General features: G+C 39.1%; 6 protein-coding genes across 6 annotated transcripts; 5 read left to right on the top strand and 1 right to left on the bottom strand.

Annotated features, from left to right (window-relative positions):
• Window positions 1-1,803: 1,803 nt before the first annotated feature.
• Window positions 1,804-114,244, top strand: LOC140244670 (FERM, ARHGEF and pleckstrin domain-containing protein 1-like). The gene is given in 25 exon segments (XM_072324291.1): window positions 1,804-2,258; window positions 28,525-28,629; window positions 29,089-29,131; window positions 50,935-51,013; window positions 53,383-53,427; window positions 53,429-53,478; window positions 57,581-57,704; window positions 59,125-59,368; window positions 74,366-74,529; window positions 75,496-75,558; window positions 76,603-77,087; window positions 94,963-95,066; window positions 98,159-98,248; window positions 101,743-101,873; window positions 102,479-102,560; window positions 103,338-103,524; window positions 104,208-104,258; window positions 105,719-105,849; window positions 106,977-107,135; window positions 107,782-107,895; window positions 108,369-108,423; window positions 109,349-109,512; window positions 110,321-110,428; window positions 111,982-112,133; window positions 114,001-114,244. Coding segments are annotated over 25 exon segments (3,324 nt in total). The 5' UTR covers window positions 1,804-1,925; the 3' UTR covers window positions 114,062-114,244.
• On the top strand, window positions 77,387-79,294 carry LOC140244669 (uncharacterized). Its single transcript, XM_072324290.1, has one exon. The coding sequence runs from the start codon at window positions 77,387-77,389 to the stop codon at window positions 79,292-79,294; it is 1,908 nt and encodes a 635-aa protein (XP_072180391.1).
• Window positions 114,245-124,859: 10,615 nt separating the features above from the next.
• On the top strand, window positions 124,860-138,192 carry LOC140244842 (solute carrier family 2, facilitated glucose transporter member 5-like). Its single transcript, XM_072324452.1, has 12 exons — window positions 124,860-124,874; window positions 126,339-126,443; window positions 127,505-127,665; window positions 129,326-129,450; window positions 130,189-130,304; window positions 131,027-131,186; window positions 132,173-132,366; window positions 133,092-133,202; window positions 134,029-134,133; window positions 135,663-135,738; window positions 136,771-136,898; window positions 138,019-138,192. Exons 1-12 carry the CDS (start codon window positions 124,860-124,862, stop codon window positions 138,190-138,192), a joined length of 1,470 nt encoding a protein of 489 aa, XP_072180553.1.
• A 7,704-nt stretch (window positions 138,193-145,896) lies between these two features.
• Window positions 145,897-162,330, top strand: LOC140244843 (uncharacterized). The gene is made up of 11 exons (XM_072324453.1): window positions 145,897-146,273; window positions 147,392-147,599; window positions 148,342-148,552; window positions 149,044-149,219; window positions 150,832-151,101; window positions 154,389-154,601; window positions 155,333-155,438; window positions 156,596-156,733; window positions 157,199-157,297; window positions 161,162-161,253; window positions 162,112-162,330. Exons 1-11 carry the CDS (start codon window positions 145,897-145,899, stop codon window positions 162,328-162,330), a joined length of 2,109 nt encoding a protein of 702 aa, XP_072180554.1.
• Window positions 162,331-172,298: 9,968 nt separating this feature from the next.
• Window positions 172,299-233,084, top strand: LOC140244844 (carbohydrate sulfotransferase 15-like). Its single transcript, XM_072324454.1, has 8 exons — window positions 172,299-172,468; window positions 212,043-212,274; window positions 216,998-217,205; window positions 219,708-219,830; window positions 222,154-222,307; window positions 226,115-226,274; window positions 231,920-232,064; window positions 232,869-233,084. Exons 1-8 carry the CDS (start codon window positions 172,299-172,301, stop codon window positions 233,081-233,083), a joined length of 1,407 nt encoding a protein of 468 aa, XP_072180555.1. The 3' UTR covers window position 233,084.
• Window positions 233,085-243,400: 10,316 nt separating this feature from the next.
• Window positions 243,401-259,101, bottom strand: LOC140244497 (intraflagellar transport protein 81 homolog). The gene is made up of 14 exons (XM_072324126.1): window positions 259,043-259,101; window positions 256,833-257,048; window positions 255,834-255,928; window positions 255,122-255,302; window positions 254,194-254,349; window positions 253,079-253,189; window positions 252,346-252,430; window positions 251,275-251,438; window positions 249,446-249,688; window positions 248,323-248,472; window positions 247,382-247,510; window positions 246,341-246,517; window positions 244,946-245,149; window positions 243,401-243,616 (listed from the first exon to the last, which is right to left on the bottom strand). The coding sequence occupies exons 2-14, from the start codon at window positions 256,974-256,976 to the stop codon at window positions 243,428-243,430; spliced, it is 2,028 nt and encodes a 675-aa protein (XP_072180227.1). The 5' UTR covers window positions 256,977-257,048; window positions 259,043-259,101; the 3' UTR covers window positions 243,401-243,427.
• Window positions 259,102-273,962: the final 14,861 nt, after the last annotated feature.

Raw genomic sequence — 273,962 nt, forward strand, 5'->3', positions numbered from 1 at the left:
ACGTGCTGAATTTCGCCTCATGTTGTTCTAAAGCCACTGATGCTCCCAACCCTCCCCCCCCCCAAAAAAAAAAAAAAAACCAAACAAGCAAACAAACAAAACCAAGCCATTATACAATAACTTATTAACTAGCCACATTTGTAACAAAAACACACAATAACAAACCAGTAAAATGGAGATTGTTGTAGTGTAGTGCATTAGTGGTGTTTTGAATCTTTTGAATCATTTGTATTATAGCTATTCAAAGCATGACCAAACAACAGTACCATTCCCAGACTCCTTTCCCATTTCCATGGAAACTGACAATACAGTGGATGTTATTCTTGTTCTAGTCTATGGGCATAGTACCTACATGTACTGTACCTGTGGTGACTCACATTCAGCAGGGTACAGTAAACAGCAGAGGCTGAAAATAGAACAAGTGCCCATTTTGAATGCTGCCCAAAAGTAGTAGTTTATGTCATGCAGGACAAGTGGTTGAGTAGATTTTAGGCACCCCAAAATGGCTGCAGCACACCTGTGGTTGTTTGTGTCCTTTGTGTTCAATCATTCTACACTGTAAATCTGTGCCACAATGCCCAGCCCTAAATCCAAGACCAAAGGTAGAGATTAGGATGGGGAAGGGGGGGGGGGGGGGGAGTGGGGGTGGAGAGGGAGAACAAAGGCACTGAGACTAGTGACAGAACAAAACAAATGGGTCAAGCATATTTCTAAGGTCATTCACCTTTTTACCAGTTGGTGCCTACAGTGTACATGTTGTGTTAAAGTGGTGTGTCCTGTGATTGGGAACAGAGAGCAACAGCTAGGGCTGGCTGCAGAGGAAGTGGCTATTCAGTCTGGACATCTCTTCCTGTCCTGAGCGAGGGGAGGGATTGGAGAGAGAGCGAGTCGCAGCAATTTTTCACAGCACCTCCCTAAACCACAACTTCCCTTTACGCTTTGCATACGATGCATTTCCCTCGAGCAACAACAATAAGGCACTCATCGAATGAATGGGTCACCCTCCTCTCTCTCTATCTATCCTTTTAGCGATTTATTAAGTGTATTTCCCGTCCGATCGGTTGCGTATGTCAGTCAGCGTCTGTCCGTCAGTTTCAGTTTTCCCACCCTTCCTGTCTAGAAGAGTACTGTCACCGGGATTCTAATGTTAGACCCACGGCACATTGCCCGACAGGCGTCCGTGTTTGTCTCGTGCACTGGCGAGGTCTTTTCCTGTCAAGAGCTGAATGGGTTTCCCAGAAACCTTTGTGCCATTCACTGTCAGTAACTAGTAACTTTACATTCTTTCTTTTTTTCAGCTCAGAAAATGCACGCTGTGTTGTGTGTGTAGTTTGTGTTATTATTGTTAACGTAGTTAAGGATATTGTGTTGTACAATGTTCACAGGGCAAACATATGCGGTATATAGGCTAAACCCATTGAAAGGAAATAGTTGGGACTTGGAATTTTGTCATTATGGCAAGATTCTGTTAAAGTGGACAAAGTGAATATGGGAAATAGCGGAAGTTCTGCCAGTAAAATTCTGTCTTGCTATTCAAATGATGTTGTACATTGTATAGATCTGTGTTTGTTTTAACTTGCATCATTATGATCTCAGCAGAATGCATTATTCTACTGAAACGTTGCATTGTATAAATGAACAAGTAATGCAATGAAGAAACGTACATGTACTCTTCATGAAACGTTTGGCATGCCGTGTGCGTTGTAGATCTACTATAGTTTGTTGCAGATGTCATTGACTGTAGCTTTGGACACTTCATATTATATTATGTGTTGCATATTTTCTTCAGGTTCTTGTTCCCAGCCTATTCTGAGGATGTCATTGGATATATAACCCACAAGCGACAGGAGATTTGACACCCCAGCGCTGGACCATTAGCCGATTGACCGTCCCCGCTGCACCGCCTTCCTGCCCCCTTCTTTCGAATGATGAGCGACTATGAGGGACCTGGGCCACACTCAGACTTGGCACCAGCGTCGCCCATGAAGCGCGAGGACTCTATGGCCCTCTCGCAACTCTCGGAGAACCACGGTCGGCTCAACAGCGCCAGCCTCAGCCGCGAGGGACTCAGCGATCGCGAGACCTCGTACTCATACGGTGGCTACAGCCCCGCCGCCACACCCACCCACTCGTACAGCACGGCCCGCTCGGACGGCATGTCGCTGGGACGGGACACCTCCACCCCCAAGAAGAAGGGGAAGACGATGTCACTGAAGGTCCAGATGCTGGACGACTCGGTCCTGACTGTGGACGTTGTGGTAGGTGGCTTTGTGACCTCTGTGACCTTATTCCTTCCTTTAAACTCTGATGAATAATGGTTGCTTTTAAGGAGTTGGGAAAGAACTAAGACAGTAACTTTAAGATAACATTTAATGACATTGAAACCTTAATTGATTAAAAGCAAAACCAAACTTAAAACCAAACCTTTTTTTTTTATTATTATCATGGATTTATTTTACAAATTTGGATAAGCTCTGTATTTTTTGGATCATCAAATCTGAAGCATAATCAGACAGATCTTGCTACAGACTTCAGATTATCAGCATATGTACAGGCACAGTAGGACGAGCATTTCAGGGTAGATGGTTTCTTGATGTGGGAAATATATTTATTTTTATGTAAGGCAATAAAAATATGAATATATTGAGATAATGATATTTCATTTTTTTACAAACTGAGCCTTAATTTTTAGTGTCTAATGTGATGCCCTCTACTAGTGAAAATGAGTGTACAAGTATTGATACTTCACCGTTTCTATACAAACACAGTATACACATTTTTAATTTCTTTCTGTACTGATCTAAACTGTTCTGTACTGATCTGTACTAAAAGCGTGAGATTGACATTTGCTAATTAGTATAATTGGATGTAATTATTACACTTATTTTTGAGTGATCCCGATAGAATAATGTCTCAACTTGAAGGTTGCTCGACGATATTTTTCCACCTCATTTGTGATTAAACTGGCATCCACACGGCCACAAACAATTTCAAGCCGTGTAATTCTAGTCTTTACGCTATAAAAATCGCCATACGCATCGTAGTACTCCGATAGCTAGCTTCTGGCTCTCGTTGATGGTTGCGTTGAGTTCTTACTTTTGTTGTTTGGGATCAATACAACAAAACCGGGCTCCTACACACACGCACAAATCATGAGACATGACCAAAATGCTCGCGTGCGCGTTGCATGCTTATCTTCACTTTGAAAGCAGCGGCGGTAGAACGCGGATGGACGCCAGTCGTCCTACCGCGGACGATTTCTCTCTTACAGAAAAAAATCACCAGCGCGCACATCATGTCAAATGCGCCTATATACGCGTAAAATCGTCCTCAAGCGTTCCATGCGTCCTCCTGCGGTAGAACGCTAGTGATATTAAATATCCCTTCCCTAATAGATACACTTTTCTACTTCCCTTTCCTGCCATTAAATGTCATATTATCTTTATTGCATAGCAGGATGGATACGTGTTAGCGCATGATATAAATGAAATATTTACTCAACACCTGACAGTTGCCATTGGCTTAAAATTACATAATGTATATTCATTGTACAATGTAGGCTTGATTTGGAAATTTCAGTGTTGATTTTGACCACAACATACCAATCATGTGTCTACACAATGTAGCTACATCAGTATGCAAGAGGTAAGGACACAGATTTTTCTTTTAACGAAAGTCAGTCAGTTCCATGGCAATTGAAATAATGTGTACAAATTGTTAGACACATGTGTAGAACCTAGCTGACCAAAGGGAAAAATGTATAGTCTGCAAACTATTATCTTGAATTTGTTTTGTCTCTTGTCTTTTTTTTCTCTGCCATTTCTTCTTCAAAATAAAAAGTGTTGTATAGTCCTACATGTAGGTAACCTGACTAAGCTAGTCGCATGCTCTCCCTTAGCCTTCAAATGACAGTAGGGCTGAACACCCACTGATAATCATATTATTCCGCTCCCGCGCAGATTTGAGTCGGCTGATGCAGACCTTTAATACTCGGCACACACGGAAAGGATCAGTCTGTTTTGGGTACATGCATCGCAGCAATTGTACTCAATTGTATTAGTATTACTACCAATTTTCTGTGCGGCTTCTGCCTGTGTTATTATTACTAAGCCCAAGGAAGATTTTCAGCGGGGAGATGCTGCCCCCGCGTGTGTCTCGCGCTCGCATTTCCAGCTCCCGCGGCAGTAAGCCCGGTGTTTCTGGTGCGTGTCGTGTAATTGGATTTGCCCATGACGGTGGCATGGCTTTGCAGGACGAGGATGGTTTGTTGTGAAATAAAGAAACATAGCAGGTATTAAGATTAGCATTCAAAAAGGGAAGAGAGAAGCAGAGAAACATATGATATGAAATGAGGAGGTTTATAAGCAAAGAAAAAGTTTTAAGTTTCAAGTTTATTTCACATTTTTAGAAAAATACAGCATAAACAAAAATACAACATATCAAGTTACATATCATATTTCATGTTTAAAAACGTAACTGAGAAACAATTCAAAATATTGCAGAAAATAGAAGGAAAAAAGGTCAGATAACATCATATCATCTGACACAAGAAAGCCCAGCAGATGTGGGGGATTAGCAAAAAGCCATTAAAATATCAAGGCGAATCCCTTTTTTATTGCTCTTGTTACATTTTGCTACAAGCACAAACAAATACAATCAAACTAAAGAGTTACAACAACAACAAACAATACCTGAACAAACAACAGGCAATCAATGAAACTTACATATAATCTTACAATATATTTCATATTATTCTTTCTGAAATAGATAAAAATAGACATGAAGAGAAAAAAAGAAAGCTGAATGATTATGAATGAGGAAAAGAGGCTATTTAAGTTAGAATATGTCTGACATTTCTACATACTGCAGGACTGAAGTGCAGTCTGATATGTAGAAATGTCAGGCATTTAACTTTCTGCTAGCTCTTGCATTAATCACACACCAGATTGCTCTTAAGACTAACACTGTAAAACCAGGAATGTTTGCATGCATTTTCATTCTGTGAATTTCGCGAGAACTAAATTAAGATGCGCACGAAAGTTCCTGTCTACACTACATGCATTGAATGCTAATGAGAATTTGCAAAATTTTGATGCCTCAAAAAAGGCTGTAAGCTACAATTCACGAAAAAATTCCATGCCACAGAAAAAGGCTGTATGCTCCAATTCACAAAGATTTCATGGCGCCCAATATCTTGCTATACAGTATACAGAATTGGCAACCTTGTAACAGCACTGATAAAACAAAAGACAGTACTGGTAATAGATAATTGACAGAAAAATGTATCTTTCTTCCGAAATATAATTATAAAGATATCGGACTGCACTTTAGACACACACTATGCAGCTACACCTTTGTAGAAGGAGTGTTGAGAGAGATAGAGAGAGAGTATGAACACATTTCAGTATTCGTTGTGCCAATACTTTCGGCCGTAAGGCATTGAATAATTCATCACAGGTAAGGAGTTCCTCAGGCACGAAGTAGAATGCAATTTTGCGCACATGTATGCAAAGCATACCTCAGGTAGAAAGGAGACTAAATTTTAATGTCTTCAAGTTATGTGTGCTGAACAGTCATGGGTATGTGTGCCACGTAAGTACGCATGCGGTCCATTCTCTGTCTCGTTTATCAGGGATGGTTTAGCCGTGTAGCAGTAGCAGTACAATCATTGCATATATTTCAGATTTCATTCTGCACATCCATTCATTAGTTTGCCTTGTCTAAATTAATGAGTTTTTCTCTTGGAATTTTTAGCCACTAATTGAAGGAACGGTGAAGATTCCCAACTCTTTTCTTTTTTGATGCTTTTGATAGAAACTTACACATTATTGCTTTGAAGCTTGCATTATTTTAAGTATACTCCTGAACCATTTTATCATATCATAGTGCCTCATCAACTTTATTTACTTACTAAATTTACTATTTAAGTGAAATAAAAGAAAAAATATCATTGCATCAAGTTATTGCAGCTCTAATATTGTTTCAATCATGAATTTGAAAGTTGGGTGGGGGAGGAGAGGTTGTACAACTTTATTGATTTAAAAAATGGACTAAAGACATGATTTTTGTAATGTTTCTGAGCCAGTGGGACAAATTTGAAATGCTGACATTGCATGCCTCACCTCATTTGCATAGTGACTGACATCACTGTTATATAGGAAAACATGACAACATGGACAATCATGATTTTTTATCATGGCTACTACTAAGACACTGATCAATTCAGTGCTTATTTACGTCGATGTAGGGCAATTTGTCAATCAGTTGCAATGAAAACATCTCGACGGAAGAATTTCGTAAATTTGAATAACAAAGCAGTACCCGCTGCATGCTATAAGGATTAGAACCAACACTTGCTGTCGGGCGAAAGCTCGGTGGTCTAGTGGAGGTGACGCCTGTCCGGTGATCAGGAGGTCGTAGGTTCGAATCCTGCTCGAGTATGTACGCCCATGATTTTTTATCATGGCTACTACTAAGACACTGATCAATTCAGTGCTTATTTACGTCGATGTAGGGCAATTTGTCAATCAGTTGCAATGAAAACATCTCGACGGAAGAATTTCATAAATTTGAATAACAAAGCAGTACCCGCTGCATGCTATAAGGATTAGAACCAACACTTGCTGTCGGGCGAAAGCTCGGTGGTCTAGTGGAGATGACGCCTGTCCGGTGATCAGGAGGTCGTAGGTTCGAATCCTGCTCGAGTATGTACGCCCATGATTTTTTATCATGGCTACTACTAAGACACTGATCAATTCAGTGCTTATTTACGTCGATGTAGGGCAATTTGTCAATCAGTTGCAATGAAAACATCTTGACGGAAGAATTTCATAAATTTGAATAACAAAGCAGTACCCGCTGCATGCTATAAGGATTAGAACCAACACTTGCTGTCGGGCGAAAGCTCGGTGGTCTAGTGGAGATGACGCCTGTCCGGTGATCAGGAGGTCGTAGGTTCGAATCCTGCTCGAGTATGTACGCCCATGATTTTTTATCATGGCTACTACTAAGACACTGATCAATTCAGTGCTTATTTACGTCGATGTAGGGCAATTTGTCAATCAGTTGCAATGAAAACATCTCGACGGAAGAATTTCATAAATTTGAATAACAAAGCAGTACCCGCTGCATGCTATAAGGATTAGAACCAACACTTGCTGTCGGGCGAAAGCTCGGTGGTCTAGTGGAGATGACGCCTGTCCGGTGATCAGGAGGTCGTAGGTTCGAATCCTGCTCGAGTATGTACGCCCATGATTTTTTATCATGGCTACTACTAAGACACTGATCAATTCAGTGCTTATTTACGTCGATGTAGGGCAATTTGTCAATCAGTTGCCATGGACAATCTCATTTTTTTTTTTCAATTAGTGTATGTCAGTTTTCAAAGAAAACTTTATCATTCTGTTTACATGATTTTACTCCATTACTCCAATTATCAGAGTCAACTGAAACATTATGGAGTTACCTGTAGTAATCTTATAAGGCTGCTACAATGTGTATTTAAAGTCCTTCTGAATGCCTGGACACAGGGACGTGAGAGGAAACTCTTCTCCATGTTGGTGAAGGAAAGTTTATATATGGTTGGTATGCATGTTGTACATACTTGAAATGGTGATCAATTAGATTAATAAAGCGTGGCATCAGTTGGCCTACTTCTCCAAGGTCTGAGGCCATGAAATTTCGTGGAATTCAACCTAGTGTTTATGTGCTTTACTAAACTGGGTATTACTGGGGCAAGCAAAGGGTGCTGCATCCTGTGCCTGGAGAGTTTGAGTGGGGTTCACAAACTTGGGGGTGGGGCAGGTCGTGAGTGTAAATGATTAGCTTTAAAGGGAAGCATTTCGTTGTGTTCAAAGTGAACTCAGGGAGAAGAGTACGTCCTATAGTAGTCAACAGGCAGAACAGAAAACCATTAATCCTTACAATGCACATGGAGTTTATGGCCAGTGCCAAGGTGCTAATCCTTCAAAGTCGGATTTATTTTGAGATGGGGAATAAATAGCAGTTTGCCAACTCACAGCAGAGAAAGAAAACAAGATCCCTGCCCCATGAAATACAGTAAATAAATTAACAGGCAATCAGGGGAAAACCCCCACACAACTGAGATACGGGGATTATCTTTAACAATGGACAGAGAGATGCATGCAATCACAATATGCCATAGTCACTGAGCACAGACAATGATCGCATGCCACTTGATTGAAAACACATATTTGACACACTTGTGGTTAATATGCTTGTAAACATGAATGAGGTTATCCATAGGAGGTGAGCAAACATGAATGTGGTATTCCCTTGTACACGTGTAGGTGAACAAACTTCCAGCTAATATGAGTGATACGTCAAGGACAAGAGTTTGACAAAATTGGTGAGACAACCATTGGATATTTTCATTTTAAAGGTAATGTTTATAATTGGGAGCAGTGGTTTGAAAAATGTTCGAGTTACCACATTTGATGCATTTGATGTGAAGGTTACTGTAGTAGTTGTATCACAAACATCCTATCTTATAAAAATTCAGCAACTGTACCTACCCTCCTGATCTCAAAATCATTACAAATCTGATGACATTTGATGTTAAAGGGATTGTACAGTTATGGTTGAGACCTAATTTCAGGTTTCTAACATTTTTTGGTGAGATAATGAGAAACCTCATTATAAAATGTGAAAGAGCATGTAATTCTATGAGGAATTCAACGTTTATTTGATGAAAATTGCTTTTGAAATGGCTGAGATATAAAAAAAGAGCGATTGTAACAAAGTGTGGGACCCACACTTTATTACGATTGCTTTGTTTTACTTTGTTTTTGGATGTTTCAGTCATTCCAAACCTGATTTTCGTCAAATAAACTTTGAATTCCTCTTAAAATAGTATGTTCCGTACTATATCATAAGTGTTTTCTTGGTATCTCGCAAAAAGTCAAAAACCCAGTTCTCATCTCCACCAAAACTGTACTATCCCTTTAAAGATGTGATTTGTTAAATCTCAATTTCAAACCAAAACCAGGATTCATTGAAGATTGCTTTATTACATAAATTAGCAGTGGAAGATATGTGATGCCATACCAGTTCACCATCTAGGCCCTGATTTATACAATTTGTCTGTGGCCAAGAACCCTTTTTATGAAATTACTATAAAGTTTTAATCTCAATATTTCTTACCCGAGTTTGATGAAGACGATTTCTTTGTTGTGTTTATTCAGTTCTACTCGTTTTAAGTCCACTTGGGCATGAAATAGAATATCAATTTAAGCCTTTCTGTGCCAGGGAATTTGGACAGTGTGGACGACACTATGGAGTTTTCTGTGTCAGTCAGTAGTCAAAGCATGCAAAGGGTTAAGATGATGACTCACTACTTCCAGACATGATTCAGAGTCATAAAATGTAGAATTAGGTTGGAATTTAATACCATCTTAATCTAACATTATCAATGTCCAGCAAAACAAAGCCGAAAACCAGCGAATCAGTGAAGAATCTAACTCATTTGACCATAAAAATGTTGATTTTATGGCCAGTCGCGTCGTGAGTTCTATCGTCATTTAAGTGTTTATGAAATCAAGCGCACTTTGCACGATTTTAATAGACGAGACTGTCTGCCTTGGATGTGACATTACGAAATTACGATGATTCATACGGTTGTTAAAGATTATTGTGGTGCTATTTGTAGATCTGTTCATGTCAACAAGTGCGCAGATTGCTCATGATTTATGAACAGAAAGGACACATGGGAAGTGTTGAATGCACTCAACAGAAAATTGAACATGGTCCATTTGTGGTGGTATGGTGTCTATAACTGGAAGTGTTAATAGGTAACCTCAAGATGTTTGAGACTGTGTCAAGAGAATGTGGTGACATACAGTTTGTATTCTGAGTCAGAATTGGGATCAGCAGAAAAAAGAAAGAGACAATATAGACTTTCAAAAAATATTCTTGAGTTTCATTTCCTCAATTCTCAAATAGCATTCAGTGCATATGAATAAATGAAAATGGTTGCTTTGGCCTGTCATTGAGAAATGAATCTTATGAACATATAGAAGAGGTGTCATGTTTTAAAATTGATCTATAACACTTTAGTACACAGGTAGCACAATATTGTTTTAAAGATGAGAAGATCAATAACAGCATTACCAGAAAGCTGAAGAATGTACAAAAGATCAGTGATGCTTCCAATGCATGTTCATTTAAAAAAAATATGAGAATGTAATATTTTTGTTTGCCTCATTTTTTAGCACTCCCACTTATGTTTTTGTGTCATTGGAACACAATGGGCAAGTGCGAACGTGACCGAACATTCCGCTTGTTCGCTGATTACTCAGTGTCAGTGTCGCGAAGGGTAGGTCATTGTCTACCACATGTCAAGTGACAGGAAGAACACTGATTACTGACTTGACGGTGTGCATATTGCATTATATTACATTGATGGAGAGAATCCATTAAAGGGGTATCTCACTGAGTGACAGATGTTTGCGAATGGAGGGAATCGTAGGTTTCGTCAGGGTTCGTAAATGGTTGCAGTTTCTTGATAGCAGTTGCAATGAAATTCACACACAGTTTTTATTGTTGCATACAATTTTTCTTGTCGCAAAGAAATTTTGAATGTGTTCAAAATTTCTTTGCGACAATGAAAACTGTTTGCGACAATAAAAACTTTGTGAATTTGCTTGCAGCTGTTTACGAACCCTTAGAAAAACCTAAAATTTGCTAAAATTTGCTAAGTTCACATTACAATCACAAACATTTACTGCTCAGTGAGATACACCTTTTCAAAGAGCAATGATGCCCAAATATTTATATGGACTGAGTGAATGTCCCAATATTAGTAGATTGTATAACACATAGAACACACAAGAACATGTAAAGAGAATTCCACAAAATTTATTTTCTCGAATGAAAAGTATAGATTCCCTTGACTTGTTTTAAGCACTTCTGACATATTTTATGGCTAGTATTATTTCCCCTGCTTTCTGAAAGAGATAAGGAAAGTGCTCTCTCACTATTGTAGGAAAATTAAGATCTATGTTGAATTTTCTTTACATTTTCCTTATTGTCCTACAGGGACATCACAGACTGTTGTAGTCTTCTCATCCAGCAAAGCTGAACCAAAACTTAAAAGAGTCATACCTTTTGAACTGATTGTCTGATTTTTCTCAAACGTCGCTAACATGTTCTACTAATATTGCTGCATTCACTCAATCCACATTATATTTCGGATTCATTCCCCTTTAAAAATGGAAGCCATGTCAGGTAATACATAGATGCTTCTTGTGGCCTCTGACATCTATGGTGCGGAAATGGTGGGACAGTAGACAGAAACAATTACCTGCTGAAATATAGCTGGGCAGTGATTCAGAGTCAGCTGCTCCTGATATATTATTATTTCATACAAGTTCCGGTTCTGTAGTCGAGAGTATTTATACCTCCGTAATGTGCCTCATTAGATTTTCCTTTTTGGAGTTATTTATGCCTCATTAGCTCTAAGATGAGATCTGCATAAATATGCATTTAATTCATTATTGGTAGTTACAGTGTCCACAACTCTACATGCAAAAGTGTGCATTTATGTTCATTGTTGCAGGAAGTAAAGGTCAAAGGTTAAGTCTGCCATTACCTCTTGTAGATATACTGCATTATATGTCAAATGCTCTTGTAAAAATGGTTGCGTTGAAAGGGTTAAAGTAGATTGAATAGCAGTCATTTCTTATTCCAACACCAGCCCACAAAAATAACATTTGCACTGATGATAGAGCAGCTCACTCTTTGAAAATTTCCTGTTTGTTCTCGACATGGATTCTTGCTTTGGAGGCTGATTTTGCCCCGAAGAGAGCGGCGCGATTGTGACGTGTTTGTCATTCCATTATTTTCTCTCACATTATGCATGTGCTTCAATATACATGAAGATATTGCTCGATGAAAGAAATGTCATCACAGTAATAAATGGAAGAAGTGTTTGCGACACTCTTGTACATGCTTCAGTGATCCTAATACGTGTTTAAACTACATAATGGGGTAGTAACTCTTGTGATTCGGAGACATTTAATGCTTCAAACAGTACAGTTGTGCCATTGATTTTAATACATCGGCACTTACAAGGTACGCCATCTATATTGCAGAGTGCAAGGTCCATTTCCTTCCCTTTTTCAGCCTGTCATTTCTCCTCTTTTCTTGTTTTCCTTTTGTCATTATTTCGTTCTTTCTTCCTCCTATTCATAATTTTTTTTTCCAATTTCTATCCCCCCCTTTTAATTATTCTTTGTCGGGAGGAAATTTTCCGCTCTAGAGGCAGGGGTGAAAGATATGAGTGTGTACTCACATTTATGAGTCAGTGATTCAAGAGTACTTACGGAGGTAGTGATGCCCATCTTTGGACATCGACCAACTGTGGGTGGAAAGAGACTTGATAGCAAAATGCAGAAGAGGGAACATACTGCCCCGTGTGGCCCTTTGCCCGCTGTGTTTACGGGTGTGGTGATGGAGCAAAACTTTCTGTATGCGTAGTTAGTCTTGGATTTCCAAGCGCACTCTCGCAAAACCATATGCCCCGCCCTTTTCCCCTCATGGTGTTTTGAGTAGACACAACGTACCCGGTAGAAAGCTTGTCGTCTCGCCTCAAATAGGATGACATGAAAGTTGCAATGTTTGAGTTTCCATTTACGCTGCAAAGAAAAATGTTGAAGTTAGAAATATTGTGAGTCTTTGGCTGTTGTAACGTGCACATCGTATGCACAGTTGGCTCAGCTATTTACTGCTTGAAAACTACCGTTCTAATGTTGCAATAGCCATGGATGTTTTAGCTTCATGTTTTGTCTGTGACCGTGGAGAGGATGCCAGACATCGAGTGGAAGATGCAGGACAAAAATCACAATTCTTTCAGCAGTGAGCATCCATTCTCATTGCAAATTGTCAACGGCAGCCTTCGCACAAAGTTAGAAAAATGTGCATTCCGGTCTGCAGTTTTTCTGGCGATGCTTCCGAGCGGCTTTGGGCACAGTTGACAAGCATCACAAATTCTCCCTTATCCGAAGCAATTTTTCTGATGTTGCCATTTCTGCTGTCGATGTGGATGGTCCATGAAATGGGGTGGGGGAAGGGGAAATGGGGGCGTCAAGGAGGTGCATCTGGACCATCCAACAATTGATGCAGTGAATAGATGGAGACTAGATTTGCCCCGACTCTCCTTTTCCTTCTCCTTGCATTCACCTTAATTCTTTCAGTCCTGTTTATGTAGAATGTCATTAGGGTGTTGGGTTGCTGGGTCTGAGAGGTTCATACACATGCTCTGCTCTCCCCATACACATGTCATACAAATGTAGTGACTGCAGTATTACATTTGAAATTCAATGACCTCATGACTAGTGGTTGCTGTATTCAATTAAATGACAATCTTCTAAATGTAGACAAAAAAATAATATCAATCAGCATGCAAGTTAAGTCTTCTTGTACATGATATATGTGAGAGTTGTTCAGCAGAGCAGTTTGCCTGGATTTCCATGCAATGTTGATTCCAGAGCTCTTTTGTTTCGCTTCCATCTGGTCAGTAGGGTCCAGTGGAGTGGGCAATATCCCTTTGCTACATCCTGTAATTGTGAATGTACTGGGCAACTTCTTGGGACTGGATCATTTCACATCTATGCGTAAAGCTAGTGAGGTATCTCTGTGGGCACAATATTTCTGTGACACGTGAACGTGTACGCAGGTATACATGTAAGGATCGCTCTGAGCATGCCACAATAATGTGTGCCAGTGTTAGGTTGGAATGGATTGTTGGGTGTCACTGCACTTTCAAAGGTGAGTAGAGTAATGATTAAACCAGCTCGGCAGAAGAAAGGCCTTTGAAATGAAATGCATGTCACAACATTTAGCCATCCAGTGTGATGCTAGACAGTGAAAGGTTGCTGAATTTGGGGCGGGTAGGGGGAGAGTCAATCAACCAACATGATTTTAAGTTTGTGGGACTGAATAATGTATGCTTGATTTTGGTCCATACACTAGCATGTACAAAATTCTGGCACAAGGGAAACATGGAATCGCACAGCATATTGGAAATGTGTTTGCAATTGGGTCCTGATGACAGCAATATATGATTTACACTGAGGACTGTAAGGACTTGTAGTAGCCATATTGTTTGCATCTGCTCATGGTCATTGATATGTCAGGTTGATACCCTGAGCACTGTTAAGCTGTAATTGACTGATACTGAAGAGGCCAGCATCAGCTATTCTTTGCTTAATCTCTAGGGGATACATGTTGTGGTAGTTTTATCACTTGGGTTCTATAGATCTTGTCATCCTAAGTAGGGTCAAATATGGGACTGATTGCATAATCACTGGAGGACAATAACCTCTCACAAAGTTTGTGGTCCTAGTCTTTGTCCACTTTGATGACTCTGATCAGGTTGAGTGGATGGTAACTCATCTGGGATGGAACAGTTGGATTCTATAGGGATAGACTAGTAAGCCAGGATGTAATATAAAATCAAAATACAGTGCCTAATCTGTTTTGCCGTGGAATCAAGTGGATTCTACTGGATGGGACAGCAAAGTGTCATTATTCAGAACTCACATTGCTTCCATCGCCTCTATTGCTTCCAAAGAAGATTTTTACTATACTTTTGTGAGCAAACCAGTGGCAAAGTTGTGCATTATAAACGTGTGATAACATCGTAGCCTCTTATCTTTTGTGCGTGTGTGTGTGGTTATGACCACTGTTACTACTTAGTGAAAATATGACATTCTAGAATTCCATAATTTACTTATTTCATGTGTGAATTTCCCTTTGATTTCAATGAATTTCCCTTTGATTTCAGTTAACTTCAATTCAATTCAAATAATTTTATTTCCATATAAAGTAATAGGCTTACATGGCAATATACATAATGCTTACATGAGTAAAGAATTTCAAATCATACAAAATCCAATGATTTTAATTAATTTCTTTTAACAAAACTCTTATAATCCTGTTTGTCTGATTTTACTCTGTTTTGTAAAACCCAACTTGAACATGATATGGATTTATTTCTGAATAGTCTTGACCTGAGACTAAGGAGCTGCGAGCGAATGAAGAGTGGATGTGATCAGTTTTCTCTCCTTCCCCATCCATCTTTTCCTCCTCTCCATGTGGGAAAGTACTTACGAGCCGCGGATTGGCAATGGTGAGGTTTAATCACAGCCGCTCTAATGATGGCAGACCCCGTATTTTTTATTGTGAGAGGGGCTGAGCGTTGAGCTTTCCAGGATTTGGATGGGAGGGTGGGGGGGGGGGGGGGGGGGGAGAGAGACAGAGTTGGGCAGGGTACTGTTCCAAAGTCTGGCTCCGATTCACATTATTTTTGGCCTTGTGCCATGCTTCACCTGTTGAAATGTAACTGTGACTATACACATTGCAAGCAATGTGTTGCACATTTCTAATTCTTGTCTGTTCTCCATTTATGGATTTTGTTGTGTTTTTTCTACTTTAATATCAATAATCATACTGTATAAAACTTTTTGTTTAGGGGTGGCTCTTTTGATATTCAGTGTGGAAGGAATGTTGGCTGTTAACATATGATTTCATTTTGGCTATCAAGGCAGTGGGTGAATCAACCTTTAGCATCACTTCCACAGCTAGTATTGCCCAGTGGATTCTCCTGGGTGCATCACCATGGTAACCGCATCCATTCATCCAGGGTTTCCAGGGGGGAGGAGAGGAATTCGTGGAAAGCAGGGGAAGATCTGTCCGTGCTTGCTCCCAGCTCTCGTTGACACAACTCTGCCAAGTTCATCACTCTTCACATGAAACAATGCAATTGTTGTTGGTTTCTTTTTTTATCACTATAGGCTTTCTTGCCCCCCCCCCCCTTTCTGATGTTCTTTTTGTTTATTTTTTTGCCATGATGCTGAATCTTTTACTGAAGATAATACAGATCACTGTCGTAGTCTCCAGATTGTCCCGGGGAGTACAGCATGTTGTCACACGGCAGGAACGTCAAAATGCCGAGAGCAAGAGCAATGTCGGCGATCAAATTAATCGTGGTTGGTTGTGCATGCCCGGGAGGACACTGGCCGCCAGTTCCTGCAAGCAATGTGGCAGCTTAAGACTTAACCAGTTGTAGTGATTAAGTCACTCACTACTGCTGCCATCTTTCGTACACAAGATGTCAAAGGCATTTTTTTAAACAGGAGCATCGAGAGGGTTAATGGAAAGGGTGCATCTGAAAAATGTGGAGAGGTAAAGTCAGAGCCATCCCCCTCCCCCCTCCTCCCATTTCATGGATGTCTCTCTAGCCAGTTGTGATGAGTACAAAATGTAGAAATCATTCTCAAAGTCTGGCAAAGGTCGGAGGGGGGGGGGATACAATGTGCCTTCCAGATATCAATGTCTATGTTAATTATGTTGGAGAAAAAGACATTGATGTACATTCTTTCTGGCTCCCAGTCCAAAAATGACAACATAGAGACAGCAAAGTTTTGTTGTTGTTTTTTTCTTTATCTCTGTGCATGACTTTGAACAAGTGCAACACAATTTAACATGACCTTGAAAAAAGAATTTGAGGTACATCCTTTTGTGAGCCAACTATTAAAAAAAAAAAAAAAAAAAAAAAAAAGAAAAGAAAACCCAAAACAAAACACTCCAAAACAAAACATGCCAGAATAAAACAAAACAGAATTGTTTTCTTTTTTTCCCCAGGCAATAAAAAATGCAGTGTTAGACTCGGAAAAACCTCTAAGATGAGTAGGAAATCATTGTTTAGGTGATGTACAATTCATCCTGGTTCTGAAAAATGTACTGCCCTAGCTTGAATCATATAGGTATCTGTGACTGTCACTAAACTCCAAGTATCGAAAGCAAGATACTTCAGGTGATATATGGTACAGTCCCTCGACAGCATGCTGATGATTGACATTAAACTTCAAGGGCCCTTTGTCCTTTTAAATAAGTCCTTCATCAGTTATCACCTGTTTACATTGAAACCTATGCAAGTTTCATGTTACAGAATCAAGTCTGTCAAAAGTGAGCAATTGTTCTTTTCACTTGACAGTTCATCTTCAATAATTAATATTCAGTTCAGTTTCAATTGCTGACATATTAGAAAAGAGCGAGAGAAAGAAGAAAGGCTCCATGAAAATGGATGCATACTTGTGAGACAGTAGGTCAGTGGAAATTACCGTTTTGGCTTTGAGAGCATGCGTTTAATTTGTTTGTTTTTATTAGTTCCCTGGGCCGAATAGCTCTGCGATTGCGATTGTTCTCTGAGCATTTTGTGTTTTACATTGTGTGCAGACTTTTTCATATTTTCATCTTTTTCCTGCACGCCGATGGCTGGACTTTCACCTATAACTTGGCAGGAATCATCCATGAAGGGAAGGGTCACAATTTGTACAAATAGTAGTGATGCCCCTGGGGTGGGGCCCCAAGTGTGCAAAATTAGCTAAGTTTTCCTAATTTTGAACAGTTTCAGCTGGTGGCTGGATTTTGACCAAACTTGGCAGGAATCATGAATGGGGGCAGAGATTATAGTTTGTACAGAAAGTGGTGGTACCCCCCCCCCCCCCCCCACCCCCATGAAGGCAAAGTATGATGCTCAGGTGAGCAAGGTCTTTTTTTTTTCTTTCTTAAAATAGTACAAGTTTGTTATGCAAAGGAGAAAAAAAATTATCGAAAACTTTCTTCTAAAAATAACTCACCTTCAGCATAACAGTGGGGAGTTATGTGAATTGATAGATGGATGTAACATTGAAATTGTCCTTTTTCATTCATGTTGTCTGTTTGATAAATATACAGAAATAAAATCAAATTAAACTAGACACAAATCATTATTGAAAAGATGCATACAGCAAAGTGGAGTTTGCATTTGCTGAGGAGGCAAAGCTTTACTGTGTGCCCACCCACTCTCAAAGCTGTCAGCATCAAATACACACTGTTCCAACTAGTATACAGTACATATTATATGGCACACTATACTTGTAAGTGTCTAGATCCATTCTTACGTGCATTTCGAGCCGTGTGACTTCTGTTTATTTTTCCCACCCACATTTGTGATACCGACCATTGTATCTGACTTGCAGATTCATCCCTGTGCTGCTTTTATAAACGCTGGCAATAGGAGAAGTTGAATTGCACTTTTTGTATGGCTCATGAATAGATATGATGTTTCGTGCAGATGAAAGGACAAGATAGATTTTTCCCCTTTTTAACACATGTGGGTATACATGTACATGTAATATTTACCCCGTTGGCCAGAGGTCTATTTTGTTCTACAGACTTTTGTGCTGACAAATTCATGTCAGACAAACACTTTGTTGCACCAAAGATTTGCTGTAAAAGTAACTTGAAATAGAAAGCTTCCCATTGACATTCATTATACCAAAGATTAGAAATCCTGAGAGCTGATTGGTCATTGCTTTGGTGTTTTGTTTTTTGTTTTGTTTTGTTTAACACAATGCTTATAAGATTGTGAATGGAGCTGTTTCTATAACTTTTTCCTAGTAGACTCTGAAATTTCCTTCTTGTTTTTCTTTACCAAATCTCTGAAATTCTCAGATATTTTCTTTTTCTTTTGAGCTTTAAGGTACTGGTTACCATTTGCACCTAAAACAAAAACCTAGCTTTAGTGCTTCAAAATAATTGTAAAATGTGAGTTAGGGATAGAAACAACCAATGTAAATAAGTTTATCAATATAATCAGTGTTAAGTACACTGTATTGTTAAATATACAAAATGTGAAAATAGTTATAATAAAATTGTTTCTAGACTAAACCATCTACAGTCATGGTTTAGTGAGAAAAATAGTGATATCTCGTTATATTTTAGACTTTATTGCAAAATTTTTACATGGTAGGATGTTTTGTGATACAACTGACCTACACATATATGCATCAAATGCAATGTGATATCTTAAACATTTTTTTTTTTTTTTTAAATCACAGCTCCTATAGTATTGGTAAACACTGGTGAATTTTCACACCAGGTATTCGCTATTATGGCTACAAAGTCCAAGAGAGCATTGTCCCTGTGTTTTGTGGTGGTAATATGTTCAGGTTTTATTTCAGATTTTGAGTTGAAATTCTTGTCTGTGGGGAAAAAGAAGCCTGTGAGCCATTAGATGAAAAGAGTAGGCCCTACCTTTTAAAGGACAAGTTTTGCCCTCGCTAGAGCAAATTAGGCATATTATGCCCCTGTCTTTTTCTCTTCAGACACAGTGGCATTACACTGTAGGTTTCCCTTGTGTCCACGTCAAAATGGGCTGATGTGAATATGTATGAGTGAGTGTAACCCTCCCCCCCCCACCCCTTCCAGACCACTGTAACCGCAAATATCACCACAAAGATGCAAAACAGTTGATTTTCCTGTTACAAGATAATGGGCGGCTGAATGCTGCATGATCGACATCTTCTGTTCAATCTTCAAGGGCTTTTGAACCTTAAAATGATATGTCAAGCATATGTATACTACAGGGAGAGTTTATGAACTGTAGGCCATCTTCTGACATCTAATTTGTTTGTAGAACAGAGGAGGGGCAGCTTGTTGGTTCAGGTTTCTGTATCATTATCCTTTTTTTTTCTCTCTCTCTCTTTATTTGGTATAAACACATCTTACTGAGTTCGATAGAATTCACAATGTATAATGGTTCGTGTACATAACTTGGTCTGTAGGAGCAATATCCAGGTCAGTGATGAAATAATCACTCCTTGTATTTTTACTTTTCCCCCCAACTGAATTGTATTTGTGCATTATAAGCATTGTCATTTGTGTTTGAGTGTGTGTTTGTGTGTGAGTAAATATGTTTGGCTTTGCGCACACCAAAGAAGAGCTGTTATTGTTGCTCAGAATGCGGGAGATGAAAAATTGGTCGTGCAGCAGAAGGATATCAGACAATGGGAATTCAGAAGAAAAGCAGCTGGAATAACTGCTGTTTATGCCGCTACCCCGCTGTCTTCATGGAATATTGAATTGTAAACTTGAGGTGAAAAAGGGCTCAGAAAGAAAAGAGTTTTCATTTGGGTTGTTAAAACTGTGATTAAGTACGAAAAGCATGGTTGATGTATAATTGTACAAACACACATATTCCATACCCATCCATGTATTATATAATGGATACATATGCGCACACACACACACACACACACACACACACTCTCTCTCTCTCATGCAGAATCACAATTGTGATTCATGTTTCAGCGTTCGTCTGTTTGGTCCGTCCATCGCTGGCGATTGCATTAAGGTTGAAGCTATCACGATTGAGCAACAGTGCCTGTCATTGCGTTTTGTTGACATGGCTCAGGATCTCTCTGTAGACATCGCAAGATGCGTTCACATTCAGGGTTGAATACTGCAGCATGTATTCACACGTTAATTTGAGATGTCAATGCAGATACACTGTGAAATACACCAAGAAATATCTTGCAAAATCTTGTGGTATTTAGAGTGATAATTCAAACTTTATATGAAATACACACAGGAGATTTGAATGGGAATTGTGTCAGAAAATACCACCCATTGTAGTGTATTGCTTGTGTGATATGACACACTTCCCATGTTGACCCAGTAAAAGATATACGCAATGCTTACCACAGAGAGATGCTACCCTTGGAAAGGTACATATATACTTTTGGGCCAAAAATGCCATTTGATTTTGTGAATGAGAACTGTACCAAAAGAATTGCTGCAATATCTGTTATCATGGCGTTTTGCCAGTGAGAATGGTACTAACAATTTACCCAGTGTTTGTTTCTGACGCGGTAATGCAACACACCTACTCTCAAGCACATTCACTGGCACATGCCACCTAGATCCTGCTTATCAAAGCTCAAACTGCTGGTTGCCTATTTGGCTTGGTTTACTCAGCACTTTATCACTTTCGTTGAAATGAATGTTAACAAATGGAGAGAACTGGCCACTTCTGTTGTTGAAAGTATCATGCAGTACCTTCATGTAAATCCCTGTGTGACATTGAGTTTAAGGTTGCCTTTCTTTCACAAAGCAAATAGCAGCTGACTCGCGAAGTTTGCGAAAATAAGAACCTCGCGACATATTCGGCGTATACAGTAGTATACATAGTGCAATTACTACCATTAATACCACTAAAATGTCGTGAAGGGTTGTAATGAATGCATGTTTATCAGTCAAGAACACTTTCAACAGTGTTTATGTTCATTGTTCTATATGAGCAGGTTCAACAGTAACCAATATGTGAACTGTACTGATGGTTTAATCATAGTTATGGTTGAAGTACGGGAACTGGAGGTGAATACAGCAAAATTTGCAGAGGAGCTCAATCTGTTTGAAGTGAATACCACATCTAGGCTCTCATGGCAGGGTACTTGTAGATGCAGGGAGTGAATGCCCAATGGCACACATGAGTGTCTGCATGCCAAGTGCGGTACGTTATGTCCTGTGCTAATGAGCAGCACGTTCAGAAGAACTCCCTCATTAGTCTTCTCCCAGGCTTTACGCCACCCTGTTTTTGTAAAAAACAGCAACAACAACCAGCCATCGAAGGAACGACTAAACAACCCACCAACCAATCAACAGTGATCAACCAGTTTATTCAATACAGGGTTGATATCCTACCAGTCAAACACTTTTAAACACAAACAGTCTAATCAAGCTATAGGTAAAATTTCAGTGCATTTCGTATGATTCCCCTTACTCCTGTACAAGTTTCATAGATCTCTTGATATGTCCTTATTTGCCAAGGATAGCCCCATAACTATATATTGTTAATCTTCCCATAGTCGCTGTTGTCCATCATACTGAGTATTGTGAGGCATCCGTTTTTACAGTCATTTTTGGCCGAGAGGGGCATTGTATGTGAAATATAATCTTCTGTGAGAGGGATGAACACAGTGGGATGAAATTGAATCCAGGGTCTCCAACCTAAGGGCCCAAAGCCCTCACCCACTGCGCCGCAGTGCTTAGCTGATGCTGAATTCAATCACGGAGACCATTCTTCACCACGATAGCGGTGTAAAGTAGGCATTCACCAGTGCAGTTCTTCCCCGGATGCTTGTAAACCAGCATGCATCCCAAGCCACCACCCCACCCCCAAGCCTTGTAGTATGTCATGCTGCTTCTTCCAGTCGCGGTGGGAGGGCCATTCCCATCCAGGGAAGCATTTGATGGGACTTCCACCGATGTGACGATACTTCTGTGAGCCCTTTCGGATCTCCAGAAGAGCTTGTTTTGTAAACGTGTTTAGGGACACATTTCATCCTAATCGACGTGCTTTAGCAAATCTATAGGCACACTTGAATCATATTTCTCCCAAACACATTTATCAAACCATGTCTGCTGCATTTTCTCCATTCTGTATGCTCTTTGGCACCTTTAAATATGATCGAGGAGGTTTGAACTGACATTAACTTCCTCAATGATACATACTAATTCACATCCTCTCACACACAGACAAAAAAAGCAGTTTGACAGTTGCGTGTTTAATTGGTCAACAGATAAGAGGATGCAACACAGCTATCCTACATTTGTAAATGGAAGGCATCTTGCAGTTTGAACACCCCGTGCAACTTTTGAAATGTGACTGGAAGCGTGATTACAAACTAGCTTCTTTTCGCAGGTCTGAAACTCCGCTGTGAGTGATGGGACTGGCGAGGAATCTTGTCCTGAAATTCCAGCCATAGCGAGGGGATGATGCATGTAGGGGCTGCTTCTGCATGGGTCATCAATTCTTCGTTATTCACCTTTGCTTTTCATTTCGCTTATTGTTGATGGCGTCAGCGTGATACTGCGTGATTATTCATCGCTATCAATTTGTCACAACATAGTGGGATTGTCATAGCATTTTTATACCATCTCTAACCTTTCCTTTATAAAGCTTGATGCCTCATCATTATCATAATTAATGGACCATTGCAACATTTATTGAGAATGGTACTTCAAATTATTGTAAATTTTTGAAGAGATTGATGTTTACATCCTATTTTAGCAGTTTTCTTTTGAAATTATGTTATGTGTTTGGTTTGTTCTGTTTTTAGATATTTTACTGAAAATATGAAAATGAAATGAAGATGAAAATATTGGAATCCATCATGCTCACAATAGTCAACATTAAAGATGATATCACAGCCCTTTTCGAGTGAATCTGCTGTCTTGAGTAGGGTTCAAGTCATCTTGAGTAGGGTTCAAGTCATCTTGAAGTGTTGCAGATTATACGTGCTCTAAAAGGGCATAAATTAGACACGAAGCTTTTGCAATGTCCTTGATGTGATCTGTACATAGCGACTCAAGCCCGTAGTGGATGCAATGATGCCCTGAACATCCAACAAAAAAACAAAACAACTATTTGTATCATCCTGCACCGAAAAAGGAACTTTGCTTGGGAATTCATTTTCACCATCCAGTTACTCCTCAAATTGGAGAACAGATGCATGTACTTGTGGTTTCATGCTGGAAGGGAAAAGATGGACCTCATGGCCAGAATTCACAAAGGTGGTACAATTGAAACCATGGTTTAAACCATGGTTTCAATTGTACCAGCTTTGTGAATTTGGACCCATAAGTTTAGTGGGAGCCCAAATGAAGTCTACTTGAGATCAGAACCTGTCTGATCAGTATGCATAGCACTATCATTTTGTATTGGTGAGCAAGTTATTGTCCTTTCTGCAGGCAAAAAAACCACAACTTGTGGGTGTATGGTGTGATCTTGTGTGCGAAATGACATCTCGCTACAGACAATGAATGCGACAGAGAGTTGTGATACAGAGGCAGCTGAACGTCATAGAAAGTCATTTGCACATGACGAGGGTTGAGTAATGATAAATGTGGATTACTCATTGTTTTTATTCACGTAAATTGATTAGTCTCAGCACTTCGATAATGGAACATGTCATTCCAATTCATGCAACTTGATTAGGCTGGGCACTTTGACATTTAGTCATGTTCTGCAAATACCAACTGCTTCAAAGAAAAAAAAAAGAAGATGTTTCATCATACACAGTAATTCTTGCCTCCCACAGAACTGTAGATTAATTGTACACGTAGCATGACAAAACTTACAACATGGAGATCGCTCAAAGCATTGACAACCGTCAAAATTGTGAGATGCCCAGCAAGAAAAAAAAAAAAGTTATAAATTGATATGAATGTGGCCACAAGAAGTACTTAGAGGATGAAAAAAAAGAAGAGATACACAAAGGAGAGAAGTTGTTTTAGTTGCGTTATTAGGAACTTGGTGTGATCTTCAGAGAAGTGAATGAAAAACAGACACCACATAAAAATGATTCGCAGTGTGAACTACTGACCCTGTCAGCCCATGCAGAGGTGTAGACGGGGCCATTCATTACAAACTTTGGCGAAGGTTGGCGGGCAACCACAAATATGTTGCATTCAGTAACGCGTTACTGACTTCCTCCCTATGCCCATACAGGAAGCCATGTTCTGTCGGATACTGCAAAGGAATTTCCTGTCGTTGTGTTGATGTCTCTTTCTGTAGTTTGTCTCCTTGTACATGAATTGCAAGCTTGAAATTTACAAAGCAAAGGTTAAAAAGTAAGCAAAGGTAGGATTAATGGGAGCTGTCTTGGCTGAGCATTCAAGACCAACAGGGAGTAGACGGCAGTCTTCTGTGCACATGTGAGGTTCGAATCCCAGCTCTGCAGTAGTGCCCTCCAGCTTTGGCAATGAGGCACTTTTTGTGATTTTAGAATTTTATGATTTTTCACTGACAGTGTGAATCGCTTTGCAGCACTATGATGAGCTTGCCAGACTCTCTCAATGCGTTTGCCTAATAATGTCCAGATTTCTTGTCATTTTTAAGACTGATAGAATTAGACAGCCAAGTTCAAATGCACGTATACTAATAACAGAGGCTAGAGGTATTAAAGACCATCTCTGGAAAAAAAAAAAAAAAAAACCCACACAACTGAATTTTTGTAACATCAGGAAATGTTTATTTGACTACAATTGTTGTAGATGAAGGATAGTACTCTGGCCTAGTAAATTTTTAAAGAATTACATTGTAACATTAAAATTGCAATGTTGTAAAGCTCTTTGCCGTCATAGTTCACTTTCATGATTGGCACAGCAGTATGCTGCATGTAACACTAGCTGTGGCATTAACATGAGCCTGGCTCACAAGTTGCACGTCTAGTACACTGTAGTGGCTGTAGAGAGTGTGAATGGGAGCCATGCGACAGACAAAATTCATGAGTTTTCTGCGATGAGCGTTCTTATTCCAGATCATGACAGGAAGCTTGGTACAGTGAACCCTTTTTTTCTGGCAGTTGTGCGGATAGCTTTTGGCACAGCTGCGTATAATCTTTTCCTCAAATTGTCACGATTTTTAGTGGTCGATGTGAAGTTTAGCCCCTCTTGTTTGTGCATTGATTGCAGCAATGCAATATGCATGGTATCTCTGTTCATGGTGAGAAATGTAGAAATGCCTTGTAGGCATTGCGGATTGGCAGTATTCACATTGGATTGTAATTAGATGCTTGTGATGTCTCAGTGCTCTCAACCGTCACAGCGTTTGGTCCCTGCAAGATCTAATCAATATGTGGAACTTTGCAACATTCTGAGAGACTTATGTTAGAGCTGCCATTGCATTCTAGCCCTTTTTATATGTGTGAGTGAGAAAGCCCTTCAAGATTAATTATGCCAGTAAATTTACAAACTTTACGTGATGTGAATAGCCAGATTATCATCGTATTGAACGTTGTGTGATATTCGTGCGACGGAGATGGAGTTGCTCTTCATGAAAAAGTGACAGTGCCTGTGAGTGTAGCTGACGTCTTCCTATTAATTGCCATCTAGTAGATGCTGCGTGTACAGTGTAGGTCTTTCCCCTAAATGAGGAGAACATTCTCTGGGTAGATGATATCATGATTGAGCCTCAATTAGCCTTTGAACAAGTCACTCGTGACTTTATTATCTTCCTCTCCCTCCCTGTCCTCAGTTCCAATTAGCCTCCTGATGCGTCTCCCATTAGTCGGCCGTCCCGGCTCGCTCCGTCAGAGGGACGTGTTGTCGCTCTGCGCTGATTTAAACGAAAGTGCAGGTAGCGAAAGGGAGGGTTTTGCGTGGCTCGCGCTGATTATTATGTCTTCGACAAAACATGGGACACCCCAGGTATCATTTACATCAGACGCATCTCTCAAAAGATAGTGGAACAGGGGCACATTTCTTTTGAGGTGCGAGCCTGATCTATAAGAGACGAAGTAGGAAGAGGAAATTTTGATGAAAGAAAGGCTGTATTCAGTCCCACTCAGTGAGAATGGTGTATCTATGCTGTTTTTACTCTCTGTTCCCTTGAGGGTTAATTTTTGTCGTGCTGATAAATGGAGTTGACACTCCGAAACAGTCTTGGTGTAGTCCATCTGTTTTTTGTGTGTTTGATGTTTGCTTTTGGTGGGGTTTTTTTAGGTTTGAGTATAGATGCTATGTTTGCAAAATATTGTGCAAAATATGCTGTTTGATTTCATATTGATCTTGAGAAGAGAAATGACATAAAACTGAGTCAAAGTTTTGAAGAGTATTTTAACCGTACAGTATAATAACAGAGCAAGGCATGTTGCTCATGCAAAGGACTCTATGCTGCTTTATGAAAGACCATTACCTTCCAAAATCAAGGTTGAAACATTCCAACTGAGAAATGTTTATTTGCCAATGTATTCCAACGTTTCATGTGTATGTAACACACACTATGTTCACCTGACAAACATACAAAAAGTCCCCCAGTCACCTGTGTGCGTCATCTTATATTCTGCGATGGTTGGATTCTATGGCAATTGCACCAGTGTGTGCCCATGCATTGCAGTGTGCGGTGCATTGTATCGTGTGTATACATATGCCCCAGTATTGGGCCGTATTGGGTACAGTTTGTACCCTGGGCAAGGGTTTCCAATAGTCCCACACCCTTGAGCTTGATGTAACCCAAGCAGTGCAGGGTTCAAAGATCTCATTCTGGCTGCGCCGGAGCCGAGGGCTGTAGATCATTGCCAAAATCGCAGCCCAATCCCGCTCAGCTCATGCCTTGCCTGCAATTGACCTTAATCTCTGATTGCCTCGACAGCTAGTCTTCTCAAACAGGCTCTACATTCGTAAACCTCCCTGTTCAGATTCATGCTCATAGTACACACTACACAGATGGCATGCACACAGCAGAATATTTTCCCTGTGATATGACAACAAAAGTGCTACTTCAATGTTAAATCCTATGTTGACATAAGAAGTCTTTGTCATACTCCTGTTTGTTTTTTATTTTTTATTTCAGCTGGTGAATCAGTTAAATTCCTGAATAATCTTTTCTTTCCCACACAGCATGTCTTCTTTTTCTATTCTGATGACAAACATATTTCATAAAGAAATCATCATAAAGACAAAAAAAAAAAAATTAAAATTCTCTGGACAACTGCAGTGTTCATAGCAGCATTTTGCATGATGTAAGCTGTGGAAAATATCTAGTAATTGATTTCATTTGATTTCAGTTGATGTGTTTTATGTGACCACCAAAGGAAGTGATGTATGGTAATATAAGCAAGCAGCCATGGAACCATTGTCTTTCACCAGTTGGGGCCAGATTTTTTGTTTTTTTGTTTTTTTGTTGTTGTTGATAAAACGCAAACAGAAAGTGCACTCAAAGTCAAGTTGCTTAGTGTAAGAAATATTTAGCGTAGAAGAGGGTCTGGTGCTTAAATCTAATGGTTGTTGGCATTTATGAGATGTTGGTCACACGGAGGTCATTTCCAGGTCAACCTGCCGCACTGAGCACACGCCGTGTTGACTGGGGATGAGTCCGTTGTTTTCAATAACTTACCCCACCTCTTCTTTCCAGGGATGGGAATTGTGAAATGTCTGACTGATACCTTTGCTGTATCTAAAGTGGGTCTCGCCTGTGGGAATGTACTTTTGGGGCAAAATTTGGGGAAATTGTAATATCTCTCCTCTCTGCCTCAGAGCAACCACACAAATTAGTGAGTTACTGACCTATTGCAAATGGGGTAATTCACAAAAAGAGTGAATAAGATATCAATCTAAACGCTTCAGGCAGCCAGGCAATGACATTATTCCATATTGTGGTGTGTCTCTGCTTGTGTAGAACTGTGAGTTTGCGCTGAATAAACGCAAAGCTTCCAGTTGTAAATAGCATAAAGATAATGGGATATTTTCTCACATTTCAATTTGTGTTCCATCCTAAACGGAATGCTCAGATCTTTTCTGTAGATACAGTGAAAACAATGGAGGGGGAGGGTTTGAAGTCTTTATACTACTGTGACCTATCATACATGTACAAAGATATAATGATATTTTTATTATTTATTTATTTTTTTTTGTTGAAAAATGTGCATAGACAATGAATGCACATAGTGGCTGATTCATCTTTGCAGTTTTGATACATAATGCTTGTTGTACCACAGACATACTGTATTTGGCGAGGTGCTTGCATCATCCAGAATAGTATATTTTTGCTGGACAGACAGAAAGGCACACACATATACACACAAAAAAGTATACAGATCTTATCATTAATGCCTGTGCGTATTTGCTTTACGAGTCTTTTTTTTTTTAATGTTCTCCTCACTCTTCTTGTCTTTGCAGCAAAACGCCACAGGGGGAGACGTATTTTTGGAATGCTGTCGGTGCCTCAATCTCTATGAGATGGATTATTTCGGCTTGGAGTATTACACCAAGGGAGACCACTTAGTGAGTTTGTTTGCCCCTATGTAGTCTTGGTTCAAGTCTGCCATACTTGCTGAATTATGTATCTGCATAAATCCATATCTGAATCTAAAATCTAAATCTAGATCTTTATCTATAGCTATATCAATATCAACACTTATATTTATATCTATGTCTATTATCATTTATCTAAATCCATTTTATTTCTCTCTTTAAAAAAAAAAAAGTAGAGCTATTTGGATGCCTTTTCGATGATGCTACATCACAGCAGATAGTAAGAGATACATTTGCACTAATGGCAATGCAGATAGCCTTTGACCCTCTGCGTGGCACAATAAATATCTCTCCATAGGCTTATATTTTATGTGTGAAATTTGTGCATGTTAAACTCATTGGCATAGGAAGGGTTAAAGTGAAGAAGCTGTTGAGTCATCAGACCGCTGTCATTGGTTCTTTTCATCTTGTGTTCCTCCCTCCCCCCAGGTATGGCTGGAACCAGAGAAACTAGTCTTGAAGCAAGTTGCAGGTGAGTTTTGAAAGAAAGAAAGTAAAAAAAAAAAGCAAGAAAGAGGGAAACAGATACAGACAAAGACAACAAGTTTTACTTGAGGCTTTGACATTCTTGCAACTAATGATTGACATATTGCCCTTCATTGACATGAAGGGAAACTTGACAGTCAGTTGCAATAAAAAACAAAACAAAACAAAAACTCAACGCAAGAATCCATTATTGCAGCATTCCTGTTTGATTATGTTTCCATAGGAATTTGACTTTTGTTTTTTAAATTTCCCCTCTTCTTATTCTAATGAAAAAGTGTCATCACGTCACATTTAACAATGTAAGAATGCAGGAAAATATTTGAGCAGCACTAGGAAAAGGTTTGTCGTCGAAGGCAACGTTCCGAATATGAATGGAAGATCGTGCTCATGAAATGAGCCAGTTTGACAACTCGGGGTTGATATGAAACACGTACTTTGGGCTGGTGGAGTCGCAGGCTCGATCACTGAGTGATGAAAGCCCATGAATTTGGACATTTTTTTTGGGGGGGGGGGAGGGGGAAGGGGGAAGGGGAGGGGCCGTTCTGACAGTCTCTGTCGATGGAAAACCCATCCTTTTTCGATTGCTCATTATTGCCATGTATTACTTTGCAGAGAGACAGATCATGCCTCCAAGACACTTGGCTCCCTTATCTTGCTCCGCTCGGGGAACGCAGTACTCTTCCATTCTCACAGCGTAAATGCCAGTGAAGTTCTTCTCACTGCTTCTTAAAATAACCAAAAAGGATGATGATTCATGCCCATTTACACTCAAAAATGCTGCTGGTATTCAGAGCTGAATATGACTATTATTATTTTTTTTTTCAGCTTAAGTCTTAGTGTGAGCAGACAAATATTTCGGTGTGTATACCAAGTGACTTGGCAGTGCTTCTGCAGGTGGTAGGCCTTTATTTGTGGCCTCCGGGGTTGTTACACTGCGGTCTGTGATTACTTCCTCCCAAACAATGCTATTTTTCCTGACACCACAGCTAGGTGTCAAGTGTCAAGTACTACATGCAGTCTGTTCGAAAACAGAAAGAATTAAGAAAAATCTCATTTGCGTAATATCAGCTCCAAGGCACTTGGCAGGCGGGTTAGTCCCTCAGTGTCACGCCCAGACCAGAAAGAGGCAATTAGTTTTGTGTTACAGCAGCGCCCGGAGGAAATGATGCAGACACATTTGCTCAGTGTACAAATGAATTTGTATTTTCTTTTCAACTGCCACTCTTTTTCTGCATCAATGTGATTGGGACTGCTTATATGATAAGAGATATTCAGGTAAAATCTTGAATGAAAATACCTGATTCATCTGTTTTGGAATGATACATTTTTTGTGAACATATATTAAAGAGAGACCTTAGAGTGATTTAACAGGTTTCAACAAAGTCAGACTTCAGTTGTTGAGTGCCTTAAACAAGTTTGGGCACTTAGTTTAATATATGAATAAACTATTTTAATGTTCTAACTAGTTTTGATTTGAAGTGAATCCAGCAAGAGTACTGGATGGTTCATGAAGGAAGTGGAAAGAGTAGAAAGAGACAGGCAAGCCGGTTTTGATATCTTCCTTGAGATGATCACCAGTTCTCCAGCGAGATGAGAGGGGGTCATCACACCCAGCTGTTCCCTGGCTGATACCAGCTGATTATTTCCTCCCCTCCTTCGCCTAAATATAGACGTACCTCTTGCCCCTGGGTATGATGAAGGTGATGGGCGAACTTTTAAAGCTCCGGTAGAACTAGAATGGGGATTCGTGCAATGGGAAGGCCAGCCCTATATGGACATATTCGAGAATCCTGTAACGAATTTTGTGTAGCTTTATCATTGATCTTTATGTAAGTACTCAAACCGCCAAAGAATCTCACCTGGAATCAAATGGTACCGTCGAGCATATGCTTCAGTGCACTTATTCACTAATGGGCAAATCGGTTACTTTAGTCATAGTTTTCAAATCTACCCCGGTGGGTAATGAATCAGTTGGGCCTCCCTTCTCTCCCCCCATACTACTGGGTCTTTAACAGCCTTAAGGAGTGGGGACCTATTGTAGGATAGTACAGCAAAATGCAGGCTGGGCTACCCCCCCTTTTTTCAGCAAAGAGTTTGCTCAAGAGGAGGAAAGTGTATGAAGTGATGGTCCCACCCACCCAGTCAATATGATTGCCTGGATGCGTACCTGACAAAAGACCTGTACGAACCAGGTTCCTTGCTCGGTGTGATGAGTCAGTGATGGTGTATTCAGATGCATGTTTACTCTGGCAGACATAGGAGAGTATGAATCCTTTGAAACATCTGAATCAGTTCTGTAATTCAATCGGATGTATGACTGAAAAGAGTGCATGGCTGTACCCACCTCTTTTCTCATGTCATGTAGCTCCTTATTAATGTGACAGTGAATTTTAATGTGCTCCATTTAAAGCGATATTCATGTGTTGTGTACTGTAAAACGAGGAATGTTCGCGTGCATTTTAATTTTGTGCCGATATTTGCGAAATTAAAATGCACGCGAAAGGTCTTGTCTACACTATATGCATTGAAAGCCAGTGGCAGTTCGTGAAAATTTCATGCTGCAAAAAAGGCTGTCGGCTCCAATTCGCGAAAAATTCATGCCGCGAATATATCATGTTTTACAGTATTTGGTGTTAGTACTACTCTTTCCTTGAAAGAAACTTGCGATTATCTTCAAATACCAGAGGCGGAACACAATGATGATTCTGCCAGGGGGTACTGGTAGTGACTAACATGTTTTGACTTAAAGAGATGGGCTCTAAAACTTGGCATAATAAGACTTAAGACACATCAAGAGTGCAATGACCTATTAAGTGTGCTTGATCATATGAACATTATATCTCTATCAAAGACATTCCATAAACATGAGTTCACTCAGTATTGGCGTGCATTGTGTGTGTGGTGGTGTGGGGGGGGGGGGGTTGGGTGTCATTTCAAGGGTTTTGCACATTCTAATTGTATTGAATGTCAATGAGTGTTTATTACATGGAGACTGCAATTGGCTCACTGGATAGCTGATCTGACCGAGGTTTTGGAGGTCCATGGTTCGATTCTCATGGGTATATGCGGGAAATCCGACGATGCCTGCCGAGATGTGGTGTGTGAGTGCTGCACCTACGCTCCTGGCAACCGGCACGAGAGTCTGTCATGCGGATTGGGTGTCATCATGACGCTCATTGAAGAGAGCAAGTCTGTGAATATGAGATGTAGAGATTGGGATGAGGTTAGAATACTATTGAACTCTGTGGCAGCTCAATTTAAGATATTGTCAAACTTTGCTGAGTAGGTTGTATAATGAGCTGCAAAAATAATTGAAATATACTGTTTTGACACACAAGAAGTCTTTGGTATTGTGCTGTCAATATCAAGATATTCATGAACAAATATGATCACTATCACAATGCTGATAGATCTTTTATGAAACATTTTTTTACTCTAATCCTGCCGTGTGCGGGGAAAAAGCAGAGTGAATCCAGTCATCATCATGAACAATTATTATTTTTTTTTAAACATGTGATAGTTTTTTTAATAGCTTTGTTTTTAAAAAGATAATTGAAAGCTTCAGTCTATCAATTTCAGTGATACGAATGTCATGCAGACTTCACACATTGTTGGAACAGTGATCTTACTCAGATTCTCAGATTCATAAATGGACATCATATTATATAGTTCCAGGTATACTGCAGTCAACTTTGTAGCAACTGTCACCAGTATAAAACAGGTTCTGCTCTTAATAGCTGAGAAGCGTAAATGGGCCTTCTTTTCAACATCATGACGCACTGTTGCAGTCTGGGCCTTGTTGAGTGAAAACTCGCAAAGATGAGTGGTCGTGTTCGTATAGATTAAACTAACTGTGGGCACACATCCTGAGCAGCACAAGATATAATGGCTTAAGATCCTGAGGTGATTTCTTGTCCTTTGTTCCCAGGTCCATTCCTTTTGTCATGACAGGATATGTTATTATGTACTAAGACTGAACAACCTACGCCTGCATTGTGTGCTAATCCTGGCCCATATTGGAGCACCAGGGTCAATTCCACCACAGACCAAAGTAGATTGATTGTTCGCACCAAGAGACGGTGACTACGATTTTGTCACACGTGGGCTTGCATTGTTCACAAATGTCAGAGCACAAACATGTCATGACGTCAAGTGCTTAATGAAAAAAAGAAAAGGGGGGGGGGGGGGGAGTAATCATCTTTTCCTCTTAATTCAGTCAGGGTACTGCATATGAAATCCAGGGATTCATCCTATGTATTTTTTTTTTTCATTTTTGTTTGTAAAATAGTGGGTGGTTGTAATACAAATTGCCATTGTAAGTCATTAGGTGGTGATTAACAATGCATCATGGTTGGAAGAGATCAGAAACAAAGCACTGTTCTAAAAATTATTCTCTCTGAAGCATGTCAGTGTAAAAAGTGAGATAAAGAAAGTGGTCATGTTGCTATTTTTATCAGAGTGGCCGACTTCTTGTAAAGGTACAAGTTTTGAATGTATGTACCTACCTATGGTGTAAAATGGAAACTGGAGCATGATGTTTAGACCTTATAAAATGAAGACTAGAAATGAGACAGAACATTGATGGTTCCCATTGCCAAAGAAGGGAGAAGTTTGATCAGAATTGCGATACATGCATTGATCATGCCATTGTGTATACAATGCATGCATACTATGTGTGATAAAATCAAATTATGAAATTACAGGAAAACAAGACTGTTCATCAGTGGGCCAGTAATATTGCTTTTTTGTTTTGGTTTTTAAACTGAATTTTTTGAACACTTTTCTCACCTCCGTAAACTCATTAACCATGCTGTGTGTTGGCATGGTTCCATTTGTACAGTAGTCAAGGTACATCTGTTTTCCTCTTAAATCTAATGACAGATATCTGCGTGGCATCTCGCCCCTCCAAAATGACATCTGCGCCCCCCCCCCATGTGCTTTGCTTGGAAATAAACTGTCAGCCCATGTAAGTTTTCACACTGACGCTTACACTGTACAAGTGTACGTGTAAAAAGAAGCCCAGCAGTATGAGAGGACTAAATACAATTTGTACTAGGGTGTGTGACAGTGCTTACAGTATTCATAAAGTGATATATCGCCTGTTCTCCTGAGGGAGCCTCTACGTGGATACAAAAGAAATAGAAACACTTTTGAGCATTAGAAACGTGGCAATCGAGTTTCTGATCTGCCCCTGGACAGACGACTAAATTCCAAATCGTTATTTGTACAATAGATGGAGGTACAATTGTAGAATGGCTATCCTCACACATTTGAGTGATAGACTGATGGGCATTCCAACAGAGCTCATGAATAGTGGGATCAGTAGAACTGTGAAATTTAGCAGCAGAGTTCTTCCCTGTCAAATAGCTGTATACGCAGTTATTTATGCATATAGATATTTTTGCGAATGACGAGGTCATAGACATTTTTGCGAGATGTTCTTTTTGCGAATCGACGCCGATGTTTACGTTAATGCTCTATCAACACAGCACATGGAGTCATTTTCGCGTGTTGTTAAATTCGTGATCCAACTGTGATTCGCGAAAATTAAACCCTCGCTAAAATTACAGCTTATACAGTATGGTTACATAATCTGGTAAATTTAGTCATACTTGTACTGCATAACCCGATGCACCAACTTAAATGTTTTTAATGCATTTTCTACCACACAAGTCATATGTGCAGTTTTCTTGTAATTCTGTTCTAATTTTGCTTACCCATGATCAAGATTATGGGATTCCTAGGAGTCTGTTGTGCACAAAGAGATTAAGGCAATTTTGTTTTTCCTCATGACTGTATATTTACCACCAGGACAATTAGCCCCCTTCCAGCCATAATCACTGAATACTTCTCTTATATTCTTGCAGTGATCTGCTGTTGAGATTTATCATTCTGAGATGTTTCCATGGACTCACTCTTTGTTTTCTGATGGGTGAAGAAGCTGGAGAGGATGATTTGAAAAAAGGATGAGTTTGGTCACCCAAAGAAACAAGAAGAAAAGAAATTTCAATTTCAAACCTCAAATAGTGTGGAGGATGCTCTCATATAGAGGCAACCTCTTGGGCTTCAGTTACATGCAGTCGAATATGAATTACAAAACTTGGACGTGACTGTATGGTAGTGTAGCTTGCATGAATCAGACATTGTTGTAGTGTGGGTGGTAAAATCGAGTTTGAGCAGACACGTTTTGAATTACTCAGCATGTAGACAAAGGGGGATTGAACTCTGTTGATCCGTCCGCATACATTGAGGTGCAAAAAGCTGTTTGTGAGCTCCTTTGACACAGATACAGTATTACTGCCCTTTTTGCTCTCACTTGATAATGTCTGCAATGGGGTTCTTTCACCGTATGAATGATGCAGACCATGACTCCCATACAGCAGAAAGAAAAAAAAATGTACAAGCTGCATGTTGGCTCCGTGCGTAAATCATGAAAAGTTAATGGGATCATGAAGAAGCGATGCGGGTTTATAGACCTTACGGCCATGTTGAGGCGGTAAGTCAAGTCAAGTCGTGGAATAGGAAATTGCAGGTCAGACACTTTAAAGAGGACAGAGAGAAAAAAACAAAACAAAACAAAACCCACATATATCCATGAAGCGTGCCTTCATGCATGGTCACAGTACCCGAACTTTCCCCCTTTGGTTCATCAGCTAGCACCTCTTTGAACACACTCCAGCTCGCAGCGCCATATTCCACGGTGCTGCTCTTGAGTTGGTCTGGCGTCGGGGAGTAGTACACAGTGTAGGCTGCCAACAAATGAGGCATAGATTGTGCATGGCCTAAACTAGGCCAAGGGAGGGAGAGGAAAGGGAGGGGGGGGGGGGGGGGGGGAAGGGGGAAGGGGGAGGTGGGATGGGAGACGGTTTGTGTGAAAGGAAGAGAAGTGGGAGGGATATAGGAGGGGGCGCAGTTGTTGGTATTACCAGAAGCCAAATATTCATACAGGATTCTCTGTCCAATTTTTTTTTTTTTTTTTAATGCCAGAAGCAGACATGTCGAGATCAATATGGGAGAAACACACACACACACACACACACACACACACACACACACACACACACACAACATCATACTTCATACTGTAATCCCTCTCGCAGCTCCAAGAAGCTATACTGGGATGCAAATGACTTTGCAGATTACGGCCTAGTATTAAAAAAAAAGAAAAGAAAAAAAAGTTGTGAACATATGATTGTAAATAATTTTTTGTTTTCCCTGTACAGAGCTCTCTGGTTGAAAAACAGGCCTCTCTATAGGCCCAGGATGAGACCACCATGCACTCTGAGGAAAAAACAACAACAACACACACACACACACACACACACACACACACACACACACACACACACACACACACACACACACACACAGAAATAACTAACCAATTAAAACTTCTGGCCTTAAATGCACAAGCTGCACTTTACCTGGATGGCACAGTGTATGTTGCACTTGTGCACCTTCTGTTCATCACTCATTGTATTTTATTCATGGTAATAACATCGGCCTGAGTTGCCTTGCACTTTGAATAGTCCATGCAATGAAAAACAAGTACGTAGATCATTGGCAAAATTCGATTGGAAAACAACTACATAAAAGCTGCTCGAATTAATGAAATATGAGTATAAGTTAAAAATAGTAAATTGCCTTATAGATTAATGTCATAAAAAACTAATTATCAGAATGCATAACATTCTAATTGAATGAGAAATATATAGTGATTTTGATATTAAATCTTGATAAAAGAGAGAAATCATTGAGATTTATTACCTCCGCTGAGGAAGGAGGTTAAGTGATCATCAATGCTGGTTTGTCTGTTTTGCAATTTCAAAAAGTCATGTACGAAGTACGAAACTTGCATGAAAAGTCGATATTGACACAAGGAACACCTCATTCAATTTTGATAGCATTCCGGGAATTTTTATGGATTTTTGAAGGCTTTTTTATTCTTCATCTTTTGCCATGTAAGGTCAACGGAGTTTGGTTCAAGCTGCACATACTGGTAGTTTACATACGCGCATTAAAGCGCGTGCTCTTCTCGGACAAGGTGCTGTGCAATGATGCAAACAAAAGGCTTCTATTTTGGGACATTGCATGCATGCGTGGAAATGAGTTTGCTGGCTTGACAGAGGTCTGTGCTCTCCAAGTGCTTTTCTAGTTTTATATGCTATCCATTAAAAAAAACAGTATAAAAATCCAGATGTAACAAAAAAAAAAAAACCACAAAGACATGCACCCCCCCCCCCCCACACACACACACACCTTGAGCTACATGTACCAACAACCCAACTCAACATCCCAAGTTGAAGATTGATGATGCTGGTACTTCATTGCATCATGAGACAATATCATGGAGAAAGTCAGAGGATTTTATATCAGATTGTCATATTATATTCATAAATACTGTCATCTGATCTGATATGAAATCCCTGCCTATATGAATATAAAGTACAGTTGGTACCTTGTAAATTTTATGGTAGTGGTATTAACTGTTCCTTTTTATAGCCATTTGGCTACAGAGTGTTTTGTCACTGGGAAAAGCATTTATATTGTAGGCGATGTGAAGAATGTGGTATCGGTAACTCTTCAGCATTCCTGGAGCTTGTCTATCAACCTTGTCATTACTGTAGGCAAGCCATTTGTGTACAATGTAAATTGCATTTTGAGCTGGTAAACTTGAGAATGTAAAGGAAATATGCACTCCTGGTTAGGTTGAAGCAGTAAGGCACTCATCATAATTCAATATCGCAGTATTCAGTACTTCACCATCAAGAAGTTCCATATTTTGATAATTCACAATATTTATAAATTGCTTATCACATAGAAATGTGTCTAAGCGCTGAAAAGTTTGATCCGAACTCTGAGGGCATGACAAAGATTTGCAAAGCCACGTGCTGAGTGTCCTCTTGATATGAAATTTCTGAAAAATCGGAAGTTAGCAAGTAAAAGATAAGGAGACAGATAAGACAATGCCAGGGGTCCGTTTCATGAAGTCATCACATGAAAGTTTACATAAATCCCAGAATGGCCAGAGTCGCTCATATGTAGCTATGGGAGACTATCAAAGAGAAGTACAATCCATTTCATGAAGTCTCTCATAATTGTGTCTCAGAGCGAAGAGTCTCTCATTGAAGACTTTCATGAAACGAACCCCAGGTGATTTTGTTTTTTGTTTTATTCATGTAGAAAGCAGAGTAAGAGCAGGGCAGGAAACGGTATCTGCATAATATTCTATTTCATTGATGAAAATGTGTTTTGTCTGTGTCTAGAGCAAAGTAATGGTTGGAGTTGGCACAACACAGATGTTGTTATTGCTATCATTTCATTCTTCGATGTCAAGTTTCTGAGTGGTTTAGCCGAATGAGTCTTGCATCCGTGCCATGCTGTGCTCTTCCCAGGAAAGCCTTTTTAGTTTTCTTTAACCAGCAGAAAATGCACTGGCATTACTATCTCCCATCCTCCGCAGTGACTAATAATCAATGCCCGCGGTGGTTACATGTGTTTTTCACTCTCACTTCTCAGAACTCCTTGCTCATCCCCTCGTAATGTGTTGCGGTACTCCCTGCAGTGTGAAAAATCGAAGCATGATATATTCGAGGACAGTGGCAAGGAATAGCCTTGTCACCAGGACACATGACTTTTTTTTCTTTTTTTTTAAGTTGTTTCGTCTGTCGGGTTGAGTGTATTTTTTGTTTAACAGTATTCTTCATAAATCTGTAAAAAATTTGTTCATTTGATGCAATAACAAAAATACTTAGGACGCTAAGAGATTTGCATACATCATACATTGTATCATCTATTATAGGGAATGGCAGACAATTCTCTCAAAGTGAAGCAAGAGTGTAGCTGTGGTAAAGAAATTCATGGGAAGAAACATCGAAACTTTTGAATTACTTGATTATCCCATTTTCCCCTAATGTACAAAGTTTAAGACAAAAACATGCAATTGCAACTTGCCAATGGCCGTCTATGCCGATTAGTAATGGCAAAGAAGTCAGCATCTCTGATTTCAGCTATTTTGTATGTGAGACATGTGACGGGTACTAGAATCTGAATAAAGAGTTTGATCTCAAAATGGGCTTGAAGCGCCATTTTTGAAAGTCCATCATCAGTATAAAACAAAATAAACTTTTTGAGTAATACCTTCCTTGTTATATAACAAGCAATATTCATCAAGTTATGAGTAAAGATATCCTGCATTTTCTTATAATTTTCTCTGTTTTTAGCAGCTTTTATTGCACCTCATGAAAACAACAGTTTGAACATGCATTCAACTAGATGACATTGCACACTATGTATAGACATTGACTGTTACACGAAATATAAGCATGATTGACAACAGAAGATATGAATATGCTGTTCCAACATTCCACAACATCGCTACTCAGGAGAAGTGATGATATCCATGTGTATCACCAACTTTATGATAAAGATCTCATAATAATATGACGGTATTGAAATCTGTGAAATAAGCCATGTTTGGTCGAAAAACATAGTGAATTCAATCTGAGTTTGAATGAAGAAAGTTGATGTCGTTGATCGTGGAGTGGCACACTTCATTCTCGTAAAATACATCCCCGCAAAGATGAATTAAGATCTGTAGGAATGGATCAGGCTGTTGCTGATAATGCACGTGGCACCGAGGAAAGCCTAGTGGTTCACCCCTCATCAAATTTTCAAATTGTCTGACGTACTCGTTTTCTCCTCTTTGTGATTGCAATGTGTGTGACACGTCAAGCTGAACTGCCATCCAATCTCTCGACGAGTGCCATGATTGCTTTCCTCTCGCTCCGGGGCAGTGGTCGTATTTTGTTGCCGCCTGGGCTCCGTGTCTGTCCAAACACCGGGACCGGACCCTTTAAAGATAGTGATATCCCAGCCCGCGCGCTCACAAGCTCACTCGCATCTTTTTCGGTCGCCCTCTTTTGAATCTCAGCCTTCCGTGTGTACCGTGTACACTGCCTTGCTCTATATCTTACTCCCTGATGCACAAACATGCACGCATAGGCCACGTATGCACACATGTCCCCTATGCTCTTCAAGCTCAGTACTTACCTGCAGTCATGAGAAAATACACACATGCACAGACTTGTGCTACACACACACACACACACACACATACACACACACGTACACACATTCATGTATACCATACATATGCAATATATAGATATGTCTGCATACGTGTGCAACATCCTTCACACATGCTTTGCTGTAGTTAGCATGAGACGGCGTGACGCAACCTCACTGCGAAGCTTCCAGCCAGCTCCTGTGCGTTGCCCGCAACGTTAAAGAGACATAATTAAATTGCACTTAATAATAAAGTCATTAGTTGGGTTGCAGACCGCGTAATTCTGCTTCCCTCCTCTACCCATCATCTGCTCCGCTTCCCAAATTGATTTTTCTCCCTTCTCCCACCTCCCCATTTGGAGTGTGACGGAGGGGGCCCCCGTATGCAGGCGAAGCTCTGGTACCACACCTTGCGCTTGAACTCCTTACAATATATACATTAATATCATATATATGCACATATACCTCCCCCGTCCAGTGCTTTTCTTTTGGAAACCCGTATATATATTGGAGTCTTTTTTAATTAGACAGCCTGACTCTGCAGCTATGGGACTAGCAGTGCAATGTAATATTAATGATAATGATGACAAATTAATCAGTATGATGATGATAATAATAATATTGATGATGATGATAGATTGTAATGATAAACACTATTTCTTGACTGCAGAATCTTGATATACACTATATTCTTCTGCAATGCAAGAGCCCCTTACTGATATTTTGCCACACCAAACTGAATGATTTAAATAGGTAGATCTTCAATGAATATTGGATCCATAAATATTTCAGTCTACTGTACCAATTTGCTCTACAAAAGAATGAATAAATGCACAAAATATCTATGTTTATAGTGACACTATGCCTCATCTATAGCCAAGTGCAATGTAGATGTGTATTTTTGAGTCTACTGTCATTGCTGAAAAAAAGAAGAGGAAAAAAGGGGGTCTATTATTGTTAAGAGTCAGTTTTTGTGAAGACGCCACTCTACGATTCTTTTTGTCACACGGTGCTATAGGCAGCTGTTCTGTTCCACTTCGGAAACCTTCAAAGAATCCAGAGGCTGATGAAGCCAGTTGATAAATGATGGTCAAGTTGTACTACAGTAGATATTCAAAGGAGTATTCTGGGCAAGAAATGGGATAATGCTATCCGTGAAGTCCCAACAAAAATGAAATAGGATTATTACAAACAGACACATTTATGAACAAACTATGAAACAGAAAGTGATGAAATTTTCCAAGTTGCTGTGCCTACGTCATAGGTTGTCTTTGAAGTCCATTCTCATGTTCGTGTATTCTGTGTCACTTCAGGGGGGTGTTTCATCAATTTAGTCAGTGCTGACAAGTTGTCAGCGCTGACAGTTTCAGCAAAATCCTTGGTTTGATTGGCTGGGATGCTCTGGTCACTGACTGTTACTACAGTGATTGTCAGAGACTGACAGCTTGTCAGCGCTGACAACTTTCATGAAATGGTACCCTGGTATAGTGAAAACAAACAGCTTGCCTGTTCAGTACATGAGTGTGTGTGTGGAGCTGAAGTACAACGAGTGTGAAACGGCATGAATGCACTTGTGATTCTGCATGGTGAACACAAATGACACAGCGTCCACTTCCTGAATCCTCGCTCTACCATTCTCTCCTGTGATTTATATCAATAACATTTCTTGTGGCTATCAGAAATGTTAGGATGTACCATATCTGATGATTTCATGGAATTTCAAAGCCAATCATGGAAGAGAAATAGATTATTTCTTCTAAATTTATTTCTTCTAATTTGCCAATCAGAAGTTTGCTTTCACTCCTGCCCCCGCTAGATACCCGGATGTCTGGCAATGAAAAAAAAAAAAAAAAATGATTTGTCATTACCATATTAAGGTAATGCAAGCTTTTGGTCAAATAACACCCCAAAGAGATTGCCCTTTTCAAGTACATGTAGCATGAGCGGAAGATCCATTCAATCCTTTGGACTCTGATTCACTTGGGATATCATACCGGTTTGTCCTGTAGGTAACTGGCTGCTAAAACATCATAGGTTATTTTTAGGTTAAATGGACTTTCCATTAATCCAAGGCCTTTTATGTTCCCTTGATCAGTATAGCTTTTAATAGCTCCACATCAGAGGATGGTGAAAGACAGTCGCTGTCTGAACGTTGCCCGCGCACATGAAGCCAAGTGCTCGGATAATTTGGTCAAAGAGTCTCGCTTGTGTTACGAACAACTTTCGACTGGCGTTCAAGTTGGATGATGCTGGAGTCAGGGTTCCCATTTACCATCTCATTTGGCTGATGTTTAGGGGGTAATGACATTGCACTAGCTAAATCTATCGACCCAAATCGTGATTTTGATGACATCTTGTTTTACGAACCAATGAGGGAGCAGACAGTTTGAATGACATCATCACCTTTACTAGTGTAGAGGTGTGAGCAGTATGACTGTTCAGCGGAAAGATGTTTAACTGTTCAATTCCAAAATTCTCTTTTAATAGATTCAATATTTTATACTGTTTGTTGCCAGTTCTGATGAAACCTGCACCATTCCACTTGTCTGACTATACTCTGTGTATGAAGGCAAAATTTGAACGTGTTGTAGAGTTGCACCATAAAACTGTGGATTGGCAGGCCTGGGGTTGTGCTATCCCAGTCAAATTCAATTTGGGTTGGTTCTGGTAGTGGGAGAGGGGTCGGGGGCAAACGTAATGGAAGGCACGTTTCCATTAGTTAGTATGGGATTGAGATTTCAGCTTGTATGAGGCATATCAACAAGGCTCAGAAAAAGGGTTGCTTACCTACATGCATTGTTATATGTACTTCACCTGGCTTCCAAGGCAATGACTTACCAAGTACTGCGACTGGAAAAGCAACTTAAAAATAAAGATTGAAAATGAAAAGGAGAGATGCCATTGCTAGTCTTGCTATTTCAGATAGGTATGCATGCACATACGTACAAACAAACAAACATAATACATACATACACTGTACATACATGCATTTTAATGTCCCCCTCCTCCAGATCAGCGTGAATACATTGTAGGCCTACATTACATTTGTTTGTTTGTTTGTTTGTTTGTTTGTTTGTTTGTTCATTTCCATCTGAGAAGATGGCTGGATAGCCCATGTTCAGCTATGCTAAGCTGGTCTTCCATGGGGTCCAGTTGGATGTGAGGTGGGACCACTCCACCAGGTTAAACACCCTGCTCTTTGCGATGAATGAATGAAGCGGGATCTTTTACGTGCATGAGCCGTGACACTCTCATACACAGGACCTCCATTTTATGTCTTATTCAAGGGGCAGTTTACATAATGAAATCATATACATAGGTATGACATAATGTCAAGTTTTTTTTTTTCCTGTGTGGACATAAAAATGACTTCTGTCAGTAAATCATCTGTGATGACAACCTAATGACAGCTCAGGTAGCTGTTAAACTTTCTCATTGGATAAGGATATTTCATCTCCTCTAATATCGAAGCACTTTGATACTTGGAGCCTTATGATGGACACCCGCTCAAGTGGACAAGCTTAATCATACTGACAGTACATCATATAGACATATAGTTTCGCTCAATGTGTCCTAAAAACATCATGATACTGTTTCAGCATGTCATGAAAATGTCTTCAGTAGATTCTTGATGACACCTGAGTGCAATTGGCGATCACTAATGCATGTTTGTCTCGCTGCATAAGTAGGTAATTTATTAAGCTCATCATAGTAGAAAGAAAGCACAAAGAGGAAAAGAAAGAAAAAACAACAACACAGGGAGACCTTCAAGAAATCTGAGAAACCAGAAACCTTCTTGGCATGAAACTTTCACGGATTGGAACCGACAGCCGATTTTGCGGCATGAAACTTCTGTGGTTTGCCACTGGCATTCAGTGCATTGTGTAGACAAAAACTTTCACATCCATTTCACTATAATATATGCGAATCTTCACTTCTCTGGAAATATTGTGAAAGTTTTCGTGAAAGTTTCACACCGCACAAATATTTGGGGTTTTACAGCACTGCGTCTTCTCTGCTCATGCTTCCAAACCTTCACATGCTGGCTCTAAATATTCGAGACCGGCAGCGACACTCTTCCTCCAGACCGAATCAAAATGGCATCTGCCCTTCCAGGTCTCCTGATGCCTCGTCACATAACAACTTACAATTAAATCTAATGTGCATGATATTCTTTTGTGCAGAAGGCAAGCTTTCAATCTTTATATAAATATTGTACAAAGTAGGTAATGTTTGTCAGGCATTGGATTTATGTGTCATATTCTTTATCAAAACATACACTTCATAATTGTATTGGACATTTAAGACATCTGGAAGTGTCCAGTATAGCAATGAAATGCCTTCCCAGGGCAGGGCAGCTGTAAATTTCGTCTGACACAAATGGACCTGGTACTTTCTATGTGTATCTTTCTCGGGGAGTTTTGTTTTTATAGGCCCTGCTAAATCTTGTAGCCAGGAAGACAAGTGCAATTCTACCTACAACGAGATGTAAACATTGGTGCATTATTAGTCTAGAGGAGGACAAGATAAGGCAGGGATGTTATGTGAGAAATCTATCCTACAATGTAGCTTTTACATGTACAAGAGTGTTTAATTTGAAATACGATAGTAATGACGCATCATTAGTATCATGTTTCATATTAAGCATTCTTGACGTGTGAATGCAGATTGAAATCGCGGAGGGTGATTTGAATCCTAATTCCAATTGTGTTTCAAATGACAGTCCGGGGGTGTATTCCAATCACGTTTGTCCAGAATTACGCAGCGAAAATGACCGTGTGAATGTGATTGACCACCAATTGTGTTTTGGGGGTGGAACTCACAGTAACCTTTCAACCTCTTCTGCAGAAAGACCATGCTCCCCAAATGCTCGCACTGCAGTCAAAGTGCACGCTACTTGTGGCTCGAGAATCATTGATGGGAACTTGAAAAGAAGCCAAACCTTCCCTCCTCGCTCTGAAATTCAAAGCTGCAGAATCCGCGAAGCCTTCCTCAGACATTTAAACGAACGATGATTCGAATCGTAATTGCAATTGTGTTTGTAATTCAGCAGTGAAATTAAGCACTTTTCAAAGAAAGATATTATGCAAGCTGTTGTACTATGACATTCATGGCTCCTCATAATCAGGTTTGCACAGGCTGTGAGAAACCCTGTGCCATTATTTGTGAAACAAACTGGCATGACTTGTGCCGCAATTGTTTGTTCTCACCTTCCCACCTATAAGTATTCGTGTAGGGTTTGCTTCTTGATTGTATGTCTGCTTTACTGAGGGGAGCGTACGGCTTGCTCTAATGTGTGTATGTTGGTATATGTCTGGACAGGAAGATGGGGGGATATGACTCAATATACTTCTGGTGGGGGGGGGGGGAAGGGGGCAAAATGTATGCTTAAGGATGGATGAGTACATTTAGGGGATGTATGGACAGACAGACAGAAAAGTGTGTATGTGTACTTATGTGTGTGTGTGCTTGTGTTGTCTTGTGGTGTCTGTATGCATTAATTACAGAAATATGGAGAGACAAATTTCGACTTGAAGCTTGAACAAAGTGCAAAGAGAAATACGATTCTATAATTGGTTTAACTTAAATACTTTGTGTTAAAAAAAAAGAGCCAAACTAAAACATATTCAAGAAAAAACCTGTGTTTGCTTTACATACAGAATGTCAGATGTAGGTTGAAGGAAAAAAGAAGAAGCAAAAGCAACAAAGAAACAACAGAATCAGAAGAGTTGAGTTGGAAAATTTGGGAGATTAGGACAAGGGGCTTACCTGTCAAAAGTGCCACACCCTAAATTTGAAGACAGAGAGCTTCTGCGATTTTTCCTTGAATGTAATCATGTCCTTCCTACATGCACTCATTCCTTTGCCTTTTTAGGTAGATGTCTTGGAATAGTGAATGACATGATGCAATGTGCAGCATGTCTGTATCTAAGAGAGAAAACAACAACAACAATTTTTGTATTGTCAATATCTGAAGGAGGATTAGTCAGTTTTTTTTTGAGGCAGAATTTTCAGAAGGCTTTAGGCTGTGTTTATCTAACTTGAGAGAGAGAATCACGTTTCAAAACCTGTTTGAAACGGTGTTTGCAAACATGGTTTGAAACGCGATTCTCAGGGTGCTGCGTTTATCTAACCATCATGCAATCGCGATTCGAGTGGTGTCACTGCGCGGCTGCTTTGCGCCGTTTGACCTGGGAAGTAAAGGTCAACTGCATACCACCAAACATGCCTCATCAGTCACACACAAATAATGGGTAGAGAGCACAACCAGAAACAGCTGGGATTTGACCTTGAGATATAAATGCTTTTCAAAACGGCATTGCGTTTATCTACACACAGAATGGCGATCGCGGTCTCAAACGTGTTTCAAAACGCCCTTTGAAAGGCGTTTCAAAACGGCGTTTCTAAACGCGTTTGAAAACACGGTTGCGTTTATCTAACCCCTGAAAATGCCTCAAACGCGTTTAGGATCGTGATTCTGCCTCAGAAAATTTTTAGATAAACGCAGCCTTAATAATGGGGGAAAAAAAAAGCAAAACAAAGGGTGTTGAAGATCACACTAAATATTGGTCATGCCGTGTAAAAGGGCCGTTGACTCGTATTTGCGAAAGTTTCGTGCCGCAAATATTTCTGGTTTTAGTTTTACAGTACGTTCGCCGACGTTCACGCATGGCACAAGAAAACTCACTTCGCTACAAGTGAAGCACTTACAATCTCTGAACTTTATGTGGCGAAACAATGACAGGAGCATAACCCTTGGCTCACTTTACCCTCAACCTACTATTTAGCAAATTTTGTCATGGGATTGATAAGATATAGTTGTTGTTTTGTTTTTTCATATGCAATCCACACACTGCATGAGGCAACTTTAAAAAAATAATAAGATGTACCATTTTTTTTGTGTGTGTGTGAAGTGGATCGTTATAGTTTAGTGATTTGTTATTTTTATGTGTTCGTCCAAGAATCATTGGTTTTTGCATCCTGTTGCGAACATTGCTTTGTCTAAACCCTGAACGGGTCTTACTTTTATGATTTTTAAAAAAAATACTTCTTCACGTGGTCTGGTGATGGAGATAAAGTTTCTTGACACCTTGACTATAAATGAAATCAAGTCACATGGTCCTGCAGATATCTTTATCAACTAGTGGCTTTGGTGTGCTTTTCTCTAATTACACACAGGAGCTGTGTAAAAAACAGGAAGTATTTGGCTAACGTTCTAATGAGTTAGATTAGCCTCTATGGGTTCTGTGTATCTGCCCAATTTCCTTTCGGTGACGAGAAGGGGGGAGTGGAACGTGTGTGAGAAGGGAGAAAAATCCCAAGACTCCAGAGAAGTAAATTAAGTTTCCTTTCTGCTATTTTTATCAAAAGTTGCCATCACTGAGGGGTGAAAGGCATTGGATGTGGTAGGACCCCACGTCATGCAGCCTTCGTAAAGTTTGAATTTTCATTTTTTTTTTTTTTCGGAGCCATCTCCAGAGGAAGATGAGCGTGTCTCGTGATGAACCTCTCGTTGTGCTGTGGCGTGACAGGACGCGATAAGGGAACAGTTGTCGTAGTCGTCATGGCTACCAGTTACCCTTCGGATGGCATGCCGAATGTGCAGTGCCTCGAGAGTTGACGCGCATCGTTTCAATGGTACTCACTGTGCATGAACAAACATACAACTTACAAAGTGCAGTCATAGCTGAGTATCTAGTGGATTCAGAGCAATAACCAGGAAATCTGTTTACCCCTTGTAGTCTAATTAGTCTCTGTCCAAAGAGTCACCATTCACTTCTCTAGACTATCCTGAATGATTGTTCAATTAACGATGAACATCTTTCCACAAAACTCTGTATGTGCAGTATAATTTTATAGTGGTAATGAATGTATACATATTGGAGAAGGGAAATATACTAGCAAAATATCAGTGCTAATTAATGTATATGAAAAGACTTTAGCCAAAATGTTACTTACAGTCAGTGCCGAATATAAGTCTAAAATGTGCAAGGGAGCTCCTGTTAGCATGCAAGTGGACACACTATCATCACTAGGATTAACTGGTTAAGAAGCAGAAATCTAATTGTTTTTCCTTTGGAGAAGCAGAACTTTTGTTATGTTTCTGTAAGTGGCTGAGATCTTTATTAGCAGTAAAAGTCCTATCAGTTGATAATGAAATAACCCACTGAAATAAGCCACGGTTTGGAAAAAATTATTTAAGTTTGTGATCACACAGACATCTTTCCGGCCATCAGACGCTGTCTTGCAACCTAGTTTCGTATTGCTCCTGTACCTCCATCAGTCCCGTCCATAGCGATCCACGTCGGCTCCTCTTCTGTGTGCAGAAATCCCTCCCTCCCCCTGAATAACAGGAAGCCCAGAAGTGACTTTGGATAGAGAGGGATGGGTGGATTAGCAATCACTTAGCCCTAATCAACCACTTCCACATGAACGGACAGAGTGTTGCTAGTATGCACCCTGTTTGTCATGGCTACCTTAAAAAAAAAAAAGGAAAAAAAGCTATTTTCAGAATCTGCCTATCCGTCTGGGCACATTAATAGGGTCAATCACTTGGACGTATAGATCGCATTTGCAATTCCCCCCCTTTTTTTTATTCATGTGGCTGAGGTTATGATCGCGCCGCTCAGAGTACAGGCAGAGTTGATTATCACAGATATTGATTAGGGTACCGATGCATTAACAAGTTGCAGCACAGTTTTGATATGCTATTAGTTGTTTTGCTCTTTTTTCCCCCTCTAGATTATGGCAGTGTGTTTAAGAATAGAAGCATATCTGGTTGCAGTGTTTTTGTTGAAGTTGCAGTAATTATATTGTAGTAATTATTATTGGTCAGTGCTTTGTTTGTTTGTTTGTTTTTTGTTTTGTTTTGTTTTTTGCTGGTGTGTGGTTATTCGGAATCAGTGAGGGGACTGTAATTTCAAAGGTGAATATTAAAATTGAATAATACTGGGTGTATTTCCATTGCACAATAGATGTAGAGCCAAACATACAAAGGTGCCAAAGTTCAGAGAGAGAGAGAGAAAAAAAAAGAAGAGGAATTGTAATCCACAGCGCAAAGTTTGAACAACAAATTATTTATTTATGTCAGGATCAGACATAACATGGAGGGCCCGTGTGTGAGAGAATCACAACTCATGCATGTGAAAGATCCTGCTTCATTCAGTCATTGCAAAGAGCAGGGTGCATATCCCGGTGAAGTGGTCAACCCAAGTACTCACAGATGGAAAACCAGCAAGTGCAGTTGAATATATGGACTGTCCAGCCATCTTGTCAGATGGAAAAGGAAAACAAACAAAACAAACAAACAAACAAACAAACAAACAAACAGACAGACAGACAAAGGAATTTATAATGAAGCCTGAATATCATTCCTTTATAAATTTCTTTCATTTCCATTAAACATCAAGAAAAACCCCTTTAACATCAGAAGAGAGGAAAGATGATATGTATTTATGTGCTGTTTCTGGTTGTAGTACAACTTTGAATAAGATGCAGAGACCAGTCACCTATGACATTTGAAGATTTCCTTTCTATGTGATGACTTAATAAGGGATCTGAGGAAGCCATCTACTGCAGCTAGAGATGATGGGAATGCTGCCGTTTGATTACATGAATCAGAAACCGTTCAATTACCGGACCGGCGAGCAGTCCGGCGTGACCGGCGTTGAGCCATTCAAACAGCCAGATTTGCCCCAATTACCGTGACTCATGCAATATGAATGGGCCAATCTGAGGTCCAGTGATGAGTTTTTTTGTTTGTTTTTTTTGTTTGTTTTTCTTTTTTTCGCTGCGTACCGACAGTGGTTATATATGCCTGGGAATTATCCATGAAAAGATACGTAGATGTTACAGGGATACAGCTCTTGGGCAGTACATTGGATTCCCTTCCGCATCAGACGCAAGGCAGTGATAGCTGCCGTGTGCGTATATGCGACAAATACGCTGTGGCATTTTGATTTGGAGGAAGGCAGAGCATCATCCTAGCAGACTCATTACATTAAGCAAAGACAGAAAAAATGGACCACTTTAATTGACGGACGTCTTTCAGACCGATTTGCTCATGAACTTTTGCAAACACTATAAGAAATATTTTTGTGATCAATCACTTTTCTATAAAACATTTATTGATATCAATTGGAGTTTGAACAAAACAGATGTGACAGTCGTAATGATGTATCAGGTCACTATTTTCGGCTTGAGATAAAATCCATGTGAATGACTCTTGTTTCTCATAGATTTTATCATTACTGTAATAAGTGTTTTATAATAATTCTAAGCACATATTATTCATATGTTTTCCTCAGAAGTAATGGAAACTGAAACAGACATTTGCAGTTAGATGTACACTTTTCTGATCCAGTGCACTGAAAGGACTCAGATGCTGTGTAATCAGTTTGCAGGGCATTACGAGAGATATTACTTTCGTTTGTCCGTACAGACGTTTGTGGGCGAGGACCTCATTACTTGGGATAGGCAAGTGCCCTCTCATTTTCGGTACCTCGGTTCAAGTGCTGGTGAAGTGCCCTGGTTTGTCTCAGGAATTTGATATTTGAGCATAAGAGCCATCATGAACATGTTACAGCTGTACAAGTGGAGTGTCTACCATCCATGCATTGTTAACCTTAATGATTAATCCATGCACTGATGAATAATTTTTTTTTGTATTTCCCCATTTCCCCCCCTTCTCCCTCCGTACCTCTACCATTTTTCTGTCTGCAGCACCGAAGAAAACGTTATTCCACTTTTCCGTCAAATTCTACTTATCCGATCCTGGGCAGCTACATGAGGAATTCACAAAGTAAGTCATTTTTCTTTTCTGTACATACATTGTATTTTTGTTAGATTTCTTGCCATATTTCTTGTTTCCTAGCTTCCTCCTTCTGCCCCCCCCCCCCAAAAAAAAGGAAACCAGAAACCCTTTCTCTTTCTGTACTGCCTCTTTCATAGCCACTAAATTGTGCCCTGTTCTCCCAAGTTTTGATGGCTGCTGTAAATCACTAGGTGAATACAGTTTCATCGCCCGATCATATTTTGTGGCCGTTATCACAAAATCAAACGGCCCATTAAGATTTCTCCTCCCGCAACAGCCACACATTCCCTTGACACCCATTAAATTGTTTGTCACTGGCAGAATGGCATTTGCTACATTTTTTACTCATGTACACACACACATTGCCTCTTCGCAAACACGATAAATCATATGTATCCACCAGCATACATGCATACATTCGTTCAGATGTACATGTACAAATATACGTACACACACACACCATACAGGCATTATATGCACATCTTGTAATTCAATTCATCAGTTGATGAATCTAAAAGCTTGCTCTTGCATGTATGATGTGGTTCTGATCACCCAAAACAGTATAATGCACACATAAATAATGCATAATGGCTTTACGTGGGATGAAATTCCATTATTTTCCAGTCAAAAACACAGGCTGCTCACAACTTTACAGATCTCAAACAAGTTAGTCAGCAGCAGCAGTATGAATGCTTTGAATACTTAGATTTGTTTGCTTTTTCCCCTTTTCTGTGAAATAGTCATATCGCTTTGAATGTTTTGTAGAAGGCATTAAGAGCTGCATTAGAGAATTAATGTCATTGAAATTTCAAGGGGAATTTTTCCCAAATACATACTGTGTTGATCTAGTGAATACAGAAATATTCGTTAAACCTGTCAGTGAAGTGTATGGAAAATTGGACAGTCCATGCTAACATCCATGTGCCTACAATTGCAGGATTAGGAGGCTACAACAATTTGTGATGGCGCAGTAGTAGAATTCCAGAAATTTCATATTTTAATGAAAAGTAGACATTGTCTTGATTTGTAAATTCTAACATACGCTGAGGGTAAAACGATTCCCCATGCCTTCTGAATGAGAAAAGTCAAGTGCTCTTCATTATGCTGACAAAAAAGAAAAAGAAAAGAAGAAAATCTGTAGTATTTTTCTTTTTATCGTTCCCACTTCTGTGGCATCACTAATTTGGAAGCATGCTAAACCATTGTTGGATTTAACCAAAATTTCAAAAAACAATATCAGTAACTTTTGAATAGGTTGTCCAATTTTCCTTAAACTTCACTGATGTGTTCTACCAATATCCCTGCATTTACCTATTTCGGATCAATTTCCCTTTAATGTACCAGTTATTTCCTGTGCAAGTCATCTTCTACCCATTTCCAACAGTAGAATAAGTTTTTGTTTGTTTTGTGGTTTTTTTTTTTGTTTGTATCCAGTTATTATTCCATCCTGCACTTTTTCCTGAGCTCTTGCCTTCACCCTCTTCCCAGCTCCCAGAGTCTTGCTCTGTTCCCCCGCGCCACTGCATACTTTTCTTGGCTCTGTTTTCATTGGGATTTTCAGAAAAGACTGCTATACAGTAGAATGGCACACTGCTGTGTTCAGCTGTTTCCCGGAAACCTTTGGTACTTTAGCCAACCTCACCTACTTTGCTTGTCCTGTCCCACCTTCTGCCCCCACCCCATGCCCCCACCCCATGCCCCCTCCCCATGCCCCCTCCTCCTGCCCCCTCCTCCTGCCCCTCCTCTCCCTGTCCCTTCTCCCCCACCCCTCCTCCCCCTCCCCGACCAGCACGCAGATTCCCAGACAAATCATTTAAAAGGCAGTTTTAGATGCGTGCACACACTTTCAACATCATTCTGCAACATTTGTCAGATTTAGCTGCCACCTACTGCGTATTCAAGATCCAATGTCAGAACTCTTACTTCGATTCTGCCATCCCAATGTCGGAAATGCTGGTACAATATATCTGTTCTGGGGACTATATTCTGCACCAAAAGTACACACCAGCTAGCTTTCAATACCAATTTTATTCACTTCTGTGAGTCTTTTCTCTACCGTTAGAGGCTTGCCCGTTTAAATATTGATATGGATTATAGAGGCCAGTGCACACTGATCCTTCTCTATGTGTGCTTACATATTATTATTATTATTATTATTTTTTTTTTTTTGCCCGGGGGCCGCTATCCGCCGTGCCAATATTGCAACCATAAATGATTCAAGTGTGCAAATATATGTCGTTAGTCTTCGCCAATGACTTCTGAAGTGGGAGTTCTGTGTGTGTGTGTGTGTGCATACATTCGTTGGTGCCGTAGCACTTGAGGTGGTGTTTATGAAAGCCTCTTTCCGATTGGTCCAGGTATCTCTTTGCCCTGCAAGTCAAGAAGGATCTGGCCAATGGCAGGTTCCTTGCTCGAGAACACAGCAGCGCTCATGGCATCCTACATTTTGCAAGGTATGTCGGTCGGCATTCTCGTCAGTTGTCATGATGCAATGTTTTATCTAGACCCATGTCCTCTTTCTTCAGGCATTCTAATTTCTCTTTTACCCTTTTTTGTTTTTGTTCCATTGGCAAGGAAGTGCAACATTTTAGTTAAGGTAATAAAAGAATAAAAAGAAATGGCATATTTGATTTTGATGTCTGTTATGGAGTATAAACATTCATTTCAGTGGAAAAAAAACAAAACAAAACAAAACATGGATGGGCTGTTCCAAAAGTTATTTATGGGCAATTCCATGAGAAATGTTCACTTTGGTGAAAAAATGAAGTTTTGAGTTTCACTTAAGTTCTCAAATATTCTAAGAAAGTAACATATATATTTTCATTTTTCACTGGTGGCATCTTTGTCATTGCAAAATTTTGTATTTTTCTCAGTCAATGAAAATACTGCATGATGTGTTGCAATGATGCAAAAATTTGGCTATTTTTAGAGAGTTTAGTGTTCCTGTCTCTAAAGAAGGCCAGATATGTCCCAGAGGCCTTGTTCAGATTTTAAATTATAGTCCAGTGTATATATCAACGGAAAATCACAACCAAATTCCTTAGCATTCATCAGTTTTTGACCTATTGATCCTCAAAGTTGTGTGATTTCTATAACATTTCAAGCGTCATGTCCGTTACGTTTTTTACTATAAGTTTTCATAGCCAAGAGGAAATTAGTGTAAAGTTGCTGCAAATTCATTTTCTATGTTAGGATTGAATCCCCTTGCATGTGTGAAAACCACTTTTCTATACCACTTCTAGTTTTCCTGTAAATGGCGTAACGGACATGACACTTTGCGTAACGGACATGACACCTCATATTAGACAAGTGGCGGAAATAACACTGTGGCCAAGTGAAACAGGGTGGTGATTAGTTTTAATTGCTTGAGGATAGTAGGACATTTCTATACTTGGGTAAATAATTAAGTCTGCACATCACTCAATAAAACAAAAACAAGCAGACTTTGCTTTCTGCTACTGGAAGACTGTTGATTTTAGATGATCTTGCTACCCTGTTACACCGGTTTGATCCATTCCCACCTCTTGTAATCCTGACTGATAAACAGCAGCTGTCATTCCAAGGAGTATTAGACAATGGTGTTTTCACTGTTGGCCTTCCCTTCTATACTTAAAATGAGCACTTTCTACATATAAATACATTTTAGACCACATTTAACACATTTGTATCTGCCATGGAGTCAACTTAACAGCCAGGTACTCCTGCACAAATGGATCCTCGTGCATCCAAATACATGATCACTGATGATACAACAACAAAGAATCCAAATGTCACCAGCATCAATGTCTTCAATGATGCTGTTGCCTCATATTTTTTTTTTTAAGTTTGTGCTGCATCCATACATACCTCTCTCATCTCTATGACTCTATAAATCCACACCTTCAGTGGCACATTAATGAGATATCACTTACCAAGAGGGCTGAGAATGGAATTGTTTGCTTTATTAAGCGTGTTGACAGTACATGTACCTCTATCGTCAGAGAAAGTCGGTCTGAATGCTGCCTATCCATTTCATCAATACAACTAAACTAGATGTACCTCTATGCCAAGGGATATCCGGTGTATATGACAGCACACAGCATTGTACAAAAAGCACAATTTTGAGATGCTATGAGAAGATGTTTATCCACTGAAAGGTACACTGTATAATCAGTTACAACCAGTTGGTACGGAAACTGGGAAAGCATCCAGTATTTCAAAATGTCCTACTCACAAGCTGGTGAGAATAATGTTAAACCAGTACACCACTCTGGCAAGCTTTAAGAAGTGCCTAAGCAAGCAATAAGTTGATTATACAATTTGAACAAGTTGAATTTGCCGTGAAGAAAACAAGAAATACTTTGTTGCCCAGGTGACCACTCTAAATGGAAATGGATTATATGTTGTGAAAATTCTCAGAAAAAAAGGGCTTGGTCATTCACTTCTAGCCAAGAAAAGAAAGCATTTGTTGACAATAATAAAGTACTGGTACTAGCAGTGGAAGTTTTTACAATAGTCTATCCAAGATTGGATAACAGAGGATGATTCTCCTCCAAGGATGACATTAATGCCAAATGAAAGAACTTTGCAGAAATGATATTTACATACCTTATTTCTTTCTGATGATAACACTAATTTGATGATGGTACCAAACAGTTTTGTGGTCCTGTTTCATTGCATAAAAGTTGATGCAATCTCGAGTACATTTTAATGATGTTGTATTCAAACTTTTTATTTCATACAGATCTGGTTCATTCTGTTTTCTTTGCCTATTCGCAGATATGGAGACATATGGTCTTCTGTATTATACATGTATGCCATTGTGGTACTCTGGGCATTGCACTCCATGTGCTTTAGAGTAGCTGTTAGATCACTGAAACCTGCAATAAAAGGACTTTTTGATGTTTTGGTCAACAACATAATGTAGTTAGCAGTGTGCAGTTATTGTAATCTTTTTATTTTGAAACAAAGAAGTGAAAATATGGTTAACCTTACAAGGGTGTCATGTCCGTTACGCTAGTGTATAATACTAAGTATCAAATATTAGGCCACTAAGAAAAAAATAACCATAATATAAGATAGTAATATGTCCTATTCTGCTATGGTGGGTGGTAGTAACTGGAAATGTGTCACTAATTGTAGCTAACTGGTGCAGGAGTGAATTTGTTTTATATTTCTTTGTTTTGTAAATATATACAAAGACTAACCCCCCTAAAATGATATAAATATAAGAAATATTACATGATTGCAGGGATGATGTGTGTCCCTATGTTCTAACCTTACTATGCCAACAATTGAGTATCTGCTATACCTTGTAATAAAAAAATTCTCTTAGCTTACAAAAAGTGGACAAAACTGTCATGTCCGTTACACTCGAAGTGTCATGTCCGTTACGCAATATTTTAAACTATTAAAAAAGAATGAACAGTAAAACTACTTTAAATTAGGACTTTATGAGTAAAGCATGACCTAAAGGTTTAATCAAGACCAAAACCAGCTGCATCTTATCCAAAAATTCACAGGAATTTTCATAATGGTAAGTAGATCAAAATGCCTTGTCCATTTAGTGTCATGTCCGTTACGCTCGCTAAAAATGCAATTTCTCAACAACCACTCGATGAATTTCCATGAAATTTTCTGTGTACATTACATATACTTAAATGTGTCTGATAAACTCAATTAGAATCTTTTGGAGACTCCCAATTTCACTGTGTGATGGTTTGAATCACAAAAAAGTGGTCTGAATGTCATGTCCGTTACGCTGGAATTGACCTTATGTAGCTTCAGGGGAAAATGCTGAAATATTTGCTGTCCCAAATTAGGGAAAAGATTTGTATTGTTATTTGCGGCATGAGCATCATTCATATTCTCTCTCTTATTATCCTCTGGACAGTTGCGAAACGTATCATTACAGTTCTTTTCTTCCTTTTAGTGTGTCTCTGAAAACCCCTTATTGATGTCAGGAATGTGAATTTTTATCTACATGTAATAGTCTCTGTGTTTGTACCTGATGTAATAGAGGAGGCCCTTCCCAGTCACTTGCCCCCTTTTAAGGACATTTACAGTTTAATAGCACCTGAGATATCAGAGATGCTGCAGGCACATGTTAATTTAATTACATAGAATGAGCTGGACAGGGTACAAGAAGGTGGGCACACAGAAAAAATATGAATAAATAAAAACACCTGCAGCCAGAAGTAAAGGCTATATAGGTGGAGTTGCCAATAGCAACAGTCTGACATGGTGTTCATAATTAATACTAAATGTTTATGTCACACATTCCTTGCTTTGGCACATGCCTGAAGTACAATAGGCTTCTTTAGATTGTGCAAAGAGTGGACAGAGAAATAAAACAAAATGAAAAAAAGTAACATCAAATGAAACCAATGTGATCCATTCCCTGCAAAATTAGATTCTATAAGCTTAATACCAGAAGAGTCAATGTTACAAATTTGACAATAGCAATGAATATATGATGTTGAAAAAAGAATGTCATGTGATATCAAAGTGTTATGGAATGCCTTTTTTTTGCTTCATGTATGTTCTTAAAAATTCCAATTGTGCTTCACTCACCAGCCGAGGTCGGCGACTACAGCCCGATGGAGCACGATGACGGGCGATACATCACAGCATTCCGCTTTGTGCCCAACCAGTCCAGGCCTATGGAGCTCAAGATACAGGAATATCACAAAAATCACATGTATGTAATCCACAACATTTTAAAAGCCCCCCCCCCCCCCACAAAAAAAAAGTCACACCAATATATATATGTGGATTCAGTAAATGCAGAACTGTCAGTAGTAGACATTTATTTTTTTTTTAAAAAGTACACATTCATTTGACTTGTTACCAATATACAGCTCTATATTTAGGATAGTACTTATTGCCCTCTGTCTTCTGAAAAAGGTAAGTCAGATACTCTTTTGTTATGATAGAAAATTGAAAAATTTTAGAGTTTTGTTTATATTTTCTTTATATTGTTGCCCTACTGTGACATCACATATGGTTGTGGTCTTCTTATCCAGTGATGATAGTACATTTAGCCAAGGCTTTTTATGATTATATATTCATAACTTTTGAACTGTTTGTCTGACTTTCCTCAAACTTCACTAATATATACTACCAATATTTCTGCATTTACTGTATCCATATCCATATCCCTTTAATTAAAAAAAAAACCCTGTCATGAGCCTGATGAATTGGACTTGCTTAAGGTCAGAATAAAATACTTTACAGAAGTACAATCGATATTGGTTATCAAATTAAATGAGAATTTACCTTATAGGAAAGAATGTGTCCATGATGAAGGTGATAATTTATGATAAAGGCAGAAGAGCAATGGAATTTTATGGGACCCTCAACAAATCCTTTAAAAAAAAGTTATGGCCTTGCAACTCCATAAATCTTGATTAACACCTTAGGATTAGAGATTTTAGTTTTTTAGTTTTCCAGTCTTGTTTTAAGAAAGAGACAAAGTTTTTGTGGACACAGATAGAAATGCTGGAGTTTTCTTTCTTTCCCAGCAGATTTACAAAGACAGTTTTCCTTTACTACTATAACTTGAGCAAATAACTTATAAAGAATGTTTATTTTCAGAAAATATAAAGTTTGTGTTTTTAATACTTTTCTCCCAACAAAAATTTCTGTTTACCGTCAATTGACCAGTATTGATGTTTTCAGATACAGTACCTCCATGGTGCAATGCTTGATAGCTTGTTCACAGTCAAATTGTCGTAACTTTGTTAATAAATAGTTGCTGGAATTGATGAATTTCTCATCAATTAAAATCTTGTATACTTCACTACCATCATGGAAAACATCTATAAGTTTCTCTTGAAGCAGACTCAAAGGCTGATATATGGTAAGGAATGTACTGTAAACGTCAATATTTTCGCGTGATAAATTTTTCGCGCTTAGCGGTTCAAGAACACATTTGCGGGTTCTCGAATTTGTGCTGCACGATTGTTAACCCATTCAAAATGTGCAGATAAAAATTGTGAAGATATTTTCGCTGGTCGTAGAATTTTCACTCACCAGAAGTAGCACGAAATACGTGAAAATTAATGTACCGCGAAATTTCTGCATTTACAGTATTCATATCCTTTTGTGAATTATTGCAGTGGGCAGACGATGGCTGACGCAGACTTCAATCTCCTGGACGTGGCGCGGCGTCTGGAGATGTACGGGGTGCGGCTTCACCCGGCCAAGGACTACGAGAACATCCAGCTGTACCTGGCCGTCTCACACCAGGGGGTGCTGGTCTTCCAGAACAACACCAAGATCAACACCTTCTCCTGGGCCAAGATTCGCAAGCTCAGCTTCAAGCGCAAGCGCTTCCTCATCAAGCTCCACCCAGAGGGATACGTAAGTCACACTTCTGTCTCATCATTTCTTCTTTGGTGTTTGGTGATTGGTGTTTGGTGTTAGTTGTTCAGTGTTTGAGGATTAGCTTCAAGTGGAAGCGCTTCTTCATCAAGCTCCACCCAGAAGGATACGTAAGTCACCCTCCTGTTGCGTCATTTCTTCTTCAGTGTTTGGTGATTAGTGTTTGATGTTTGGTGTTCAGTGGTTTCAGTTCAGTGTTTGGGGATTAACTTCAAGTACAAGTGCTTCCTCATCAAGCTCCACCCATAAGGATAAAGCCATCCTTCTTTCTTACTATTTCTTCTTTGGTACTTGGTGTGTGATGCTTGGTGTTTGGTGTTTGGTGTTGGCTGTTGGGTGTTCAGTGTAATGCCTTCAGAGTTTGGGGGATTACTTGTGGTTGTATACCAAAGAGATTTTCCCCAGTGACTGCTAGAGTGCGGAGTCTTCATACGCCCTGTACTATTGTTTTGTGAGCGCAAGGGGAGCATTGGATGACAACGAGGCGGTACAACGGTAGGCTCACCCCTCGTGCTAACACGCTAGCAAAGGAGCAACCGAGGAGCAGCCAAAATCAAGTGCGTACTCGCGTAAAAGTTCAGAAGTTCGCGTAATACGCGCTGTAGAAATGTATACATAGCACGCAAAGTCCGCCATTGTTAAGTGAGCTATGGCGGCCCTCATGAAATCACTGACTCCATTGTAGAGTCCGCCCTCTAGTGGTGGGGAGGAGAGAAATCTCTTTGTTGTATACCAAACATTTATTCTGCTCATTCTATTTTTTTTTTTTTTATACCCCCGCCAAACGAAGTTTGAAGGGGGTATATAGGAATCAGCGGACGGTCGGGCGGTCGGTCGGGCGGTCGGTCCGTTGCAAATCTTGCGTCGCGAACTACTTCCTCAGTTTTCAACCGATTCCCATAAAACTTGGCACAGATGTGTGCCTTGGGTTGTAGATGTGCAAGACGTATTTTTTGACAGTACCCAAAAGTACGTTGCCATGGTAACGGCATATTATGGGCAAAAATGGGTACAAATCTTGCGTCGCGAACTCCTCTCACAGTTTTTGATCAATTTTTATGAAATTAGGTACAGATGTTTATCTGAACATGTTAATGTGCAAGACACATATTTCCGCAGTGGCAAAAAGTGCGTTGCCATGGTAACGGCATGTTATTGGTAAAATATAGGGCAAAATGCTTCATGGCAAAACTGCTTCATCAGTGTTCTTCCAATTCTCATGGAATTCATATTGAATGTTTGTCTTAGGATATAGGTCAGCATGACACATTTCTTGACAGTGACAAAAAGTATGTTGCCATGGTAACAGCTCACATATTATGAGCCAAAATGATGGAAAATTTTGTGTTGCAAACTACTTCCTCAGTTTTTGCCCAATTTCCATGAAACTTGGTACAGATGTGTGCCTTTGGTTGTAGATGTGCAAGACGCATTTTTTTGACAGTACCCGAAAGTACATTGCCATGGTAACGGCATATTAATGGCAGAAGATCAAGGAAAGATCTTGAGGATTTAACTACATCCTCAGTTTTTTGACCAAAGCTTATGAAATGTTGTTTTGACCAAAGCTTATGAAATGTTGTTTGGCGGGGATATAACCAGTCGCTGTAGTGACATTTCTAGTTTTATCATGATTTTGTTGATCGTGTGAAGTGGAACGTAGAAGTTCTCTGGTGCTATTTTGATAGTCTGCAACGGGAGTAATTTGCCCAGTACCCATGATTATTGGAATCCCATGTGCTATATAAAAGATCTTCTGAACAAGTCTGCTAACATTATTTATAGAAGTGTGCCAAAGGTCAACCACCTGCCAAAAATCACCAAGACAGAAATTGGTGTCTATCGGATCTACGCAGCAGATTTTTTACCCACACTACATTTTATCGTGGCAGAGCTAAATTAGTCCTCAAGTTGGATCATTTTCATGCCACATTTGCCCTAAAATGAAGCATGCCCCGTGCTGCCCTGCTGTTCAATGACCGAGATTTGGAAATTGATAGGAGTGGGCATATATAGGTCAGACTTCTGAAGTGTCAGTGCAGTGACACATCATGTGGCCTGTGGTGATTAAAGACGGTGCGATCCTTCAATCTCCATTTTGCATTCAATATGCTGACGAACCTGCAAAATGCGCAGTGGAGATGTGTGTTGCGATGCGTAAGGCAGAGGTCGTATATTCCTTCCTTCCTCTTTACTTTTCTTCTTTTTTTTCCCTAAACTCTTCACAAATTTCCAGGTTTTGTTAGGCACTAGCAAACGTTCACAAAAATCAACTAATATTGAAACCTTGACCACTCATGACTTACAATGATTTTTGAGCAATGAGCTAAATAGGCAAACTTGCACAATGCTTGGAGACATACAGCCATCTATGCAAATCTAATCATATGACCTACTTGTCGGCTGATCAGTTGTCTTAGCTTTGCCTAAATAGTGGAAAGAAACTTCTGGCCATATTTAAAGAAATTTAATACAAAACTCATGAGCTTGCTGATCAGTGGATTTTTGAGGAGTCAGTTGTGTTTTCATAGATTTGTTTTGTTTTGTTTTGTTTAAATGAAGATGTGTGTTGAGTTCATATATGGTTCTGATTATGTAATGACTGTCATAAAATCACTCGCCATTTATCAGATAATTTGGTCCGCACATGTCTGGCATTGGGAGGATCGATCCAAGAGCTTTCCGTCAATCAAGCTGCCACGCTGGGGTGCCCCAATTATCGAGATGCACAAAACTAGTTTCTTTGACAGCGTTTTAAAGAGAACGTCATGTTTTCCTCTGATCACCTTTTTATTTTTATTTCTATTTTTCTTGTTGCTCATATTGACCTTTTAAGACTGTGCCCACCACAGTCATGCGAGGCCAACCATCATGTTCAGTGAGCTGTTTTTACTACCAAAGAAAAAGCGTACCATATTTTTAGAACTACTTCAAGGTACAAGGCACATTTGCCTTTTTACTGTACATACAACTGTTTTTCATTGTTACTTTAATCTGCTTTCAACGCTGTCACCTACTGTCATGTTGCATACCCATCCCAGTTTAGCTTCATGGACAAGTTGCTATTGGGATTATATCCTCAAGGTTCAAGATTCTAGGGGAAATAAAAGAGTGAATAAGAAGCATCATAGGCTAAGGAAGCTAAGAAAATTTGCAAAATTAGTCACAAATATCATACATCTTTAGCTCAGTGTCAATATAGATGCTTTGTCAATGACCTTGCAGATGCTATGTCAAATTGAATTTTGTCAGAATTATGTCACCCCTTCGCTAATTATAACAAAAGTAATTGTTTCCGAGATGTGTTCCCTAATCTTCAGTGTTAACTTCAAGTAGGAATCTCACATTCAGTTGAACTGAACTCATAAAGGTCTTTAAATCCTTAGGATATAAAGAGTTTAGGTGCAAAAACATGTTCAGCACTTTTTATCGATTTGAGATTAAAGCTGCTGTAAAACAAGGAAATGATTAAGATACATGTGATGATTTTAATATCTTTCAAATATTTCTTGTTATGTATGAAGTGTAGTATGATTGAATAATTTTTTTTTCTATATTTTTGTTGATGACCTTTACTTTAAAAAAGAAATTAAAAATGGCTTTTAAATGCTTTTGCATTCAAACTCTTCATATATCAATATAAATGAGTACTGCTATGACTTGTTCAATGATCAAATTGACAGAAATTGAAGTAAAAGGATGAAGAAACAATTAAACACAACAGACTATTGGTTAGGTGTGTTCATATTCAACATCATTTGGCATGCAGTGAGAAATAAAGGACTTTTGTTTTAAATATAGCAGCTCCTCTGAACTGATGTTGTAGAGGGTGCAAATACTCATTGTGAATATGCGAGGGATGCATTTCCAAACTGGTCACTGGAGATGATAATACGAGAGTTTTCTCCACGTCAGGTGACCCGAGTGGATTACTTTGTTACGGTGTACCGCACGCTAGTGGTGCATATTTATACTCTATCAGTTGTCCATTACAGGCACGGCAGATACATGTACTGTACATACCCGGGAGATAACCTCAGTCGGGTTCATTAATGCCTGGACAGCTAAAAGCTCCCGCTCTGTGGTTTCTGGTCACGCGTGGTGCCGCACCCGCGGCTGTCCGTGGGTTAAGGAAAAATATCGGAGCTCAACTCCTCTCGTTTTGATCTCTCCCCTAGGAGGCATTTGTACCACAGTCTGTATGTGAGGCACAAGCAAATAATCGCCTCCGTGAACGTGAAAAATATATCACGCTCGAGACTTAAGGTGCTAACATTCCCCTCCTAGTCCTTTATCACTGCTTCTCTCCCGGCCTCATCCTTCTGCCGCCATTAGTGTCATCGTAGGGTTGACATTTACAACCCTGCCTCACGACAACTATCTAAGGTTTGGGTTTACAAGTGGAATCATGATTACATTTTCATTTGTATTTCTTAGGCTATTTGTTCTCGTTAGGTAGAGGTTTCTTTCTACTGATGGAGAGAGAGATGGAAGAAAAGAGAGAACGGATGGAGGAAGGTTAGATGAAGTGGGACGAAGGTTAGATGGAGAAGGAGGAGGAGGAGGAGGAGGAGAATGAGGCGACATCAACCCAGAGGCCACTCGTAGTTATGCCCATGTTTTAGTTGCCATAGCTAATAAATTGCTTTGCTGCTGTTTTAACTGCAGTTATTGGTGATGGTAATTCGTTGCAGAGTGCCTGACGAGAAACAGGTGCGCCAGTTGCCTGTTCGTTGCCCCTTAGGAAATGATTTATGATTTACTTTATGTTTCGTTGTGTTTTAATCGTACGATGGGCCCTGATTATAGTGCAGGCAATCACCAGGTTGGGAGGTGCAGTTGTATTAGAAGCACATGAGGTTACATATCAGCTGTTAAGTTTGCTGAATAAGACATTGAGATACATGTAGTTATCAAGATGCAATTTGTAAATGAATCCATGTTGAGATACGGATGAAAAATAGTATTCCTCCTCCCCTGTACTTTTCCTTGGCCACAGACCAGAAGATTAAAAGCTTTCTAGCAACTATTTTATCATTTTGTTTTCTTTCATATTTTTCTAGAAGGGGAGGGGGGGGGGGAGGGGGGGAGAAGGGGTTTCCTAAAGGGAGGAAAGTCAGTGCAGCCATGGTTTGAAGTCAATTCCATGGTATTGTCTAATATGTCTCTGCAAGGCTTTTTACACCTTCACCGTAAGGATTGTATCCATCCTTAAAACTTTTTTTTTCTTAATGAATTTTTTTGTATTTAAGTTACAACATTTGTGGGGTCTAACATAGTGCCAAAATGTTGATTTAGAACTTAATGTCGGTTGTTGGAGAAATCAAAATGCGAGCTTTATAGGAGCTAGTAGGTTGAGTGCAACAGTACGTTTTACTCATGGATGTTATGCAAAGTATACATTTTGCCAATCATCTGATAACTGTCCATATCTTGATTAGATGTAGATGTATGATTGCATTATACAATGTAGATGTTTTTGGATATGTTGAAAAAGTGGTGAACTTTTTAGAAGGTACATGTAATAGTGAATGTGGAGATGTTGTGACAGAATGTGTGGGGAGGTCACATGTGGAAGAAGTCAGCATTCTGAGGTTAATGTACTTGTGTGTGAATGTTTGTACACGTACATGTATATAATGTGTCCGAATGTATAACTTTTTGTGTTTATGTGTATGTATCTATTTGTGTGTATGTGTATTTATTTATTTATGTGTATGTGTGTGTCCATGACTTTTGTATCTCTTGATATGCTTTCTTGTGGAGGCATCATCAGCGAAGGCCAAAATAGATGTGCATATTTCATGCCCAGTGCCTGAGAGGGGATCAATGCTAAATGCATCCGTATACATGCTGGATGCATGATAGCATTAAGTCCCCCGCTTTCCCCCTCCAGGTATCTGAACTGTAACCAGATGAGGCCAAGCCCCAGAAAATGAGGAGGATTCTTTGGCCTGCAGGGGTCAGATATGGATGAATTTGTGATGTTACTTACGCCAGAGCTGCTCCTATCCATTCACTTCTACGCCCCCATTCCAGACCCATGGGAGCCTGTATGATGTATTTAGTGGGATGTCTTTGCCTTCACTGGGTTGGTCCTTATGAAATAACATCGCATTAATCTTAAAGGGAAAGATACTGCTTCGTGCAGAGTGCACACTAAGGTTGAAATTCATTGAGCTGACCGTCATGTTTAAGAAGCGTTTTGATGCAACCATTGATATTTACGAGTGATTCTTTTCTGGTCTTATATGCCCATCCTTGTTGGTTTGTGTCTTTTTTTTGGGGGGGGGGGGAGGGGAGGTCAAAAGGATACTGGTTATAATTCAACTCTTTATGTTTTAGCATGCTTAAGGTTAAGTTAAGTTGCTTAAGTTGAATCTTGCCTGATTCAGTCATTAATGTGTTAAGTAGCATCAAATTTACAAGGAGGAACTATTTGATAAAAATTAGAGCGCTCCTCAAGAATCCAAATGGCTTTATGATGAGTGTAGCTGCCTCTCTCATGTGGACACAGATTGTAGCCAGAACACCTTTTCATCTAGATGTTAAATTGTAAATCACCATGCAATTCAGCTTTACAGCTGCATAGCTTTTACAAATGCACACACTGTACACTCCTATGACCAAAACAAATGCTATTAAAACCAGAATATGTGTTGTTTCACTCTTGATCTCCATGTGTGCTCTCTCTGTCATTACCTTAAGAGGTGAAATGTCTCTAGATATTTGGCACTTATCAGACCTAACTCTATCAAGGGCAATATAAATCTTGAATAATGAAAATAAGTATTATTAGTATCATTGTTATCATTATTATTGTCATTGTTATTATTATCATCATGTTTTCATTATTGTTACTACTGTAATTACTTTCATCATTATAATCAATATTATCATTATCATTATCATCATCATTGCTTTCATTGAAATCATTGATTGAAAACTAAAAGGACCTTTTATGTGCCACCACAGCAGCTTCAACTTGCAGATATGCACTGTTGATATAAATTACAGATGATTTTACCAACTGCATTGCAGTGCTGTCAAAAGGCAATTCAAAGTTTTGTAACATGCCAGTTATCTTCCAAGGTAGCTACAGGAAAAGGGAAACAGGGGAAAAGGTTATGTTAGCATTGTAAGTAAAACTGTCCAGAAAATGGTGCATCCAGTGTCAAAGTTCGCTTAGACGCCTGTAGCCCTACGAAACAGTTCCTGTAGACGACTGTGGCCCGACGAAGCGGTTGTTGTGGGTAGAAAAGGGCGAAAGTTGACGGAGTTGCGAGTGAAAAATGAAAAGGGAAGGGAAGAAATCATGGAGAGGCTAACGTGGGTAATGTTTCAGACAATCGTCGCGACTGGAGTATCCAGGAGCGGTTTCGATATCTCAAATCAATACCCGCCTGGCCAGCCATCATTGCACATGAGTCAAGTACATAATTGTATTCACCTTCAATTCTCTATAAAGTGATCCTGTGATTTTACCTGTAGATACATTATACATTTTGATTTGAAAGAACTCCTCCCTCTTTTTCCCCCTCTTTCTCTGGAGGATTTGTGTGATTTGCATTTTTTTTTTGTTATTTCAATGATTCGCCAAACAATGCAGTATGTTCGTAGCAACATTAGTATATATATATCATACAAACGATGCTTGATGTAGTCCAAAGCATTTGTGTGCAATTGTGTTGGAAGATTTGAATGTCTAGAGAGACATTATTATGCAATTTATGATTCTTAGATAGCTCTTGCATACTTGTTATAGAAGTAAATGTTGCCTTGATTCAAATTGTGTGATACATAAAGTGTTTCTGACCCATGCTTACATTCCACATAATTACACAGTATTCTTTGGGTGTATACTGTGTTTGTTGTTCAAACTATTTGATTGTCAATTTGTTTTTATCAATTTTGTGTCTTGTCATAAAGGTGCTTTTAAATGATATGATTTTGGCAACTTAGTCTGTTTTTTTCACCCCAGAGGGATTATTCTTACCAATATCTATGGCTCTGCACAGAGGCAATACTAGTACAATGAGTTTAGCATTATTGCAATGACAACATTTACAAAAGATGAAAAATTCAAACTTAAGCTCTGGTACAAGAATCCGTCATCATCAGTGGAAATGTAGTATTATGATTTTCATCAGTCAATATCATGAAAAAAAAAAAATAAATCTTGCTGCAGTCTCGCTGGTCCTAGATACTCTGCATAAGTGTTAGTGTCATTGCCAAAACAATTTGCCCACAAATTTTATGCTCCCTTTGTTTTTCATTCCCCTGTATGTGGGAAGAAGAGCTTCAGTGAATCAGTATTTTAAATTCAGCCAGGTCCTGTTTGTCGTAAGTGGAATGTTAATGATAATGGAGCAGCTGGTTTTGTGTTATGGGCAAGTCCAAGATATCGCGCACCTTACGTATGGGACATTCAGAGATTTCAAACCTCTGAAAAGTAATGAAGGAGCACTTGGATTTTATTGTTTATCATCAGGAGGACTGGTATCCCTGAGAAGAATATTGTGTTTAAGTTTGATGTCATTTGACCTTGGGTTAATGGTTTTATTAAGAAAAATATGCCAACTTACGTATGGGACCAGAGAAAAACTGGATTTTTCAAAATAAAGTTTGAACTGAAAATTCTCTGAAAGTACCTTACTGATCAAGTTCTGTTTGGAAGTGAAGAAAGGTACAATACTGAAGTATCTTTCAGCAAAGTTTCACTGCAAAAGAATAAAGCATATTTTCATGAAGTTGGTTTAATTAACGAAAGTACACCTTACGTATGGGACATGGCTCAACTTACGTATGGGACATTTGTCTTTAGTGCACAAATGCATTCATGGGAATGACTTTAAATTTCCCCATAGTGTCATATTCAGTTCCACAAATCATGCTACAACATGTAACAAATGAAATAGACTTCTAAGTGGGTACTTTCCCGGTTCAGGTACCTAGCAAAAGCTAAAATAAAACAAATAAAAGTAATTACCAATTTACAATTAAATGTCTTAGTTTGGATTCCGTCATGCATTAACACTGTCCTCATGATGTCTACACATACAGATATAGTATACTGACACTCTATTTCTAGCCCATTTGTAATTACTCTAGTCAATATTTTTTCATCAAATGAAAAAAAAAAAAAATGAGCGAATTCTAGCTTGTGACCTTGATATAGCATACATGTACATGTACAATAACTAATTTGTAGTCTTGATAATTTCAACTTTAGAATCAAATGTCATGTACAATGTAATTTGCAAATACAGTTTGAAGTGGGTACTTTCAGTAGCTCTAGGCTTACCTTGCAAGTTGTCTAAGTTTTTATAAAGCTTTATAATTGTTTGAAATGCAGCACAAAACACAACAACAACAAGAGTACTTCATTTTGCTCTGTAATCATCATGTTTTGCCATGTGAATTTTAGCTCAACTGCAAAATCAATCAAATTTTAATGAAAGTTTTAGATTTTAAGGAGATAGAAGAATGTATGTACCAATGCTGTTTTTTTTTTTTTTTTTTCAAATTGCCTGGCTTCGTGTCTATGAAACCAAAGACGACAAAATTTGTGTTACTTTGTACATACATACATGCTTGTGTAGTGATACAGGAAAGATTATCATTTGCACATTCAAATCTAGATTTGAAACACTTAAGTAACTCACTGATCTGCAAATAACAATTTTGAATAAATTCTAATAACCTCATTTGATCATACACTACCAGATTGCAATGTATGTTGATAATTGTGTAGATGTGGGGTACAAAGTAAGTATGAGTTGATGAAGGTGTCTCAGAGCACATCTGTCTCTTCAAACACAAAATAGAAAAGAAAATTGAATTCCCTATTTGTTTGTGTAATTTGTGTTTTTCGCACTCCAACCACAGAACCAGTATTGATATTGTGGTTTATAGCAAATGTAAACTATAGTCTTCATTTTACAGGATTTTCAGAAATCATGTTCATGACCTTGATAAGTCATAACATATTCTGAGGGTGAGCAGTTGAAATATTAACAATCATATCAAAATAAAAAGTATTCTCATAGGGTTTTTCCTTTGCTATCAACTCTAGTAATGACAAAGTTACCTGCTCACACCTTACATTGTAAGTGATTTTTCTTTTTTCAGTAAGACCTATAATGTTGTCATTGATGCGCGCCATAAGCACAATTGTTTTGATTTCGCTTTTGAGGCTGTTCAACCTGTGGTACATGCTGAACAGTGTACTGCACCTAAAATGACACTCAGAGAATCCCATTCTTGGACAAAGTCATTTTGTAGAGAGGTAAAGTTGAAAATGATAACTGAATTAAGAAAATGTCCAATATCAAAATGTTAACGGGGAATGTTAATTTAAGACCAGCTGCACAGCCTGTAATGAAAATAAGAAAATACAAGTATAAATGAATATTCTTTATTTTCCTTTCTTTATCATAGAATGACTCAATAATGCTGTTCTTACACTCTCCCTGAGGTCAACTGAGTAGGAGAGGCAGATATATAGACATATCCTTCAGAGTAGGTGCAAAGATAACCATTAACCAAACAAATGTAAGGACATATAGCATCCATGTCAAAAGGCGGTTTTCCCATTCACTTTGCATGTAATGTCCCATACGTAAGGTATTTGTCCCATACGTAAGCAAACTTTAATTAGTTATAAGATGAAGGACTAATTAAATTTCCTCATTTAGTTTTGCTAATCTGGAGTTGAAATGAATAAATTAGAACTTCCTAAAGTATGATTGGTCAATGTCACAAATCTTCAGAAAAAACTTAAAAAAACATACTCAAATCCTTACGTATGGGACACTATGTTCTGGGAAAGTGCATAATTTGCATAATTAATGTGCTGACCTTGTTTTACCAATTGCAGATTATACTAACTCATACAGGGGTCATGTCCATAAAGGAACTAGGTCAAGGACAAATTCAACTGATTTTAGATGAATATTTATAATTTGTCCCATACGTAAGGTTTGTTTTTGATTTATGCAAATCAATGCCATATTTCTTGCATAAATTTGCATAATTCAATATTTTCTTTGCTGGAAATATATGATTTAACTCTTTGGCTACAACATGATATCAATAACTTTTTGATAAAATCAAGATGAATTTTGAGCATCTGAGGGGACATTATCTTGGACTTGCCCTTATTCAAGTCATTAGCAACTCTTCAGCAAGCAGTATTTGACATAAGGCACTCCCTTGTTATTTCGCACTAGATAATGGTTGTGTTTGAAGAATAATACCTTCAGTAAGTACCTAAATTAATAGTGAAGTCCTAAACCTTTTTTCTCACTTCAGTGTTTTTTGTTTTTGTGTTTGTTTTTTGGTGATAGTGATGGTGATGATGATGATGATGACGATGGTAATGATGATGATGGTGATGATGACGATAATGATGATGGTGACGATGTTGATGATGATGATGATGATGATGATGATGATGATGTTGGTGATGATTTTGATGATGATGATGATGATGATGATGATGATATGATGCTTGGAATTGAATTGATGCACAGATGATGGAAGGCTTGTCCTTGATGACGCATATCCCCGAAGTTAATTGTTTGCTGTCATAGATCAAATAATGTGATTGATGCTTTGATGTATTGAAATCTCAAATTGATAGTGAAGTCCCAAACCCTTCCTCTTTTTTCTCATTTCATTGTTTTTGTGGTGATGATGATGGTGATGAATATTTATAATTCTTATCGTTGTTATTTGACAAATTTATGCAATTACTTTCAGGGATTATTATGAAAAACATTTGTAAAAAACACATCCCAATGACGCAAAACAAATGATGTATCTGGGCAAATATTTGCATTTCATAAATGTTGAGTGATTAAACACAGCTTAAAGAAATTGGGGTGTATTAAAAAAAGTTGCTGCATGACCAGGTTTATTCCTACATTGTACTCCTGTAAAGTGTATATAATTGAGAATTGGCTTTTTTTATCATCACACATTCATAATCAGAGTTTCATACTTGCAAAATGACAGGGCATGTTTTGTTTTGTTTTATTGATCTATGATACAAGCATGATAATGAAATGATTCATTTGAATCATTGCCCTCCCTATACTGTATACGCCGAATATTTCACGAGGTTTTTATTTTCGCGAATTTTGCAAGTCAGGTGCTATTCGCAAAATTTAAGACACGCGAAAATATTGACTCTGATCGCCAATGTGAATGTGACGTACGCGTGTACTCTTCTCCGTTTAGCGCAGGACTCAACGATCGCGAATTTAACCACTAGCGAAATTGTCGGGAATTCCCGATTCGCGAAAATTTAAACTCACAAAATATATGGCGTATACAGTAGTTTCCGTCTTGCTGCTTGCCTTGATTTTATTTGATCACAGGTTCTTTGGTCTCTTGTCTTCTTCATAATTCTTCTCATTTCCTTCTAGTATACTTTGGAATGATGTTTTATGCTGACCAGAAATTGATGCTCAATATCATGAAATGCTAAGTAGCATAAGTAGCGTTATTCATTCACCCCTAAGCATATGCTTACATTTTATTTTATTCATTTATTTTTTTAAAATTTATTTATTTATTTATTTATTTTTTTTTAGGGGGGGGTGTATACAAAGAGAACAGAATTTGTGGGCAAATTGTTTTGGCAACAACACAAACACTTCTTTTTTTTTGGGGGGGGGGTGAGGAAAGGGAGGTGTACACACTAAAATCTTGAATAGTTTTCTGGGAATTCATTCATATCGAGAACAGCTCTGCATCGTAGACACTACTTGTGTTTAAGTCATTGGTCTCCCGTATCAGTCAGTGACTCATACATATGACGATGCCTAAACAGACTCCAAGCTTGTAAATGTAATTACAAACTTGTCATGGATGACATCAATAGCCGTAGAAAAATGCCTGGCCCTGTTCTCACAGGCCGTGATCGACGTCGGAATGCTCTGCCTCATACCTATGTGCCTTGCTGGTATTTTGATTTTAAAGGCCTACTGTAGTTAGAATGGACACGTGCGCACGCACACACAGACACAGACACATGACAGAACATTTGCATCATTTGGACACAATTAATACTTTTTAACAAAAATATTTCCTTCCTTTCCACTCTTTGTTTTCACACAGTAGAAGTAAAATAGAAGAGGTTGATGATAAAAACACACCCTCACAACAACAACAACAAAAAAGGGTATTATTACTTAGATGTATATTTACATGTATGCCAATGTTTTACTGTCTTTTTTGGGGGGAGGGGAGGGGGGTAAATTTAGGGAGTTTATTTTTATGTAGTAGGAATTCTGGATATAAAGTTTGAAAGTGATAATTTTTAGTATCTTGAAATCAAGAATCGATTTTGTACTCTTGCCGAAGTTTGTTAACCATGATTGTTTGCCTTGATGCTACCAATTTGTTTGTCATGATGCTACAGCGCATCATATGTACCCAAGATGATGATGATGAAGAAGGGGCCAAGCTGGCCACCCTACCTACCATTTCATTCCACCACACTACCCCCCTCTTCCCTTCTTCCTCATGCTGGTTTTGTAAATTGACACCCCTCGTAAGCAGTTCACTGATCCACGATACCCATCACTTAACCCCATGAGTAAGGATTACTCAGTCCCCAAAATAACCGCCGTGCCGGCAGATCACACCGTAAATCTTGCCGCGGTAGTTAAGACGTCAGTCGTTTGGGGTGGCAGGCTGGGGCATTCTCGAGTGAGCGCTTCGGGGAAAGGTCCGAATGTGATCGAATGTAGCATTATGGGCACGGTCGTGCAGGGCAAAGGGAGGACCGAAGTAATAACCCGCGAGATTTGTTTGGTCAAGGAGCAATGGCGTCATCGCCATCATGCAGTAAATTATTTCCAATATGGTCCGACAACGAAATGTAAACAATGCGTTGATCGGTGCACAAATCTTACCTCCCCGGCAACTGTCGATCCGTGCGGTGTGATTGCAGTATGCGTGCTCCACAACTCTGAAGGCAGGTGTAAGCCATCAATATGAAAACCTAGATAATCTTTTCCCCCTACACTACGTGTCCAAAAATGAAAATCAGAAATTTGCTGAAATGAAGTGAATGTTGTAGGAGAATGTAAACAAGGGAGTACAAACTAAAACTGTCTACATGTATCCAGATAATTTGAGCATAAAGCAGACAAATGGCCAAAAGCGTTTGACCATGCAACCAACATTGTCCTGTGGTCATCTAAAATAACCACCATAATCACACATATGTGACTTAAACATTTCTTTTGATTGTCATGATATGTTTCTGACCCAGTGTGTTGATGTTGAGTGTGTGGGATTGGAATAGTGCGATGAACTGTTAAAAGTACATAGGGAGTACTTGGATGAGAGATTAGTGCGGTTTTCAATTCAGCAGTGGGAAATTAAGTGATGCTTGGATTACGTTACATTTGCTTAAGATGCAAACTAATTCTAATTACCGCAATGTACAGGTACATTGTACTTCTGCTGAACATACATTGTATTTGACAAAGAATTGAAGTTTATGAATATTTTACAATGTAAATCAGTCCCTGATCCCACTACCTCTGATGTGCAACTCCTTGAAAGTCAAAAATTAACTCACTTAGCTTGTCTACTGTATACGCCAAATATTTCACAAGGTCTTTATTTTTGCAAATGACGCTAGTGGGGTGCTATTCATGAATTTAAACATACATGTGCAAAAATATTAATGCTCATTTTGATATGAATGTGACCTTCTTGCATACATTTCTCCTTTCGGTACTGTGCTCCACGAATTTAACCACTCGCGAAATTGTCGGGGAGTCCCGATTTGCAAAAAATTAGACTCGCTGAATATATGGCGTATACCATGATATACATGAAGGGCTTGTAGAATAGTTGGCTCTTAACTTCAGCCAATTTTTAAAATTCATTTATGGCATATCAAAGTCTGTATTGATCTTTTTGTGTCTCTCTATCTGTGCGTTTTCCCCGTAGGGCTACCCCAGGAGCACCGTAGAGTTCCTGATGGACACCAGGAACGACTGCAAGCAGTTCTGGAAGACCTGCGTGGAGCACCACGCCTTCTTCCGCCTCACCCAGAACAAGTACCCGCGGTCCAGGAGGCGGCTGCTCAGCCGCGGCTCCACGTTCCGATACAGGTACGCATGTGCAGCATGGGAGAGGAGAACAAAACGATTTCATGCCCCACCCCATCCCTGACAACAGGCATCAGGAATTGGCTTGTAATGAGATACAATGTAGTTGGGATCAGAAGCAATAAAGCACTTTATAAACCTTCAGACATGTGAGGTTATTGATATCGTAAGGTATTTCTTTGCGAGAAGCGTCTAGTTCATTTATAAAATTAATACTCAAAGGAGTTGTGCTTGTTACTTCCAATAAAAAGCTTTGACAAACATGCGTGTTACTTACATTCTAATGAGCATTTGATATCCCGACTATTACTGTTCTTCATTATTTGGAACCAATTTTTGCCCAAAATGCCACAAGTTTCATAGAAAATGCTGTCAAAAACACTTTTTTTCCACAAAAATTATGCCTTTTCAACCATCAGTATACCACAATGCTGTTTACAGGGTTGGCATCCCTAAGCATTTAAAGCCGAAAAAGTCAGCGTATTTGATCCATAAGTACTTTTCCACAAAGAGAAAGCTCAGAATTGCGAAAGAGGATTCCTGTAAGGGGTTAGGACTGGATGGATGCTACATTTATTCCCCATTTCGCTTTGCAGACCAACTGTATTAACAATAGTGATGCCCTCCAGAGAGGCACACATTCTCTATAGTTTTGATTAACCCATGGTCTTGAAGACACAATAATTGACCATAGAGTGGCTATGTGACATATATCCACTTCCTGTATAGCACTGAGTGAGTTAGATAGACTGCAGCTTGATCTGTCATTTCAAAGAAAAACTTAACAAATGACATGCCTGTATGGACTATTTATTTATTTATTTATTCATTTATTCATTTTATTTATTTATTTTGTTTTATTCATACAGGCTAGCCCCGTCAGTAATTGAGTACTGTTTTCGAGTATTTTTTTTCCATGCTTTGGAATACAGTGTAAAATTTTTGTGTCTGTGTTTCGTTCTTTTTCAGCGGGAGGACACAGAAGCAGGTTGTGGAGCAGGCGAGGATAGGAGGCCAGTCTCGATCTTTAGTGTGAGTTACTGAGCTACTTGTCTGTCAGTCAACATATTTAAGAGATAGTGTACAATTAGTGAATGGTCACGAGTGAGATGGTATTAGGTGTCACTGTGTGCGAAATCTTGTTCCATTGCACAAGTAAATACCATACATTATTAGTTTGATACAACACCTCGGACATCAACAGATGTGGTCCAGACAGATTCTGAATTTTGCACAGAAATGGCAACCATTTTTGATGAAAGGCAAACGAGTAGCACAGTCACAGTCAGTCTAGTTATACGTTTACGTCAGTACATACGCAAAACCAATCACTGGAAGTTGTTTGCAGTAAAATGAACGACAAAATGCACACTTGAAATTGTTTGTTCATTGTGACATCAGAGTCATGCAATGGAACAAAAACTTCGAGTCAATCATGAGTTTAGCATGGAGTCAATGGAAATTAGTGACGTCAGCTGTGCAATAGCCCTTATTGCTCAAACAAAATTGCACGGCTGAGAGCAGCAGTGTGCAATGGAACTTTAATCTCCATGTCACGTGATGGGCAGTCAACCAAATGGATAACTACATTCTTTTTAGGTGTTGTATAATGTTATCTTGTTTAAATGTATTTAAGAGGGATTCATTATTCAGCTATCAGTCACTGTTCCATAAGTGTTATCTGTAATGAAAATGATGCAAAATTTCACAGACACTATACTACATTATTTCAAAAAATAGAAGCAAACCCAATAATGAATATGAATATTAGAGAGCTCATTCTGTAAGGTATGAGCCATCTTTGACTACATGAGTGTTATGTATTCACACCAAATAGAATTTCATTGCGTCCAAAACAAATGATATATAAGTAAGTAACCTATCAGTGTCAATAATTAAAGCTGTCGGTCCTGTGTTATAGCGCTTATAAGTATTCGAGTGCTTCCACAGTAGTGCCATATAAAACCAAAGTCCAAACAGGCATATGGTATACAATTCTTAAAGCTGCATTATCAAAGGTTATTTTTTGATGACTCTAACAGGAAGTTCTTTCTCTTTTATTGGTCACTCTTCCAGGAGCATGAATGCATCAAGAATGTCAACAAGAAGTCTTGGTGCCCCTCGTACCACAACACCGCTGACCATTGACATGACAGAGACAATAGTGACTGACCACCACAGTGCACCCAACTTGGCCTTCCCAGATGATCCCACCTATGCCAAACCGGAGGTACCAAAGAGTCCGGTCTCGGACTCGCCGACCTCACCCCCTTCGTCGACGCCCATCACCCCGGTCCACGAGAACTCCCGCATTGCCATCCACAAGGGTCAGTCCAACTCCAGTATCATGTATGAGTACATTGTAAACGATGACAACTCACAGCAGCAGCCCCAGCCGGAGGTAGACCAGAGCCAGGCCAGCCGACTGGCCAATGCCACGGCACCCTTCAACGCCAGGATGGAGCCAGAGCCGGTGGCAGCTGGAGCCGAGACCCGCCTGGACGCCCTCTCCGATGCGGAGCCGAGGAGGAACGGGGACATCAGCGCTGGAGGCAATCTGAGTATGACCACTTCTTCTAGCTCTTCCAGTCTCAGTGTTGTTAATGAAGGTAGGGAAGGGGAGGAGGAGGAGGAGGGGGAGGGGGAGGCGTCGGCCATACCCATCGTGAGGCCCATTGCTGACATCCTCCGTCCCCTCCTCATCGGTGGGAAATTCACTTCCGAGGACTCCGACGACAGCGACTCATCCCTCGTCTCCTCGGGGTTGGAGGAGACAAAGACGGAGGGAAATGGAGATGGGGAAGGGGGTAGAGACGGGGAGACCGACAACCCAGACTACGATCTGGGCTCTGTCTCTGAGATGCTGAGTGAGCTGGATACAGTCAGTCCCTCGGAAGTGGAGACCCAGGTCCATAGTGAAGCTACCCTTGCCCTGTTAAGTGAGATGAGCACTCCCGGCACTTTCAGCGAGCCGGAAGGGGGAATCCTCAGCTTGCCCGAGGTGCTGTCAGATACTGATCCCAATTCCGATGTCTTTAAAAGCCTAGGCTCCCCAGATTCGGTCAGTGAACTTGACCACGACGAAAACACTCTATCCTCTCTGAGGACTGGTGATCCTCTTTTCTTACCAGAGGTAGATGCATTATTGATAAAGAAAAGCCTTAGTGGGAAGGATAGTCCCGATTTCAGCAGCAGCAGCAGCAGCCTTAGTAGCGAAGACTATGAGAAGAGAGGGCGTAGTGAGACAGAAATCAAAGTTGAAAACCCCATGGCGGAGGTGCTCCGCATTGCCTCCGAGCTCGCCAGCCCAGGGACGGACGATGGGTTCACAATGTCTAGTTTTGATACCAGGAGTCTAAATTCCTTTTCCCATGCCCAGTCTGAAAATGTGACAAATGGACTAGGAAGTACAATAGACTACAAGGCAGGTGAGAATCTCCATAGTGATTATAAGGCATTTAGGCAAGAGAGACAGCTCTTCTTTGAGAGCAGTGAGAATCTAGGGGAATCCCTCGGTGAGGCCAATGCTAATCTTCAATCTCTGGAGGAAAATCTTGATAAAACATCCCACACTTTGACAGAGCTGGAGCAGAGCCTGGCCAAGACGAGGCAGAGCCTCCAGGCCATTGAAGATGATGGCTTCACAGAGACCAGCTCGGGGACAGATCCAGATGATGAAGTCAAGGGGGTCATTTCTAAGGGCTTAGCAGGAATAGATGTTGATAAGGATTCACTCTTGTTTCATAAGGGAAATGCTGCCACTGCTGCTGCTTCTGCTTTATCTGATCGTCCCAGTGGGTTAGAATCACTGAGAGGTGTAGGGGAAACTGCTAGTCCCACTCCATTGTCCCTGAAGATTGATTACCTCAGAGACTATGACGAATTGTTCCCAAGAGACGTTTCCCTTGTTGATGATGAGTCAGGCAACTCCACAGCTCCCCTCCAGTCCCCGCCCCACCATTACGTGAGTCCCGGTATAATCCCCGAAAGTAGTCTTCCCAAGCTGCCAGAGTTGTCCAGGGAGATGGTTGCCCAGTTAGACGCTCAGACCCATGCCACACCCGGTAGGAGACTCCTTTCAGATGAGACGGAGGGAGGGGGTGATGATATCCTGGGGGACCTACCGAACATTGGGTTTCAGGGACCGGGGGTCAGTTGGCAGAGACAGGTTAGCCAGTCCATGTACGTCAGTAAGTTGAGGGTTCAGATACCGCGGCCGGGTGAGCTGGTGATTCCCCCGGGAAGTGTCGGGAGTGCCACCAAGTCAAGCAGCCCTGGGAGTGACGATTCTCTGCGCAGGCAGTTTGGCACGCTGCGCAACTCAGATGACCTTGTCAGTTGTAGTGAGCTGAGTTTTGGAAACCTAGAAAATGAGAGCATGCGTGTGCACTGTGAGGATGCTGCGTACCTGCCATTGCCGCGTGCTGATGGTGGTGAGAGCCTGAGCGAGAATGAGAGCGACAGTGAGATAGGGAGTGAGGCAGGCACGAGTACGAGCTCAAACGACAGCTGTGTCTACCAGTACAAAGTCTCGGAGGCCAGGTACACCAAGACGCACTCGAAGAGTAGTCTTGGCGAGTCTGGCAGCTCGAGCAGCGACGGGGACGACGTACTCGCTCCAGACACCAACGGCATCGCCGCGCGCTTTCACCCCTTCGGCGGCAGCGACGGGATAATGACCGGAAACGGGCATGACCTGTTTGCTGACCTGGAGGGCAATGATTTTTCGTTGGCAGCGAGCACTTACAACTCTGACGATTTTGACTAAATGGCCAAATGTGCATACTTTTCTCGCTTAACGCAAGCATGCTTGTAATAAACACTGCTTCTCAGCCCATACTCTATTGTAAGTTAGTAAGCTTTTACATAGCATTAAGCAGCCAGTTCTGTTATCTTTTCAGAGAAATAATTGCTTGCAAGATGATTTAGAACAAAATATGAATGGTCATTTGGACATTCCCTTATATCTGGAGACATTAGGGGAGTTATATATTTGCAACTATGAGTGTACTCCAGAACGAGTCACAAACTTGTGCCCTGTTTTAAAATACAGAGTATACATATCTTATGAGGGGAAGAGAGGCCTATACTCTTCGTCTTTGGACAGTGTCAAAGCCTTCTGCTTCTCGTCTGACGATATTTTTCTCTCTTGCCATTGCTTGTCAGTAGTAGCCGTCAAGAACATAACCTTCTGAGTAAATAGCATGGCACAATTTGTCAACAGTGTGAAGTGAAACCTCAATAATGCTTTCATTATGCCTCCGTCACGAAGTGTCGCCGGAGACATTATGTTCATATATATCCTGATATAACTGTCAAGTTCATTCACCAGACATACCAATGAATTTGTCCATGCAGCAAACAATCTAGGCCCAGGTGCAGTCGATCTGCTCGAATCTGACGACATTGTACATATCATGAAGTGCTAATCGCGGGGTCGATATCCAGTACTAAGGGAGGTGTTGCCCGTGGCGTAGGGTGCTCCTACACACGAGCGAGCCCAGGAGATTGTACTACTCTGGTGCCATCCTGTAGCTAGCCTTTAACTCAAGACCTGTAGACACCCCTGAGACTATTGCTCAGTTGGCGTTCCTCCAACAGATATGGGCTTGCGAATGGTACTTCTTGGTCTCTCAATCCCACTCCCCGTGAACCTTACTAGAACTTTTTCAAAAGCTGTGCTTGCGCCCCATAAAGCCAGTTAACCACATCACTCCGCAAATCCACTCAGTAGACTTAGAAGCTGCCATACATTACCCATGTATATAAACCGTCAAGACCTGTAGCAGACATGGTGCCTCTATGGCGCATTGTACAAAGCGCAGCCCTTTTGGAGCTTGTAGATACCCAGGCAGATTTGCATACACACTTCAGTGCTTTGTATTAAAGCTAATTGACACAAGTGTAACCACCTTGCATAGTTATTCCCTTCTTATACATCCGATGTAGCAGCATAAACTCGAGGGGGTTGGAAAATATGTGAGGACGTTCCATTAGCACGTCATACAATCTCGTGAAGTTCTTTCTTTATCTGTAAAACTTCTTGGATCTTCTCAAAACTGGAGCCACTGAAAAGGATTGAAAAGAAAATGTTCAGGTAGCCTTTGATCTTCATATGGGTCTAGAAGTTGGTATTTTGATGAGGGGTTAGACACTTTGACATTAAGATATGAAATCCAGACAAAGAACTGATGATGCAAAGAGCATGTAGGTTATGACATCACACACACAAAAAGAAAAGAAATGTGTATCGAGATGACGTCTTAGATAGGAAAAGTAATATTTTGATATGTTTTCCCTTAGAAGATGGGTGGGGTGGGGGGAGGGGGGGGGGTTAGATTAAAAAAAAAAAAAAAGCGTGTCAGTGGAACAGTCGGTGTACTACTTGGGGATATTTGGATATAATCTGTCGATTATCTGATACTGATGGTGATTTGTTTGGTCAATCAGCTGATCAGCTGGCAAAGGAAACATCTCTGTGCTTTGTGTCTGCTTCTAGGGCTGGACCTTTGCAGGTTATTCACAAACCAAAAGGATTTGCCTATTAATCAGATAACTGTGATCTGTATTTGCAGTGATTCAAATCAGAAAGCAGATCATTAGTTTGAGATGAATTTCTTGTGAGACACTCTAGCTCTTTTGTGTGTTTTTTTTTTTTCATCGCCAATCTGCGTTCTGTAAACACTATGATTTCATGCAGACCAATGTAGCTTACATCAGTAGTTGAAGGTAGGTTGTTCCATTTTTGTGTGAGTCCCTACAGATGATTTGATCCTAGCATATCTCTAGTGTTTCACCTGTAACATCTCAACCCCCCCCCCAAAAAAAAAATATAATAATTAAAAACCCAAAGAAGATGTGTGATGTACATTCTTTTCGTACTCATTCCAGAGATTTTGAACTCCAAACTTTGAGGATGTAATGACCAAGTTTCCAAATTACTATGTATTTGTATCAGAAGCCACTTTGATAGTACATTTTTGCCTCCCCCCCCCCCCAAATAACACATAGTTTTATTCATTACATTCATTTAACTTTACTAACCCCCATATGTAACACACAAGATTGCTGTGGTGCTGGGATCTAACAGATTTTTGTCTGTTTGTAGCGTGTGGTGTTTCAATGAATCTACTGATTAACATGCTGTGTGATTTCAATGTAGTTGCTTTCAAGAACTCACAGTTTTTCCACCTGGACACACATGCACTTTGTGATCACGAACTACTTTTGATTTAGTTCTGAAAACAATTATTGTTGGATGTTTTTGATTTTCCATATATAGGTTACATGGACTATACGTAATACTGAAAAGATATGACCCAAGAAGAAGGGGGGGGGGGGGGCAAATTGGAATCATTTGCATGTTTAACTAGGATGCCAAATTGTATAGATATCAGAGTTGATTGTACAGTAGCTCTTTGCATCTTTTTTTTTTCTTTTAAACAAATATGAAATTATCACAATTTCTTATACTGTACCAACATGGGAAAGCTTTTTTTTTTTTTTTTTTTTTTTTTCTAGCAGGTTATAATTATACATTTCTGCCTTAGGTTTAGATGCATTCAAGTTCCTTTCTATCAGTTTGGCAACTTTCCCAGTGAATTTACTTAATCTGGTCCATAAAATTATTTCATGTAAATGTCATTTGTTTAATTATAACAGTCATTTAGCCAAATTCAGAAAAGGTTTTATTGAGTAATGAGATGACTGAACACATGAATTTCATATCTCATAAGGGACGCTTCAAAGTCACCCCCCCCCCCCATGTCCTCTTGGTCAATCACGCAATTATCCCATTTCTTCATATAGCTTTTACCAATCTTTAAAAAAAAGAAAAAATCTTTGTTTTAGAACAAAATCAAACAAAACAATTATAAAACTTCACATATATACATGATTACGTAAAGAAACAATGTGCAATGTTAAAGATTTTACTCTATAAAAAAAAAAAACCCACATCCTATAAAGAAAGCAGAGCATGTGAAATTTGATTCTCCAGTTTTGAAAATGAAGAGTTCATTTGTCTCTCCTCTTAGCAAAATAATAACTCTAATTCTTTTTTTTTTTTTTTTTTTTGTTTCAAATGAGATTTGAAGTCAAAGAACAGTAAGAGGTTTGGCCTGGAATTTGCAGATAGAAATATAATACTTCAACAGTAAAAACACATGAATTTTGCTGTAATTTTGATGCCATTTAACTGAATACATGTATCAATTTTACTCAGTTCATCAGAAAAGAATGCCATTTTTTTTTTTTTTTTTTTTTTGGGGGGGGGGGGGGGTCAAAATCATGCCTTGAATGCTCATATGGCGTATATGCCAGGAAGAAATCTACCAAAATGTTACCGCATTGCATCAACATTTTTGATAATCAAATTCTGACTGAGAATATCATAGTGGATAAATTACTAATACTAGTTTTACATACATACTTTACTGTTAGTATTTCTTTTTTGTATATAATGTATGATTTCATTTTTTTTTCTAATTTGATTTCAATTTGCTGCTGTGCATAATCTTAGCATTCAGGGTAAAATTCTGCCTGCCAAAGGACTATGTTATGAACAACAATTCCCAGGGCTTGGAAAAAACACACAAACAAACAAGGACTTTGTAGATAAAAGCCTGGTATTATTGCAGTGAACTTGTATCTACTATATGCAGACATAAACAGAAAAAAGCTGTGTGTGGCAAGGAGATTTTTGATCTGACTTTCATAGAATTAGCCTTTCTTTTTTTCGTATTATTTGTTTTTTGAGAAAGAGAGAGAAAGAGAAAGGTTGGTTTGAAATCATTTTTCCTGTCACGATAATATTGCTTCTTTGAAATTTGGCTCTCCACAAAATATTTGCTGTAGAGAAATTCTACATTCCATTCATCTGATGTGTCAAAGTTGTTACAGCAGAAATTCATAGAACTTCACTCTCTTTTTTTTTGTGTGTGTGTTTTTTGTCTGTTTGCAATCAAGCTGTGTCTGTGACACTGATGACATTTAGGGCTTCTTGCCTTCCTCAAAGAACTCTTATGGCACTGCCCCCATGAAGAGCTGTTTGAAAGTGAGCCAGGGCTGCCAACCCAACTTTCACACCTCAAAATCAGGCAGCTTCCAAAGAACCGTCAGGGAGACACTAATATGCACATCAATAGGTGAAATGATTCCAAAAGCAAGGAGGCTTTTATGATTTTTTGTGACGACATCAGAAATATTCAAGTGTTCACAGAGACATTGCCAGCCTCAGTTGTATGGAAAGGTTTTTCTTTTTCTATACGTTTTCGTTTTCTTTTCTTTCTTTTTTTTTTTTTTTTTTTTTTACAAGTCCACTGCATGCAGAAAACCCCGAATTGACAAAGCAAGGGCTGTGTTATGTTTGTAACTAACAAATGATAAGTGCTGGTATATATATTTTATAGCAGAGTAGCTCTGTGTGGTTGATGGTTGCATGGAATGAGATGGAAACGGTTCATGATTTGTTTCTTTGATATATTTATTAATTCATCTTTTTTTTTTTTTTTCTTTTGTATTTTATCAGAAAGGTCTGGGTTTCCAAAGCTCGGGTACTTGACATTTTCTTTTCTGTACTTTTTTTTTTTTCAAAGGAGAGCTTAGATATAAAAGGAAGTTGCCCTCGTTTGCCAAGTTCTGCCGAAATTGCAAATAGACTTTGCACTGTCGACATTCAAAATGCTGGCTGAAGTAGAGAGCCTATCAAAACATGGAATTTGCAGCCGTCTTCAGAAATGGTTTGTCCGCCATTCTGAACATATCTTTAGCCCCACAGGGCTGTCATCAGATGTAGAACAAAAAGCTATGCTATGCTCCTCAGTGAAAATGAGGGTTTAAAAAAAAAAAATGGAATCGTGAGATCCAAGTACGAGAATCAACACTTCAGAATTTTCGTGGGAAATACGCAGATTGAGCACGGGGGCGACTTCCATGTCAACACTACAGTTGTGCAAGTGTCATTTGAGAGCAAAGTTTGCAGCTGTTTTGCGAGCTTTCTCTTCTTGCGTTTATAGAGAACAGAAAAAAGTAGAAACAAACACCTGTGGCGCATGACTTGGTAAAGACAAACTCGCAGTCCGTAATGTTCTGAGAGAGAATTAAAACAGAGGAATGATAATGAAAAAACAAAGTAGCACATATGACCTGTGGTTCTTAAAATGTTTATGCTAAATAATAAAAAGCAATCAAATCACCCAATAAAAGTGCTTCCAGATGTTCTGATTCTATATCCAGTTTCATTTACATCTAGTTATACTTTGTCAGAAGAATATAAATTTCATCAAAAGACAAGGGAAAACTAAACACAAGGCAGATTGTAGACTGTGAAGTCATACTCTTAAACAATGCAGATATGTGAGACTATACAATTATTTGCTATGTTTTGTAAAAATACTTGCTTACACTTGTTCAGAAGTTAAGAGATGTGACTTGAATGGTCAGAATCATTTCATCTGTGAAATGAAGATTAGAAGTATTAGTATAATAATGCATAAACTGTTAGCACTAAATGACAGTGCTGTTGTATATTCCGTAAAATGAAAGATGGAAGAGCTTGAATAGGTAGTGTTTACTCTATTTTGAAAAGTAGGATAAATCGTATTGACTTATCTATCTTCCAAAAATTAAATGGGTCAAGAAGTATGATATGCAAATGTTCTTTCAAATACTTGGTCTCTTCCACTGTTTGTGTGATATATAAAGACAATACAAAAGAATTGAGACAGATCAATTGAGAATCTAAAAAAGTAATAGGTGCCAAAAAGATTCATGGTGCAATCATTTTCTGACAAATTGCAACTCTTTTACAATTGTTGATCTTGCTCGAGACAAATCAAGAGTATTTTCTTATCTTTTTTGTATTCGTGTTTGTAATTAGACCAATCTTGAAATAGTGTAGTGTGTAGCTGACAATCATACTTAAACAGACTGCTTGTGTCTCTAGTGATAGGCAGTGGCCATTTCCAAAACTGAAATCCGAATGAAAATGAAGAGAGCATTGTAAATAATCATTCTGTGACAATTGTTTAGCACTAAAGTGTAGGAAAGGCATGTTAAGAAAATTGCCACAGGTACAACATAGATTATTAGCAATGGTGTATGGAATGATGTGATAATCGTATGATGTAAAGACAATGTATTCCTGTCGTCATGTAAATTATCTAAACTAGTCAGCCACTTTTTATTTCTCGGAGTTATGACTTTCTAGTTTTTGACGATGAGATAGATATTCATATTCATAATTTGTGATTGATTTTGAGAAGGTTTTGAATCATAAATATTGTGTGTGTGCATATAATGTATGTATTGATTCAGAATGTTATGCTGTGTTGGACAAATGTAACTTTTCTTTTATTTATGCACACCTAAGGTAGCATGCAGAAGGAATAGGACCAAATTGTAATGTCATCAGTTGAGATGCAGAAGGACTCAAATGCTTCACACAATTTTTTTGTTTTTGGTGGAATTAGTGTCTTTCTGTCTCTACACTGATGGTATGTCGACAGGAATATTACTTGCTTATTTTCTCGTTTTTTGTTTTTTTTTGAAAGTATTTTGCATGCTTTTTTCCTTTTTTTCTTGCCGTGAACCAGTTTCCATCTCATATCATTCCATCATTCTACTTTAGGAATCTTGGATGTTGTTTTGTCATCCCTTTTCTCTCCCCCCCCCCCCATATTTTTTTTTTCAAAATTTTTGGCTTTGCCATCACACTACTAACCATTCTCTTTCATCTTTTGTCTTTGTTGTCGTGTGCATGTGTGTGCTTGTGTGCGTGTGTGTGTGTCTGTTTGTGTGTCTGTTTGTGCATTTGTGCTTGTTCTGAGAATGGCTTGCTTGCCCCATAAGTCATTGAAAGTCATACTTGTGGAGTTGAGTGCCCAGTTGATCATTTGTCATTGATAAGGTATGGAAAGGCACGTTTAGTCTACTCTGATAAATATGCATTGTAGATGTGATAGCATGTAGAAGTTACATTCATGCCTTACCATTCCCCCTCCCTCCACAATTTCCAATGCCAGACACTGAGAAATTGATTCCTGTATTCTTTGCTCTTTCTAAGTTTTCAGGCAGTGAGCATTTCCTTGCTATGTATGGGACTCTATTTTGATACCTTGGACAATTTAAAATACTCACCATTACATTTGCAAAATAAGGCACTTCTCGCTTGTACTCTGTATACGATATGACAACAGTATTAGAGAAAGCAAGTTTTGCTCTTTATTTTTATTAACAGATCTAGTGATAGCTGTATAAAACATACACACACAAATATCATCTGGACAACTTGGACGGGAGGTGCCATTTTTAATTTCCATACTTTAATACAAAGATGGCAAGGCAGCTTCACCATGTTTCCCTTTAATGTGATACTGTTTGACCTGCAGAAAAATTATTCTATTGAAGAAGCCATGGCATGGCATTGTGTATCGACAACTAAATTTCTCACAATGCATAATAGGAATAGACTTATAGTTTTAATCATATAATTATCAAACTTTATGTAGGGAATGGCAGGAGGTATTTTTAAGTGATATGTTTGTATTTTAAGTAGCAAATTAAGGCACTGTGTTCAGTTTGGTCTTTGAGATGTACCACAACTGAATGTACATTGGATGAGGCTAGTGTGAAGCTGTGAAATGAAGTTTTCTCAGAAATCCTCGTAAAATAGCCTTGAAATTGTGTAATTTGCCACCGATATATTGTATAATAATTTCTCAGGAACGGAGTTTGCGAGAAAAGATAACAAAATATAACAAAATGTGAAAAATTACTGTGACTTACTGGCAAGCACATTCAGTTTGCTTTAAATGAGAGAAACTTCATGTATGTATTCAGATTCCTTCTCAGACTAGATCATCAGAAATTTCTCTTCATCTTTTTAAACTTTTTACACCATCATCACACCATCATCATTATCATGGATAAGTGCCAAAAGGCATGTGCAATTCATACCCTTAGAGATTATATAATATCCTTTACATTGTTGATCATATGAACAAAAAAATGAAAAAAGTGCTTTTACACATATTTGTATGAGAACTGTATTCCATAATTTACACATCCGTCTCTGAAATACACATATAATTCTAGCGTAACTTTTATTTCCCTCACAAGAGTTTTGATACACCCAATCATGCGTCTTTTGAAACATGGAATGAAAACTGTATGAAAGAATTATGTCGCATTTTATACTGTTTTAACATTTGGGTTTTTTCTGCTCTGCTATTGAGTTGATTTTAGTTTTAGTTTTAGAAGTTGTAAACCTCACTGAAACAATCGATAATGCAGTTGTTAGTCATACAGCTGTATAAAAAAAAGGATTTTTTATCAAATTAAGTATCTTATGTTGCTTTGCAATTTTTTTATGTTTGTATGAGTTGCATATATATTTTAAGTTTTGCTTTTATACTGGTGCAGTGGTGCTTCATTTTATGTGCATGAAAAGCATTCATTTTGTTTTTTTAAATTTCATTTGCAATATGAAAAACTTTGCTATTTTGTTCATTTTTTCCTATTTCAAGGCAGCCAAGAGGAGATTTTTTTAAAAAACTTTTTGAACTTTCAATAAGATTCAATAATGTGTTTAGCTGTTTTGTTCAAACGTCTAAGCTAGAGAATCTCATGTGTGATAAACAGATTATATTTCAGTGTGTTCATGTTGTGATATTTGTAGATAAAGCCATAAATAATGTTGGCAATAATCTGTATACAGGTTGCCTGTTGTCACATCTTTTTTTTAATATTTTGAATCTGGATCAAATCAAAAGAAAATTTGTGGTAAGTCAAAGACAAGACATAAAAACTATAAAAAAGAAGGCATTGAATACATCAGAATATATGTGAATATATAAAATATACTGTATATGTATATATAGATCTATCAATAAAATTTTACATGTAGTAGCATAGTTTGCTCTTTGCTCTCCCTTTATTTCATATCTATGCTTTTATTTACAAGTGCAAAATTCGATTCAGTAATATGCAGTAAACTTGATCAAGAATGCATTTCCATTGTACTTTACTCATGATAGTCCAGCTGAAGATGCCAAACACTCATATTTCAGATGTTGCGCACAAAATTCCGGCCACGGCTGGGAACTTTCACGAGTCTCAAAATGAAAGAAGAGAACTGCAGAGTTGCTAAGTCCCCCTGATTCTGCATGATGCTTCTTGGACACATAGTATAGATATTATAGCTTTTCATGTCCCAAAAAGAGAATATTGATGCGTTCCCAGAATTGGTAATTACTTTTTCTGCGTACGGAGGTGCTTAGGGCACGTGAATATTGGCCTGATTATTGCTCTTTGGATCTGCCCTGATTTTGTGGTGTGAACGTTGTTCAGCCCTGAGAAATATGCACCAGAAAATGTGTCCATTTCTTAATACCACACAGTAATAGTGATGTGATTAAAGCTGTGATACTGAATACAATATGCAAGCGAGGGGATCACTGACTGTTCATGAATGTAATCAGGCATACATTAGGGATGTACTACTAAAAGAGAGATGTTGTCTTTAATTAAAAGGTGTTTTTTTTTTTCTTCAAATTGATGAGATGTGTCAAATTTTTGCACCACATTCATTCCAGGTTTCCTAGACGGAAAACTTACGTGGCAGATAGCATGCATTTTTCTGTTTTTCTCTCCTTTTTTTTTCTTTTTGATTTCCGTGCCAAATCTCTGAACAAGAGCATTATCAATATCAAGATACCAACAATCTACTCTTAATCCTAGTCTTGATATAAATGGTCAATGAATAGTGACGTGCCAAAGAAAAGAAGATAGCTTCTTAATACGATAAATAGTTTGAGAGGAGTCGGCCACCCCCATCATTGGAAAAATAAAGAAGTTCATATAGAGAGGTATGGGATATACTGAAAAATTGCAGCACATAAGAAAATAAAAGGCAATAAATGAATAAATTCTGCTATAAGCTGACATTCTATTACTCATGCCAGAGTTTTAGAAATATATCTTCAGCATTAAGTTTGATTAATAGTTAGGCTTTTGCCTCTTACATCTTCAGCTGGTTAGAGGAAACATGTTTAGCCATGCCAAAGCCCATATCATCCACTCTGTATCCCATTCTTTGCTCCGTTAGAAACCATCACCATTTTTAGGGGAAGCAGGCTTCAAGCGGATTAGCAGAGTGAGCCTTCCGTGTCGTGAATTTCCTTCTGTGGCAGTGGAGGACCCGGTTGGCTTCGCTTGTCTTTTAGGTTTTTGTTTTTGTTTTTTTCTTTTTAAAGAGTTTGTTGTCATTTTTATAAAGACATGCCTTGAAATGAGTGAATTCTGTGTTTCATAGGATTACTGTAGAGAAGTGATTTTGTATAATATGTACATTTCACATATGACACCGCTTGTTTCATCATTCGCTGTTCTTTTGTGGATTTTTCTTTTTTTTTAATTGAGACCTTTGAGACATCTATCGCACTTAATATATCATATGCATGTGCTTTTGTACCTACTGCAATACGTCACCAACCTTTCATTCCGTAGCCTTACATGACCGAACATTCTTTCATACTTTTTTGTCTCTCATCTACGGCAATAACCGTCGGTCATACCCTGACATGAACACCACACTAGCCTAGAGATCATCACGGCGATGATTGCTCGTTGTATCATCAGTCTTTCTCCTTTATTGATCGTTGTTGTGATTGTCGTCTTGAGGTATCCAAATAGTCAGTGTAGTTGTTGGCATTGGTGTAGGTGTATCACAAGTGTAGGTATAGGTGTAAGTATAAGTGTACTTGTTGGTGTAGGTGTAAGTGTAAGTGTAGGTGTGAGCTTGATGTGAGTCATTTGTCGTTAAGGTGTTAGCCATCATCATGAGTTTCATGAGGAGGAAGATGGGTAGGAAGAGGAGGAGGAGGAGGAGGAGGAGGAGGAGGAGGAGGGGGTGGAGGGGAGGAGGAGGAGGAGGGGGAATGCTCTCATGGGGAATAAGCTCCTGTCATTCTGAAATGGTGACAAAAGTGTTAGTGTTAGAATACACTACATACTAATCTCACTTATATGATGAGAATGAAGTTGACATACCTGTAGATGGCAGGGCCCTCCAGAGGAGCAGTACCAACACCTCAAGGGCTACCTGAGGTATGTGTAACCATACGATTGCTATCATTACTATTATCAATTTTTATCATCATCACCCCCTGGCATCCATTCTTGTTATCTCCAAGAAACATTGGCGATTCAGTGATCAACCTCCAACAGACACTGGGGATATTTTGAGCACTCAAGGAATTTTGAGAGAAAAATTTGTGCAAGCGGTTATGAAGTAACTGACTTTTTTTAGATGGAAGTTTTTATGAAAGCCTGGAAAATTCTACGGGAACTAGTACAAATCACCTCCTCCAACATTCTGACAGTTTGATAGTTTACTGTATATTTGAGCTTCAGAAGTGCTTAAGTTCAAATTAATATCCTTTAAGAAAGGAAACATAGATGAATGGTATTCTCTTTATGTGATTCAGTCAAAAATAATCTCAATGCAATTTTGACTACTATCTTGTAATGTGACATCGTCTGAAATAAGGTTTATAATGTGTTGTTTATTAACATTAGAAATTAAAGATAAATATGTGGGAGGGATGCTATTTTGTTATATAAGTAAGTAGTTTATGCAGCATTTATTGAAGTAAGTAGCTAGAATCTTTTGAAGAAAAGCTACTTGTAAATCAGGTAACTTTATTTTTTTATGATATAAACAATCACCAATACTCGACTGAATCAGTGCATGAAAGATGAAATCTCACCTGTAAATATTGATAGTCGAGTGATCAAAGTATTCTATCTCACTGAAAATGCTCATTTTTATAGCTTTCAGTTTTCGTAAGTATTTCTTCGTGCATTCATGTGTAATTAATGCCATAAAAACATTTTAACCTACCTCTTATTTGTGCAGGACCCGTGAAGGTCCCAACTTTACACACCTTTTTTTGGCTTTTCTCCAGGCACGGTTCTCTTATATCATAGGATGGGGAATAGTATACATTGCCAACTCATGTAGCATTTAGTGTATCAATTTGTAGTTTACCAAAGAGAAATGTGTATTCTTCAATCTAGACATATGTGGGCACAGTGCAGGTGAAAAGATTAAGAGTAATACACATTCATTGTGGTGCCAAAGGAAAGACCTGAAAGAATCAAATTACATATATCCCACCTACTAGACATTTTGTAGCCAGTGAAAACATATCCTTGTATTTGGGTACTTGCCAAAAAAAAGAAAAGAGCATATGAATCGTAGATTTATTCAAGTATATTTAGGACATATTGTAAGTGTGCATGCTATTCACGTTATGGAAGAAAAAAAAAGAAAAAAAAAAACTTCATAAAGTATGCTTTATGTTCTCCTGCGCTCTATTCTTGCTTTATGCCTACTATGTCGTTTTCCAGCCATCAGCACACTATAGGTAGTTGCATGAAAACGTTGCACTAATGTACTAACTTTCTCATTCTGCTTACTGTATTCATATTTACATCTCCCCCTTCATTGTGAATGTGTTAGTGTTGTCTGCCCTTTCCCTTATATCCGCATATCTTTGAAATAAATCATAGGGCAAAAGTTCATAAGTATGTTTTCAAAATGTAATGGTTGTATGATAGAGAATGCAATTTTTAGCTGTTTTTTTTTATTTTTTAAAGCAACATTTATGACCAAGATATGGTGTCAAATATATTGATGTAAAGGTGGCTACTTTTCACTATATGGATTTGTATCGTACTGTACTTTAAATGAATGACAGACACCACCGAAAGAAACCTTGCAAACATGATTATCAATGGGTGGGACTAATGTCAATCCATGTTTTATCATCACGCGTTGGAGACTACACAATATCACAGATATGTACGGTTCCATATAAACTCTGTACGAATGTGTCAATGTTCTTATAAAATTTTTCTGTGGTCACGGTGTTTTGAACAGCCGTCATTTTGTGTTGATATTTCTAACTGTCATGACATTTGTTGGGACAGGATCTAGCTTCCTGATAAAAACATTGCCACCTTGCACATATGACTGTTATGATTATTAAAGACAGTCTAATCTTTAATTTGGCTGAATGAAATTACTATAAAATTTGTAGCTGTAGATCTTCTCTATTTTGATCAAGTGACAATGTTGTTCAAAATACGGTAAAACCATCATTAGTCTGTTCTGCCCGTGCGTTCTGATCGAGTGTTGCTCGGATTTGTTGTCAAACTTTACCTTCAAAAGTGTGTAATTGGTGGATGCAGAAAAAGATATATATACATACAAATAAAATCGTGATAAGTGTATGAAAAAGGCATACCTCCTTTCCGTTGATCCATTTTGTGTTGTGTTTGCACCAGAAGGAGTTTTCAAATGAGCAGGAGCTGTAAGCTGATTGAAAAACACAGGTTTGAAATGCTTGATGACGACCGAGTTGTTTTAAGGATTTCATTGTTCGATCACTACAGTGATAATTTTGTGCTTTACAATGTTGAGTAGGCGTAGCAGGAATGTGTCATGGAAATGATCAGTTAAAGCTGGTTCATTTTGCTTGATCAAGTAATTAATGAAATTTTATGGAGACCTGGGGCCCGTTTCATAAAACTTGTTATCAGTGACAGCTGCCACATTTCTATGACAAATTTTCTCTCGGCCAATCATATGCAAGGTTTTCTGTAGCTTGTCACATCTATGACAACTTGTCACTGATGACAAGTTTTATGAAACGGGCCCCAGAAGATCCATCACATCTGCAGATGAATATATGGCTTGATGAGCCTCTGCATATTTCATTTGCATTATCTCTTTCCATTCAGAGAATAACAAATTAACCTTCATGACGGAGTTTATTAAAATTGAATTTGAATCAAAATTGCATAGGGATTTTATATTCAAAGTGTCTTCTAGCACACATTGTTTTTTTCTCTCTTTATTACATACATGTTAAGCTCTCTTTGTTAACCCACTAAATGAACACACTCCCACACAGACATAGATCAAAGATTCACTTTACACAAAAATGACTATTCAGAGTCAAGCACTCGTGGAACTGTTGGTGTCATTAACAAGTCAGACTAAAATAGAACTACTGTAATGTACGAATATAGTTTTACAGGATTGTCGCACTTCTTAACCCACTGTTTAAAAGTGTTAAAGGTACTTGAATTTCCAACAGAATTTGTATGTGACATACTGTAGTTCTTATTCTCTAAGTACTGTACTGACAAGTTGTCAGTTGTGGTCATGGTACGTAGTTTAAAGCACTGCATCCAAGCAAGGAGGCAAAGATCTGAGGCCTCCCCATCTGAATGTGAAAATCATTATGCAAAGCATGATGTCCTGACTAAATATGTCTGTAGAAGAGGCCCTGTGTGCATTTAGGTTGTTTTGTACATGATGCTGTTAAAGATAATAACATCCTCGCGGTTTACATCTAGATATGGAATCAGTTTTAATAGTCACCTTTAGTAGCAAAAAGAGAAAGGGGATAGGGATAGGATGAGAACAAAGCGTTGTTGCGATGCTAGGCGCGTCTGGAGCGATGCCCAGACATGCGCCCTTTGAAGCGCAGAGGGCGGTGCCGATTCTGGTCGCGGGCGATGACCCAAACTTTTGCGTGCTGCCACCGTCTACAGTCCGCTCGATCTTCTCGAAGAGGAAAGCGTTGCCTGCACATATTCGTGCCGTACCAGAGGTAAGGGAGTGACGTGAGTGAGATTGAGAGTAAAGAGTTTTGAGAGTTTGCAAGAATTTAGAGAGAATGACAGTGCAGAATTCACAAAGCTACTCTGTATTCGCACTGTGGATCTCAATTCAATTCAAATCACACTGTCAGTATTGAGCTCTGTGACTTGTTCACACATGTGGGGGTTGATAATTGATTCTCATGAGCAAAGCACTGCACTTTTCTATGACCAAACTGTGCATCCCCGGGCGGGCATTGACCGAGCCATGGTCGCATAAATACCAAGTATGCCGGGTGCCTCCCAAAGATTGGTTGCCATCGTCATGTTTGCGCCTCCGTTCACACGTGATGCACATGACAAAATGTGAGTAGAAAAGAACATATTAAGAAGAAGAAGAAGCCGGGAGAGTTATGGTGGCAAGCAATGCTGATTACTTCAGCTTATGAATATAAGCTTATCACTTCCTTTACATAACCCATCAAATAGCAGGGGGAAAATGAAGATACTCTTGAACAGCATGAATGCATACTCCGACTCAAATATCACATAGAGATGGAATGCCTAGATTGTACAATATGATGTACGTTATGTCAGACAGAATGGCAATTTGTTTTTAGTAATTGCCTGCAAATTAATGTAGTGTAACTCGGTATGTGGTAGATTAGAATATGAAATTCCATTTGTTGTATTAGTCTGTCATCAGTTTTTGTCTTCATGTAATCAGTGACGATCAAATGTTCCTTTTTTTTTTCCGTACAGATTCGCCAGTCTCCTCTCCAACTAAGTCCGCACATCAGTATAACGACTCGAGCGACGTGAGTGCCCCGGTAACGAACCACGAGGATGAACCCGTGAAGAAAAAGGTATGTGCAATGATGGCGTACGTGATCATAGCGCCAAATCCACAATGATTTGTTTAGAATTCATAAAGCCACTATTTCTTCAGGACTCTTCGAATCGAGGTTTTCTCCCAGCAAGACTTAGTGTACCTCAATTGCGCTGTCAAAGGAACCATGTGACATTGGTAATGTCGTCAAGGTCGACTGTTGTTCAATGTGCCACACTCGGTCCAGCGGCGTTCCTCAACCCCCAGAGCATACACCTGTTGGTGTCGATCTCTGTGGAGGCCAGTGTCGCCGTGGCCCTCTCCTGGCGTACAGTTGCTCGCAGCTGTGACGAACAAGTGCCGCGGATCGCGGGGATATTCCAGGCTCCTGTCTTGCATATAATATCTTTAACTGGGTGCTATATATTATGGGGTGTTTTTTTTTTTTTTTTATGAGCGAGAAACAAAAACATGATGGAACATTGATCAATTAAGAGTAGTAGATAAGAAAGGCACGACTGCCAGTATGTGCATGGTTGCCAGAAAAAAACATATCAAACTAACAATAAGTTAGTTATAACAGCTGCTAGTGAAGAAAGCATTTAATGAATTACTTCCGCTAGCTGTGAGAGAAAGCAATCATCTACATGTGCACTCATAAACTAGACCTGATTCTATTTTGGTAATATCCAGACTGTGAGTAACAGAGAATGGTGAGATGTTCCCATAGGACAGTTTTATCCAAACTTGGAAAGAATTCTAATTCTAATTAATGTACAAGTTGTGCTACAAAACAGCTTTTAGATAGTGACAATGAATTGTAGACAGAAATATTGAAGTTTATCGATGATTGACATTTGATTCATTGTCATGCTTGAAAATATAGACTACAAATCCCAAAAGTATATGTGCAGGACCAAATTGATGGACAGTGTATGAAGCTGTATGGAATCAAATTTATCTTAAATCCACAGGGGGTAAGAGTTATACTGAATTCAGCGAACTCAACTCGGGTTTTTCTTTTTTAAGTCTGTGGATATCTCAGATTGTCTGATGATATTTTAGGGTCTATTGAAGGCTGACTCTGTTTGCAAAGTCGTTTTAGAAAAAAAGAGTGCTTTTAGCTGCAATCCCCAACCACGCCAGACCCAATGAAACAGATTCATCAGCCTTTTGTCAAAGGGATGCCTGGTGAGTGATCATTCACACATGATCTCGCCGTGCTCGTCTGGCCAGGGGCCAAACGTCAAGATTGGTTTTCCCCCCGCACACAATGGAAGACCCGCCCTATGTGACATGGCCAATCACATGACCTGAATCATCGTCAAATGTGGATCACCAGACAATTTTCCGCCCCAAGTCCCCCCCCCCCCCCTTTCCTATCCTGGTGAGTTTCTCCTCAAAAAGAGATACAGTAGGTAACAAAGAGGATGTGGTTAATGTGTTTCCCTGGGAGGACCCCTGTTGAGTTGATGGGATTTTTTTTTTCTTTTTAAATGTCCTGCTATACCTAACTTACATCTGAGGCCAATTTCTGAAGATGATGTAGTGCTGCGGAATGTCTAGTTTTCAAAAATAAGTTTTCTATTAATAGCTGGTGTCCAGCTGAGCGTTTAGAAAAATCAGCAAGGTGATGAATAATGCCATGTAAGCAGTGAGAGTTTTGGAAGGTTTTGCACAGTGACCTGAAGAAACAAAACATTTCTAGCATAGTTTTGTTTCATACAGTGCCATGGTATGTATAGTATGTATTAATAAGTTTTCTTTAGATGAACATGCGTGCAACTGAACATTCAGAATATTAGCAAGGGAATGAACGATGTAAGGTTAGAAACCAAGAACTGAGGAAGATTTTGCGTAATGAGATGAAGAGAATTTACTGATGTACCGCAGCATGCTGACTCCTCAGTCTCAAAGTGACAGACACTAGCGCAATAAGTTGGCTCAGTCGGTAGTGCGTCTGCCTCCAGATCCAAAGGACCTGTGTTTGATTCCCGAGTCTAACTGAACAGTGTTGTGTGTAATCATATCGCCCCCTCTAGTAGGAGACAAAACTCTCTGTCGAAGGAACAGGACATAAAAATGGAGGTCCAGTTTGTGAGAGAGTCGCAACACATGCATAAAATAGATCCCACTTCATTCATTCATCGTAATGAACAGGGCAATAACCCAGTGAAGTGGTCCACCTACATGTACCTACCCACACAAGAAAAACAGGCAAATGATTCTGACCCCTCATGGTTTGCCGTGGAGGATTAGCAATAGTCAGTAAACAATATCAGCCAGGCGCACTGTGCCATATGAGAATAAGAAAAACTTTGACACATGGGTACAAGAAATAATTTAAAGTGTTTTCATCTATGAATTGACTGTTACATTCGTTCTCAATAGGGTGGGGCTGGGTGGGATGCTGAGGTTAAGTACTTCGCACTTCACTTGCTGTTGTGGGAGGTAGGGTTACGGACTTGTCTAAGGAAGAGGATTCCCCCATGTGGAACAGAGTCTATATTTGAAAAGGGAGAATGGACTTGACTGGTACCATCATGCTCAGTTGCACTATGTGCTTTTTTTTTTTTTTTTTTTGGTCTTTCATCCTGACTGCCACGGTAACCTTTGAACCTCTTGGTTTGGTTTGGGTTTTTTTTTTTCCACGTGATGTTTTTCTGATTTAATTCTGTTGTTTGTAAGGTTTGTGAGAAAATTCAGCATTGCTGAAGATTTCCAGGCCCCAGGAAGAATAGCAGGATAAGTCAATCTTTCAGCAGAACTTTACAGAAAATGGCAGCATTGTCTCTGATAAATCAGTTAATCAGGCAGCATTCGTAGGGTTTGAACACAATGGCAAAACTAATCAAACTTTGTAAGAATACGCTCATAATGCTACAGTGTTGTATTACAATTCCATTACTTCAATTAATATTTATTTTTATTGTCAGAGATGATGGACACTGAACAAAAAAAAAAATCAAAGCAGAACAAATTGCAATAGAACCCTTTGCTGTTAGGTGAAATTCATAATCTCTTCATCATCACATGAAAACAGTTTTACATTTTACATGGAAATAGTTTGACATTACATTTGTGTGTTGTATTTATTTTTGTTTCTTGGTTTTTATTTTGTATCCACAGAGGCATCCGCCTGACAGAGCGTACTTCATCGCCAAGGAAATCCTCACCACAGAGAGAACGTATCTCAAAGATCTGGAAGTCGTGGTGGTGGTAAGTATCTCGGGTGTACGATATATACGTTACATGGGTCTTGGGCAGTTACCCCGTGGGCAATTAACCCGGACCCTTCCCCTGACCCTAACCCTTTTCTTAATCCTGAACCTAATCCTAACCCAAACTCTATACTCTAGACGTAACCCTAATCTTAATCTTTACTCTAACCTTATCACTAACCAGTAATTAACCGGTGGGTAATTTCCCTCGGGGGTACCTGATACGACGTCACATAATCTGTGAAAGTCAGACTCCCATTTGCAAGACAAGTTTGCACTTGGCTGAATTTGCAGTGGAGAACCACATGGACTTTATGAAAATCAGATATTGTCCATTGCTAAGAAATGTAGGCAGTGATTGAGTGTCCTACTTGGAGACAATGATTTTGGTCCCATGTAATGTACAGTACATGCACCTGGGAGAGTTTCATATGGCAGAGAGCCTGCTTGAACTGTTTTGAAGCTTGGTAAGTGTAGTGTATTTGTATCTTTGTGTATTTTTGTGTTTGTGTGTATGTGTGTGTGCGCATGTTTGTGCGTGTCTGTTAATGTGTGCATGTATGCGTGTGCATGTGTAAGATAGAGAAGAAGAGAGAGAGAGAGAGAGAGATAGGTATTCATATCTTCATGCTGTTTGCCGCTGTCTGAGGAAATAGCATGTTACCTGTGGCAGACCCCTCTCTACATTGCCGGTTTTTGTACACACAGCACGCTCTGTTTCATCTCAACCCCATGTGGCTTCATACGCATTAATGACATTGCCTGGAGATTGGGGAAGGGGGAGGGGGGGGGGGGAGGAGGAGGGAGGAGAAGGCAGTAAGAAGGCAGTAAGAAGGGGTTGTTCAAAGGAAGAACTCATAAGCAGGGGAATGGCATGTGGTTCATGTTCTGGGTAATTGAGTTTATGAGCTCCTGATAGGAGAGGGAGGGGTGGGGGGGGGGGGGGGGGGCGAGCCTTACAAGTCATCATGCATGCTATTTATTCCTTTCATACAGCCAGTGCTGTGTGAGTCAGTTTACCAGTGAGGGAGTTTGTGGGAAGACCTCATTCAAATCTTTTGTCTATCCCTCGTTCTCTCTCTCCGTATTCTCTTTCCATCTCTATCTCCTTCTCATAGACACACTCATACTCTCTCCCTTTCTATCTATCTCACTTCTTTTCTCCCGTGTTTAAGAGCCACGTGGTATGAAAATAGCCGTCAGAGGAGTGATTCTAAAAGGAGGAAGAGTGGTGGGGTGAAGCACATTGTCCTGAATCACTCGCTGCCCTGGAAGGCAATTCTGATTTCCTTTCCTTTTTTCTGTTTTCACCTGAAAAGTAGATAGGTGGATATGAAATAGTATATATACCTGTCTCTCTCTTTCCCCATCTCTCCCTAGCTCTCCCTATCTCTCCCTATCTCTTCCTATCTCTCACTATTTTTCACTATCTCTCCCTATCTCTCCCTATCTCTTCCTATCTCTCCCTATTTTTCAATATCTCTCCCTATCTCTTCCTATCTTTCCCAACTCTCCCTATCTCTTCCTATCTTTCCCAACTCTCCCTATCTCTTCCTATCTTTCCCAACTCTCCCTATCTCTTCCTATCTTTCCCTATCTCTCCCTATCTCTCCCTATCTTTCCCTGTCTCTCCCTATCTCTCCTATCTCTCCCTATCTCTCTTATCTCTCCCTATCTCTCCCTATCTTTCCCTATCTCTCTTATCTCTCCCTGTCTTTCCCTATCTCTCCCTATCTCTGCCTAGCTCTCCCTATCTTTCCTTATCTCTCCTTATCTCTTCCTATCTCTCCCTATCTTTCCCTGTCTCTCCCTATCTTTCCCTATCTCTCCCTATCTCTCTTATCTCTCCCTATCTCTCCCTATCTCTCCCTATCTCTGCCTAGCTCTCCCTATCTTTCCCTATCCTTATCTCTCCCTATCTCTCCCTATCTCTCTATATCTTTCCCTATCTCTCCCTATCTCTCCCTGTCTCTCTATATCTTTCCGTATCTCTGCCTGTCTCTGCCTATCTCTCCCTTTCTCTCTTTCACACACACACTATCTCTGTCTCGTTCTATTTTTCTCTTCTGACTCTCCATATATCTGCCCATCTTCATCTCTCTCTATTAGGAATACATGTGTACCACCCTTGTGAGGGTCTGTCTACCCTCATCTTTTGCTTCTTCTTTTCCGGCCCCAACCCTTCCCATGTTTTCTTCCCAACTTGTATTAGTTGTAATTGCTGTAAACAGGCGGTAGCCTTCGTCCCATAAATGTCGCAGCGAATGCCGGGCCCGATGTTTCGCTGCATTAGTAGTAGTAGGAGGAGGAGGAGAAGGCGGAGATACAAAGGATGTACTGTCTCTCGAAGCGACATGACATGAATGCCGTAGTGTGAGGGAGCACGTGCGAGCAATGGCGGAGAATTCTGAATGCGGGGGGAAGCCTGAAGGAACAAACGACATATTTCCAATAACCATCTAATTGCGTATTCTCGTCAATTTCATTTTAGAGCTCCCCACTGCTCCCACCCCTATGGATCCCACCGAACAAAAATGCTGTCCGAGATGAACATGAATTTCCTCCTGAATTCACAGAAGCATATGAAAGGAGGGCCAGACAAGGGAAAAAGAAAGAATCTGCAGTTTAAAGGGAGAGTTTCATCTCAATTTTCCCCCAAAATATGAGAAATATACCAGTGCCTGCAACCACTGCTGTTCCCAACTATATACTGGCATGTGTAGTCGTAGTACCACTCCAGAGATTCTGTCTATTCAGATATGCCAATCGGCTTATTATGAATCACCTCTCAGCTTTTATGCAATTTGTATGGAGTTTGAGTTGCCAGGGGGTAAGAAAGTAACTTAACAAAGAATAGAGAACTGTTGGACAAGACACACTGTAGGAGGAAATAGTTGGTGAGTGCTGTTTGTCAACATGCTCTGGCAGGTGATGGCAGTGTAGACTGTTTTGCACCTGGGAGGCATTTCATGAAACATTTTGTCTAACATATTTGTCCAACAAATATGCTCTCAGCCAATCAGATGCAATGATTTCTGTAGCTTATAACAGTTTGTCAGAAAAAAAGATCTGAAAAAATGCTTCATGAGATGCCCCTCTCCCCCCGAACTACCCTTCTCATGGGTCGCTCTATTTTTTTGTTTGTGCCTGTGTGTTTGTATGTATGTGTGTGTGTGTGGGTGTGTCAGTGTATGTATGTGTGTCAGTGTTTTTCCAAGTGATAATCGTGGAGTCATGACAGCATCATAGTTGTCTGGAAGTTAACCAATGGCTGGATATATCATGCTTTGAATATGTGTGACTTCACCTTATCTCAACAGCAATAGGAAAAACTATTACAATTCCCTGTAAGTCCTGGTGAATTTGAAATAAATAAGTGTCTTTTTACAAATATTTCTGTTATTGGCGGTCATTTTTAGCTGCAGTGTTGTTCATCTTATATTCTTCTTTATATTCTTCATATTCTCTCTCTCTCCCTGTCCCTGGCTGTAGTGGTTCCGCAAAGCGACGACGAATGAGGCCAACCTGCCCGAGACTTTGGATGTCCTCTTCAACCACCTGGACCCCATCTACGAGTTCCACTGCAAGTTTCTGAAGGAGGTGGAGCAGCGGCTGTCGTCATGGTGAGGAGGGGGAAGACACTGGGTTTACCCTGGATGAGACCGGTATAAGGGGGCGGGCGGGGCCCTTCATGGGCTACATGACTGGGTTGCCCCAGGAGAGAGGGTTAGCATGTTTTATCAGTGAAGTGTGGTAATATTCTCTCTTTTTTTTTCTTTTCTTTTTTTCTTTTTTGGGCAGGGGGTGGGGGAGGTGACAGGGTTTTAGGGTTTAGCTTACTGTTTACAGGTGTGAATTTGTTCATTGCATCACTGTCTTTTTCTTTGAAAGGTGGAGATTGTATGTTTGTTTGCTTTGTAGTATGTGCAACCTAGACAATGGATGGAATGATTCTATCTAGATTTCATTTCAAAAAAAATTTTGAGCATACCCTAAATCTCACTGAGGCTACACTGTCAGTTTCTTATAGGCATCAGCACCAAAACTTGTTGATTCTCTTTCACACCCCCCTTTCAATGTTACTTCAAACTTTCAAAGGCATTGGACATTGTAGATAAGTCCACCTTTCCTTCCCCTCAGTAATAGTAGAATAGATTGCATCTTGTACCATTCTTCTTGGTAACTCCTTTGAACGATCTGCTCTCTATTGTGACTTTCTCGCCAACAGGGAGGGCAGGCCAAATGCCCAGGGCAAAGGCGGACACCAGAGGGTCGGGGACATCCTCCTCAAGAATGCCCAGCATCTGAAGGTCAGTGTACTCTTCTGCTTGACCTCTGGCCCATCCACAGCTGGGTGTGGTCCTCAATGCTGCAAACCGGAAAGAGACTGGTTTGCCTTCGTAGTCTGATCAATCCGGTGGCGTGGTGGCCGTGAGGACTGCTGATTGAATATGGTTGACTCTTTATAATATTGATACCATGGCTTTTTTTCCTTTCTTTTAGTTTCTCGAGTAACAAAGTGTGAGATGGGTCAGTTGCTGCTAAACATCATTATGAGATTTGGTGGTTGGAAAAGAAATTGGATAACTTTCAAGTTTGTTGCTGTCATGAGATGACCAACTAAATATGATGTGATGATGACGATTCACAGCATTTGTATGGAGCCATGGCATATCTGTTTTAGAAAAACATTCAAAGACACAGACTCTTCCAAGAGACTTAGCAATTGAGTATCTGGCAAAAAATATGAGTGATTCCATGAGCAGTTCTGATCATAGTCCCATGTCTGCATATCCATGTTTGGACATCAAGTGTTCTCTCTAATATTACCTGGCTTACAACCATAAGAGTGCTGTAATGAAAGTATCTTAGATTTCACTGTTGGTAATGGCGGTGGGATAGATGGCGTGGCTACAAAGTAATGAGTTTGTGATTTCAAAATTCTGTGTACAGTGACAGCAACATCAAAAGAATTTTTAGATTGACTAGAGAAAGATATAAGTACATGTGTTATAGTAGAGAAATATAGAAATATATACACTTGACCTTCTGTCTTTCTCTGCACACATCTCTGTGGATGAAAGCAGCTGTACACAGGGTACATCAGTCGCCTGGAGGAGATTCTCAGCGACCTGGAGGCGGCGCTGCGCAAGAACAAGAAGTTTGAGTCTTTCTACCGCGACTTTGAGATCCAGAAGGTGTGCTACCTGCCCTTCAACACATTCCTGCTCAAACCGGTCCAGAGATTGCTCCACTACAAGCTGGTGCTTGAACGTAAGCCCCTCTTCCATCTCTGTCTTCACACAACAACCCCTCCCCCTTCCATCTTCGTTTGCCAGTGTAGAATCATGTATGGCACTGTTAGTTACATCTTCTCTGTACAAGTCCACCATGGCCAAAACCAGAAACAAAAAACAACAAAAAACAAAGCAAAAACAGAACAAAAATACAGAAATGTTTTCATATTTATAATACATGTATTATATTATATTTGTCAATATGTTTGTATCATGTCATCAACTTGGGGGTGGGAGGGTAGGAGAGATTCAGAAATATATTTGTGGATGTTCTTTTTCCCCTCAATTACCTGGATATCATAGTAGAGTGGTGTAATGAAGAATATGTGGATAAGTGTTTTGGAATGGTGAAGTCACGGACTCACAGATTTGTCAGAGTTAAATATATTTATATATTAGTGTTTCGTCTTGATGTCCCTTTGTTGAAATAATTGTTTGTTTCTACGTGAGAATGATGGCAAAGTACATGTAGACAGACTTCAGCGTAGTAGTTGTAGTAGTAAAAGTAGTAAAAGTTGTGACATTTGTTATTGAAACAAGTGATGTAGTTCCAATTTCTCTCACTGAAATTGTTGATAAAAAGAAAGACAAGTACTTGAAAAATTGCACTCGAGTGGCATACGGATCTCTCTTTCACGCTGAAAACTGTTCTCTCGACAGGACTTGTCAAGCACTACCAACCATCACACCCAGACTACAAAGACTGTAAAGGTGAGTGAATCTAGCCTGAAAGATGACCCATAAGTCCTTGGACCCCCCCCCCCCCCCCTTCAGGTCAAAAGGTCACACAGAGAGTAGAGTTACTTACATGCAATATGTACGAGTATTGTTTGCTAATAACAGTCATTATCTGATAGACCGTTAGTTGTTCTCACAATAATTTGACATGTTGAGAAATTCTTGCCCACCCACATCATATCGCTCTGCTACAAAGGCTCTCTTGCCATGATCAGAATTTTGATGGCTTGTGTTGATATTCTGGCGTTTACATCCCCCAAAAGGTTATTAATTGGAAGGTTACATCCAGGAGGTTATTATTTGTAGAGTAGAATTTGTATCCTTCATTGGATACCATTTGCGTTATGATTGTACGTTAGAGATAAATCTTCAGCTAAAAGCCAGAAGGGAGCAAACTCCCCAGATTTCTGTATGGCGCGTATGCCCTTCTGCTTCCCAGCCGACAAAAACACCAACTTGATAAGACCTGGTAGCTACTGTATGGCTGTGACATTCGATATTGTGATGGCCCAGTCTTATCTCATGACACGAAATTCACCTCATTCTCTGACGCTGGGAACTTTGGGATGAAGACTTTCATATGAGAGAGAAAAAAATAACTCCCTTGATTGTTGGCTTATTTTGTCTGTCAGATATATTTCTTTCTCCTCGTGTATATTGCCTGTTTTCATGACATTTGCTCCTGCAACAATTGCTCCCATGAAACATCTTCACACCAGGTCAAACATAAAACCTACCGATAAACATAACCTTAACCCTAATCCTCAACTCAAACTAAACCTGAAACCTCATCACAACCCTAACCCTATGTCCCTGGAGAAAATAAGACCGAGCGATTGTGGCAGGAGCAAATGTATTCACCACATTGCCTGTGTTCCCTGCCTCACTTCCACGGAGATAAATCAAAGTTTACTAAGAGCACAACAAAGTTTTGCAGACAGTTTACAGTCCAAATAGGCTACAAGGCATTTTCCTACGAGGCATAGAGCCCAGTCCCATTCTTACAATCGTATTCAGACTTGAAGCTGTTGAGCTGAGGTGTTGATATGATTATCCCTAGTGCTCGTGTCAATCCTGGAATAAACATTATGTATATCCTTTGAATTACTGTGACACACACACACAGAATTATTTTAAGATATCTTCCCTCTTTCTGGTCTCAAGTTATGATTCAATATTACAGAGTGAACTGACAAGTTTCATTTCCTTGGGAAAAAAAAATATAAGAAAAGCATAAAAACTTTGTTCATTCAACACCAAAGAGCTTTGTTTTTTTTTTTTTTTTAATGGTTTTGACCCCACTTGAAACCTTTCAAACCCAACAGCCTAAAATCATACTGGCATGGTCTGCAATCATACTGCTCACAAGAATGAGAGATTTAATGACACACTAATGGCCTTACTTTATAGTTTATTTGCCTTCATCCACACAGCTGCCCTTGGTGATGTAGGCGACCTCACGGCTGACATAGAGGAGAGCGTGAAGAAGATTGAGAACTTCCAGAAGCTGACCGAGCTCCAGAGGGATCTCGTCGGCATGGATACGCTCATCCAGCCAAATAGGGTAAGATGAGATGTCTTCTTATCATTATGGCATGGAGGGAGTGATGAATAGAGTGTTGATCATATGAGGCTGAGGCTGATAGTTGTGATGGTGGTGATGGTGATGCTGATGGTGATATGGTGTAGAGGCTGATTCCAGTGGTGAGGTGATCCCAGTGATAATGGTGATACCGATGTGAGGCTGAAGACATTGGGAATATACTGTATACGCTGAATATTTCGCGAGGTTTTTATTTTCGCGAATTTCGCGAGGTTTTTATTTTCGCGAATTTCGCGAGTCGGGTGCTATTTGTGAAAATATTGACTCTGATCCCGATGTTATATGTGACGTACGCGTGTACACTTCTCCGTTCAGTACAGGACTCTAGCGATCGCAAATTTAACCGCTCGCGAAATCGTCGGGAATTCCCGATTCGCAAAAATTTAGACTCGCGAAATATATGGTGTATACAGTACATGTAGATAGTGATGATGATGATGGTGATGGTGATGTAATGGTGATGGTGATGTGATGGTGTTAATGATGATTTTGATGATGATGATGAAGTGATGAAGAGGATGATGAAGATGCTGATAAGTAATGAAGCTGATGATCGTGATTATGTTTGATGATGATGAGATAATGGTGGTAGTAACCATGGTAATGCTAAGGATACTCCTGAATAGTGCTCATGATTAAGAGGAGGAGGAGGAAAAGGAGAAATATGAGTTTTTAAGTGTATTAGTGATGTTGGTGAGGATGATGATGTGATAACATTGTAATGATTGCAGTAATGATAATGGTGATGCACACTCCAGTCAGGAGTGATGATGATGGTGATAGAGATGTAAGAAAATATGATCTGAAGATTGTCGGATAATGATGGGTTAGGATGACTGCTGTTGTACTCTGTCAACTATGTTCATACTGTGCAGTGTGGTGTATATGATGAGTGCCAGTCTTCTGCAACATAAAGAGTTATTGAATACTTATCATTTGATATCATACAAGACTGCAAAAATGAACCTCGGAGAATGAATGCAGTTAGAGTGGGTAAAATTTGTTATAACTTTAATTTCATAAAAGCTTTGAGTTACATTTGCATCATTATGTTACTGTATTTTGCTGCTCTGTTATTCCAACTCTAGCATTTCATCAGGGAAGGCTGCCTCCACAAGCTGTCGAGAAAGGGCTACCAGCAGCGCATGTTCTTCCTCTTCTCCGACATCCTGGTCTACACCAGCAAGGGGGTGACGCCCACCAACCAGTTCAAAGTGCACGGCCAGATCCCGCTCAAGGGAGTGGTGGTGAGTGAAGCGTGATGATGCACATTTCTGTTATCCTTTGTGACATGTAGGCCCTGAAATATCTTTGAAAGATAGCTGGTGGTGTTCTTGGAAGAAATGATATCAGTCTGAAGTGACATGGCAAATATAGTTAGTACAGTGGACTCCCGTTATAACGAAGTCCTTGGGACCGGCAGTTTTCTTTCGTTACATCAAAATTTTGTATAATGGATAAAGCGGATAATGTTGCAGCCTGAAATCTTACTTCATTGTAACCAGAATTTCTTCATATCTGTGTTTGTTGTAACAGGAGGGCAATGTAGTGTTTATCACTCTTGGTTATAAGGTATCCCCAGCCCCGCCCCCCCCCCCCAAAAAAAAAGTATATATGAATGACCAATAAACAGCAAGTGATGGAATGAAGACAAGTCTTCACAGGTAAGGATCTTAAGATCATTCTGGCCCATCTGTCTGAAACTTTAGGTTTTTCACCGATGTGCTGGTGTTCTTGAAATGAGGAGAGTGTATCCACGAATATTTCCTGCAAGAGTCACAAATGTTGTTAGTGGTTGATGGCTGTCAATTTCCTACAGACACCATTGTCTTACTTTGTTTTGATTTTTGTTTTGATTTTTTTGCTCCCGATTTATTTATCCACTTTTGTCAGCTGGAGGACAGTGAGCTTGACCGGTCAGTCGCCAACTGCTTCACACTCTACGGAGGCAACAAGACGGTCGTCATAGCAGCCAGCAGCCCTGAGGAGAAGACGAGATGGATGGAGGTGAGGGAGAGATGAATATTCACAACATATCCTCAAATTGGCAATGCATTTTAGGAGGAATATAGTTCCAGATTCTCTCTCAAATTGGCAACACATCTTAGGAGAAATAAAGTTCTAGGTTTTCTTGGCAACACATTTTAGTATGAATAAAGTTCAAGATTCTCTCTCAAATTGGCAACATATCTCAGGAGAAATAAAGTTCCAGATTCTGTCTCAAATTGGCATGAATTTGTAAAGTTCTTTTTTATTTTGTTCAGATTTTTTTGTTCTTCTCTTTCCCAATTTCTAGACTTGTTCTTGAAAGAAAGAAAGAAAAATATGAGCAGAAGGAAATGTGTCGCATGAGAATATTTTTCCCCCATCATGATATATGAATTGTTGCTCTCTACACTCTGAGTGTCCGTCTCGTGCACAGTTTTAATGCAGTTCATCGTTGAAGTAACGCACACGTACATCTTCTTTCTTGACTTCAGGATATCAGGACAGCCATGGCCATGTGCCAGGATGACCAGTCGACGGATTCCATCAGTAAGTGCTTCACGCTGTCACAACGAGTGATATGCTACTATTTGTGAATAGACTGTGATTAGGTGAAGTCGTCACAATGCAACACCTATTAAGACAACACTCTTTCGGTGCATGATATGAAGTCACTTGAGGCATGCGGACCATGTTGGGGTCACTGTGAATTCCATGCCTGGAAAGATTTTCTGTCTTTTAAATTTGAGGTTGTCATCTCAAAAACTTTACGTAGAAATGTATATTCTTTTCCAATTTTCTATCATATATTAACCATTTCACCTTGATGAGTGTGGGAGACAGTGAAATGAATTTTAGTCAAATATTTGAGGTGCATTTATAGATAATTTTGCGAGTTTAATTGAAAGAAATATAAAATTTTTATATTTTGAGAATGTTGATCAAAATCCCTTTCCTGTTTGTGCTGGTAAAAATATGTTTTATTTTGAGAGGAACTGTGCCTTGACCCTTGATGCTCCGAGGCACTTGGTTAAACTTTGCAATCTTTTTCCATCAGCATTCTGTAATTCTTCCAAACATGACCTGGTTGTAAGTTATCGAGCCCACTCAGGTGCAGCAATGTGCCCCAGTCTTTCCATGGTGACCCAATAGGATTAGGGGGAGTATGTAATCTATATTCATTGACAGTTAGTTTTCAGGCATTTGTGCCAATTGGTAAAAAAAAAGCATTCCATCAGACATATCAACTTGCGTACAAAGCACAGTAAGGGTTGAAGAAAGGGAAAAATATTGTATTCTTGACCTGTTGAGGACAGTTTAATTTCACTACAACACGCACTTCCCATAGACCCCTGCCCGAGTATACTCTGGACTCGTCCTCAACGGGTTAAGAGTGTCCACGTTTGTGTACATGCTTGACGAAGCTATAGTTCACAATAACTGACCACAAATGAACATGTGCTATGTGTTACAGATACGCCAGACCAAGATTCCGCATTCGACGAGGCGGATGACGACCTCTCGTCGCCCTCGCGGTCGCTAGATCGCCAGTCACACCACCGTGCCAACACCACCGTCCACGTATGCTGGCATCGCAACACCAGCGTGAGCATGGCAGATCACGTCAGAGCAGTAGAGGTGAGACTTTCCCCTTCAAACTCCTCAGTAGATGAAAGCGAGAGACGCTCGTACAGATACTTTTAATCATCTGGAGAGGAACTGAATACTTTCTTGCTTAACTCAAATAAAGCGATGATTGCAAACACCAAAGAATGTCAGGAAAATATCTGTACTTTTCTCAACATACAGTATGTCCCCCCAAAAAAATATGATCTGATTTCAGCATTGATAACTTTCAATGATTATGATTAAACTGTCTGAATGATATTTCAGGCTCTGAAAATATAACATCTAACGTATATTTTGCCGAAAACCCCATTCAGTTTGGTTAAGTGGTCACACAGAAAAGTGTGGATCATTGTAAAGCATGCCATGGGTCAGTTTTTTTCCAAGTTTAGCACTTGGATGCTCTTGGAACTGCATATTAATGTGTGAACACAATGGACAAAACTGGCAGGGAAGGGATTTTCAACATGCTCTACTAAGATCCTCATTTCTCTTTGACCTTTGAAGCAATCAGGTGGGATTTTCTGTAAGATGTAGGTAATAAGTTATGGTTTCGTTATGGTTTCATACCCTGAAATTGTATTCAGATTGATTCACAATTTTTAAAGTTATCGTTGCTAAGTGTCTCATAATTTTTTTGGGGGACGTATGGAATTGTGTAGTTGACAGTTACATAAAGCCAGAAATGATCCACTAGAGATGTGATTTGCAAACCGTGTCAACCTCTGTGCTTCCTAGAAGTATGTCTTACATGAGGAAATGCTAATACTTTATCTTTTTTTCCACTGTCATGTTTCATTTGTCGTCCTATCGAATATAGAACCAGCTGAGCGGCTTCCTGCTGCGCAAGTTCAAGAACAGCAACGGCTGGCAGAAGCTGTGGGTGGTCTTTACAAACTTCTGCCTCTTCTTCTACAAGAGTCACCAGGTAAGGGAATGGGGGACCAACTGTCACCAGTGACACTGAATAAGAGAGACTGTTTACACCCCTCCCCCCCCCCACACACACACATACACGCTGTATAGGAAGGCCACCTGTTGATAATAACCTCTGTAAATAGATAAACTATTATCAACCGTTATACTCTTACCAAACATGCCATGCTCGTGTTCCCACGGGCATGGCAGTTGAGTGCCAGATGCATGTTTTGTCCCTGCAGTCAAGCATGCATTCCTTGTCTGTGCCCACTGGTCCTTGATGGTGTGTTTGTTGTACTTGACTATCTCCATTGCTGAAGTACTCCTGCAACATACTTGTATAATTTGTGTTTACAATTGTTGAGAATCATCTTGCCAATGATCAACCATTGTTGTTAATCTGAAGTTCCGAAATGAATCGCCGCTGAAGGATTAGCACCATGCATTGTGGCTAAAAAAAAAAATTACTTGCACTTTATGGGTTAAATTTAGTGGTAGTGGTGGTGGTGGCTCCCTCCCCTAACTTAACATAATATTATGACTTTTGAATGGTGTGATGAATCATTGCACACAGTCCTCACAACACATCGACAATAACCTACCAACGCTCAAGTTTGCTTTTACAGAATAAAACAAGAAGAAAGGGATAGACTAATATATAACTGAGACAGTGCATAGAACCCAAACCCATACTTCATTACAGCAAATCAGTACACTACTAAATGGACAGTCTGTCCAGCATGTTTTTGTACTCCTCTGTATGTTTTGGAGTAACAAATGGATTGCTTTACCAGTGAGATGGTTTTTAAATACTGAGCCCTAGGATGAGGAATCTCTGTGTTCTGCTACATAGCACTATAGGTACACTGTAGATGTTTTGTATCTGCTAAGAAACAGAAATGATGCTGAAGATGACATCTCCTCCTCTTCCTTCTCCTCCACCTCTTCATCTTCCTCCTCTTTCTCTTCCTCTTTCTCCTCCTCCCCCTGCCCCTCCTCTTCTTTCTTTTCCTTCTCCTCCTCTTCTTCCTCTTCCTCCTCCTCCTTCTCCTCCTTCTCCTCTTCCTCCTCCCTCCTCCTCCTCCTCCTCCTCCTTCTCCTCCTTCTCCTCCTTCTCCTCTTCCTCCTCCCTCCTCCTCCTCCTCCTCCTCCTCCTCCTCCTCCTTCTCCTCCTTCTCCTCCTTCTCCTCTTCCTCCTCCCTCCTCCTCCTCCTCCTCCTCCTCCTTCTCCTCCTTCTCCTCCTTCTCCTCTTCCTCCTCCCTCCTCCTCCTCCTCCTCCTCCTCCTCCTCCTTCTCCTCCTTCTCCTCTTCCTCCTCCCTCCTCCTCCTCCTCCTCCTCCTCCTCCTCCTCCTCCTTCTCCTCCTCCTCCTCTTCTCTTCCACTACCTCCACATCCTCCCTCCTCCTCCTCCTCCTTCTCCTCCTTCTCCTCTTCCTCCTCCTTCTCCTCCTTCTCCTCCTCCTCCTCCTCCTCCTCCTCCTCCTCCTCATCCTCCTCCTCCTTCTCCTCCTTCCTCCTCCTCCTCCTCCTGCTCCTGCTCCTCATTCTTCCATCCCTCCAGGATGACTACCCTCTGGCCAGCCTCCCCCTCCTGGGCTACTCCGTCATGATCCCCGCAGAGGAGGATGACATCCGCAAGGACTATGTCTTCAAGCTCCAGTTCAAGACCCACGTGTACTTCTTCCGCGCCGAGAGCGAGTACACTTTCAGCAGGTGCGTTTGTGGAAGGATGATGGTGGTAAATTGTCAGTGACAGTGGTAGCAGCCAGATATGGGCACTGGTAGCAACATTTGCTCTTGATCACTAGTGGAAAAGCAAGAGAGTATGAACCATGCATCTGAAGAAAAAAAAAAACCCACAGAAATGCCATTCTAAAAGTGTTGAAAGGGTTGTCGGAGAATGGTATTTTACCATTTAGTAACAATGACCAGAATGTTACAGTGGAATGTACCCCAAAGGAAACTAAGACAATCAGTCCAAAAATTTATGACTATTCAATGTTTTGTTACTGCAACTGCTGGATATGAAGACTACCACTGTTCATGATGTCACAGTAAGACACCATTATAAAGAAGATATAAAGAGAATTCCATGAAATATATATATATATATATATATATATTTTTTTTTTTTTTTTTATTTTTTTTTTTTTAAAGCACACATTCCTGCCACTGATTACTGACATATGTTGAGAATGATACTGCCTTCATTATGCTGGAAAAATAAAAATGCTGGTATGTTGTATTCTCGGTATAGTTTCTGTTATATATCGTTGTCCTATTGTGACATCATTCATTGTTGTAGTCTTCTTATCCAGCAATTACAGCATGTGGATTAACTGGAAACTTTGGCAATTTATAACTTTTCAATGGATTGTCTAATTTTCCTCAGTCCACATATATATTTGGGCTTCATTCCCCTTTTAACTTGTGAATCAATCCTTCAGGTTCAGGAATCTGCTTTAGTCTGAACAGTGTCTGTGGAGATTTAAGAATCTAAATAGCAAATGGGTTAGGTGCTTCCGGCACTTGATGCAATTGCGAGTTTAAGTTGTGTAGGTACATTCACAGGGATCATTAGAACTTTGTTGTAGCATGCACAGCAGTTTGTCTACACATGTTTCCTTTTGTCATGGTCATGCTTGGCTGAGCAGAAGAGAGAACTAATGAGGTGGAAACCATGGTTAGCCTTTATTCAAACATGCAGGTCGACTCTGCTGAAAGGAGGGCCATGTTAACCTCCAAATTTGCTGCGTAGGTGGATCCGTATTTGTGGTCTACTACTCTTGTACGTAATGATCTCTCTTCAGGGCACAAGTTTGCATTTTTAGGATAATTGCTTATATTATGTCAGAAGTTCAAGGGATTGTATAGTTTTGGTTGAGACCTAATTTCAGGTTTCTAACATTTTTGGGTGAGATAATGAGAAACCTCTTGTGAAATATGAAAGAGCATGTAATTCCATGAGGAATTCAACATTTATTTGATGAAAAATGGTTTTGAAATGGCTGAGATATCCAAAACAGAGCGATTCTAGTAAAGTGTGGGACCCACACTTTACTACGATCGCTTTGTTTTACTTTGTTTTTTGATGTTTCAGTCATTCCAAACCCGATTTTCATCAAATAAACTTTGAATTCCTCCTAAAATGGTATGCGCTGTACTATTTCGTAAGTGTTTTCTTGGTATCTTGCAAAAAGTTAAAAGCCCAATTCTCATCTCCACCAATACTGTACCATCCCTTTAATGTGCAAGTTGATGCTTTTGTCAGGAGTGTCTGCTTCGTTGCAATTTCTGCTTCTTTTCAAATGGTCATGAGCAGCCAGGTTTCTGGATCAGGAGTTAAAATAGCTTGAACTCATTATTTTCAATGGTAGGTTACTTGGTTGCTTGAAAGGGTTTTGGTTTTTAGTGAGGGTTGCAGTTAGATTGCAGTATGTCAATTGACATTGATACATTGATGTGTGAAAATAAATCATATGAACATTTGTCTTGATAACAGCAGCTATGTGAATAGTTGTTGACTTAGACTGAAATATGATTTTTCATTTTTCGTTTGCTCATTTTGTCACATTTGCAGGTGGATGGAGGTTCTGAAGAGCGCTACATTCAGCAGCAAGATGGAAAATGACATCATGTAGGCAGAAAACTCCCTCTCCACCGGACTCCGCCCAAGCCATTCCCCTCTCCAGTGGACTCTGGACTTCCACTGGGCCCCAAACCCCCCTTCCCACCCAGCCATTCCCCATCTAACCAGGCCCAGGGGCCCCGACCATTCCCTAATCCAAGCTAGTAAAGAATTAGAGTAATCCCCCTTCCCCCTCTTTTGTTTATTGTTCTCCTCGTCAAATCTGTCTTCTGGAGGCTGACATCGTTAGTGGGGTGATGGAGGAAAGTGTATCCAATCTCCAGGAAGTTGTGACCGCATCTTCATGAATGTCTTTATTTCTTTTTTTAAGCCCTCGCTATGACCGCTGGTAGAGCTTGCCATTTCACTGCCAAGGAGATGGAATGTAGTGCAAACAAGAAGAGTGATTATTTATTGATGGGGGAAAGCTACTCTCTTTATTGTCCCCACGTACCCCAGTTAAGAGTGTCAATGCGCCTTCGTTGCATGGCTCGACAAGTGAATTGTCTCTTTGTAACAGATGTTTTTGGAGGTTTGTTTGTTTTTTTTTGCCAAACACTGCCCTCAGTCACCCCTTTTCCTGGCAAGTCTCTTGTCACTCTACGTTGATCTTCTTCATGTCGAACAAGATCTCAAGATGAACAGAGAGTGAGAGAGGGAGACAGCAAGAAACAGTTTATGGACACACTGGAGATGTTTTGTTTGTAGGTTATTCCGACTCCTGTGATGTCCGGGGAAGGGAGTCTAGGCCGAAACGCCTGTCCAAACGTGATCAATTTTCTCACTTTGACATTTGAGAGGAAAGAGCAAAGCCAACCATCATTGTTTCTTGGTCCCGTAATCTATGTTCAGGCCATTCCTGTAGACCACGCTTTGCAACACAGTTGTGTGATATTCGAAGTTAATCGCAGCTCTTATCGTAGCCCATGAAAAAAAAAAGAAAAAAAGATAATGTGCCTACCGCTGATAACCCAAATGAAAATATTGCCGATCCTTTTAAATGGGAGCTAACTTCTTCACCGTGACTCTCACCGTAGTATCAAATGTACATCAAACCATCAGACCAAAATAAGTATTAAGCTCCACTTGAGGTTTGTGGAACACCGCTTCACGCCTCTGGTCCTGAAATGTTGGGAAGAACAACATTTGCAGACGCCATATTCCAACACATACTTATAAATCGGCTGCTGTTACAGCTTGCCTTAAACTTTGGAATATAGGACTAAAAGTTACGGTTTCCTGTGTGCACAAAATGTAAGGCTTTGTAATGTAATAACACATATTTGTTGTAACCATTTATGTGTTCAGTCATACGCACAGGTATCCATGTAGTTACAGTTGCTATCCCTCTTACATTGAACTTCGTACGCTGGTAATATGGTGCCACTGACAGTTGCGTGTACAACAGTTTTGTTTTAACAGTGGTTGTACGAATCAAATGTGTGGTCTACTGTAAACTTGAAAATACCTTGTGGTATAGAAATGGTTGCAGATTTTGCACTCTTTTGGAAGTAACATGAAAATAACAACACCCAAATAACTGAATGTTTGTGTGTGTGTGGTATGTGAACATGTACAGATTATAAACATGCAAAGTTCACTGGAAGCTAAAAAAACAAAAAAGAGATAAATTTCCCACTTATACTGTGAATGCTAACATTTGATCAAGAATCAGTTATATCTGCTTGTATTTTTGAAATGTAAAGGTATAGCTGCAAGGCTCAGGTTATAAAACAATAAAAAGATTGTAGTGTCTTACATCCTAGTACCAAAGCCAAATGCTTAAAAAAAAGCAAGACAAAACGAAAACTCAATTGCCAAAAGTCACCGACCTTTATATATGAATCCTGCCACAACACTTGCTGTTTGTCTGCAGTAGAATACTTGGGATTCTGGATTGTGATTAAATATCAGTACAGAAATCCATCTAACTTTGTAATCACAGCAATGCACACTTATACCAAAGCCTTGGAATGTGCATGTTGTACAAAGAACAAAATATATCTTTTCACTCTGTAAAAGCAAGAAGTTTCGATCTTGTTGAAGTCAGAGCAACACGCAGTCCCCAGTGGGTTTGATAATGATGCCACTGGGAGTAAAATAGTGGGGACTAATGACGTAAGTCTCATGATTTTAATCTTATATTTGTTATCCTCACAAAACTTTGGCTTGCAGGCTTGCATCTGATCGTTACTGAACATCAAGTCATCTCTCTGCTGCATTTTGAATAGTATATGACCTAAAGATCAAATGAAACCGTTGCAGAGAATTAAAAAAACAACAACAAACTTTATGGTGCCTTTTCTGTCAGCAAGCCAATTTGGAATCCAGTAACTTGTTTTACTCCCCTCAACTTCCATATCAGTATGGATTCTCTAACGCTAACCTTTGCCTGAAAATTGGCTCGATTTGGCGGCAGAGTATGTCGTGCAGTGGCCATCGTGAAGAATGTAATTTAGGCTGGAAATCTTCAGAAGTGTACAGCTGCATGACTGGAAAGAAAGAGAGAAAGCGAAAGATAGAGAGAGAAATAAAAGTGTTCACAAGGGTTGTCGAGTTAGATGATTTATGGTAAGAACGGTAGTTGGAAACATCTGGTGGTCCTTGGATAATGCTAAAATTTCTCAGTTTGGATTGTGAGCATGGGACTGGCTGCAGGTACTGCCCAATGTTGGAGCAATCATGTCTACTTTTGAAGGGATTTGTTCTTCTTTTCTTTTCTAAAAGAAAAAAAAATGATTGATACATAAGAGAGAGAGAAGAGAAGTTTTATTGTTCTGATTGTTCAGACACTGCCAAATGTATCAAATAATTTCTGAGTGATCTGGGAAGATTTCAAGGGAAGCCCGCAAGCTGCACATTTGTGCATCGAGCGATGATATGCCGGTGATCTGCCCTTTAAGGACGGAAGAAGTGAACAGAAGTAGATTGTGGCAGCTGAATACAGGCAGGTCAAGTTGAAGAGTTTGGATGAGTTTTGACATGGTCAACAGATGTGATGATATTTAACTGTACAAAGGAACAAATAAAAGAGTGTTAATTGCAGACAAAAGCAACAGAAAAACACTACCATATATTTTCACAATGCAAAGCGGAGATTTTTGTTATTTTTCATTGTGTAATCATGGAGAGATATTGAAATTTTTTGTTTCTTTTCTCTCTTTTTTTTTTTTGGGGGGGGGGGCCTTTATGATAATGCTGTTGTATCATTTTGTATCATACATCAAGTGTATATAACATTTTTAGAGAGGAAAAAAAAAAAATCAGAATTTTGTAAGAGCAAGACAAGAATTCATTGGTTACTTTCAAGAAAAGTATCACAGTGTACTGAAGTTTGTTTCCAAGACCAATTGCCTAAAGAGTACAGTGGATTCTTTTTTTTCCTACTTTGTACAGGCAAAATTTATTTTGTTTTTATTAGAGTGTCGTTTATCTTCTCTTCATTTTTTTTTTTTATTAAAACTGATGACAACTTTGTGTGTATACTTATCATGTGATATCCCTTACAAGGGAATACAAGTGTAGATCCAAGTTGAAGCATGTATTATGTTTGATTAATTTATTATTCAAGTCTACTATATGTGTGTTTATATTTCATTGATTACATTTGAAGGTAGTTACTGGACCTTCTCCATTATTTGTTGTTCAGTATTCCCCCCACCCATATTTTTGTTACATTTTTCCACTTTTTTTTTCTATGTTTAGTCAATATTCAAATGCCAATTTATATTACCAAAAACAAGAAAGGATGTTTGCAGGAGTGGCAAAAGGCTGTGTACATTTTTCTTCCGCCCAGTTTTGTTTGGGTTGGATGTGTTTCTATGCACATCCAAATATATTCACTGCGCTTGATTTTTTTGTTTTGTTTTGTTTTGTCTTCAGATTTGAATATAGTTATGCATAGAAACGGACACAGTGTGTCCGCTTCATATACTGAACCTGCCTTTATGAAATCCGATGTATTCCAGAATTACTGCTACAACGGAGGGATATGGCGATTATCTGAAAATTGGGCTTCATCTTTGTGTACTCTTACGCTTACCATCTTACATTTTCTTGCGATACTATGAAACACAAGTAGCAAACAAAGTTGCACAAAAATAGCTTTGAAATTAGCGTAGTTTGTGTATGAATTTGTACTTTTATTTTCTTTCTTTCTTTTAATTATTATCAGCATCATACCTAAATCATAGCCTGCCCATGTTGGGTCTTCATAAGAGTACGTTTCCCTCGCCATTCTTCTTGCAGCTTCAAAAGGAGAGAGAGAGAAAAAAAAAAAGGTTACAGCTGTGGGCAATAGCTGGTGGTGCGCAGTGAACCCCCTAGCCTGTTGAAATCCCAGCCAGGCCTGTACAGAGTCAGTTCAGATATCGAGAGTCTGGCGGTGAATGGCTTAACTTCCTCCACATGTTTGTCTGTGTGAGTGTGCGTCCGTGCGAGAGCATTTTTGTGTCAAGACTGTCGTAGTCCCACCCACTGTTGTCAAGCTGTGCAGGCGAATTTAAAACACAGATTGTCTGGGACAGCTTTTGCCATTTTTTGTTTGATATTTTTCTTTTGTCATGTTGTAGTATGCTACTGAGGCATAAGTTATATCTCCCCCCTGATTTTTTTTTTTAGTCTTTGTTGTTGCTTGTGTCGGCCTCCAGTGCTTTATAAGGCAGTATACCAATGAACTTTTTTTGCAAAGTACAATAAATATGACATAACTGTGAGCAGACAGAGAGAGAGGAGGGGGGGGGGGGGTGGGGAAAAGAAGGTGTGTGAAAGTGAGAGAGAGAGAGAGACAGAGAGAAAATGATTAAAAGAACAATTGTGGTCTTCCAAATTTTTTCGGCTTAGTGGTAAAACCAAAAATGCGAAGAAAGAAAAAAGAATTGACAAATAGAGTTGCAGTGATAATATACAGACCTTGTTCAAAGATGGAATATTCTTTGCTCGTTCTGTTTGTGAATTTACTGTGTGATGGTAGTTTGGCATATAACTGAATATTGTTTAAATTTTTAATGTGAAAAGGTGTTTTTGTTGTTTTTCTAGGGCAGTGTACTTGAATTATGTTTCCCTTTAATAGTTGATGGGATAAAGAAAACCAAGTTTGAGCTGAAATCTAGTGTATGACTCCTTGAAAGCATCAAGTTGCTCCTTGCCTCCTCAGATTGGCGGGATTATTTGTTCAATATTTCATCATTTAAAACTTTTTTATCGTAAAGAATCTGTAGGGCTTTGTTGAAGATCATGTCTTGTGTATAATGGATGTGCACCAAAGCCCATTCCTTTTACAGCCCTATCTTGTGCTTAAAGTTCAGTGTCTGGTTGTTGTTGTTGGGTTGTTTTTTTTTTTTTTTGGGGGGGGGGGGTGTGGGGGAGGGGATTTGCACATCCCACTAAAATTTCAGTAGATGGAACATTCACTGGTGATTTGTTCTACCCCTGAGGAATTGATTAAGGCTTGTGTGATTAGTGTGGATGTACTTTGATATTACGGTTGTTATTTGATGAGACAGGTAATCTTCATGTATGGTAAATGTTAATATTAAGGGACATATCAAACATTTTTACATGTGTTTTTTTTTTCTCTCCTTGAAACTGTTGCAAATGCTGAACAGTTATATGATGCTGAAAGATCTTGATATGTGTTATCAACCTTTAGTTGTGAGTCCTTGATTCCATCCTGCAATGTTAGAATTTATTCTTTGATCAAGTGGTTGTGACAGTTTACAACAATGCCTTGTGAGTACAAATTGTGGTCAGCTGTGCCGCCCCCCCCCCCTCCCCCACCTATATCATGTGATAAGAATTGTGATGTTTAGACCAATGGGGAATGTGTTGTGCTTTTGTGTTTCTCAAGTGTGCATACGTAATACTGACCTTTTACTGTACTGCCGTTTGTGTACAAACCAGTAGAAATTGTCAATGAGGTTGGGTGGATCGTCAGGCAATCCGTAATGAGACGGTAAAGATCTCATATTTCCCCTTTGCTCTCTGTCACCCTTTCCATTAAACAATGCTGCACACTGACACTGGTCTGACGGTCCCTGACCAGTAAAAATCACTGTTGGACCAGTAACTTTTTTCAGTAATGAACCAGTAAACAATGGAAAAACTGGGTACCTGCTGGTCCGACCTGTCTGTCAAACCAGTAGAAATAATGGGTTAGTGTGCAGCCCTGCATTAAAACATGTAGCTTACTATGAAATCTTCTGTAAAACCATTGAATGAAAATGCTATAATTATTATTATTATCATTATTGATATCATTATTATTGTTATCACTCATATGATAATGATTCTACTATGAACAATTGTAGCATTAATAGCGTTGTCACATGTTTTTGTATTGCGTTAGTGTAAGTGCACTGGCGTTCATAAAGTATGTCTCAGGCAGGTACTGAGAATGGTGTTATAGCTTCTCTTTCTATTTCTTTTTTTCTTTTCTTTTTTAACTTAGTGTGTCTCTAAGTTAGATACTTCAGTAAATTCCCTCAGAACACTACAAAAAAAAGTGGTGTTGATGAAGATGTTTTGTTGTGTCCGTCAGTAGGAACACAAGCAGTCTTGATGGTTGTAGTGATTAAATGTTTGGGTTTTCATTTCTTTTTTTTTTTTTTTGTAGTTTGTATCCTCTCTCGCGCTCTCTCTGACGAGTCTTTCAATAAATTGTTTTCCCGTTTCATTCAGAGTAGAGAGACCCAATATTTTGTCTTTTTTTAAAATCTCTCCACCCCCTGCTTTCTTGCTCACTAGGGTCACTGTATCCGATTTTTGTAAAGTTGACTATGCTGCCATTCTGTTGTAATTTAAAATGGAACAAATTGAAGATAGAGACAAAGAAAAAAAAGAACAAGAGATGTTAAAGAGCAGTTTTGCTCAGCAAAGTGCTTATTGATATGTGATTTGTTTGTTTGTTCGTTTGTTTTTTAAACTTGAAGCATGCTGGGACTCTCAGCAAGTGTTTTTCTGTGTTGAATTATCTGGTGGCACGCGTACTTAAAAATTATTCATTTTCTTACAGAACGGAATGGTTGTATTCAGTGAGCTTGAAAGAAACGACAACAAGAAAAACACATTTTGCTGTTGGTATTTTGGCGAGATAGAAAAAATTAGGGTGTTGATGTTCAACTTCTGTTAGAAAAGCTCATGATTCTGTGTTCTTTTTTTGTTTTTGGTTCTTTTTTTTTTTCTTTTTTTCTTTTGGTATGTAGACAAAGTCTATTACCCCCACCCCTTTCCTCTCATTCTCCTGCAATGCCAACAAGGTATTATCTGCTCTGGTTTCTCTGTTTAATAAGTGTGAAAAATAATTTTTCTTTGGTACTCATGTTTGCAAACACAATGTCATCATAAATGTCAAATTCCCTAAATTCTGGCACTTTTTTTTATAGAATTATTTCCCTCTCTGCATTCCCATTACATCTTGTCATAAATGTAATTTGACCACTGCATGCCATTGAAAGTAGCAGTTAAAGCACTGTTTTGGTAGTACATGCCTTAATTCCTGTTCAATTTTATAACTTTTGTCTTTTTTTCCCCTTCTTTATTAGTAAGGCATAATTATAACTTGCATGTTTGCTGTAGTAGTGTAACACGATGGTTAACTGCGTAGACTAAGAACTAAGTGGACGTGTTGTATCTAGAGCCCTTTGTGTGGTTTGACCAAGCAACAATGATTGCTTGCATGTGCAAAGCAAACACATATGTAATTTTGCACTCCGCGCTGTTTTGTATTGATCAGTGGGAGATGGGTGGGATAGGCGAGAATGCGTCTGTTCAGATCTTTGTCTGTTTTCCTCTTTTTGTTACTTTTTGTTTTTTTAAATGCAGGGTGTCAGGAAAAGACAGCCGATGTAGTATATGCCTTGCCATCTCATTATCATGTACAGGATTCATCTTATACTCTTTCATAATAACTTGTTTTAATAATAACTATTGTTATTCAACACAGCATGGTTATGAGTAGCAGTTTAATGAAGAAAAGAGAGAATAAAAGAGAAGCGACTTGGTGAAGACTACTGATGTGATATATGCATTGTATAAAACAAAACAAAAAACGATTGTCTATCTTCTGCACGAGTTGTGGTCAGGTGAATTATACATTGATTGGTATTTGACAATTTTACTGTAGAAATAAAAACAAAAAGTAAGTTTCAAAATGAGACATTTTGTCGACGTGTTATTGTCTGCAGATCAAAGTTTATTTTGCCGTGATGTGATGTGTGTGCGTATATAGAAGTATGTGTGTGTGTGTGTGTGTGTGTGTGTGCGTGTCTCTGTGTGTTGAGAGTGACGACAAAGGGGTTAAGAAAACAGGAGACAACTCGTCTGTGTCTCTAAAAATCTAGAATCATTGTAATAACGAGATTGAAAAAAAAAAAGAGAATAGCAATCATGAAAGATGACACCGCTGATGCCAACGCAGATAAATTCACTGCTCGTGCTAAATCGTGCGCATCGTAACAACATTTTGTATAAAGTGCAATGTAAACACTTGACGACGATAAGACATGAAATTCACAAGAACTGATGGGTGAGACATAGTAAAGTCAACATTTACATCTCAACATCACTTAGAGGATCTAAATATTTTTATTTCTATCTCTCTCTCTCTCTCTCTTACACACACACACACACACACACACACACACCCTCACGCACTCACGCAAGCACACACCGATTCAGAATGTATAATACTGTATATATATGCCTCAGGCAATATTGATCAGATGAATAGATATATCGTGTATGTGTATATATCATATATACACACATATGCACAATATATGTATGCATATATATGTATATATATATATATATATATATATATATATATATATATATATATATATATATATATATATATATATATATATATTGTATGGATAGAAAGAAAAAGAGAGAGAGAGAGAGAGAACTCAGAATGTGAAGAGAACAGAAGAAGAAAAAAGAAAATGACAAAAGAGAAGTTACATAGACTTGCATTTTCAAACCTGTTTTTGTTTTGTTATGAGCAGCATCGTAGCCGAAAACTGGTAGGATCGAGGTCAAAGATCGAGCTAATGAATAGCGGAGGTGGCGACCAAATAGTCGCATTGTGTGTTATTAATCTTCCATGGGCATTATTGCGACAAACAGAGGGAGGGGAAAAAAAGGGAGAGCAAAACAATAATGTGCGAGGATTACTCGGCAACGCATTCCCTAATGCAACCATGCATAGTTAAATGATGAAATGCACAATCTGAATCACCGTGAACAAATACAACAAAACGCAGCTGGCTCGATAAATACTGCTGCCGGAAAAATCATTGCCCTGAGGCTGCTTTTATAGCTTACGGGCCCGTGGATGCACTACTCCTGTTTTCCTATTGTATGAAATTATTCATTCTGATTCCACAACAGTTGCATGTCATTGACAACGTGGCTGTCATTTGAGCTCATCGTTCGTGTAATGAGCGTGATAATAATTATACGACCAACTATTCGCGATGAATTTTGGTGCGACTTTGGATTGGCCAACGTCACCGCCGAGCTGTGGACAGCCTGCCGCATAGTAGGTTTGTGGTTGAGGGAGTGGCAGTCTGGGTTTCTTTTTTGCCTTGTTTTTTAAAGATGAAGTTTCATCTGTAGAAAGCTGCATGCTACTATTCATTGTATGTTTACTGATTGGCGTGACCACTGAATTATGATATGATAATAATTCTGTATTTGAATACAGGCGTTCATAATACTTGACAAAGATGTGCTAAGGTGAATCTGTCTTGATAATCAAAGTCAGAGATAATGGCAATTGTGTAAGAAAGATTTCTTTATGCCCATGAGTTTTTTTTTTGTTTTTTTTTATCTTGGCTATTAATTAACACTGATCAATGCGGTGCTTATATACATCGATGTAGGGCAATTTGTCAATCAGGTCTCTTATCTGTGATTTTTGCTCGCCTCAGTCTTGTGTTAGCAAATCTCCACACACGACAAAATGCACAAATCCACTACTCTCCTGTATACGCAGTAAGCCTACTGCTATAACGTCATGTGCTTTCATGGTTCATCTTCTTTAATAGATCTGATTTCCTCCACTCCCCCCCCCCCCTGCTGCAGTAGGGAAGAGCGAAGCTTTAGTTGGTGACCGACTTGAAAACTCGAGAGACTTTCAAATGTTTGCAGATAACGTGCGCGCGCCGGCAAGTCGTCAGTGTAGCGCCAGCGACCGATGCCAGAAAGACGGGCTAGAATAAGGGCAGGCGTCGCATGAGATGTCGCTGGCCCCTAGTCAAGTTGTCACCTATACTCCTCCGGAAAAAATGGTAACAAAACCGGTGAGTTCTGCTTTTTTTCCTATACATTCATGTCTTCTTAAACATCCTCCAACACTTACTAATTCTTCATCTACTGTGCACTGTGGCGACAAGTTAATATCAGTATCATTTTGCTCCAAGAACGTGTCGGGGGGTTGCGACGCAGTTCGCTAGACGTTATGGACTGAATTCGTCAACCGATTAATCAGTGAATAGAAAGCATCTTTACTTTGGATTCACAATATTGATATTTGGCACATGGGTTTTTCGTCAGAAATGGAAATGTTGTGACGCCGTGTGCACACAATTTGACAAATGAAGAGAACAAAAAGATATGTGCCTTTTCTCTGCACGAGCTCACTCAAATCGACATGGTGTAGCATAAAATGGGGAAGAAACAATGCGTTATCAACATGGAATCATGTTCGCTTTCACGGTGAGCGACTCTTATGAAAAGAACAAATGAGCGAGCAGACACGAAGAAAGGTCTACAAAAACCAGAATACCGTACCTGACTTGAAAAGAATGGATGATCGCAAGGTACGCTGATACTCAATGAAATTGCCGGCGTTGATAGTAGAATACAAACATACGCATTATAGAAATACCCGGTGCTGTATGGTTTAATAGTACTACACAGTACGCTCCCATCATCAACGCCCTCTTAAATTCTGTCGGCAATAGCAACACGCGTAGTGGCATTCAAAGGTCGGATTTTTTGGCACTATACTGTTGATCTATTTATTCGGTTTCTCTTCGTCCCCCCCCCCCCCTTTGCCACTGTTTGCTTAACTATAGACATGATGGGCGCCAATCAAATCTGTCTGTTTGCTTTCAAAAAGTATTCATCGATAAGACAGAGTCTAATTCGTATAGTTGTTACTACGACGGGACACGCATCGATCGCCTGGTAGAGTAAGTGGCGTAGTCTGATGAACTGAGAAGAGTCCGTATATATACAACAGATTTTACCGTGATCGGGACCGATAAGATCACAACACACATGCAGTTAGGAAACCAAGAGTTGATGTCATGCAGATATCAATAACGGTTTAAATTCATTGCAAACATTTGCTTTTTTTTTATACTTAGAATGACTCGGATGGTCATGTAGGAGTCCTATTTCGATGATGATAATGATACGACTACATCACCATTAGGTCAAGAAGGCGTGGCCGTGTTACTGTCAAAATGTCCTAAAGAAAAGATGGGAAGAAAGGAGACTTTTACCAGCATAAATGTGAACACGCCTAATTGCAACAAAAAGGAATAAAAATAATCAAGCGGACTACCAAAGAGTATTGATAAAAGCTATCCACATCAATTTGCCTCCTCCTATTATTTTTATCGGTCATTCATGATGTTTGTGTTATATTGTGTATTAGGCCTATAATAATGGCATGTGCATGTGCATTGCAACAATGACATCCGTATTTAATTTCTGTGATCAAAGTTACATTTCAGTCTTACAATGGGTACGAACACATTTCCTCCGGCTATCGATTAACCATCTGAATGATTAATCTATGTAGCGTTGTTAATGTCGGTATATATAGATAGGTTATTTCATTCAAAGTTTACAGATAAAATAACAAGAGAAATGTGTACGACTTTGGAAACAAATAAAAAACAATTTGGCCATTTATTGAATTGCTTGTTTGTTTCAATATCCATCTGAGAAGATGGCTGGATATTCAGCTACACAAGCTGGTCTTCCATGGGGTTCAGTTGGCAATGGTTGGATCCATCGGTAGCACTTCACGGAGATGATTAAATTTAAACATTATTTAAACGGGCAATCTAATGTGCGTGTGTTTCGCCATATCTAATATGATTAATATGGATGCCTACAGTGAAAATCGTTCCCAATAGTAAAAATCGTTCCCAATCCATAATTTTTCTTCATTGAACTATGATTATATTCTCCTATAACTTTCGGTTGTAGTTCATTCCTTTATCATTTCCTCCTCTTTCCCCATTATCCCTCTTGTTTCTTGTGTGCAGGTCAGTGACGTCACTCTGTGGCTAGTCCTGACTATCGGCGCTCTTCTAATTGGTTCGTCTTTAAAATGTGGCTACAACTACGGCAACATCACCCCTCAGTCGATAGTAAGCAGTCTTAAAAGGCCACCGCACACTACACAACTTTGCAATGTTGTATACCGGTCGTACGACCTAAAGACCGGAAGTGTGACGTCACCGGCCTTGCCAGTCGTTCCCAATTGTGCGACTGGGTCTTAGTGCCAGTCGTAAAGATTTGACATGTCGAATTTTTACGACCGGTCGTAGGCTTTCAGCTACAGGTATTATGAAGTGAAACCAAAGCGGTGACGGGTCATAAAAATAGTCTGATTGTATAGTGTGTAGGTCGACTGGTCGTATGATAGACCAAGGAGGTACTAGGCGAGCTCCCCTAATACCTCCTTTATAGACCCGGCTTGCCTCTCCAGTCGTTGGTCTGATCGTGTAGTGTACGGTGGGCTTATTAGGCACTGTTCATTGGCAAAAACGCATTACACAGACTCATGATGATGATAGTAATGATGATTACAAAGATGGTGATGATGATGACGATGATGATGATGATGACGACGACGACGGCGAAGACGACGTCGACGACGATGATGATGATGATGATGACATTCCTGATTAAATTGATGTAGTGATAATGATACTGTCATGTACTAGGCTACTTGTGCTGCTGCTGCTGCTGTTAATAATGATGATGGTGATAATACATATTCTTCCCTCTTTTCTTCTTCTCACAAGATTATCATTCTTATTATCATCATTATCATTGTTATTATCATCATTATTGTCATTATCGTCGTCCTCAGAGTCACAGTTGCTGCCATTTATAAACCACTATCCTGATAATGTTAAAATTTCTGGCAAATTGTTTACAGTATGATTTATTGATGTACACTTTGTATCTGTACCTTTCTGCCGGATGTCTAAGAAAAAGCACGATTGAATTGAATTGAATTGAATTGAATTGAATTGAATTGAATTGAATTGAATTGAATTGAATCGAATCGAACAAAATTACCAGAATAATAATGACAATAAAGATACCTCTGCTACATACTGCTGCAATGACGAAGGACATTAAACTGACGGTTTTGGAGTTAAAAAAAAAAAATCAATATGGCATTATTCACTTGCTCCAGTTCATCAAGGATTTCTACAATGAGACTAACATCGATCGATTCGGCGTTCCGATGAGCGAGGAAGGCGAGGCGTGGTTGTGGGGGGTCACGACGGCCATGTTCTGCATCGGCCAGGCGATCGGTGCCATTGCGGGTTCGCGTTGGTCCAAGCGATACGGAAGGTATAGTATATCACTGGACCCTTCTCTGATATTATTTCTCATAAAGTCACCCATGATGACCAATACAGGTGTTTCTGGTAATGCTGCTCCCAATGTCCCACCTTTTATAGGGTCAAAGGTCAAGTCATCACAAGACTGTCATCAGTGATGACTGAAATATCAGCTTCAAAGATGTCAGGTCAGATCCGAGACAAAAATTTACCTGTGACGGTTTTGGTGTTTAACGTAAAGACACCTTCGACAGCGGCCTTTCCCATTCCCCAAAATGGCTGTCTGAACACAAGTGAACTGCAAAATTTCCTATCGCCAAATCACGTTTGGGGAAGACAGTTGAACAACTTTAGCATCTAATCTATCGTAGGTATTTTTTTTTTTTGTATATAGTGGTCACAACATGCATTGTGTTTAGCTGGTCTATCAGAACTATAATCCTGAACACAAGTTTCTCTTGTAATAGACAGGACAATTGACTATGCTTTGTTATACAAATATCGAGATATGTTCTCACTTGATATTATGTTCGTAATAATAATTAATGATGCTCGTTCTGTGAAAAGCAGTGCGTATCATACTGTACAATCTGTCTCTGACAGTCCTTCCGACAAAGGACAGGTAGTTTAGCAAGGGATCTCCAGCCCAAATCTAGATGTACTTGACTGGTTGACGAAACTCCTTTTGTTTTGTTTTGGGTTGTTTTTTTTTTTTTGTTTCGCATGATCAGATAAAGCTCACCCACGCACGTACAAGAACATTCCATAAGTGAAGTAAAAATAACTGATGATATAATTGCAAACACACACACACTGACATACACACACGCACACACATCCCTCTAAACCGTACACAAGCTTTTGAGAGTTGTTAATGTTTGTATAACATGCGACGTCATTCTTTCCAAACCACGGGAGAGCTTGTGTAGAGATGATTATTGAAGACTGAGAATACTCAGCATGTTTGGAAGAACCGTAGTATGCAATAGAAATGCCTAAGTCACCTTTTTGTAATTGTCGCCGTCATATAAAGACATTCTGCTGTGTGTGTGTTTGGTTTTCGTCAGACATCTAAAGCCCCCTTTGCAAGTGTTGATGTTAGTGACGTAATAATGAGTCGTTTTCATCAAACCCAGATAGTGTCTGATACGAACAGTTTTGAAAGGTTAGTTATGATTAAATACACTGGAAATTATTACAAAAGGGTTTATGATTGATTTATTGATTCTGAACCGAAAGCACGAAGTAATTATCAATGGCAGAATGATAAAAATCTTCATTATATGTTGGTTATGAATGAGCTATCGTCTGTTTCATTTTGATCTTCAGTAATCAATGAACAGTTGAGGGAAAATAAAACTGGGTATTATTAAATCATCAAATCTACCTTCATATGTGTTGTTTTTGCGTAAGTTCAGAGACTGAACAAGTTCTGTCGGGCATAAGCGTCTTAACTTTGTTGTCGAGGGAAATCTATTCACCCTTTCATTACAGCAGCAGCAGCAACAACAACAACGACAACAACAACGACAACAACAACAACAAAACGACAACAACGACAGCAACAATAACAAAAACAACGACAACATATTATGTGCCACAAATGTGAAAGTGCGCTCTCAGTTTTACCATGACCCTTGATTTTTTTTTTTCATTTGTCGTACTTAAAGGTGCCGCAGTCTCATCTTCAACGACTTTATCTCAATCGTGGCATCTATCAGCATGGCAAGTAGCCAGGCCGCCGGGTCGCCGGAACTGCTCATACTCGGTCGCGCTGTAATTGGCTTCAGTGTCGGTAAGCCTAGGTGTGGTAGGCATAATTTCTGCTTAAATCGTCAATGGCTATGATCCATATCACATCATCACTATATTCAATGCTCCAAAATCCGAGCCATTGATATTTACTCAGTTTCGGTTCATTCAATTATATCTATGACGTCACAAGGAAAAGTAAAACGTTTCAAATTAAAGTGTATTCCATAACATTGTCTGCCTCCGTCGCTTGATGCCTCTAGATCTCATGTTAAAATTTGCCTGGGCTTTCTCGTTGCTTTAGACGTGTTGTTTTAGCAGGAATGGTTTTGTGAACCATCAGTGCTGTAGGGAGCATTTTCAATAGCCTATTCTTGTGCTTTCAATGATTCCGCCACTATCTATTTGATACCATGTATTCTTGTTTGTTTGTTTGTTTGTTTTAAAGAAAACTTTGTAAACCAACGATGAAATTGGAAATAAATGAAATAGAATGAAAAAAAAGCTACCTACATCAACAGCCCTTTTACTTTTATGATTTTGGTAGAAATAACCTAGCAGTGTGTCTGACAAATCAATTCAGACAAATGAGATTCAAATGTTACATCCGATTACATTTTGTTACATCCGATTACTATTTCTGAACACTTCAAAAAAAGTTTACATTTCTTTCTTCAGTTCCTTTGCATAAGTATTCGTCTATACATTTCGTTTGTCTATTTCTACTATATATTTGTCTGTCTATCTATACTTAAGTATTTTTCCCCATTTCTATTTCAAGGGGTATCTCTCACCATCGTGCCGACGTATCTCAGAGAAATATGCCCCCGCCGACTTGGGAGGTATGTACCGCGACTTCACAATGTCCTATTCACCAGCGGGATATTGATCGGTCAGGTAAGTCAGAGTGTATGTTTCATTTATAAAATCGTTCATTCACTTCTTACTATCGATTACGGAAGTAGGTCAGTCTGCCTAATGCTCATTGACATGATTATTATAGTAACGGGTGGGATATTGATCGGGCAGCTTAGGTGTGTCAATTATTTAACGTTCATTCATATGATTTCAATTTGATATCGATTGGTCTGGCGAGTTAAGTTGAACGCCCCTCCCATAACTTCTCTGAATTGCTACCCGTCGTAAATCCCTTATTTCATTTTGTTCACTTCACGTTTTATTCTGGTTCATCCGTTACGGGTTTTTTTTTTTTTTTTTTTTTTTTTTTTTTTTTTTTTTTTGTTTCTCGATTCTCATTAAATGAGCAGTAAGTGAGCAGTGACGAATTTTTTATTGGTTTTCCCTGACAAACTTTGACTTTTAATTCGCTTTTCAATTCGTTCAACAGGGATCTTGATATATAAGTGATATAAATAGCTTATAAAAACTTGTAGGAGCTGTTACTCTTCAAGATAAAATCATCCTCGAGGTATGAAGATATGGAAAGGTGAATATCCACATTCGGTCTGTCGTTACTCTCTAGACTTAATGAACATACTGTATCTTGCTCTGATGTGCGATTTTTTTCTCTCTCTCTGCATATTGATATTTGACTAGAAATGATTCGTTTTTTACCCTTCCATGACTGATGATTTGTTCTCCCCATTTTTCCCGCTCAGCTCCTCGGAGTTTTCGTATTTTCCGACCCTGTCGTCTGGCCTCTGGCATTAGGATTTACTGCCCTCATCGACCTGATTCAGATAGGTTTTCTTCTCTTCTGCCCAGAGAGTCCGCGATGGCTTTTGCTAGAAAAATACGCAGAGGAGAGAGCAGCTGGAGGTATGTACATTGCAATAACGCCCCTTTTGAGAGCCCAGGGCCCCATTTCACTAAAAGTTGATAAATATGATAGCAACTCTTGCTGGAATGGCAATTGTCATGGTAATGACAAGAATCCAGCTTTCTGATTGGCTGTTGCTATGGAAAGTTGCCATTCCAGCAAGAGTTGCTATCCTAACTTCTTTTATGAAATGGGGCCCAGATATAAGTGCGTCAAGGACATGCTGAATAATAATAATAATGATAATAATAATAATAATAATAATAATAATAATAATAATAATAATAATAATAATAATAATAATAATAATAAAGAAGTTTACGATTGAATCTCATACCTGCAAAAAAGTTGTCCATAGCAAAAGTTTTTTTTTTTTTTGAGTGAGTTAGACATCAAACTTGTTTCACTTCAGTCCTGAAAATTTAAGGGGGGGGGGGATGTCCAAACTGACTCCATACGAGATTTTAAAATGCTCCTTATAGACAAAACCGAGACAATGGGTTCAGTGTAATCTGAGCTGTTTCACGTTGGCATTGACAGAAATAACAATGAAAATGATTTGACTGCATTTTGGCGGCAACGCTGAGATACAGCACATAATTAGTGTTACAAGTAATGATTTGTAAAAAAGAAAAAATGTGTATTAAGAGAAGTGAAGAGTTACTTGTGTGTGTGTGTGTGTGTGATTTTTTTTTTTTTTAAATCTGACATTGCTGGTTGTATATTGTGTTTATGCATGCAAGAGGAATGTTTTTGTTATGTGAAACAATAGAAATCGAATAAAGATTACTGAAAAACACACAAAAAAGTGTGTGTGTGTGTGTTTGGGTTTTTTTTTTTCTTTTTTTCTGGGGGATGAGTGTGAGGAAAGCACAAGGTAGACTTTTAGCTCTTCAGATGATTCATCAACTTAACATTAAGTCTTTCTCATCACCACATCAATTTTTCTTTCCCCTCCCCCGCAATTTATTTATGATTGACCAAGCTTTTCGCCAGCTCCGTAACGTGGAGGACGTTGAGAAGGAGATACAGTCGCTACGAGAGGAGCATCGAAACGAGGAGCGGATCAGCAGGGCCAACGAATGGGACGTCCTCCTGGTCCGCGATCCCAACTGGAAGATGCCGCTCTTATCCTGCGCCATCCTGCAGGCCGGGATGCAACTTTCCGGTATTAACGCGGTCAGTGCACGCGGTTAACGCGCGGTTAAATTCTGTTACCGGTATGTCTCACGCGTGCGCGTGAATAGGATGGGGAAAATACCGACTGGATTAACTGATGACGATGAGGATTGCAGTTTCATATCCCACGCCTTTCTAACAAAGGGCAGCGGAACGGGAGGGGGTATTCGGGCCTCACTATTTAAAAAGAATAACTTTCACTTATCGCTGTTGACACTCCATCAGAGAGCAGGCAATTAAGTTGAATTTTGTTTTTATTTCTATCCAACAGAAAGTTGATACAAATATAGAGTATACATTTAAAGAATCATAAATTGTTAGCAATTTGTAAACTATGCAATGCAGATCATTAAGTTTTTTTTATTTTATTTTTTTTTTATTATACATCATATATGAATGAATGAGTAAACACGATGTATGTTTTGCAATGGTTACAAAAAGTACAAATATTGATGGAAATGAGTGATTTCCTGAAAAGCGGAGATTGTAAACTGTGGATCACTCTCAAACCAATATGCCAAAATCATGTTATATATCCAAATTTATATACATTGTATTTGCAATTAGAGCATTTTACGACAAAGTTAAAAGCTTAAAACTGAAGAAGGTACTTAATATTGAAGAAAGGAAACTGAATAAATAACTGAATTAATACTTAGGGCCTAGATACGGAAGAAGGAACACTGAATTAATATCCCAGCCCCGTATTTATACATCCTTTGCAGCTGATATTCTATTCAACGGAAGTCTTTCAACTAGCGGGAATGACTCCCGCCGACGTGTCTGTGGCGACCGTGGCTTGGGGTGGGATATTTACTGCCGTGACGATTGTAGTGGTAGGTTTCTCAATCAACATCTAATCTAAGAATACTAGTAGACAATTTGATATTGAAATCTCATGGACAAATTAATTCAATGCTCTGTTTTCTAAGCCAGACACATATAGCAGTGTGTGTGTTTGTGTGTGTGTGTGTGTGCGTGTGTGTATACAGCTCGCTGTGTGTGTATGGATAGAGAGGGAGAGAAAAAGAGAACGACGGTGATGATAGGATGTCGACAAAATAAAAAAAAAAAAGTCCAAGATAGCAATGAATTGTAATGTTTTGATTTAGCATTAATAAAAAAAAAATGGCCTGTGTCCGCAGTCGAAAAAGTGAAATTTATGTCTCTAATAAATGAATAATGTTTATTGTGGCAGTGGCTTGTCTTAAACAATATCAGTAATATAACAATGGTAATATCTCTCTCTCTCTCTCTTTGTTGTTCGTTCTATCAGTAAGTACTTCTATTCAGTGCGTTATCATAAAGTAGTGTCACAATGAACGTCAGACATCGTGCTATACTTTTTGATGACCATAATACCATACATGCATATTGATTAGAAAACATTCTGGGCCATTTTTGTGTCCGCTCCGTCAATTCCCGACGCAGAGAGCTACTTCATGCACTGATTGTAATACCATAGGACGCCATCTTACTTGATACTGAATGCGTTTCCGCGAAATCTTAGAAAGCAACTTTGTCACACGACGCAGAGAGAGGAGAGAATGGCCACCACAATCGTCGTCTTCATAATGGTCTTAAAAAATTCAAAGCTCACTGTTGATAAGAACGCGAACGTAACTCCAACTTAATTCTCTTGTATTGGCTTCTGTTTTGCAGTTCTACGGAAATTTAACAACTCTACCACGCAGGCCTCTGCTTCTTTACCCGTATTTCGTTCTCTTCTTCATCGTCAGTGTACTAATTCTTGCCGTTGCATTTCACGTAAGCCTTTACAAGCAAAGTTTCTTTTGTTTTGTTTTATTTCTTATACTTCAACTTATTACATTTTGAAGTAAGGTATTAGCCGTGTGAATTTATTTTGTGGATATCACGAATTTTTCATCGAGACCTTTATACCCTACCTCTTCCATTGCTAGCGATCCTCTTGAATTATACACTGCAAAAAGTCCGATGTTAAATATGAAACACCGAGGTGGTGTTAAATTTCCGGTGCTCATTCATGGTGTTAGATTAACACCTCCGGGTGTCATTTCAAAATATAATTTTTTTTTTTTTAATAGTTTCTTAGTTATTGAATTTCTTGTTAATTCTGAACTTTTCCGTTAAAGGACTTGATTTTTGAAAAAATGTGTAAATACACTTACACCACAGTAACATCAGTTGGTGTGGTGTCCTATTGAAGCTGGACGGGTGTTATACCATTGAGATTAACACCACCAATATCAAATCAACACCATGCGGTGTCATTAATGAATTAACTCTAGCGCAGTGTCAAAAATATCACCAGCCACAGTGTCAAATTAGCACCACGAAGTGCCAGGTGAACACTTTTTAACACCGTCACAATACATTTTCTACACCTGTGGGTGTGGTCCTCTATTGAAGCTTGATCGGAGTTAGATTTAACACCCATGGTGTTAAATCTAACACCAATGTTTTTACAGTGTAAGGTAACCCTTTCTGTGCCAATGAGTCAAAATAATGTGCACAAATTTCACACACAAACCTATGGACAGAGAATGAATGTGGCACACAGAGGGTTAACATAAAACTGCATTCGATTGAAGTGAGTGTTGACTTTGAAACATAATAAACTCAAACAATCTCAACAATGGAAGAGTTTCAAGGTTTCACGTGACTTAACGAAGTGAGGAGTTTGATCGCGAAATGGGATAAGCCTAGGCCTACACTTTAAAGTTAAGTCCATCATTTAATGCAGCAAAATTACACTTTTCCATTGATACCTCGCCTGTAGCATAACAAAGAATATTCTTGTAGTTAGGATTAAAGATATCCCATAATAATTTTCTTTTGAATTTCTCTTTATAAACCGCTTTAACCGAAAATGCTTTAACAGTCAAATATTATGCAAATCACATAAAGTGATGACGTCAATCCCGCACACCTCTTTACCTTCATCAGCACAAGGAAAAAAATAACAAAAAGCTCTTTCTCTGTTTATAGAAGAATAAATTCAAATTGCGAAATTTGATACTCATTTAAAGTTTTTAGCATTATTCAAAACTTGCAATGACTATACGTCACAGGCTCGTCTAAATTGCATAAAAATTATATGCAATGATTATGATAGTTAAATGAAATAATGCATGTAGACTGCAATGTTTAAGAGAAAACATCCATTACGTTTAATCTGGACGAAAGTGACAAAATGATTGACTGTCCGTATTATGTGTAACATACTGAAGAGCTTAGGCAGGCTGCTATCATACTAATATGCTATTTTGCATAATTATGCTTTTTCCTCATTTTCTCATCCCTCACCCATGCAGGAGCGAGTTGATTGGCTGAGATGGCTCGCCGTCTGCTGCGTCTGCGCCTTTTTCACCGCCTTCGCCGTGGGTCCGGGTAAGCGTGTAAAAATGTAGTGAGCAAATCAAATGTAGTGATGTTAAAAGGATGTCAATACTTTTTACCGAAGGGAACAGCTCAGATGAAGAAATGGCTATGAAGTCCTCAAAAAGGTCCGGGATGTTGATGTTGGGTAACACTGAATAGTATAGCTCATTCGTATCCCTCATTAAGAAAATTTAGTTTCATTAAATGAGAAATAAGAGTTGAAAATCTAAACGGGGCTAAATTCAAGCTCTCCGCAAGTGCGATACACGTGCGCAAGCTTGTGTGCATTGATCATGATCTTACAAGCTAAACAGACACGATTGCTCTGGGAGCCAGTTGGCGAGAGAAAAGTTTCTGTTGTGTGAGGTCATTGTGCACGATATGTAGTATACATCATACTTAACGAAAATCTTTCATCAAAACAGGGCAGTGAAATTTGCGATGGTGGTGACTATGATGTTGACGATGATAATGACTATTTCATCGATGACCGTAACAACGATGCTGATGATGATATTATCTGTAATGTGTTATTCATAGTATGAATGATAATGATGTTAGAATTCATATCAAGGATCCATTGTGATGCTGATAATAGGGAGCTTTAGATTTTAGACGCGCGGACGTTCAAAGAGAAAAAAACATGATCTGAGCGTGCGCAGTAGCGCGGATCAAGTTACTGCGCACGCTCAGATCATGTTTTTTTCTCTTTGAACGTCCGCGCGTCTAAAATCTAAAGCTCCCTTATAATGTCGACGATGATGACCAAGAGGGAGAACAAGGATGACGATAGTAGCAGTAGTCGTGATAAGTCTATGGTAATAATGATGCGGTATGGTATAGCTTTACAAAAATTCCACCTTGAATTTAGATTTCCCACCTCATTTTCATATCGTTTGTTTGTTTGTTGATGTGCGTACTTTAATTGTTTCACCTGGTGTTCTAGCACACCGATATCTATCCTGGTTAGATGGCATCTGCCATAATCCCATCCATCTGTGTATTTTCTTCTTTCTTTTTTTTCATCACGTGGTCTACTAGCAACGATGACGTCACTAGTCTGTTCGGAGTTATGGTCACGTGCTCCTCGACAAGCCGCTCTAAACATCTCACAGCAGATCAACATGTGGACAGATGTCCTGATCCAACTGATTGTACCTGGAGTAATGGTGAGAGAGAAAAATACACATAATTTTAAAGGGAACGTAAACCCAAACAGCAATGTGGATTGAGTGAAAGCAGCAACATCAGTAGAACACACCAGTGAAAGTTTGAGGAAAATCGGACAATCGATGCAAAAGTTATGAATTTTTAAATTTTGGTGTTGGAACAGCTGGATGAGGAGACTACTAGAGGTTATGACGTATGAGAGGACAACAATTCAAAGAAAACAATATAAAAAAAATAAAGAAAATTCAACAAAAATTCACTTTTTTAGCATTATGAAAGAGCACTTGACTAACCACTTTCAGAAAGCAATGGGGATAATTGCTTCCCTTAACATAGTAATGTCAGTATCAAGTTGATGGAATTTGTAATTTTCATGAAAAATGAATTCTTGTGGAATTTTCTTTATATTTTCTTTATATTGTTGTCCACTCATACGTCATAACCTCTAGTAGTCTCCTCAACCAGCGGTTCCAACACCAAAACTTTAAAAATTCATAACTTTTGCATCGATTGTCCGATTTTCCTCAAACTTTCCCTGATGTGTTCTACCAATGTTGTTGCTCTCACTCAATCCACATTCTTCTTTGGGTTTACGTTCCCTTTAACCATGCACGTATTTACAAATAATGACATATCACGTACTTAACAGATACCTATGTATGAAATTTATGTATATATATATATATATATATATATAATATACATATATATATATATATATATATATATATATATCCATGAATGTGTGTGTGTGTGTGCGCGCGCGTGTGTTTGGGTGGTGTGTGCTAGGAGCGTTTACTCAAGTCTGACATGATTGTATTCCAATGTTTAGGTTTGCCATTCGTGCCCGTCAAATTCCAGATCATCTATTTGTGTTGTCTTTTTTTTTTTACAACTTTCCAACGTAATGATGATGTTATCTGTTTACAAGTCAATAAAGTTAAAAAAAAACACACACACACAACAACAGTTATGTAACTGATGGGTACCATCATAAGCGAAATAAATACGTTTGTGTCATTTCTAATGAGCTTTGTGAACACCAAGGAATTTATTTACAATAACTTATTTAACAACGATTTGTTTTGAACTCTCTTATACTTACTTATACGTTCTCAGGTCATGATTGGAGCTTACACATTTGCAATTTTCGCTGGTTCCCTCCTCCTGACGTCACTCTTCATATGTTTGTACTTGCCGGAAACGAGAGACAGAAGGTTCGTCGAAATCTCCACGGGGTTCGAGATGTTAAAGAGCGCCCCCACCGAAGACGAGGAAGAAGGCAACACTTGAGCTTTTGAAGAGTGCGTACAGGACTTTCATGCATCTGCAGTGTAGCGACGGAGAATTCAAAATCTTGCCTGTCATGCGCTGAGCGAGAAACAGAGGGTGCATTGTCATGGGCAAAAGATGATAATGTCATACAGTGTTTACATTATGTAAAGACCATGGTTTGCATTCTGGAACCTTCTCCGAAAGAGGAAATTTCCAGAACCTTCTCCGAAGGATGAAAGTTCCAGAACCTTCTCGCAAAGAGGAAAGTTCTAGATTTTAATATACGTTCACCCTCTAAAAGCGCACACCGTGATTCCCTCCGCCATCCGCAGGAGTTTAAAGTCTAACGTGCGGGAGATGTTGCAACACTCTCGCACAATGACTTCCACTAAGTCGCCGTTTTCACCGAGAAAAGTTTATGATATATTGGGCATTCGAACAGATAACTTTTCATTTTTCAAAGTTGTGTATCATGGTGAACGGAGCCTGTCAGAGCGGGTGTGACTGTGATTTCATCAAACAGGAGTATTGCGTTATAAGTATGAACAATGTTGAAAGAATCTTGGGGTCCGTGTCAAAACCATCACAGGCGAGGACATGCCCATTTTCCTAAGCTTCCACCATGTGAATTCCAAGCTCTTGTTCCAAGCCGTGGCTGGTACTATGACAATCAGTCCTTGCCAAACTAGATACGACCCTGCTTTGAAGACAAGGTGAAAACAGTGCATTTTATAACGAAGGACAAATCATGTTATGTAAACTTTTAGTTTCTTCTTGGTTTTTTTTTTAATTTTACTTCTCTAAATCATTTCAAAATGCATTTTCACGAGAAGCAAGCATACTTGCACAAAGCATGTGCAGTGCAATCCATTTAAGGTAAACAAATTAAGGAAGGACACTAGAATAATTTCCAAGGGAAAAAATGTTTTGCGGTGGAGTGACGATATCGGATTGTCAATGAAATGGCTGGAGGTAGATAAATAAATTTCGGATACAAGGAGCCTCTCAGCCAATAGATTCTCTTACAAATCAGAATATTCTACTCTCTAGAATAGAAGAATGTTTTAAAGCGATTTGAGGTGATAAGTCTATATTTAGAAAGCTCGGAGAGCATTAGTCTGAAAAAAAAAAAGACGGCCGAAGGACAAGATGAAGGTTAAAAAGTTACCAGAAATAAAAAAGGACGACATTGTGTAAGACCGGTTGCTGTCGATCCCAAAAAGATACACGCGGAGTAAGGTACACACAACAATGAAACATACTAAATATAAGTACTAGGAGCATTGGGGTTCGAAGAATTCTAAAAATGCTGATTACAGGAAATTTGTCAAGATTTCGTGCAAAGGGCCATCTATATAGGTCATCACGCAAAGTGTTTGGTAATATTGGGATGGGAGTGAGTAGCAGCCAATGGCATTATAGGATCATCTTAGCCCATTGAAGGCCAGTCCCGAGTATACTCAGGCAGCTGTCTGATATGGGAAAACTTGTACGGCTTCCACCATGCATAATTATACTGTCTTGTTCACCAGCGTGGATATAAAAATTGTACACTCAAAAGTACATCCCTTGGCTGTGGCAGCAATTTATGCGTTTTTTACATTGTGCAAAAGAAAACTCTGTTAAAGAGGGAGAACGGTTGTTAATGCCGTACACTTCCTATAAGAGTAAAATCATGGTGCTTTATTGTCGTTCTGCCAGCTCAATACACGCAGTAAGTGCTATTCAGAAGAAGTTGGTCAGGAAAATGCGACGGTGTTGTGGAATGAATTTGTTCTCACGTTATATTATCTGTGAAACAGACACGTTGCCATGACAAGAATTTATGAATAAGACAGAATGCATCAACAGGCCGTTCAATAGACAACAAGTTTACACGTACCTGTAATTTTTTTCTTTAAGCTTACGAGGTGACGGCTTGTGTCATTGATGCATGTTAGATTAGAGTTCCAACAATACCGTATATGCACGATACTAGTTCGTTACAGAAGTACAATGAGCTTACGAAGAGTTTTACAAACCTGAAAAATAAGCTTGCAGGCATTACGTGTGCTAAAATCATGGAAAAGAGCAGGGTCCCATTTCATAAAAAGTTGATATGATAACAACTCTTGCTGGAATGGCAATTGTCATAGTAACTACAAGAATCCATCTTCCTGATTGGCTGTTGTTATTGGAAGTTGTCATTCCAGCAAGAGTTGCCATCCAAACATTTTTTATGAAATGGGGCCCAGGTCTCCTTTTCTTTCTCAATTTTTTATTTTGCTGAACCGTTCTCTGCTTCAACTGAAATTTGTCCGTAAGATAACATTATATACATACAAATTGAAAAATATAAATATATATAATACATTTTCGATGCTTCCAAGATTTAGATGAAAAGTAAGACCTTGCCTAAACCAGTTCATCCAATGAAAACGCCTTTGACAGTAACATTGGTTTTTTTTTTTTGGTTTATTTCATAGTCTGTACTGGTTTGAGGTTAATGATTATGTAAAGATCGTGCCATGAAGCCTCTAGCTCCATGGTAATATGTTCCATATTGTGTCAAGAGTTAGGTACGGTACTACCTAGCCTTTTGCAAAGGCACCTCGCTGTAATTTCAGCACACGCACACAGAGAGCAGAGCGAATCCATCGCCCGCTGTATGCGAGTGCATTGCCTTTTCCAGGCCGAACGATACTAATGTCCAATGTCCTCTCAAGGCATTAATGACACAATGTATCCTAATAATGTCAGTTTGATCAATTTGATTTGAATCAATTGTTTGTTTGTTGTTTTTTATGTCTTTCAAACACTAATGTGATGATATCATTATGAAACATCGCCCAGCAGGAGGTATGCAATACAAAATAGTACTAGAAAGATTTTATGTTTATGACACATTTTAAGGTGAAAAAGTTCTATGTGCAACAATTATATCAATACACATTAATATATAGAATAGATTTTTATATTGTGTTTGTGGTGACGATAATCAATTTATGTAAATTTATGTCCATAAAACTAAGGAATCCTCCAGCTGGAATTCAATGGATGCCTTAAAAAATCATATTCTATGCACCATGATATCCGTTCCATTTTTTTTTTGAACGAGTGAGAAGAAGAAAACAAAAGAAAAAGAAAAAAGAGCAGAATCTTTGTGCTGTAAATGCGTAATCTCTGGTATGTTTGTGTTTGTTTGTGTGTATGTGTGTGTTCTTTTTGTGTGGGTGTGTGTGTGTGTATGTGACATGGACGCTCTTAGAGAGGAAATGTGCCATTGCATCACTTTCTGAGACTTTCATGCCACGTGAGTGCATGAACACCCCCCCCCCCTTTCTCAGGCATTCCATGACATGGCTTTATTGATGGATCGGTTCATAAAATATACGGATGTTTACCCCACCGGAGGACCTAGTGACATGCCCTTTAATCCACTCAAAATTATTGTTCCTGTGGAAATAGTTACAAGTGCTTGAAATCATTCGGTTTGAAGGTATTAGTTATTGGTACGTTGAAGCTGTCTTTGGTAAAGTTTTCTGAGTGTTGATGATCCAGCTTCCCTTAAAGGGACTGTACAGTACTGGCTGAGGTGGGGATTCATGTTTTGAACATTTCTATATGAGATAATGAAAAGCCTCTTATGAAATATGAAAGAGCATGTAATTTTAAGAGGAATTCAACGTTTATTTGATGAAAATTGGTTTTCAAATGGCTGAGATATCCAAAAAAGTGCTAATAATAAAAGGCGACATGCCACAACTTTATTAGGATCTCTTTGTTTCACCTTGTTTTTGGATATCTCAGCCATTTCAAAACCGATTTTCATCGAATAAACTTTTGATACCCCTTAGAACTGCATGCTCTTTGACATTTCATAGAGTGATTTCTGAATATCTCGCAAAACGTTAAAAGCTTACTCCTCACCTCGACTAGAACTGTACACACCCTTTAAGATAAAAGTATGCACATGATTAGACTTCATTTGTGGTGTATTTGTGCTCTTGTTTCTCTGTCTTGGTTGAAACGGATGCGTAGTAAATTTGAGCAGGCAATAAGATATAAGATGCATAACATTTTATGTTCTCGCCAATCGGTCTCTCCTTGTTGTTGTTTGTTCTTTTATTTTATGTTAGTTTCATTTCGTTTTTCCTTAGGAAACCCGTCTAAGTACGCCACAAATTTGAGGCTTATCACTTTTGCCGAGTGCCTATAATATGTAGTTTATATTCATGCGCGTTTACCAGTCTACGCGCCTTCGATCGGTATATATACTAGTAATGCGTCTTTATGTGATCATCCGGGATACAAATGACCTATACAATAGAGCGTAATAGAGTTTACATTCTAGGAATGTTTCCTCATATGACAGCATCGCACACTTTAAGAAGGAAACTTTACCCAGCACTTTCAGTTGTGTGGTATATCACCGTTTTCTTCCTAACTGTGACATGTGTGTGTGAGTGTTTGTGTGAGTAAAGTTTTATATAATAGGCCTATATATTTTTGCTTTATCTTTAGTCATACTCTCTTGTAAATTGTGCATCTTAGGTTATCAGTGATGTCATTCTATTTGACACTGATATAAGTTTTGGCAATACAGTTCTTCAGACACTCTATTTTATTCATGTTTCGTGTTGTTTCTACTAGTAAGTAAGATATATTGATAAACAATACGGCAATGCTGGGTTTGAACTTTATGGCGATTGACGACAATGTTTTTCAGATGTTTTTGTGTGGATTCCATGTACGAGCTTTATGCGAAGCCATTCAACAATCTGATTACCATGACAACGGCCATGGCTCCGCCTCCTAGATTGGGATAATTAGTCGGCTTTGACAAGCGGGTTTCGTACTGTGCACCGCAGGGGCCTCAATATCCGTGGTAACTTCTCGAAATTTTAGTTCATTGGTGTACTACACTTCTACAATATTGCAGTGGAACTCATTTTTCTAGAAGAAGCGTGTGGAAGGGTGTTTCGTAAACCAGCATATCCGAACGTGGAATGATCAGTGATAACGTTTCACAACTTTAAAGTGCTTTGTGTCGTCCAAAAATACGTTTGCGGTGTTTTGTTGTTGCTGCTGTTGTTGAGAAAATCTCCTACGGCCCAGCAACAGAATGTTGTTATAAAGAACAAGAAGATACAATGACAGACGTTCTCCTAGCTCCTCTGATAGACTGATGTTGAACAGCGGTCGAATGTTTCTCCGTGGGACTCTGTTTTCGCTGACAGATAAGGAGGACTCCGTCAAAAGGGATTCCTTCTTTGCTTGTTCGTTTGTTTAAAAGGTACTCATCACAAAGAATCCATCGCTTGTTGGTTTTCTATGCTCTTTACATTTGGTTACACTTGACATTACAGCCGTCCACGTTCCATCCAAGGTGAAAACCCCAAATGTGAGTATGCCCATCGGTATGTGATATGAGATGATATACGTTTATTAACATGCAAGACAAAAAAAAAATGCAGGGATAATTCATTGTTGTTAAATTATAATTTTCATATGACTTGACAACATCCAAGCGAGTTGGGACAAGTCCAACAGAAATAAGGCCGACCCCCAAATAACATTTAAGAACGTCTCGGAGGGCCGAAATCTTGAAAACATGTTCAGCAAACATACCTAAACTTACAACATAATTTAACATATATTTACTGTATAAACGCTGTTCATATCATCCTGACATAAGTAAGGAATACATAACTAATCAATGTCTGGTCATAATTACTCATTTGTGTTCCCATTTGCCTCATGAGATGTATAATGCGCTATTTGCCTTCCTGCGTGACAAAACGAAAATATACCTTTTTATGCTGTCCCTTGGTGCAGAGTCACCATCATGCTACAATACTAGCAGTGAAAAAAAACAAACAATCCCTCTTCGAGAAATTACTGTTTGTGAGGTTTGTAAAAGGAATAGTGAAACCTTTTCTTGTGTGTCTGTCATACAGATATGAATTTAATTCAGACTTTGAGCAGAAAGTAAATCAAATGTCATCAAGTTTGATATACACCAGCCAGGTTTGAGCCCATGCGCATAAACGAACGAGCGAGACGCCATTTTTATCATTCTATGAACCACCATGTCTGTATCGTATATAGCATTTGTGTGCATGGCAAGACGATAATATTATGACCATCCCGTTCGCACTTTTTACCTTTGAAGGCAATTAGACAAAGTTTTCAATGCATAGTGCTGATATTTTTTCTCGAATTAACCATGTCACTATTGAATGCTATCTTCGGTAGATGTGGAAGGACAAAAATTAAGAAAAAAAAAAAAAAAGAATCACCCTAAGTTATCTACCTTTGCTGTGGACATAAAATGTCGGCGTAATGTAATATAGAGCTTTGGGTTTTCTGGAGGAGGACGTTCAGAGAGGAAAAAAAAATTTCTGCGCATGCGCAAATTTGCTTATAAAATGGACCTCGCGTTGTCTGAGTTTGCACGGTTGGTTCTGGGCTATTTTTACGTCCGCTCAAATTCGCATCGCGGCGAGCTACTTGATGCAGTGATTGGGGGGGGGGGGGGAAGGGGGCGCTCCATTTTACTTTGTATAGATTGCTTCCTCGTGTAATCTGAATCTACTTTGCAACGCGACGCAGGGAGAGAGGAGAACGTCCACGTCGTAAATCTAAAGCTACCTATTGAGTCAAGGTCACAACGCTTAACTTTCTTTTGTGGGGCGGGTATGATAATTCCATGATAATTTTCCCATTCCTATTTTTCATGACTATAGTAAATAATAGTAATCTTTTTTCTTGAAGATTGGAAATCCTTAAAGGAGATTTTGTAGTCGTTTTCCTTGAAATCAATGAGCAATTGAATTCTATTGCATGTCTATCAAAAATCAGCCAGATGAAAATATACATGTACATGTATTATAGCAGTGCAACAAAAAAGATTATTGCCTCCGCCAGAAGGTGAAACCTACGGCCGGCGGAAGTTATATTTTCGGTTCCGTATGTTTGTTTGTTTATCTGTCTGTCTGTCTGTCCGTCTGTTTGTGCAAGAGATAACTCGAGAACAGATGGACGAATTTTCACAAGATTTGCAGGGTGTGTTCATAATGACGTGAGAAAGAAACGATACAAGTTGAGGGTTGGTCGTGAGTTTAAAGGGGTCATAAAGGACATAAAAATAAGCTTAATCTCCCAATAACTTAACAACGGATGACCGAACTTTCAGACTTACAGGGTGTGTTCATAATGAAGTAAGAAAGAAGTAATCAAATTTGCGGTCATAAGATCAAGGGTCAAAGGTCATGGGGGTCATAATGGACGTAGAATAAGCTCGATCTTTCCCCAGTATCCCTCAGTTAACTCAACAATGGATGACTAAATGTTCACCATAATGTATTATGTAGATGTCCCTATACCTCTATGTTTGTGTTGGAGATACTGCCTAAAAATGGCAATACCTTATTCATAACTGCTTGGTGGAAGTCTGCTCTCTCGGAATGCTCCTCTGATTCTGTAATGAAAAGACTTTAAAACATGAACTTTGATATAAAAAACAACAAAAACAAAAAAGGCCAAATGTCTATGTATCACCCTCTGTTCTTTTATCTTCAGTAGATTTGCTAAGCTATCTGTTCCCTAATTCTATCAGTTACTTATATTTTTTCGTCATCACTTGACCGTCTCTTTCAGAAAACTGCAAGAAGGAAGCAAGCAAAAATAAAAATAACCACGTTATTTTTGCCAGCGGCAGAGCGCTATAGGCGTTCGACCATGCCTGATCGCCCGGCCTTGGCGGGTGATCGTGGGGATCGACCCCAGCCCACCCAGCCCCGTCCGATCTCCATACTCCGAGACGAGGAGTTCATCGAAAACGGAAATCGGTACACCCTCGACGGGCATCGCTTCTCGTTCGGCTCCCTCTCGCAGGTGTCCGACACCATTCGGGACCTGCTGCTTCACCCGAACGAGATCGCGAAGTGCCGAGAGAACCCGCTCACCCGTCGCGGAAAGCGGATCCAGCTGGCGAAGATGCTGATCCTCATATCGATACCGGTGTTCTCGCTCGCGATACTGGCCGTCATGGACTTACACAAGATAGCCAGTGATAACATCGTCAACGTGGAAGTCCGGAACGTCATTCGCTTCAGGTTTGTATAACTGCATAACTTTACATGTTACTCCCTAAGGTAAGATCGCATGTTTGAGCTGTATCATAATTATGAAATAATAGCAGCATATAAGGAATCAGCAAGGGATTTGAACCTGTCACCTACTGCTTATGGGGCAGCGGAACGACTACCGTGATGGAAGGTGGAACAGATACCACATGCCTCAATTGTCATCCTTGGTCTTTTTCATATATCAGGAGAATCAACGACGGCATATCATGATTATATACACAAATTATGATGCAGATCGAGTTTGATCTTAGTTATGGAGAGCAACAGCAAAAGAAATGATCTATCACTACACTCTCTTAGGGGAAAAATGAAATAGAAACAACGCGATCGTCATCCACGCAGAGCTAATATCTTTTGATGAATCACTGACATCGACTCCATGCGTCTCTAGTATAATATTCTGCCGTATCTTGAAATTTACATTTGCCATGAGGCCCCGCATGAGATTTTAGGATTTTACGCTCGTACAGGGCACGTTAACTACCCGGGAACTTAATGTGAAGATCGCAAGAAATAACCCCGATACGAGTGAAATGGCCAATGACCGGCAATGTCATACCAAAGGAACATCAGAGGGCTTCCTAGATTAACTCGGTGTAGGCGAAATGATTATTATGTTCATTAAGTATAAAGCACACATTATTATGTAAGTTATAAAATAACAAATGTTGGGGTTTTTTTTAATGAACAAAAAAATCTACATTTTGTATGTGCTGGCATCGTGGGGTAAGAAGAATTCAACGATTCGTGATGTCATAGTAGTGTTGTTACCGACTTGTTGCACACTGCATATTATAATGCACTTTTAACATTCTCCAAACTTCATTGATGCGTTCTACTAGCAATACTCCACTCATATTGATCTACATGACATGTATATTTGAGGTAAGTTGCCCCTATAAATTTCCGGCATTTCTGTTCTCTCCCTTGCTCCTCTGTCTCTCATCAATATTCTTCCCTTACTTTATCATACCGCAAACCCTATAAAAAACAACAACAAACACACACACACACACACACACATACATACACATACACATTCACACACCCACACCACAAACACACTCGTATACAACCCGTCGCAGTCGTGACATCGGCGTGCTGCTCAGTTGCCTCCAAAAAGAGCGGGACATGAGCACCCTCTACGTCAGTGTGATCGGTACCGAAGACAAGGAGTTCCTCTCCGAGACCTACGAGTTGACAGACATGGCGCTGTACGAGCTGCAGGACTGGCCCGTGGAGACCACCATCATAAACGAGCTGCCGTTCTTCCGCCAGAAGAGCGACTTCCAGGTGAGGTGTAGTCTTGGTCAAAGGTTCTCTTAGTTGTTGTTTGTAATTGCCAGCGAGGCGATTTTAAGGTCATCGCGCAAGACGATTGACGGCGCTAACAACAGAGTGGGGACCCTTGAACAAAGGCTAGCTTTGGTGGAGATATTGTTGCAGTTTTGGTACTTCTTTTAATATGTCACGTTTGTTTTCACTTATCTAGAATCTAAACGGTTTGTGCCATGTGAAAGCGCTGTAAAATCATATGTAAAGGAATGCGTGTTGATTTTCGATATAGTTATCTCTATGATTATTTTTCACTTCATTATCATTAGCATTATTTTTATCGTTATTTATCGTTGTTATAGATGGGTGTATTAATTTGAAAATTACAGTTTATTGTTTCAAGTCAGCTGTGACAAGCTGTCATTTCTGTGGGGATATTTTAATCGGATGCAAATAGTAATGTCAACTGAGAATTCTATTTTTTAAATTTTAGAGGGCGTGCGTTAAACTTATTGATGATGATGATGATGATCATCATCATGACATGAGATTTAATAGTGATATTTATAAAAGACAGATAATTATGGTTAATACGATGATGATATTGGGATAATATACATTGTAGTTGTCTTTAGTACCTCAGTATCTAGTTTTGTGAAGAGTAGATCGTTCATGAGAAGAATTTGATTTGATTTGAATTGATTCCGTTTGATTTGATTTCTACTTACACGTGGCCCTCGCTTTGCAATGCCTCCAAAAGGCTCACCTAGCCAATCACCGGCGTCATCTGCATCGCTTCAACACCACGGCCCATCTCGAGATCGACTTCTACACCGATCCGCTCCGCATCTTCATCGACTGGCTCTACGACAGCGTGGGCAATTCGGAAGGCAATGGCCTCTGGCGAACGTTGGTGGCGTACCAGCTGCTCATCGTCAGTATTGTGGACATAGGAATCGAACGAACACTAGGTAACCGCGACGACAAGATTATATATATATATATATATATATATATATATATATATATATATTCACTTGCTACCCATTTTTTATCTTTTCTACTTCAACTGGATGAAAATACACGTAATCGGAGTTGCTGTCAGGTCACTAGACTATCAGTTCCGATATTTTAGTCACTGTCAAGTTGTTACCAAAAAGATCATATATCGCCAATCTTACTTCTCTTTTTCTCCTGTTCAATCCCCCTCCCTCCCTCTTTTCTTTATCGTGTTCGTTAAAGAGCCAAGGGTCGGTTCCTTATACGCAAAATGAATAGTACTCGTTCTGAGCACTTTCATGACTTCAAATATAAAGATATATATCTCTATGTCACATTATTCTTCATTTGTATCACGTAAATAGAATATTAAAGTCATGTGGATGCCAGAAATACGCTGCTCGGGAAACGGTTACTATGACTATGACAACGAGTGTTCTCCCCATCTCCTCTTGTTTCTCAGGTTACCTCTTCCTGGCGCATGGGGGATTCCTCCGCCACGAGGATTACGTGTGGTACCTGGAGAAGTACACAGTTGGCACCTGGAATTTCGAGGCGTCGAAACGCTATGCACCGCTCATCAGCAGCCTCTACAACGAACTGGTGGGAAACCAGACCGATTTTACATCTGTCATTGAGGTAGGTTTGATCGCGAGTGCCTTTTGTTAATCTTAATGATTACAGTTCTTAAATTGCAAATTATCGTGTCGCTTAAAAAAAAAAAATGAACCAAACACCGTTAGCATAGATTCACTTAGGATGCAATTCATTTATACATTTCATAAAAATATCACAATTTTCGATATCTTATAATCACAAATAATCATCAAATGATTATGTTAACAAAGTGTTAATTATCTCTCTTAGCAATCTCGAAAAATAGTTTAGAAATGTGAGGAAAGTTGAAGAACGTTTTGTATTTTCTCAACCTTAAAAATAGTTGATTCAATTTATGGGTTTGTGTGCGAACTTTTCTCTGCAACTACTGTACAATGTAAAATCGTGAAGAAAAGTGTGAGAAACTGAAATTTGATAACGAGATAACGTCTACAACTTACACTAGATTGATAGAAAAAAAAACGTGGCGTTATTTCAAATCCACGAGGTCCCTATCGTCACAGTGTGACAATCCATATCCGTTTCATCACAGTGTGTGATCATCAAATGATGGCGAAATAGTACCTCTTATAATCTTTTATATCGTCAAATTTATCATGAAGTGTACCATCCCAAACCTTAAAGTGAAAACTAAGTTCTGGTAAGGGCCTGAGAACCCGTCTGACACCATTTCATATTTGCTTGCAATATATCGAAAGAGTCTACAAAGAAACTTACCTGGCTGACGCGGTTTGCCGGAATGATGAGTCGTTTTGGAGTATTTTGAGAAAAATAATAAAAGTCGGTAGACCGACTTTTATTCCAGAAGGCTCCAGACTAACTCGGTCTCAGGGAAAACTCGACCCTATTTCAGACAATTTACACACAGTTCGTGATCGCCATGTTCATCAGTACTCTGTAATACTACGGGTACCAAACGAGGCCTTACTGAGCAGACAGGAAAGTGCGTGCTACTGTACAAAACAAATGGACAGCGCGCGGTCCTCAAGCCTAAATACGCACATCACCTCAGTTGCTGAGACGCGCGGTCTTTGAAGTTTTTGTTGTTGTTTATCAAGCGTCTTTGATTGCTTTTGGAGGTGCTTGAGGCGCACACTAATTTTGCATGCGCGCCAAAGAGGTTTTTGATGCGCGCGTTGTAACAACTCGGACCATTACTGCGAGTAGCCAGAACGCTACAATGTAGTTTATACAGGCCGCTCCCATATGCATAGTACAACGCTGTACAATCCAGAGGGACAACCAATACAACTCATCCCGCCGCCAAGCACAGCGAGACCGAGTTATCCCCGAGTCCGAGTCTAGCCTGACCCCGTTCGGGTAAGTTCTGAGACTGAACGTTTTTGGTTAATATTTCCCATTTTCGTCGTTACCCATCGAATATCTTGTTATTACAGCGTTATTCCGCACATTTCCTAGGCACACGTTCACATTTTGGAGCAAAATCTGACAACTTTTGCAGGCGTACCGGAACTTTCTTTGGGCTTTAACTCTAATCCTAGCCCAAAACCCAATCCGAGACTTAACACTCACCCTATCCCTCGAGCCCTTATCCCAAACTTTAACCCTAATTTTACCTATATCATTAACCATCTAATTTTGATTGATCACGTTTGATCGCATTTGATCGCAGATGATGCGAGAGGAGATTCTCGAGAGCGAGAAGAACGACCGCCAGCCGAACTTTGCCGACGCCACGCTGTGGGTGGAGAAGATGACGGTCTACATCGACATCCTGGAGAACCTGCAGAAGATCATGGCCGAGACCATTTTGGAGCAGCTCAACTCCGACATGGAGAACGACACCAAGGCGATCGCCATCAGCATCTTTCTCGTCATCCTCGTCGTCATCATGTGCCCGCTCATCCTGCGCGCCTTCTGGACGCTCACTACCACTATCCAGGTAACGCGTCACATCCGTCTGTGCCATCAGGGAACACGACGACGAGAAAACCGATAGGACGCGCAAGCAATCAGCTGTGACGGTCCCCGCACTCGGACTCCCGTCCCCATTTTAAGCAGTAACTGTTTCGCTCTTCCGTGTGGACGGAGCCGTAGCGACATAGGCTAGCTACTGAATCGTACTCAACATCGGGACCGTACGCTATTTTGGCTGAGAACCGTTCTCGTTTTTCCCAGGACGAAAAGTTTTTTTTTTTTTTTTTCCTATTTGAGCATGCGCAGAAGATTTTGCGTGCGGCACGCTCAACTAGCGGCCGCGTCGTGCTTGCGAAAGTTCCCTACTGACTGGTCTCAACCAATTTGAAGCTTTCAAAGTGCAAATCCATTTATTTGTATAGTGATACATTTACATCAGTATTCAAGATTGCTGATGCCGCAATGCCACCTTTTACTGCTATATACCCGTAACCACTACAAATGCGACTATATTTTTTGGCATCAAGTCTGATTTCTGATTGGGTCTTGAGAAATGAATTGCCATTTTATGGTGACGAAGCAAAGTTAATTGCTAAATTGCTACGGGCAGAATCTAATCACTCTTGCCCAAGGAAAGCTGAGTGCGTAAGAAGAATTTGGAGATTTGGATTTTGCACATGCTCCGATAAAGGTCGCTGTGATCGAGTCCCAAACAAAAATAACTGATGAATGAATGGGCATCTCGCCCGAACTCAACAGCCCTGTGAATGGAGAACGAAGGCACAAATACCTATTGGTGTAGAACAAAGTTCTGGCAGAATAATTTCTTCAAAATACTGGCTCCAAACTCTGCGATGCATTACAAGGTACTACGAGGACACAAACATTCTTTCCATTATTCATGCGACTCCTTCAAAAGGGAGGCATCAAACGGCACAATTCCGCCTCCGCCAGACCGTAAAACAGACCTCCTTGTGTATTTATTTTATTTATTCATTTATTCACAACATCTTTTAACAGGGACATTCCGTCCAGTTCTGCTGACAGCCAGCAGACCTGCTTTTCAAGGAAGCCCTGTATACAATAATACAATGCATACATAAACTTTCAAGTAAAAACAAACAATAGGTGACCTACACAAAAACAAACAAACAAACAAACAAACGAATTATATACAGTATTTACAAGTACATTCACAAAGGGTACTAGAGGGGTACCAGTGTGTTACAATAACATGTGATACATATATCAACTCAACTCAATGTATAATCAAAAGAGCAAAAAACAAACAAACATTATTTTCTACAATGCTTCACAACCTAAGATCATATAGTATGTAGCAATGGTCGGCAGTGTTTCTTGAAAAGAGGCAATGAACTCTGGACGGGAAGGGGTGACTTATCAAAGAGCATTGGACCATAATAAGAAAAGCTACGTTTTTTGTACTCAGTGTTAACCTGAGGAGCAAAACAGTGGACGTGATAGAAAACATTTCACTCTTCGTACACTTCCAACTGCACGAGCAATTTTAATGCAAATATTATCAACATGTATCGACCAGTTTAAAGTAGGTTCCAAAATAACTCCTAAATACTTAAATTCATTTACCTGTTCAATGTACTGACCATTGTACATTACAGAAATTTTACAATTTTGCAATTTCTTTCTTGAACCAAACACCATTACTTTGGTCTTCTTTACATTTAACATCATCTTGTTTATTTTCATCCACTGAGAAATTTTATCGAGCTGTAGTTGCATTTCCTCTTGTAATAACTGGATATTCTTATTTCTACAAAATATCACTGTATCATCCGCATAAAGAGACAATGTAACATTCGATGATATATCTATATTACATAGGTCATTTATATAAATACAAAACAACAATGGACCCAGTGTTGAACCCTGGGGTACTCCAGATTTGACCATTAGGCATTCACTGAGAACACCATTTATAGAAACACACTGTTGCTTATTGTTTAGATAATTTGTGAACCACTGTAGTTCTTTGGAAAATACGCCATATTTTTCAAGTTTATGAATAAAAAAATCATGTGGGACCAGGTCAAAGGCTTTTCGTAAATCCAAAAATAAACTTCCAGTGCAGTAACCAGTACATCGATTTTCTAATAGGTTTTCGTTGATGTCACATAATGTTGTTGAAGTTGAATGGAATTTTCTGAAACCAGATTGGAATTGATCTAACAATGAGTGATCTATGAAATATGTATATAATTGTTTATGGATAGCTTTTTCGAATATCTTGGCTACAAAATCGGGTTTTCACCTGATTGTGTAAAACACGAATGTAAGCTGGATTAGACCCAGGATTCGACAAATTGCATAAACTACGCATTGCTCGCGCGTAGTACTGAAATATCAGGCTGAGTACAATCTCGAGAAGATATGTTGTCCATTGAAAGCGTACAATCGTACATCAAACGATATTGAGGTACATGTATGTAGATGAGGAAGATACAGGCATACATTTTCAGAATTTTAATGATATGAAATATATGAGTCTATATGCATTCTACAAGAGTGGACGTGATCGAGAAAAATGTATCATTTATTTTGATCGCTTGGTGTTATAGTGGGGAACACTAGTCTTTTAGACAGAAGTTGTTGTTGTTGTTTTTGTATTTTTGTCATTCCCGCCAATTGTATTGTATCTATGGACAATGTGTTTAACTACTGACCTCGGTGTAACAAACCACTGTTATAATCGATTATTAATGATTGAATCGATATGAATTTCACTCATAATATACAATTTCAGAATTTTATCGTAGGATACTTATATTCATGATAATAATAATAATAATAATAATAATAAAAAAACCTCCTGTTCTTTTGATATTACAGGAAAAGAATTAAATAATGAGCAAAACAGTGTAAACTAAATTTAATACAATTGTGAAAGATACAATTGAAAACAGGTAAATGAAATAAATGTAAATAAACTGTCTACTCATCATAGGCACTGGTTGCCTTTATCAACATTGTTATCATTTTATACACACCTACTATCAACATTGATAATGATGATAATAATAATAATAATAACAATAATAACAATAATAATAATAATAGTAGTAGTAGTCGTAGCAGTAGTGGTGGTGGTGGTGGTGGTGGTAGTAGTAGTAGTAGTGTAGTAGTAGTAGTAGTAGTAGTAGTAGTAGTAGTAGTAGTAGAAATCATCATGATAATAATTTATATTGTTATGTATCTTCATTGTCATCATCATTATCATTGTCAACATCAACATGCTACTTGCACTTCCATACTTATTTCGACTTCTTGTGATAGAATTGCGCCCTCTCGCTGGCCACGCAAATGAAGGCCCTGAACACAGAGAAAAAGCGCGCCAACTGGCTGCTGTACTCCATGTTGCCCGAGACGGTCGCCAACCAGCTCATGCACGGGCACATCGTCCAGGCCGAGTGGTACGACAGCGCCACCGTCTTCTTTGCCGACATCACCGGCTTCAGTCAGCTCTGCGCCGAGAGCACGCCGATGCAGGTCCGTCCCGTGAGGACTGTTTTCTTTTTTATCATTCTTTGCTGATATTGTCCTTAGGTTCATTATATTATGTCTGTTTGTGTGTTTGTTTGTTTGTTTGTAAGTTTGTCTTTCGGCCGTGAATATTGCCCTTTTCAAGTACGTTGTTTTCTGAAATATAGTAGAATTTTCCACGTGTTGGAATATCATTATAAGCAGAAGAAGGAGTCTCGAATACGCCATAAATTTTCGGCCCGTCTCGGGCCTTCGTCAGTGTATATAAATGATAAGTCTTTGCAAACAAAATCTACATGAATCATAACAACAAAACAACGCCCTCGTTAGTAATAATAATAGTAATGATAATAATAACAATAATAATAATAAACCTTTTTGGAACTTCAAATGGCTTACTGGAGATTCCTTTTTCTACTTATAACATTATTTCTTGAAGATATATTCTGTGTTTACTCACCTTATTCATATAAAAGCAGGAGAGAGAAAGTGTTGCTTCTTAGGGCAAATCTATAGGAATTTGCCTAGTTTGGTCTTTTTCATTCGTACAATAAAGGTAAAAACTGTAATCAGCCGAGGCGAGTGTCATCTGACAGGAAAAAAAACCCCGCAATGTTAAGATACTCGTTATACGATGCTATATCTATTTAGGCGTACTCATAATACCACAGACTGCCCTATAACATGCATTTCAAGCATGTCTGTGTCTGTCCATTCGAATCATTTATCACCATCAGGTGGTCGAAATGCTGAACGGATTGTATCTGGTGTTCGACTCCCGCATCGAGCACTACGACGTCTACAAGGTCGAAACCATCAACGAAACCTACATGCTTGCCTCGGGTAAGCTGAGCATCTGTTGTAATATGGGACGATGTCGATAGTTTATTCACCCGTGTTAACGTCAATTCAAAGCGATACGAGTTTAAAATTGCTTGCGCTTCATTACACACAGCTCCAATCATAGCTACTCTGCAATCAAAAACCTGCCATCAACTATGTTCTGAAATTGATGTTAAGCTTTTCATGTCAATACAAAATATTCATTTCTGAAGTATTCAGCTTTCAATGCTACAGTCTTCATCGGCGGAATTTCACTGATTTAAGATGAATTTCATATACAGATGAGCATCTGTTCTAACCCCCATGTTTTGTTTGTTTCGTCATTCGTTGTTTGTGGCCATTTTGATTGATTTTCAGTTGATTCGTATCAGTATCGCAAAATGTCTACGCTGTGTCAGTATTCCTTCCTTAGTCCCTGTTATATGGAATGTGAAATGGAAAAGAAAAGGAAAGATGTGCTAACATTAATCTATAGAATTTCGGGACCAGAAAAGTGGCTTACGCTGCAGCTGTGCAAGATAATGCAGTGTCTGCTCCACTTTACGTAATGTTATTTGAGTTAAAGAGCTTTCAGTAGGATGATATTTATTTCCTTTATCAATCAAATACCTATCGCATTGATAAAGGATGACTTATTCATGATTTCGTTGATGACAAATGGTAACAGTAATGTTAGCATTTATATAATTCATATCCAATATATTAACATATATTCACGGTTTTCTGCATTGAACATATCATAAATGAAATCTAATCAATTTGTTAAAACAAAAGGCGTACTATCGGTACGTTCGAACATGATGCAAATCACGTGTACAACACACTAATGATAAAAGAACAGATATGTTCATTTAGAGCTTAAAGGAATAAATTGTGATCTGACTGAATCGTGGTATAATGTATTGATGGGATTGCAATAAAAATAGATTGAAGAGACCACAGCAATAATGGTGACATTAACTATAGTGCAACATAGTGATAGTTGTGATGATGAGCGTAATCATTATCAAAATGATGATTATGATTTACATCATGATTATCATTATCACGATTCTCATGATAATCATTGTTATCACCACCATTATCACCGTCATCAATGCAAAGGATGTATAAGCAGGTTGACGCTCCGTGATTTCCTTTTTTTTTTTGTCCCACAGGCCTCCCCGAGCGAAACGGTAACGAGCACGCTGGCGAGGTCGCGACGGTCGCACTCGATCTCCAGTACCACATCAGTTTCCTTGAGGTACCGCACAAGAGAAACAAGAAGCTGAAAATCCGCGTAGGAATCCATACAGGTGAGTAATCAAATTCATATGTTCATGTTGTTCCAAACACGAGAAGACAACAACAACAACAACAACGACAACAACAACAACAACAACGACAACAACAACAACAACAACAACAACAACAACAACAACAACAACAACAAACAACAAACCTTCGGTGATGATGTCGATTGAAATCCAAGGCAAAATTCTCTTGGCCAAAAGAGAATAAACACAATACATGAAGACTGCAAACGAAAACCCAAATATAGTGTCTATGCCTGATGAGTCAGATATTTAGACGAGATATCTTAAGGATAACCTATAACGCATGTAAAAACCATAATTTTATCTAAAAGATGCCATATCGAATTCAGAAAATTGTAAAGAATATTAATGGAAATAATTTATTCCTAGACGTATCTTGATATAAACGGGATGAATATCACACTTCCGCTCATACCTTGTTAGTTTTGACCCACTCTTCTCCAGGCCCAGTCGTAGCTGCCGTGGTTGGTCTGAAGATGCCGCGTTACTGTCTTTTCGGCGATACTGTCAACACTGCGTCTCGAATGCAGACTACTGGTGCTCGTAAGAATTAACGAAATGTTTTGTTATCACTGTCTTTTTATTACTATTGATATAATTATCAATGTTTTTGTCATTCGGAACAACAACAATAATGATGATACCATTGACATCATGACGTTTATTATCAGTTTCATCATAATGTTAGTGCTGCAATTTGTATTCCCCTTTTCTCCGTGCTATGTACGCGCAGGCAAAAAAAAAATGTGGAACTACCAACTCTGTTTTAGGTCACTCCGAAAGACAAATGAGGTTGAGAGGATAAGAAGTCTTATCCATAGGACAAACCACTGCTGCTGCCGTGAAACTTGAACAGAGGAGCTCGAGATTTGGCATGCTTGATCATGTCCATAAGATCCTGGGATTACCATCTAACAATGCTGTGTATAGTGTGAAGGGCTACAGCTTCATGTGTATCATTATCAGACCCCTTCACACACACCATTCAACGGTCATTCAACGCAAGAATTCGAGTAAAAGCAAAGGCAAAGCAGAAACAAAAGCAAAGCTGTACAAAGTTCCCCCCCCCCAAAAAAAAGTCAGCAATTTAGACGAACAAGCAACAGACCTACAATCAAAGAATAAAAAAAGCACGAACATTAGGCAAAAGTAGGAGTGGGTTAAGATGAAATGACGTCACATTCCCAAAGAAGGGCCATGTATGGCGCATATAGTGATTGTGTGAGAAGCGGAAGTATCCCACTCGATTTCGCGGCTGCCGACTTGTTTTTGATTTTCCTACAACTGGCCTGAATTTGGCTGTTACGACTTAGTGTTGAGCACCACAAGACACTCTTGTAGACTTGATGGGACATGATGATAAGATGATAATGTGGTCTTCTTCATCCAGGGTTTCTCTTCAGTGTTGTCACTGCTCTACCAAAACTTATTACCACCCTATATAGTGTTGCCAGGTAATCGGCCTACCTATTGATACACCTGTATGGGTTGAGAGGAACACGTCGGGTAAAGACATCTTGCCCGCTGACAAAGTGCCTACGATAGGCTGTTGATGGGATCCGAACTCAGGACCTGCGATTGCAAGTTGTTTGTTTGTTTGTTTTATTTATTTCAATACGGTTTAAAAAAACCCACTATCAGCCTCAGGGCTGTTTTTCAGTGAGTCCGTATATATCAACATACATGGTATAAAACGACAAAAATAAAATACAAAACAAAAATTGCATTCACAAACACGACAAGAAACATATTGACAAAACAAAAGTACAGTAACAGACTTTGATAAGGGTAAAACAATGTAGATATATATAAAACAAAGGGAAAAAGTAGCCTAGACAAAAAAAAAAAATCATACAAATCTGAAAATTACCATATTAAAACGGAGTTTGGAAAATGGTACAATTAATGTTTGACACAAATTTGTTCAACTGGGTTTCACATCTGAGATTAATCGGGAGGCTGTTATAAACTTTTGACGCTACATACAATGCGCTGTTTCTCTTGAAATTTGTGTTTGGCTTTGGGAGGGAAACTTTGGATACGTTATTTCGCAATTGGTAATGTGACAATTTTGTTGTTAATTTAGCAGAAATCTCCGTAGGAACAAGTTTGCGTAGTAGTTTGAAAATCAATATAGCCAGATCTTTTTCTAACTTCACATTCAGACAGTCTATATGTAAGGTTTCATACAGTAGCTTTCGACTATACCATTTACTTAATTGTAGGATTATTCTCAGTGCCCTATTCTGAACGACCTGGAGTTTCCGTATGGCGGTAGAATTTGAATGCATCCAAATTGTATTACAGTAGTCAGAATGGGGTTGTATCATGCTTTTGTACAAGTCATGGGACTTTTCCACTGTGCCATATAATGACCCCACATAATGACGTTGTATTACGTAACAGTGTGTCTCATCTGATTTGTAGCACGAGAAAATGTGGGATAAGTTTCCTTTCGACCACATAGGCCCTATCAGGTCCATCATGCCATTTGGTTCAGTAGGTTTGAGAGAAGGTGAAAAAAAAACCCCAAGGACATAAAACGCTTTAATAGGCATAGAACAGCGACCTATTGCAGTTAAGACGTTCTTTAGAGCTGAGACATGAATAGCTTTAGTTTTTCTGTTTGTTTTTTTTTAAGCAAAACAACCTAGGTAAGACTGATGTCAAAGGATTTTCGAAAGTAGATCATCATGATCACCATGCACTAACAATTTCATTCTTCTAAGTACCGTCACATGCCATGCGATGCTTTTTATCAGCTGACATAAAAGACAAAAATGACGAATTTTCAGTTTCAATTTCCCATTTATTTTCATATTTTTCACAAATAGCACAAAAAGTATAATTACACAATACCAAAATTAAACAAAACATAAATTAGATGAAACTTCATCCAAATGTACAAAAGTTTGTCTTAACACAAGGTTTGTATACATGAGAGTAGACTATATGGTCATAATGCAAGAAATATGATGGGGCCCGCGTAAAAGCATGGAGCTATTGTAGCTCCATGGTAAAAGCAAGCTTGAACAGCCGCAGGTCCCGTGATAAATCAAATTAGGGGAACTATGAAATACAGATATTTTTAGACCATACTATAACTGTGGAACCGATTAAAAAACCAATCAAATATAGGTTGCTAAATAAAATACAGAAAGGCCACAAGTTGCGACAATATCATTACCTACTGCAAGTAAGGACATTGGTAGAACAACGACTGAGACTGTAAAGATTCAAATGGGTGTGAAGGTATAGATGATGACGTAACAGTATGGCATAAATACATAATTTAAAGGGGATAATAAGAAATGTAGAGTGAATGAAATAATACACAGAAGAATAGTTCATGAAAATACATGCTGGTCTTCACTAACATAATTTGTGACCGTGCATCACAAAACGAACAAAAAGTCGCACTCTTCGATTTCACGTGAGGACTCAAAAAAGGTTAAACGGGTCAACCAAGTCAATACTTAGTTTTTCATATTTTTTTTTAAAGAAAGCTACACTTCCTCTACATTATTCTCAAGTTTGAGATCATAAAATCAATGAGAATGTCCATTTCCAGTAGTTTTTCTACAACCCTTTTTTGTCCCATTCATCGCACAGCTAGCACGGTTTGGTAAACAGGTAAAGATTAAGCGCTTGAATAGACAGATAGACCCTGTACACTTCAGAGCTTCTTTTCTCGGTTCACACTTTTCCAGAGTGTGCGCTTTCTTTTCCAATATTTAGATAGGTTAGGAGAGTCCATTTGAATTGAGTTATACATTATTTTAAAGCTTACAGTCTGCTCGTTCAGAATCTGTCCTTAACTAAAAATCCATGTCTGGCGACTTTTTGTTTGTTTGTTGGTGCAGGCTCACATTTAGTGTGTAGTTTTTCCTTCTGCTTACGTTGGTTGGTTTGTCACATTACACTAGTAAGACTTCAACCAAAGGGCTGCTGTGTTTGGTGTGTAAAACCTCGAATGTTCAAACTAATACGAATTGGCTAGGTTTACTCTGTCGGCAGTGGCGGTAGTGTCCTCAGACAAGACGCCTTTATTTCCTTTGCTCAGTTAATAAATACAGAAATTAGACAGTCAGTCAGGCACAGATGTTCTAACATTTTTACATCTTCTCCACTGCACAACTAGCGCCAACTTACATGCTATGCCTATCATATCGACTGTCTTCTTCGCCGTATTGATCAATTATTTATTTTTATCATATTATTATTCCTTGCCTAATAATAAGCCAGTAGGTGTTCATTAATTTTCTTAACCTGTGAATTACTGTAATGTGATGAACTGGAGCTTCATTCAGTAATATATTGTCATTGGCATCACTGATTTCATAACTAAACGATTCACCTGCTGATAATGTTGTTATTTTGTTTGTTTTCCCCGCCATGTACAAATAGCGGGCCGTGTGCAAATCAGCAGCGAGACGTGCGAAGCCCTGAACACGCTCGGAGGATATAAGGTTATTCGGAGAGGCGAAATTGAGATAAAGGTGCAGTGTTATTGTTGTTTTCTTCACTTTCTCCCCTAAGGATATCTTTTGTTGTTTACGTCAATACTGTTATTGCTCTTTTTGTTCTTGCTGTTGTTGTCATGTAGTTGTTGTTGTTGCTGTTGTTGTTGTTTTTGTTGTAATTGTTGTTGTTATTGAAATTAACCTTATAATCCTTAGTTAAGAAAGTACACCAAGACGATGGACGTAGAAGTTACGCAGAATCAAACAGATGTCAGAATTTTCCTCAACGCGTTCCACTTCCCTTAGAAACTTTGCAAAACGAAACGAAACGAAACAGGAACTTTGCAAAACGAAACGAAACGAAACGAAACGAAACAACACAACACAAAACAAGGAAGACATGATCAAAATAACAAAAACACAACTATGCATAGTTTAGTCGCTAATTATTTACAGTTAACAACGAACAGACACGCGTTTCATGTTCATATAGAATGTAGATTCGACATCTCGAGCATGGAAATTCTGATTTAAGGTTGAGGACTGGGTAAGTGTCACTGGGTTTGATATGCGACTATTTCTTTTAGACAGCAGATTGTTACATTGAGCAAATTATGTTGAGATTCCCTTCAGATACAGACTGGAAACGTTGCCATGGTGATCGACAAGAGGTGAAACCTCGTATCAAAATCTCATGAGTCTTTTATGATTTGCCTTATTGTTTGTTTGTTTCAATCCAAATCCCCGGTGACGATGGTGGCCGCAACGATCACGACATGGTCGGCATCGTATCGTCATCAACGACATTGTGTCCACAACGACGACTTCGCATCGCTATCGACGACCTTGTATCTTTCATCATCGACGACATCGCATCGTTATGGACGACAACAGGGCAAGGGGATGTTGATCACGTACTGGCTGAACGGCAAGGACAACTTCGAACACTCCATCGTCCCGCTGATCGACCCGTCCAGCCGATTGGGCGAGCCGTCGCTGCACGAGCACAAGTACGAGCACATGTACCAGCACATGTATCAGCAGAAGTACACGGGCCGCATCCAGATCCGCCGATTCCAATCCTCGTCGTCGAGCGGCGGGGGTTCATTTTGAGGAAATTGTCGGCTTTTGTCTGCGTGTTTGTTTGTTTGCTACTTTGCTTGTTTATTTTCGTGTTTTAGTTGGTAGTTTTCGTTTTCTTTTCAATTATTTGGGATGAAATCCTTAAAGAGGAGAAAACTCAAAGTTCTCCTTTTTTTTTTCTCGCCAGAAGAAACAATTTTATTTTTCACGTTGTTTAACTGTTAAATTTATTTGTGAAGTGCACAGTCCAAAAAGAGAACAGTGGACGGGTTCATTAAAATCTTACAATAACAAAAGAGTATATAGGAACGTAATGCTAGTAATGAAATCCAATATGTTTTGTCTCGAACCGGCATTGTCACATAAAGATATGCAAATCAGATAAAGGAGTAACGTCATCATTTCACCATCACAATTTCCTATTGGTTTATGCAACAACAAACATTTTTTTTTTTATAGTATCGCCTCTTTTTGTCAGCAAGTCGTGTCGCATCTAAGCCTCCTCGAGTACATAACGAATATTAGAAAATCTTCAGTACTTAATAGGGTACATCATAATTACAGACACAATTCCATTTGAGGGATTCACAATTTACAAGCGCTGCGTTTAGCTGGAAGACTTGAAAAGTTGGATGAAAATTCTTAATCGGCAGTCCTTGCATTTCGCTGCTCATGTTATTGTGTTTGTTTCAGTTTTGTATTCTCTTTAATTCTCCTGGGAAATGAAATACAGATTGAATTACATTGAACTACAGATCAAAATAATGCAAAGGATACAATTTCACCCTAAATTATGGTTAGAGGGCAAATTTCATTATCTATTGTGACCGGTTAAAAGGGACATCCGTTAACAGTTATGACTACATTTGACGATTTAGTGTTAGCTCTTCCTCATACACAAGTGTAATTTTGCTCTGTGGATGTCAGTAATTAAACATCTTCTTTTTGTTCTCTGACTAGTGACTATTTGCATGACTTGTATCTCGACTTCGTTCACTTTTGTAGTTGTATATATTTATGTTCTTTCAATATCTTACGTACTATGTCTACTAACATCATTGACCACTGACAAAGGGAATTGATGTTAATAAAAGTTCTTCTCGTTGTTTGATCCATATACAACATTATATCCAGAACGTGGACATGAATGTATAAAATTAAACAAAACATTAAAACCTGCTTCCTGAGTAGATTCCAAATAACAGTATAAATGGAGCATTCAAATAATTTACAACGACCTTTTTCGAATCCGTGGTGCTCGAGTTGTGAAAGTTGCATAATTATCATAAATCTTATCAGCGTAATAAAAAAAAAAGTGTATGCAATGTAGGTTTTGAAAAACTGTGTGTCGTTATAATTGGTTTCATATTACATTGGTGCAGTTGTGGATGTGTAACAATGTGTCTTGCCATGTGTTTAGATTGTCTTCATACTGCCAATGTTATCGAAGTTTCCGTGTCATAGTTACCCTCCTTTGTAATTTGCGTCATAAACTGTCTTCATAACTTATCGATTTCTTCGATTCTGCATATACCTGTTTGTAGTTCATAGCTTGTGAGAATGAGGTATATATTTATACCAAATGTATTACAATTGTAAACATATAGTCGCTTCGTAGTTATGAATGTAGATATAACATAATATAGTCCTATTTTGATATTGACGTCGACGATAATCATGTTTGGCTACTGAGTGAGTCTGTACGATATGCAAAATAATGTCATGTACATAATTATTTGGATGCATTGAACCACTGGTATTGTCAGCCGCTGGGATACTGCAATCTTTTCTAGGAAACGAAATAAACGAACGATGTAACTGTGTAAATTTTCTTGCATTAAAGTTATGATGTCCTGTTAGTCAGCTAGCCGACCCCACTCTTATCTTCCTTCGACGGGTGATACTTGACTGTGTATGTTGGTGCTTCTTGTAATAGTTTGATATCATGTTCAAAGCAAAATAATGAACAGGATGCTTTTCCAAGAGTTCATTGACGGACCCTTGGGGACACCTGGTCTACGCAAGTTCATCCTTTGTATGAACATGACTGATAAATTTAATAAATTGTTATCGGCAAGCTCATGCATTATGTCGCTTTGAAAAAGAGTAAAGTGCCTAACCAGCTAAGACAAAAAGAAAGGTCATTTGTTCCAAGTACACATGAGCCAACTCCGAACTGGCTTGCTGCACTTTAACCCATTTAGGACAAACTGATTTTACTGGACACATATTTCCCATTGACATCTGCCTGAGTATACTTGGGACTAGTCTTCAGCGGGTTAAAGATATAAGCTTTCGTCGTGAAATTTTCACATTCTCGTAGTTAAGTAATCATGCATAGTATAGGTATGTACTGGTCCGCTTCGTCTGCGAGTATGATGATCAAGAAAATGATATCGAATAGCGCCATCTACAGACCAAGCGCGTTCAGCCACCCGCTATCATTGAAAGTTCCTCCTCCTAGCTACAGGTTCCTTCTCACTCACTCATCAAGTAGACTTACGTAAAAGAATAGAAGGGAAAATCAAGGAGGTACTAGGCTCGTCAAGTGCCTCCTTGGGAAAATTATACCCTAGTGTGTCAATCAATGGGGGGGGGGGGGTAATAATACTAAGAGACTAGTCTGAACCGTCTCTGTAATGCTAATGGACATCATGTTGGACAAATGAAGAGAAACAAACAGCCCAGTAACAGCATCATTAATGTTTGTTTGTTTGTTGTTGTTGTTTTTTTTTTTCATTATTAAGCCAATGTTCTTGTGGTGATAATCAAAATGTGGGAATTTTATGAGGCTGGATGTCATCTCATCACACTTCTTGCTTGACGCAAGTTTTATTAATCGTCTTTTGTTCCTAATTTTGCAATCGTTAGCGTCTTCATTTTACTAAACGTGCCATCGTTGTGTTGCTGAGGTAATTTTAGCACTCTAAAACAATGTTGATGAGACGGCGATAGTATAATTTCTTCTTCTGCAGTTTATGATAATTGCTTTGCAATCAAACATAGCGATAGTTTGCAAGCAATAGTGAGACTTTTTGCTCGCCATGAAATCATCGTGGCACCAAATCTCAAGTACTAACAGTAGTTTGCCCTCGAACATTTTCCTCACGTCTCACTAGGAGGGCACGACCATGAACAGGAAGAAGTGTCAATTTGTGTGTCCGTCGTGCTCCCCATTGTTCAGCTCATATCTTCAACTATTTTGAAACGGTTTGGATGATATTTGAGTGAGATCTATCAGTATCAACATGGAGGTAGTACCTCCATGGTATCAAGGAGGTCGATACCTCCTCGGGTCTATTCCATCTTGAACGAGGAGGGACGACGCTCACCTCCCTGCTTCAACCACAGGTCACGTCTCCCTGCTTCATCTCCCCTGTATTACGTAATACAGTTCCCTTTCAAGAGTTGCTTTACACTTGGAACAGGGAGGTGCTCTTATAGCACCTCCCTGCTTGGAAATTGAATACAGCGCAGTCAGCAAGCCACCAGCCTTTCACTGTTCTTTGTTTTTATTGTCTGGCCCCACGGCGCGGCTCGCAACGCAGTAGCGGGCCAGCGGATTACATCACCTTCTGTTTGTCATCGCGCGTAGGGAAACCGGGAAATCCTCCAAACGATACACACGTTATCAACAGGGTGTTGATAGTGTGTGCTCACATCGAACACAGAGACACGTACACGGTGAGTGCTCACGCGGGATGGGGGAAGGATAGTGTTATTCGTGAACCTGTGTATACTGTGCAGTATTATGTTCCAGGAACTAGTGAAAGTGCCACGTTCGATCGGCAAAGTGAAGCAGATGATATAATGCAAGGATATTATCGTTTTTGTCAATGTTTGACAGAAATTGCGTCGACTCTGTGCAGTATCCATATCATTATTTCTTCTATCAAGGTCGTATCGGAGTAAAGACCAGCCGACCGAGTTTCTAACGCCAGGTGGAAGTTAACTCTTCTGGAGCTTGTAGTGTTGTTGTATACCGGGATTACCAAGGATTTTGCTTTTTCAGTGAAACAGTAAAGTTTCAAAGGATGATCGAAGTTTATTGAACCGTTCACCTATGGTACATGAGTACGAGTGTGTGATTTTATCTTCCGTGTTGATAATGCAGGGCCCGAAGTTCTACGTGTAAAGTCAATTGATAAGCGGCGCAGTGAAAGCTAAGCTCGAGGATAAATCGCCGTCCGGGTTCACGGAGAACTCGCGCCTCGCGCGGCACGGGTCAGCGGCGGCGTGGCCGCCCGAGCTCTTCAGGGCTGTAAAGGGCTGTAAAGTTCTTAAAATTCGTTTTGAGTTTGTGCTTTCATCGGCGTTCCTCTCGTCTTCTCTCTCAAGCTTTCTTTGTCGGTCGAATTTGTGAAGGACGACATCTTGACGACACACTAAGTCGTGTCGGAAACAGGTCGGAAAAAGAAACAAAGAGAACCCCACAATCGGAATGATAAATTTGAGCTTTGTCAAGAGCGTGCCATTCCATTAGGAGACATTTTCGATGCGCTGCAGCCTCTGGAAAGTTGCTTGAGAAATTACTGTGGAAATAACAGATCAGAAATGGCGCGGGTAAGTGTTAAAGTTTCATATCTCATTTTTTTTTTGGTTTTTTTTTTAAAGTATATTATGCTATTGCTGTACAATAAATGAAAAAACATCAACAAATGACGTACAATGTAGGTAGGCCTATGAATGATAAATAAAACATGATTTACGGACAACAGAGAGGTACATGTATCATGATCGTATCTGCTTGAATCAATTGCACTTGCAGTAATGGAGGGTGATTTATCTACACTTATACAAGGAAATCATACACGCCATTGTACTTTGATTTTATTGTTCATGGGTTCTGTAACCACTCGTTCCATTTCGATAATGTTGATCCCCCCGTACATGTACAATGATGGTAGTGAACCTCTTACAACCCCGTTTTCCCTCCTTTAATTCTCATCACTACCCTCCCATTGCATGCCAGTGTTTAAAACCAACACATCAAGATCAAGTAGTGGTATAGTCAACTCCAGTGATATATGTGAGTTGATCAAATAAAATGTAGAGGTCTTTTATTTATTATGATCGGTTTTCGTCTCGTCCGCACATGCCTCACATGAGCACATGAGGGAAAGAGCAACATAGGCACGCAGTGTCATGGATTTTTTTTTTAGGTGTAGTGAAGACAGAATTTCACTAAACTGTAGTTAGGAATCCTAATACCAACAACAGTAATATTAGAGGGAAAGTAAACCCAAAGAGCAATGTGGATTGAGTGAAAGCAGTAATATTAGTAGAACACATCAGTGAAAGTTTGAGGAAAATCGGGCAATCGATGCAAAAGTTATGAATTTTTAAAGTTTTGGTGTTGCAACTGCTGGGTAAGGAGACTACTAGAGGTTATGACGTATCAGTGGACTACAATATAAAGAAAATAAAAAGGGAATTCAATAAAAATTCATTTTTCATGAAAATTACACATTCCGTCAGCTTGATACTGACATATGTTAGGGGTAGCACTTATTCCCCCTGCTTTCTGAAAGCGGTTAGTCAAGAACTCTTTCATTTTGCTAGAAAAGTGAATTTTTGTGGAATTCCTTTTATATTTTCTTTATATTGTGGTCCTCTCATACGTCATAACCTCTAGTAGTCTCCTCATCCAGCGGTTCCAACACCAAAACTTTAAAAATTCATAACTTTTGCATCGATTGTCCGATTTTCCTCAAACTTTCACTGATGTGTTCTACTAATGTTACTGCTTTTACACAATCCACATTGCTCTTTGGGTTTGTGTTCCCTTTAAGATGCAATCACCAGATCGTCCTATCAAATTGTAAATAGTCACCCCTGCAGCATGCAGCGAAGTTTCCTGCGAGTTTCTCTCCGCGAGACTTCCGTGCACTCCTGTACCCTGTCCACCATTAAAAATTAGAATCTAATGAAAGGGTGATGATTCATAATAGCTGCGTTAATTTCCTGTTGCTCGGGAATAAAAATAGGATTTTTTTTTTAAACCCTTCGAGCACAGTCGAATTTCCTGTAGAAACTTGAAAATTTTGATGCATGAAACGAACATAATTATGTACCTCTTTGCATGAGATTCGCATTACTTCGTGAATTTTGTGTTTTACTTCGTGTCTGAGATAATTGTATACGATACGATGTAGAGTGAAAATGAATCAACTGATCCAGATACGAAAGCTCGTGTAAACCCCAATAAGCAAGCTCTTTCTGCCCTTACCCCCAGTCAGTAATTGCCCCTTCATATAAGACTGCCAGGAATGTGTACCGGTACAAAGCCGGATGTCTAATCTTCATCAACTGATGAAGAAGATTAATACCATTGTCTGAAGTTCTTCTATTGCTCGACGTACGAAATAAGGGTACATTAGTGTAAAGGTATGAATCTTGGAGTAGATACAGAGTTTTATTTCATTGCCAATACGTTTGTACATAAATTAATTACAATGTAGCTTGATGAACATGCGTTTAAATAGATAGTGTGTAATCGGAAGGATAAGGTACACACCTGCCTGTATGTACACCACGTGACGTCACACAGATGAACAAAAAGAAACGATAAACACTGTACACACTTTCAATGTGACGTCATGCCAGGGATGGCTCCTCTTCGTCAATGCAAGAGATTGTCCCCTCTCCCACTTCCCTGGCATATAAAATTAAACTTGACAGAAGTCACACCATATGAGATGACGTGAGATACTATGTGAGATATACAGTATGAGAGATACATTGTAATAATTACGATGTACTAAGTATCTCTCATTGTATCATGTGAGATATGTGTGACAACGTGAGATACTATGTGAGATATATCAGAGATATCATATGAGATATGTGAGATATTATATGTGAGATATGAGAGATATCATGTGAGATGTGAGATAACGTGAGATATTATGTGAGATATGTGAGATGCATAGCATAGGAGAATGTGAGAGATATCACGTGAGTTACTGTATGTGAGATATACAAACTGTATGAGATATAATGTGAGATACGTACATGTACATTTGTATGTGAGATAACGTGAGATATATGAGATATCAGAGATACACAGTATATACAAATTATGAGATACAGTGTAGGTGAGATATTATGCAAGATATATTTACTTCATTTCATTTCATTTGCAGATGATACCAATTAATGTATTTCTATCTGATCATAATCTTGAGCGTCTCGTTGATACTATGAATACAGAATTACCCAAAGTCTCCGAATGGTTCAGAAGCAATAAGTTATCATTAAATGTACACAGAAAAGACAAATTTTATACAGTTCAAAAGTCAACGATCAATAAACAGTGACATTCCTTTTGATATTATTATTGATGACATGAAAACTGAACAGAAAAAAAAAGTTTTTTAGGCGTTACTATATATAGATGACAAGTTGAACTGGAATCTGTGTATTGCCAATATTGTGACTTCTGTAGCACGCGGAGTTGGAATATTGTACAAACTTATACCATCAAACTCTACATTGTTCACCATTTATAATTCTATTATTCTGCCTTATATTTCTTACTGCAATATCGTTTGGTCTTGTCAGATGACTAAACTCAACTCACTGCTTCTCCTTCAGGAAAAAAAAAAAAGCTGCCCGTATTTGCACGAACTCGGATTACAGGTCTCGTGCAAACCCATTGTTTTTCAATTGCGTACACTCTCCATTATACGACATTCATTACCTCCAAAGTGCTGTGTTTATGTGTATAGATTCCATTCCCACGTACTCCCAACCAACATGTTAAACATGTTTCGTTCTAATTCGGCTATTCATAGTTATTCAACCAGAACCTCGACAAACGTGCACTTAGCAAATCCAAAAACTGCCCTTGCCCATCGATCCATACGACATACCGATCCTGGTTTATTTTGTCATAACACGTACATGTACATCACGTACATAATAGCAGCGAGTCTTTCTAATATTATGTTGCCAGAATTGTCAATCTTGTATACTTTTAACCACCATGATGTAGAGTTACCCTTTTCTTATTTCTTCCTCTCTATCTTTTTCTTTATTTCTCTCTCCTTCTCTCATTTCCCTATCTATGAATAGATTGAACGCGCATAATACATTTTGAAATGGTGTTTGTGTGCATAATATGTGTACACTTATTGTACGTTATCCATACTGGACGTCCCAGTCAAGCTTTTACATACAGTAGCTTGATATGACGATCCACACAAAATATATAATAACTTATTTCGTGTACAAACTATGTGCATATTTGTGAATAATGTATGTATGTATGCATTTTGTGAATAAATCAAATCAAATCAAATCAAATTTAAAGAAAACCAAAACCCGAATTCATGCATTGCATGCGGATTTATTTGGTGAAAACAGAAATATTAGTAGAACACGTCAGTGAAAGTTTGAGGAAGAATGGACAATGGATTCAAAAGTTCTGAATTTTTAAAGTTCTGATGCCGTCATCGCTAGATGATGGGAATGCTACTGCAGTTCATTACGTCATTATGTACAACAATATCTTTCCCCCATACAGAAATAAACTTGAGTGTATAGACATCTAAACCGCATGAAACACAAAACAAAACAATAAGCTTAATAACTGATCAGTGGGAATCAGTGGGAATGCTGGGGGTGATTGTTCCAATCCTTGTGGGACTCATTTAAGAGTACATTAATCTATTGTTGTGTGAAAATTATTTGCTTCAGAATGGTCTCGTATTCAAGTAATGTGCAGTTTAATGTTTCCAGGTTAGCATGCCTGTACAGTGACGGGGCGATCGTTAACGTCTGTAGTTTATTGTTTTACTGTTTGATCCAAACTGTGTGCATGCAACGTGTATGGGCGAGTGTATGTAAAAATGTGGGTTTGTGTTGTGTTGTGTTGTGTTGTGTGTGTGTGTGTGTGTGTGTGTGTGTGTGTGTGTGTGTGTGTGGATATCTTTCTCCCTTTCTTGCTCTTTCGCTTGTGTGTATTAATGTGTAACCAACGCTGAGAGGGGCGTGTTGTAGTCATCCTGATCAAAATTAGCACCGAAATTGAGAGGGTCGACTCGTCATTCATTAATTCGAAAATGCAGTCTGTCACTAGCTCACCACATGTGCATATCGTCGCAGGATATAGTCTCTTTTTGTAGACTGCTTTATGAAAACATACGATATTTTAGTCCATACAACGAAAAGAAGCCGATGTAAGAACGGGGTAGGAAAAGTTCCACGCCTTCTAAACAACAGAATTCGCTTCATGCTCAGTTAATTTCGATGGAATATACATGTAAAGGGATATAAACAAGAGTGAAAGTTTCGGTCAAATTGATGAGGAAGAGAAAGCGAGTTGTTTGCTCAAGTCTGAAGCTCAACTTGTCACGAAGATACAATCTGATTATGCAAATCAGACCTGGCGATAATGCACATGCATGTTTGTGTTCATCGGGTACATCAGTGCTAAGGTCATAGTGCGGTGTGACCTTTGACTTCTTACCAGGGTCATAATGGCAACATAATGTACTCCTGTAGTCCTGGTGTGTATGCCTTATTCTGTATAGATTCCAGGAATGTTCTTTCTTGATTCTTTCCTTTCCGAAAAGTTTAATAGTCTAGCAGTACACTGTTTTGACTTTTGGCGTCTTTTATTGACATGTGAGGGGAAAAACACCGGAATTTAGTAATCAATACAATGACCCGCCGTTTTCTTGTCAGACCGAGGAGGTACTAGTAGTACTAGGCGAGAGTCAGACCAAGGTGGTACAGTGTATATCACACACCTCCTTGGTTCGACCAAGGAGGTACTCTTACCTCCTTGGTTAGACCAAAGTGAAAGAGGAAGACTATAATTCTCCTTGGTAAGACATACAGTGTACATAGTACCTCCTTTGTTACTGTTAACCATCACATTGGTTAAAATACGTTATTACGTAGGTTCTTTATTCCGAAGGTTCGTTAATCCGAAAATGGAAAAAAAAAGTTTGTTCACAGGTGAGCATATGATATGAAATAATTCGCAGAACATGACAATTGTTTTCAAAGTGCCTGGAAGTCAGAGACTATTGATTCTCAAGCAGGCCCTCCGTGCACTCGGTGCACCCCTAGCCAACTCTACAGCCTCCAGGGACCACGTCCAGTTTGAACTTCTCCACAATGGTCAGCACACTGGTCAAGTGGAGCTACAACTACAAGAGTGACAGGTGTGAGTGGCTGTGAGAATTTGAAAGAGTTGTGAGAAAAACAGGATTGAAATATTGTCACGACCAATCAAAGTGATAATTTAAACTCCTGCGATAGGCCTAATTGTAGGTTATAGCTATGATAGGGTCGCAAATAGGGCCTTAGAGCGTAAGTTTGATTAGGACTGGAACTATTCGCGGTCATCAGACGTACATTAATTGTAACAAACATGACATGTATTGAAATAAATTAATACGATGACCTGAGAAGCGAATGCTCCATTGCTATGGCTGCGACATGCTTATTAATATTCGGGGAACGCCGTGCATGTTCGTTTTCTCTATTGCGGTGGGTTTACTGATGGCGGCTGTGCATTATAACTTCAACCTCTATAAGCAAACATGTTTATTTGTATGTGACTCATCAGCGCATTATCATCACCACCACCACCATCATCACTTTCATCATCATCATCATCATCATCATCATCATCATCATCATCATCATCATCATCATCATCGCCTTAAGATACTGTGGCTTTCCTGCCTTTGAAGTCTTGTTTTCCTGTCAGAATAACTTTTTTTTTTTGAGATTTTATACGCATGTATAGGAAGACTGACATTTCGTCTGTTGACGTCATTCGTAATGAATATAATCTTTGGAGTAGATTACAGCGTGTTTTTTTCTGTCTTTTTTTTTTGGGGGGGGGGGGGTGCTGCTGAGTTTACCAAAGGTCATTGACTAGGTTGACGGGATCGTGTGGATTGTCCCCCTCAGGCGAAGTGATTTGAGAAAGGTGTTTGGCGAATGAAGCCCTGATCCTAGCCCGACTCCATCTTGTCCCAATGACCTCATGGTTTTCTCATTTCTCCAGATAAACGACTGTCAGAAGTGTCAACCATTCCCATGTTCCCTCGCTCTCTCGTTCTTCCCCCCGAAAGTTTAGGCCTGACCCATTGCCCGTGGAGCTGTTAAGTGCGGTGTGAGGCGTACCCATGAACTTAGATAGTACACAAAGTGTAGCAGGTATTTCATTTAGTTGCCTGTTTACCTTTGGGAGCAGTGATTTAAAAATCACATTTGATGCATATATGTAGGTCAGTTGTATTACAAAACATCCTACCATATACACTTGGTTTTTTTTTTAATAAAGCCTAAAATTTAAGGAGATATCACTATTATTCTTAATAAATCATTACTGTGTACGGTTTAGTCAGGAAAATGTTTTTATTATAAGTAACTATTGTTCACATTTTGTATATTTAACAATATTAATATTATGCTGGTACAACATTTCACACTGGTTGTTTCTATCTCTAACTCACATTTTAGAACTATTTTGAAGCACTAATACTGTGTTTTTGTCTCATCTGCAAATGGTAAATTATGCTTAAATGTGCTCGGCAATTTAGCTTGTAAACTTTGGAAGAGCTGCCAAGAGGAGGAGAGGAGAGAAATCTAAAGAATGAGGATAGAAGAGATAAATATAGGAAATGAGAAAGAAGACATAGAAAGAGAGAGAAGACATACACAGTGTATGTAGAAGAGACATATAAGAGAAAGATAGATATGAATAGTAGAGGGAGGATTATGCAGTGGAGAAATACAGTATGCGCGCAGGGCAGATCGAAAACAACAAGGAACCAATGGACGAACGAGTTCTTTACAAATCTTCTGTTGATTTTGCTGATTCTGCTCAGAAAAAGTTCCCAGAATTTCTGTAGGATTAGGAATAATTGAAGCGAAATCGAAAAGTGACAAAATTTCGCAGCAAAGTTCTCTATGGTTGTAATGACTTTTCGAAGGAGGCTGTAGGGGTTTCTTCAAACACGATTTTATAATACCTACTATCGACAATTCTTATTATTATTATGACCAATATGAGTGACGTGGTGCTGCGACGTGATTACTTCGTCTTATTTGCATTTTGATTCTGATCATTATCACTGTTTCAAGAATACGACCAGCAAAATTTATTGTGAGCTTTCATGTTCGTGCAATTCAATGCTGACGAGACATTCTGACACTGATTCTTTTTCATTCAACTGAGACTTGAATTTCGTCACCATATTTTCAAGTTCTATACGAAGTAGCACGCCGTGTATCGGGAGATGAACCCTGCCGTATATGGCAACGTGACTGGCCTGTCGAAGAAGCTGTCCCTTCTTTTGCTTTTGCTTTTGCTTTTGCTTTTGTATGTTTGTTTGTTTGTGTGTTGTTGTTGTTTTTTTTTGTCTACCGATGTCAGTTTAGCCGGATGCTTGGCTTTGCAACAAAGCACGCTTCTCAAAAAGACGGAGAGGGGATGATATGATAATTGAACAAGGAGGGGCTCGGTGCAAGTATAGCGAACAATGTGAACTTTTCATCAATTCCTAGCAATACATGTGTATGGCTGAAAACGAATTTATGCTTCACAATAGTCTATGCCTAGATTATTGTTTACTTTTTAATATGAAGGCAAAGTCATTCTTCATTAATTTTGTGCAACGATGGCTAAAATCCAAGGATTTATTTATACCTCCTTGCTAAATAAAAGAAAGAGAAGAAAAAATGGGGAAAATCGCTACTTGGGTTGCTGTATTTAAAGGTATAGTACAGTTTTGGCTGAGATGGGGTTGAGGTTTCCAACGCCTTTTGATGATAGTTTTTGAGATAATGAGAAACCTCTTATGAAATATGAAAGAGCATATAATTCCAAGAAGAATTCAAAGTTTATTTGATAAAAAATGGTTTTGAAATGGCCGAGATATTCAAAACAAAGCAATCCTTATAAAATGGTGGGACCCACCTTTTATTACATATAGGGTCGCTGTGTTTTACTTTGTTTTTGTATATCTCAGCCATTTCAAAAAAAAAATTAATCACATTAACTTTGAATTTCCCATAGAATTGTAGGCTTCTTAACATTTCATGAAGTGGTTACTAAATATCTGACAAAAAGTTAAAGGTTGAATTCTCACCTCAACCAATACTATACCACCCCTTTAACCAAGAAGATAGGCGAGCAATGCCATTTAGGAGCTTCATTGTGTGTGAGGTATATACATCGTGTTAACATTCTCTAGCTCCATGGTTTGATCAGGGAATTATGATACATGCACTTGGACTAAACTCCTTCGTGTGACGATTTTTTTTTCGTCTGTACACAGCCATGCCAATAACAAGGCAAGTGTGAGAAGAAAAGAAGAAGAAGAAGAAGAAGAACCTTGAAACCTACATAAAAAGTGTACGTATTGAAGGGTGTACCCCAGGAGGGGGGAAATAGTCCATGAACTGCGTATCCTGTTCTCGTACTCCCATGACGAGGATCCAGTACGTAAGCAGGGAGGAAATACAGGAAATACAGGAAATACAGTAGAAGAGAGGGAGGGGGGGGGGGGGGGGAGGAGGGTCAAAAGGGGGGAAACGAGGGGGTAGCAATTGCCTCCTATTATTCATTGTATACTTAATCTAAATTTCTAATGTTCTAAATATGACAGAGACGATTGGTGAATTAACTGATTGCAGCAACCCAAATATTTCTGATAAAAAAGGACTGTACTCCCCGTGCAGCATATAGTAAGAAGCTTGCAGATTATGCCTTTAGACCAAAAACAAACGGTAAACAAAACAACAACAGCAACAGCAACGACAAAACAACAACAACAACAAAGCTGGATAAACTCGGCAGGTTTGGCTCACCTCCCTGGTCTACATGCAATAAAATGCGGCCCTACATGTACAATGTACACGGCGTCTCGTCTCGCAAAACACCGCAATACTTCTCGAGTACATGTACATAGGAGCCATATAGGGTCTACTGCTTCCCAGAAATATATGTACAGTGTTTGTCCTTTGAAGATAGAAATGTTCCCTCCAAACGTACGGGATGGAGTAATAGAATGCAGGAAGACTAATGAACACAGTGAGAAAAATTTTTGCAAAATCGGACTGTGGAAAACACTTGATCTACATGTACCCATCCTCGGGAATCAACCAAAACTTTGCAAAAGTCATGAATTTTATAACTTTTACTAAGCTTATTCCTTGACTTTCACTGCGGCTAGAAGTGGTACAACTGTATCAGGCCTGCGTAGTTTTACGTCAGTTGCGAATGAGATGGGTTTCCAAGTTTCCAACAATTTTTGTGATGATTTTTTTGAGATAATGATGAACCTCTTGTGAAATATGCAAGAGCATGTAATTCTAAGAGGAATTCAAAGTTTATTTGATGAAAATTGGTTTCGGAATGGCCGAAATATCCGAAACAAAGCGATCCTTATAAAAGGTGAGACCAATCTTTTCTCAGGATTGCTTTGTTTTACTCTGTTTTGTGATATCTAAGCCATTTCAATACCGATTTTCGTGAAATAAACGTTGAATTCCTCTCAGGTTGTATGCTCTTTAACACTTCGTTAAAGCGGTTACTAAGAATTTCGCAAAAAGTTGAAGGCTGAATCCTCAGCTCAACCAATGCTATATCATCCCTTTAACCCTATAAAGCCCAAGCTATTTTGACCCCTTCCAGGCCCAAGGGGGGGGGGGGGCACATTGTGCCCCCCCTACATAACTTCTTTATTATATGATGTATGACCATCATATTTGGCACATGGGTAGAGCAACTCATACTCTACATGACCCGACATTTGAAATTTCTCAAGGTCATCCACTGAGGGCGCTATTTACCAAAATATAAAGAAATACATAGGAAATATGCTAAAATCATGTTTTTTCTTTTTATTTCCTTATCCCCAGTATATATGTTTCTATTTTATATCAATCATTTTCATATTTACCAAAAAGGAAAAGCAAGTCAACCTTCACTATTTGTAATGGTTGAAATTTCTCAAGGTCAACATGTGGTGGCGCTATTCATTACAATATAAAGAAATATATGAAACCTATTATGTATTGCTGGGAATGGGTACATATATTGGTATCTCATTTCATATTTCCAAAATATTGAAATTTTGAGTTTGCAGATTGATAATATGATAAACAAATGATATTACAGGCAAAGCTTGTGTGAAAATAACCCAAAATAAAAGGGTAGTCTTTGAAAAATGCTGTATTTTCGATTATTTCTATAATATCTATTGTTTGATGCCTATGTCGTATAAAGAAAATAAAGGAAATAATAAGAAGAGCATTTCAGGGTAATTCACAACCATTATCACTTCACATTTTGGTCCTTCAGCAAATTACAGCCAAGAAAACCCCCATTTCATCCATTGTTATACTGTTAACTGAAAGTGGAACAGAAAATCATGCAAAATCTGACGAACATGGTTGTTAGCTTACGGTTGCCATGGCAACCAGCAATGTCGGACATAGCTAAATTATATATCAAAATGTTGGCAATAAGATTTTAGGAAAAGTCACCAAATTTGGTTGAAATCGAGTAAAGGGTGTGGGAGTGGCAAACGAAAATATGCTGGGGGGGGGTGCCCCCCCCCCTTGGGCTTTATAGGGTTAACCATCGATCTGTCGTCGATTCTTGTGACTCGCCAGCCGAGCGCGCTATACTCTGCATACTTGAGATAGCGGAGATAGCAGCAGAGATCACGTGACTTAGGCTATCATACTGTTCAGATCAGGTGACTCTCATCAAAGCTGCTGCTGCGATGGCCGAATTCGCGTACACTCTTTACAGTATAGATGTATATCAATGTTCTGATTGTTATCACATGCAAGGAACTGAACAACGCATTAACGAGTATTGACGATTATGGGTTATCCATCCATCTTCTCAGAATTAAAAAAAATTGCTTGTTTTGTTATTTTTTTAGATGTTCATGTTTTATCATTCAATCCTTATTTGTTCGTCTTTGAGAGCGCCTGTAGTACAGCTGTACCTATTTCATTTAATGGATTTGGCGCTAGATGAAATGCAACACTTATTTTATATCCCTCCATCACTGTCATTATTGTTATGCCATATTATGCAATAGAATTGATAATGATTCAAATTCATGAAATTCTTCCGTCGAGATGTTTTCATTGCAACTGATTGACAAATTGCCCCACATCGACGCAAATAAGCACCAAATTGATCAATTCGGGGATACGATGTAGTAGTTGTAGTAGTAATAATAACAATAATAATAATAATGATGAAAATAATAATAATAATAAAAATAATAATGATAATGATAATAATTAAAATATTATTATTATTATTATTATTATTATTATTATTATTATTATTATTATTATTATTATTATCATTATCATTATTATTATTATTATCATCATCATCATCACCGTCATCATTATTATTATTGTCATCACCTGTGAGTCGATGTTTGGGTGCTACGACAAATTCATGACTGGATTATTGGTTTTCCAAATCTTCGTCATTTCTAGTGGATTTGATTACATCCGCCTCAAAACAATATACGGTAACTTTTTGTGTTACTTAATCAGGTTTTTTTTTTTTTTTTTTTTTTTCCAAACTGCTCCACGGCCCAGGAGCACTGATTGGAATGGATGTGATACTTCTTTCTTTTTCTCTTCGTTCACCCATTGATCATCTGTTTGTCTGTTTCAACAGCAGTGAGACGTTTCGTCTTAATCTGTGGTGTTCGATTTAAACCTCCTTGTGTAAGCCTTGACTAAACACTTTAAAGTCGTTAAAAAGATAAAAAGAAGAAAAACTGTATAGAGTTGATCGCGCGTAGAGTCTTTGACTTACTGTCTTTTGTCGGGATTGCCATAGTAGCGGTTTCTCAGGAGTTTTGTTCGCCTTTGAAATTTGATGTTTCACCTGCAAGGTGACGCAGGCATTATGGCAAGAATTACCCGAAACAAGACTTGCCATTCCTGATGGTTGTGTAAGCTCTCCGTAAACTGAACAAAACACTTGTGCGTTGTTCAGTATCAAGATGGCAAGTCGGAGATAACGCACAAGTGTACTTTACAATGTATAATACAGTGTAGTTCAGTATAGATCTTGAATATACATTTACTATCTCAGGAATGGCAATACAAGTCTTAGCTTGTTCGTACACTGTGGCGGCGCGCCCTTGGTAGCGCATCACCAGAGCAGAACGGTCACACGTAACCGTGAAGATCTCGTTGGGCATATAAAAAGCATCTCGATAGAGTATATGGGGGCAATAAAAGCCTCTTCCTTGATCACGTGACTTTATCGAGTCACTGTGAAAAGTCTGTTCACGATGAGTAAAAGGAGGTGTAAGCGAGCTTGGCTGAAGGTTCTGTAGGTCCATCATGTATGGCAGTCTTTTGAAATTCAAGAATCTGGCAAGGACAGTTCCTTCTCGTGTTTTTCTGCTTTCACAAATCGATCGATTACGTCATGAAACAAATACATGTAGCTGAGTCATGACTACGTATATAACGTACTTGTATCAGTACATTATGTGATTATGAAAGATCTGCGTGTGAAATTGTTTAGCGAACTTTCAAATTTAAGACAAAATTATTCAACACCATGGCCAAGATGGCAACCCTGATAGCTACATTGTAGGATGGACTCACAAACAAACATAGTGGTGTAGAAAGTTTATAAATGGGACCAAACATACTACCTACATAAGTGAGTTGCAATATTGTATGTACAACTGTAGTTCTTGTAGTTATGGGTTGATGACATTGTTGTCTCTTCTTAATGGTATAATTGTGGTTCCGACCAATGTCATGTAGCATTTCTCGAAAGCATGTGAAACCTAAAAATGCTATAACCGATTAAAATTCGGTTACAGCTCGTTATTCCGAAGGTTCGTTATTCCGAAGGCTCTTCAGTCCGAAGATTCCTTATTCCGAAGGTTCGTTTTTCCGAATTTCATTTTCGGATGAACAAATCTTCGGAATAACGAACCTTCGGAATAACGCCACAATTAATGTTCGGATTAACGAACCTCTAGGTATAGGGAATTTGCGTGTTTCGGATTAACGAACCTTCGGAATAACGAACCTTCGGAAAATCGAACCTTCGGAATAACGAACAGCACCCTAAAATTCTACCGTTACGTTCGTCAGATTATTTTTTTCTCTTGTTAGTTACCTCAGCTTTGTTTTCCAGGGTGCGTCATTCTACTCTGTAATTCATTTGAACGTGCTGATGTACACAAATAATCACTTATTTATAACTAAACACTAAATCACTACAAATGATTCAGCGCTTTACATGATGGGTAAAGTGTGTTCCAGTATAAGCATCAACGGCTGTTATTTTTTCACTTTCGTTTCACCATGGACCTTACAACGCATGGGTTCACCAACTTGGATTTGTTCCGGATACGAGTAATCGGAAAATCCTTGAGGCGCGAATAACGGGCCAATTCACCCGTGATGGTGAATGAATCCACGAAGATGAAGTCATGCGGTTTTATCTGCAGGAAGATGAGAAAAATAGCCGGTCCTCTATGGAACGCCATGTGTTGCAAAAGTCGAGAAAACCCTTATCAGAGGTTTTAAACCACTGATCATAGGTTTTTACTTTGTGTGCAGTAATCAGAGGTGTTTCTTTGCTCGAGCAAAAAAAAAAAAAAAAAAAAAAAAAATACTGATCAGAGTATTTTGACTTTGCACGAGCAAAGAAACCCCCTGATCAGTAGTTTTGAATTTGCAAGCCGAGAGTAAAACACCAGATCAGAGATTTTTCAAATTTTGCAACGCGTGGCGTTCCATAGTCCTCTCACAACCAAGAAAGCTCCGGAAGCTACGTCATAAACACAGTGTCGCATGGTACACCTTCAAGTGAAGCCATTTGAGTGACACTCTGAACTGAAGTGTTGTGTATGGTACAATGGCTTCTTACGTGGATTGTATAATGTACATAACAGAGTGAATACGTCATTGTGAAGGAAATCCCATCGGTGTTCCTGAATTCCAACTACCTGAGGAACATTTTGTCGAACCATCATCTTTCCTTGAGTTTTGAAGTTTAAAAAGAAGTAATCTAAAGAAAACATGGACAAAATGAAAGAGAGAGATAGATGGGGGGGGGGGTGGAAAGGATAGCTCTTTCAAAATACTGTATGCAATAACGACTAACATCTTGAAAATTCACTTCAAGAATGAAGGTTAAGTTTCTCGTTAAGAAGGGTCGCAAGGAGGCGTGGAGGGTGTACGGTGTTTTGTCCCGGGTTAAGAAAGGGTATATACCATCACAAACATACGGAATAGATATATAGGGAGCACGCGGTCAGTTCATCAGAACAGGAGATATTTGGTCAAATACTTACCCAAGTAAGGGACGTGGTACTCAAATCCGGTTGACAGAAATGCTCAGTTATCAACTTCACCAAGTTGGATGACCTGAAAAAAAAACAAACAAACAAACAAACACACACAACACACACACACACACACGCACACACACAAAAACAACAAACAAACAAACAAAACAAAAAGAAAACAAAAGTCAAAACAAAACCAAGAAAACAATCCTCAGCCCATGCTAATGGACATTCAGGAACATCTCCTCTTCAACTAAAAAGAATGAGGAAAACATACAGTACATGTTCACATGTCGCTGGTTTCATGGAGGGCAATGTGCGTCCATTTCGTGAACTCTCCTCAGCTCTCGACGTCCAGCATTGCTATAGCTTCTTTGATTGGTATCAGCGCGAGGGAGAGAGAGAGAGAGAGAAAAAAAGAAACTTACAGATTACGGGAAGCAAAAGAGCCCAGCAAGTGCCGTTGAAGAAGAAGCCAACTAACGGAGGATAAGCTCGAGATGAAATACAGAAAACTTTGAAGATAAATTCTTGAAAAGTACTCACGCGCACAGAATTCGTCAACGGTCTTCTCCTCCATGTAAAGAGTGCGTTGGTGTGTACAGTGTATCTCTTGACAGTCGCGCACCTCTCATTGCAACACGCGTTAACATTCTGTGTTTCTACAGTCATTGTCGTTTATTTGCGCATTAGGGTTTCCAACGAAACGCGGAGCAGCCTGATGGCATGCGCGCCGTCCTACAGCGGAAATATGACATATCAGTGCGCGTCCAATCACAGGTCCTGCGGTGGTGTATATTCATGAGGATTCAACAGGCTTTTCAAAAACTTTTCACTCATTGACGAACAATATGACGCCTCAAGTGAGTATACATCATGTACGGCAAAATCTCGGGAAGGTGATAAGAAATGACAGTCCATGAGTAGGCCTACATAGCAGAGTATTAACGGTGTAAACGCTTGGTGTCGGGTAGGTCGTATGACTTCCAATAAATCTTGCAACGAATAATCGAAACTTGTATGATGTCACATGTATAGAACGATATATTAGGAAAATATAAAGAGAATTTCACATTAAAGAAAAAAAAAAACACATATTTCCTCGACTTGTCATTCACGTATGGTAAGGGTAACATCATTTCCCCTGCCTTCAGAAAGAGGCAAATCAAGTGTTCTTTTATTATGCGAGAAAAGTGAAATGTATTGAATTTTCTTTATATTTTCTTTATATCGTTCTATACATGTGACATCACAAGCTATAGTAGCCTTCTCATCCAGCCTTTAGTGAGCAGAAACTTAAATATCATAACTCTTGAACGGATTGTCCGATTTTTCTCAAACTCTCACTGATGTGTTCTACTAATATCGCTGCATTCACTCAAGTCACATGTCTATGAAGGTGAACTTATCAGACTCTGCATGGCACCATCATCGGCTTGGAGTTTTTGAGGTCCTTCACAGTGCTTGCAGCATATAGGTCCATGCTTACATGATGCATTATCTGATTGTCTGCTTATTTTGTTTAATCCTATTACCTTGAGGAGAGATTTTTCTCTTCTTTGTCATCGATTCATTATCTGAATCCGAAATCAAAAGATGCATTTACTACGATGGACAATTCGAGATGCATGTCCTTTCTTGGAATGTGAGTAGCGTGATGTAAATTGCTATTACCAGGGAGATTGCTATACCTTCTTCTCTCACCCCCGCCCTCTAGCGCTCACAAAAATGCTGAAGTGCTGCTTTATTTTGATATTTCAGAACAACAGATTGTTGTACCTTGACGATGATGACGTGATGGTTTATTTTAAAAACCTGTGAAATGCAAATGTATGTTGACTTGTCTTTGTTTATTTATGATAACCTGATCATGACTTATGTGGCAAAAAGAATATAATAGATGTGTGCCATATTATATATATATATATATATATATATATATATATATATATATATATATATATATATATATATTGGGTATATAAGCCCACAAAAGATATAAACAAAAATTACAAGCAAGATTCTCTCCAGGACATCATCTGTCAATCACACTAACCATGCCAATTTGATTAACAAAAGACATCGGAATACACCTTTCCTATTTATACATAAACTGAGCATAACTTCAATGTTTCCATACATTGCATTTGGTTAATCGTACCAGTAGTATGGAAACATGCAAGTAATATTATGCTTAGTTGAGAGGACGTTGCAGTCTTTTTATTATAATAAAATTTGTAATTTATAGTAGTGGTTGAAAGATGATGTCCGCAGAGTTTTGGTTCGGAAGATTTTTGTGAAGATTTTGGTTGATTTTTTTTTTGTTTGATAGGCATGATCAGGGTATTCAGTAGATGGTTACATCAGTTCGTTATTTCGAGAGCTCATTAATCCGAAATGGCAATAAGATTCGTTATTCCGAAGGTTCCCAAAAATGAAATAAGGTTCTTTCATTTTCGAATAACGAACCCTATTTTCATTTTCAGATTAATGAACATTCGGAATAACGAATCTTATTTCAATATCGGATTCATGAACCTTCGGAATAGCGAACCTTCGGAATAACGCCTCCGTTAATGTTCAGACTAATGAACCCTTTCTCATTTTAGAATTAACAAACCTCTAGGTATAAAGAGTTTGTATGTTTCGGAATAACGAATCATCTTTCATCTTCGGATTAAGGAAACTTCCGAATAACGAATATCACCATAATAGATCAACACAATGGCACAGGTGCTTAATGATTTTTTTTTTTTTTTTTTTTTTGAGAGAGAGAGAGAGGATGCGAGTAATTTGCATTGGAGATATTGGACGATTAATTCGCTTTACACACCGATACCTTGAATGTTGCCAGGAAAAGAAAATGCGGAAATAGTGAAGGGCAGCAAAAGCAAAGTCAGAGTTAGCCCGACCAGACGCCGTGCTTACAGCTACAGGGCTGTGTATGGTTATAAGTCAGAGTGTGTGTTTTGTGTGGTGTCTTGAAGGGGAAGATCCCCCAAAACAAACGTCCGAATTTAGTGAATGCAGAAAACTCTTCATGAAACACTGAAATTTCTACCAGATAATCCTGTCAAATGTATGCATTTTAAAGGGAAGATAAACCCCAGGAACAATGTGGATTGAGTGAAAGCAGCAACATTAGTAGAACACATCAGAGAAAGTTTGAAGAAAATCGGACAATCGATGCAAAAGTTATGAATTTTTAAAGTTTTGGTGTTGGAACCGCTGGATGAGGAGACTACTAGAGGTTATGACGTATGAGTGGACAACAATACCAAGAAAATATAAAGAAAATACTACAAAAATCCATTTTTCATGAAAATTAAAAATTCCATCAACTTGATATTGACATAATGTTAAGGGTAGCAATTATTCCCCCTGCTTTCTGAAAGCGGTTGGTCCACTGCTCTTTCATAATTCTGGAAAAGTGAATTTTTGTTGAATTTCCTTTATATTTTCTTTGTATTGTTGTCCACTCATACGTCATATCCTATAGTAGTCTCCTCATCCAGCGGTTCCAACACCAAAACTTTAAAAATTCATAACTTTTGCATCGATTGTCCGATTTTCTTCAAACTTTCACTGATGTGTTCTACTAATGTTGCTGCTTTCACTCAATCCACATTGCTCTTTGGGTTTACCTTCCCTTTAAATGTTTTGGTGAATTTCACGTGTTGCTTTCTCTATAAAAACAATGCCACAATAGCGAAATTATTGCGAAGAACGCAATTATTCTTCCTGCCTTCTGAATGTGCGAGGTGAAGTGCTCTTATGATGTTTTAGATCCGTGTCATTTTGTGAATTTGCGGTATTTTGTGAAATGCACATCTCTAGCGTGTGAGTGAGTGTAGGAGAAAGAGATGGGGGGGGGGGGGAGAGCTAAGGGAGAGGGGGGAGATGGGGTATGGGAGATCATAAAGTAAGGATGGGGGAGGAGGAGGAGAAGGAGATAAAGAGATTTATGTCTTTTTATCTGCTTGTGATGCCCCCCATCTCTCAGAACCGGTGTGAAGACGTTTTGGAGCGCCGAAAGGCAAGTGGCAAAATGTCATTGAACCCAAGCTTCCCGCGCAGCTGGAGATTCCCGCCACATGCGAATCGATCATCATAGAATTCGTCCCACCTGTTGAGAAAAATATAGGAGAGGAATTTCATCTGGACTGGATTAGGGATTTGTCGAAACGGCGAACGACGGAAGCTCTGGTTAGAATCACTGGAAAGATTTCCTCCTTGGTTAGCGTTGAGTGGACCACTCTAGTGCGAGCATATTTTCCTTGATAGGTTCGAAAGGAATGGATTTGTCGAAAACATAATGACCGATTCATGGACAGGTATTATATGTAGTTTGCCGCTTTGTCTACAGTTTCTTCTGTGCCGTAGTGTTGATTGCCGCTTTTCTTTTCGATTATATCTTAATCCATATGTAAGGCTTGTCAAGCTTACCGGACCTCCAAAAGGTACAGACCTGCCGATGAATGTCTATGATTTGTATGATCGTGTTTTTTTTTTTTAATATTGGTTAATATAGGAATGTTTAAAGAACTTTCCCAATTCTTCTCATTAAAATGAAAAGATATAGGCAACAGTAGAATTCGCACCGGATTAAAGGAATGGACATTTGAGTGAAAGTTTGTGTACAAGCCATAGAAAACGAAACGGGGACTCGAGTCCCGGCACTTTAGAGGAGCCAGAGCGCAGACAGTAGTGTGAAACCGAGGAGGTAGTACTAGTGCCTCCTGGTGAAACGAGGGAGGTGAGACGAAACTGGTAAAACCAAAGAAGTGTCGCACACCTCTCTAGCTCCTGATTTCGTCGAACAACAGTGTCTACGTCACAATGTGAACAAGGTCATAAACAGATTCAGGTTTTCCTGGAAGCCCTTTGTCCATCGCTTCCCCTTGCTGCCTCTGTCCTTTATTTTTCTATCACGTTCACTGAAACATTTATTGCCAAAGATAATCCTCTGTAGGAAGTGTTACCATGGTAATGCCATTAAAGATGGTGTTACCATGGTACTTGTAATGTCATCGATGATGATGATGATGATGATGATGATGATGATGATGATGATGATGATGATAATGACAACTATTCTTCAGCGATTCATAGACACTGGTTAATTTTGTGGTATCAATATTAATATATGGCGTGTTTTTCAAAATTCCTGATTTGATGTGTCATTAAATTCTCTGCGGATGTTTACATGAACACACGTGACTGAACTTTGTTCACTTTTTTTGTTGCTTCTAGACAAAACACGCCTGGAGACTGGACTCGTTTCAGGAGAAATGACAATAAAAGGGATGACGCTTGTTGTGTTTTCATATAGAGCGCATCACGTTCCCCTTGTAAACACATCGCCTTGCAGTGCGAAGTCTGGTCTATAGCGTTCATCAACAACAAGAAGTGATTTGTGACATTGATCGACTATCACATGTTTTTCCGTTCGGGTCTGTTCGAGCCCGTTTTCCCTTTTGTTTAGTCTGGCACGGGATGTCATCTTCCTTTCTCCACCATGATTAATCTCTATCCAGGCCGATTTATCATATTTTCCCTTTTAATTCCAGTTCTCTCTCCATTCATGTTTTCCCGGCACGCTCAAAGGGACTACAGTGCACTCCCGTTATAACAAACACGGTTATAACGAAATTCCGGTTACAACGAAGTAAAAATTCAGGCCCCAACATTATCCACTCTATGTTTTTTATTGTTTATTCGTTCCGTTATAAAACGAAATTTCGATATAACGAAAGAAAACTGGCAGTCCCGAGGAATTCGTTGTATTTGGAGTCCACTTTATTATGTAGCCTAATGTAAGTGCATGTTGACTTGCATTGATTCATAACACCCTGGTCATCACTTTTGTGGCCAAAAGAATATCTAAATATGTGCCATATATTTTACAATCATTTTGCTACTATTTTTATTCAATTACTAGGATACGCCCACAAAAAACCTTCCAAACCAAGATTCTGTCAATGACGTCATCAAGTCCCCCCGCAACTCACACGCACAGTCACGCGCACAAACACACACGTACACACACACACATACAAAATATACCAAAAACTTCAAGCTAAACCAAAATTGTATATGTAATACGATGGATTTGTGTCTCTGAAAGCTGACCAACGAAACGTCGTACAAGATCAACGCATAATAACTCAACAACGAATCACTTTTTCGTGTGTGTCTAGTCTGGTTTCCAGACACCCTCTGGACTCCACGGCGACGAAGTCGCCGCCCCGCGACGAAGTCGTCAACCTTTGCCAAAGGCAAAACCACCTTAAACTATACTAGTTTTCGACGTTGAGGGTTTCAATATCCTGAAGAGCGAAGTAGTACGGGCAGAGGGTCTGGAAGCCAGACTAGTGTGTGTCAGAACATGGAGCTACACTGTAGCTCTAGAACGTATGGCGACCATAGAACAGTATAACTGGGCGCGCCTAGCTGCGACCTGAACAACATGCGTAATGGAAACTGCGAATCTGTGCTCTTATCTTGCAGCTCTAGTTAGAAACTCCTCCGTGAGAAGTAGTCTTTACTTTGAAAGAGCAAAGAAAAACCTCTTATCATCAGTAGTTTTAACTTTGTACGCACAGCAGGGTAAAAACCTCAGATCAGGGTCTTCACGACTTTTGCGACACATACAAACCTGCTAGCCTGCCATAGTTGGCTATACGTTTAAAATTTATATAACGTTTCTTTATCGAGTTTTGGTTTTAACCGGGTCTGTTTAAAGGGGGGCGGGGGTAAGATTAACAAAAGATATAATCTGATAGTAATGCATCTTCCCCTAGTCTCAGCATAATTATCATGTGAACCCTGCAATGTTCTTTGTTTATCATATATGATAGTAACATGAACACTTATGAAAATACTAATATAGAAGTAAAGAGTGTAAAGGCAGTTCATGATAGGGTTTTTTTGTTGTTTTTTTTTGTATATTTTCACTGCTAAGACGTGGAAATCGTTAAAGGGTGTGTACAGTTCTGGTCGAGGTGAGGATTTAGCTTTTAACATTTTGCGAGATATTCAGAAACGGTTACAGCTCGTTATTCCGAAGGTTCGTTATTCCGAAGGCTCTTTATTCCTAAGATTCGTTATTCCGAAGGTTCATTGTTCCGAATTTCATTTTCGTATTAACCAATCTTCGGAGTAACGAACCTTCGGAATAACGCCACAAATTTTCGGATTAACGAACCCTTTTTTATTTTCGGATTAACGAACCTCTAGGTATAGGGAATTTGCGTGTTTCGGATTAACGATCCTTCGGAATAACGAACCTTCGGAGTAGCGTACCTTCGGAGTAACGAACAGCACCCTTCAGAAACCACAGTATGAGATGTCAAAGAGCATGCAATTCTAAAAGGTATCGAAAGTTTATTTGATGAAAATCGGTTTTGAAATGGCTGAGATATCCAAAAACAAGGTGAAACAAAGAGATCCTAATAAAGTTGTGGCATGTCGCCTTTTACTATTATCACTTTTTTGGATATCTCAGCCATTTCAAAACCAATTTTCATCGAATAAACGTTGAATCCTTCTTAAAATTACATGCTCTTTCATATTTCATAAGAGGTTTCTCATTATCTCACTTAGAAATGTTCAAAACATGAATCCCTTACCTCAACCAGTACTGTACAGTCCCTTTAATCTGTAAAACAACAGTGAGAAAACATCGCCAGAAGCATTGAACGTGTATAAAGAGCCTGCGCAGTCGCTGTTGGTTGACCCGGAAACTTAAAGTTGAACCTGAGTTCGCGGAGAGGTCATGCAGCCATTTATAGACCACTAAAGCTCGTGCGCTGGTAATCGCGTTCACACGGACCCCTGGGGCTCGGTATTATTAGCGAGATAGCCACGGCAGTTTATACTCGATGTGGACTTATTGCTCTGAAAATTTGATCCTCTCCTTCTGATGTCGTCTGGAAGTGGAATATCATGCTCTACAGGTCTAATGGTAGAAGTTTCATTGAAATTGAACATACAGGAAGGATAATGGTGGAATGCACGTGTAAAATGGTAACATCAATGTTTGTCACGATGACATAATTATGCAAATCAATTGAAGTACTGACGTAATCACCCCACAAGTCTCCCGACCCGCACCTAAATTTCCTCTGTCTTTGCTTTCTCGAAGTGAAATGACAAATTGATACATTTTTTCGTCTGCCGCATTATAATCAAAGGATTGTTGACTATGGTAGTATTGACATGAAAATAATCTTGTGCGAGGAAAGGTGGGTGGGTATTGATTTAATTGGAACTTTTCTTTTTCTTTGGACAAGCCAGCAAAGTTGTGAATGACAAGCCGATAAACATATTTGATTGACGCTTGCGTAAAATCGAAATTGTTGTTTCGTGAAAAGTGTGAAACCATGGAGCTACTAAACAAGCTCCATTGTGAAACCAGAAGATATCAGTTTTCTCAATTTATGGCCAATTCTCAGGATGTTTTCATCGTTTTGGTCTTCTCTGTGGCGAAGACAATAATATAGTATGGACCGGAGTGCTGGTCTCCAGGCTGGACGCTTCTTGCAACTGTAAACAAATGGGTAAACCGTAAAGCCCGATGCCTGTGCGACCTAAGCCTGCGAGCTTTATGGGGCTCCAAGTGTTGCATGGCCCATTTCGTTACGAAATCAGTAATTTCGTAACGAAATGACAACATTTATCGTCGACGAAATGGCTGATTTCGTAACAAAATAGGCCATGCGACACTTGGTAAATATGTTTGATGCCTGGTTTGGGGAAAAAACAAAAGCTGAAGGGGGGGGGGGGGGATGAAGAGGGAGTTGGGGTGATGAGTAGGTGCATGTGATCGAGCTATAATGTTACTAACAAATTGTGGCTGCACTGTCGTGATTTGATTTAATTCTTTTTTCCCCCGCTCACCGCATGATTCCTGGATTTGACATTAGTCTCACTGAAAGACATTGTTAAAGTTTACCATTTGCAGATGAAACAAATCCCCCAGCTTTAGTGCTTCAAAATAATAGTTCTAAAATGTAAGTTAGGGATAGAAACAACCACTACCAATGTAAAATTTTTAGTCATTATAATAAATGTTAACTATTGTTGGATATGCAGACTGTGAACAATAGCTTTGATAAAATTGTTTCTAGACTAACCGTCTACAGTTATGGTTTTGTAAGAAAAATAGTGATATCTCCTTTTATTTTTTGGTGATGGTGAATTCTGTAATCTCAAAGGCCTTATTGCGGAATTTTTATATGGTAGGATGTTTTGTGTCAATGCAACTGACCTACACATGCAGTTGTGCATGAAATGTGATAACTCGAACATTTTTTAAATCACTGCTCCCAGTGGTAAACAGTACCTTTATAAGGACGGTATAAGTGTTCGATATTTCTTTTGAAAGCCACATTCTATTTCGTCGGTGTATGGCATATTCAAAGAAACACCCGTTCTGGGCAGAACGTATATCGCATGATTTTACTTCAACTTTTGATAGGTTGTCGTTTTTAAGGTTTTGCTGTATGTGTGACAATTTTTTTTTCCAATCGTCTTTTATAGGCACTGAAAGTTACTTGAATAGCTACAGTTGTATTGGCCAAATTAACAATACAGTTTTCATGAAATATGAAATTTCGTGATTTTTTTTCTTTCTATTCTATTTATATCGTTGTGCTGCTGTGAGATCACGAATTATCGTATTACTCTTATCCAGCAATTGCGGTTCAGAAGCTTTAAAAATTAGTGATTTGTGAACGGATTTTCCTCAAACATCACCGATGTGTTCTATAGTTTTATGCTGAATTCTCTCAACCAGTTTGTATATATTGCTTATCTGCATGGATCTTATTTCCCTTTAATAAAGTATATACACACACACATCCTGTTTCTTTCTCTTTCACTTCTCGCTCTGCATAAACTAAACGAGTGTTACGAGGATCTTTTGGTCGTGACACCGTTTGGGATGTTGTTATTGTTTTGTGTGTGTGTGTGTGTGTGTGTGTGTGTGTGTGTGTGTGTGTGGTATGCTGAAAAAAGATGTGTTTATGCCGAGTATCCCACAGGTTTCCGTGGATATCGGGACGTCTAGACACAAACTCGGTCGAATTTTCATGTCGGAAATAGTTCCTGGGATACCCATTTAGAACTCACTGACGTGTTAGTCTGGCTTCCAGACTCTCTGCTCGTAGTGTTTTGCTATACAGGATATTGACGCCCTCAACGTCGAAAACTGGAGTCTTCGTCGCCGCGGAGTCCAGTTGGCAAAGGGTCTGGGAACCAGACTAAATACATACGTGTGTTGCGTTCGTGTCCTTTGAGTAACATTCAGCGGGTATGAACGGCATGGCTTGACGTTGACTTTTTTGTCCTCACTGATGGCCCATTCGGGCCATTAAAATCTTTAAATCTGAAATTTTAGTGACTCGAAGGAGATTTTCAATGGCCCGAAATCAAAGCAATATTGTAACAATCCATTTTGAATCTATAGTTACCCAATCGGGCCATCAAAAGATAACCTTGTTGAAAAGTCTTAAAAATTTGCAATAGCACCGGGCCACCGGGCCACCGCTAATTTTGAGCCTTATATACAATGTATGATACATACTGATGTCATTCGAAAAATGAAAACTTTGTTGTATCGACGAGTTAGGAAACATAGTGTGCTTATCTAATTAATAGGCAAAGAATTAACATTAAATTAAATGTTACGTGAACGACGACTCTTAGCGAGACTACATAAACTGGTAAGAATAACGTTAAAGTAGTAGTTTAACTTGTACTTAGCAGATCACATAGCATGAAACGGAAAGGTAAAGAAAAGAGAGAGCTGCAAAGTGCCCGAGTTCAGCAGGTTGCAGAGAAGCCTGAATCGAAGTCAACAGATGTTTTGCAATTGATGCTATAAATACTTTTATATCCGACTAACTTTTATTAGCGAGACTTTACGTGACCACAGAACGTTACTTCTCGCCATTCAGCTGTGGACAGACATGTATGTGTGTGCGTGTGTGTGTGTGTGTGTGTGTGTGTGTGTGTGTGTGTCGGGGGGGGGGGGGGTAGCGTGGGGTGATAGGGTGGGGATGGGACGGGGTGACTCTCATACACATATGCAAACTTTCCAACATTCATGTTACCCGTCTCGCCAAATTACACCGGACATCGGAACGTCCTGTGTCGAAGCCGTGGGTGAAGAAGTCCACTAAACTTATTCAGCTGCCTCCTGGGGCTATCGCATATGAGAAATAAATGACTTGGTTCCTTCACCATGACAGCGCGGTAAATGTTTATAATAATGTTCGTGTTTTGTTTTTCCTGGACTGTTTGAAGAGGAATAGAAATAAAGTAAAAAACAACGGCGACATCATGAGGAATTCTGCACCATGCCGAGCACCAGAAATGTGACTGGTAATACCAGGGCGAATGTTAATACTCAACCTTACCGCATACTGAGTGTACGACATTTATGACCTATAAAGCCGTTTGTTGACTGCATCCATTCTCATGAACACATTGCTGAAAAGAATGACATGATATCTTACGTTTAATGAGACAACTTGTGTAAAGCGCAAAAACAGAAAAAGAATATATTATATAGGGCCTACTTCCTTCCAAATCTCTTACATATACTTCTCTCTTCTCTTCTTCCGTTTCCTGAAATAGAAAAAATAGAATATATTTTCTTCTCTTGCATAATGGTATACTTCTCTTTCTTCTCCTTTCCTTTCTTATGTTGTCTTTTTTCGCATTGGATGTGTTAATAGCGATCCCAATCTCCAAGCCAATACGTAGCCTATAGCTGGAGTCTCTGTGTATTAATATTACAATCATGGACCTGGATGTAACCCTGGAGCTGCATGATATAAATGTATATATTTCTTTATCATGTTTTTCTCTGAGTTAGGCCGTAATGGAATGTCGTATTGGCTTCTAGTCTTGTCATAAAAGCAACAATCGAACAGACAAACGTCCATTTTATGCCTTCATGAGGGAAAAGTTGATTGTGTTGAAGAGAATATGTAACCGAACCATGCGTTAGTGGGCATAATTGAAATCTGATAAAATGATGACAGGATATCCCGTGTACATAGCCGGATGCAGTGCATAGATCATCAAGGAGGTGCTAGCCTAGTACCTCCTTGATATCATGTAGTTTGGTAATAATGTTATCAATGCATTTCCACTTCAAGTACGTGTATTGAAGTAGAGATTGCTTGTTTTAACTCAATGGTCTACATGTAAATGGAGTCATTTTCAGTCTTATGTTTCCGTATGGAGCTGCAAACCCTGGTAAGACCAAGTGTTTGAAATACTTTGTATGCCGCTGGTGATCATCGTGATGGGCAAGGTTTAGCCGTGAGAAGAAACAAAATTGTTTAGTCTCCAAGGCTTCACCCATCAAACAGAACATGATTAGTGTTTGGAAACGGTGCATACAACTCTGCCAAGACGAGAAGAATGTTTTGAAACAACGTATAAACAAAACTGTCACTGGGGAAGAGCTGCTTGGAAGCTTTTTACGCACAACAGTTTTTTATGGTCTTTCCTGAAGTCCTTTTATATTTCACGAGAAGGTCAATATCAATGATCTGCTCTGAAATGCGCTGCCGGAATTGATAAGAGATTGACGTGAGACTGGGTGTAATAGTTGGACTAATCTGAATATTAAAACCTAGCGATAAAGGCTGCCCCACATATACCTGCAGAGTTGGCAAATCTAGCGAATGGCGTCGTCCTATACACTCTGGTAGCCTGTACAGTATAACACCAGTTCAACCTAACTGGAAATACAGTACGTTGTGTCCTAAATCGAACCGTGTCCAGTTTGGCTAAAAAGATTGCCTGCTATATCAAAGAGGACGAAGAATATGACCTCTTTAACTAACTGCCTCGGACGAATCCAGGACGGAAGATCTATTTTGAGAATACAAAGGATATGAAGGATTATGGATAAATATATCAAATATCAGACCGTGGAATCTCACTCTCTCCTTTTTTCAACAAACCTGTATCATACCCCTCTTCGAACTCTCCCGTCAGGAAGTTTCTATAGCAGTCATCGCTATAATGCAGTATTCGCAGTTATTTCCCTCGACAATGTATCCATCTATATTCATTCTTGTGTAGTGCAACGTACATGAGTATGTCAACACGGACTTGTCAAATCGTATACCCTATAATAACTTATAGATTCTTCAGGTCTGTAAGAAGATAAAAGAACAAAGAGAATGGAAATGAATAGCATAAAAGAATGAGTAGAAGAAGATAAAGAAGATGATGAAGAGGAGGGAGAAGAGGAAGAAGAGGAAAGTTGTGAGACCTAACTTTTCGAATTTTCCGGACTTTTCCGGACGTTCCGGACGTTTCCAGAAGTATATGAAATCTTTACAGGTTCTTGAGGTCTGTAAGGAGATAGAAGAAAAAAAGAAAAGAAAATGGGAATGGAAATAGGGCTTATTGTAGAGAGGAAGAAGAAGAAGAAGAAGAGGAAGGGGGGATCACGAAGAAGAGGAAGAAGAATAAGCAGCGAAGATGAGGAAGAAGAAGAGGAGGAAGAAGAAGAAAGCTGTGGGAGTTGACTTTTCCGACTTTTCCGACGTTTCCGGACGATTCCAGAAGTTTCCAGACATGTAAAATCTTTTCAGATACCTCAGGTCTGTAAGAATATGGAAGAGCAAAGAAAATGGAAATGAAAAGTAGGGCCTATATCATAGAGAAAAAGCAGAAGAAGGAGCAATGATGATGAAGAAGGAGAAGAAGAGGAGGAGGAGGAGGAGGAGGAGGAGAAGGAGGAGGAGGAGAAGGAGGAGAAGGAGGAGGAGAAAAGCTGTAAGAACTGACTTTCCCGATTCGCATTACAGTTCCTCATTATCGATGATGGCGTCATTACATTCTGGTCTCAAAAGCGGGTCAGTCGACGTACAATTTTCACGCGAGATCGCGTCGTCCAGACTGTTGTGTTTGTTTCGCAGTCTGTCGCGCCCCGTATAGTCTGGATCCCAGATGTGTCCGTGGAGAGTTAACTTTGCTGTTACCACTTTCAGCCAGTCTGTGTATGATGCCAATGCTATTTTAAAAATTCCAATGCTTTGAGGGTTAACCCTAAAGTATCAACTTCCTCCGCGGTCAGATTCAGGTGGTTATGCTACAGCACAGGGATCTTTACAACGCAGTTTCAATGTTGCGGTGGATTCCTACCCCGCGTCCTCGTTGTCCAACATCTGGATCAGCCGTATGGTTCTGGAATTCTCCAATATGTACATTCTAGTAATAGTGTTCTCTTCTTCCCTTGTTTTTGCCCCTAACGCGCTGAATTCTCATGACATTTTAATTTTGTGATGTCCAATATCATTTCGTTCCCATCTGTTGTAGTCCAATACTATTTTGTTCGCATCGGGCATATATCTGTATATCTGTGTAACCAATATACAACGATGCAGCATTTACTGATATTGCATTATATTTTTAACTAAAATTCTGCCTCAGGTCATGCAGAAACATTTAATGGCACTGTAGGTTGATAATCAATCAACATCTTCTTTATTTGTAATGTCTGTCTGCTTACGGTAATTATTGTAGTTGTATATAATATTACAATGCAAGTAACTTCTTGACCAATGGACGTAGGCCTAATTTCATCACAGATTCTTAGCTTGTAGAATGATCTCGCAGAATTCGGTTGCCGTTTGGAATGCTGAATGTGTTTTCAATTCAACATCGGCACATGCGTGTCGGGATGATTCTCAAGTTTTTCTCGTCGCACAGTGACAATCCACGTCACATACGCTAAAATGCCGCAGGGCTCAATTTGATTCATGGCGGCTAATAGTTTTAACGCGTGCGTCAAGCCGCAACGGGTATCCTTCTCTGGTTTCGATGATTTGACCCCAAACTCACAGATGGCGAGGGTATGTTGTTTCCGACCCTGTCTGTAGCCTGTCATCAAGTCGTTGTATATTTACTTTATTTGAATATCCGGTTTGCTGTTGACAAAATGTCAAGAAGAAGAAGAAGAAGAAATTGTCTTCGTTGAAAGTGATGATGTTCGTTATTCCGTTCGTGTTTTATTTCTAAATACATGATTTCCCTATACCACGACCGAAAATGAGAAAGAGTTCGTGGTGCTATTCCGGGGTTCGTTGATCCGAAAATTAAATAAGGTTCGTTAATCCAAAAATGAAATTGGGTTCGTTACTGCCAAGGTGCGTTAATCCGAAAATAAAATAAGTTTCGCTATTTCGAAGGTTCGTTAATCCGAAAATGAAATAGGATTCGTTATTCCAAGGTTCGTTAATCTGAAAATGAAATGAGGTTTGTTATTCCGAAGGTTCGTTAATCTGAAAATCGAGATCATTAGGTTCGTTAGTCTGAAAACAAGCAGACTGTGCGTATCGACGAATCTTCGGAATTGCCATCCCTATTTCATTTTTAAATGAACGAATCTTCGGAATAACGAACCTTGTTCCATTTTCGGATCAACGAACCTTATTTGATGCTCGGATTAACGAACCTTCTGAATAACGAACCTTCATAATTAGTAGAATGTCGATCTCCTCTTAATGATATCATTCTGTTTTCACGCATGCAATGCAATCGTGCATTCACTTTTTCCAATTATCTGTTATAGGCCTATTTTATTGTCATCAATTACCTTCGTTTCTAATTAAGTATATGGAATTATGCACTAATACCCCTTTCCCGCTGAAGAAAATCTTCCCCGGGGGCACCTGGGGGCACCCGGGGAACCCCGCAGTGTGAAAGGTCACTCGGTTGAAACCTAGGGGAAGCCTAGGTGAAACACCGATGAAATTTTGGGCAATTTTTACCCGAGAAGCGTCCTGGGTAAACACCGATAGTTCAACGGGAAATCACCCGGTGGTTCACCGAGAGCGCCCAGTGTGAAAGGTTGTCTCGGTGAAACACCGGGGAAAATATGCAGATTATGTCAAAGGTCATGTCTTGTTTCTGGTCATGCACACGTTTTCAGCTAGCTAGCGCGCACTCGACCTCCCAAATCCACACGTAAAGGGTACTAGTAATTCGTGTTTGTAAACATACACACGACACTACATAGTACATGTGTGTGTCGTTTCGTGTGCAATGTGGCGTTCACAGTGCGACAGCATTGTTTTCCATCATGCTGTGCATTGTATTGTTTAATTAGCACGCCGTGTATACAAAGCTGATATAGGTTTACAATGTACTTGATCGCTTTGATGCTTCCTCCTTCTTCGTCTTCCTCTGGTGTCTATGTAGCTCTTAACTCTTCCAGTAAAGTCTGATAGTGATACAGTCCGCCTCTTTCTTGATTTTTTCGTATTTTGTGCTTTGGCGTCAAGTGCTGGGTTTACAGTGTGCAGGAGAAATCCTTTGACGTTTTGTACTGTTGAAATTTGAGGGAATTTTGCAAATGGCTGGAGCGTGGACCAAAGACGAAGAGAGATTATTGCTTCAATTACGTAGCGAGGCAGCAGTGAACGAAGAACTGAGCGGGACGTCGGCTGACGCTGGCACCGCGTACGAGTCCCTCCTCCGAAAACTTGCTGAACATGGGATCGAAAAAACCAAATCGCAGATGCATAACAAACTCAAGTACATAAGATCACCCACGTTGCGAGCAGAAAACCCGTCTAGGGGAAAGTTTCACCGAGAGCAGTGTGAAACGACGGGACTGAAACTTTCACCGAGAGGTTCCCCGGTGAATTCACCGGGGAACCTCTCGGTGGTTCACCGAGACGGGCAGCGGGAAAGGGGTATAAGTCTAGATGAATAGCGTTGGATAAGAGTCGTGTGTAGTTTCACCAGGGAGATGTCTCTTCCACCTCCCTGGTTTCACTTAGGCAATTTACATTTTGTGAAAACATGGTCGGCGTAATCAAATCTACCAATCACCTTTGATGTTGAAACCACTAAACGAATTCTTGAAGGTAACAATTAAAACTATGACATAAAACGAAGTAATGGATTCAAGTGAGACGCGCACATCCAACACTACGCATTCATATTGTGCGAGCGTACACGCACATCACACATGACATAATCATAACAATGAATGTTTTCATATAGCTCTTTAAATCTGTTGGTGATATTTTTCCTCATCAATTAGGAGCTTGATTATTATTCTTTTTTTTTCCGGAAAGCATTACTTGTTAATATGATGATAATATATCGAGCGAGGTCCTCTACACTTTGAATGGCTTGAACGTGCCCCTTCAAAACCTTCGGTAGTAAGAGCTATCCTTTCGTCATGATAATACTGTATACTGAGGTATTCTTTTCTAGTCTTATTTTTCATACCTTTTTCCCACTACCCTTTCTCTACTGAAATGGTTCGCATGCCGTAAAGTGCCATCTAGAACGAGTAATTTCTTAAAAGACAAGTTCACCTTCATAAACATAAGGATTGAGAAAATGCAGCAATATTAGTAGAACACATCAGTGAAAGTTTGAGGAAAATTGGACAATCGATGCAAAAGTTATGAATTTTTAAAATTTTTGTGTTGGAACTGCTGGACGAGGAGACTACTACAGCTTGTGATGTCATATGAGTGCAACAGTATAAAGAAAATGTGAAGAAAATTCAACATATTTTCATTTTTTTCGCATAATAAAAGAGCATTTGACTTGCCTCTTTCTAAAGGTAATAGGGGGAATAATATTACCCATGACATATGTCGGTAACGAGTCAAGGGAATGTGTACTTTTTTTCAAAAGATGAAATTTTGTGAAATTCTCTTTATATTTTCCTTATATTGTTGTACGCATGTGACATCGTACACTGCAGTAGTCTTCTCATCCAGCGGTTACTGCACAAAAACTTCAAAAATTCATAACTTTTGAACGGATTGTCCGATTTTCCTCAAACTTTCAATAATGTGTTCTACTAATATTGCTACATTTTCTCAATCCTTATGTTTATGAAGGTGAACTTGTCCTTTAAACAGCCATGAGGCGAGCGACCCAAACTGAAGGTGGAATTCGCCTGGTTCCCTTCAAATAATCTATATCGATTTCCTATGTGTTGTTTTTACATTATCCCATCCTTTAAGGCATTAATCCCACGAGATTCCCCCACGCAAAGTCGGAAAAACAACTTCCCCCTTTCTGTCTAAATTGCAGCCGTGACATCAGTTACGATGAGTACGCTTGGGACAGTAGATTAAACCTATATAAAGACGGTCACGAATTTCTTACACCTGTACAGGGGCTCTTCAAACTTTGTCGGAAATGTAGTCTCTATCCCAGTCGCATGAAAAAAAAAATCAACGACTCAGCATGTTTAGCATGATATTATTCATTTCCCATCCTCGACAGAAGAAGCCAACTTTGTTTTTCTTTTTAAATTTAGAAACCTCGCCAGTTTTCACTCAGTTTCACGTTGCTACCCATAATGAATACTTGAGTAACTGTCATTAACTTTTTCTAATAATTTTATGACATTATAAAATGGGCTGTAGAATCTCTGCACTCTGATTGGTCAATCATCATGCATTAATTTTTACTGATCCACACTGAGCCATGCGTCCGGTAAAATCCGAACGCATGGCTCAAGCCTTGTACAGTGTATTGTAGGTGAACTGGACGCATGATGGGGCAAAAAGTTGAATTTCATGTATTTACGGGCCCATTTTATAAAACGAATGGTGCACAAGCCTGTTTCGAGGATCAGTGATATTTAATCCAGTATAGGAAGACAATGATGTACATGTACATTGTATATTGATGCGTATTTCTTTTGAAGTGATCAGCATAACCGTCCAGGGACGTGAGAGTATACGATCATTTTAGGAGAAAGACGGAAAGGAGATTTTCTTTCTATTGCGATGATTCTGTAGTGAAAAGAGACTCGTGCGTTGACCCCACTAGCAATGTACATGGTTAATGTCTTGAGAGCGATATGCATGAAATACGAGTAGATCATATCTTTCTCCGGATCATCTTCTATCTAATAATAATAGTCGTGATAGTGTCGTTGTCTGCCTTGGTCTGCCCCTACTTCTTCTTGTTGTCCAGACGAAAAACAATTTAGAATAGCTGCAGCTTCCAACAGCGAATGGTAACTCACTATGACACGAATTTTATAATGTATAGCGAAATGTTGATATAATTATGATAATACAGATAGTATAACGGACCTTTGAAAGTTATGTGACTAAAAATCCCAGCGCATGTACAATGTAAGGCATCTATCCTCCAGGAGGTATAATACTAGATTTTCTGCACATGAGATTTACTAATAGAGTGGGAAAAACTCGGCTTGCGTGCTTCTTTCACGAACTGTCTCGTTCTTGTTAGTCTCGATTAAGACGCACGTTGTTGAACATAAACCTCATTCACAAGGCTTTTACGTGACGTTCCCTACAACGTATTAATCATTTAGCCCTATATTATTACAAGGAAACATGCTCGGTGTAGGGGAATTTGCACTGACATGCCTTTTATTAATCATATGTCACTTTGCCAGTGATGGGCAGGTGATGTTACTCACAGAATCTTTGTTTGGAAGTTTGTTCATTTTTTTTTGTGGGCGTGTCCAGGTAATCTGAAGAAAAATATTAGAAAAATTATTGTAAGATGTAAAGCACATATTGTTTGAATAGTCTTTTAGCCACATAAGTGAAAGTCCGGGTATTATGAATCAATGCAATTACAAGTCAACATGCATTCGCATTGAACATTCCCTTTAAGCTGGTATCGACACCAGGTAGCTCCATAGAATTTGTATAAATCTCATTAGTAAGACAGTAAGGGGGGAACCTCTGACTGGAGATCGAATTTGATTTACAGGTGTGACTCTGTGAGACAGGTAGAAGTATGTAAACGTCACGTTACCGACTCCAACGAGACACTCATTAGTTGACGTGAGCTATCCTTGGGCCAAGGCGCGTCCCTGCTGGCAGATGGCTTTCTCAGAGATAATCGTCCGTCGCGTCGCCGATGTCCCTCATCCGGGGACGAGAACTGAAGTTAAAAATCTAAGCTTAGTTGTTTTATTTCTATCCTAATCCGTCCTTCAGACAGTAAGCTTAGTTGTTTTATTTCTATCCTAATCCGTCCTTCAGACCACAAGACTGAATACCTACTGAACTTATAACGATTACGAGTTAAAGGGATCATATAGTTTTGGTTAATACCTAATTTCAGGTTTCTAACATATTTTGGTGAGATAATGAGAAACCTCTTATGAAATATGAAAGAGCATGTAATTCCATGAGGAATTCAACATTTATTTGATGAAAATTGGTTTTGAAATGGCGGAGATATCCAAAACAGAGCGATTCTAATAAAGTGTGGGACCCAAATTTTTTTTACGACCGCTTTGTTTTACTTTGTTTTTGGATGTTTCAGTCATTCCAAACCCGATTTTCATTAAATAAACTTTGAATTCCTCTTAGAATGGTATGCTCTGTACTATTTCATAAGTGTTTTCTTGGTATCTCGCAAAAAGTTAAAAGCGCAATTCTCATCTCCACCAATACTGTACCATCCATTTAAACTGTTTTCCAAAAGAAAACCAAAAAAACAAAAACAGGGAGGTGAGAGAAAACCAAAATCACACATTTTTTGCCACCTGTCCCAAATCTTTTGAAAGCAGAAATGGCACTCCGTAGTTTCAGTTCAACTTTGAATAACAGAGTAAAATCAAAGAAAGAGAACATTAAATGTTTCTTTAAAATCGGACAAAAAAAAGAGTAGATCAGGGAGTTTACAATTTTCATTTGTCTTCTCGATAAAGTCATATACTAGTCACAATCAATTACGAAAAAGAAATGAATTGACTGCCCTGTTAAGTTTATTTTTTATACGTAATCCGATCGTTTTTCACAAATTTCTTATAAAATACATGTATTCCCATAATATGTTTTAGTGGAGGAAACGTTTATTCTTTGCAGAGGTTCATATTTAGCGCTGATGACTTTTCGGGGGGGGGGGGGAGGGGGGCGGTCATCAGTCACTTCATATTCTATTTTCCGTAATGTGTAACTGCGACCGGACTCTGGAAACTTTGGCGTCCTTTTCACAAATTATTTGTGTAAAATTACAATAATATGATTTAGTGGAGGAAATGTTTATCCTTTGGAGATGTTCATATTCAGCGTTGATGACTTTTTTTTTTAACTTGGCCCGGGGGGGGGGGGGGGAGGTCAACACTCACTTAATTCTTAATTCCGTAATGTCTGGCTGACCGGACTCCCGTAGTCGTGGAAGCACATGAACTTCGAGATCTTAAAGATCGCGCTTCTCGATCTTTTTTTTTCAGTCTGAACTGAGTTTCTGATTTTGTCCGATATCTCTGACGCTATGTTTAACCCTATACCTTTTCTGAACATATTGGACCTATAAAAAGAGTTTTCTCACAGAATATGTGAGATTATCGTGTTTCTTCCATTCGCAGTCACCTCGTTCGGTTTACAAGCACCTTGCGACATAAAGAAATCTTTTCCTTCCCTTCAACGAAGGCGAAAGGGGTTAGGAAGGGAGAAGGGGGGGGGGTAAATTTGTCTGTACAAGGTAAATGAGGATGGACCAATAAAGATGATTACGTAATAGATGTTCAGCCACGCATCGCATCCACAGCAGGAGCGCATTATTCCTCATTTTCTCAGGGACATTTTAGGGCGAATGTTAAAGTTGCTTAAGCGGAAGCTGGCAATGTGCCGCCTTCCAGTATATGTTAGCCTTTGGTCCGATGACCTCGTTTTTCTTTTCCCTGGCTGATAGCTGCTTTTATTGAGATCATGGAGCTACTCTTTTGTAGCTCCGTGTTGAGATCGATGGAGTGCTTTTTAAAGAAAAAAACAAATAGAAATTACTGTTCGGTGAAAGCATGCCCAGATACCGTAACATTTCTATTTCATGTTCGAATTTTGGTGAAGGTGCTACCGTACTTTTCGTTTGATTTTGATTTACTTTACTATATTTACTTTATTATGTTGGACATGGTAAAGGAGGTTGCCCTTTAATGTTCCATGAGAAGTTGATACTGTTGTGATGTGAAGTGAAGGGTTAGGGTTAGGGTTACCAAGTACAGGATAGTGTTGCTATGTTGGTACAAGATTGGTTAGGAGAAATAAAACGATGTGGAATTATTACCTGTCACGTTCTAAATATAAAGTAATGGATCAACACATCATTGTTCATATAGTCTTGATCTATTCTTCCCACGTTATCATATCTCTCTGTCACTTCAGCATATAGGCCTATAGGTTGCTCAGCCATCAAATTTGCCTCAGTAGAGGTATGAAGCGCAGTCTTCCGAGATGCTGCCCCATTGCGCATGCTCCTTTCTCCTCCATTCGGATTCGGGGGGGGGGGGGGGGGTTTCACGAGTAATCAAAGTCGAACTTAGAATTATAATATGCCGTTGGTTTATCTTTTCAGTTTTTCCTTCTGTTTTCAGAACCCACTTCAAATTATTATCAAAATTTACAGAAAAAAATCCTTTGTCAATTGCTTTTTGTTGATTAATACCTGTAGTATGAAAAAGTCTTCAAAATTTTCATTCTTATATGAAAGTCAGAATATCATTGAAGTTGCACACAGCCTACCATAATTCTAAGTTGATCTTAGAATTTAAGATCGACTTAAATTCTTTGTGAACCCCCCCCCCCTTAGTTTTGTCTGTCGAATACATCGTAACTTTGAAGATAAATCAGGCGTTTACACAATTAGTGTCGAAAATTCGACGATATCCCTTTCTTTCCTTCTTTATTTCTTTCTCTCATGATATACGATCGAGGCAACTGATGGGGATATATTTCCTTTAGTGGTTATGACCTTGCACATCATGGAAAGTTGGTCGTCAAAAAAGAAAAGAATGTCTTCAATTTGGTCTGCCATCTGCATAGCTATAAATTTCATCTAATTTTATGCCGCTCGGGCAGGAAGAAGTATCCCAGTATACGAGACCTCTCGAAACCAAAAGGTTTTTCTATAATTCAAGCTATATTGCCTTGAACCTTCCCAGGTTTTGACTCTAACTTTAATGACGGGATTTTGAGATAAGTTCTTGACCTGGGACGGGAGTCGGGTGAAACTTAATCTGTCCATAGCTTTTGAAAAATCGCATAAAACGTAATTTGTGTGAGCCATTGATGTTATTAACGACGAACCCGTGCAAAGGAATACCCGTCTCGAATACTCGTCGTTTTGGAGAAGGCCTAACTCTAACCAGGCAGGTGCTATAGCACCTCCCTGCTCTTACCATGGAGCTATTAGTAGCTCCATGCTCTAACCATGTTCTAACTGACAGACTTTTGCTCTCTCTGTTCGTTATTCCGAAGGTTCGTTATTCCGAATGTTCGTTAATCCGAAACACACGAATTCCCTATACCTAGAGGTTAGTTAATCCGAAAATGAAAAAGGGTTCATTAATCCGAACATTTGTGGCGTTATTCCGAAGGTTCGTTATTCCGAGGATTTGTTAATCCCAAAATGAAATTCGGAATAACGAGCCTTCGGAATAACGAGCTGTAACCAATACTATTAAATCATGCGTGCACTCACATAGGCCTAATAGTAATACTCGGAAGTATAGGCAATTTCTTTTCATCTCCCCCCCCCCCCCGTCTTTCTCAGGTTAAGTTGAGAATCAATCACGTTTCTATTCCCTTTTGCTCCAAGAATTTTGCAGCTGATATCTTATTTCAATATTATGTGTCATTGCAGCTTATTTATCATTATTTTATTTATTATTTTCATAATTTTTATTTTTCATCATTTTTTTTATTTTATTTCTATAGTGCGTTATGATTATACCTTTGATGTGGTAAAATACCTGCGATGAGGTCTATCCTGCCTTGACGTCTGTATGTAATCTTGGAAATAGATAGGCCCTATTTCTATATGGCTTAATTGATACATAGGTCTATAGCTCAAAACTGTTCATTTACAGAAAAATACGCTTAGTACTGATGTATAGGCCTACATTACTCACTGTTATTTCCGAAGAAGCTCTTTCGAAGTTATTCAAAGTTTATTTTTTATTCTATTCAGTGTTTTTCCCTGTCATTGTACTATTGTGACTGCGCAGCAAAGTTTTTTTTCTTTTCCATATCTCAAGTATTGATTCTGATTCTGAGAGACAATTATGACCTAATGCAACACCTCCAACCCCTATAAAGCTCTGAGTTGGTTTGGTTCATCGTAGGAAAGACGTCGTTCTCGGGTTTGGTGGTCCAAGTGGAGTGGCAAGGACAAAAGTTGAGGATCCTCCCAGCTAATCATATACACAGAATAATCGCATAGCTAATGGTCATAACAGAGCGAGAGGAAGTTTGTTTTGTCCATCTTTTGGCGTCATCCGACCCGATAAGGCTCTTATTTCAAAGTTTTGCTTGTGTGTTTGTTTTGTTATATATTTTTTTTTTGTTTTCCATGTGACAAGATGGTTGGATAGGCAATATTCAGTTGCATTAGCTGGTATTCCATGGGGCCCATTACAGATGTATATTATGTACAACTGTACTTGGATGTGGAGGAAGGGGGGGGGGGGGGGGAGTGTGGGACCACTTCACCCGGGTGGTGCACCCTACTCTGTGCGACGGATGAATGAAAGTAGATCTTTGGTTACAGCTCGTTATTCCGGAGGTTCGTTATTCCGAAGGCTCTTTATTCCTAAGATTTGTTATTCCGAAGGTTCATTGTTCCGAATTTCATTTTCGGATTAACCAATCTTAGGAATAACGAACCTTCGGAATATCGCCACAAATTTTCGGATTAACGAACCCTTTTTCATTTACGGATTAATGAACCTCTAGGTATAGGGAATTTGCGTGTTTCGGATTAACGACCCTTCGGAATAACGAACCTTCGGAATAACGAACCTTCGGAATAACGAACAGCACCCCTCTCTGCGACGGATGAATGAAACAAGATCTTTTACGTGCGACTGTCTCACAAATTGCACGTTCATTTCATGTCCTATCCTAGGGACAGATTGTTTTGATTCTATCAGGGAGCTATATGTAACATTATTTTGTAGCTCCTCATGACTCTATAGAGGGGACGACATGAAAAACACACAACATTTTCTTTTGCTTGGTTTCGAATCCGCGCCCGAACACGAGCCATAAGATTGAAAGGCAGACGTACGCTTCCCACGGAGCCACCTCGTCAAACAAGCTATAGTGTACATGACGGTCCGAAAAGCGTTTTGCAACATTCTAGTTATTTTTACTCTATATAAACCCAAAATGAGATTCCCAAATTCAAGCACAACGTACGTCATGCATTTATGCATAATGTAGGGCCTATATGTATTTTTTTACCCACTAGTGAAAAAGATACAGTGTTGCAAGTGTTATATGTTTGTGAAGCTTGGCTTAAAAAAAAAATGGAAAAGGGTAAATAAAAAAAAAATCGTCGTGGTAGGCGTGATGTCGTGATGTCTTTAGCTTTTCACGATCTGTCAAAGCAATCAAACGGCACTTCAGTCTCACGCGATCAGTATTCGAGGTGGGGTGACAACGCAAGGGACTTGTAGAAAAACACACGGGAACGTTTTGAGGTGTCAAAGCGAGAAACTCCTTTCTTTGGTGTCCTTATCATTTTCGCGCTCAATTTGGGAAAAGTTAAGACTCGCTTCAATAATTTCAACGCTCGTGTTCTCTATTCCCTTCGCGTGTTTATTCAAGAAAGCATCAATACAAAGGGGCATCCCTTTTTTTGTTTGTGTCGACGGACAGAATAAACGGAGTGGGAGACAAGAGAAACAAATGAAGTTACCACTAAAAATATCTAGCAGGGAATAAAAACAAACTTGCCTTTTCCTGTTATTGATCACCGGGTAGGCCTATACTCCGTATACTGTTGTATCGTATAGTGCCCGCCTGTGTTTAGGCTAAATCTGTACCGAGGTATTAGGCATAAATTTCTGGGTTTGTTTGTTGTTGTTTTTTAAACGGTCACTGTTGTAGACGAACCGGAAAACGCGTTAGGTTATCAGCTTCCCCGGATGAAGTGCATTTGCTCGCGAATAAATTGAAATAGCATAGATATTTTTTTCTTTTTTTTTTAAAGGAAGTTGAGTTTATATACATGTACATCGCAATGAAGTGAGCACCAAAAAGGGCACCAGCCCAAACACTCCCACACTATTACTGGACCGATAACTCCTGTGTGATCGTCGTCATTGAACCCGAGACAAAAGTTCACGCCCCTGTGGGACGGAATCCCGCCCAGCCATACGTTGTGCAGCGGGGTCTAGATGGGAAACCCATGTTTCGTTTCCAGTGTTGCCACCTGATTTGGAGTTTGTGGAATTAGTATCCAATCCACTGCACTATGATGACTTACTACTTGCTCGTGAAGTTCTCATACACGTTTCATGGTTACAATAGGTCATACTTTTTTTTTTTGTAGTAAATGAAAAGTTACCTGCGGGTTTGGAAGTTTATGTCCCTATGTGCTCGGAATCGAGAATATAAAAAGAATAGAAACGTTGTATTTAAGTTTGTTTATTTATTTCTTTGTTTCTTTCTTTCTTTATTTATTCATTCATTCATTCATTTTTATTTATTTATTTATTTATTTATTTATTTATTTATTTGTTTATTTATTTATTTATTTATTTATTTATTTATTTATTTATTTATTCATTCATTCATTTTCATTTATTTATTCATTTATTTGTTTGTTCATTCTTCCATTTATTCATTCATTCATTGAATCATTTATTCATTCATGTATTCATCCACCCATCTATTTTGTACCCTCTTCCTAACTACTCTGTTGCACAAGATGCAGAAAGGTTCGGCATCAATGCAGGATTGTATTTACAGGTGTGTGAAATTTGACAGGTACCGTAGGGTTCAAGGATACGAATGATGCAAACAGCACACGCCCCATCACAACCACCACCACCACCTCCCTTTGATACCCCCACCCTCCCTGCCTGGATCTTTCCCCAACTCCCTGGTCTGTATCTTTGTCTGCTGACGTCATCGTCTGTATTACTTTCTCAGTTAGCAAGCAATATACATTCATCATGTGTCTATACGGGTGCTGTTCGTTATTCCGAAGGTTCGTTATTCCGAAGGGTCGTTAATCCGAAACACGCAAATTCCCTATACCTAGAGGTTCGTTAATCCGAAAATGAAAAAGGGTTCGTTAATCCGAAAATTTGTGGTGTTATTCCGAAGGTTCGTTACTCCGAAGATTGGTTAATCCGAAAATGAAAGTCGGAACAATGAACCTTCGGAATAACGAATCTTAGGAATAAAGAGCCTTCGGAATAACGAACCTTCGGAATAACGAGCTGTATACGTAGGCCTATGCAGAGAGATGAAAACTTTCATCTCCTCGGTATTTAATAAGGCGTTTTTCTCTGTGGGTACTTAAAGTGCCAGTTTACGTTTGGTTGTAGTGATTTCATCAGTGTTTGAATTACGACATTTGATGTGTATGTATAGTTTCTTTGTATCACAAAACACACTATCATACCGAAATTGCGCCGTAAAACTCTCAAAATTTGAAATAATCACGATGTTTCTGGTCGGTCTGGACCACTTCCCATCATAAGAGGAGAAGATTGAGAAGCAAAGAGAAATAGATAAATCAACAGATGTTACTTGATATAAAATTAAGTATTTTAAAGGGACTGTACAGTGCTGGTTGAGGTGAGGATTCAGCTTGTAACGTTTTGCAAGATATTCAGAAACCACTCTTGTCAAAGAGCATGCAATTCTAAGGGGTATCAAAAGTTTATTTGATGAAAATCGGTTTTGAAATAGCCGAGATATCCAAAAACAAGGTGAAACAAAGAGATCCTAATAAAAGGCGTGGCCTGTCGCCTTTTATTATTATCACTTTTTTTTTGATATCTCGGCCATTTGAAAACAAATTTTCATCAAATAAACGTTGAATCCTTCTTGAAATTACATGCCCTTTCATATTTCATAAGAGGTCAATCATTATCTCTCCAAAAAATGTTATAAACTTGAATCCTCACCTCAACCAGGACTGTGTAGTCCCTTTAAAAAGAGACATTTGGTAGGGGTAGAAGGACAAAAGAGAGAAGTATTTAGGTATGGTTCAGGTAGTCAATGAGAAGCAAACGTAGGCGCTTTCATAACAGCCATCAGCCTTTGCCTTACCCCTTCATTTAGGTCAAAAGATTAAAGGGATGACACAGTATTGGTGGAGATGAGATTTGGGCGAGATACCAAGAAAACACTTATGATGTAGACAGTACAGAGCATACCATTTTAAGATTAATTCAAAGTTTATGTGATGAAAATCGGGGTTTGGAATGACTGAAACATCCAAGAACAAAGTAAAACAAAGCGATCGTAATAAAGTGTGGGTCCCACACTCTATTAGAATCGCTCTTTTTTGGACAAAACCAATTTCCATCAAATAAACGTTGAATACCTCATAGAATTACATGCTTTTTCATATTTCATACGAGATTTCTCATTATCTCACCAAAAAATGTTAGAAACCTAAAATTAGATCTCAACCAAAACTGCACGCTCCCTTTAATGTCACCATGTCGCTGTGTTGTTCCAACTAATGGTGTTTATTAATTTTTGTATGTAACTGAAATGAATTATGTTAAAAATTATACTTGACGTCAGACATGTTTGCTTCAAAACGGATCAGCGAACAAATCAATGTGCAAATCACATTGTCATGCTTCGGGGTAAGTGTAATAGGTTATTGTTTCGTCCGCGGTACAGTGCTCCCCTACGCCCTCTATAGTGTCTGTTTAGGTATGGCACCGCTTGTATTTAGAAGTACAGGTGTACAGTAATTCCTATTATGTCGTATTAATATATTTGCCTTGATTTGAGTCGGCATGTATCATGTGCCTTCTCATCGTCCGTATTCAAGTGTGACGTTTGATCTTCGCTTTAAAATTGTATAGTTTTGTTTGAGATAGGGCTTCAGGTTTCCATTTTTTTTTTTGTGATAATGAGAAACTTCTTGTGAAATGTGCAAAAGCATATAATTCTAAGAGGAATATATTCAGCGTTTGTTTGATGAAACTTGGTTTTGAAATGGCTGAAATTGCAAGTGAAAGCTTAAAATTGTATGCATTTTATCATTTCAAATGTGGTTTCTAATCTATCTTGCAAAAAAAGTTAAAAGTTGAATCCCTATCTCAACCGATACTATACCATCCCTTTATTGACTGTGATAAGACAGCAAACGTCTCGTTTGAATGTCGAGTTCAAATGAAGAGAGAGAAGTTGGTTGAAAAAAAGAAAAAAAGGATGGAGGGGGGGGGGGGAGGAGGAGGGAGTGATGTGGAGGGCGCGAACTGTGTGATAAATTAGATGATAAACCTGTTTAACCTCCTGCCGGAGTTCCCACCGGAGTGGTGAGCAGACGGACGGATACAGTGCAGAGAGTCGATGCCCCTCCCGCTGTTGTAGGGTTATCATGGGGCGAGAATATACCAGACTAATGGTTCCCGAGAGAAGAAGATGGGGGATGCGGATGTAGGGAGGGGAACGGAAAGAATTTGTACGCCCCATCCCTCTATGCTACTAATTCTGTATGGAACGCCATGTGTTACACTTCTGGTTCACTTGCTGAACAGTTCAGCCCATGTGAGGGCAAAAGTGCAACGCAATGTGTCCCAAGTGAACCGCTTAGGGCAGACACATACTTCCCTCCTCCTACAATATTTGAGGAAGAAACCCCGACGTTTCCATGGATACCTTGCAAAATAAACTGAATATAATATCATGGTATCTGACCAGCAAGTAGCTAAACGATTCAGAACAAACCAGGCGTGATGTTACAATTAAGAACAACACAAAACAGAATGATATTAAAAAAATCATATGTATACTTTATATCAAGGTCAAGGAGTCAATTTCATTCTACTTTTTGATATGACCATAATCCGATATAAGTCTTCTGCCTTTCAATTTTCTAATGACTGTACAAAAACTGTTTTTGCGGGGTTTTACGTTTTGAAAATAATTGTAGGTTAACTGCACTCTATCTAGATATAGAATGATGGCGTATGGCGGAGACGGTATGATTTGTTGACATTGTCTGAGGAATTGTGTATGGATTATTGTATCTGTCATAAGATGGTATATACATTGTAGCTTGTGCTGTATATAGGTTATTACATAACCTTTCACGTTTATAATGCAAATTTTGCTGCGTGATAAGAAAAAAAAATAGACTTAAGTGTTGACGAGAAACCAATAGGGAAATTCTCATTTCACATTTTCAAACTAAGGAGAAAATCGATGCGATTCTTGACACTTTAATTGTAATAAATGTAACCTATTTACCTTATCACTGTTGTGGAAATGGAAGTTTGCATGATTGAAGACGGACGAGGTTTTGTCGTTGTCATAATGATTAATATTCTCTTTAATTCCCCCCCCCCCCTCTCTCTCTCTGATTTCTCTAGCAGCAGAAAACCCAGCTGCTGACGTTCATCTCCATTTGCAGCTTGCTCGTCTACTTCAGCTGCTACAACCGCGCCGTCTTCCAGGACTTCTTCTCCACGTCGCACGCGAACATGCTCCCCTTCGACCAGATGCAGGCGAGGCGCGGCGACGGCGACGGCGACGGCGACGGCGGCCGTGACTCCCGAGCGGCCCAGAAGAGCGAGGAGCTCAGCGGCGGTTTCTACCGCGTGCCCGAAACTCCGGACACGAGCTTGCGGAGACTCGCCCGAGGCGTAAGACACACAGTCACGTTAAAGGGACTGTACAGTACTGGTTGAGGTGGGGATTCATGTTTTGAGCGTTCCTAAGTGAGATAATGAGAAACCTCTTATGAAATATGAAAGAGCATGTAATTTTAAGAAGGAACCAACGTTTATTTGAGGAAAATTGGTTTTCAAATGGCTGAGATATCCAAAAAAGTTATGATAATAAAGGTGACAGGCTACGCCTTTTATTAGGATCTCTTTGTTTCACCTTGTTTTTGGATATCTCAGCCATTCCAAAACCGATTTTCATCAAATAAACTTTTGAAACCCCGTAGATTTGCATGCTCTTTGACATCTTATAGAGTGGTTTCTGAATATCTCGCAAAACGTTAAATGCTAAATCCTCACCTCGACCAGAACTGTACACACCCTTTATTAACTCTTTACTGCGAAACAACTTACCTATTACAAGTATACTCGTACACGATATCAATTAAATATAAGTACTGGTTCTGAGCGATTTAAAGGTTCTCTGAAATACAACTGGATGTTTATTTGTGTTGATTTATGATACCCTCAACATCACTTTTTCGGTGAAACGAATATCTAGAAACACTCCATATATTTTTAACAAATTTTTCTTCAGATTATTTGGATACGCCCACAAGAATCCTTCCAAGCAAATCCCTGTTGTGACCTCATCTGTCAATCATTGCTAAAGTACTGATATATTTTACAAAAGACATTGGAACGCATCTTCCCCTCAACTCAGCTTAACTTGCATGTTTCTGTTACTAACAAAAGACATGGCGAGGGAACAGATCATATCAGTACTTTAGCAATGATTGACCGATAAGGTCACAACAGGAATATTGGTTTGGAAGTTTTTTGCTTTTTGTTTTTTGTTTTCTGCCGGCGTATGCAAGTAATCTGAAGAAAATAGAAGAAAATTTATTTAAAGACGTAATGGAATGTTTCTAGAAATTCGTTTCACCGCAAAAGTGATGTTGAGGGTATCATAAATCAACACAAATCAACATCCATTTGTATTTCAGAAAACCTTAAAGTAAAACTCCACGTTCTCTTTGACTATTGTGTTAGAGTTGAATCAAACACATGGAACAGGTGAAATGTTTATAAGATGGGCCGTACGTGATACATGATGTGGGATGTCATTCTTAGATTTCATGAAGTTAGGGCACAATTAGACATAATAGCAAGTGCAGATTTGATGAAGCTTTGTTGCCGTTACAGCACATGAAGTGCCCTAATGTTTAGAAATTCCTAATTTTGAAATTAAAGCGAATTTATATGAAATACTGCCCATTACATTTTTTTTTTTTTAACTGGGTGGGATCAACAATAATAAATCTATTTTTAGAGAAAACTTACTTCCAGTCGCTGAATAATTTATAACCAAGCCAAACTTTATGACATTTTCATGGACGCTATAATGCAAGACTATATAGTCGATGATGTCATTTATAATCATAATCTGATCATCCACCGCGTAATGGTATTACAACATGTATTTGTTCCCACAAACGATAACTATATCAGTAGGAATCAAGTGAGAAAGCTGTGTTGAAAGAAATCGGCGAAATCAATGCAACATGCTGTGTTGAAAGAAACCGGTGAAATCAATGCAACATATCGGAAGAATGGAAAATGCAATGGTCGTTAGACATTTAGCATAACGCGCTCACACGACCTGGGAGAATGTTATGATTTTTTGGTTTATTTTTCTTTTTACGATGGCATCAACTGTCTTGTGTATGCTCAGATTATGTGACGTTACCCGAGCCATAAAGATTTTTTTTTTAAAGAAAATGTCAAAGTAGTTACAAATCACCCTTAAAACAAAAGAGAAGGATTTCGTGAGTTACGACACAGTCACAATTACGTGCAGAGCGATCTTTTCCTATAAATGTCATTGAGCGTCGTGATGATTGACTAGCTGACATGAAACTGGTCGCACGATCTTTTCCGATTACATTCCCAGTTCAGCGATATTTGTATATTTCTTCACCCTGATGGGTATGTGCATGCATGCATGTGTTTGTGTGTATGTTTGTGAAGAGAGTGTGTGTTCTCCAAAAGGGTTTCGTCATCATGTACTTTTTTTTTTCCCGTTAGGCTATCTTAGACCACGTTTACACCAACCGAAAGGCCGGCCTTTCGGTTGGTGTAAACGCACAAAAGTCGAAATGCGGTACCAAATGGGGTACCAAATTGCGGCCCGAGACTACCTCGAGGAGGTAGTCTCGGGTCGGCCTCGGGTCGGCCTTTCGTTGGTGTAAACGCAAGCGGACCCAAATGCTTGCCTTTAATAGTTGTTTACCATTTGAGCGCCACAAACGACGAAAATGAAACATGCGGGAGGGGATTTCTCTCCGAGGCCGCTGCTCGACAAGGCAGTGTAAACGCACGAAAATGCGAGTCCGAGGACCGCAAAGCGGACCGGCCTCGGGCCGGATCGAGGCCGGCCCGTCACTGTAAACGGGGTCTTACTTTATCGGCGATGTGAATTGACAAAAGATACTCTAATTGCAAGAAAAGCCCATAAGAACCACTGTAATTAGTTCCTCAAATACTTCCTGTTAAAAGGGAGGCAGATTGCTATCTGTTGCGAAAATACTCCATTGTGCTGAAACGGCGAGTTTGTGAACACCAGAATAGCGGCACTGTAGTATTGATTAAACAGTGTCTTAAATAGTCTGTCAATGGCGTCTACCGAGTTTTGAGAGCTCTCCGAGCACGTTGAGTGTGTAGAATATGAATGTTTAATATTCTTACAGTTATGTTCTGTTTTTTCTTGTTCATACCTGATCAAAATGCAAGCAGAATCTTTGTGCTTGCATTGACTCATTGATAAAGCTAAACTCGCACTCATAAACACCTCTTGAGATAAATTCTATTCAAATAGGGGTAATAATGAAAGGTAACTGAGTACAAGTGCATTTGAAATATGCAAACTGATTTCATTTAATTCATTGGTTGCTGCAAATTTTTCATGAGCAAAGTTATGTATATTTATCTACAGGGATCGACACTCCTTTTTCCTCTGGGGCCGTTCGGGCCACTAAAATTTTGGTGGCTCGAAATAAAAGTACATACAGAAATTCCTTTGGAATAATTTCGGATGCCCGATCGGACTTTTATTTCGGGGGGGGGGGGGGGGGATTTAGTGGCCCAACATCGGTTTTAGTGCCCTGGGCGACCAGGCCAATGATATCTCATGAAATCTCATGAAATTCCATGAAAGGGATTTAAAGGGACCGTACAGTACTGATTGAGGTAGGGATTCAGGTTTATGACATTCCTATGTGAGATAATAAGAAACCTCTTGTGAAATATGAAAGAGCATGCAATTCTAAGAAGGATTCAACGTTTATTTGATGAAAATTGGTTTTCAAATGGCTGAGATATCCAAGAAAGTGATAATGATAAAAGGCGACAGGCCACGCCTTTTATTAGGATCTCTGTGTTTCACCTTGTTTTTGGATATCTCAGCCATTTCAAAACCGATTTTCATCAAATAAACTTTTGATACCCCTTAGAATTGTATGCTCTTTGACATCTAGAGTGGTTTCTGAATATCTCGCAAAATGTTATAAGCTAAATCCTCACCTCAACCAGAACTGTACAGTCCCTTTAAGACCTTTTTGTTTCGATGTGGCTACTTCTGGTCGTCTGATGGAAAATCCCTGACATCCGTTAGCAATATAAGTTTGGAGTTCACTGACACAGCTGCAGACAGCAGTATTATGATTATAGCACTTCTCTTCCCCGTCGGCCGTAATGCCGACTCACTTGAAGACAGGATATTACCTGGATATCAAGGACAAAGTGCCGGAAAAGCTATCCTATGGTTAAACCTCCGAAATGTGGATATATGAATAACCCAGATTTGTTTATTTCATATCTTTCTGTATATCTATAATTGTTTTATTATGTTTACATAATATATCTACTATATACATATACGTACATGTGTATATGTAATGTATATGTATATATTTACATATACACGTGTGTATATGTGTGTGTGTGTGGGTCCTTTCTAATCTTTCATACTGTGCTGCTCTTGAATTTGACATAACGATAAAATTTTAGATGATTTTGTACCGAATCATTATTATTATTATTTTTTTTTTTTTTTAAAGAAAACCAGACATGGTTCCTTTTGGCGCACCATAGCAATGCCGTTACCGTGCTCGGTGTGCCGAGGCAAGAATGTCAACGATAAGCCTCGTTGGTCTTGCAGTCCGAAGTTTGATTCAGTGTCCAAGCTATTATGACAATTATCACTCTAAGCTAATGGCGAAAATCAGTTGGTCTCATTAAACAGCCCTAAACGTTTTGCTAGTTGGTAAGGAAGAAAGAGTACTGAATAGGGCCTACATTTCTTAGTGCGAGTGTAAATGAATTAGTAAGTACAAGAGGGAGAGAGAAAAAAAGAGCGAATGAATTGCTTGATAAACAAGTAGATGAATGAATGAATAGAGTAATGATTAGATGAGTGTAGTACATTAGCTAGTTAAGAAAAAACAAAACAAAACAAAAATAACAAAACAAAAACCCACAGTGTTAAGACACGACCTCTTCTAAAGACTACTCGCAGTGCTGTTAAATGGGAACAACATGTGCGAAAATATGAAAAGATGTTCTTCATTAGTTTCACTTTTCTCTCCCCTAACCTTGTGTTGCTTTCTTTCTGTTCATTCCACCCCTTCTCCCTTTTTTACAGCTATTTCAAAAACTTCCCGAGCCGTTTTCGAAGAAGTACAAGAACCCCTGCTGGAACGTGAGGCATAAGCCCCGCCAGTGCCTGCCCTACTTCTACCTCATCGGGATGCCGAAGTGCGGCACGACGGACGTGTGGAACAAACTCATCGCCCATCCCCACATCGTCGAGACCGGCAAGGAACCGCACTGGTGGAGCAGGGTTCGAATAGGTGAGCACATCGTCGGGGGAGGAGGGGGAGGAGGGGGAGGAGGGGAAGGAGGGGGGGGGGGGGACGACGGAAGGGAAGAGGCAGAAGGAGGTGCTACTTTTGCAACTCCATGTACGGTCTCCATGGTTACCAAATAGAACTGAAACTTCCAGTAAGATGGCGAGAGGGGGTAAGCGCGATGCTCAACAAAAAGTTATTATCTACACACACAGCTACAAAACATCATGATCATGATGGTGATGGTAATGATATTGATAATCATTACGGAAGGAATATTAATCTTTTGTGTCAATTGTGTAGCGCGTTTGGCATTGATGTGGCAGTTAAACATGATTAGAAGAAGTGGAGGAGCAAAGTTTGAAATCTTGGGTAAGATGACTTGCAAGACCTTCCACGAAAACTGGGAACACGGGAAGTTTCGAGTAAAGTAGAGCACCCACATTCCGCAGGAGGCTCCTCCATTACAGATTAATTCTATTTCTACAAAGCCTGCCTGGTTATTTATTTATTTATTTATTTATTTATTTATTTTTTTTTTTTTTGGGGGGGGGGGGGAATAATCGTCTCCCATTTATCAACCTACCTCATGCATGTAGCACTCAAGTACTTATCTCTTCTGATGTTATAAGCTCTTAGGAACCTCCCTGTTTTTGATGTACACACATTGGCAGTCCTGGTAAAATAGGTTGGTATATTTTTCTTCTTTTTTTTTTTTTCATCGAAGAGGTAAACTTTAGCCTCACCGCTATGGACAAAGGTGGCGATCTTTTACGGTGGTTCAACTTTAGCAAGACTGGAGTTTAGAATTGCTTTGTTGTTCCCTGTAAAGGGAAATTCACCCCATACTATATGCTGATATAACAAATGCAGAAATATTAGTATAGAACAGGTTATAGATCATTTGCAATATAAGCTTGGTAAACGAACGCAGTGAGTATTATGACGTCATCACTATGACGACTACGTCACAAGTTCGTCGCCGTGACTAGTCTTTGTGAACTGATTAGGGTCTCAAAATGAAATAATGGTGCATCACTCGTTTATTAACCCTCTGCCTACCGCGTAACAGTACCTGCTCATTGGTTTGTGTGTAATATTTTGTGTACATTTGACTCATTGGCCCAAAAAGGGTTAATAAAGAAAACCTCCCGACTCGTCTGCTGATTTTTTTTTTCTCTGAGTGGAGCTCCATTAGTCGCTTAAGCTAAATTGGAACAAGAACGTCCTGATGATGTAAATTCGGAACAAAAAGAGGCGTTACTTTTATCAAATCTCCGAAGTCTCCGTATAGTCTATGTGATTCCTGGTTAAAAAAAAAAAAAAAAAAAAAAAAAAAATGTCTGAAGTCATCCGACACAAGCATTCCCTTATAAGTAAAATTATGTACTATTTTGTTTTTGTATATGCTGAGGGGAGGAGGAGGTGATTCTTCAGTATTCAAGTTTCTGAGTTTCATCATAGCTTTGGATGATAGGTTTGAAAGTAAAGTACACACAAAGCAACCACATATACGAGACTAAACACACAAGCAGACACCCCCCCCATATGTCACAGATGTGTTTATATAATACGTTGTCTTGTTTCTCATTACCAGACCGTGTTTGTGCTTCATCACACACCCACGCATCAAATCCATTGTAGATAAGTCGTGTTTGGGAGAATGATGGCGGTTTGTTTCTGAGAAAACAGAATCCCTCCCCCCCCCCCCTCCAAAAAAAAAAAAAAAAAAAAAAAAAAAAAAAAAAATTGTTGGTCATGGCGTGATGACGAAACATGGCGTTTCCTAGGTCACGGTAAGGTTTTGAAGCTGTTCTAATACTGTGGAGAAGTCTCTGAACCAGAGCGGAAGTGAGAATCAAATGAATTAAAGTCGACATTTTCTCGAGAACCAAGCCAATACGCACAAAAGTCGACTACTTGCTGGTTAGTGGGGATATAGGTTTACCGCAAAGGAAACAATGGAATCGTCAAAAGCAAAAACGTTGCGCTCGACGTCTTTGATGAACGCTCGTATAGTAATGATAATCATGATAATAATAATAATAATAATAATAATAATAATAATAATAATAATAATAATAATAATAATAATAATAATAGTAATAATAGTAATAATAATGATAATGATAATAATAATAATAATAATAATAATAATAATAATAATAATAATAATAATAATAATAATAATAATAATAGTAATAATAATGATAATGATAATAATAATAATAATAATAATAATAATAATAATAATAATAATAATAATAATAATAATAATAATAATAATAATGTGCTCAAGGGGCAACGCCCAACATGACGCATCATGGCTCTCACCCCGCCGCCGAACTCTTACCTCTGTGATTGCAAATCAGATGTACCTCACCGACTTAAGTCGTTCTCAAGATTCCTACCCCATTTCTTTCTCTAACACCTGCAGCTGATGTCTTCATTTTAGTTGTTATCTTCTTTCTTTCTTTTCCTGTTTAATGTATTCTATGTATGTAGCCGAGTTGAAAAGAGGCTGGGACAGACTGAACGAAGATCCAGGTACTTACTACAAGAGGTGGGCCAACGCTCTCAACAACTATGCCGAGGCCTCCAAGCAAAACATCAGCAAAATTATCGTTGGTAAGCCAGGCGTTTGTTGGTATGTATGTATGCATGTGTGTTTGTTTGTTTTTTCGGTGTCAAAGCACAGGGGTAGAAAAAAAAAAAGATCAGAAGTGTAGATGGAAGACGCGGGGGGGGGGGGGCGAGGATAATCCACCACGCCCAATCATTACGATTATTGAAGAGCGCAGTTAGGAAGGACAACAAAAGCCGAGTCCGAATTAAAGTCATTTAATCCCCCCTCACCTCTTGAGAGCTTGGCTCGTTAACTCGGCTCACTGGGTTTTAGATTGCTGTTACGTACCGCCAATTATGATAGAGCTATAGTAAACAACAACAAGAATAACAAGTGCAGCAGCAGCAGCAACAACAACAAAGCAACAACAAACACACACACACTTTTTTGGGGGGATAATTTCGTACCATTTCATATCATAGAAACAGAAATGTTCACAGAAACAAAACAAAACATCATACAAAGACACACGCACACACACACACACACACACACACACACACAAGAACTATCCTGGGATTTGAATTCCGTGGCCATCACCCTATACAGGGCAGCTACTCTTCCATCTCATGGATTAAATTGTACCAAATATGGCGCCTGGTCTTTTGGTCTTGTGCATAAACAAGAATGAAAATAAATGATTCGATTTTAACAATTACTTTACATTGTTCAGTGATTGTGTTATTTTAATCTTGGAAATTGTTTTAAATAGTGTGATTTTGTATATTTTTTTTCAATATAACATAAATACAAAAAAATAAATACATGAATCTAATTGAATTGAATTGAATTGAATTGAATAGAATTGAATTGAATTGAACTGTATTGACATGAACTGAATTGACACAATCTTTCAGACCAGGTTGATGAGAAAAGGAGCTTACATAGAATTGCTAACTTCTTTTTTTTAATCATTTTTGTTGGGCGATCGAGAATACTCAGTCTCGGATTTTATCACATTTAATGTGCCAACACCACAAACAAATAAAATTCATATTGAATTTTCATTAATCTAAATGTGAGAAAACGAAAACAAGAATATATTGTTTCGTCTCTGTCAGGTTATTGCCTGAGAATGCAATATTTTTTCCCCCCAAAAAAGCTCGTTATGTCTGAACTCACTTCTACCGCCTGCCTTCTCTTTTTACCCGCCCTTTTTATCAATTCACATTAAATTATTACCCCCCATGTGTGTTTTACTGGTTACATTTGAAATTCACACCATACTTTTAGGACTGATGGTACTGATATACAGAGTAAAATCAAACGAACAAACCGGTAGAAATATTACGGAAACCGGACCCAAAATAACATTGCTATGGAATTTCGATGTTTTCCGTAGATTTTCGAGGTAAAACAACAACAACAACAACAACAACAACAACAACAGCAACAACCACCCAACAATCAACAAACAACAAGAGACGGCGAATTAAAAAAAGTCATCACTTCCCAGCTCCCCCGAGAGTAATTAGAGTAACTGATAGATCATTAAGCAGACTGCAGTAATTTTCATGCGAAGGATACCCTTTATTTGTATTAATGTTGTTTCATGTCAAAACAGGAAATTTCATGCAGATTTCCGTAGAGGTTAGTGGGTAACTTGTATGATGATGACGTCATTTCCTCTTATTTGCAAACTATGGTTTTGACTGTTATCACTACCGGTATTTCTTGAAAACAAAATTCGTCGACCTTCGTAATATTAGGTCTGAATTAGATGAAACCTCTGCCATTTGATCATCTGCCTTTGCTCTGTTTATGAAAGCGAAACTGATAAACTGTTTGGGTTCACTACATTGAAATACATACATTCACTTCATTAAAAATCAACCTGAACAGGTGGTGGAGAATTGTACTTTCATGCTGTAAATATCATTATTATAAAATGACAGAGCAGAATAAAAAAAAAAATGATTTGTGGAGAGCGTACACGTGACCAGACATTTATTTCGCCTATCACATAATTTTGTTTATGACCGGTCATTGGTAAAGTATAATGACCGGTGATTAGCACTTTCACGTCGTGTTTTATAGTAGCTCTACATGAACGGGCGAGATTCGATCGTTTTCTTTTCTAGAGGAAATGACTGCTGCAGAATTTTAACAAACGACAAGTACCGGCTTCAATTTTTTAATAAAACAAATAATACACAACATTTTTCTAAAGTAAAATTGCCCACTTTCAAACAGTCCTAACGCACCCTCGGCTCTCACTTCGGGCGTATAGACTGCATCTTGCGTGGATAATTCTTACTAATGCTCTCACTGATATGTATTTTGACTCTTGTATACCAACTGTTGTCTCGGCCCTTTGCTTGACAGGGGACGGCTCGGCCTCCACGATGTGGGATAACCAGCATTGGAAACTTTTTTACCCGAACTTGAACACAGGACCGCCCCACGTCAACGGGGAGCTGATCGTCACCATCCAGCCAGACGCACGAGCCATTGCAATACTGAGGAATCCCGCAGACAGGTGAGCTTGATATCCCCTTTGACCGCTTCCCCGTGACAAAATGTGGTGGAGTTGGGAATTGGGGGTCCCCCCCCCCTAATGTAAAGATGATAGACGTACATGTTTAGTACACTGGTCTTTAACTAGGTCCAAATTGCTAATGTATTCAAATCTACGGACTCTCACTTCATGGGCTTGAGATAATTTGGCGACATCGCGCTGTTAGTAGGTGTAAATGCGACTTTGGTGTGACTCGAGTCTCCCTAGTCGAGGACGTCTCCACAAGGTCTCCAAGAGGTCTCCACGAGGTCTCCGCGACGTCTCCTGGAAAGTAACTGACTCTCCGGGGAATTACGAGAAAATCAAACATGTTCGATTTTTTCGGAGACTCTTTCCAGTTTCTAGCTGGTCACGGAGACGTCTCCGCGACGTCTCCGTGACGATGTCTCTTTCCAGTCGCGGAAACTAATCTTTGTGAGCGAGGTCTCCGAGACGTCAGCGCGACTTTTGCGAAGACTCATCAGCGACCTACCGGAGACGTTGCGGAGTTATCTTGGAGGTGGTCGTCGGGACGTCTCCACGACTTCTGGACGAGTAATTATTACCTTATTTGGAGACGTCTCTGAAGTCGCCCTGTAGTTTCCTTCTTGGTGAGAGCGCAGACCAATTTTTGGTCCCTCGAGTCGCACTAGTCGAGACGAAGTCTCCTTCAGTGAGATTATACTCCTTTTACTTTTTCTCTTTTGTTCCAGAAGTACCTAGTATAGAGCTATATAATAGACTAGTTTACTGAAATTATTCAAGTCTTATGCATAAAGTGTGTTAGAAAACAAAACAGCCATAAAAGTTGAATACGTTTAATCTATAGTGCTTATGGAACATGATGTATTACTTTTACAACTCTCCCCCCCCCCAAAAAAAAAAAATGTACATGTATATATGAAATGAAGACACTCATAACACACACACACGCACACCCCCAAATTTTCCGCAGTATACGGTATTCCAGATCCACTACCAATCGCTTCCGTACGCACGCACAGTGCACGTTTCAGGAATGCGAACAGTCTCTGGTGTACAGCGGGTCGTCGCGCCGTCGGCAATGTCCCATGGCATTATGTCGTCATGAAGCCTCTTCTGCAGGATCGCTTGTCTGTTGTTACGAACACACTTTATCTTTTGATTGACAAGTCTGGCAGTCAAGGATAACGTTGTTATGGTCTCATGGATCTTTTCTGTGTATTTTATCATTTTCCCTTTATTTTGCTTCACTTGTTATCATCCTGAGATTGTTGAAGGTGCGTGGAAAGGTCCAGGGTTACAATAATAATGTTAATGACACTTCCACTGTAAATTTTTTGCACTTTTCTAAAACAACAGTCTCCTTTATGGCACAAGCTAGTAGGGCTGTAAACGTCATTGTTACTGGTTTGCCACGAAGAAAATGTAACCGCAATATTCGTCAAGGACTTTTGGTGTACTAGTGGTGGATAGCTTATGATACCCACAACATGCATCTTTATTTTCTGTGTTGTAGTGTTTCTTCGCAGGTTTTGGTTTTGGTTGTTTGTTTGTTTTTTTTTTGGAAATATATATGGGTTATTAAGTCATCAATGTGGCAACGAAGAAAGGAAGTCATGAAAAATATTTTTATCTCGTAGTTGACAACTTTCCTTGGGATGAAAATTGTGATGAATATTATGGTATGATCATCAACAAACCCTTCGTAAAAGGACGTGTACATTTCCACTTCGTGTATCCTGTGCTATACATTCATTTCTGAACCTGTTATAACATTTGGGTCACCGCCAACTTACACCCGGACCTTTTCCCTTTTTGTTGCTCTGTTTTTGCCCCTCAGCTCAAAGGATAAGAGTAATTAAGTTATGAAATATCAAGAATCAAACCTCATTGTAATTATGAATTATTGTTTTAACGTAAACATCTATGGATAGATTTGGTAAATATAAATGAAGTCATGAACCAATTTGTCTGCTCAATAGACAGTGTTTATCATTTTGATTTAAACTAGAATAACGACAAAAATGCAAACCCACATGCGAAACCAATTAAAAAAACAACAACAACAAAAACAGAAAAGAAATGCGTCAACTGTACGAACGGAACAATGAATGACAACATGAACAGGAACTATTTCGATTGAATTAGCATCATTTTCAAACAAATACAGATAGGCAGGAAAAGTGAAAGGCCGTTAGAGCAGGATGTGCCGAGGTCGCGGAGACATCATGGTCGTGTGCTGCTTGGCAATCCACCAGTTATGGTGTGAATAAAAAAAAAAAAGAAGTATTGAATGAAAAAACAAAATCCCTGTACACAGTGCACTATCCGTCCTGCATCCTTCGTGCAAAGAGCTTCAAAATAAACGACCCGAGGATCCGGTGTAGTTGTGCCAGTAACACATAAAACCTGTTGGAAGATGAATAAGTAACTACTGCCTGTCGAAATTTCAACTGACAGAAATATTTTTTTACAGAAGAATTTTTGAATTTTACGAAGCATGATACTGTGTGTACTCAAAGACCTTATCTCATGTATACGTCATTGGATATATCAGCCTTTATTTGTTCACTATATAATGATTATACACATTAATGTTTAGATATATTTATGCACGAAAGTTTGGTGAGAATGAGGAAAAAAAGAATAGGCAAATGGCCAAACTAGTGATTGTGGGCCTAGGTTGATATAGGTGAAATTGTTGTTGTCATGACAACAGTGGTGTTAAGAAGCCAAATAAGGCAATCATAATGACAATTTTGGTAATCGCTACGAGATTAAGATCCGTTCCTCGATGTAATAGATCAGAAAGATTTATGTGCGAGGGCATCAAATATTGCACGGCCAGCGTGGATGAACCCCGGGGTCGATTTTGCGAATCGTGACCCGGAACAAGCGTGGCTAGGTAAAGTCGCATCAGTGCAGAGTTCGCCTACGACTTCGAATTGATTATTTATCTTCTCTGAACGAGGTAGTTTGTCTTTTTCTGACCCCCAGCGTTTGACAAGAAACCACGCAGGCAAACAAACTTTGCATGCATCATAAATCATTACCAGAAATGGAGCAAAATATATAAAAAAGAGACTGGAAAATCTTATATTCCTCTGCACTGTCGAAGGCTTACCTACGCCTGGTAGCCCTGTTAGTTAGGTCTCGACCTGTCTTTTCATTTCTACTTTGTTGCTGTGTTATGATCTATTTTAATCTTTGTCATGCTGAATCAAAATTATTTTGTATTTGTTTAGATGTAGACACGTTTGAATGCCGAATAAATGATGATGATGATGATGATGATGATGATCATAATGATAATAATGATGATGATGATCATCATAATGATAATAATGATGATGACAGTTATAACAATATTATTATTATGATAATAATTTTCCATATTTAGAACGTTTTATACTCGCTTATACGAGTGTATAACAGAGAATATACAAACGTTATTATAATCCACAGTTTTATCCTGGTCAGCTTTTGACTGTCGTATAATCCCCCTTAGCGACGATACGCTGGTCATTGTGATGGGGTACAGCTAGATATTGATTATCATTCTTTGATATCAGGCAAATAAATCAGAATTGTCTTGAGGGTTAAAGCAGATCGAGATATCCTTAACTTCTGTTCCTAATCTATAATGGATATTTTTCCATCGTCGTGTGATATTATTGTTTTTATCTGAACTTGTAGCTTTATAGGCTTATGCTATATGAGAGAAGCATTTTGTCCGCGTTGGTCTTGTTTGTTCGAAGATTTATGAATGCACTTCTGTCTTTATCATGTTTGTTTTTTTTTTTTCAGATTGTACTCCGACTACCTATTCTTCACAGACGAAAGTATGTTATCGCCGCAACATTTCCACGAGAGAGTTAAAGTCAGCATCATACGCTTTCACAAGTGCGTGGCAAAATTGGATCTACGCACGTGTACGTACAGCACAAGCAGCATTAGTAAATATGTGGTGAGTATGTAATTGTTGCGCCGCTCAGATGCTCATTCTGTGTCAATGTGCTATCAATAATAATTGTCAGTGACACGTTATTCTACCAGCAATATTTTATGTGTGGTACCCCTGGTATTACTGCCATGATATTCCGCGTAGTACTGTAATGGCTTTGACTCTGACGCTATTCCACAGCACTCTTAGACAAATAACTGCGTCTTTTCATATACTCCTACTAAAATACTACTACTGCTACTAAAATACTGATATACTACTACTACTACTACTACTACTACTACTACTACTACTACTACTACTACTACTACTACTACTACTACTACTACTACTACTACTACTATACTACTATTACTATTACTACTACGTTTACCAGTATGTAAGTAATAATATTAGCAGTGGTATCAGTACAGCAGGTTGAAATATTCTTCTACTGCTGCTACTTGTGGCAGCTCTACTACTCTTACTCTGTCTGTCTGTTTGTCTGTTTGTCTATTGTCTCTCTCTCTCTCTATCTATCTATCAATCTATTTGTCTGTCTATCACTATCTATCTGTCTATCTATCTATCTATCTATCTGTCTATCTATCTATCTATCTATCTATCTATCTATCTATCTATCTATCTATCTGTCTATCTATCTACCTACCTATCTATCTATCTATCTATCTATCTACCTATCTATCTATCTATCTATCTATCTATCTATCTATCTATCTATCTACCTATCTATCTATCTATCTATCTATCTATCTATCTATCTATCTATCTATCTGTTTCTTTTCTCGCGTTGTGGCGTTCCAGAGATCTGTACACACGTACCTCTCTCCGTCCTTGCGCGACTTACGTTCTTCCCTTTAATGTTTGGAATGCAACTTTATCTGTTGTATGTCGCCCGATGTCATCCATCTTCTTCTCCCATCGTGGCCCTTTACCCCTCCACCCTCACATTAACGTCTTAAAGGAGTCCATTGTATGTCTCAAGATATCTTCCACCTGTTTCGCTGTTATGTTTCTTCCCTGCCCCGATCAGCTTTCTCCCCTGCTCAACTTTTCGCATAACTCTTTCACACTGTCGCCCTGTCAACTTTTGCCATTAATGCTCCTCTTTTTATTCTGTTGTCCTTCCTCGTGTTCTTGTTGTCTTCTTTTCATCGTCTTCATCATCATCATCGTCTTCATCATCATCATCATCATCATCATCATCATCATCATCATCAATATCATCATCAACAACATCATCGTCATCATCGTCATCATCATCTTCATCATCATCATCATCGTCATCATCATCATCATCATCATCATCATCATCATCATCATCATCCTCTTCTTCTTCCGCCTCAATGTACTCTTCAATTCACTACTACCACGTTTTATTTCATTACCATTTGTAAAATATGCATTTGGCAAATATTAATTTGTTTACTGAATCATGTTATTGCTTTTTATAATTGTGAGAGCACGCATACTTTACACATCGACAGAAAATGTCCAATTTTGTCTCTAACTTCTTGAAGAACTAGCACCCTCCCCCTCCCCATATAAAAATTATTTCAATGGAAATGTTCCTTTTTTGGAAAGATAACAGAAAGATAGAATCATACCCAAGCTTCTTTCTACCAGTTCGTTAGTATAAGTTCGAAGGTTAGGATGGGCCATGAATTTATTATAGTCTTCCTTCTCACGCATGGAGGCCCAACTCGTCGAATGACCTGCCTGCCAACTCATGTGTGGCCTCGAGATGCGATTCCATTCGATTTGACTATAATCGTGATGGAGGCCACTATCTGATGGTGGATATATTGGCTGAATAGATCCATCCCGTGACTTTAAAGGGATTGTATAGTTTTGGATGAGAGGGTGATTCAGCTTTTAACTTTTTCAAAGCGATAATTAGAAACCACTTATATGAAATGTAGAAAAGCGTACAATCTGAGAGGAATTCATAGTTTATTTGATGAAAATCAGTTTTGAGATGACTGAGATATATAAAAGAAAAACCAAAGTAAAACAAAGTGGGCTTATAAAAGATGGGACCCCCTTTTATTTAGACCTCCTTGTTTTTGAATATCTCAGCCATTTCAAAACCGATTTTTGTCAAATAAATTCTTCATTCCTCTTGGACTTGTATGCTCTTTTATAATAGCCCCCATTTTAGATAAGATGTTTCTAATTATCTCATAAAAAGTTAAAACCTGAATTCCCATCTCAACCAAAACTATACAATCCCTTTAACAAGCGTCTGTCTAGTATTTCCAGGAGTCCTTGACTGACTCATCCTTCCATACCATCTCCAGCCAAAGGAATCTTACGGACAATGACGAAAGTGTGACCACCTCTTGATACTCGTATACCCGTATTCTGTCTGCAGCCCATGTTGATGATTTTTTTTTTTTCACAAAGAAAATTTATTCATATAAACATTCAGGTACAAAATAAAATAATGTCACATGCAGTACATAAAGACAAATGATCGACATTTGACAGGTAACTGCGAAACAGTTAAACAATATAAATACGATTCCAATTAATATTAGATACAAAACCTTTGGTTTTCTCAGACATATATTTGTCTATTTTCTTTGCTTGTTTTAAGAATTGACAAAATTGGCTAAAATGTAACGATTTCTTTTTATTTTTGACAGAAAATATGAAGTATTTTGCGTACAAATAAACCACGTTGTAACATTTTGGATTTTCTGTCGAACCAAGTATAAAGGAACTTTTAGTAATTTGAATTTTATTCTGTAGCATAATTTCTTGTAATTTAAAAGTAATTTGTTAACACCAATATTTCTATGTAAAATTTTATACTGAAAATAACGAAGTCTTTGATTTAAAGTAGATGTATAAGGAACATTATATATTTTAATCCAGTCTAAGTTTTGATTAAAAATTTCTTCCCATTTCCTTTCTGATTTAGGTGGTTGAAATATCCTCTCACATAATATTCGATGTATATATCGACATATCTTAATTCTTTTAAACAAATTATATATTGTTTCTTCTTGTTGTTGATGTTGATGATGTCTGTTCCTCTTCATAGGTCTTTCCTTCTTTTTTTTATTGTATGTAGGGCCTATGCACACTTTCTTTTTTTTTTCACACAGAAATTTCATTCACTTATCAACACTCAGGTACAAATAAATGTCACATTATGATAATACATAAAACAAATAATACGGTTTGACATGTAGCTACAAACAGTCTAGTTAATATGAATACGATTCCAGCTAATATCAGATACAAAACTTTCATTTTTCCTGACATATATTCATCCACTTTCTTCGCCTGTTTTGAAAAATAACAAAATTGGCAAAATTGCAATTATTTCTTTTTGTTTCTGGCAGAAAATATAAAGTGCTGTGCATGAAAAAAAAAAAAACAACCCAACACGTTGCAACACTGAAGGTTTTCTGTAGAACCAAGTATTAAAGTACTTCTAGTAATTTTAGTTTGATTCTGTAACATAATTTCCTGTATTTGAGAAATATATATTTGTGTAACATCGCATTCCAAAAAAAAAAAAAACAAATACGTAATTATAATTGTTTCTTTTGAGCATAAACAAAAAGCACAGAGGTCTGTGTTAAGATTCCCATTGTAAAAAAAAAAAAGTAATTTATTAACACCAATATTTCTGTACAGAATTTTGTATTGAAAATATTGAAGTCTTTGATTCAGAGTATAGATCTATAAGGAATATTGTAAATATTAATCCAGTCTAAATTTTGGTTAGGTAATTATTTCTTCCCATTTCTTTTTTGATTTAGATGGTCTTTCCTTCCTTTGTTTATCTCCCCCTTCCTCTGTGACCATGTCTGTGTGTGTATTTCTCTCTTCTTATATCTCTCTCAATCTCTTTTTTCTCTCTCCCTCCATCCGCTCTTCTTAGACATTTCTGTCGTGAGAATAGCACACATGCGCCATGCATGTTCCATGGTCTCACATTAATAGTTCAAGGTATGTTGACATCATGCGGTTCATAATCGCGGTCGACGCAGATACACCCGCGGCCTCGGGAGGCGTAGCGAGTTTAAACAGTTGTCGAAAAGATGTTTGTCGAAGTTACAGTCGCTGTGTCTGTCTGTTGGGCTGTCTTGTCACTTTTTTTTTTGATCGTTAAAGAGTGGCTTACAAAATGGGAGATACTGCGTGTCTTTGTGTCTGTTTGGACGGGTTTCTGTCGCGAGGGTGGCGCGGTAGAAGGCTACATCTGCTGGAAAATTATTTTGTGCCTGGCCTGTCGTTGTCTCGTACCGAGTCAGATAGCAGCAGTGAGTGAATGAATGAATGATTGAATGAATGAATGAATGAATGAATGAATGAATGAATGAATGAATGAATGAATGAATGAATTAATCAATTAATTAATTAATCAATGAATGTATCAATGAATGAATGAATCAATCAATCAATCAGTGAATCAATAAATTGATCAGTCAATCAATCGAACCATCAACCATCAACCATCACTCAATCAATCAATCAATCAATCAACCAACCAACCAACCAACCAACCAACCAACCAACCAACCAACCAACAATCAATCAATCATCACTTGATCAATCGACCAATCAATCGACAATCAATCAACGAATCAATTTATTAATCAATCAAACAGCCATCCAAACAACCAACCAACCAACTAACCAACTTAACAAACACGTAGCAATTAAACCCTTACAGAAACAGAAACAAATATCAACAAACACGAAACAAAATAAGATGAACCTAGAAACTCACTTGTAGCCTATATTTCTTATTGGTATGGTTAGTCCTTGTCGTGTGAAAAGCCAGTTAGTCGTTCAAGCTGAAATCACACTCATTTTCAAATTTAAAGGGATCGTACAGTTTTGGTTGCGACATTTTCAGGTTTCTAACATTTTTTGGTGAGATTATGAGAAACCTCTAATGAAATATGAAAGAGCATGTAATTCTATGAAAACTTCAACATTTGATGAAAATTGGCTTTGAAATGGCTGAGATATCCAAAAAAAGAGCGATTCTAATAAAGTGTGGGACCCACACTTTATTACGATCGCTTTGTTTTACTTTGTTTTTGGATGTTTCAGTTTATCCAAACCCGATTTTCATCAAATAAACTTTGAATTCCTCTTAAAATGGTATGCTCTGTACTATACCATATAAGTGTTTTCTTGGTATCACAAAAAGTTAAAAGCCCAATTCTCATCTCCACCAATACTGTACCATCCCTTTAAACTTTTTTTTTCCTTGAAAGCAGCACATTGTTATGATCTGATTGGTCTCATTCTTTGAAAGGAAGACCGACAGAAGACATTTCGTAAATGAATTAACCCTGTTGCCTTCGTGTGACATTGGCGGCCATCATTATGTCTGTGTGCTAAGTCTCATGAGCACTTAGACGCTGGTAAAGTTGTCATTGAAAAAAAAAACATCGAGAACGATTCGAAAACCAGCACCACTAACTTAGGTGGAAAATGAAAACTTGTGATTGCGCATTGCTTCATTCAAAATTGTTTTATAACACTCTTTCGGCAGTACATATGGCAGCAAGGTGTAATTGTATTTCATAGTGCTTTAAGACAGCCGCCAGGTGAATAGAGATGTCTCGAATATTATGGCTATCAACTGTTCTTGTTGTTTTTCTTCTCTCCCACAGAGAATTGAGGTCGGCCTGTACAGCGTGTATATAGGGGACTGGCTCTCGTTTTTCCCGCGGAAAAGGCTAAAGATCATCAGCATGGAAGCATGGCATCAGAACTGTCTGAAGTCACTCATTGAATTATACGACTTTTTAGAATTAGGTGAGAGAGCTCTTTCTTGTTTTGTTTTCTTTTTTCCAATGGCTCGTATTTCACGGGTTGCTAGAGCGTTTTCGAGACAGGAATCGTAACTTCATTTAAAGACAAAAAAAAACCCCAAACAAACAAAAGAGGGAAGGAATAGCAATATTTAACGATTGACCAAAAAAAATTGCATTGTTTATATCTCTCTCTTCATGATTCAGATTTTTTTAATACTTTTTAAATCTTGTACCGTACGTTTAAAAATCAATCGGCCTGAAGTGTGAATACGAGATGGAATGACGTCATGTTACGAATTTTCAGATGCAGTAACAGTCATTTTTTCATCTTTCACTGAATTATTAAGATTTTTTTAGTAGGATTTTTGTCCTGAATTTTACAATTGTGTTATGTGTTATTAATGTGAATTCAGACGTTTTACACTGAATTGTATTCAAGAGATTACATATCTTTATGAGATTCGAAAACACGCTCAAGAGAAAAGGTAGAAATCAAATTAAAATCTGGCTTCAAACTTGAACTCAAACTTGAACTCAGTGAGAATGAGAAACGATGGTCAAAAAGAAATGTTCTAGAAACAAAAATTATTCTCGGAAAAAATTATAGCAAGGAGGGGGTTACCTTTGATCAGTGTTTTGGATTTTTGTAATGGATTTCTTCTTTTAGAAAGTTCTGCTCATCCCCCCCCCCCCTCTCTCTCTCTTGCTTTTGCGGTTATACGAAGAATGTTTATCGTCTGGTAACATGGTTGTTAATGTTTTGTTTCATTCACCCCCCCCCCCCCCCCTCTGACGATTCTCGTAGAGCGACTTCCGCCAGCCGATGTCTTCCGAATATGCACGAACGACACGAAGAACATGCGATCTCCGGATAAGCAGCTGCTGGGTCCCATGCTGCCGGAGACGAAGAGACTCCTCGACGAATTCTACGCCCCGTACAACCGCGAGCTGGTCCGTCTCGTCGGCAACCCGGCGTTCATGTGGGCGGACGAGCCGACGGAAAGCGAGGAGATCAATTAGATGGGAGCGTGGAAGAAATATAGATCTCTCTTCTCGCCTCACCCACACCCCCCCCCCCAAAAAAAAAAAAAAAATAAATAAATAAATAAAGAAAGAAAAGGCTGGACTTGTAGCGCCACCCATGAAGAGCTTTCAAAACTGCTACAACATGTCCCTCCCTTCAATATCAATATAGCGTGTCGAAGACGCCTTGTGCAACCACGAATAATCCAGTGGATCGTAACGATGATGAGTTGTGTATTTATTTTATGTGCGGGATGAAGCGCACCGAGGCTTGACGAAAAGTTCTGGACATTTTGATGCCAGCTATGCTGCAGTGCCGCCGTTCATTGATGGTGTCTCGTTGTTTACAGTCAACTCAGCGATGCCACACAATGAGAATCACCGAGCCGAAAGCCCCCTACATAGCTCTCGACACATTAGACCTATAATGATTGGTGCCATATTTTGGTTGAAACGTGTGACAAGTTGTTGATCTCATGTTTTGCAACGTTCGCCGAGTTTTGGGCCTGGAGTGGATTTTATGGTCTATAATTTCAAACAACTCAGGTGGTCAACATATCAAGGCATCAAAGTTATGATCTCAATGTTCAACCCCCCCCCCCTCAAAAAAAAAAGGTACTCTGAAGATTAATTTTTTTTTATTCAGTGATCTCATGTAAGCGATTACTCTGACTGATCCCATGTCTCAAAGCGAAAGCCAGTGGTCATGTGAGATATACCGGGTATCATTTTTAAGACTCCATATTCTGTCAGCGCACGAAGATCTGGTTAACTATCAAAAATGCCTGTCAAACGAAATGAACTTGCTGTTATTGTTGCATAAGCATTGATGATAAACATGAGTCAGAAAAGCGGTCATAAGCGATGAGTCCGGGAATACTTACTCCATATTGACCTGATCGGCTGATACCTGACTTGTGCGTTATTTTCTGATCTATTTTTGATTGCATCTGTTTGTGACACAAGTGTCCAGGGGTTGAGGGAAAATACAAAGTTCCTATAAACTTGGAAGGGAAGACTTTCCCAGCACAACCCAAGGAGTTGAGCACAGAGAGAAAACAGGACAACTTAGACTAGTATACATGCGTTTGTTTATTTTGATTTGTGGGATATCTGTTGCTCAACAGCAACCACCTGGTTATAGTAACCAGACAGACAAAATTCTGAGAGAAAGAACCCACGTCCCTCACATTGTATCAAAACATTTCATGCGTCTTTCCAACATTATCTTTGTTTACAGCAGCAACTTATTGTGCGTGTCTTTGGAAAAAGCCAAAAACATTGTTGAGTTGCATTGCGAGTTTCTTATCGTGTTCAGTTTCCTCGTCTTTCTCTTATTCTGTTTGTTTTATGTGTTTGTTTGGTTGGTTGTTTGTTTTTGAAGGAATGAACATTCACATTTACGTAACCTTGTCAACTGGTTTTGGAATGATTGTAGAAGTATGAACGAAATCGTTCATAATTAATACTGAAAAAATTTCATTGGTTGGGGATGACAATAAATTTAAATGTTTAAGCTTCTACCAACCTTCGTCCTACTCCTGAGGACTTTCTCAAGCCTTATGCTATGAGGTGTTGTCTTGCTGCCGTTGCCTGTCTTTGTTGATCACTGGACCATAGATGGGTGAGAGGGTGTAGCCAGAGTCTCTATTGAGAGCTGGATTAATCCTTCTGATCCAAAGTGATTCCTTTATTTTTCTTTTCAACCAGTTGCTTTCGAAGTCAATGATAAGAGCCTCATCCCATTCAATGTTATGTCCTTTAATGGACCATCTATGGTCCAGTGATCAACAAAGACAGGCAACGGCAGCAAGACAACACCTCACTGCATAAGGCTTGAGAAAGTCCTCAGGAGTAGGACAAAAGCTTGCCCACTGCATTTAAAGGTTGGTAGAAGCTTAAACATCTAAATTTACGTTCATAATTACTTATTCATTTGTTTTCTAACACTCCCACAATGATAATAATAATAATAAAAATCATCACATCGAAGCAAATCTGACAAACCTCATCACATGATAAAAACCATTTTCAGCGTTTGTTTTCATGGCTCGATAGTCAGTATGACATTCCACCATGATTGTAGTCTTTTTCGTTTTGTATTCTAACCTCATGATTAGACAGCGAACAAACCTCCAAACCTCTTGCCATAATGTTACCCATTATAGAAAGAAAACGGACAAGATATACAAGATAGTAATATGTATGTTTGTATGTATGTATGTATGTATGTATGCATGCATGCATTTCGTTTATAAGATATAGGGTTTGTTAGGTACATTTTTTTTTTGTCACAATATTCCTGTTAGCCGTCGATGTAAGGGGAGATATTCTTTGTGCCTAGTAGGATTTGATATAAAAGTTTACCGACATATTTAACTCGTTCGCGTTCCTTTATCACAAAGACTTTTCATTGCAGCTTCCTTCTGTTCATAGGGAACAACCAGAGTAGTATGCACACGCGGGCTTGTCCGATATTGATATGCAGCTGCTTTGTGTTATATTGTCACTGTGTCCCTTCAGTGATCCAATACTGTCTAAAGAGTTAGATTATTGTCCTATCTATTCTTCTTCTTCTTTTTTTTTTTTTAATGCCATATACTTCTTTTCAAATGATAGAATTTATTGATTTCTCGAAGCAACATAATTATACATAATTATATTACTTCAACACCATATAAAGCCATTTCTTTGGTACAAACAATTTAAACACTTATCTGTGTTTTTTCATGTTTTTTCCAAATATTCAAGTTACTCCTTACTAGCAAAGATACAATAAAGGGTCGTGTATGCAAGGGTACCCAATAATGGAGACAAATAGCTGTACCCAACCAAAATGGTTTGGCAAGGACCTACGAAAGCAGCTGATTATGACCAGCTCGCCTCCGTAGTGCAGATAAGAGTATTATTCATTAACATAGTTATTCAAATCCATTTCGAAAACAGGACAAAATAACTCTTGGCAGTCCGAAAGCCCGCCAAGGCCCACCCGACATAATGCCATATACAAGTCTATCCAATTTAAATGGAGCATCGGACGGTATCCTAAGACGTTATTTATGTAAAGTGTGTACGGCAGAGGTTATAACAGTTTTTCCGGGAAAACCCCGTTTCTCTTCCACAAGTACTGTTCACTCCCGCAGAGAAAAGTCCATGATTGAAAGCGACTACTAACTGGTGCCTGTATTGACTAAATTTCACCCCCGATCTTATTTTGCACCCACTACTCAATGACATGATAATTATCTTTGCATTAAATGTTACGAAACCCACTTTCCATTTCCGCTCTATTGTAATCATGTTATAGAATATCATCACAATTTTTCGTTAATTCCATGAATCATGTATCATATCTACCTCATGCCCTTTGCTTCTCATCTCGGGTCGGTTGTGTTTTTTTTTTCTGTCAAAGCTTCCTTTGCCTTAAAGATACTATTCTTCCAAATCGTTTTCATTCTTTTCCCATTTTTAATTACATGTGCCCATATAGCCGAATTTTAGCCTTATCTTCTGTGCCTTATCTTCTGTGCCTTATCTTCTGTGTCTTATCTTCTGTGCCTTGAATACTGCAACTCATATTGTTGGGGCAGTTCTGGCGTTATCTGTCTATCTGTCTGTCTGTGTGTTCGCGTGTTGTTTGCTATTTTATGTTTATACATGGATTTCCATGTGCTGTTGTATAGACTGCCGACTTATAGGCACCATGTGCTCTTTAGCAGGCAATAACCGTCAACGAATCCGGGAACTCTTCCATACTGTGTATGTATGATGTGAATTTAAACCGAATGTCTTCTATTGCTGTCTGATTGTGTCTCTTGAGAAATATTGCGTTCAATGTCATATTTCAATAAATGATTTATATCATATGTGATACAGTATTATTGTGCTGCCCGCCAGAGAGTGTAGAACAATTTTTTTTTCGCTCTTCCCATGCAATACATTTGTGAATATTACTGTTACGTCCGTTCATACTCGGGTGACAATAACTCACTTTAGAACGTCTGCAAGTACAATGTGAATCGAGAGCTATTTGCCACGTTTTTATATCAATTTTAGGCGTTCACATTTGTAAATGTTCATGTTCTTTGATAACCCTAAAAGGGCCGGGGGGGGGGGCGGAATCCGCCCCCCCCCCCTCGACGTTTCGCGCTATAATTCTGTAACGCGAGAAGGCCTCGTCGCGAGGCTTCTTGACTTTCTTCATTCAAGTCTCGCGCAACTTTTGAGACCAAATTTGCAACGTCCGCGCATACTTTTGCGAAGCCACGCCCATTTTTGTAACGGAATGTCGCCCCAAAACAGGCACAATTTTGTGATTTTGTGTACATTTCCTATGGAAAACAGTGCTCTGTCATGAAAGTCATGAAAACCTGATTAGTTTTACAATTAATCACTTTCATTGATTAATTTTGTGCTAATTATGGTAGAAAAGTGGTCAGTGACAATTTCCAATGAAAAAACAAAGAAAAAACAAAAGTTGAAAAACAAAGAAATACATAAGAAATTCTGAAAACGATAAAATACATAACAATTAAAATGAGTTTTGGAAGTTTTTGTGATGTACAATTGTTAAATATGCTAAAACAGATTTACAGATCAAAAATTAGACTCTCAATACTTTTAATTAGGCTAAAATATCATCTTGAGCTTAATTTGCATAATTAATTAATTAAAATTAGAAATTGGTTGTTTCAAAAAATCTTATGACACACTCTTGTAGATTATGACGCGGGTCTCACGCATGCAAAATTTCATCGCGATCGCACCACCGATGGCCAAGATCTCGGGGGGGGGGGGGGGCGGAATCCATCCCCCCCCCCCCCCCCCCCCCCCCCCCCCGTCTGAGCATAGCCAAAAAAGCCCGGCCCCTTTAGGGTTAATGGATTCGATGTGTTTCCTTTTATTACATACATGTATTGTCTTTTGCTAACAATGCTAACAATGAAATGTTTTTTTCTTTTTTTGTGAAAATTAACAAGGTCTGATTCCAGTAACCGTTTAACCTTGAATGTTTAAAGTTTCCGCAGTTCTAGTTTTTCTCGGGGGCATGTCCATGTTATAGTATCCCCCTCTCTCCCCACTCCACTGTCTCAGGTGAGAACAGTTTCTTATCTCGTTTGGCTCAACTAGTGCCAGATGACATACCTGCATTATGGATCCGACCGAATCGTCCCGATATTAACGAAAATGGACCGATCGCTGGAAGATTTCGCTAATTTCCTGACACTTCGACAAAATTATGTACTCATAAAACTGCTCTTTGTAACCCTCTCTGTATGAGTGCGCTCACACTTTAAACATGGCCTTACCATTTCCTATCCCCTCCCTTCGAACACACCCTCCGCCTCCTCCTCCTCCTCCTCCTCCTCCCCTCCCCACATCTTCCCCTCCCCCCATCTTCCCCTCCCCCCCCCATCTTCCCCTCCCTCCCCTCCCTTCCCCTACCCCTCAGAGTCACGGAAAACCGTCATCAAATCTTATACATATTTATGGTATAATACGTGATGGAGAAAAAGTCATTCACTAAGCAGGGTAATGTCGCCATGGTTGTCGGAATTTGTCGTAAGTTGTTGCTACCCGAGATCCCCATGACAACCGGACGCACACGCCATCTTCATTGCAAGATCTTGTCACACAGTATGTAAATTAATATTGTCACTGGTTACGACTACTTGTTATGGTAGCTGAGAAAGATTTTGGTTGAAATAAAATGTCTTCGTTGTCGCAAGATCTACGTACAAGCAGCTTTTCGAGGTGATTATTTTAGTATTATCATCATCATCATCACCATTATTGTCATAATTATAATTATCACATTTAAAGTATTCTGTTTTATCACCTATTTATCATCTGTCCTTCTTTATGGGGTATCTCACGTCATAAGCACTTTGTCAATCAACAAAATTATGTGTTAATGATGTACACACACACCCCACACGCACAATTATGCAAACATGGATGGATAGCTAGATAGATAGCGAGTTAGATACACACACCTACACACAATATTATACACGCATACATTCACGCGTACATACAGTGTACATGCATACATAGCTAGAGATAGATAGAAAGATGGATAGATAGATAGATAGATAGATAGATAGATGGATAGATAGATAGGTAAACAGATAGATAAATAGATGGATAGATAGATAGATAGACAGATAGATAGATAGATAAATAGATGGATAGATAGATAGATGGATGGATAGATGAATAGATGGATAGATATGTAGATAGATAGATTGATAAATAGAGAGATTGATAGATAGATAAATACATAGATAGATAGATAGATAGACAGATTGATAGACAGATAGATAGATAGACAGATAGATAGATGGATGGATAGATGATGGATGGATGGATAGATATAGATAGAGGGAAAGATGGACAAATAGAGAGAGTATGATAAGAGATGGGAGAATGACTAAGTGTGTGTGTTTGAAATAAACTAGAAACCCATTGAAAGCCAGTGACAATATGTCGATCTGGATTCAATACGTTTCAAGACGTCAGAAGAGCGCTTTGTTATCAGTGAGGGAGGAGGTCATCGTAGAATACTTACGTCAGTGCTACAAACAAGAGGAGATTAGCTTGGGCATGGCTGCTCCGAACAATAAATAACCAGCCACTGCGCGAATTCATCCGGCAGATTACGCACATGTAGAGCCTTGTTGAATGGACGATTGTTACGCAATGACCACTGTATAGAAGCTTTCTGTATCTCCACTCAAGTGGCTAGGGTATTATTGTCAAACCTAGGAGGTACGAGGGAGACCGGTCTGGTCTTTCAGACAGTAACACCACGCTCTCAATGTCGGAGTACTGGAAATGGATCACGGGCTTGAGTGGACTCACTCGAGAAGGAAAGAAACAAAATTTAGCAAAGCGGAAAGACGGCTTGTTTCTGCAGTGAAGCTTGAAATGTGAAGGATTAAAGCAAAGCATTCAACACTGCCTTACTTCCCTCCCAAAAATGCTATGTGTCCCAGTTATTTTTCCATTTAATATCACAACTTGAATAAGAAGCACGAAGAAAACAGCGTACAAAAGGCATATACACGAGACAACATAACATTATACAATTCAAACATGTACTCTTCTCAGATGGAAAATGAACAAACAAACTCCAACCAAATAATGACGGCATAGATTCAAATTGGGTAGAAAGAAAGAAATGCCATTGACCTGTCAAGGTTTCTCTCTACAAGTGAGACAAAAACAGAAAGAAGAAAAAAAAAAAGGACTATGAATACAGTTTGCATTAATGATAAAGGGGAAAAACAATGTCTTCGCTTTAATGTGGACAAGCCAACACAAAGGTATTATCTTTTCTGAAGTCTTTGGAGTGATGATAGCCTCTTGGTGCATATCATTTGTCCTGTCTTGTGCCTACATCGTCAACATACCAGAACAATTGAAAGTGTTAACTGTGTCCCATTCCAAAGAATGCGCCCCGTCCATAACGATATATCTCTCACAGCGGTGTACTGTACATGTATTCACCACACTAGTAAATAAAAGGGTCAGACTATATATAAAATATCTTTGATAAGTGTATATAATATGTAAGTTTGCATGTTTGTGTGTGTGTGTGTTTATTGGAAAAAAAAAAAACCCAAAACAAAACGTGTGTGTGACTGTATTTTCCAAAGAAGACTGCTGGAATTCAATGTTTTTATGTATTGTTGCTCATGCCCGTTTTGCTTCATTAATTGTTCCCGACACTTTAGCAAATACCTTCTAATTACATGTATCTTATTTCGTTTTTGTATCGGGAACCTCGTTTGGCTGCTGCTTTCAGAACAAAGGATGTAATACATATTATTTGTTTCTTTCAGAGTGTTCCCTGATTTTGACCATAATACATGTAACAAGTAAAATTGATTGGGGCCCCATTTTATAAAATCAGTAACAACTGCCACATTTCTATGACAAATTGCTGTCAGCCAATCAGATTCGAGGATTTCAGTAGCTTATCACACCTATAACAACTTGTCACTGATAACAAGTTTTATGAAATGGGGCCCAGGTACATAACTGCCACACACACACACACACACACACACACACACACACACACACACACACACACACACAACACTTCAGAGTAATTATGCGTATATCGGTTCAATTCCATCTTTATTTCGATCCCATGTTCGCTCTCATTTCTTGTTACTTCACTCAATAGTATGAGGTAATAGAAAAACAAAACAAAACAGAACAAACACACAAACAGGAAGAATGTTGTTGTCTCCTACTATAACTATGAGAATGCCTCATTTATTCTATTATTCACAGCGAGATCACAATATGTATATACAGTCATACACACAAAACATAAATACAATTTTGCTGGTTGTAACAATGTCCAAACTAACAATGGTCATTCCAGTCTCATTCTAAGTACCATTTTGCAGAAAAGAAAAAGAAAAAGATAAATGTATAGTTAGCGAGTTTAGGAATTCATCCAAGGGTAGCTTCAATTAAATTGTGTATGATATCTCTTGAATTGAAATATTAACCTTTGGAAAACACAAGCCATGATTGGCATACTGTATAAGCTGTTATTTTCGCGAGGGTGTAATTTTCGCAAATTTCGCGAGTCGCTTTTGAACCTAGAATTTAAGAACACGCAAAAATGTTGCCATGCGCTAAAGCAACGTATACATGTACACGTACGATAGCCGTGATTTCGATTCGCGAAAACAACATCTCACGAAAATGTCCGAGACCACCTCATTCGCGAAAATATCTGTACGCGAAAATAACAGCTTATACAGTAATATTAATGGAGTGGGATAGGGATAGGCTCCACACAAATAGATGTGGTGCAAGTTATGATCACACTTCCTGAAGTTTCTGACTTGTAAATGAACAAATCAAAGGTCTTGACAACAAGTAATAAAAGATTCATTTTTATTTTTGCACTTTACAAAAATTTTATGGCAGCAAGCAGAACTGGAAAGGAACAGAAGATTTTGCCTTTTAAAGCAACAACTAAGTGGCATATGATAATAACATGTGATTGTTGAAATTGTTGAAGTTCTACACAACAAAAACAAGACAATTCTTTTGCTTCATGTGTGGTTGAGAAGTTAGTGCAACAATATTCACACTACCTACCACAGAACAAACAACGTTACTAATACAGTGAACTCCCGTTATAACGAAGTGCTCGGGACCGGCAGTTTTCTTTCTTTATATCGAAATTTCGTTACAACCGAACGAATAAACAATATAAATATATAGAGTAGATAACATTGCGATCTGAATTTTACTTCGTTGTAACCGGAATTTCGTTATAACCGTGTTTGTTTTAATGGGAGTGCACTGTACAGTGAAAGAAAATAGCATCTTCACATTAAACATATTTATGATAACATTTTAATAACAAATGATGACAAAGTTTGGACTGTTTTTAAATCATGAGAAATTATATGAACGACTGCATGCTAGAAACTCAAATTTACATCATCCCTGAAAAAGGGGGTTCACATCTTTCTTGTGAAGTCTGTTCTCTACCCTCTGCACAAAAGTCCCTCTCCTCCCCTCCCCATTCTCAACCCATCCCCTCTCCCCTCAAGTCTCTGTCATGACATCATTCGGAACAAAGAGGATAACATCTCCCCCGCAACATCAGGGGGACAGTTCATGAAGCGTTTTGTCCGACAAAGTTGCTCTCAGTCAATCAGATGCAAGGATTTCAGTAGTTTACAAGAGTTTGTCAGGAAAACTATCAGACAAAATGCTTCATGAAATGAACCCCCCCCCCCGTACTCTGTTTCCACCCTCTATCTCCATTTTCTGGACTCCTTCCCTCCTTGATCTTCTATCATGTGACCACCACATCATTCATAACATAGAGTACAAAGTAAAGATGTCACAGTCTTTTGGTACAGCTTGGGTTGAAACTGGATGGTTTGCATGGCTAGCAACAACAGCGTTCACAGATGTTCGGGCCAGTTGAGGTTGTTTAGAACCAGTTTCCATGGTGATTAACGGCTATGATACCACATTTTGCAGTGGTGGATTCAGGGGGGGGAGCGCACCAGGCCTGCACCCCACCCCTTTATTTTTTTGTTCAAATAAAAGAAATAAAAAGAAAAAAAATTGAGGGGGCGCATGCACCCCCCTTTAATTTTGTAAAGCCCCACCCCTTACAGAATTCCTGGATCCACCCCTGCTTTGGTACTCTATGGAGGATAACAGCTGTCGCAGTGGGACCCCTGTCTCCACAAACTTCTCCCCCCACCCAACCCCTCCCCTTCCTTCCTATCCACAGCCCCTCCCCTCCCTCATCCTCTCCATCTTGATCTCTCTCGAGGGGTGCGCTCAGAGGACCAGTCTCTCCTCGTTGGCCGCCTCGTCGCGCACCATGCGGTCGGCGTCCACGTCCCGTCCCTGCTGGAGGAAGCAGCGCTTCTTGCACTCCATCAGCGTCTGGAAGTCAGACCACATCTTCATCTGCTTCATGCTGGGCCCGTGGCTCTCCTTCACCGCCTTCTGCTTGTCCCTCAGACTCTGTGGATGGGGGGGGGGGGGGGGGGAGGAGGTGGAAGGGTGATGCCAACATTAAATACAACAAGGGAAGTTAGACATTAGATGTGAATTTTTACTTCGTTGTAACCCAAACCTCCTTATAACCATGCTCATTATGACGGGAGTGCACTATTGATAAGGACCAAAGTTTTGGCTTCTTGAGCAAATTCAAGTATGCTTTCAGCACTCACAACAATAAAAAAAAAAACAACAACAACAACAAAGAACAAAATCATACACATTTTCATCATTTCTTGATATTTTGGCACAGTGCTTAATTGTAGGATTTCTTCAATTACCATTGAATGTATCAGGTAGTTTGAGGAGCTCAATTTCCAAGACTACCAATGTCCTGGCTAAAGCTGGATGTGGACCCACAAAAACAAACAAACAAACTAACTTGAGAAAACATATTTTATCAAAAGCTAGATATTAGGCTATACAAACACAATGTGTCTGCAGTGAACAAGTCAAAAAATTTTGTCTAACTGTTAGATTTGAAAGACAGAATCATTGCTTATGCTTGCATTCATTACATCCAGTCAATAGCATAAAAAAAGAAGACATTGTAAGTATCAACATCATTGCAGTTAAGCAGCAGCTTAAATTATGACACCAATTTTGACAGCTATCATGACAATCTTCTGGTGAAGAGAATGCAATTAAGCACTTTTGGGTTGTTCCCCCCCCCCCCCCATGCCAACAAGGTCGTGGGAAACACTAAATCTATTCCTGTTTTTCAACTCACGGTCAAGTGACTTGAACTACCACAAGGACGTTAAAGTTGCCGTCACTGCATTATAAACAATATAATAGTTCACACGTCAAAGGAGCACTTCCTTTCAGTGAGAATGAGAATGATTAGTGCTTTTTTGAACATAAATTGAGATCCTAGTATCACCCTTGGATTGGTACCTGCCAAGTTTAGTGAAAATCTGTTCAGGGGTTTTCAAGGGGAAGATGAAAATGCAAAGAGTTCACACACAACCAACAAGAAACGAGGGACAATGCATGATGGACAACGCACAATGAATGTTCACAATAGCTCACTTGGGCATTTCATTCAGGTGAGCCTAAAAAAAAGAAAGAAAACTTTTCAAATTTTTTCCTGCTAATTCCTATACAACTATTTTACATGTGCATGAACACACTACCAAAAATGCACTCTTTCCAAATGAATCGTATAATGCAATACTAGCTTGATTTATGTGTTGCTGTTAAAAGCATCAAACTATTTAAACACCGGATGAAATAGAAAATTAAGTCATTGTTTTGGTTGCCATGGCAACTATAAGGGATGCAGCCACCCACCTTTCCAAGGTTCTCTTGCTCCTGCAGCTTGCGTGTGTACTGGTCACGGAAGGCCTTCTTCTTCTCAGCCTGGTCAGCCGAGGTGTAGGCCTTCATCTCGCTGGCCACCCGCTGGTTCTGCATCTCGATCATCTTCAGCATGCAGTGGAGGTAGTGGTAGCGGCTCTCCTCCTGACTGCATTCCTCCCGGTAGGCACGCACCTCCTGGAGACAGGAAGGAAGAATCGTATGCAGGAAGGCGAGGGTTATGAAAAGTTCATTCAGTTCAATTCAATATGGTTTATTGTGCAAATACAAAATAACAATCCACCAGCTCGAAGGCTGATACGGTTGCTTTACTTCAAATTCATAAATGAAATAAAAATAACACTGATAATATAAGCATACATGCGAATAAAATTTGTGATATCTATACACATCAAACCTGAGCATCAATAATGGGATAGGTGAGAGTATAGGTCGAGAGATAGGTTCCAGACTGTTTGGCTGAGCAATGTTGTCCATGTGTAACACTTTGTGAATGTTAGACTTTGTATCATATGGCACAATAACTGAATACTCCTTGCCAACTGGGGATAATCATGAGAGGTCTACATTTTTCCCCACTTCTAGCATGGAATGCACAGCCCGTTTCACCTGGCTTGCATTATTTCCTTTGCGCAGGGTATGAAGTGGAGTCTTTTACATGTACAAGTCGAGACTCACGAGCAGTTAAAGGTCCAGTTTACCTTTGGGAGCAGTGATTTCAAAAATGTTCAAGATATCACATTTGATGCATACGTGTAGGTCTGTTGTATCATAAAACATCCTACCATATGAAATATTTGCAATAAAACCTAAAATATAAGGAGATATCAGGGTTTTTCTCAGTAAACCGTAACTGTATACGGTTTAGTCTGGAAACATTTTTATTATAACTATTGTTCACATTTTGTGTATTTAACAACACTTCACATCAATTATACGGATTCAAATTTTAACAGTGGTTGTTTCTATCCCTAACTCATATTTTAGAACTATTTTATAGCACTAATGCTTTCATCTGCAAATGGTAAATTATGCCTTTAATGGTTCTGCAACTTGAATCAGGATATTCTAATGAATTAACTTTCACAGAATCACACACAAACCTACAATAGGCCATCTGTGTGTGTAAAATAATGTCATACACATACATTTAATCCCTACCTTGTCTAAGCCAGCTGCAATGCATTCACCTTGTGCAAGCAATACCAGCTCAATTTTGGGTAGGGAGACTCACTTGTGTTTGACATTAGAAGACTCACTTCACTCTACAGTCTCTCACCACTGCTGTTGACTATACTTCACTGATTGTCACTAGTACCCTATCGTAGCAGTGAGTGAAAGGGCTAAAGATGCTCAACAAGACCTCACCTGTTCGAGCTTGGAGCGGTTGCTCTCCAGACCGGCGGCCTTGGTGTCGTAGGCGGTCTTTTTCTCGTCGTACTCGATCTGCAGCTCCTGGGCCTGCTGGCGGAGGGGGCGGAGCTCTTTGATGATTGGCGCCAGGTCGGCCTTCTTGGCCGCAATGCTCGTGTTCAGCTTGCGAACCTGAAAGGAATGAAAACAACTCCTGTTATAACAAAGTCCTTGGGGAAGGCAGTTTTTCTTAGGTTATACTGAAATTTCATTATAGCAGAACAATTTAAGTAGACAAAGATACATACGCAATGATTTTGGGACCTGAATTTTTATCCATTGTAATAAGAATTTTGATAATAACTGTGTTCCATATGACAAGAGTGCACTGTAATAGCGGCAGGAGAGGTTGGAGGTACCCACTAACAGGATCCTCTACTCTTGCTGAGTGCCACAGATGCAGAGAGAGGTGTAATTGCAGTAAGATTGTTTGTTTTTTGTTTAGTCTACAATTTGTAGCTGTTTTTCAGTGTCACCTGCACTAGATATCGGCATCAGATTGTGTAAACTGAGTGTCGATTAGCATAGAAAACCCAATGGCATTGTAAACACTGTCTAAAGTCCGTGGCACAGAGAGGCTGAATGCAGAGCATGTTAGGGTGAGATTTTGGCTCAAAAAGCATCCCACTGTGTCAATTCAGAATGTCCATGTTGCTGAATAGTAATAGGTAACAACATTTAACATCTTACTTCTTTCTGTGCAAATGTAAAAATTACATTCAACAGTACAGACAGCATCGTGGTAAAAACTTCACTTGAGAGGGATCCTTCTTTCCAAGTGCTTGGTTACATAACGATAGAGACACAAATTAGGCAGGCTCATTTCATGGCTATGACTCGGAAAAAATTATCAAAGCATGCTGGTTAAGATATATGGCAGTGTTTCCGAGTCTACCACTTACGTGTTAACACCATTGATGAACAAGACACTACTTCTTTTGTTTTGTTTTTTAATATATATGACATTATATGACTGTATAACTGAAATATACTCACCAACTCTGACATATCTTCCAGAGTCCGACCTTTGACCTCGTCCAATTCACTCTTGATGGTGGACACTTTCTCGAGCTCCTCCTGAGTGTCATGGTAACCAGACACGCCCTTCTTGGCTTCCAGCTTGGCCTGTTAGTTGGAATGAAATACAAGCATGTAAACACACACACACACACACAATCTTGTTCATATCTGCCACACCTTCAATCCTGATTGCAGGTACATAACAGTGGTGTTGAAAGGCATGATGTATTGTAGAACATTTTCCCCATCCTATATCAGAAAGTGGGAGCATTTGAAGAACTGTGCTTTGTTCTTATTACCTAACTCAAGGGCTGCAGAACATTTAAGAGTGTTGGCGGGGGCTCATGGGAAAGGGGTCAATGGTCTGCCAGCTTGGGGCTGTCAGAACCCTCAGAAAGTCAGGGGTTTTGTTGTGTTTCTTTTATTTTTGTCATTTTTTTTTTCATTCTTTTGTAAAAGCCATAAGTATGGGGGTGGGGCAGCATGTGAAACAAAATATCTACCTACACATTATGGAAATGTAGGAAGTCAATCCAATGAAATGTGCTGTGGAGCTACCAGAATGCAGTCATCTCCTGTAGCCACTAATAATTCATGCATGCCAACAGCTAACCAACGAGAGCAAAAGATTAGCTTGGGACTTGTATACAGGGCTTGACATTAGCAATGGCCCGGCGGCCCAGGACTACTAAAACTTCATGTCGGGCAACGAGATTTCCAAAAAGGCTATCTTTTGGTGGCCCAATCATGCAGCTAAAATTCAAAATGAATTTTCATATTTCCTTTTATCAAGGGCCACGACATTACTTTTTCAGGCCACCAAAATTTCAAATTCAAAGATTTAAGTGGCCCGAACTGGCCACCAGAGGAAAAAAAAAAGTTAGTGTCAAGCCCTGTTGTATGTATCATGAACTCACCAATCGTTGCTGGATCTGTTCATCCCTCTGCTTCAAGATCTCCTCTGTGCGGGACAGGACGCCCAGCTCGGCCCGCAGCTCGGCCAGCTCCTGGCGTTTCTTCTTGTAGTCTGTGCTCTTGCCTCGCAGCTTGTTCACGTAGCGTTTGAACTGGAAGCATTATACAAGGCAGCAGGGAACTGGACTGTAACCAAAACTCTTTTCTTTTTCTTTTTTTTTTTTAAATCTTCACATGCATGCAATATGCACAACCAATTTTTGAAGTCTGTTTGGTTCAAAACGGAAATATCCATTACTCTGCCCTACTCTTGGGCTCACCATAGGATTATATCAGAAAAGATTATTAGCAATAAAATATTCAAACTAGATATATGTATATGTTGATGTTATTGTCTCATAAGCCTCTGATTGGCTACACAAAATTTTTTGCTAAACTTCATTGTATGGATATGAAATCAGACTTAACCCTATTCTGACTGGAAGGGGGGGGGGGGGTCAAATAGGTGAATATATGATTTCAACGCCTAAATTTGCATAGTTGATTTACTAAAAATAGAAAGCCAATATTTTTCTATTGTATGACTATGTAATCTCGTAGTTGACATCCGGCTCTATCTTCATGCGATCGGCGGCCGAGATCTGAAAGGCCCCCCCCCCAGTAAAACCTTGGTCTCAAATAGCCCAGTTAAAATAGGGTTAAGTACTATTGACTAAAACAGAATTAATATTCTTCTCATCAAACTTTGTTTCATTTGGCATCTTTTTTATCAAGGTAACTTAGAAAATATAACAACAGACCTTAAATACCCATAACATATAGTCACTTCTAAAGAACCTTTTCACTTCAAACACCCTTGATCATCATCATCATCATCATCATCATCATCATCGTCATCATCGTCATCATCGTCATCATCGTCATCGTCATCACCATCATCATAATTGTCATTGCCATCATTGTCATCGTCATCTTCATCATCACCATCATGTTCACTATTACCATCACCACCACCACCACCACCACCACCACCACCACCACCACCACCACCACCACCACCACCATCACCATCACCATTACCATCAACATTATTGTCATTCTCCTCACGAACCCTATTGCTATTACCTCATCTCCCTTGAGCACCTCCTCTCCCTCGAGGTTCTTGGCCGCCTCCCTCTTGTCGGCCAGCTCCTGTCGGGCCTGGAGCAGTTCCTCCTTGGCCTCCCGCAGGGCGTCGGCTGCCCCCGCCTTCTTCCGGGCGATGATGGATGCCTGCTGGCGGAACAGGGACAGCTTGTCGTCCGTCGGGTTGCTGTGCATCATGCGCTTCTCGATCAAACCGTTCACCTCCGAGTTCATGGACTTTATCTGCAGGAGACAACAAAACAAGGGAAATGAGCCTTTAAAAAAAAAAAAAAATTGATCTCTACACACATAGTGTGTTCCTATGCCACAGGTCTTATGACCAAGAGCCACATAAATACTGTTTCGGTGGTAAGACACCATACTTGTTACCTCCGCCAAGGGAGGAGGTCATGTTTTCGTTACCGTTGGCTTGTTTATTTGTTAGTTAGTTAGTTAGTTTGTCCGTGTGCAAAATAACTCAAAAAGTAGTTCACGGATTTGGATGAAACTTGCAGGAAAGGTTTAGAATGATATAAGTAACAGATGATTAAATTTTGGTAGTGATCTGAGAATTTTTTTGAATTTATGAAGGATTTTTGGTATTTTGGCAGGTAGGGTCAATGAACTTGGGAGTTCAGACTGCATGTATTTGAGGTTTGCATGCACGCACTTAAGTGTGTGCTCCATTTTCTGCTAGGGCGAGGTGCGCCGCGCAGCTGATGAGGGTTTATGACGTAACAAAGGCTTCTATCCTGGGAAATCGGGCAATTTTTCAGCATGTATACCTATGAGTGGAAATCACTGATCTCTGTAAGAGCCTAAAGAACTTTTCCCCAGTGGTGGAGAGGAGAAAAATCTCTTTGCGAAGAGCAAGATCATCGGTGAAAGGCAGCTGCTTGGCGGAGGTCTGCACTCTCAGAGTGCTTTTCTAGTTATTGCTGTATTTAGGACAGCCACATCATCATTTACTACAAACATTTAACATAGTCTATCATACCGTTATTGTTCAGAAATGTAATTTGATGAGGTCACTGCACCGAAGGGCAAAAGCACAGAAGTGGCCACCGTTTCAATAGGCTAGGTGGGTGAACGTCATAACACAAATCCATCCTGTAGCACATCTGATGCACGAATCCTTGGCTCATGCTTCCTACCATTTCACTATCACTGCCTCATAATTCATGTTATAGATCGGTAGCCTTGCAATCGCTTTGACGGTGCCTGCGCATTGGCGGGATTACAGTGGAGCTGAAATGGTACTACTGAGTTCTGACATGTCTTGCTTGGTCTCCATCTAATGTGGCTTTGTGAATGATACTTGAGTGAATGTATCAATATTCTCTGAGGTCACAAGATGGAATGTTAAGCCACTGCTTACTGGACCAGCAGAGTGCTACGTACCAAGTCTACCGGGATAACTGCATCCCAGAGACGAGGGGGTAATATGAGGAGCATACATTGTCCTTAGATGATGCGGTGCAGTGCCGTATGTAAAGGGAGTCTGGCCAACTCGGCTTTTGGCTTATGAGCTTTGAAGCCTGTGATTGCTTAGTAGCTGGTCTCGTGACCTACACGGAGCCACTGTCGTTAACGAAGAGACCACATATGCAGTGCCCATTGTTAACTACACTTTATTTAGTTTGCTTTGATTATGACGTCTGAGCAACATGCTAACCCTCTAACGCGTAATGCACCGAGTAACGACATGACGTCCAATCTAGCAGTTGGCCAGACTCTCTTTATATACAGCACTGATGTGATGAGACTCCATTGCCATAGCGATGTGGCCAGGAAGGAATCTGTCCACTCAATGCTGGCTGACCACAAACCTGGTTCTGAATTTCCTCCAAGTCTCCCTGGCCCATGGCCGGCTCGTTGACCACTCGTTCCAGGTCCTGGCAGGCCTTCCTCAGTGTCTCAAGGTCTTTGGGCAGCTTCTCTTCACACATGTAGGCATTCACCTTGTTCTCCTCCTCGAGTTTTTTCACAAGATCTACAGAGATAAAGAAAGACAAAAAAGATAAGAAAAAAAAAAAAAGATTAATAAGTTGTGGCTCGAAGCTGAAGCTATGCCTACAGTCTCACACTTCTGTGCTGCAGAGAAACATTGTAATCTCCTTAAACTTGGATCTCTCTACTTTAAATCCCTTGAGCTGAATTATAAGATCAATCCAATCAGAAGCCTGCTATGAATACTGCATGCACTTGTACTTGGCTCTCTTGTGCATACGTAAAAAACACACACAAAAAAATATATATACATATTGGCCCATGAGTTCAGTTGAAAAATCCACAAAAACAGTGCAAATGATTGGTTTGTGACAACTTTTGATTCTATCTTCTCCATCATTCACAGTGATGGACTGTGTTTCATTCATCAGTGAATAAAACCTACTTTCCTTGCCAATGTAATATGACTAAGAACAAAATTATCTGGCTGGTGTCTACTCATAAAAAAAACAATGATAAAAACGACAACACACATTCAAATTTGGATCTGAGTGTCTGAATATCAAAATCGAACTTACCTTACAAAACTATTGTACTCGCCAAATATTTTGTGAGGTTTTTATTTTCGTGGCTTTCACAAGTCAGGTACTATTTGTGAATTTAAAGACACATAAAAATATTGACCCTGATCCTGTGAATGTGATGTGCACGCATACATTTCTCACGTCACTACTGTACTCCTTGATCGCAAATTTAACCACTTGTGAAGTCATCAGGAAGTCCTAATTCGTGAAAATTTAGACTTGCTAAATATATGGAGTATACAGAACTTTGTCAAATTGTAGCCTTAACTCTTATACCAGCATTGAACATATCTTGTCAAGTTATGTGACGGCAGTGACAATGCCTTGTATCATCACAGATTTATTTCAACATTCTGTTTAACATACCTTCTGCGGACACTCCCACAGTGGATTGCTTCAGGTCCTTCAGTTGGTGCTTCATCCTCTGCAGCCTCTGCTCAGCATGGTGCAGCTGTAGGGTACGAGAAAAATAGCATAAACTAGTAAAAACGCAATGACGTACAGCATGTATGGCATGAAACCGACCCCATAGTTGTTGTTGTTTTTTAAATTGTTGTCCCAGCTGGGCAACAGAAATCTACAAAGAGGACATCAGGGCACCGTTTCATAAAAAGTTGATACGATAGCAACTCTTGCTGGGATGGCAATTGTCATGGTAACAACAAAAATCCAGCTTACTGATTGGCGGCTGCGATTGGAAGTTGCCATTCCAGCAAGAGTTGATATCAGGGTCATACTTCAAGCCACCTTATATTATTTACAAGGGTGTAATGTCGGTGATCTTCTTCTGCAAAGTAACAGCAAACGATGACATCCCACGCTATTTGCACTTTGATATCTACATTTCGTCGGTTGAGAATGATAAGGGCGTTAAGTTGCCTCTAAACCCATAGTGTTCGGGACAACTTAACGCCCTTCTCATTCTCAACAGACGATTTGGAGAAGCAAGTAGGATTTAGAGAAGCCTAAATTTATCTATTTTGAGAACTTGCAATGATCATTCACATGATGTTGTATCTGTTAAGCATCTCATGATCATTGCCAAACTAATTACTTCTTACATGAGATATGAACTAAAAAAAAAATAAAAACAACTTACCTGATTCTTCTGCTCCTGCTTTTGCTGGCCCAGAGCCGTTTCTCTCTCCTGCTCTTTGCGGAAGTTCCTCGCAATGGACATCATGTGCTCATAGTTTGGCACCGATTCCACCTGGAGTTCACAGGGCAACAGGTGTGAGACAAAATGTAACAAACACATAAATAGACATACAAACTAAGATACATTCAATTTAGACTGGAAATCCTTTTTAAGAGACACTTAGAAGAAGAGTGTCTTGCTCAAGAACACAGGTACCGTATCAGGCTGGAACCCTGGATTTTCCAATCTAATGATAATATTAATAATAGCTGGTTGCTATATAGAGCATTTCACACTTGTTAAGTATTTCAATGCGCCTTTCAGACTCTTATTACCCTGGTCACTGGATACATTATTTCCAACCAGCCAAAATCTATAGTGCAAGCGCACAATCCACAATACCTAGGCACTGCAGGCTGTATGGATTGATGATATCCTTACATTAAGCACCAACCTACAAATTGTAGTTGCAATAGAAACAGCTCAATGCAAGAATTCATTACTTGCTGCTATAAGAGATAAGAACCAGCATTGGCTGTCCAGTGAAAGCTTGGTGGTCTGGTGATTATGTCAACTGTCAAACACTCACGAGATCATTGGTTCTAGTTCAACCCGAGTATGTACGTATGCCCATGACTTTTTTGTTGTTGTGATCATGGCTAAAACTAAAATACTGAATAAGTGCTTATCGACGTTGATGAAGGGCAATTGCCAATCAGTTGCAATTGGGTACACTGCTGATTCAAGGTAATGACTGATCTTACATCCTTGTGCAAGGCCAAGGCCTTTTTCCGTTAGTTTGCACAGAGATAGACACAGACCGGTTCAGTAGAGCCATGCTTACGCTGGTGGTTTCTTGCTTCCTTGTTGAATCAAATGTGCAGCCTTTTCTGATTCATACAACCATAAATGTTTTACGATGATCACGCCATAGTAATACATGAGACTATACTTTTCTTATGCTTTTTTTCAATTTAGCTATATTTTGTATAATTTGTTACAACAATGCTATTCTGATTTGTTTTGACTTGAGAAGCAGAATAAATAAATACAAACAAACAACCAACCAAACATACCTTCTTCTTGAGTCTCTCGATTCTCTTGGTCACCTGATCCTTCTCATCCTCCATCTGCGAGATGTCCTTTCGAATCTCCGTCGTCGAGAACCCGGACGTCTTGAGGGACTCGGTCGTCTTGTGGAGCTCTGTGAAGGACTCAATTAGACCTTCATACTGCAAGAGCGAGTACATAGATATAAAACAAATGAAGCATGGCTCTTGTGATTTCCCCATCATATCAGCAGGTAGTATTATTATACATTGTACCTTAAAAGCACAAACATTATATCACATCATGCTTTCTGTCAAGAATATGCCCACAATCGCATCACATCACATCTCAAGGATGCATGAATGAGAAATACATGCCATGTACTTAACTGTGGATACATATTGTGCATAGTACAACCTAGTTAATAGGTATGCACAACTGTGGGTGAATAATGTGGGCTTGGTAAAAAAAAAAAAAAAGGAAAGATGGCATGCATGAGCACTGGTGTATATCTGTGTTTTGCTGAACGCTGTTAAAATGGAAACACTTGCGGTATGAAACTTTTGCAAATTGGAGCTGACAGCCTTTTTCGTGGTACGAAACTGTCCCAAAATGCTACCATGAAAAAATCACAAGTATACTACATGCACTTCTAGGTATATGTTGAACACACACTGCTGGTCGATATAAACATGCACAACAAAACTGAATGTGCACTACTTAACAGTGACATGTTAAGTTAAAAAAAAACAAAACCCAAAACGAAGGCTCACTACCAGTATGCGTATGGTGTGCAATATTGTATTGGACTCCATACAATGTGCTGACAAAAACTTTAACAAGTATTTTACTTTCGCGAATCTTGGCCCCTTGCATAATTTGCAAAAGTTTCACGCACGTGAAGATGTCTGGTTTTAGAGTACATACACACTTACGCTCGTAAGCAGTGCATACCTGAGTGTAAGTGTCCATAACCTGCTCATCCTGAAGGATGTCACCTGGAACTTCGATCTTGATGAGGAACCTGGCCAGGTAGGCTCGCTTCTTGAGCTCCGGCATCTTCTGGAACAGCCATTCCAGGATGGAGTAGACGACTGGCTTATCGCCCGCCACAAGCCCACTGCGAAACTCCCCCCTGTCAACAAGTACATAGAGGGCCTAATTTGTGAGAGATGCCATTGAGTACCTACAACCAATCTGAACAAATTTTCATGGGACATTCTATATGGAAGTTCTCATTGGGCATAACATTGTCTAGGCAATTAAAAGCATTGCCTAATTTCATTGCAGTTTGTGATGTGCATGGAAATGAATATAAGCAAAGATTGATGATAAGAATGATAGTGACCATGGAATGCTCAAATATCTATAGGCCTATTGATAAAGAACGACAATTATTTCACTGCACCAAATCTTTAGAGGCAACAGACAAACTTACCTGTCTGCACTCAATATTTTCATTGGGTTTTGAAATAACTTTGTAATTCGTTTGCTACATCATCTCACAGTAATACTGAATGAAAAACAATTGCAGCAAAGACACAAGGTACAGTGTATCAATCAAGAATATACCAGTCAATTTCATAGAACACATTAACTTTGTACAATTGATACAGATACTGAAAATGCATAGTACTGCACTCAACTTGAGAAATGGCAAACTTACGGAGGAACAGTTGGCTTGTATTTGAGCACACGCAGCTCTGTCAACATTCTCATTGCTGTAGTATCTGGGGTCTCCTCCCTGATGTCCAGCTTGTGCTACAATTCATTAAAATGAGATGAAGACAACATCAATTATCTTATCAAAATGAATATTTTTAATCAATGTTGCTTGAAATTTTACAGGATAATTGTGTAAACACACATTCATGCACAGACACACAGAAACAAACTATGGTGTAGTGTAGCAGTTGTAAGTGACCTTCACTTTTCACATTTATTTTTGTATTTTTGCCCAGAACCCTTTATGATTAATATGCACATAGAAGAAATAATCATTTGGGTGTGTGTGTGTGTGTGTGTGTGTGTGTGTGTGTGTGTAAGAGTGACATCATGCCATGTGAAGGTGAAAATGTGGGCATTAATCATGACCTGTAAGATAAATCTTTATCAGGCTTTGCATCATAGTTTGGTAAAATCCCATGGTTTATTGCACAAATATGAACACTCAGAATGCAATTATGACCTTGGACATGACAATCACCAGTTTTTTCCCACACCTAATCAGTAAATTGCACATACCGTACATGCATGTCTCTAGAACCATGTACTACAAGTACATCTGATCAAATATTGCACAATATTTCTTTGGGTAGAATGTACACATTCAAAGACTACAAAGTATAGTGCAATATTTTTTTTTAACTTGACTTTTGCCTCAAAGTCAAACTGGACCTTTAAAACAAGAGGGCCACTTTATACTATGTTGGGTAACAGCTACTCTACAGTCTCATGCTAACTAGCATTAAATCATAATAATAGATGAATACGATGAAACAAGAAAATTGTCATCTCGAGGCACTCAACATCATAGAGTCAGAACCGGTTCTGGATCTGGATGAATACACTGAAAAACTCTGAATAGAGTATCACTCAGCACTGAGTGATACTCTGTGACAACAGAATCTAAAGAGCAGGAGGTTGGAATCTGGTTTCCATGTACCTGGGGGTTGATTTCAGCCAGGACATCATTGAGGACCTGCAGCAGCTGAAGCTGTTCCAGAGAGTCGAAGCTGATGAGATTGTAGTTCCGCCGGAATGGCTCCTTGTTGAGTTGGTCAACCACGTACTTGAGCTGGGCACTCATTGTGCTATGATGCTTCAGTACACAGCCAGTTGGTGATGAACTCGTAAGAAGGTCTACTCACTTGCACATTTCCTGTCAAAAAAGAAAGAAAGAAAGAAAGAATTTAAAATGAGTGTAGAGCATATCTAAGCTAAGGAGTAAAAAAAAGGCAGTGTGCATGTATACAGCCACACACATGTACTATGTACCTTTGCCATCCAGCCACACACGTCATGAGACTGTATTCCATGGCCTGAATGGCGGAATACCTAACATTAAACTTTACTCAAACTGCTTCTTTGCTCTTCATATCTAGCTCCCATTCACAAGTGATCCAGTTTAAGTTCTTGCCCTCCATTTTTCCTCTTTTTTTTTTTTTTTTTTTTTGAGGGGGGGGGGGGAGGGTCTGGTTGCTTTTAAATTGCACATGCGCACAAATTTCAAATCCATTGATCGGATAAGATGTCTGTGTGCGCATGCACTGGCCGTCAATTCAGTGTAGCTGTCCCAGGTTCCTCTCGACCGAGTCACATTAAGTCATCAATTTCGAACAGAAAGGGACTATTGGCAGAACCAAACGTTGCACGCTACCTGTTGTCAACACTTCAACTTCACCTGTAAGTCTTCAAATTGAAGAAATTGTTCAATTTTAAGTTGATATTTATCTGCGATACTACCCATGTCATGATCCTGAATGCTACAGTCCGCAGCCCCATTCCTATGTAATGCGTTTGGGGCTGCTGGTCGCAGTTAGTTAGAACCTAGAATCTAAAAGTGTAACGTGTTAGGCCTAACCGTTAACCAGTTAGAACTAGACAAATCTAGACCTATTTCCTCTAGACCTTTTTTTTTTTTTTTTTTCAATTTTAGCGGAGGGCACATATGAAACTAAATTTCAGCCAAAAAAGGATGATACGATTACATCCGCATCCAAAGAAATCTACAACTGTAGAGTAAATGCCCCAATTTTCGGACACTTAAGCTTTTTTGCAATATTCATTCAACTCAAATAATTTTCCACAAAATGAAATCAATAATAATGTTTGTTACATATATCCAACTAACTTTTCGCAATATTGATTTTGTTAAACCGATCGTAAAATTTCACAAAATCCCCAAATATTGTCACCTTGTCAATTCCCCAAAATTCGGACAGCGTCTCCAAAATCCGGACACGCGTGCAATGTCAGTACGCATACAAGGCCGCTGAAAAATCCGCGCGCGCCATACCTTGTTGACGCAAGGTTGCATTGGGGATGTTGCGGCGCCCGTTCGTGTCCGAAGTTTGGGGACTCTCCACTTGCATTCAGGCCCTGTACATTCATTCACTGCATCGGCACGTACAGAGATTTTGTTTTTCTTTTGTGTTTTTGAGGATACCATCACACTCTGAGCTTGCGATAAGCGAAAAATCTCGCAACCAAACGGCGTAATTTTAAATTTTTAGCGCTTTTTCGGCGATCCCGATTCTTAACACGGGCCCTAATTTGTGCGCGCTTTGGAAAAATCGCGGCGATTCCGCGATTTTGACAGCAAAATTTGGGATTTTAGATGGATTTTTGGAGGTGACTCAGGCATTTTCGTGTGGTGAACGAGTGTGCTAGTATGTGAAACGATGTGATATGCTTGTGCTGTGACAGTCGACTTTGCTGCCTTGTGATAAGTGGCAAGTGTCCGGATATTGGAGGCCGTCCGAAAATTGGGGTTCTTTTACTCTAGGTTCAAAATACATCACATATTACAAGTGTTCATTATTATTATTATTAATAATATTATATCGAACGGTATTTCAAGGAGACAGAGAGAAATGAGAGCGCCCTCGCGCTGATCGCTCGAGCCCTCCTGCCTGTGTAACTAGTTAGCTAGCTGTGCACTGTGCTGTGCAAATGATACATCCAAAGAAATCTAGGTCCATTAAAATACATCACATATTTGAACACGTGGGACTGGGATTTCAGATCGTATACGAGTTATCATGTTACCCGTCATTTGTGGCAAAAGAGTACTTCTGATTGATCACAAAACGGACGCACAAGACCGTAATGAATTACTACAAAACTTGGGTGTAGGAAAATGACTTTACTTACTTTAAAGAAGTTTTACGGAGGACTTTCTCAGACAAATCATCTGACAGAAAGCATTCGGTCACGAACAGAAAAGCGTCATGAAAATATTTCGTTACCCAGAGACGCAAAGGCTTGTGGGATATGATGGGACTTCAGTCATTATTTCAGGCACTTAGGCAGTTCTAACTAATGGATCCAACGTGAAAATGTCAGGTGACGTGTCCTTAGCTTGCTGCTAGTTCGTTCAACATGCCACCATATGGCTTTTAGTACAGTACACCAGCGCTGCAGTACACGACGCCTTGAATTGTGACCAAGCTGAAGCCAGCGCCCAAACTCAGCGCCCAAACTGTGCTCTCGATACCTACTGTTATCGATACTAGGCCTCCGCGGCGATACCATTTGGAGTCCAAACTCGCCCTGTAACCACAGAACTTCTATGGTCACGACCTCTACGGCACAAAACCACCACGTTCTCGTTCCCCTCCTCTTGGGACGTCTGTCACGGTTTTTTTTTTTGTTTTTTTGTTTTTTTTTCACGGAAGCGATTGGAGGTAATTTAGTAAGGTTTCGAACCAATTAACGGGGTCACATTTTCCAAGTATATTTCATGACAAATACAAGAAGGGTATTTCTGACAATAAGTTATTAAAACTATAGAAAACATGAATAGTCGGTTACGACAAAGTTTCAACGAAATGTTTAAATGAAATCAGGTTATTTTCGCCCTTATATCGATACCTATTTTTTTTTTTTTTTTTGTAAGATGATTTTTGTCAAAAGTTTGTGAAGAATGAGCAAAATATGAAGAGTCGGCTGCCATTCAAAGGTTTAAAGGGAATTAATAAGATAAATTTGGGTATTTTCTGCCTTTATTTATTCTTTCCCTTTTAAAAAAGAAAAAGAAATATATATATATATATATATATATATATATATATATATATGTATAACACAATGTATATATATATATGCATGATAATCTGATACGAAGTGGCCGCCCCTAGTTTAATCAGAAATACTTGAAAGATGATTTTGGCAAAAATTTCTAAAGATCGGCGGCCATTCAAAGTCAGAAAACAGTTTTGGCACTGAGACAAATTTTTAGTGTGGCGTACTGATATATTCGGTCTGGATAGTTGCTAAATAGGATGACTTCTCTACCCTTTTCGAGTGCTATATTTCTTTAAATCATGAAAGTCTTTGATACAGATACAATGTTCGCTCTGTACTTAGTGACAAATTCACGACACGTGTTTTTGATAAAATTTAGATGAAATCAAAGGAAGCACAGATAATAAACGCCCATTTAAAGCAAATAATCAGATGAAATTTTGGTATTCTGTGCCTTTGTTCAATATTTCCCTTTCAAGAAAGTCAAATGAAATAGTAAATGTCAGCGCCCGGTTGAAGGGAATAATGAGATGAAATTAAGGCATTTTCGGCCTTTGTTTAATCTTTCCCTTTAAACAAATATATTTCTTGATATGATACAACGCACCCACCCCTAGGTTGATTAGAAATACCTTAAATATGCGGGTCGGGGGCCATTCAAAGTAAAAAATGAGTTTGGGCGCTGGGACTGAAAGTTTCGTATATTGGGTCTAGGTATACTCGCTGAAAACAAGTATGACGTCTTTCAACTATCGAGTAATATATTCCTTTAAATCATAAAAGTTGTTGATACAGATAACATGTTGAGCTCTTTACTTCATTTCATATTCATCAGACATGTTTCTGATGATCTTTGGTTGAAGTCAAATGAGGTGTAAATAGTCACCACTCGTTTAAATGGAATAACTAGCTTAAATTGGGGCATTTTGTGCATTTGCTTAATCTTTCCCTCTAAACAAATATATTTTTTAATCTGTTACCACGCGTCCACCCCTAATTCGATTGGAAATAGTTCAAAGATACTTTTGGTAAAAATTTGTAAAGATTGCCAAAAATACGAAGAGTCGGCGGCCATTCAAAGTCAGAAATGAGTTTGGGCGCTGGGACTGAAAGGGGTGCATACTGGGTCTGGATATAATCACTGAAATCTGCAATGACTTCATCACCCTATCGAGTGATATATTCCTTTAAATCATGAAAAGTCGTTAATACAGATATCATGTTTACTTTGTATTTCATGACAAATTCACGGCACGAGTTTCTGTTGATCTTTCGTTTAAGTTTAATGAAACGTTAAAAGTCAGCACCCGTTTATATGAAATAATCAGATGAAATTTTGAGCTTTTTCGGCCTTTTTTTAAATCTTTCCCTTTAAACAAATACATCTTCTAATCTGATACCACGTGTCCACCCCTAATTCGATCAGATGCAGTTCAAAGATGGTTTTGGCAAAAATTTGTAAAGGTTGCCGAAAATATGAAGGGTCGGCGGTCATTCAAATTCAGAAATGAGTTTGGGCGCTGGGGCTAAAACGGGTGCATACTGGGTCCGGATATGGTTACTAAATTCTGCAATGACTTCTTTACCCTATCGAGTGATATATTCCTTTAAATCATGAAAAGTCGTTAATACAGATATCATGTTTACTCTCTATTTCAGGACAAATTTACGACACGTGCTCCTGATGATCTTTGGTTGAAGTCAAACGAAACATTAATAGTCAGCGCCCGGTTAAAGGGAATAATCAGATGAAATTTGGGCATTTTCGGCCTTTGTTTAATCTTTCCCTTTAAACAAATATATCTTCTGATCTGATATCACGTGTCCACCCCTAATTCGATCGGAGGTAGTTCAAAGATGATTTTGCTAAAGATTTGTAACGCTTACCGAAAATATGAAGGGTCGGTGGCCATTCAAAGTCAGAAAAGAGTTTGGGCGCTGGGATTAAAAGGAGTGTATACAGGGTCTGGGTATAGTCGCTGAAATTTGAAATGACTTCTTTACCCTATCGAGTGATATATTCCTTTAAATCATGAAAAGTCGTTAATACAGATATCATGTTTACTCTGTATTTCAGGACAAATTTGCGACACGTGCTCCTCATGAAAACGCCCATTTAAAGCAAATAATCAGATGAAATTTTGGTATTCTGTGCCTTTGTTCAATATTTCCCTTTCAAGAAAGTCAAATGAAATAGTAAATGTCAGCGCCCGGTTGAAGGGAATAATGAGATGAAATTTGGGCATTTTCGGCCTTTGTTTAATCTTTCCCTTTAAACAAATATATCTTCTGATCTGATATCACGTGTCCACCCCTAATTCGATCGGAGGTAGTTCAAAGATGATTTTGCTAAAGATTTGTAACGCTTGCCGAAAATATGAAGGGTCGGTGGCCATTCAAAGTCAGAAATGAGTTTGGGCGCTGGGAATGAAACGGGTGCATAATGGGTCTGGGTATAGTCGCTGAAACCTGAAATTACTTTTTTACCTCATCGAGTGATATATTCCTTTAAATCATGAAAAGTTTTTAATACAGATATCATGTTTACTCTCTTTGTCGTGACAAATTGACAACACAAGTTTCTGGTGATCTTTCGTTGAAGTCAAATGAAATATTGATAGTAAGCACCCGGTTAAAGGGAATCATCAGTTGAAATTTGGGCATTTTGGACCTTTGCTTAATCTTTCCCTTTAAACAAATATATCTCCTGATCTGATACCACGCGTCCACCCCTAATTCGATTGGAAATAGTTCAAAGATAGTTTTGGCAAAAATTTGTAAAGGTTGCCGAAAATATGAAGAGTCGGCGGCCATTCAAAGTCAGAAATGAGTTTGGGCGCTGGGGCTGAAAGGGGTGCATACTGGGTCTGGATATAGTCACTGAAATCTGCAATAACTTCATCACCCTATCGAGTGATATATTCCTTTAAATCATGAAAAGTCATTGATATAGATATCATGTTTAATTTGTATTTCATGGCGATTTCACGACACATGTTTCTGGTGATCTTTCGTTTAAGTCTGATAAAACATTAACAGTCTGCGCCCGGTTAAATGGAATAATCAGATGAAATTTGGGCATTTTTGGCCTTTGTTTAATATTTCCCTTTAAAGAAAAATATCTATTAATCTGATACCACGTGTCCACCCCTAATTCGATCGGAGGTTGTTAAAAGATTGTTTTGGTAAAAATGTGTAGAGATTGACAAAAATATGAAGGGTCGGCGGCCCGCAAAGTTAAAAATGAGTTTGGGCGCTGGGACTTAAAGGGTGTATATTGGGTCTGGATATCGTCGGTGAAATTTTTACCAAAACCATTTCTGAACTATCTCCGATCGAAATAGGGGTGGACACGTGGTATCAGATTAGAAGATATATATAAAGGGAAAGATTAAACACAGGCTGAAATGGCAATGCCCAAATTTCATCTGATTATTCCCTTTAAATGGGTGCGGACTGTTAATGTTTCATCAGAATTAAACGAAAGATCACCAGAAACACGTGTCGTCAATTTGTCATGAAATACAGAGTAAACAACCTGTATTAACAGCTTTTCATGATTTAAAGAAATATATCACTCGATAGGGTAAAGAATTCATTACAGATTTCAAGTACTATATCCATACACAATATACGCCCCTTTTAGTCCCACCGCCCAAACTCATTTCTGACTTTTAATGGCCGCCGACCCTTCATATTTTCGGCAACCTTTACAAATTTTTACCAAAACCATCTTTGAACTATCTCCGATCGAATTAGGGGTGGACACGTGGTATCGGATTAGAGAATATATTTCTTTGAAGGGAAAGATTAAACACAGGCTGAAAATGCCCAAATTTCATCTGATTATTCCCTTTAACCGGGTGTGGACTGTTAATGTTCCATTTCACTTTAACGAAAGATCACCAGAAACTTGTGTCGTCAATTTGTCACGAAAAACAGATTAACATGATATCTGTATTAACGACTTTTATGATTAAAATGAATATATCACTCGATGGGGTAAAGAGTTTAGTCATTGGAGATTTCAGTGACTATATCCAGACCCATTATGCACCCGTTTTAGTCCCAGCGCCCAAACTCATTTCTGACTTTGAATGGCCGCCGACCCTTCATATTTTTGGCAACCTTTACAAATTTGTACCAAAGCCATCTTTAAACTATCTCCGATCGAATTAGGGGTGGACGCGTGGTATCAGATTAGAATATATACTTCTTTAAAGGGAAAGATTAAACACAGGCTGAAAATGCCCACATTTCATCTGATTATTCCCTTTAACCGGGTGCGGACTGTTAATGTTTCATCAGACTTGAACAAAAGATCACCAGAAACACGTGTCGTGACTTTGTCTGGAAATACAAAGTAAACATGATATCTGTATTAACAGCTTTTCATGATTTAAAGGAATATATCACTCGATAGGGTAAAGAAGTCATTGCAGATTTCAGTGACAATATCCAGACACAATATACGCCCCTTTTAGTCCCAGCGCCCAAACTCATTTCTGACTTTGAGTGGCCGCCGACCCTTCATATTTTTGGAAACCTTTACAAATTTGCACCAAAACCATCTTTAAACTATCTCCAATCGAATTAGGGGTGGACACGTGGTATCAGAGTAGAAGATATATTTCTTTAAAGGGAAAGATTAAACACAGGCTGAAAATGCCCAAATTTCATCTGATTATTCCCTTTAACCGGGTGCGGACTGTTAATGTTTCATCAGACTTGAACAAAAGATCACCAGAAACACGTGTCGTGACTTTGTCTGGAAATACAAAGTAAACATGATATCTGTATTTACAGGTTTTCATGATTTAAAGGAATATATCACTCGATAGGGTAAAGAAGTCATTGTAGATTTCAGTGACTATATCGAGACCCAGTATGCACCCGTTTTAGTCCCAGCGCCCAAACTCATTTCTGACTTTGAATGGCCGCCGACCCTTCATATTTTTGGCAACCTTTACAAATTTGCACCAAAACCATCTTTAAACTATCTCCAATCGAATTAGGGGTGGACGCGTGGTATCAGATTAGAAGATATATTTGTTTAAAGGGAAAGATTAAACTAAGGCCGAAAATGCCGAAATTTCATCTGATCATTCTCTTTAACCGGGTGCGGACTGTTAATGTTTCATCAGACTTGAACAAAAGATCACCAGAAACACGTGTCGTGAATTTGTCTGGAAATACAAAGTAAACATGATATCTGTATTTACAGCTTTTCATGATTTAAAGGAATATATCACTCGATAGGGTGAAGAAGTCATTGCAGATTTCAGTGACTATATCCAGACACAATATACGCCCCTTTTAGTCCCAGCGCCCAAACTCATTTCTGACTTTTAATGGCCGTCGACCCTTCATATTTTCGGAAACCTTTACAAATTTTTTCCAAAACCATCTTTAAACTATTTCCGATCGAATTAGGGGTGGACACGTGGTATCAGAGTAGAAGATATATTTCTTTAAAGGGAAAGAGTAAACACAGGCTGAAAATGCCCAAATTTCATCTGATCATTCCCTTTAACCGGGTGCGGACTGTTAATGTTTCATCAGACTTGAACAAAAGATCACCAGAAACACGTGTCGTGACTTTGTCTGGAAATACAAAGTAAACATGATATCTGTATTTACAGCTTTTCATGATTTAAAGGAATATATCACTCGATAGGGTAAAGAAGTCATTGTAGATTTCAGTGACTATATCGAGACCCAGTATGCACCCGTTTTAGTCTCAGCGCCCAAACTCATTTCTGACTTTGAGTGGCCGCCGACCCTTCATATTTTTGGCAACCTTTACAAATTTTTACCAAAACCATCTTTAAACTATCTCCGATCGAATTAGGGGTGGACACGTGGTATCAGAGTACAAGATATATTTCTTTAAAGGGAAAGATTAAACACAGGCTGAAAATGCCCAAATTTCATCTGATTATTCCCTTTAACCGGGTGCGGACTGTTAATCTTTCATCAGACTTGAACAAAAGATCACCAGAAACACGTGCCGTGACTTTGTCTGGAAATACAAAGTAAACATGATATCTGTATTTACAGCTTTTCATGATTTAAAGGAATATATCACTCGATAGGGTAAAGAAGTCATTGTAGATTTCAGTGACTATATCGAGACCCAGTATGCACCCGTTTTAGTCCCAGCGCCCAAACTCATTTCTGACTTTGAATGGCCGCAGACCCTTCATATTTTTGGCAACCTTTACAAATTTGCACCAAAACCATCTTTAAACTATCTCCAATCGAATTAGGGGTGGACGCGTGGTATCAGATTAGAAGATATATTTGTTTAAAGGGAAAGATTAAACAAAGGCCGAAAATGCCGAAATTTCATCTGATCATTCCCTTTAACCGGGTGCGGACTGTTAATGTTTCATCAAACTTGATCAAAAGATCACCAGAAACACGTGTCGTGAATTTGTCTGGAAATACAAAGTAAACATGATATCTGTATTAACAGCTTTTCATGATTTAAAGGAATATATCACTCGATAGGGTGAAGAAGTCATTGCAGATTTCAGTGACTATATCCAGACACAATATACGCCCCTTTTAGTCCCAGCGCCCAAACTCATTTCTGACTTTGAATGGCCGCCGACCCTTCATATTTTTGGCAACCTTTACAAATTTGCACCAAGACCATCTTTAAACTATCTCCAATCGAATTAGGGGTGGACGCGTGGTATCAGATTAGAAGATATATTTCTTTAAAGGGAAAGATTAAACAAAGGCCGAAAATGCCGAAATTTCATCTGATCATTCCCTTTAACCGGGTGCGGACTGTTAATGTTTCATCAGACTTGAACAAAAGAACACCAGAAACACGTGTCGTGAATTTGTCTGGAAATACAAAGTAAACATGATATCTGTATTAACAGCTTTTCATGATTTAAAGGAATATATCACTCGATAGGGTAAAGAAGTCATTGCAGATTTCAGTGACAATATCCAGACACAATATACGCCCCTTTTAGTCCCAGCGCCCAAACTCATTTCTGACTTTGAGTGGCCGCCGACCCTTCATATTTTTGGAAACCTTTACAAATTTGCACCAAAACCATCTTTAAACTATCTCCAATCGAATTAGGGGTGGACACGTGGTATCAGAGTAGAAGATATATTTCTTTAAAGGGAAAGATTAAACACAGGCTGAAAATGCCCAAATTTCATCTGATTATTCCCTTTAACCGGGTGCGGACTGTTAATGTTTCATCAGACTTGAACAAAAGATCACCAGAAACACGTGTCGTGACTTTGTCTGGAAATACAAAGTAAACATGATATCTGTATTTACAGGTTTTCATGATTTAAAGGAATATATCACTCGATAGGGTAAAGAAGTCATTGTAGATTTCAGTGACTATATCGAGACCCAGTATGCACCCGTTTTAGTCCCAGCGCCCAAACTCATTTCTGACTTTGAATGGCCGCCGACCCTTCATATTTTTGGCAACCTTTACAAATTTGCACCAAAACCATCTTTAAACTATCTCCAATCGAATTAGGGGTGGACGCGTGGTATCAGATTAGAAGATATATTTGTTTAAAGGGAAAGATTAAACTAAGGCCGAAAATGCCGAAATTTCATCTGATCATTCTCTTTAACCGGGTGCGGACTGTTAATGTTTCATCAGACTTGAACAAAAGATCACCAGAAACACGTGTCGTGAATTTGTCTGGAAATACAAAGTAAACATGATATCTGTATTTACAGCTTTTCATGATTTAAAGGAATATATCACTCGATAGGGTGAAGAAGTCATTGCAGATTTCAGTGACTATATCCAGACACAATATACGCCCCTTTTAGTCCCAGCGCCCAAACTCATTTCTGACTTTTAATGGCCGTCGACCCTTCATATTTTCGGAAACCTTTACAAATTTTTTCCAAAACCATCTTTAAACTATTTCCGATCGAATTAGGGGTGGACACGTGGTATCAGAGTAGAAGATATATTTCTTTAAAGGGAAAGAGTAAACACAGGCTGAAAATGCCCAAATTTCATCTGATCATTCCCTTTAACCGGGTGCGGACTGTTAATGTTTCATCAGACTTGAACAAAAGATCACCAGAAACACGTGTCGTGACTTTGTCTGGAAATACAAAGTAAACATGATATCTGTATTTACAGCTTTTCATGATTTAAAGGAATATATCACTCGATAGGGTAAAGAAGTCATTGTAGATTTCAGTGACTATATCGAGACCCAGTATGCACCCGTTTTAGTCTCAGCGCCCAAACTCATTTCTGACTTTGAGTGGCCGCCGACCCTTCATATTTTTGGCAACCTTTACAAATTTTTACCAAAACCATCTTTAAACTATCTCCGATCGAATTAGGGGTGGACACGTGGTATCAGAGTACAAGATATATTTCTTTAAAGGGAAAGATTAAACACAGGCTGAAAATGCCCAAATTTCATCTGATTATTCCCTTTAACCGGGTGCGGACTGTTAATCTTTCATCAGACTTGAACAAAAGATCACCAGAAACACGTGCCGTGACTTTGTCTGGAAATACAAAGTAAACATGATATCTGTATTTACAGCTTTTCATGATTTAAAGGAATATATCACTCGATAGGGTAAAGAAGTCATTGTAGATTTCAGTGACTATATCGAGACCCAGTATGCACCCGTTTTAGTCCCAGCGCCCAAACTCATTTCTGACTTTGAATGGCCGCAGACCCTTCATATTTTTGGCAACCTTTACAAATTTGCACCAAAACCATCTTTAAACTATCTCCAATCGAATTAGGGGTGGACGCGTGGTATCAGATTAGAAGATATATTTGTTTAAAGGGAAAGATTAAACAAAGGCCGAAAATGCCGAAATTTCATCTGATCATTCCCTTTAACCGGGTGCGGACTGTTAATGTTTCATCAAACTTGATCAAAAGATCACCAGAAACACGTGTCGTGAATTTGTCTGGAAATACAAAGTAAACATGATATCTGTATTAACAGCTTTTCATGATTTAAAGGAATATATCACTCGATAGGGTGAAGAAGTCATTGCAGATTTCAGTGACTATATCCAGACACAATATACGCCCCTTTTAGTCCCAGCGCCCAAACTCATTTCTGACTTTGAATGGCCGCCGACCCTTCATATTTTTGGAAACCTTTACAAATTTTTACCAAAACCATCTTTAAACTATCTCCGATCGAATTAGGGGTGGACACGTGGTATTGGAGTAGAAGATATATTTCTTTAAAGGGAAAGATTAAACAAAGGCCGAAAATGAGGAAATTTCATCTGAACATTCCCTTTAACCGGGTGCGGACTGTTAATGTTTCATCAGACTTGAACAAAAGATCACCAGAAACACGTGTCGTGAATTTGTCTGGAAATACAAAGTAAACATGATATCTGTATTTACAGCTTTTCATGATTTAAAGGAATATATCACTCGATAGGGTGAAGAAGTCATTGCAGATTTCAGTGACTATATCCAGACACAATATACGCCCCTTTTAGTCCCAGCGCCCAAACTCATTTCTGACTTTTAATGGCCGTCGACCCTTCATATTTTCGGAAACCTTTACAAATTTTTTCCAAAACCATCTTTAAACTATTTCCGATCGAATTAGGGGTGGACACGTGGTATCAGAGTAGAAGATATATTTCTTTAAAGGGAAAGAGTAAACAAAGGCCGAAAATGAGGAAATTTCATCTGAACATTCCCTTTAACCGGGTGCGGACTGTTAATCTTTTCTGACTTGAACAAAAGATCACCAGAAACACGTGCCGTGACTTTGTCTGGAAATACAAAGTAAACATGATATCTGTATTTACAGCTTTTCATGATTTAAAGGAATATATCACTCGATAGGGTAAAGAAGTCATTGTAGATTTCAGTGACTATATCGAGACCCAGTATGCACCCGTTTTAGTCCCAGCGCCCAAACTCATTTCTGACTTTGAATGGCCGCCGACCCTTCATATTTTTGGCAACCTTTACAAATTTGCACCAAAACCATCTTTAAACTATCTCCAATCGAATTAGGGGTGGACGCGTGGTATCAGATTAGAAGATATATTTGTTTAAAGGGAAAGATTAAACAAAGGCCGAAAATGCCGAAATTTCATCTGATCATTCCCTTTAACCGGGTGCGGACTGTTAATGTTTCATCAAACTTGAACAAAAGATCACCAGAAACACGTGTCGTGAATTTGTCTGGAAATACAAAGTAAACATGATATCTGTACTAACAGCTTTTCATGATTTAAAGGAATATATCACTCGATAGGGTGAAGAAGTCATTGCAGATTTCAGTGACTATATCCAGACACAATATACGCCCCTTTTAGTCCCAGCGCCCAAACTCATTTCTGACTTTGAATGGCCGCCGACCCTTCATATTTTTGGAAACCTTTACAAATTTTTACCAAAACCATCTTTAAACTATCTCCGATCGAATTAGGGGTGGACACGTGGTATTGGAGTAGAAGATATATTTCTTTAAAGGGAAAGATTAAACAAAGGCCGAAAATGAGGAAATTTCATCTGAACATTCCCTTTAACCGGGTGCGGACTGTTAATCTTTCATCAGACTTGAACAAAAGATCACCAGAAACACGTGTCGTGAATTTGTCTGGAAATACAAAGTAAACATGATATCTGTATTTACAGCTTTTCATGATTTAAAGGAATATATCACTCGATAGGGTGAAGAAGTCATTGCAGATTTCAGTGACTATATCCAGACACAATATACGCCCCTTTTAGTCCCAGCGCCCAAACTCATTTCTGACTTTTAATGGCCGCCGACCCTTCATATTTTTGGAAACCTTTACAAATTTTTACCAAAACCATCTTTAAACTATCTCCGATCGAATTAGGGGTGGACACGTGGTATCAGAGTAGAAGATATATTTCTTTAAAGGGAAAGATTAAACACAGGCTGAAAATGCCCAAATTTCATCTGATTATTCCCTTTAACCGGGTGCGGACTGTTAATCTTTCATCAGACTTGAACAAAAGATCACCAGAAACACGTGCCGTGACTTTGTCTGGAAATACAAAGTAAACATGATATCTGTATTTACAGCTTTTCATGATTTAAAGGAATATATCACTCGATAGGGTAAAGAAGTCATTGTAGATTTCAGTGACTATATCGAGACCCAGTATGCACCCGTTTTAGTCCCAGCGCCCAAACTCATTTCTGACTTTGAATGGCCGCCGACCCTTCATATTTTTGGCAACCTTTACAAATTTGCACCAAAACCATCTTTAAACTATCTCCAATCGAATTAGGGGTGGACACGTGGTATCGGAGTAGAAGATATATTTCTTTAAAGGGAAAGATTAAACAAAGGCCGAAAATGCCGAAATTTCATCTGAACATTCCCTTTAACCGGGTGCGGACTGTTAATGTTTCATCAGACTTGAACAAAAGATCACCAGAAACACGTGTCGTGAATTTGTCTGGAAATACAAAGTAAACATGATATCTGTATTTACAGCTTTTCATGATTTAAAGGAATATATCACTCGATAGGGTGAAGAAGTCATTGCAGATTTCAGTGACTATATCCAGACACAATATACGCCCCTTTTAGTCCCAGTGCCCAAACTCATTTCTGACTTTTAATGGCCGCCGACCCTTCATATTTTCGGAAACCTTTACAAATTTTTACCAAAACCATCTTTAAACTATCTCCGATCGAATTAGGGGTGGACACGTGGTATCAGAGTACAAGATATATTTCTTTAAAGGGAAAGATTAAACACAGGCTGAAAATGCCCAAATTTCATCTGATTATTCCCTTTAACCGGGTGCGGACTGTTAATCTTTCATCAGACTTGAACAAAAGATCACCAGAAACACGAGCCGTGACTTTGTCTGGAAATACAAAGTAAACATGATATCTGTATTTACAGCTTTTCATGATTTAAAGGAATATATCACTCGATAGGGTAAAGAAGTCATTGTAGATTTCAGTGACTATATCGAGACCCAGTATGCACCCGTTTTAGTCCCAGCGCCCAAACTCATTTCTGACTTTGAATGGCCGCCGACCCTTCATATTTTTGGCAACCTTTACAAATTTGCACCAAAACCATCTTTAAACTATCTCCAATCGAATTAGGGGTGGACGCGTGGTATCAGATTAGAAGATATATTTGTTTAAAGGGAAAGATTAAACAAAGGCCGAAAATGCCGAAATTTCATCTGATCATTCCCTTTAACCGGGTGCGGACTGTTAATGTTTCATCAAACTTGAACAAAAGATCACCAGAAACACGTGTCGTGAATTTGTCTGGAAATACAAAGTAAACATGATATCTGTATTAACAGCTTTTCATGATTTAAAGGAATATATCACTCGATAGGGTGAAGAAGTCATTGCAGATTTCAGTGACTATATCCAGACACAATATACGCTCCTTTTAGTCCCAGCGCCCAAACTCATTTCTGACTTTGAGTGGCCGCCGACCCTTCATATTTTTGGCAACCTTTACAAATTTCTACCAAAACCATCTTTAAACTATCTCCGATCGAATTAGGGGTGGACACGTGGTATCGGAGTAGAAGATTTATTTCTTTAAAGGGAAAGATTAAACAAAGGCCGAAAATGCCGAAATTTCATCTGAACATTCCCTTTAACCGGGTGCGGACTGTTAATGTTTCATCAGACTTGAACAAAAGATCACCAGAAACACGTGTCGTGAATTTGTCTGGAAATACAAAGTAAACATGATATCTGTATTTACAGCTTTTCATGATTTAAAGGAATATATCACTCGATAGGGTGAAGAAGTCATTGCAGATTTCAGTGACTATATCCAGACACAATATACGCCCCTTTTAGTCCCAGTGCCCAAACTCATTTCTGACTTTTAATGGCCGCCGACCCTTCATATTTTCGGAAACCTTTACAAATTTTTACCAAAACCATCTTTAAACTATCTCCGATCGAATTAGGGGTGGACACGTGGTATCAGAGTAGAAGATATATTTCTTTAAAGGGAAAGATTAAACACAGGCTGAAAATGCCCAAATTTCATCTGATTATTCCCTTTAACCGGGTGCGGACTGTTAATCTTTCATCAGACTTGAACAAAAGATCACCAGAAACACGTGCCGTGACTTTGTCTGGAAATACAAAGTAAACATGATATCTGTATTTACAGCTTTTCATGATTTAAAGGAATATATCACTCGATAGGGTAAAGAAGTCATTGTAGATTTCAGTGACTATATCGAGACCCAGTATGCACCCGTTTCAGTCCCAGCGCCCAAACTCATTTCTGACTTTGAATGGCCGCCGACCCTTCATATTTTTGGCAACCTTTACAAATTTGCACCAAAACCATCTTTAAACTATCTCCAATCGAATTAGGGGTGGACGCGTGGTATCAGATTAGAAGATATATTTGTTTAAAGGGAAAGATTAAACAAAGGCCGAAAATGCCGAAATTTCATCTGATCATTCCCTTTAACCGGGTGCGGACTGTTAATGTTTCATCAAACTTGAACAAAAGATCACCAGAAACACGTGTCGTGAATTTGTCTGGAAATACAAAGTAAACATGATATCTGTATTAACAGCTTTTCATGATTTAAAGGAATATATCACTCGATAGGGTAAAGAAGTCATTGCAGATTTCAGTGACTATATCCAGACACAATATACGCCCCTTTTAGTCCCAGCGCCCAAACTCATTTCTGACTTTGAGTGGCCGCCGACCCTTCATATTTTTGGCAACCTTTACAAATTTGCACCAAAACCATCTTTAAACTATCTCCAATCGAATTAGGGGTGGACACGTGGTATCAGAGTAGAAGATATATTTCTTTAAAGGGAAAGATTAAACAAAGGCCGAAAATGCCCAAATTTCATCTGATCATTCCCTTTAACCGGGTGCGGACTGTTAATGTTTCATCAGACTTGAACAAAAGATCACCAGAAACACGTGTCGTGAATTTGTCTGGAAATACAAAGTAAACATGATATCTGTATTTACAGCTTTTCATGATTTAAAGGAATATATCACTCGATAGGGTGAAGAAGTC

This window comes from Diadema setosum, chromosome 21, assembly GCF_964275005.1.
Source record: "Diadema setosum chromosome 21, eeDiaSeto1, whole genome shotgun sequence".
In the NCBI taxonomy this organism is placed as follows: domain Eukaryota; kingdom Metazoa; phylum Echinodermata; class Echinoidea; order Diadematoida; family Diadematidae; genus Diadema; species Diadema setosum.

Coding starts and splice junctions, on each gene's coding strand:
- LOC140244669 (XM_072324290.1), top strand. CDS start 77,387: ATGCTGAGTGAGCTGGATACAGTCAGTCCCTCGGAAGTGGAGACCCAG.
- LOC140244842 (XM_072324452.1), top strand. Junction 129,451..130,188: donor TGTAATTGGCTTCAGTGTCG/GTAAGCCTAGGT, acceptor TTCTATTTCAAG/GGGTATCTCTCACCATCGTG. Junction 134,134..135,662: donor TTCTTGCCGTTGCATTTCAC/GTAAGCCTTTAC, acceptor TCACCCATGCAG/GAGCGAGTTGATTGGCTGAG.
- LOC140244843 (XM_072324453.1), top strand. CDS start 145,897: ATGCCTGATCGCCCGGCCTTGGCGGGTGATCGTGGGGATCGACCCCAG. Junction 146,274..147,391: donor CGGAACGTCATTCGCTTCAG/GTTTGTATAACT, acceptor AACCCGTCGCAG/TCGTGACATCGGCGTGCTGC. Junction 147,600..148,341: donor GCCAGAAGAGCGACTTCCAG/GTGAGGTGTAGT, acceptor TGCCTCCAAAAG/GCTCACCTAGCCAATCACCG.
- LOC140244844 (XM_072324454.1), top strand. CDS start 172,299: ATGACAATTGTTTTCAAAGTGCCTGGAAGTCAGAGACTATTGATTCTC. Junction 212,275..216,997: donor TGCGGAGACTCGCCCGAGGC/GTAAGACACACA, acceptor CCTTTTTTACAG/CTATTTCAAAAACTTCCCGA. Junction 219,831..222,153: donor CATCAGCAAAATTATCGTTG/GTAAGCCAGGCG, acceptor TTTGCTTGACAG/GGGACGGCTCGGCCTCCACG.
- LOC140244497 (XM_072324126.1), bottom strand. CDS start 256,976: ATGAGTGCCCAGCTCAAGTACGTGGTTGACCAACTCAACAAGGAGCCA. Junction 248,473..249,445: donor AGGTGCTCAAGGGAGATGAG/GTAATAGCAATA, acceptor TAATGCTTCCAG/TTCAAACGCTACGTGAACAA. Junction 243,617..244,945: donor AGCAAGAGAACCTTGGAAAG/GTGGGTGGCTGC, acceptor CCCCATCCACAG/AGTCTGAGGGACAAGCAGAA.